We start from the raw sequence: 230,279 nt of genomic DNA on the forward strand, positions 1-230,279 counted from the left end.
CATCAGTCTTTGTCCTTGAGTCTCGGTCCATCAGTCTGTCAGTCTGTTAAGAGGCTTTTAGTGTTTGCTTCTGTGTCTGTTTTAGAAGCTGTCTCGGGTTATGCTGCTGTCACTAACAACTAACTATTCTCTGCTCTCCCTCTCTTTCACTGTCTTTCTCTCTCTCTCTCTCTCTCTCTCTCTCTCCCTCTCTCTCTACCCCCCTCCCTCTCTCTTCCTTCCATCTCTCTCTATCTTGCCATCTCCCTCCTCATCTCCTCTCTTTTTCTCTCCCTTGTTCTCTCTCCATCTCTTTATCTCACCATCTTCATAATTTCCCACCCTGCCATAACCCATCTCTCTCTCTCCTCTCTCTCTCTCTCTCTCTCTCTCTCTCTCTCTCTCTCTCTCTCTCTCTCTCTCTCCTCTCTCTCTCTCTCTCTCTCTCTGTCTCTCTCTCTCTCTCTCTCTCTCTCTCTCTCTCGGACAGACATACACCCTCTCTCTCTCTCTCTCCCTGACATGCACACAGCCACACCTCTCTCTCTCTCTGGTGCAGCGGGCGTAGCATGGAGAGGCAGGCAGGCAGGCGCTGGGGAAGAGAGGAGCTTCTCTGACACGCTGTCGAGACAGAGTTCAGTCCTCCCGAGGAGTGGAGGAGAGGGGGAGAGGAGCAGAGGGCTATCGGGGGTTCCTGAGGTGAGGAAGGCTGCAGTGGAGGAGAGAGGAGGAGAGCAGGGTGAGGAGACAGGGCAGAGCTGCAGTGTGCTGAGTCGGCCATGATGGACACACCTCTACAGGATCACATCCCGGCAGCACCCGCGTGAGTACCTCTTCCATTCTCTCCTCCTTTCCCCTTTTTCCCCATTCCCTCTTCGTCCTGCTCTCCTTCTCTTCTCTTCCTCTTCCCTCTTTTCTCTCCTGCTCGTCCTCCGTCCGACATCATCAGGCGGGGGTTGCTACGGTAACGGCAGCCTTGTCACGGATGGGCAGGGCGCTTAGTCACGAGAGGGAGTCATTCCTCCCCTTGGTCTCTCCGACTCTTCCTCCCTCCCTTCTTCTGTCACTATCTCTCAATCTAGCCAGCGTTTCTCTTCTCTGTCTCCGTCTCTCTCTCTCTCTCTTTTCCTCTCTCTCTCTTCCTCTCTCTCTCTTTGAGGATGGTCTTCTGCAGCATTCATTATTTATAGTGCAGGTTGGTTATGATCATTCAGCAGCTGGCCCTCTTATCTGCTTCACACTGCAAAACAGCCTCTCTCACATAACTCCCTCGCAACCTGGCTACCTAGCTGTCGGCTACACTACCAGCTAACCCGATAACCAGTGCAGCTAACCTGCTAGCCAGCTATTCAGCTAACCAGGTGAACAGCTAACCAGTGTAACTAGCTACATAGCTAGCTAACTAGCCAGCCTCTTTTTCTCCCTCTCCCCATATCTATCGAACACATGCTAACTATCCCTTGATTGATTGCTTTTGACTGATTCAGCAGCAATATGAGATGTGTTTGTGCTCATGGAGTACCACAGCAGCCTGGAAACACTGCATGTGATGCTGTCTTGTTCACACACACACATCGCTTTGGATCAAAGTTGTCATTTGATCGTCCATGTCTAGACTTACCCTCACCCTGTCCAGCAGGGGGGCTCTTCCCAGGCACACAGGCAGACATAAATGCAAACCAACAGACAGACAGACAGACAGACAGGCAGACAGGCAGGCAGGCAGACAGGCAGATGAAAACAGACAGATATGATTGTGGTAACTGTGGAAGACTCTCCTGGATTGGGGCCGACATTTTTGGGATAAAACCATAATAATGTGATAATGAGAGTCTAAATAGATGTCTGTCATGCAGACTCTACAGTTCAGCTGGAGCCCTGAGAGAGAGAGAGAGAGAGAGAGAGAGAGAGAGAGAGAGAGAGAGAGAGAGAGAGAGAGAGAGAGAGAGAGAGAGAGAGAGAGAGAGAAGAGCGTCTGGTCCTGGAGCTGTGTTGCTGAGCAGTCAAACCACAGTGCTCCTGGCGCATGGCGCCTGCTTCCCATCATCCACTCCTCCTCTCCTCCAAACACTATTAATAGTTCCTGAAAAGAAACTGACAAAGGGAGAGAAAGAAAGAGTGGCCGATGAACAGTGATTATTCTTACACTACTAAGAATAACACTGTGTGCGTTGTTACTACATCAAAGTAGAGTGTAGACAGGCCTGATCAGTAGATTGTGTGAAGCCAGCCTGCAACTACAGCAGCAGGAGTGTGACTGTGATCGGCCTCTGAAGCGGTCTCCTGTTTGGCTGCACTGGTGTTGCTGATGAAGGAGATAGCAAATGTAAACAAGGCTCCAGTCTGAGGCCCATATACTGTAATCACCCTGATGTTATCCTGCTTATTTCACGCCCAGCTTGCTTCTAGAATGGCCTCTCCCCTGGCGCTGAGCAGATAGCTCTGTGTGGGGAGGAATAGTTTCCAAATGGAGAACACTGACAGAGATGTTGTTGTTAGTTTGGAGGGTCTGTGTGTTCATTGTTACACACAAGCTCACCCACACTCACTTTCACACACACACTTTCACACACACACACACTTTCACACACACACACACACACTTTCACACACACACACACACACTTTCAAACACACACACGCACACACACTTTCACACACACACACACACTTTCAAACACACACACACACGCACCCACTTTCACATATGCACACACACACACACACACACACACACACTCACTGTGTTCTGGTCCAAATGGTAAACCTCCACTGACACCAATAGACAGGGACACATACACACCAACAAATGCACACACATACACAAACACACACACAACAAGTATATTCTCCCACGCACACTAACCTCTACCACTACACCAACATACACACACATACACACAGTGCCCTGGTCGAAATTATTAACCTATGGTTTGACTCATCAATGACTAAAACCTTCTGAAAATGTGTTGCAGCATTCAGCACTCCCCTCAGCACACTCACACACACAGGGATAATTGACTCGACAGTAGACTATCGTAGATCTGCTTGCCTTGCCGTAGACCGCTGGATAGTATAGTAGATCATTGATTTTGCAGTAGACTGCAGTAGATGCTCGTAGATTTGTGTAAACACTGCTGGTGAACACAGTCTTAGCAGACACAGCTTAACCTGACAGCTAACATTAGTAACTATGGTCTGCACAAAACACACACACACATAAGCACGCACACCTCTCATAATTGACCCCTTATGAAAAATGGATGACTGGTTTAAATGTGCTGAGCCAGCCGCTTTCCTCTGTGTGAATTTGCGGCCAAAGTTTCTCTTCAAGTACTGTAAAAAGTGTAGCCAATAGCAGTTTAATAAGTGGCTGATAGCTATCCTCTGTGTCAATGTGTAGCCAGTGTGTTAGGATTGAGCACTGTCTCTGTCTTTGACGGAGACTGCCAGAGGAAACACAGAAATACAACCAGAGCTTCTATAATAACTGTAATCATAACCTCCCTCTCTCTTCTCTCTCTCCCTCTTTGTCCCTCCCCCTCGCTCTTTTCTTCCTCTCCCCCCTCTCTCTCCCTCTTGCTTCTCTCTTTGACTCTCTGCACCCTCTCTTTCTCCCTCCCCCCTCTTTTCCTCCCCCCCTCTCTTCCTCCCCCTCTCTCTCCCCCCTCTCTCTCTTCCTCCCCCTCTCTCCCCCCCCTCTCTTTCTTCCTCCCCCTCTCTGTCCCCCCCTCTCTGTCTCCCTCCCCCTCTCTCCCCCCCCCTCTCTCTCTTCCTCCCCCTCTCTCCCCCCTCTCTCTCTTCCTCCCCCTCTCCCCCCCCCCTCTCTCTTCCTCCCCCTCTCTCCCCCCTCTCTCTCTTCCTCCCCCTCTCTCCCCCCCTCTCTCTCTTCCTCCCCCTCTCTCCCCCCCCCCTCTCTCTTCCTCCCCCTCTCTCCCCCCCCTCTCTCTCTTCCTCCCCCTCTCTTACCCCCTTTCTCTCTTCCTCCCCCTGTCTCTCCCCCCCTCCCATGTGTTTATTTGGTCTCTGGTTCCAAGTTCTCCATCTGGAGGCCATTACTGCAGGCCGGGTGCCGTCATGAGGTCATCGCCTCTCAGGAACAAAGTTGCTTTTGTCTGTGATGTCGACTGGTGACCTAGCAGACGCCTGTGTGTGTGTGTGTATGGGGAGGGGGGGAGGTCTACCTATCTGGTACCTTGCCCCCCCCCTTCTACAGACAGGTATACCTAGTGCTTGAAAGTTAGAGCAAAGCAAGAGCAGAGCAGTGCAGAGCAGAGCAGATGGTGTGCCAGTGAAGACATGGCTGTGACAGAACTTCTCACGTCTAGCCACGCTGTCTAAAACGCTGTGTGTTCAACTTTTGTATCTCTGGTGGTGTGCGTGTTATGCGTGGGTTATGTTGTGTGTGTCCTAAGCGGAGCAGGACTGGGATGCCTGTCTGACGTTCACCGGCAGGCATTTCCTCTACTGCTAACAGTTAACCATCTATAGCCCAGCTGCTAATTAGCCTAGCCTCAGGCAAACCAAACTTAGCCTTCAGCCAACCTAGCTTAGCCTCTGACTAACCAAGGCAAGCATTTGACTAACCTAGCCTAGCTTCTGGCTTACCCAGCCTTGCCTCAGGCTGATAGATGCTAGCCTTACTTACATTTGTTACGGTTTCTTTCCCCTTGCAGTTTCTGCCAGTGCCACAATATAGAGATAAAACACAACATGTAGGTTATTTATACACTGCATGGCCTGTAGGCTTCATCTACAGACTCATGCTGTGACTCATCTCACTTCTCTGTTTCTTCTAGAACAACACACTTCCTCCATATGCCCATCGGTGATCTAGTTTGTTCCAGTTGTCTTGTACCCTAGATGTCCTGTCAGGCCAGTACATTAGTTATGTTTGTCATCTAGTTCCAGTTCTATGGTAAAGTCAGTTCCAGTACTATGGTTAAGTCAGCTGCAATGATGTCTTGAAGCAGGCTACAGTGCTACGGTAAGGCCAGCTTCAGTGCATTCTGTTGAATTCCCCTGAGATTCCCCCTGCAGACTGCTGCTGCTGTTCTCCATATAAGGACTTTTAGGCCCCCTCTGCAGAACAGGGAGAAGAGGTGAAGAGAGGGAACAGGGAGAGGTGAGGAGAGGTAACAGGGAGAGGAGGTGAGGAGAGGTAACAGGGAGAGGAGGTGAGGAGAGGTAACAGGGAGAGGAGGTGAAGAGAGGTAACAGTGAGAGGAGGTGAAGAGAGGGAACAGGGAGAGCTGAGGAGAGGTAACAGGGAGAGGTAACAGGGAGAGGAGGTGATGAGAGGTAACAGTGAAAGGAGGTGAAGAGAGGGAACAGGGAGAGGAGGTGAAGAGAGGGAACAGGGAGAGCTGAGGAGAGGTAACAGGGAGAGGAGGTGAAGAGAGGGAACAGGGAGAGGAGGTGAAGAGGAAGAGGTGGAGTGGTCTCTGTGTCTGGTGTGCATGCATGCGTGTGTGTGTGCGTGCGTGTTTAAAGGTGAAACGTGGAATCAGAGCAGTGTTCTGCTGACGCTGTGTTCCGCAGTGGTTCAGGCTCTGCTCTAGAATCTACACTGCTGATGTTCTGCATCACTAATCCACCCCAATCATCCTGTGGGAATTACACACACACACATACCTTCTAGTCTACTGTGTCTGAGAACACACACTATAGTCCAGTTCAGCTGCAGAAGCTCCCAGCCTGAGCGTTCACATGTCAGAGTAAAATATGTCTCCCTCCTGTTCCCTCCATTCTCCCCTTCCCCCCCTCTCCCCTCCTCCTTCTTCCCCCCCTGCTCCCCTCCCTCCATTCTCCCCTCTCCCCCCCTCTCTCTTCCTCCTCCCCGTTCTCAGCTGGTCTGCACATACATGGCTGTGCCTAAAAGGGAGGGAGGGGGGAAGGTGAGAGGGTGTAGGAAGGGAGAGAGAGAGAGAGGGCAGACAGGCAGACAGGCTTAGTTGAGGCACATGGCCAGTGAATGAGAAAGATTTCAGCACGCGCTCCGCACTTTGACTGGATTACTACAGACCACCCTCACTGCCGGGTCTCTCCTTCGCTCGCTCCCTTTCTTCTCTCTCTTCTCTCTCTTCTCCCTCCCTCCTTCCCTCCCTCCCTCCCAGCCCCAGGCAGACGGGACAGAGTTGTCTCTCCTCCGTGTCTCACCTCTCTCCCCTGTCCCTCACAGAATGGCTGAGGCTCAGCTGCACAAGGAGAGACTGCAAGCCCTGGCGGTAAGTCCCGTTCTTACTGTCTAGCTCTGTGACTCTCTCTTTCTTTTTCTTTCTCTCTCGGCCTCTCAGTGTCTCTCTTTGTATCTCTCTCGTTCTGTCTCTCTCCTACACACATTTGCTCTCATAGACCTTTGCTTGTCTCATAGACGACTCTCTGCCCTCATACCCGCTCAATCACTCTCCCTCACTCTTTCTTTGAATCTGTATCTCATACACACTTATACTCTTTGTCTCATACGTCTACATTTCTTTCAGTCACTCCCTCTCTCGCTCTCCCTCTCTTTCTCTCTCTCTCTTGGTGTGTCTCTCTCCCCTTCGTTTCCCGCACTCGCTGTGCTGCCGTTGCTGTGTGTGCCTCTGCTCAGAGGGGAGCTGTTAGCAGGGAACTGTGGAAAACAGGAGAAGTTTCCAGATGTGCCGTGAGATTGAGGCGCAACGGTTTTCTAAAAGGGACCAGGAGACTCGTAGCTCCTCGGTCTCTGCTGGGTCGGTTGTGGGTTGGTCAGGATGGTAGCCAGCATAGATGAACCCCTGAACACCTCGAGAATGTCCCAGGGTTCTGACATGAGCGCGAGGAACTGCCGTTAGACAAGTGACGGACTGAGGGGGACTAAATTTGGCGCCAGCAGGAACCACAGCATGCACACGCAGGACACACACACACACAGGGAGAGAAACACACACACAGGAACACAAACATGCACACGCACAGGGACACAAACACACACGCTAGTAGAGTAGAGTGCAACGACAGATGGAAAACTATTTTGGCCACGTTGTAACATGGCAACCTTGCCTGGCAGGGAGTATATATACTGTATGTGATACCAACATGGTGGACACACTGTTGACTATGGAGAAGAGTAAACACTTTTTGAGTTCCAGCTAGCCAAAGTTCATTCCACTCCATGCTGGCAGGTTGTGTTCCAGAACGTTAACTGTTTCAAAGTGGTCACAAATGGAATGTGAAGAAACAGTGAGTGTTCACTAATGTTCCAGAACCTTCCCTGAAGTTTAGAAAGGTTTGCCAATCCCATGGAATGTTCAATTATGTTCATGAGTCTACACCATGTTTCAGAATGTTTACTGATGTGAAGTATTCAGGAACATTCAGCCGTGTTCATCCCTGTGCTGATCCAGCTGTGGCTGTTGAAGGAGATGGGGAGGTTCAACACTGCTGTAGTTATCCACCGTCAAGTGGAGGAGACGGGGGAGGAAAGGGGGGAGGAGACAAGAAAGGAGACAGGGGAGGATGTGAGGAGGCGGGAGACATGAAACACGGCAGAGTAAGGAGACAGCTCTGTATGCATAAAAGATGTAGATCTTATTACTGCTGTGAATTATAGCTGGCTGAGGTGAGCTGTTCTGGAGCAGACTGAGGTTGGAATTACAGGGAAGTGATTAACCTAACTAATGACCTGTTCCATCTGAGCCACAGAACGTGAAATATGGAACATGGACTTCAGAACTTAGAACAAGGAAGTCAGAACCCAGGGAAAGGAGGTTCCGGAGCCTCTAGCACCAGTCAAGTGCAGCAGGGCACCTGGTATCTGGCACAGACTGACATGTGACTGGTGATACCCTGAGAACCTGTTATGTTGAGCCATCAAACACAGACCCCAAGAACTGAGCTGGACTGCACAGTTGTATTGCACTCACACAGGCCTCTGTTCCCCAGCCAGCAGATTCCAGCAGAATTATAGCTGCCATATTTACATTAGGGAAACTAAGGACACCATCCCAGAGAGGCCTGAGCTGCCAGAGTAGCAAATGAGCCAAACTAAATGTACTCTCTGGACACTTGGACGTTGTAAGATACTTGATTGTTCTGTGCCATATTACACCGGTCTCCTCTCCTAGTTCCCTTCCCTCATAGGCCCCGCCCCCTGCTGTGACTGAAAATGAAGCAACTGTAAATGAGGAAGCACCAGAGCCATTATAACTTCCCATTCAAAGCCCAGAACAACAGCATGAGGCATGTGTGTTTCCCTTGATGTTTCCTTGGCTATCAGTGATGTCAAGCACAGGAACCAGGAAGTCACACCCATGGAACATAAATGAGTACGAGGATGATTCAAGATTGATCGAGTCGTTGTGCCTGAGCTCTCAGCCAGAGAGCAGTCAGACCCTCTGGCACAGCTGAAGCGTGAGATGATGTCATTAGGGTTGAGAGCGATGCCCCACCCTGCGAGGGGTCCTCCAACATCGGAGCCCTCTGAACACGCGCACACACACTACAGCCCTCCACTCCCCAACAGGCTAATGACAACATCAATAATGGAACGTTATGGTTTCCATCTTCATCATCTTCAGCATAAATAATGCAGCTTTTTGTGTGGATTGCTAAAAGAAGTTAGCATCACTAAGCAGCCATAGGATCAGCAGGAGTTAGCATATATTAGCAGGGCTGATCGCCACTAGCTTAGCAGCTATAAGCACTGTTTGAAGATGGAGGTTAATGTCATTAATGTCGACTCTTCCACAGATTTCACATGCAGACTGGAAACTACTGGATCAGTGTTCCCATAACCCTTTGACCTTGATTCTTGAGTTAGTCCTCTGTGATGTCAGCCTCTATCCTGGATTGGTTGCATTCTCTACCCTGGGTTAGTTGTAATTACCTATCTTGGTTGAATATAGGTGTAGCTCAGTGATAGAACATTTGGTTGCAGATGAAGAGGTTGCAGATTTAAATCACAGTGAATGCTAAATGATAGAATCATTCATATTGAATAATACTATTATTGTTCTCTATCCTGTGTTGGCAGTGTTCTCTGTCCTGGTTTAGTTATAGTTTCTATTCTGTGTTGCTATTGGGTGAAACCATCCTCTGGCTTGAGTCAGTTTGAACCCTCCCCCTGTGCTGCTAGGTTTTCTGAGTAGAGCCAGGTTTGTTAACATCTTCTCCCGGCCAGACCAGCTCTAAATGTTCTCGATGACCCAGGTTATTTACATGAATTGAATGATCCTTTCCGGATGTTCCATGGAGATCCAGTGATTGTCCTGCCAAGGCATAGGAAGCTGGTAACTCCACAAGTGCACTGTCACAGAGAGACTCATTGGTGGGATTAGTAAACGGTTTGGATGTCATCTTGTTAAACCCAGACATGTAATTACCATATAGTTAGCACATAATCACAGAGCAGCGTCTTCCCAGGTTTCCCATGATGCACCACTGGAGCTATCTGGAGAATCTGCAGCAGTTCTGCAGTTGGCCCAGTAGTCAGTACTGTTGGTGGTTCTGTGAATCTGGACCAAACCCAGGATTAGCCGGTACAGAATAACAGGGTTTGATACAAAGCTGGACTGGGCTACCACTGTGTATCAGGAGGGGAGAGAAAGACAATGTGTATATGTGCATAGGTGTGTTTGTGTGTGCGTGTGTGTGTGTGTGTTTGAACAGAACATGCACTGAACAGAACAGGCTTGTTTACACAGATGATCTCAGTGCTCATCCCCCTCTCTCCTCCCTCACCCTCCACGCACCCTCTCTCCTCACCCACCAGATTGATCCTGTCTTGGCTGCAGTATGAACTAGCTGCAGGACTGGACCTAGTAGTGGAAGGCATACAGGGGGGTTGGGTGGAGTTGAGCTTGACCAAGGTTGGGCATGAGCTTTGGAGCTGTGGTTGGGTAGCAGATCTGGCTATTGGGACAGGATTGAGGTTGGGGTACTGGGGATGGGGCTGTTTTGCAAGGTCAGAGATATTGGGGCTGAGTTGGAAGGTCGGGGGTGTGGAAGGGTGAGGGTTAGGCGTTCTGTTGGGTCTAAGTTTAGCAGCAGCTGTCCTAGCTCCTGCCTCTCCTCTCGGCTGCCTGGCATAGTTTAGGGGGCGGGGCGGGGTGTGGACGTGGGTGGTGGGGTGTGAGGGGGTTAGGGGGGCAGGAATGCTGGTCAAGTGGACTCTAAACTGGGAACCACACAAACAGTCGTGTGGGAGACAGGAGGGAGCAGGGCAGCCGTGTGGTAGATAACTGCCTGAAGGGTTTGAAGGTGAATGACAGATGATGACCTGGTGAATGACTGGCGCATATCTGTCCATCTCTTAGTTTGTCCACCTGCTTACATGTCTCCACTGGAAGCAAATGAGGAGTGTATATGGAGTCAACAGCAGTGGTAAACAGAGCTAGTAAACACAAAGCAGCAGGAAGCTGTGGCCCTTGAGGCTGGGAGGAATGCAGCCTGCCTGCTCATGAAGCTCCTGTCGGGGTCCCCAGCTTAACTGGAGCCACATGGAGCCTCTTGTGATGTCCCCCAGGGCTGCTGATCTCCACACAGCCATGTTGAGCACCTCCATACCTGCTGGGGCAGTCACAGGGACGCCTTCATCACCTCCACACTGGCTCATGAAACAAGCTTTTACTGGCTTCTCTGGCCTCTGTGGGTGTGTGTGTGGGTGTGTGGGTGTGTGTTTGTTTTCAACTCTGGCTCTGACTAATCAGAACCAGGGGACAGCCGAGTGTGTGTGGGTGTGTTTGTGTGTGTGTGTGTGTGTGTGTGTCAGCATGTGTGTGTCAGAATGTGTGTGTGTCTAATGTGTCTAACATAGGTGTATCTGCCATGAATCAGTCCTACTGAAACTGCTGAATGAGCTTCTCTGTCTCATGACTTTCTTATTACACACAGACACTGACACACACACACAAACACACACACATACTAACACACACACACCTACTGTACCACAGGTACGAAAGTGCACACAAATGATTAATCCATGGTATCGCCATGGCCTGTACTGGATGTTTGTGCATGCGAGAGAGAAGAAAAGAGAGGGCCAGAGAAAGTGGGGGAGGTCGTGTCATCAGGAATGTGAGCATATTTGTCTCTGGGGGTGTGTGTTCCTCCTGAGGATGGGACTGTGACTCTGTACAGGAACTTCCTGGCCTGCTCTTCAGGAACAGTATTAGATCTAAGATCCCATGGCTGCAGAGGACATCAGGTGAAGATCCATGACCAGCCCTATGGAGAAGGAAGGGGAGAGAAAGAGAGAGAAAAAGAGAAAGAAAAAGAGAGAGAGAGAGAGAGAGAGAGAGAGAGAGAGAGAGAGAGAGAGAGAGAGAGAGAGAGAGAGAGAGAGGAACTCTGTGTCAGTGTTTACAGTATCCTCCCTGGTCTGGCTTCCATAGTAGCTAACATAGGGGCCAGGGTGTAGGCTTGATACTGCTGGGGAAGTGTTGTAGTGGTCTGGGTCAAACCCAGGAGCTGGCACAGCATGTTCACTCCACGCTAGACACTCTGTTTGCAGTTTGGGTTCTAATCCCCTGTTGGCATGTAGAAGCCGTGTTGTCAGCCGCATACCTGCATAGTAACGTGCATGTGAGAGAGGGCCTTGGTGGCAAGTCTCAGTCTAGACATCACTATGGACAAGGGTCTGTGCAATGACGGCTTTGTGTGTCCAGCTATGTGTGTGGTGTATGTGTGTGGACAGTTGTCTGCCTGAAGCAGCCCTGTCTGTATGAATGACTCCCCTCTCCGCTCTCCCCTCACCATCCTCTCCTCTATGTCTCTCATTCCCCTCTCTGTGTGGAGACAGCTGGAGCTCGCCTGCTGTATCGGAGCAGGGTGTTGTAGGCGTGATGTCAGGGTCTGAGCATGTGCGTGTGTGGGGGGGGGGGGGAGTGGGGGTGGGGGGAGGCAGAAGGGAAATGCTTGTGTGTGAATGTGTGTTTGTGTGTGTCTATGTGTGATGAGAGGATAGGGGAGGGGACAAGAGGAGAGGAGAGGGGAATATTGTACAGAAAGGAGTGTTGACTAATAATGATTTGTGGAAACCACGTTTCTTTGGCACGAGAGCAATTTATCTACAAAGATCAAAAATCTTCAAAGAAGTATGTGTGTGTTCGTGTGTATGTATCTGTGTGTATGTGTGTTTGTTTGTGTGTGTAAATTGCCATTGTTACCGCATGTTCTCCACAGTCACACACATCTGGAAGCCATACTCCCTCTGACCAACAAGGCCATGGGAACTGCTAAGGGTGTGTGTGTGTGTGTGTGTGTGTGTGTGTGTGTGTGTGTGTGTGTGTGTGTGTGTGTGTGTGTGTGTGTGTGTGTGTGTGTGTGTGTGTGTGTGTGCGTGTGTGTGTGTGTCTTTGTGTGTGTAAGCATGTGGGAGATGGTTTGCGCTGTAGTTCAGTTGTGTATGTATGTATGTGTATGTCTGTGTGTGTGTGCATGTGTGTGCGTGTGTGTGTGTGTGTGCGTGTGCAAGCGTGTGTTTGTGTGAAACACTGACGTACTTCAAGGGGCTTTCCTCAGTTATATATAGGAATAGGAAGTAACCATGTTCAGCGTTCCCATGGTGATCCATCTGTTTCATATCAGCAGGCTCCATGTAACTCTGATGCCTAAACAACATCACCCTCTCATCCTCTCCTCCTCCTCTACTCCCCTCATCTCTTTCTGTCCTCTTTTGCCTTATCTCTCTCCTCCCCTCTCCTCTCTCTCCTCTCCTCCCTGCGTCCCCCTCTCTCACCACCCTCCTCCATCTCTTCCTCTCTTCCTTTCTGCTTTTTCCCAAGGTCCTCTCTGCTGACCCTAACCCTCCCTGCCCTGTTGCCCTTCCCTCCGTCATCAGTCCTCTCTCCCTCTCCATCTCCATCTCTCTGCTCCCCCATCCCTCTGTCCCCCTCGCCCTCTCTCCTCAGTCCCGATGCCACGCCCCTTTTTGTCCCTCTCTATCTCCCCTCATCCCCCCATCCCTCTGTCCTTCTCTTCCTCTGAGAAAGTAAACGATTTCGGGGGGGTCTGTTTGTGTGTTTGTTTGTTTTTCAGGAGAAGCGGAAGCGCCAAGCAGAGATCGAGGACAAGAGGGGTCAGCTGGAGGACCTGGTGCTTCAGCTGCAACACCTCAAGGTACACACACATCTGACAGTGTGTGTGTGCACGTGTGTGTGTGTCTGTGTGTGTGTGTGGATGATAAGAGGTCATGTGTAGCGTTAAGGGTCACATAGGCATAAATATTCATATATTTGTGTGCTGTGTGTTCTGACAGCAGCCAGATGAGTCTGCTCCTCTCTCCACAGCCTTGCACACACACACACACACACACTCAAACACACACACGTAAGATAAGTACTTGGAGGCTGGCAGAATCTACAGAAGCAGCAGAGGGAAAAAGATTTGAACACAAAGTGTAGCATGCTAAATACAGAGGTGGAGAGGGAGGAGGAGGGATAGAGAAAAAGAGAGAGAGAGAGAGAGAGAGAGAGAGAGAGAGAGAGAGAGAGAGAGAGAGAGAGAGAGAGAGAGAGACAGAGAGACAGAGAGAGACAGAGAGGGACAGAGAGAGACAGAGAGACAGAGAGAGACAGAGAGGGACAGAGAGACAGAGAGGGACAGAGAGACAGAGTGGGTGTGAGAGATTCCAGCAGGAAATGGGATGTTTACTTAAGAGTATCGTTCGAGTTACTTTAACGTGAGTGGATGGAGTAGAGAGAGTCACAGAGACTGTTCTCAGAGGAGAGACTGGGTCAACAGAGGCTGTTCTCAGAGGAGAGACCAGCTCGACAGCCGGAGGGCTCACATGGTCACACACTCCCTGTCTGCTGAACACTGCCCCTACTCAACATAGGCACCTTCACTTTGACAACCTCATAATGCAAATACAGATAGCACATTACCACCTATTCAATAAAAGTCCCGAGAATAGAAGAGAAGAACAGGACAGAATAGGATAGAGCTTCCTTGGGATGGTAATCTGAGTGGTTAGATTGTGTCCAGTGTGTTTTAAAAGCAGCATCATGTGAGGCCACACCCTGCCTGGCCTGTGTGTCTGGAGCGCATGAAGACTGTACACGCACATGCACGCACACACACACACACACACACACACGCCCACATATAAGAAAACACACACAGACAAACACACTTGCTCCCCCTCCACATTCTAACACCATATTGTTAAATACTTCATCACATTCCTGCTTCTTTACTAGCCCCTTCGCAAGACACACACAAACACACACTTCTAAAAGCAGCCAGAGCTATTTGTGGTGTGTGTTCATTTTATTGCTGACAGAACAGGCTCAGAATCCCAATTCCAGTATCACATATTTACTTTCATGAAGTACTGTCAAATCGGTAGTTATTTGTGACAATTGCATGTGAGAGATGCATTCGTATTTGAGGTTTGTGTGTGACTTTGTCCTACACTCCAGTCCAAGGCCAGAACAGGTTTGTGTGTGTGTGTGTGTGTGTGTGTATACATGTGTGTGACTGTCCTCTGCTCCAGTTGAAGGCCAGAACAGGTCTATGTGTGTGTGTGTGTGTGTGTGTGTATACATGTGTGTGACTCTGTCCTCTGCTCCAGTCGAAGGCCATGCGGGAGCGCTGGCTGCTCCAGGGAACTCCCTCTGGGTCAGAGGATGAGGAGGAAGGCCGGAGGAGACAGCTGCAGCAGGATGAAGACAAGGGGAAGACCCTGGAGGACACCATTCACAGGTACACACACAGGGGAGGGAGCGGAGGGAGGGAGGGAGGTTAATCTGGCGTTGTGTTTTTATTCTCGGGAGGAGCTTCCTGATTCCCATGATGCATTGTTGTTGCTCAGATGGAGGCTCCAACGACAGGAACATGAGGTCACTGGAAGAGAGGAGAAGAGATGAGGGGAGGGTAGGGGCTATGGTTTTAGTACACCGGGTTGAATGAAATTTGAAGTCTTGACATTCGGGTCTCCAAACAACACTTGAGTCTCTTCACCAACGCCACACGTCAAGCTCACATAGTAAGACACATACATACACACGCACACGTCACTATGAAAGGAACCACTCCAACCGTATCACTCGTCAGCAATAACATTTAGACAGCTCTAAAGGCTTCAGTCTGTTTCTATGGAAACACAGCCCCCATTGAAAAGTGAGCTTTGACTGAAGAAGGCCATTCTGCTGATGGGTTAAGGTGTAAGCATGCATGTATGTATGTGTGTGTGTGTGTGTGTGTGTGTGTGTGTGTGTGTGTGTGTGTGTGTGTGTGTGTGTGTGTGTGTGTGTGCGTGTGTGTGTGTGTGTGTTGGAGTGAGAATGTGGGTGTGACTGTCTATATTTGCACCCTGACTAACAGAGACACTTAAATAACGGGACACTACTTTCCACTGCTGATAGTGACTGTCATGGACCAGACACACACACCTACTTCTGCTCTGGAGTCTTAGCGTGTGTCTGGTATCTCCTTTAGAATGGTCCAGAATACAGAGCCATATATGGACAGCTCTGCTGAACTTAGTATAGGGCCACCACCAGACAGACAGCCAGGAGAGTCTGTGGTTTATGACGGACGCTTACTTTGGTGTGTACATAAGCAGTCAAACTATATTCATGTGAGTGAGTGTGTGTGTTTGCCTAACCCCGTGTCATGTTAGGACATCTGTAAAGTCTTTTAGGACAGGATGTTCCACTGTGCCAAACTTCTTAAGAGGACAAACACACATACACAGACACACCAATCCTACATTGGTTGTGATTCCCTGTAGGACAAGATGGCAACTGCCAACAGGTTGCCACGGAGATAATGACATTGCCAGACAGGAAGTAGGAAAGTTAGAATGGAAATTGGGAAGTAGGCAGAGGCCAGCGTGATGTCATCGCCCCACAACACACACAAACTTTGACGCATAAACACACACACAGACCGTTATGGAAAAAGGAAGTTGTGATTAAAGTACCCACATTCTACCAGTGAGTCAAATTGTATGTCACCGTACTCGGCCAAGCGCTTAGAAACTTGCTGTAGAGCTGCAGTTTGACCAGCAGAGGGCATCAGAGACAGGAAGTCAGAGAGAGTAAGAAGGCAGAGTTTAGAGAGGAGCAGAGAGGGGAGACTGATGGAAGAGGGTCAGGATGGCAGAGTTGAGGAACAGAGGCGTATGATGTGTTTTCTTAAGGTGATATATGAGGAAGTGGGCATTGGAGAGGAGAGAATTTAAAAGATCCGGATGGAAGTGATGATTTTGATCAAAATGCAGTCCAGCCCCAGCCCGCCCCCTCCACACCAGAGAGGTCAGGGGTCAAGACACCCAGCAGCCTCAGCTACAGCCAGCCGCAGACCTCCAGCCTCCACAACCCAGTCAGATAATAACTGAGACCACCTCCGACTATACAGCTGTGAGTGTGTATGTGTGTGTGTGTGTGTGTGTGTGTGTGTGTGTGTGTGTGAGTGAGTGTGTGAGTGTGTGTGTGTGTGTGGTGGGAAGGCTCCTGCTGATCATGAAACCTCTATACTCATAACAATGACAGGAAATAGACCAGGGAGGAGGCACAATGCTGCTTCCTGATTGGCTGCCAGCATTCAAAATAACCCAAACCCCCGGTCCTCAGGGACAGATGGAATGTGTGCATGCGAGCGTGCATGTGTGTGTGTGTGTGTGTTTGTGACATTTGTTTAGGACTTGTATACCAGAAAGGGTATCAGTTTTAATAAAAACTCTTACTCCAAAACTGTTCCTGGGGTCATGCTGGTGTTCCCAGGGTCACAGTGATGTTTCTGCGGTCAGATTGATGTACTCTGGGTCATAGTGATGTTTCTGCGGTCAGATTGATGTACTCTGGGTCATAGTGATGTTTCTGCGGTCAGATTGATGTACTCTGGGTCATAATGATGTTTCTGCGGTCAGATTGATGTACTCTGGGTCATAGTGATGTTCCTGGAGTCAGATTGATGTACTCTGGGTCATAGGGATGTTTCTGCGGTCAGATTGATGTACTCTGGGTCATAGTGATGTTCCTGGAGTCAGATTGATGTACTCTGGGTCATAGTGATGTTCCTGGAGTCACGGTGATCATCCTGGGGACATGATGATGTACCTAATGGACCAACAGACCCTGACCTTCATGTTCTGCCGTTCCAGACTGGAATCGGAGATCGAGCTGCTGGAGAACGAGGAGTCCCAGATCTCTGCTAAGGAACAGGTTCTCCGAGAGCGTCTGAGGGAGACTGAGCGGTCCATTGAGGACCTGCAGAAGGTACTAGAACCTTCCATGTTTGAATGTTCTGTCATTGACATTTCGAGACAGGCGCGTGCAGCCTATCTGGAAACAGCTTCACAGGGGAAGGGGAAAATTGTAGTACTGTAAATCCAAACCAATTCACTATCTCTCTCTGTTTCTCTGCCACTCTCTTTCTCTCCTCTCCCCCGGTCCCTCTCCCTTCATCCTCTTTCCAGAGTCTACAGTACCAGGATGGAGGTAACACCACCTGTCTCTAGCCACCTGTTATCGAACATGTCAAATGACTAAATGTAATGGCCACAGAACTCCACAGGCCTCCATGTCCAACCTGCGTGTGTTTACCCCCAACCCCCCTGCAACCCTCAATCCCACCAATCATCATTGTGGACCAGAGGGGTCCCCCTGTGTGTGTGTGTGTGTGTGTGTGTGTGTGTGTGTGTGTGTGTGTGTGTGTGTGTGTGTGTGTGTGGGTGTGTGTTTGTTTGTTTGTGTGTGTGTATGTTGGGCCGCTGGCTGCTTTCCCCCCTGTCTCAGCGAGACTATTGAGCCCCACACACAAGGCCATGACTCTGCAGCATGCCCTGATCCACCTATTCACCAGGAAGCCCTGGCCCCCGGCATGCTTTGTTTGACACTAATGCACTCACACACATGCTCATACGCACACACTTTCACACACACACACACACACTCACACGCACTCATGCACACGCTAACACACACACATGCTCATACGCACACACTTTCACACACACACACACACACACAGTCACGCACACACTTTCACACACACACACACACACTTTCATACACACACACGCTAACACACACACATGCGCACACACACATGCTCATATGCACACACTTTCACACACACACACACTCTCATATACACACACATGCTAACACACACACATGCGCGCACACCGCTTCTGCTGCATAAGCAGTGCTCCAGAAGGAGGGGTGTTTGTGTGTGGGTGTGTGTGTGTGTCGACGTGTGTGGCGTGTGTGGCTGCAGCGAGGGAGCGAGGGAGGGAGCGAGGGAGGGAGGGAGGGGCCTGCTGTGTGTTGGACTGGTGTGAGACGTCCCCTCTATCCCTGGTTCCTGTCAGATGCGGTACGCGGTGAGAACCAGAGCCCCAGGACTTCTCTCAGCCCCAGCCTGCCAGACACACACTCCGCTGGGGACAGCCAGCCTCCAAAGAAGCCTGGTAGGTCCTGGGTGGTGGGGGAGGAGGTGAGGGAGGGGCGGGGGTTTGCTAGTTTTGGACCCAAGCCAGTATAGCTAATGAGATTACCTAGATTAAGGGGCTGCATGGTGATGTGGTACACAGGAGCCAAACAACTACACACATACGCACGTACGAACTTCACACACATTACCAATACACACGAGCATGTATATCATACACACACATGCATATCACCTTCTCAGAATGATAGTTTAGCTGTTCTGCGTGTTAGAGGACTTACAGAGTGTGTTCTGTAGAGCTGGACCCATGTACTGTGCAAGGTGTGAATCTGTTCATTCCAGCTGTTGAAGTGTTTGAGTTTTACTCTGTTCACTGTTGCACACACTTTGCTGGTGACTCATTGCTGTGTTTCCCTGTGTGCATTGACGTGTGTTTATGTCTGTGCGCGTGCGTGTGCGTGTGTGTGTGTGAGTAGCGATGTTCGCCATGGAGATCAACGTGGAGAAGGACCGTCGGACTGGCGACACTCGGATCCTCTCTGCGGAGGCCGTGAGCCCAGACCAGGTGCCGTCCCGCGGCGTCAAGGTGTTCGACGACGGCCGTAAGGTGGTCTATGAGGTGCGCTCCGGGGGAGGAACCACACTGGAGAACGGCGTGCAGGCCTGGAGCTCCGCCCAGGTGGACCAGCTAATGCAGCGCGTGGGCCAGCCCACTGCTCGGGGAGAGGGCCAGGTCACCGTCACGCCAGGCAACCCCGACACCACCGCCCCCTCCATCGCCCCGCCCCCCATCCCCACTGACCACACCGCCAGGGAACAGACTGTCCAACGGGAGGCGAGGCTGGGAGCCCCGCCCCCTGCGGTGGTGTCCCAGCCAGTCAGGAGCGAGCCTCTGGAGGGGGAGGTGCTAGGTGTTCCGACAGCCAGTGTGGAGCAGCCTGTTACCATGGTGTTCCTGGGCTACCAGAGCGTGCAGGAGGACGAGGGGAGGCGTCTGCTGGGCTTCGACGGAACCATCAAGGCGGAGATAGTCCTGATCGACGAGGACGACGAGAAGTCGCTGAGGGAGAAGACCGTGACGGACGTCTCCGCCGTCGACGGCAACGCCGCCGACCTGGTGTCCGGCCGGCCGCTCTCCGACACCACCACGGAACTGTCTTCCGAGGGTCGCGACCCCTCCTCGCCCCTGGATGCCCCTCCCCCTCCAGGTATAGACAAGAAAAAACGCTGTCAGTGCTGCGCGGTCATGTGACCTGGTCAGCTGACCTTCTCTCTCCTACCCACAACTCTTTCTGTTTCTGGAGCGCGCTCACTAAGCCCCTCCCTCCCTGGTTACTAACAGAATCCCCGCCTCTGGACCTTGGCTACACACACTCTCTCTCTCCTGACCTTTGAACTGATGATGTTACCTCTTTGGCTCACCTTTGACCCCACGACGTCACCCCTCTTTCTCCTCTCAGATCCAGCCCTTTCAGAGGACCCCTCGTTACCTAGTTACTGGTCAGATTAGCCAGACAAAGAGGGGTCAGAACAGCACCAGCTGGTCACTAACTAGTTACTTGGGATTAATTGTTGAAGATCCACCCAGAGACAGAATATAGTAGTCAGGTTCAGGTTGGAATTGATTCAAAGTGCTTCTTACAGGATAGTGGCCTTACTGAACCCCTTGTCCATTCAGACAGATAGACAGGCAGACAGACAAACAGAAAGGCAGCGCTGACCTTTGCTCTGATCCCAAATTCCACCCAGACCAGTCAACCACTGACCAGCTCTGTATCTAAACCCCTCCCATGTTCACGGTGACTCCTCCTACCTCAGGGGTGTTGCCATGGAGCCCTTGTCTTGGTTTTGTGCTTCGTTGATCTTCCTATAGCGTTAGAGATATAATTCAACCAAGCTGATGTATCCTAACTGGATTTTTGTTGTTGTTGTTTTATTTTGCTTTGAAAACGAAAGGCCATTGAATTAACGTGTGTAAACACAGAGACCCTGAAATCCTTTGCTTTATCGCTCTACCTTTCTCTCGTTCTTCTCTTCTCCTCTCTCTCAATCTAGTTCTCTCTCGTTCTCCCTCTCTCTCACTCTTAGAGGTGTGTGGGCTGTGTCTAGGCCAGTATAAAGACGAGGGTTATCCAGGAGATCCATTTCCTGCCATTATATTAGAACTTCCTGTGCTGGGTTGATGAGAAACACAACTGCCAATGGAATCTCCACTTGACCAGCTCAACACACACATGCGCACACACAAACAAATTGCTGCTGAGTGGTGAAGGTTTCAATTTAACTAGGTTCTAGTTTACATGGAGGTTACCATGGTGCTAGGAGTCCTGGGCCTGGTTATTATATGTTTTTAGGCACATTAGTTGCGTTGGAGACAGGAGACAGTTTGCTGCTAGCCTGGACAATCTCCCATTATTACAATGTAGAGTTTCTACCAAACACACATTCTTAACTAGTCAATCAGCACTGCTGACTTTGTAATTGGCCAACTGTGGGGACAGTCAATTCAGCTGGCTTTTTAATTAGTCAGATGAGGTCCTCTGGCAGCTCCAATTGGTCAGAGGCCCTGTGTGGAACCAGGATGTATAGTAATATGCTATATAACAGTGCTAAGCACATGTATTAAGACAGTAAGTATTTATTAGATCAATAATATATAGAATATGTATCAGTTAATGTAGTATTGGCCCACAACCGCTGTTACCTTTCCATTCACTAACATCCACTGCTTTGCTCTGTGGTCTGTCTCCCTACTAACCCCTCTCTCTCCCCCTCCTCCTCTCCTCTCATCTCCTCTCCTTTCCTCCCACCATCCTCCTTCCCCTCTCCTTTTATCCTCGCCTTTCTTCCCATCCCCTCTCCTCCTATCCAATCGTCCTCTCCTCCTCCCCCCTCCTATCCAATCCTCTTCTTCTCCTTCCCCCCCCCTGTCTCTCTGCAGCTCAGAGAAGACATCCTCCAGACATCAAGCCATCAAGTTTCCATAGCTACTGCGGTAGCCATCTCATCCTTAGTATGTTTGACCCCGTAAGGCATTTAGAAAAGGTCATACGCAGTAGCACAATGCATCAGTGGTCTAGCATAGCACCAGGCGCTATAGGTACCACAGCGGTCACACCAACAGGTACACAACACTCTGCAATACACACACACACACATTAATCTACACATCATCTACAAAGTGCACTCTTAACTGTACCATCAGAAACTCGGAAAGAGTCAATGACGATGATGATGATGATGATGATGAAGAGCTCACTGCATGGCAGACCTGGACTCTGTATAGGTCTCCTGGAGATGTCTTAGTCTTCTCAATCTGTCTCTGAGCTGGCCCGCTGCTGTAGGACCTCCAGAAGGACTAGCTAGCGACAGACTGACACACTGCCATACCTACAGTAGACACCAGTAGAGACCAGCTGTGTGGGATCTCAGCCTCCCCCCCCCCACCGGATGACACCGCAGGGGGTCATGTGACGGCTGTCCTCGCCCACTCTGATCCGCTGTCGTTTTTTGTAACCTGAGGTGTACTTTTTATATTGTTGCCATCCTCTTTTTTTTCCTTTTCTATGATTCATCCCCTGGCTGTACTCGTCCCTCACGCCCTCACTCATCCCCCTCTTTCTCCGGTCACCAGTGCCAGGCCTTCTGTACGCTCCTCCTGGTCAATAAAGGACAGTCTCACTGTGCCGACCCTCCTGTGTCTCTGCTTCAGTTCTTTCTCTCTAACTCACTCTCCTCTGCCTGGGCACACTGCATTCCTGCAATGGCACTAACCACACACACACACACACTCACACACACACACACACACACACACATGCATGCATACTTCGTACATACACATTCCCACACTCACTCACATAGACTAATACACACGTCATCATTAGTGCAACTTGTTTCTTCCGTGCACTCCTACCTCTACTACTATGGCTGCTTCCATCCATGCCCTAACCCACAACCATCCAGAACCATCCAAAACAATGAACCAGAATCATGCAGAACCACCCCAAGAACACTCTGAACCACACAGAAACACCCCAAATCATGCACAGCCAAACGGAACAACCAAGAACCATGAACAACTACATATATCCACATCGAATCATGCAGAACCACCTCACAAACACAGAGACTTACCTAGACCTACCAAGAATGAAAGACCTACCACTCAGCTACATCTAGAAAACGTTTGAAAGAAAAACCCAGGAACATGAAGGTCCAGAAAAAAAAGGCCAGGTTCAGAATCCCTAAGGCCCAAGCCCAGCCAGACCCCCCTGAAGATTACCAGCAACTGGAGAGAGCAGAGAAAAAACTGTAGACACAGTAGAATCCATCAGTACAATCACTTGGTGTAATCACTCAGTAGAATTACAGTGTAAATGGGCTTTATCAGTCTGGAGGGTCATGCCACAGACAAAGCAGAGATAATGACTAACCCAGGAACTTGGAAGGGGGACTGTTGCTTCCAAAATGTACAAAAAAAATCCAATTGAAAGACATTGAGTATATAGAGGGGTCAGTGTGTAGAGGGGTCAAGGGGCAGGGGCAGGTCTGAATGGTTTTCTTAGTGTTCCAGTATCACCTGTCGTCTCACAGTCCACACACACACACACACACACACAAACAGAAGATCTACCCCAGGGGGCTGGGGGTTGGGTGTAATTGATTGATCTAATCAATGAGAGGTCTGGTCAGCACATAAACGTCTCCTCCATTTCTCCTCTCCCATTCCCCCTATCCTCTTCTTCCTTTACCTACTTCTTTTCTCTTCCTCCACCTCCTCCCTCTCCCCTATTTCCTCCCTCCCCCCACCTCTCTCCTCTTTCCTCCTTCCCTCCTTTCCTCCCTCCTCCCTCTCCTCTCCTCTTACCTTCTTTTCTCGTCTTTCTCTTCTCATCCACTTTTTCTTGTCTGCTCTCCTCTCCTTATCTCCTCTTCTTCTGTCCTCTCCTTCATTAGCCTCTCCTCCCCTCGGCCCAGCCCTCACCCATCTCTTCCCTCCCGCAGTGGTCCAGAGCTGCAGAGAAACAGCCCACTTACTCCTCACTTCTCTCCTCATGTACCTCGTTCCCATCTCCAATCTGAGGATGATGAAGATGGCAACAATGACGACAACTGTGTTCTATCGTAGGTAGAGGACAGACCCACGGGGACGCCTTGACGACAGGAAACAGACCAATGGCAGCCACTTCCTATAAACAACCCCACACAGCCATGGTGAGTTCCCATGACGTCAGGCGTTACAGGCCAGACACTATCACACCTTGTCATGACCTTGTCATACAGAATATGGAGGTTAAGTGTTTGCCAGGTGTGCAACAATTACAGGATGTCGCCAGTTCATGCAAGGGTTTGTGCAGTCTCAATATCCGTTCTGCATATTTGGGATTCCATTCACTGGGAATATTTCCTCTAATGGCCGTTAGGTTCTTGTTGCGCAACTTAATTGTTCTGGAGCCTGAGCAGTGTTTGTTATTGTCCCTGAAAATGCCTCCATCCGCAGCTTGTAAACATCCACTATTGAGTACCGGGCCTGGCCGCCGGGTTCCTGCGGTACGGGAGGGGGGCCGGGGAGGGGGGGGGGGACACAATGCCAGGACGGGGGCCAGATTGTTGCGCAGCTGAATAGAGAGCGGTAACCCGAGCACTGTGGTCGTTCTCTGATTGCCCTGGAACGGGACAGAAACCTCCAGGACCACGCGAGCCCTGCATTATTCAGCGCGCGTGCTTTCAGAAAGACACACTGGGAGAGGGAAGGACGGTCCGCGCGGAAAGGGAGGGGGAAGGAAACGGAGGAAGCTCGTCGTGCGTAAACGCTCAATGTCATCCCAGCCAGAAGTCCTGCTGCATGCTCGAGCGTCTTGTCTCCTTTTGCTTCCAGTCCGCCGATAAACCGACTGCGTTATTAGCGTAGTCCCCAGGAGTGTACGAGCGAGGGTCATTGGTGTAATCGGTTATATACCGTTGTCTTGCACATCTGAGAGCGCAGTGCGACCGTGGGACGCTGACTGCACCGCAGCTTGATGCGCCGCTCATAGGACAGGTAAATCTGAACTTGGAGTTTGAGTAGAGTTACAGCGTCGATTTTATGCTTTACTAATTGTAAATGTTATCTAAGAAAGATATCTATGACACAATACCCATATATATAGCTAAAGTAGTGTAGACAGTTTTACCTGTGGACCTCTGCTTCCGAATAGTCGTGTAGACTAACATATAATCTATTGGTTAACCTTTAATGATTAGATTAACATGTCGTTTTAACCCACTTAAACAGACACGCGATACTGCGTCCTGTGAGAGTTGTCCAAAAGAGGTCAGTAGAGCGCGAGCCGACCGACTGCAGAGGTTCTCAGTGGTGCAGCAGCACCGGAGGCTCGTGCCACTGATGTTCTAACGACCTCAACCGGGAACTACGTAGGTTACCGGGTCCTGCAGATTTTCCACATACGAATCTAACATAAGAGTACATTTTTAAACAGCATTGGACTGAGTGACACTACAGTACAGTTAGAGGTGAAGACAATGAACCCTGCCTTAAATGGATACCAATCATTATATTAACCCGTACAACATGTGTGGGTGTGTATGTGTGTGTGTGTTAGTGTGTGTGTACCTGAGCTCCACAATAATGTTGTTTTTGGCAGGTGTGTGGTTGGAGATGTCTATGTGGGTGTCAAGGGTGTTTCGTAGACCTATGTCTGTATAGGCTGTCAATCGAGTGACCTCCTCACCCCATGCCCGTCCCCCTCCACCCGTCCTCTCTCCCTCCCTCTCTCCCTCTCTCCCTCTCTCCCTCCCTCCCTCCCTCCCTCCCTCCAAGGCATAGAAAGGATGTGGAGGACATCAAACAGGAAGCAAGTTATCTTCCTCTGAACCTCACCCTCATCCTGGAACTCCTGTTTATGTAATAACTGAGAGTGGAGAGGAAAGAGGGAGGGAGGGTGGAGGAGGAGAAAGATGGGAGGATGGAGGAGGATAGGATAGGATGAGGGAAGGGTGGAGGAAATCCAGACAACTTAAGAGACGGGGAGTTTTGTTCAAGCTCGGTTCCTCTCCTCAAGGCTCCAGGCATTGTTCTACTGTTAAACTGTATACATATAGAAGCTCCTCCAATGGACGTCATGGCTGAAGGGCAGCTGGCCAATGGGCTTGGTCTGTTCAGTGTGGCGCTTGTCCTCGAGCTGTAAGGCAGTCTGCAGTCCTGACTGGTTTGCTGACTGACCGTCTTGCGGGCTGCCTTGCTGACCCTTCACTCTGCCTCTCCCCTGTTTCCCTCAGCTCTGCCTCTATCCTCACTCCTACGCTCTGGATAAGAGCGTCTGCGAAATGACTAAATGTACTCCGCCTGGCCGTGACTCGACACGTCGAAAATCACAGGAATTCTAAGTGGCTGTGTCTATTTTTACTCTGAGAGTAAGGAGACTGTCCCTCAAGCACGTCGTGACTAGGAATTGCTATTGTCACTCTGAGGAGATGAGAGGAGAGGACAGGAGAGGACAGGATATGGGGGGATTGGGGAGTAGAGTGACGGGAAAATTAAACATGACTAGTTGTTGTTCTTTTCTCACTGAGGAGGCAGCTGATAATTGGATTTCTCAAATTGCATGTTGAGCAGTTCCTTCAGAAGCCCTGGGATGGTGGGATGTCTTCCTCCTGTATAGTGCTCAGTCTATTGCTGTCCCCCATACATTAAAGGTTTAGGACTTCAGGTTCATGCACACCAGCTATGTGTGTGTGTGTGTGTGTGTGTGTGTGTGTGTGTGTGTGTGTGTGTGTGTGTGTGTGTGTGTGTGTGTGTGTGTGTGTGTGTGTGTGTGTGTGTGTGTGTGTGTGAGAGTGTGTGTATGTGAGAGTGTATTTGTGTGAACTCATATGCATGTGTGTGTGTGTCTGGTGATTGCTGCTACCTACTTTGCCTCCCCCAGCACTTCTGTGGAGGAGGGTTCCAGAACTCTGCTTATCACATTCCAGTCTGAGGAGGAGGACCAGAATGCAGATGTGTTGTGTGTGTTCTACAGGACATGTTTTCATACTATACAGCTAGTGTGCAGGGTGTTCTAGGTGTACAGGTTGCTAGTGTGATGGGTGTTCCAGTGTTCTAGTTGTGCAGGGTGCTAGTGTAATGGGTGTTCTAGTTTTCTAGTTGTGCAGGGTGCTAGTGTGATGGGTGTTCCAGTGTAGTTATGTAGGGTGCATGCTGGGTAATGAGGGTGTGTTGGGAGCTTGAGGTGTATTGATTGTTCTAGAGACCCAGATAGATGGTGAGATAACACTGTATAATGCTCTGCAGCATGAGCAGATCAATGATAAAAGTCCTCTCCTAGCCTGTGGACTGAAAGCTGACTCCCTGAAAGCTGATGGGAGCTAGAGGGTGTGCAGAGACTATGACTAGGCTAAATAAAGCCTTCTAATCAGAGCTGTAAATAGGCAAGTGATTAACAAGCTGCTAGACCCTCCCAGCAGGAAGCTGGATGTGAGCTGAAGACGCTAGCTCATTATGGTTCAGTGTTGGTAGTCTAATGCTAACTTTTGTCTGCTCTGATACAGTTAGGCGAGGGCTGATGTAGCAGTTATCACCAGGGCTAACTGTTATCACATTGTTTTTGACTTGATCACTCAACCTTCTGTTGAAGTTAGCCTCTGTGCTAACCCCTAGTGGGACAGAAATGCTAGTTTAGCTAGCCAAGGGAACTGCATGCGGTCAACATGACTGCTGACTATGTGGTTGTGATGGTGAGGGTTGAGTTTAGGTCCGGGTTAGTAGGGGTAGCCAGCCTCCGAGGTGAGCGTGAAGGAAGTAAAGGGGACCAGGAGTGAGTCTGGCGCTGCTGAACAAACTGGAGCTGCCTCCCTGCCTCAGAGGCATCATGCAGGTAAGACCAATTATTATGATCCACAAGGGTGAGGGTCGGTGCTGGAGGGAAGCTAGGATGCAGGTATATATACGCTGCTCTGTTACAGGTTACGGGTTCATCCGGTCTTTTCCAATTTGACGTAATCTCTCCAAAGAACAAGTATAACAGTGTTTCGTGTGTCTGGTTCATGGATTGTGGAGGGGTGTGATAAGAACCTGTTCTGGTTTGTGTTCTGAGTGGAGACAAAACTGCGTAGAGATTGACACAGTTGAAGCAGAAAGAGTAGTTCAGAACACAAAACAACCAGTACAAGTCTAATGACTAGAGGCTGATCCAGTAGAATCAGTAGGGTCTGACTCAGGATTAAAGGAACACAGTAGAACATTTCGTAAAATCAGAATAATTAGAGGCTGCTGCAGTAGAATCAGAACACGTTGAGTCCAGTTAAGACCAGTTGAGGTTCGAGGACAGCTGGCTGGTTCTTCAGGATTAGGGTTTTCCCAAACGGTCTCTGACGTAACCTGGACGTTCTTAGAATCAGCTGCTCAGAGGACACAATGGACACCTGCTGAGAAAAGAGGAGAATACAAGACACACTGGGCACAAGAGACACACACACACTGGGCATGTGATACACACACACACTGGGTACAGGAGACACACATTGAGCACAGGAGAGACACTACTGGGCACTGGAAGCACACACTGGGCAGAGGAGACACAAACGGAGTTGACAGCAGCAATATCCAACTGGAACACACACACACACCTACACACACACACGAGATGTAGACCAATCTATGTGCAACCAGGTGGGATAGCTCCACCCCTACTTTCATCTCTGCCTCCTCCTCATATGCATATCAAAGTTAGTCTATTAGTGTGCCATGGCAACATAGATGCATCTGTTTGGATATGTGTGTGTGTATGTGTGTGTGTGTGTGTAGACATACCTCACACAGACCTAGCCTAACTACAGAGTGATCTGAATTCTGAACATCACAGCTGTCTGAGCTGTTTAATTCTTGAAAACAGTCACAAAAGAGAAAATGTGTGTGCGTTCCTTTGTGTGCGTGTGTGTGTGTGTGTTTGGGTAAAGTCATTAGAATTCCGGTCTGGAAGGCCTTTTCTCTGTCTTTTGTCGTGTTGCTGAGGGGGGTCTGCAGAGACAGGAGGGACAGGCCTTGTTACCATGTGTCCCAGCCTGGGGCTCATTCCTCCCCAACACAGCCCTATGAGAAGAAGATCTGCAACATGATCTCTGTGTGGATGCTAGTCACTGCTCTAATGGTAGGTGGCCGTGCCTCTCTTCTCTAAGGCAGAGAGGGATGCTTGGAGGGTTTGAGGGAGGGAGGTACTGGAAGGAGGGAGTTAGTCTTAGTTGCTTTGTTCGCAGACGATGCTAGATGTTTTTCGTGACAGCCTCCCCCTAAAGTCAGCCCGCTGTGGCTTGACGGCTTGTCTCAGCTCGGGGGTCACAATGTGCTGTCGTCTGAAGGGGTGCTAGGTGAGCTGCATCCACTCATGCTCAGCTGTGTGTTTGGACTGACTCTCTGTATCCGTGGTCATTGATACAAAGTAGGCATTGTTTTATTTTAGTATCGCTCAGAGAGTAGAGCCAAAATACAGTATACCAGACACTCAGAAGATAAGATATTACTTTATTCGGTCCACAATGGAGAAAGGTGGGCTTTGCAGCAGCAAAGTGGACAGAAGTATATATAGAAATTTACAAAGGTAGTACAGGATGTAATAAAAGATGTAAAAAGAGAAACCCGTTGCATATGGCGACCAAATATAAATAAACAAGAATAAAGAGTAAGCTGCATGCACCTGGAAATGTCCATGTTCTAATGAGAGGTCTCCCTGTTGCCCTGCCATTTTTCTGTGTTTACATAACCTTATGGGCGTAAGTGTGTGTTTTTGTGTAGTTTTTCTGTGTCGTGTTGACCACCCAGACCAGCTGTGTTGAGCAACATCTGTAGGAAGCCAAGCACTAACACATTCCTGAAATGGCTCATCCAGCAAAACAGCAGAAGACTAAGACTTGACCACAGGAGAGAGGCGGTCGGGTTAACACCAAGCATGTTCTCTGTAGAAAACCGGTGATGCACGTCTCTGTGTTCTAGAACAGGTGGAACATTGACCTATGAGTTCTAGAACACGGGGGTCTTCTATATTCTAGGAGAGCACCGTAGACTTCTGTGTTCTAGAATAGGCGGGCTTATCTGTTCTAGAAGAGGTGCACCGGAGACGTGCTCGAGAACAGGTGGAGAGCAGAACTCTTTGCTCTTTGCTCACTGTGGAGCTCTGGCCCCTCCCTTTCCTGGACACAGGAAGAAGTGCTTCCTGTTTGCCTTGACCACTGGCATTGTGCTGAGCAGATCAGCCAATCAGCTGTTTCCTCTCTAAGCTTGCTGTAATGGTGAGGGTCGCGATTGTTGGGGGAGGAGGAATGGGTGGAGCATAGAGAAGGAGTTGGAAGTCAGGGGGTTGAGGTGGGGGGTGTTGACTTGAGACACTCCAGAGCAGGAAGTTGCTATGTGAAAACCAGCCAATCACAACAGTGTAAATAACAGGAGGTTCCCGAGCACCCATGACAACAGACCTCTGTTCCTCTCAGATTGTCCAATTGGCTAGATTCCCACCGTCCACTTGGGTTAGGTTTAGTGAGATAGTGGAGTCTGTCACACAAACTTCATTTCTGTCCGTCTGCCTGCTGGTCTGTGTGTCCATGGGAACAGCAGGATGTTGTTTCTAAGCAGATTCTAATAGCGTTAACTCTCTGTTAAGCAGAGAAAATGTCCAGATCTTATTCACTTACTGTCTAGATGTGACATCCTAACTTCATTACCAACAGGGCTCCACCTCTCTCTTTACCTCTCTGTTTCAATCTCTCTTTCTCCCTCATTATGCCTGTCCTTGTCATGCTGTCTCTACTTTTCTCTACATATTCCTTCCTATCTCTGTACCACCATTCCTCTCTCAGTCAGAAAGGACTTGGCCTGGCATGGGCCCTTAATGACCCATGAGAGATTAGCCCCTTGGGGTCGCCTGTCCGTAACACATTAGTCCTCTCACACACACACAAACACGCCTCTAACACACGGGTCACCTCACACACAGGACATTTTCACACACTCTCACATCAAATTGAATATCATTATTTCCTGGTATTGTGAGAGGCAAAATTAAAAGGAACAGAAAGAGAGAGAGAGAGACAGACACAGAGACAGAGAGTTAGATATAAAGATATAGAGAGAGGAGGGAGGAGGAGGACAGATTACAGGTTATTTTGAGGCTTTGTCATGTGCTACCTTGGGGGACCGGACAAACTGTCCCATCAGCCACTGGGGCATTAACACCTGTCACAATGATGCTCTTCCACTATGACAACAATACTGCCCTATCACAGAACAGACCTGGCCAAAGAGAGCACCAGTTACCTGAGTAATGTACCTCCTTTCTGATGGGCCAAGCATAGTTAGACTGGTGAATGGAGTTTGGTAGCTACAGAGGTGTATGGATGTTAGCTATCTAGCTATAGAGAGGTGTATGGGTGCTAGCTAGCTAGCTGTAGAGAGGTGTATGTCTGCTAGCTAGCTAGCTATAGAGAGGTGTATGGGTGCTAGCTAGCTAGCTGTAGAGAGCTGCAACTAGCTGTAGAGAGCTACAACTATCTAGTTGTAAAGAGGTGAATGGATATTAGCTATCTAGAGAGGTGGATGGGGGTGGGTTATACTATATATGTAGAGGGCTGGTCATGAGCTCAGCTCTGCCAGGCTGGATCTATAAACTGCATGAACTACATCTGTGTCCTATAAACATCCATTGATTTATCACTCTGTCACACACTCTCCATCACACACAAACACACGTACACTTTCCATTGCACACAAGACGTGCCCTCCATCCAATCCTCACATGAGAGGAGTGAGGAGCCTCAATGTTTTATTGCCAGGGGAGTTCAGAGAAAGTGAACTGACCCGGACCTTTGATGAGCAAGGAAAGGACCACAGGGCTCCGGTTACTGTTGACCGTCCCATGACCAACCACACACACAAACACTCATGCATACACACAGACACACACACACACACACACAGAGAGAGACACACACACGCTCATGCTCTCACTCATACTGTATACACTCACTGATGACCAATCTCCTTGGCAATCTAGCTATGTAAAGTCTGTGAATGTGATTAGTCATTTCCAAGTTTATTATGCCTGACATATACAGATCAACTCGTACTAACAGTATAGACCCTGCCCTTCCTTCTCCTCCCTTCCTCCCTCCTGCACCTCCTTTCACCCCCTCAACCTTTTCCATCCCCCTCCTCCTTCGACTCTTCCTTCTTCTCCTTTCAAGGTGTGGGCAAGGCTGCTCCCCTTGTGTCCGCACCCACAAGGAAACGAGCTGGAGAGGGGGGCGAGTCCTGCACAGGAAGGGAGGAGTAAAGACCAGTGGTCAAGTTGGATGTTTTGGTCTGTGTGTGTGTGTTTGTGTGTATGTGAGGGGGGGGGGGGAGGTACAGAGGGGGTCTTTGTGTGCGGGGGCTCCTGAAGAGAGGGGACACTCCCCCAAATGATGACATCAGAGTTTGAGAGGCAGGCAGGAATGTGGCGGGAGAGGGAAGGCTTTGTGGAGGAGAGGAACAGGGGGGAGGAGGGGGAAGGAGCAGGGGAGGAAACAGGACGGCAGGGAGAGGGGAGCTGGTCTCTCAGACGGACGGAGAGACCGCGAGAGAAAGACAAGGGAAGGGTGAGATCAGCCTGGCTGCTCAGTCACCAGTTTAGTTAATACTACTTAGTTAATACAAACCATACTTATTAGAGGTACCAACTAATTACCACACTAGTTAGGGTGACCAGTGAGCTGTCTGCTTTGGGGAGGAAGGAGGATTATCCCAGACTTGCACTAGGGGACACTGAAGGTAGAACATATAAACAGCTGGCTGGCTGGCTGGCTCTCTGTTTCTGTCTGTCTGATTTTCTGGATGTGTCTGTCTGCTGCTCTGCCTGACTGTCAATGGGTTAGTTAGTTAGTTAGTTAGTTAGTTAGTTAGTTAGTTAGTTAGTTAGTTAGTTAGTTAGTTAGTTAGTTAGTTAGTTAGTCAGTAAGTTAGTTAGTCAGTTAGTTAGTAAGTTCTTCTACTGGACTCTTATCAAGTGACCATGCCGTCACCATAGACCATTCTAAAAGGAAATGGAAGAATATACTTACGTATGTCAGTTTGTGTAACACTGGAAGCATGAAGCATGTGTGTGTGTGTGTGTGTGTTGAGGCCTGACGTGTTTGGCAGAATGATTGTGTGTTTTTGTAAGATGTAACGTGTGACGTCAGTCTAGGCTAATGTCTTATAGTCATGTTGGCAAGCAGTTCTCACAGCTACTTCTGTTTGTGTGTGTGTGTGTTTTAGAGGGGAGTCTTTGGTTGTTTGTCTTGTGTGTTGCAGAGCTGTTCCAGACGTGTCTACAATGGCGACAGACATTAGAGAATGACACAGCATTCTGTATTAGGATAGGGAGCTATACAACGCAGACACACACAAAGTAGATTGGAACACAGCAGAGTGTGCAGTGTCACTCATTGGCAGTATTAGACTTCTGGCCCTTGAGGACAGCTCAGGTATGTCTGGAATGTCAGAACAGCTCAATGGGAGATGAAAACACACAGGCACACGCGTACACACACACACATGCACATCTAACATGCACACTTAAAAGAGTTTTGTGAGATTGTATTTCCTTCAGAAGTATGTGCTGTACCGCCCTTTCACATTCCAAACGTAGCCTTAGGTGTGTTTGTGTGTGTGTGTGTGTGTGTGTGTGTCAAACTTCACATGATCTGTAATGTCCTAATCAATTCCATGTGAATTTACTTGGTCTCGCGGTGGATGGGTGTGGGTGTGTTTATAGACAGTAAAGGAAGAGAGGAGAGCAGGAGAGAGGAGAGGAAAGGAGAGGAGAGGAGGAAAAAAGTCTCATTGAGAAGTACCAGGATGTGAGGATTTACTGTAGGTGCCCCATGTGACCCCGACTGCTGTTCATTCACTAAACAGCCCAGAGAAAGAGAGGGAGAAACCATGAAGAAGAAAGACAGGGAGATCTCTTCTTCTTCCCCTGTATTGACCTCCTCCCAGCGCCAATGTTGAAAGACCGCCTCTGTGTCCCTGCTTCATCGAGATCATCTGATCAACCACCTCCACCTCACGCTTGCTGTCCCTCTTTTCTGTTCCTTCTGTCTCTCTGTCTTCTTCTTCTCTCTCTCTCTCTCTCTCTCTCTCTCTCTCTCTCTCTCTCTCTCTCTCTCTCTCACTCTCTCTCTTCCACTCTATCTCCTTGATTTTCTTTCCATTAATTCCCACTTTCTTCTTCTTTCAAGAGTTCTATCCCTCTGATAGGTCCAGACAGAGACATGTGCTCTGAATTCCTCCGTTATAGAGTTAGTCGGAGGAGTCTACCCTCTCCACCAGCTCCTTCCCCTCTCCCAGGGCCCAGCACACCCAGGGGCAGTAGAGCATTTGACACGCCATCAGACTCCAAAACAAAGACCCTGCTATCAGTTTCCCAGCCCAGTCATCTGAGTAACGCCGGTCCTCCAAGTAGCTCCCTCTTCTGGCGGGAGTATGTCACTGCATGTGCTCCATATGTTGTGCGTGTGTTTCAGAAGCCCACGCAAGCCTCGGAGGATGACGGTGAGCTGAGGAGAGACAAAGCCCTGAAGACCGTCAGTTTCCTCGACGCCGTCAGTGTCATCACAGCCACACACTGCACTATGGAGTTGGACGCACACCACGAGAGTCAACATGGCTTTTCCGAGAGCCCACATGGCTACCCAGAGAGCCAACATGGTGGGCAGAATGGTCTGGGAAGCCATTCTAAGGTTCTGGACTCTGAGGTGGCCCAGGAGATCCGGTACCTGGACCAAGTTCTGGAGGCTAATGGCTGCGATGGATCCACCGACGGGCCGACCAATGGCACATCCACGCCTGAGCGCAGCGAGGTCCACATTGACGGCTCTTCCCCCTCAGTTCTCGTGTCTGGCATGGCGCCTCCTGCTGGCCAGGAGGTCAGAGTGGAGGGCGGGAGGCAGACCACCTTTGTTGACCAGGAAGTGAATCCCTCCAAAGCCAATGGCCATTCGGCAGACTCCTCCTTCTCCTCCTCCTCCTCCTCCTCCTCTTTCTCCTCCTCCTCCTCCTTCTCCTACTCGAAGAAGGAGACGCCGCGCTTCGAGCTACGAGCGTTCCAGGAGGAGAGGAAGCCATCGCGGCTGTTTGAGAACCCCGCGGAGGAGGTGCGCGTGAAGAAGGTGCGTCCATCGGAGGAGATGCTGGAGCTGGAGAAGGAGCGCCTGGAGCTGATCCGCGGTCAGGCCGTGAAGAAGAACCCAGGCATCGCCACCAAGTGGTGGAACCCTCCCCAGGAGAGAACCCTGGAGGAGGAGCTGGACCCAGAGCAGCTCGACTCACACAGGAAGTACCAGCAGAGGAAGCAGCAGCGCTCGCAAGGCCCCGGATACGCCCACATGGCTGTAGGTGTCTGAGCTTTGGAGGAGGAGGGTCTACAGTCTTATACAGCATTTGCCCATTGAGACAAGAACACATGACCGAATATATTAAGTAGCCTATTTGGTCCAAAATGATGTAAATTCCCTATTATAGTTGCAATATCGTGTTCTACTCCATTGCATATCTCTTACTGTATTTGGTATGCTACTCAGTTCTATTCTACTGTGTTCCAGAGCCAGCCCCCAGTGGTGACCTTTGATCTCCCAGAGGCCAACCCCAGAGAGGATGTGGTGGTGGACCAGATCGACTTCCTGTCCGCCAGGAAGCAGTTCCTGCAGAGTGAGCAGGCCAAGCAAGGGGGCGGGACCAGGAGAGACGTGGCTCCTCAGATCTACTCCGCCAAACCGTTCTCCGTCTCCACGGGCAACCGTGCCCGCAGCCCATTGGCCGAGCCAGGTGACATCCCCACGGCGCAGCCAGAGATGATCAGCTACAGCTCCGAAGAGTCTCCTCCCCCTGGGAAGAGTGACATGACCTGGGCGGAGGAGGGAGGCGGAGACTTCACGTGCGCGCGTGCCGTCATGACAATCCTGAGGGAGGAAGACTCGGACGGGCGGGCCCAGCCCCTTGGCTCCTCCTACCACCTGGAGGAGTTTGACTCGGGATTGGACGAGCTGTCCTTGCGCTCCCAGGACACGGCGGTGCTGGAGACCCTGTCTAATGACCTGAGTCTGGACACAGTGTCCGACCAGGACGCCCTTAGTCTGCCCCCCACTCCACAGCCCACCACCCCGGTAAACGGGCGTCTGGAGCCAGGCCCACTCGCTCCCCCTGGGTATGCCGGACCCAGCGAGGACGAGCTGGAGTATCAGGCGGGCATCCTCGTCCGCAACGCCATCCAGCACGCCCTAGGGTCTCAGGAGGAAGATTGGCAGCCCTCAAACTCCCTCGATACCCAGTCCTCCCTCCTCTCCTCCACCCACACCCTGCCCTCTCCCCTGTCCCCCCTGTCCTCCCCTCAAACCCAGTCCTCCCCCCTGTCCTCCCCCCAGACTCAGTCCTCCCCTTTGCCTTTCACCTTGTCCTCCCCCTCCTTCCCCTCCACTTCCCCTCAGCCCCCAGGCCCAACCCAGCAGCCCCCCCCAGACAAGCTTTCGGTCACCCTATCCCCCAACCCCCGTCAATCGCCCACAACTTCCCCCCCAGCCCAAAGACCCTCCCCAGGGCCAGAAAGAAGAGAGGGGGGGCCCAGGATCAGAGTCCAGTCTTCCTACGCCAGAGCCCTCGCCGCGGACCCTGAGCCCACACCAGCCCCAGCCGTGGCCCCAGCCCCCTTCAGGCCAGCCCAGCCCTACCCTGCGCCCCCGTCCAGCCCCCCCAGGGAGAAGCAGGAGTTCAGCTACTTCAGTAAGTACTCGGAGGCAGCCGAGCTGCGGAGCACGGCGGCGACGCCCGCCCCGGAGGCAGAGCCGAGCGCCGGCCCGTTCCGTCTGCGCTCCAGGAAGCAGAAGACCCTGTCCATGATTGAGGAGGAGATCCGCGCTGCACAGGAGAGAGAGGAGGAGCTGAAGAAGCAGCGTCAGACGCTGGGGGTCCGACATGCCCCTGGCCACGCCCCTGGCAAAAGACCCAGTCAGAGGGTCACCGTTTCCCCTGGCGACAAGCTGAAGAGCAACAGCCTGCCAGCCAGACTGACCCTGACATCCAGGACTGCCCCAGGTTGGTGTGTGCAGGCAGGCCTGTATGGTCTTTAGCTACATCTGGTGGTCAGATACAGAACTGCACCTTACAAACTGTGGCCCAATCCTGTTATTTTATCTGTAGGTAAGATTGAGAAGATACGTCCAGCCCCCCCAGTGTCCCCCTCGCTCTCAGAGGGCCCCCCTGCCTCCCCCCTGTCTGACCAGGGCAGCGACGACTCTGGGGGGCGACCCAAGAACTTCATGCAGACCCTGATGGAGGACTACGAGACCCACAAGGTGAAGAGGCGTGACAAACAGGAAGACAACAGCGTGAGTATCCTGTCTGAGGTGGAAGTGGGCGAGGCGGGGGCAGGGGCACATTGGGTGGTGATATGTCTTATACTCTATGTTCTGGGAAACATCCTCAGTGATGGTCCTGGGGGGTCACAAATATTCTGGTTCTTTCAATATTATTTACCATCATCCAGATTAGCCAGGGAGATTAACTGAATAGGACAGAGATAACTAGCTTGAAGGAGTCATCAGAATAATGTCTACTCTCGGTAACTAACTAACTAGAAAGGATAGCTAACAAGATAAACCTACTAGATTGCTCATTCCCTCACTAAATTGATTTGACAGAACTAATTTACAAGAAGAAGCAACTAGACAGAATTAACTCATCAGAATAACCAACAAGACTGGGTAGAAATGAGTACCCACATGTGTCAGTATGCCTCAAACTGACTTCCTGTCATGTGACCTGTACATGCTGTAATGTGACTGGTCCCTGCTGTGACAGAGCAGAGCAGTGGGACTTTCCTAAAGAGAGCAGAAGTGAAACAGAAGAGAAAACAGTTCATCTCTCAGCGGTTGAATGTCAGACTCACATTTAGGAACAACATCTAAAACTAATACCAAATCTGAAAGCAATCATGAGCCAACATGCCAACCCAATAGGCCTGTGCCAAGTGTTTTGTTGGAAGAAGAAAGTCGGCTACATGAGTTGTCCTTTCTGTAATCTGAAAAACATCAGACATCTGATCTGCTTATTTGATTTATTTATATTTAATCATGGACGTACACATTTTATCCACTGTATCTAGATGAAGATAAGTTACATTTTGAAAGTATATTTAATCACTCATCATCATCATCATCCCCAGTCTGCAGTTTCACATCACCAAAAGCTGTCCCCTTCAACCATGATAAGCGCTTGATGTTTCACATCCACCTTTAAAGGAGGAAGGACCTGTTCATTTCACTGCTGCTGCTGCAGTGTTGTTGTTGACACCACCTTCTAACGTTGTCTCTCCTCTTGGTCAGTATGCCCATCTGTTGCTGGCTAGTGAGGTGACCACTGAGGTACCAAATCTGCTGACCTCCCCCCTGCATGTGTCTCTGCTGTGCGCATGTGTGTGCCTGGGTGTTGTGGAAGCGTGTGCTTGTATCTGTGTGTGGATATGTGCGTGTCCTACCAGTCTGGTGTTGACTGTGGCATGCCCCCTCCCTCCCTGCCCCCCAGGGTCATGTACCTGGCCCTCCAGTATTCAGTCCAGGGCCACAGGTAGATCTCCATGGCAAATGTCATATAAAGTCAACTGTGGCATATCATTGTGTACTATCACATGTCTGTCTGTGGCCCTGTCTCAGTGGTAGGGCCTGTGTGAAGGTCTGACCTCCAGTGTGCTTGCATCAGTGTTGGCTAAGGAGGGGGAGGGGGAACTGATCGGTGGTAGGGAGGGGAGAGGGTGATGGGGTTCAGGTGCATGCGTGTGACAATCTATTCCACATCTTGCTTTGAAAACACTCTGGATTCAGATTCTTCCCATTCTATTCCCATTACCCAGGTGTGCTTCATTTAAGTGTATGGTTTAGCTATTGGGTCATGTGAAATGTGTGAGTGTGATGATGATGTAGCATACCTGGGTCAATTACACAGATCAATGACAGTAGTTCAATGTAACCAACTGAGGCACTTTTGATTTGACCATTTGGTTTAAATGAGTTAAATAATGTTCACTCCAAGTATTTGACCGGGTGAACAGCTAGTAATTGACCTTGGCAGCTAGGTGATGAAGACAGGTGGCAAAACCTTCCTTCAGGAGCAGGCGGAAGTCCCGCCTCTAGATCCACCTCTAGTTCCGCCTCATCTAGAGCCTCAGCTCCAGACTGCTTCTGCCTGCCTGGCTGTTCATTGCTGTGACTGTTTATTGTTGGGACGGTTTTTGACCTCCAAGTTTCTGACTGATTGTTGGGTTTGTTTCAGGTGCTGGAGGCTACAAGGGTGACGCGCAGGAAGAGCAACATGGCGCTGAAGTGGGAGGCTGGTATCTATGCCAACCAGGATGAAGGGCAGGGGGAAGAAGAGGAGGAAGAGGAGGAGGAGGAAGAAGAGGAGGAGGAGGAGGAAGAGTAGACTTCATTAAAGCTATAAGACAATCAGTGGTGGTGGGAGAGGAGGAGAAGAGGAAGGTGGGAAGAGGAAGAGGAAAAAGAGAGGAGAAGGGCCTGTGGGGCACCCAGCAGTATTTATTCTTCTGAAGTGTTTTGATCACATGACCTAACCACTGGCCAATCAGCTGACCGGGAGCCCTGAGCAATACTCAGGAGACTCACGGCTTACAACGACAACGGGGGAGGGGGGCCCGTTTGGAGGGGGTAGGGGTCAAAGGTCATTTGTAACGTTTGACTGCTCACAGGTTGTACATGAGTTCTGTACTTTCAGACTAAAACAAAGAATGAGTTGTGGATGTATGTATGACAAAGACAAAGGGTCAGAGAGCTGTAGACAGTATGACATTTAAAGGGGGCCGATTCTCTGCTGATTCAGTGCATGAGTATTTTTCTCTCTCCTACTGTATATCACCACTGTCTCTCGGGGGTTATCATTCAGCTGCCATCCTACTAGCCATTACCTTTCTGGAGTGTTACTGGACTAGTTGGGGGGGGGGGGGGTGGATGGATAGATAGATGGAATAAAAATTAATGTAATGACACATACGGAGTATTAAGTCCATGCTGTTGTAAATATGGTAGAGGCTCCACACACACATACACAAAGACACACACTCACAAGTTAATATCGCAACTATACAACACAGTTATAGAAATGAGGAGGCTTTCAGAGTGAATGTTAGGCTTTTTTTGTATTCCTAAAATCATTTGTTTTTACATATTGGCATTGCTTGTTTAATTTTGCGCTTTCGGATGTAAGCAGCTATTGTGTTTTAGAGGCCTATTGTGGTGAATGGTGGGAGACATTGCAATATCTTGATATTATTTTTGACCTAACTATACAAGGGAACGTTTGATCTGTCATTTGAGGCTCTTTTTATGATCACAGTCATCCAAAAACGACAGTATACGAATAAGAGAATAAGTGAATAAGACTGATCGTACCTGTTAGCAACAGACCAGAACATTAATCAGAGGGCCCACTCTACTGCTGATTCACACATACAGCCATTAACATAAAAGACCACCCTCCAATCAGAACCTTCCCTGGGGATATAACCTTCAATCAGAACATTTCCTGGAGAAAGAGTCTCCATTCAGAATTTTTCCTGGGGGACAAAACCTCCAATCCGAATGCTTCCTGGGACCGAAGCTCCAGAAGAGTCTGACAGTTACTCGTGGTGTTCTAGAAAAGTCTTTGCTTTTTTATATGCATATAATATATCAGAAAAGTATTTATCGGGGTGTTGGCCCTTTATGACTGTTGATTTGGCTTGTTCCTGGACTAGAGTTAGACGGAGGGTTTTTACAGCGCTGACTGCCTGTCTTACCTGACAACCTGTTTGTCTTCACAGAAGGGAGTGACACACTGTGTGCTTTAAAGAGACCAGCAAAGAGAGATTGGAGAGACTATCAAAGGGACAGAACAGTTGGGGGAGACCAGCAAAGAGAGAGAAAAGAAAGTGAGAAAATTAGAGAGGGAGTCCTAGCATGCCTGATGCTTGTATTGATGAGAATGAGGGGCTGGATGAATAACAAGGTGACAGGTAAAAAGTGGCAGGTTTCACCTGCTAATGTTGATGGGTTTCACTTACAGATGGTTTTATATATATGGGAGACTGACCATGCAGTGGAGATCATACCCCTGGGAGTGGAAAATATTTATATTTTTAAGTCCATGTATGCGCATTTATCTAAGATATGTATCCTTGTGTGAGGACCTCGGGGCACAGTCAGGGGGCAGTTCATTTATGGGATGGCAGTGTAGTTGACATGACAACCTTCTCTCTAGTTGGGACGTTGGTTGGAGGAAGTCCAGTCCTTCCTCTTAGTATGTTGTGGGATATAATGATATACCAATGCACACCAAAAAAAATTTCTGTGCGTTATCCTGCGTTTTGTGTTTGAATTTGATGGTGGTGATGATTGTATTTATCGTTGTTACTGCGAAAAAAGGCTTACTTTGCTTCTGTCTGGGGGTGGGGGTGGGATGTCTGTATGTCATGAGAGGAAACCCAGGAGAAACAGGGAAGATCTGCCTCCTTCTGCCTGCTCCACACAACAATAAACACCAAGGCTAGATAAGGAGTAGATGATGACAGGGGGGGGGAGCATGGAATGGAGGACCTGTGGGGATGAGTATGTCCGGATGGAGTCATTATATTCAATGTAAAGCCTGGGTTTATATATTAACCACTTTTATGTTCATATTATGCTTTTATAGCTCATGTAGCCAAGGCTCACATCATACCCCTATATCATTATTTTCTCATTAAAATGGAAATGGTGTCATTTGTCTACTACTGATTTTTATTTTATTGTTTTGCACCGGTTGTGTTTGATAAGTAACAGCTATAGTTACGTGAATGAGGGAGAATCAAAGGGTGTAGTCCTGTAGAAGGCAAAGAAATTGACTCAGGCAAAAATCCATTAAGTTCATAATAGCTCCATTATTCAGTGATGCTCTCCGGGTCCGGTAAACTTGCCCAACCTGTTTTCATAGGAGCCGCTGTGTGCGTGATCAACGGCAACGCATGCGGAAATGGGAGGGAATTGCAGAACGGAGCATCGCAGAATTGCAGCTTTGTACTCCGACTAGAAACACCTCACATACTCGACCATAACTGAACTTGTTGAAATTTCGAGCGTTTTTTTTCAGCTGTGGATATATGTAAAACAGTGCTACACTTTTACTTTCAATAAATATAGCTTGCTGGATACTAGGATGGGTCTCTGGTCTCTCGTTAAGCGCATTGAGACTGTGGTCCTGATCGCTCAGCTGGCCAGCGCGTTTTTTGACACCGGCTTGCAGATGGTGGTGAAGGAGCGATGCGCTAACGCGACCGACTCCATCAACGGTACGTCAACGGTGGACAGTCGTCAGAGAGCTATGACCAACTTCTACATGACTTACAACTTATTGGCTAAGTTCACTCCCATCATCCCGGCCATCATCCTGGCAAAAATCGGGGACCGGGGCTACCGAAAGATCCCCATCGTCATTCCCCTGGTAGGCTACCTGTTGTCCCGAGCGGTGCTGCTGTCGGTTGTGATGTTGGGCTGGCCCCTGGAAGCGCTCTACGGTGGGGTAGTTTTGCACGGACTCTGCGGTGGCTTCTGTTCCTACTGGGCTGGCGTCATGGCGCTGGTGTCCTTGAGATCAACCGAGGACGACCGCTCCGTTGAGATGATGCGCGTTGAACTGATATACGGGCTGGCGGGACTGGTCGGTAGCCTAGCCTCCGGTCACCTTTTCCAGCTGTACACGGCAACTTTCAAGCAGGGCAGCCTGCTAGTGGGGCTGAGCGTGTTTTTTTATCTCGTGTGTTTACTGCACTCCACGTTCCTGCTTCATATAAATCGCGCACAGGTGACTGGTCCAGAAAGCGATAACGAGAACCAGGGATTGATCAGTCACAACTCTAGGAGTTTAGTGAACATCGCCTTGCTCTTCGCCGGTGGCATTTTGTACGACGTAGCGGTCGGTGGCGGGATGGAGATCCTGGTGTCGTTCGAGATGAAGGAGCCGCTCAACTGGAACGCAACCCAGGTGGGATACGGTAACGCAGCCGGATTCATGGTGTTCCTCACGAGCTTCTTTGGTGTCATGGTGATGTCCCGCTGGGTGAGCGACGTGAGCCTCATAATCATCGGTATGCTGTCATTCGCTGTGGGAATCTACTTTATGGCGTTTGTGACAGAAACCTACATGTTTTACCTGGGTAAGTTTGTATTAAATATGTAATCAATACTAAATGGTTGGTGCTTTACCTAAATCTTATGGTTAATGTGTTTTAATGCCTTGAATCGTATGATTTTACCTATCCTAACCTAGGCTTTATCATGTCTATCTAAAATAATATAGCCTACTGAGAACTGACAACCCAAATCCTCAAGCAAGGTGTCAGTGATTTTTTTCAATTACTGCACAAACAAAGCCTGAGCCTTTCTTGACTGTTTAGAACCTAGACCACTTGTGTATAAATCATCAGGAATTTAGTTTTTTCGTTATAGAGCCCATACCAGGAGCAAATTTCAGTTCCAAACAAATGATTCCATATTTCAAATCTGATAGAGGTCTGTAACCTAGTTAGCGGGGAGGGGACAGGAACCCAGGGTTGTCCCCTGTTTGCTCACTGGGTTTGGAGAGCTTTGTGCTTTTTAGGGAAGTGAGAATGAGTGGACGGCTGCTTTATCATCTTACACACACACACACACACTCACCACCATGGGCTGAAAACAACCATATCTCTTCACATGTGGCGTACCCATGGGGCCGAGCTGATGAAGCTGTCTATATTAATCACTGTGTGTGTAGGATGTGACCACACAGGATCTTGTGTGTGTGTGTGTGGTATGTGACCATACAGGCTCTTTTGTGTGTGTACATTAACGTGTGTAATGTCATCACTAGCTCTCCAGTGTGTGTGTGCGTCACCGTTGTCTCATTCAGCTCTGTGTGTTTGTCCTCCCCAGCTCGGTCTCTGACCCTGTTTGCCCTCATCCCGATGCCCACCATCCGCTCCCTGCTGTCCAAGCAGGTGAAAGGCTCCTCCTACGGTAGGTCTCTTCCCCGTGTGTGTGTGTGTGTGTGTGTGTGTTTTACAGGCCTGGTACAAGGTGGAGTCTATGATCTCAGGTGTCAGTCAGAGCTGCACGTGCACAGGTAGGGGCGAAGGGGGGCAATGTTTTTATTTTATTGGTATTAGTTCCTTTTTTTTCTCAACACAACCAAAGAGGACATCGGAACATAACAAATTGGCACCCAAGTCCAAAAAGTTCAGTGCCTGAACATTTTCTAGAGAAAAAGCTTTCCCAAGGTTAAAGTGCTGTGGATTATTTGTTTTAGGTCAGGTTTAGCTATTTGTCCTGTGTATGTAGGTATTTTAGAGATTGCTGAAAAAAAGAAGGGGTCTTTTTTATTTTGGGGCCCTGCCCCTCCAGAGGTCTGTGCCTGTGCCTGGGTGTCAGCTGACTGAGTTAGGTATGTGGCTGTCTGGAGTACCTGCGCAGCATGCCAGACTTTCAAGGAACTGATCTGTTTACTTTGCACTCCCTCTGACGTTACAAAGCCGCATGTCATCGGGTGGTTTCATCACACTCTCACTTCCTCTTGGGCTCGTAGATAAGCATTCTCTTTGTCTCCAGGCCACATCCTCACCCTCATCTCCATGTCCCTGTCCATGTCCCACTCTCTGTTCCTCCAGCTATTATCCTGATCCCCCTCACCCGCTGGTTGTCCATCCTGATCTCAATGTCATTTTCTCGGTCCCTCCAGGTATTCTCTTGATCTCACTGCAGCTGTCCTTCAAGGTAGCCAGTCTGGCCTACACCCCCATCTACACCCGCGTCTACCAGGCCACTCTAGACTGGATCCCCGGCTTTGTCTTCACCCTGTCAAGCATCATCACGGTGCTGGCCACCATCCCCATCAGGTTAGAGCTCGCCCAGACTAGATCAGACTACATCAGACCAGATCAGACTAGAGCAGACCAAGCTGTAATTGTACCCTGTGTGTGTTTCAGTGTGGTGGGCTGCAGACTGTCTAAGAGGAATGAGTATGAGAGGATCCAGGGAGACTGATGATGTCACATCGACGGGATGGAGTGAGGAACTGAAGGCTTGCATCAGCCTTCACAGCTTCAGCGCTGTGCGATGACGCACAGGTGACACAGGTGACCGTCCCCTGAAGTGTTGCATGACTGAGACCATTGGGACTAAAGGATGACTAGCACTAGGAACAGGAGGAAAGACTGCTCACATTAACTGTTAATGGTGGGCCAGGTGTGTTGCACTGTGGACATGGGCCAAGGGCTGGGACCTGTTCAACGTCACGTAAAGCCAATGATGATGATGTTAAAATTCAAATAAATAAAATTCATAAAAATTAATGTTGTACTTGCTTTGTATTCATGATTTTAACCACCATAGATTTAAATACATTCTATTTTTATTGGTCCAATATTCAAAATAATTTGAGGTAAAGAAAATTGCATCAAAACAACAGATGTAGAGGTGATTATTCAAATATGTTGTTATTTCAACATCAAAATGTACATGATTAGGAATGCAACAGTAAACAGTGCACACGTGGGGGCAGGAAGAGAGGAAAAGGTTAAACAGGCTGCGTTTGGCAAAGAAAACCTCAAGGTGAAAGAGTAGAAAAAACAGAAAGACACAAACGTCCACACAGCATGTATACAGACCAATATAGCCAGCACAGAGCACAGTTGCCCTTACTTTAGTATTATAAACAGTGCCCACACATATACACATACCCCTGTCAGAAAACCCCGGTCTTCACAACCACACCGAACCGTAGGTGAATAGAAAAATAGGGAGCTACATATTGCAATTTGAGCAGAACTTTGGATGTCATGTCCCCCTTCTTCATGCGGTCTGTGTGAGAGTTTATTAATTAGTCACTCCATATTCACCACTGACAACCTAATGAGACATCTGTAGCTGCCTGGACACTCAACTCAGGTGTAGCTGATAGGGGGTAAGGAGAAGTAGCAGGAAGAATAGATACACACACACACACATGGGTCAAGTACAATTCAGGTGCAAACCAAGTTCCAACACCTTATATTTTTCGTACTATACTGGAGTTTGGATCTCTAAGTATTTGACCAAGACATGGGTGTTTCACATTTGGTCCATCTCATCTCCCAAACTACAAAGAGGAGCATATATAAATGTTAGCAGACGCAGCACACACTTAACCTGTGGCCAGCAGACTGCTGTACCTACATGTCCAGTCTGCAGTTCTACATTTTGGACACCAGGGGGCAGACACTCCCACATGTCCCATGACAAACATAACGTGCTCCTCACTTTGACAGGGGGGGTCTCTCTGAGTAACATTGTAACAGTGATTCAACAGTTAGAACTCAAAAACAATGGTTCCCCAATTGCCGAACTCAAGCTTCTGTTGTTAAACGCAAACCCTAAATTGACCTTGAAGAATACCCAGAACCAGAATAGCCTGCTCTCGCTCCACAATGTAGGCGGTACCTTGGGGGCTTGGCTGGGCTGGAAGCTGTAGTTCCAATTACAGAGGAAAGCAGTGATAATTAAAGACAATCTAAATATGAAACAGCCAGAGCAGAGCAACTGTTGTCAGCTCAGCACAGGGACTGCTAGATGCTAGCTACAGACAGTGGGCCAACAAGCTGACAGCCTGCAATGCTAAGCTAGAGCTAGCTGCTGGCTAGCAACACAGACAAAGAATTGTCAACTGTCATACCAATCCTTTGAGACTCTTTTGACTGTATATTACGCTGAAATAGCAGGCATCAGTCTACAGGAGCATTTTGCACGGGGACTTGTATGTTTGTTCAAATTAAGACCATTATCTGCGAGCATCTTCCTCCATCGTGCAGACCAGTTTTCTGTACAGGTTTGATGAAAGGAAAACTATGAGAAGTGTTTTCCATCTTTGGCAAAAGATGTACTTCATCTTCACTGACTTCAGGATCATTGGCAAAAGTTAACTCGGGGGAAAAACAACAAAACATGTCACTGAAAACCTATACATATTACATGCCCGTCTCTCTCTCTCCCCCACCCACCTCTCTCTTTCACTTTTTCCTTCTTACACTTCCTGTTCCTTTGGCCTGTGTTAACTGCTCCTCGAGCATTATTGGTTGATTGGCTGTCAGACAGACAGTCCAAGAGAGGAAGGCTCGGGCAGCTCCCAGTAGAACCAGTCAGATGAGAGAGTCGAGTCTGAGGGCACCTCACGTCTGTGTCGTAGACACGCTCCCGTCCAGCAGGTGGAGACACTGGGAGCTGGAGGCAGAACCTCCTTCAGCGAGAGTATCTGAGAGACAGGAAGTCCTGCTCCTCCTCTGTGCAGGAAGTTGAGAGTGAAGAGGAGGTGTTCGGGGGCAGGAGGTCTCACATTCAGTTGATTTCCGTTTTCTTCTCCTCTTCGTCCTCTTCCCCTTCCTCCTGCTCCTCCTCCTCCTCTTCTTCTTCTTCCTCCTCCTCTTCGCCCTCCTTTTTGTTATGTAGTAGTGGAATGATGGACTCCCATGACGCCTGGCACTGAAACCCACAGAGAGACGACAACAGGCTCAAAATCCAACCCAGAGAGAGACCACAACATGGTTGACATGTGGAAGAGGAGGTGGAGCCAACAAGCTAACCTTCTGGTAGAACTGGATGTTTTTGTCAGCCATCCCCGTGAGCAGCTGTCTGAAGTCCTGTCTCTTGTTGCTCTGCCAGCGTTCCCAGTCTGCCTTCAGGTCAGCGTTGAAACACTCCAGGCGGTCCTGGCATTTCTCCACCTCAACAGGAACCTGCAGGGGGACACACAGCACTGAACTACAAGACAGGAGAGCAGAGGGGAGGAGGAAGAGAGGAGAGGAGATGAGAGGAGAGGAGAGGAGAAAAGAGGAGGAGAGGAGAGGAGAGGAGGAGGAGGAGGAGAGAAGAGAGGGGAGGAGAGGAAGAGGAGAGGGGAGGAGGAGAGGGCCATACCGGCAGTCCCTCGTCCCTCCGTAGGGCTGCAGCCTCCAGCCTCGCCTCGTACTCTGCCTGCACCTGGTCCCTCTTCTTTAGAACATTCTAGATTCCAAACAGCAGCAACACACACCTTGTAAGAATCTGAGTAACTACTGCAACTTGAACTGGCTTGTCATAGCAATTACACTGGAACGGTTTGATCTGATTGTTGATTGTCTCTATGACCCTAAACTGTCCACTCGGCCAGTTTGACTGTTATCTCTGTGGTTCAACACTAGATCTCTGGCTGTGTGTGTTGTAATGCTGTCAGCATGGAAACAGGAAGTGAAACTAGTCTACATCCTGTACACTGAGGGTTTAAGGTTACAAAATCAAGTCCATCACATATGGCCAGGAAAACCCAACAGGAAGCAGGCCTAGCTCAAACTCAGACGTCACTAAATGAATTGTTGAGGGACTTTTCACAGTAGGATTCAAGCATTCCACAAGGATCACATTCAGAGACTGACCACCGCCACTGCCAATGAAATGATTGCATGTGATTGGAATGCAGTGTAAGGTGTCAAGTGTCAGGGAGGAATAAAAAGATGTCCGACAACGATAGCTACTAGTGGATAAACACCATTCTGGAGAGGAGAATGCTTCATGCATGGTCACCACGGAGACAACCCTACCTTCATGGAGTCGATGTAGAGGACGTACTCTCGGAGCACGGGCAGGAAGTCCTCGCTCATGTCCAGCGTCAGTTCCTCCAGCGCGCTGCCGCTGGTGGCCACGGAGCCCGCCACCCCCTCCAGAGGCTCCTGCAGCTCGTCCTCCGACCCCGCCCAGCTGGAATAGATGGGCCCATACTCCCTCAGCTCCACCAGGTACTCTGAGGACAGAGGACAGAGGTCAGGGCTCCTGGAGTCAGAGGTCAGGGTGTGGGAGAGGACTGGAGGCCACACCTGACTGTTCTTTAATGATCCTCTGAGCGATCCTGTCGATGGTTCCCAGCTTTTGGGTGAACATGTCCAGGTAGTCTCCCATGGAGACGAACTCGGGCGGCCGCGCCCGCAGCTTGTACCCCCCCGTCACGTATTTGACAGACTCCCCCATCTTCGTCAGTAAGGCCAGGCCCTGTCTCTTGTTCAGGTCCTGAGCACACCAGCACAGACACACATGAATCATGGTTTATTACACAGCATTAAGGCCTCGCAGCCATCCAAGTATGGCCTGCAGAGGAGGTGAATGATAAGAGACGCTGACCTTGGAGGAGAGGAAGGCATTTAGGTGCTGGTTGAAGGACAGGACAGGATGGTCGGCCACACGCTTCAGGAATTTGTCGAGCGCCTTCCTCCTTGTCTCCACAAACTCCTCAGAGAAACGGTCAACCACGCCTTTCACCACAAACTTCTCTGGAAGAGGCTGCAAGCAGAACAAGGAGAACCAAGTTCATCTAAAAGGTTACTGGAATACAGAATGGGTTCAAGGTTTTATATCCACAACAGTAGTTGAGTTCCCGTGCAGAATATAGGTTCTAGTCTCAGTGTCTGCCAAATGTAAGTGGTAGGTTCTAGATCTGGAACAGACAGCTGTTTCTACAATCTGGCCCCAGAATGGATAATGGGAACTTACAGGAATCAGGTGTGTGGACTGAGTTTCTTCCAGCTTGTTTCTCAGCCAATCAAAGTCTTGATAGCGTCGCCTGACAGAGTATTCTGGGAGGTTGAATTCCACCCGCGTCGTCTGAAAGCACAGGGAGAAAACCATAAGACCCTTGCCTGCAGATCGATATACGCTTTACCTTACTGCATACACCTCCATATACTGTAGCTAAACTCTGTGCCTACTTCTAGAGGAAATAACTGAGATATAGCTTCATTCCTGCAGCTGCCAGTGCACTGTTCTGGTAGAGCCTCTCCCACAGAATCTTCTGGCGCATCAGTGTGAAAGACAAACTCAATTTGCACTCCCTGTCTAGATCAAACACTACGGGTGAGTGGTGCTAAGGACCTTGGTTGAGACTCGGTAAGTGATGTACGTCTCCATGGTGGACACGTGCTTCTTGGGGTCGTCCACGGTAACGAACAGGTCACGAGTCTCTCCGTCAGGGTCATCATCCAGCTGCAGGCGGTTCAGGAGAGAGGATGATGAGGCGGGGCTGGAGGTCTCGACCTGCGTGCCATTGGGTAAGCTTAGTTCCTGGGCGGAGAGAAGCGAGGGAGGAATGTTGTAAGCTCTGCATCACCAGGGGAAACAAACATACAAACAAAGAAGCGATAGAATGTTTTCTCTCTTTTTTTGTATTCTCCGTTCTTGCTTCAGTGAACAGTGATTCTATTGTTTGAGGTCTTGCTTGATTCTGTCTCGGACTGTTCAACAAATGTATAGTATTCCTCGCCTGTCAGCTACCCCAATAAGTGCAGCGTCGAGACATTCTCTGCTGATGGGGAGATTCTAAGCTACATTTCATGATGTTGCCAGCCAGGACCAAGCTAGCAGTAAGCCTATCCTGCTGCCTTGAAGCAACAAAACAGAGAGACAGTATGGTTAATGAGTAAGTCTACATACATAGCACTGATATGACCTATTAGTGCACACATACAAACAAACACGCGCGCGCACACAAACACACACACACACACACACACACACACACACACACACACACACTGGTTTATATTATGAAAAGAATGGCTTTCTTACTAAATATGGAGCTGAGAACATACTGGCTTTTCATTTATAAATTACGCTTCGCATCAATCTCACAAATGTCTGTTTGCTAGCATCATGCTAATTTTAAACTAGTTTGGTTGTGTTTGTATAATAAAGCCATGGCTATATTATATTATTAGACACTGCATTATGATTATCCTCCGTTGTGCAGCTGGTCCCTGTGGATGTCTTACCTTACCCCCAGCGCTGGCGGTGTTTGCTACATCTGGACTGGGTGTGAGAGCGGAGTCTTCCGCGGAGAGAGGGTGGCAAACCTCCTGGATGGGTAACTGCCCTGACGACGCCAGTGATTTAGGAGTGCCAGCACTCATTGTACGAGCGAACAGGAACCAAAAGGGATTTTTCGATATGACTATCTCTATCTTTGTGGTCAGGCCCGGACAGAGTGATTTGTTTGGAGATTATTCCAGCGCTGTGTGTCAGATGGTACACCCGCTGCTGGCTGCACACAGCTGTCAGCTGACTCGGACTAAACAAGGTAAAGGCGGCCACAACAAAGAATTTAATTTCCTCTTCTTACACATTTTCAAAATAAAGGTCATTGAGCTAACTAGTTTTTATACAATTTTAATGTCCAAAGTAAACTCTTCAAGTCAAATCATCAATCAACTGTTAAAATTGTACGCATTTGGGGTTTAAATTATGATAGCCTACTGTGAAAACCTTCGGCCTATAATCAGCATTTAACTTAACTGACCACTTATACTGACCCTCTTCTAAACTTCTCCAAACTCCCACGAACTTGTTGGTATGCTGATTGCCGCATTGACTTTTGAGAGGTCAGGGTAAAAAAATAAGAAAATAATCAGAACTCTAAAAAAAAAATAGAGTTAGTTAGAGTTATTCCTACTCAGATGAGCTATTTTCAATTTATTTTGCGCCATACATTAGTTAACTTTTTAGGCCCCACTCTTATTTTGAAAGCAAATTCACTAAATCGGAAGTGCTTTTGAGGACTTCTGAGGCCAGTCTCTCCAAGTCGATCCACGTTAACCAGAGTCGGAAGTAAAATAGCGGTACCCGGTAGTGATACAAAATGCTGCATATATCACGTGGTTTTATTGATAGTTTTACGTTGTGTGTGGTAAATAAAAGCTAAACTTAAACGGCTCCCTAATCATGTAAGCATAGTGAGATAACTGGTATGGTCTGCCACCGATAAAACGACATACATCAGCTCATATATAGACTCCTTGTCTTTCATCTTAGCCTCATCCTGCCCAGCCCAGGCAGTATTTCTTGTAGAGCTGCTGAGCAAAACAGAAGACACAAATTGACATGGCCGCAAATCCTCCTGCTCAAGGTAGGTATTGCCAAGACAACCGATTCCTAAACATCAAATTGTGCCCCTACTTTGTTTGTTGACAACTAGTGTAAATATATTTGATTTTGTTCGAAGGTTTCCAGAACAAAAACCGCGTTGCCATATTGGCTGAACTGGATAAGGAGAAAAGGCGCCTTATTCAAAACCAGACCATTAATCCTGGAGCGAGGTTTGTAGACTCACACCTCTATTTTGTAGACATACACATCTATTTATTCAGCGAGAATCGCCTAACCCCCCCCCCCCCCCTTTTTAATTTATTATTTCTCCCAGTATCCCTTTATCAAGACCAGCAGTAAATAAAGACTTCCGAGACCATGCTGAGCAACAGCATATTGCAGCCCAGCAGAAAGCTGCCCTTCAGGTAAGTCTGGTCTCACAAGTTAGACAGGAAGTAGATGAGTTTCCACCATAGGTTTTGACAGATGACACCCCTTGTGGGAATATCCATAACATTTATATTTCAGTCCATCTATGAGCCGGTCAGGCCCTGGTGCCTAGGGCCAGGGTTAATTTGGTCTGTTTTGGAGAAGACTTCTGATAGGTTGAGACTGATATATACATAACTGTCCCATCTAGGATTGAGATTTTGCCCTATTTGCCCCACTGCAAATTCCAAGGGAACAAAACGACCTTCATGCGAGAGAGACTTTGCATCAAAGCGATTTTTGCGTCTTTGATTTAATCATTATTCTTGAGTCTAATTACTTGTCTGGTGTTACTCTCTCAATGCTTATTAACTCCAGTACCTAGAAAGGAGATTTGCCAACATCGGAAGATGTGTAGTCCCACTGTAGTAGGTGATCCTGCCTTTGTGTTGCAGCATGCTCACGCTCATTCTTCCGGATTCTTCATCACCCAAGATTCGTCCTTTGGGAACCTCATCCTGCCAGTTTTGCCTCGACTAGACCCCGAAGGACAATGAAGAGTGGGGTGGGAAGGGGGGGGGGGGCGAGGAGAGGTGCTGGGAGAGACTGAGGGAGAGGATGGGGGGGGGGGGGGGGCTGCTGTTACCATGTTTCTACGTATGTGACACGTGTGGATTACGTTTTGCTTTTGTAATGTTTTTATTAAGGCATATTCAATTTAAGATCAAGTGAACAGTAAGTGTACTACCAATGCTATTACATTTGAACACAGCTTCCAACTGTCATATTTTCCCACACACTTATTATTCATTGGTACCGTATACATTTATAATTTCATCATTAAACACCATTATATGTAGGTCAGGTATTGTTTCTCAAATTGTCTTCTTAAGGTGTGTGTGTAACAGTCAAACAAGTCCTCAGGCTTTTAGGTGGTCTGATTGTAAAACATGAGGGCCAGACAAGCTACAGAATATTCAGAGGCTGAAGGTCATAACCAGGCTTTCAGTAGTTAGCTGGGATCGTTATAGATGTCAATGGTAACAAGCCCAAGTATTGATATCAATATGAGAGTATGTACCATGTAGATCTGCAAAGAAGACCTTTTGATGGAAAATAATAGATTGATTCGTCATTTCATTAGACTTCAGTGTCTTTCAAATCTTTTTCATATGCCTTCTGCTTTCCCACTGCTGATAACAGCTTATGCATTCTGCAAAGTGGGCTCAGAAGGATGTGTCTGTGTTCAAACAAACTGACTGCAGATGGACACAGACGCCCTGAAACTCTACAGAAGAAAACACACACACACAGCTTAGAACGGAGCACACCAGATCACAGCTAAAAGTGAACATGCAATAACAAAAACACGTGTAAGATTTTACTGGACTGGGGATCTCTAATAAGAATATATACATTAAAAACAACTTATCTTTTTCACATAAATATTAGTGATTATGGTGAATCTCTTTTGTGCCCAGCAATAAAGTTAAGGGTTTTGGTTAGTCCAGGGGTTTGGGATGGTGGGGCAGATGTAAGGCTGGCTCATAGTTGCATTCAACTGTCAATCACATGATAGTCAAATGTTGAGTGATTGAGTTTAACCCAGACTTTAGGGACAGACAGGCAACAGATCAAACCAATGACCCCATCTGAACAGGGTCATCCTCAGGAGACATTCCCAAGACCAAACCTCTCCTTCCCACGAGCTCTTGTCATTCTGAACCACACGTTCCAACCCCAGGTCCAAGCCCATAAGACCACCCCACACCAAGGCAGGCACACACTACATCCTCAGGCCCAGACCTCCATAAGTCCCTAGCCTAGCCAGTTTGAGGTACCTAGCCAGTCAAAGGTTTCGGACCTACTTGCTGACAATTGGCAGCAGGTCTCCTTTGGCCTTCATGCTCTTGATCTTGGCTCTGATGTTGTCGTCCATCGCCTGCCGGCATCTGTGGGCATAGTGTGCCAGCGTCTCCTCCTTCTCATCCCAGGGCGCCAGCGCGTGGAACACCTCGGGGGCTGCCAGGCTCAGCTCGGCAATGGCCGCCGTGCGGGAGATGGTGTTGCGGTCCACGCCCACGCGGTCGAACGCCACCTTCATGGACACGCTGCGTTTGAACTCCTGCAGCGCCGCCATGTAGCGGGCGATCACGCCGACGACATTCTTCACTGGGGAAGGGAGACAGGGTTAGAATGCAGCTCCTGACCCTGGAAGACCTGGAAGGGTGCAGGGGTTAGGATGTAGGAGTTGGGGGTTGAGTGTAGTTAGTTAGGGTAGTTAGTGTAGTATGTAAGTGTGTAGGGTTAGGGTGATATGATGTAAGTGTGTAGGATACAGGGGTTAGGGTGATATGATGTAAGCGTGTAGGGTACAGGGGTTAGGGTGATATGATGTAAGCGTGTAGGGTACAGGGGTTAGGGGGATATGATGTAAGCGTGTAGGGTACAGGGGTTAGGGGGATATGATGTAAGCGTGTAGGGTACAGGGGTTAGGGGGATATGATGTAAGCGTGTAGGGTACAGGGGTTAGGGATATTTGATGTAAGTGTGTAGGGTACAGGGGTTAGGGGGATATGATGTAAGCGTGTAGGGTACAGGGGTTAGGGATATTTGATGTAAGTGTGTAGGGTACAGGGGTTAGGGGGATATGATGTAAGTGTGTAGGGTACAGGGTCTTACTCCGGACGCGCGTGTTCTCTCCGTCCCTGTTCCTCTTGCTCTTCAGGCCTCTGTGGCGATCCAGGGGATGGAGCTCCACCTCCTCGAAGGAGTCAAAGAGCACCGGCGAATCGAAGGCCGCCTCCTCGACAAACGACGCCATGTGGGAGCTGCCCGCCTCCGTGTGATTGGACGAGTGAGCCCTCCTCTTCTCTGGAGGGGCAGCGAGACAGTACAGAGAGAACGTGACGACACAAACAGGGGATGTGGGTGGGTGTGTGTGCGTGCGTGCGTGTGTACTGTACGTGCGTAGCGTGCAGAAGCGGTACCTGGGCGCAGTTGGTCCTGCAGGAAATCGCAGATGAGCTCGGCCTTCTTGGTGAGCTCCTGCTGGAGCAGCTCCTTGTCCTGCTTCAGGCTGCTGATGGTCTCCACCATCAGCTGGCTGCGGCTCATCTCCGCCTGCAGCAGCGAGCGCAGACGCTCGATCTCGCCCGGCGCCGGGCCCGCTGCGGCACACACACACAAACACAGTTCAACACCCCGAATAAACGGAGCACCCGTTTCGTTGGAAAGGGCTGGAGACCACGACCGCGGTGGTGTCTAAACTGCGGAGGTCGGCGTTGAGGATAGCGTACCTGCTGCTTCTCCTGGGGTGTCCGTGTTGCTGGCCAGAGTTTGTGCTGCCAGCTCCAGCTCAGCTTTCAGTTCCCCCAGGCCTGTTTCTCCAGCCCTCAGCAGCTCCTCAGAGCCCAGGAGGAGGTCACCGGGGCTGGGGCCCGCCGGCCGCGTCTCCCTGGAGAGGCTCATGTTCTGGCTGGGCTCCTGGTGTATGAGGGGAGGCTGGGGTGCCAGGCCACAGGCCAGCTTGGCTAAAGAGGTGTGAGGGGCGGATGAGCAGAGTAGGGAAGAGGAGGAGGAGGCAACCAGACAGTCTCCATCCCCAGAGGAGGGCTTGGTGGGAAAGCCGTGTCCCGCATATGGCCGGGCGGAGGCATTTGTGGCCTTGGGGTCGGTTGAGTCGGTTGCTGGAGCTTGTTGGCCGTTAGCAAGTAAGTAGTAATAGTCCTCAGACGCCTCCAGCTTGATCCTCTTCACGGCCCTGTCTTCTGACCGCAGACCCCCCGGCCCCCCTGGGGTGCCCCCCCTCTTCCTGGCAGGGAGCTGAGGCTCATACTCCCCGTCTTCATCCGTGGCTGACGACTCGCACGCCGTGTCGAACAGGTTGCTGCCAAACTCCTCTGTGTTGTCGTCTGCCTCCGAGGGCTCGCTACAGTTGGAGAAGTCACACAAGTCCCTCGTCTGGTTATTCCCCCCTTTGGCCTTCGAGGCCCTGGCTAGGAAGCGATCACTGCCGGCGCCCGTCTGGGGCCCTGCCTCAGAGAGGATTCCCCGGTTGTCCTGGTAACATGAAACACGTTCTTTCTGCCCTGGCCTGCAGGAGGAGGTCAGAGGCCAGTGGTAGGCGTGGCCCGCACCACATCCCCACATGGCGGTGAGGTTGCCATGGGAACCCTCGGTGAGGACGTGTTTGAGGCCTGGGATAAGGCTGCAGATCGTGCCGTGGCTGTGGGCCCAGCGCACCAGCTTAGACAGGTTCTCTGAGGAAGTGTGCAGGCAGTCCTCCATCAAGAGCTCCTTTTTCCTATGAGGGAAGGGTTGTAGAATAGACAAGATTTTAATCCATGATGACAATACAATCACTTCAGAGCTCACCAACTAGACCTAGGTCATGCTAAACTTGGCTGGGATGTCCCACCGTTAAGGACTGGGTTGCCATGGTAACAGCAACCCAAGCTCACTTTGCAGCTAGCTAACATTGGCTGCGTTTCCCAGATTCGTTAAGAAGCTCTTAAGCGCTAAGAGCTTAACGAATCTGGGAAACGCGGCCATTAACTATCGTTTATTATATGTTATAACCGTAACTTATGACATATATTTAAAAATGAGACTATGTTAGAACTTTCAACAGTGTATGCCCCCTAACTCGCTGTTTATAGGTTCCAAAATTCGAATGTGGAAGAAAACTTTTGACTGGTATCGATGCCGTTAGTTGACCATTGAACTTCTAGATTCTAGAATGTTTGGACATGCAACCCCTCGCTGAGATGCATAGACTAACAGCATTACTATAGCCTGTTGGAATTACGTCCCGAGTGACTCATTTACCTGGCGAGCTAGCTAACTATCTAACTAACAGTAAGAGGTAGACGTGTGTCGTACAGATTATATTAGAGCTACATCCACCTACCACCGCTGTCAACAATTGACATCATTAGCCTAATCTATAACCGACAAAATACAACTATAGCTCGACCAACTAACTTATACTATCACATCAGGTTGTCAATGAGATGGGGCTAGGCTACTGTAGCTATGTAAAATGGTAAGATTGAGAGTCCGAGCATCATCGATGGCATCAGAACGTGTATTCTATGCATAACACATCACGTCAGTCACAGATACATACCTGGCAAGCATTGTATTCCACACCATTAATATATGATCACACTTAACCAATTTGTTACCTATCACAACGATATATTGTAGCAAGCTATCTCATATTATGTTAGATGCGTGGTAGCATAGCTAGCTGGAACAAAAGAACCCTGCTTGGAACAGTAGGTAGACTAGAACGCTAGCTAGCACTAGTGACGTACGATAGCTAGCTAGCTAGCGTACCTACATCTTAGTGCACTAGCTTAGTTGAAACAAACTACTTTAAACAATAGTTACCTTTGCTCTGTGGTAACTGTTTATTTCCTCTTTAACGAAAAGGAATAATTCGCCATTTACCCAGATGTTTTATTAAAGATTTGCTAATAGTAATAGACTCACGCACTAAAAGGCAAACAGGTCGTTTATTTCCCAAATGATAAAAAAAACACCGTTCACCGGAAATATGGAGGACGTTTAATTACGTCACGAGTTATTAATAAACTAATAATGCACATCGTCATGTAACCAAGTGTTATAGCTAATTAAATAGAGATTTACCTGTGTATGAATCTGTACAGTACAGCCCTTTAAGCATTCCTGAAAGTTCATCCCTTTTCACCCAGTGGTCTTCAATAAGCACCAACTGCAAACTAACAGCTTTACAATTAGAGCACTTTATTTATGAACAGAAACTGCATGTTACAAAAGGCAGACAATTTGCTTCCCACACATTCAGATCAAACTGCACACTCGCAGCGTTGTCATTGACTACAGCTTGGACTTCTGCATCATGGACATCATCTTCTCCATCTTGATGGCCATGGTCATGTCTCCCTTGATCCTCAGCTTGCCAGACATGAAGGCCATGGTGGGCTTTAGTTTGCCTGAGAGCCCAACAAGAGTGCAAATGTTACACACGTGAAAGTAAAAGTGAACTAGCAGTGCTGCATCAGTGTTCAACTGTGCTCAATGAGTGTTATATTATGTTTCAGTGACGATACACGACTGGAAGGTCTGCAATGATGGGCTTGGGCTGTTTAGTCTCAGTAAAAGCTATGTTTTTGATGTGACAACTTTCCAAAATAACTTTTAGCTAGTTCTCAAATCTGCTCACCTGCAAACATCTTGCTGAAGTCAGCACTGTCCATGCTCATAACCACATCGGCCTTGACTGGGGGTTCTCCTTGACCGGCGCTGCCTGCATCGTTCTTCAGGTCAATATACCACACACCTGGGTGCTCCCCTGAAACACACACACACAGAACATCAACCAAAGTGAGGTCTAAGTTGGGTGAGGGGTTTGGCTGCTCCCTACATGATCATGGGCACTGAAGAAGTCTCTTGAACCAAGTGTGTCTAGCAGAGTCTCACCTGACAAGTCGAACTTGTAGACCCCTTGCGTGGTTTTGACCACATCTGGGTTAAGCACCCCCTTGATGACCTTGAAGGTGTCCTCTATGGGCCCTCCAGACGCCGGGGCCGGCTCACTGCTGCTCTTCCCACCTTTGAACACGGGGGTGGCACCTGTCGCCATGGGAACAGGAGAACAGGCTTATGAGAGGATACAATACGTGAACTTCCTGACAGTGACAAGGATGAGGATCGCATCATTACCCCATAAAAAGTCATTGTGGTCCAGGGGTTCTAGACCTGAGATTCTAGGAATGAGGTTCTAGATCTGAAATTCTAGGTGTGAAGTGACTAGGTTGTACACTTTGCACTCTTTGGGTTGTAGATCTGGCAGTGTTTGTGCTCACCATGCTGCTCCATGTGTTTGACCAGGTCCTCCGGCTCCTCGTCCAGGAAGAAGTCTGGCAGTAGAGGATGACCTGGGGACAGAACAGCCCCGTCAGACTGGGTCTTAACAAGATCCTGAACATCTCACTCAAGGTGGAACACCAGAACCCACCTGGGGCCACTGCGTAGTTGTCAAAGTCAGTAATGCCCTCAGTCTTCAGAATGTCCTCGTCGATGGCAAAGTTTCCAGTGAAGCTGGTGGGCTTACAGAACATGGAGTAGGCTGCGTCTGACATGATTTCCACCTTCCGGCACTGTTGACCTATCCCGGAGCCCCCTAGCATGTCCATAGCTGCAGTCTGGATGGCTGGAGCACAAAAGGGTAGCAGTCAGGGTCAGCCAGATAGCTTACATGACAACACAACACAGGACACCATCCAACACCATGCTAGCATGCTACCTAATACAACTTGGCAGAAAAGAAAACAAATCCTATCCTTGTATGACGATCGAGAGCAACCATTTCATCCTTCAATTACTCCAGTCCTGTGCATTGATCTCTAGGAGCAGGTCAGCATTCACTGTTCACCTCACCTGTCTTGGGCCATAAGGCGTTGACTGCGATGGATCCCCTGAATTCCTCGGCCATGCCAAGCACACACATGGACATCCCGTACTTGGCCATAGTGTACGCTGGCAAAGAAGGAGCAGCATGTTAATGATGACAGATACAGCAGTTCTTTTTGTATCTCATACATAATACAAGACTGACCAGCAAGAGAAGAGAGCGTGCTATGTAGGAGACCCCTAAATGACTTACAGGATTGGGTTTCTAGGTAGAAGAACCCTTGGTGACCCACAGGAAGGGGGTGCTTGGTAGAACTCATAATGACCCACTTGGAGGAGTGTTAGGTAGGGGACTCTTACTGACCTACAGGAGGTTCAAGGTAGGAGAACAGGGCTGACCTGTGTGGTTCTTGAACCAGATAGGGTTGAGGTTGAGAGGTGGGCTGAGGTTCAGGATGTGAGGATTTTTACTCTTCAGGAGGTGGGGGATGCACAGCTTTGACCTGGCGGAACACAAGGGTCACAGTCACTTTCATTTATGTCTTTAAATGATTCATATTTGTGTGGAAAGCAGTACATGGGTTGGCACCACTTTGTTTTTGACCTTCGAAGCCTCCACAACACATCAAGGACTCTTAGATTCTCAGACTGGATGCTTATACACCATGCTCTACATTAAAGCATATGGGTGATGTTGCATTCCCTGTCACTGCCCAAATGTCTGTGAAATAGCCCTTCATGCATCCCGTCTATTCCTAGCCTCAACAAGACTCAGACAAACCCGTGCTGCAGACATTACAAAGAAAACAAACGCAGCTACGAGCTAAGCGCTAACCAAGTCTTCCAGCACATATTTGACAACTATTAAAGGGTCTTAGTGTTATCCTAATTGAACTCACATTGTCACTGAAAAGACAGTGTGTTTGAGATATACTATATCTAGTATACACGCCATGTTCCCTCGTACAGGAACAGTATACTCACGTGAGGTAGGTGCCCCTGAGGTTGATTCCCAGCATGAGGTCTACCTTCTTCATGGGTGTCTCCAGAGTCCCAGTCAAGTTGATGGCACTGGCATTATTTACTAAGATATCAATACCTGCAGAATGGAGAAATCACCAGTGTTACACAGTTATTACACAGTGCATAAATCGTAAGTGTACAATAAATACGCCTAAGACCAGTAATCCATGAGCTGTGGCTAACTCGGAGGCCTGCAGAAGGGGCGCTGCCATGTGAGATTACGGCCTACTTAAGAGGACCGTTGCCCTCACCTCCAAACTTTTGCACCGCCTGCTCCACAGCTGCACCAATCTGCTTCTCATCTCTGACGTCCACGATGCAGGGGAGGGCCTTGCCCCCTGCTGCTTCGACTGGAGCACACAGACAGGGATTGGAGTCTCAAACACAACACTAGATACATGTTACATACATATCCCCAAGGGGCACATACAACTGAAGCCCCAAACACACACACAATCTCTGTCCTTCGCATAATCACGTGCAAACACACAACTCACTTTCCTCTGCTGCTGTGTAGATGGTGCCAGGTAGTGTGGGGTGGGCTTGTGCAGTCTTGGCAGCGATGACAATGTTGGCACCATCCTTGGCAGCCTTCAGGGCAATGGCCTTGCCGATGCCACGGCTGGCCCCAGTGATGAAGAGGGTGCATCCTGCTAGTTTACTACAACACCAACACACACAGGTGATGCTACTGTCTGCAAAATATTCTTCTCATATCGAAACAGACTAAAATAGGCCCCACTTCATTAAACTTGTAATAAAGTATTATTATCATTAATATTTTATATTAATACATGACAATCGATGAAACCCCCAAGGGTTAGCAGAAGAGGGCTTGCTAACCAAGGGCATAGGGTGACAGCTGCCCTGCGCCAACTTGGAATATTGTTCAACCAACTTTTCCAAAGGTCGTGATGATTCCAGTTACGTAGCTAGCATTAGTAACGAATTCAAGGTAGATAACTTTAGAGTAACAGTGTGTGAGTGGCATGTTATTGTCTGACGCTATCATGTACTGTTTAAAAAACTTTGTAATAATCAATTGCAGTTCAAATTGATGTTAAATGTTTCTCTAAATCTTTAGATAGATATGTCATGTGCTAACTAACAAATTCAACTCACCCTGTGTTTTGCAGCATTATTGAGTCGCAAGATCTCTGCAAAGGTTTCACTGCTAAGTTGGCGTTCTAATCAGAGCGAGGACGACCAGCTACTAACACTTCTTGCGTTAAAGAGATCAAAGTTGACAGGTTTACCAGAATATACTTGCAGGTAGAACAATAGCGTCGCAACACTGTTACCAACTAATTACCAACGCTAGCTTCCACTGTGTGAATGATATAGTCTATGGCCTTTCACCCAGTTCAAGATTGTATTAGGAGGACAGCGATCAGGAAGACCGACTAGATCCACTTCCGTTTTGGAATACGACACCCAAGATTCACGAGTATAAGATCAACAATCAACACATAGTCACTGTACTGGACATATAATAGTTTTATTATTAGTCATATCAAACCACGTCACTGTGAAGATTAACAATAGACTATAATGTAACATCCTCTGTTAGAACATGGAATCGTCTTGTACTTGTCACGAATATCACGAATATGTAACATAACTAGACAAGTCTTTCTACAATATATTACACTGCTGCCACCTGCTGGAGCTAAACATTTCGGTACTCTAATACGTATTTCGATATTTAACCAAATACAATACACATTTTACAAGGCTGAAACTTGTGTAGGATAAACATTATGACACATTTAACTCAAAATAGGAGAGCTTCACAAAACTACAATTATTAACTCGTTCAACAATAAAGTACTTGTTAATCAAAGAACAAACAAAGAACTTTCTTCTGAAACTATTCAGTCTATTACAGATAAATGAAGACTATTCCATGTGAGAAATTGCCAAGAAACTGAAGATCTCATTCTACGCTGTGTACTATTCCATTCACAAAACAGAGCAAACTGGCTCTAACCAGAATAGAAGGAGAAATGGGAGGCCCGGTGCACAACTGAGCGAGAGGATAAATACAACTCGGTGTCTACTTTGAGAAACTGACACCTCACAGGTCCTTCACACGCAACTTCAGTAAACAGTACCTGCAATATACCAGTCTCAACGTCAAAGGAGAAGAGCCTTTGAGATGCTGACCTTCTATGCAGAGTTTCAAAGACAAAGCTCTCTCAGACTGGCCAGTAAAGAGAAAAGATTAAGATGGATACAAGAACACAGACACTGGATAGAGGAAGACTGGAATAAAGTTATAAGGACAGACAAACCCAAGTGTGAGGGGCTCGGTTCACAAAGAAGAACATTTGTGAAAAACAGCCTAAATGAGAGGATGCTGGAGGAGTGCATGAGTGATGGGTGCTTTGGGGGTGGTAAAGTAGGAGATTTTTGCAGGGTAAAAATGATCTTGAAGAAACAAGGCAATCACTCCATTTTGCTACCCCATGCCATACTCGGTGGTTGGTGCTTGATTGGAGCCAAATTCCCCTAACAAAATGACAATGACTCAAAGCACAGCTCTTAACTAGGAAAGAACTATATAAGTAAAGAACTCTCAGCTGATATTATGTCTATGATGGAGTGGCCAGCACAGTCACTGGATGTCAACAATTTTGAGTTGTTGTGAGAGCAGCTTGACCATATGGTACAGTAAAAGGGTTATACAAGTACAATCTGATTTGAAGGAAGAAAGCAGGCACAATTCGAACATTAGTGAAGGTTGAACCAATCCTGACCAGCAACACACAAACTGCTAAAGCTACATTCCTTACCATAGGGCCTACTAGGTAGCATTCCTCATCTGTGGAACTCTTTGACAGGTCTAACAGAGTTCCAACTGGAAAAACTAGTGGGCAATTTTTTATTTTTTTAGCTGGCTGGCTATTTTTTTATGACACATAAACACTGGTTTAAGATGAAACCCCTTAAAAGGAGAAAAAGATGCTACCATTCCCCCAGCAACAGTGTTGTGCTCACACATCCAGTCTTGTCTATGGATGCCACCTTAACACCAACATCCTTCTTGGCTCTCTAAGTGACGTGAGAAAACACCAGTGCCAAGGAGGCGTTGCTGTGTCGTGTGTGTACAGGACTGCAGCCAGTCTGGTAAGACTGGTGTGACAAGCTTACACATGCACTGGTTCTGTGGTAAACTTTAGACTGTGAGCACTGACAGCAAACTCAGTACTGCTGTAACACTATGAATAGCACAGCACATCATATCACAGTAGAGAAGAATTAAGTTTCAAATAAATATCTCTGCTTCATCTCTTCCCAATCCCCAATGGGAGATACATAACTTGTTATAGTCTAGGGCTGTATTGGTAGAGACCTGAACAATACAGCCCTTTTGTTACTGGTCACTCAGAAACTTGTGTGGGACAGTCGTTCATTTGCACAAAAGGGACTGTAATGTTAAAATGACAATCACACTTTAATGGCACACCTCTGGAGATAAACAGCTGAGATAAACAGCTGATTAGTGAGTATGTATACTTTAAGGTTGGTGCCCTGATCAAGCAGAACATTACCTATGTCCGAGTTGCATGTCAATAACTGTTTAGTGCTCGAGGTTACAGGTAACATACTTGCACATTTCTAAATCGGATTCAGATATTAATGAGTCAATCTCCCTGACATCTAACCGAATTGTTTCACAGCCGGGGACAAACACAAGTGTCTCTGGTCTTACAATTGCTTGTACAGACACATCAGAAACTGTGGTAAATGTGGGCTAGATATTGGCCACTGTGACCACCTGTTGCCACCTATGGGCAGAGGGACAGCACACTGGGGTCCTGGGAGAAACACACTCCTCCCACACAAACACACATCCAATCCACTCACACACACACACAAACACACATCCAATCCACTCACACACACACACAAACACACACTGTCCTTTCCTCACACACACAAGCTGTGACATGGTTCAATTCTCATTTATGTCCCTGAGGCTGTCTCATCATCTCTCCCCAACTGTTTAGGCCAATACGTCACCAATAACTTAGTGTATGCCGCTTTGGCTAGCAAATGGGATATTAAGTCGAACAACATTGTTTTCAACGAGGTAAAATAATCTGCAAAACATGTAATGACATGGTTTTCATGATTTTACACAGGTGAATTGGCCGACTCGGACGGATTGATTAAAGTGGCTTTCTCTTTGAATCAGATCAGTGTGATCCATTCACTTGATTAATTAACACGCGCCCTTGACCAAGAAGATTATCCTTTTCAGAAGCTCGCAGCCAGGGCCAGACAGAAGCACTGTTGCTATGGAAGCTGGCGGAGAGAAGCGCTATTCCATCAGCCTGACTGCGTAACGAACGGCGCGTTAAAAGCGCAGAGCACACAGTGAACATGGATGTGCGTTGTTGAGAGTGACAAAGGTGTGTCTCTATTTGAGCTACAGAGGAGGGGAGGCCATTTTGTACAGCGAGGCGTCTGTACATGTCTGTATTTCTGTGTTCACGTCAGTAGCAGGAAGCGTGCCATTGTGCGTAGCCTATGAGAGCGAAAACCCTGTAGATAGACCCGCTAGTAACAACACCCAAGTCTATTTCTTCACTTTTCCCTCGCGTTCACTTCCCTTTCTCCGCTGTTTCCTCTGTGCAATGGATGGGTATGTTACTGTTTTCTTTGACTATTTAACCATTTCGCATATAGCTGTATCACCGCTGTGTTCAACAGTTAATGCAATGCACGAATTAATTATAATAGAGGGAATTAAAGACCCTATGAAAGGGGGCGCTTGCAAGCCTCGGTATGCCAGTTATGGTTCACACTGTACTTGTCAGAAATGTTTCTACGTAAAATGTGTTGTGTACTGTGGCAAAGACCCGATGAGTTTTATACCCCGTGCGCATCATGCCCGCTCTAGTAGCCTATCAAGGAAGTAGCATAAAAAAGGACCTTTCTTCTCCAGAAATTGCAGGAGCCGTCTTTCTTCTTTAATACACGCTCGTGTGGAGCATATTCACATATAACCAGATAAGACTGGTGGGCCATGCTCTCTCTCTCAGTCTCGATGTAAACCATATGAGCAAATTAAGACATTAAGACAGGCTGCCATTTTAAGGTAGGCTACAGTGGAATCTGTAAGGGGCGTTTCTGTCCTGTTCACGAAAACAACACTGAGCGAAACGAATTCCACTGTAAAGCATACCAAAATCAACATTTTCTAGTGTGACTGTGTGGAGGTACAAATATAATATCATCCATTCGAACCATGCTTGGACTTCCATAAGTAGCCACCTCCAACAAAAGGAATAGCTTCTAAATCATTGTTTACAACTCGTGCGTGGGAAAAGAAGGATATCGTGGGCGGGGGACTACCTCGATAGTTTTCTAACAATATAGATCGTCGCGTGCCCCTCAATGCATAAAACCCATAGGCAGATGGCGGTCCACACGTTCAGCCACGGGGATTGTTTTTGGTTTAGAATACATTGATTATTTACGCAAACTTAGTTTGTAACAACCACATGCTCTTTTCATGATTGAAAGTGTTGTGCTTTTTTCTTCTCGCAGTTGGCTTGTCTAATTAATCTCTGATGTTCTCAGTGGAACTACTTTGGTTTTCCACATTCAATTTAGTGAACACAAGTAGCCCAAGGCTAGGCTGTGTCCTCCGCCCCGGCACACTGCCCCCAGGACCGTCGTTGTATAACTACGGTCCATCAAAGTCCCGCACATTTCCGATCGCTTTGTGTCGAGTTGCGCCTCGTTAGAATACGAGAAGACACTTATGCGGCGGATGACCTTCTTTGTTGGGGGACTCTGGGCCCCAAGTCCTGCAGTTGATTCAAACGAGTTTGGCTTTCCTCTGTCTAGGGGATTTCCGTGATTGAAAGCCACGTTACCTCTGTCTCTCTCTTTCTCCCTCGCTCTCTCTCTCTCGACAGTTCTCATCAACTACCTTGAGACTGATGTTCCATAATGTTCCTAAGTCTTATTATGGTTCTTGTTTTAAGAAAATCCCCCCGCCCCGCCCCCCTTCCATGATTTAATACTCGATCTGAATTGAGTTTTCTTCCTCGTGTTCTGTGGTAGATGGGTGTAACAGGAACCCTCAAATGTGTCTCACCCTCTGTCAGTCACTATGAATGCATAACACAACATGCTCAGACTGAATGAATGAATGTAGGGTTATTCCCCTGGCTGCCCTCTCCCTTACAGCATGATTCCACATCAGAAGGCATGTCCCAGGTTTCCATACCAGTTTAGAACACATATACAACAGTATTTGATGTCTATAAACAATTGGGTGCATGTGTTCCCTATCAGGCTAATCCTATTAACTGTGTCCAATTGTTTTATCCATATTAAAATACTATATCACACATATTGTGACATGATCGTGTCAGAAATAAACAACTGTTTTACATGTGTACACAGACTTGTGACAACAGTATATTACAGCTGTGTGCATCAGATTAAAACTTACAACAGCATGTTTTGTAGCTAAATTGGGGCTGAAGGCAAGAGTCTGCCAGCAATCACCACCTCTGTGGGGGCGGGAAATATGCAGTGTTGATTAGTTTCTTTCACAAATTGTGAGGAGCTGAAAACATATTTGGGCTTGAAGTGCACACCTTTCCCCCCATCACCTGTTGATTAAGGTTGATTGTGATCTCCTAATTCTGGTGGGACACTACAGTGTGCGGCTCGCTGACATCTGTGACCGCAGAAACTGGACCAGCCGGGCTTGCTGTACTCTTTGGAGTGTACGGTAGTGGGGGTAACAGTTTAAATGATGACATTTGCTCTTCAGTATAAATCCATCAGAAAATCCCTACCTTGTAAGTGCATGGCCTCGCTGGAAAAAGCATTGTTTGGGAGGAGGTCCGTCCCTGCCCTAAGATCAGGGTGAATACCTGTAGCAGGGTGAGGTTTAGTCTCTGTACCTGGGCTAGGCTTAGTGCCTGCTCTAGGATTAGGGTGAATACCTGTAGCAGGGTGAGGTTTAGTCTCTGTACCTGGGCTAGGCTTAGTGCCTGCTCTAGGATTAGATTTATGCCTAGGCTCTCTAAAATGACAACAACAGGCTCATTTCCAGTTGCGCCTGTAGTATAGCAGGGTCTGCTATGTGCTACACTGCTGCTGTTCCAGGAAACAGTAGGGACGGTTTCCTGTGTGTCTCTTCCTGGTTGTGAGAGGAGGCGGGGCCAGGCATATCTGAGTCATGCTTCAGTTTCCTGGAATTCATCTCTGAGGTTGCCAGTCTTGTTGGTGAGCCTATGAGCACTGGGTATGTATGTATGTGTTTGTGCATGTGCTAGAATACAGCCACAGCTATCAGGAAACGCTGTTCTGTCTTACACCACAGTCTCCTTTTTGCCTTTTCAAAATAAAAGCCTTTGAAAGTTTGCAAGTCAGGCCCAACCCCTCCCCCTCCCTCCCCAGACACATTGAAGACAATGAGACAGCACCAGGGTGGTGGTGGGGTGGGAGTTGACTTTGCGGATGTCATCAGAATGTTTAGGCCCAGGCAGGGGTGGAAAGGGAGGCGGGTCCTCCTACTGCCATGGCAACAGGACTCTCTCCCTCACGGTGTCTCGTGACCTGTTCCTCCAGCGTGTGGTTAATGCTGTGAAGAATGTCACAATCATATGACTGTAAAATCCAGCTCCGTCCTGTCATAGCCTAGGTCTGCAGTCCCCTATTCATTCAGAGACCAGTGGAGGATACAGACTGAGTTCCTACAGGGGGCAGTGTAGGGGAGGGGGGGGGGGGCCGTGGTTAAAGGCACGCTGATTAGACATGCAGAGTATGGTCATGAGGAGACTAATTGGAGGTACCGTTTTCCATGATGCCCCCCCTCACCCTCTCATGTTTAGACTGCAGACCATGGTTAAGCCCCCCCTTCCCCAATTTCCAGTTATGTTGGCATTCACTGATAGGCTGTGTTATGTTACTCTACAACAGACTGTCCTCCTCCTCCCCCCCCTCCTCACTCTCAGACCATCCTAGATCCTGCCTGGTCCTCCCAGAGGAATGCCAGATATGCGGTGGCAAGCTCAGCACAGAGAGAGAGAGAAGGAGAGAGGGAAATTAGGAATGGTTGCTGACATTCCAGGGGGTCTATTAACTGCCCCCCCCCATTCTTGCCCCAGGTGTGGCTCATGGTGGGTGAAGGTCGCAGGAGGAAAACATGAGTCACACAGATAAAATATCTAAAAAAAATAGGAGAAAAATTCACGATTCACATGAGTTCAGTATGGGTTTGGGAGTTTTGTTGAAATCTTTAGTAGATACACTAACAACGGTGAGTTCTAATCATACAGCTATAACCCAAACTCTACAGTCTGGGTTATAGCTTAAAAGGAAGTTCATCAGATATGTGAAACTAGCTCCAAGAGTTGTCCAGCAAGGTTTCAGAGAAGGTGGCCATCTTGGTTCTGGTGTGGTTGGGTTTCATTCCCCCTAGTCAGACAATGCAGAGGTGAAACTGTTTGCTGGCGTGGGTCAGATGACAGGACTGGCTAGGCTGCTGGTGAATGGTCAGGTTTCAGTTCCCCTGCTCTCTCTCTTTCCTCTCCTCTTCCTTCACGCTCCCCTCCTACCCCACACATCACCCTCCCTCCCCTTCCCTCCCTCCTCCCCTTCCTCTTCAGCCTCTCCAATGGAATATTAAAGGGAAGACAACACCAGGCTCAGTAATAACAGTAACCTGAGTTACTAGTTCCTGTTTCTGCCTACCTCTATAGCACAAAGTGTGTATGGATGTGAGTGTGTGTGTGTATCTGGTGTTTAGTCCTGAACATTTTGCTGGCTTTTTTTGTACTGAAGCAGCATCTCTATGAAGAAGATTCTAACCCTTTACCCCAATCCATGTGTCTTCATTTGAGCATCCCCACTCAGCCACTTTCATGTTGACTTTCTACTGGTAATGATTGATTTCTACTTAACTCTACCTCTCTGTCAGATTTGGTGTGGGGGGTGATCCGATGTTTCTAAGTGCTATATTTATGGTAGACAGACAGACAGACATACAGGGCAGGCAGGCAGGCAGGCAGGCAGGCAGGCAGGCAGGCAGGCAGGCAGGCAGGCAGGCAGGCAGGCAGGCAGGCAGGCAACGCCGGCAGGCTGGATTGGCCTTTCAGCACGGTTGGTTAATTGGAGTGTGCGTCTGCTGTTGTTTGGTCAGTGGTATCTGGTTACTGATGAAGGGAACAGCTTCAATAATAGATACCTCAGACAATAGAGCTAGCACAGAGGAAAATGCACACAAACACACACAAGCCCCAAGCCCATCCTCAGCCCCAGCCCTGAGTTCCAGCCACTAAGTTGATTTATGTATAGACAACATAGATTACTCTCTCCTCTCCCTATCTATGCTAAACACATCTCCTACAATTGTACACACACTCACTCACATGCACACACACACCTTCTTTTTATCTCTCCTCCCCTTCTATTATGAGTGGCTCTCTTTCCCTCCCTCTCGCTCTCCCTCTCACTCACTCTTTCACCTGCCTTTCTGCAGCTCTGTCTCTCTCGCTCTCCTCCAGGCTGAATGCCTCTCTTTCTGTCTTTCTGTCTTCCTCCTGCTCTGTCGTTCCTGACCGCCATGCGACCAGCGGAGTAGGTGACCATGCAGACACTGACTGCCAGGTAGGGGACCTCGGGCATTCACACTCCTAGCCAAGCTCCGGACTTGCCAGGATCATATACAGACACATACATATATATATATATATATACACACACACACACATACAGACACACATAACTACTACTGTGGCCATGGTTTAGAAATGTACTATATCCAGGTATGCTGCTGATAAGTTTGTAGTAGTTGTGGAACCAGTTTAACCCCCTAGGGAGAGAAAGTTCTACAGCAGAAGAGTTTCTGTCCATAGTTTACATGTCAACACTCTGAGGGTCAGGGTAGCCAGAGAACAAGCACAGACTAGAACTGGTTAAGACTTGGTTAAGGTCTGGGGGAGAGGTTTGATGTTGAGCTTTCTTCCCTGTCAGCTAGCTTTCTGTAATCTTGGCTTTCTTTCTCTCTCTCTCTCTCTTTCTCTCACTCTCTCTCTCTCTCTCTCTCTCTCTCTCTCTCTCTCTCTCTCTCTCTCTCTCTCTCTCTCTCTCAAATACATACAGCATGTGTGTATATATGTATATACTGTATACACATTTGTACACGCCTTTCATACACACGCATATATATTTTTAAAATATATGTATATATAGACATATATAAACATATCTTTCTTTCACTTTCACACATACAAACAATTCTGTGTATCTTTAGTACGCTGGCCTTCTGTTAAATGTGTTGAACAGAGATGGATGGTTTGTTGCAACGGTTGAGTTTGGCCTCGGGGTGATGGAGAGAGGCTGCTTCAGCATGTCTATTGTACAAAATAAAAAGTAGCATGAAATACGAGTTCCAGGGAAACGTTCTGTGAAAGAATATTTTATTCTTTGTCAGACTTCAAGCACAAAACTGTCCTCTACAGCCCTCTTTCTTTCTCTCTCTCTCTCTCTCTCTCTCTCTCTCTCTCTCTCTCTCTCTCTCTCTCTCTTTCTCTCTCTCTCTCTCTCTCTCTCTCTCTCTCTCTCTCTCTCTCTCTCTCTGTCTTCTCTCGCTGGTGTCCAGTTGGCTGTCCTGTCTCCATAGCAACAGTTTATGTCAAAAGTCTCACTGTCAGCAATATAGGTTGGCCTGATTCAACATTAACTTGATGTGAACCTGTTGCTGTATCACAATCTGATGGTTACTCTATGGCCATGGGTCAGTTTAGTTAGATGTGAACCATGTTAACGAAACGAGGGCACCTAGACCCTCACCTCCAAAACACCTAGCTTGCTCCCGGCTGGTTGCCTTGGAGATGAGCCCTCCCTCTACTCACAACAAACCAGCAGATAACACAAGTTCGGGAGCTAGAGGTCACCCTCCAGCCAACCAGTACACACACTGTGTGTGTGTTTATGGATGTGGATGTGGTTGTGCGTGTCTCTGACGACAGTCTAAATGTCATTGATATCGGAGAAGGGCTCGCGCTGTAAAGGGTGAACAGATAGTATCTATTTTGCATATTCATACATTCTGGCGGCAGCAATTTGAATATGATCTAAGGGAGAAGATAGGTCCAGCAGCCTGCTGCCTAGCAACCAGAGAGAGAGGCATAGGCCAGGGGGAACAGTTTACAAATAGCACGGCTGAATAAACTGCTCAGAACATAACACATAGTAAATACTAGCCTAGCATCCTAACCCAAACAACATTCATACTAATCCTAGATAACATGCATATGATGTACCTTTTGTATGTGCAGAGTAACCCTAACATACATACCGCATATGAACATACTTAGCTCATGTATCAAGTGGAACATGCGTGTGTATGTGTGTTTCAGCAGGACCCTGAGAACCCTCTCTCCTCCTTCTTCCTGTGTGGCCGCACTACCATGAGCAATTCCACCCCATCCACAGGTACGTGTCCTGCTCAACCAATCGCACACAGGCCTAGAGTCACAGGACCAGTTAGAACAGGTGTGTCTCCTACATGGAGGACAGAAAACAAATGAGGACCAATGTGTGAGAATGGTTGTGTCTCTTACAGCTTGGAGATCCAAGGTATTAGTGTTTTGGGAAGAATGAGTGTTTCAGTTGGGGTTAGGAGTTTAGAGGTTTATGTAATCATTAGGTGTCGTGATTGGCAGATAGTATGCCCGTTTTCACTGGCTCACAGTATTGCCAACCTGATTGGTTATTGTGACTGGACTGAATAAATAGGACCGCTGTTCTGATTGGTCAATGTGACTGGCAGAAAGGATTGCCTTGCTGATTGGTTATTATCACAGGCCAATGGGAATCCTGATTGACTAGCATATGTTACAGCCATCCACATTGGTTATTTTGACTTGTCTACAGTACAGCCATTCTGGTTGGATGTTATGAGTGGCAGCTTCTGTCTCCTGATTGGTTATTGTGATTAGGAGAGAGGACACTGCCTGACAGATTAGGTATGACATGTCTGTACAAGGTCATAGCAAGCCACTACAGCCAGGGAAATTGTCTCAAGCAAAGCTCAAGCTTTCGAGGGAACTAGCAGAGAAGCAAAACAAATTGTTTTAATGCCATAGACCACCATTTGCAGAGTGTATGATTGTGATTTTCTGTTCTGTAATTCCCCCACAGCTAGTCCTGTATGTGTTGGGGGAGAAGGTGGGGGTTTATGGGATGTGGGGGGGTGGTCACCTCAGAACCCATGACACACCACAACTGCACTCGCCTTCCTCTCTTGGTCTCACCCCCAATTCTGTATCTCTCTCCCGTGCCGTAGCTAATGGCAACGACAGCAGAGTGTATAAAGGAGACCGCCCCCCCTGTGGCCCCTCCCGTGTGCTCCACGTTCGCAAGGTTCCTCTGGAGGTGTCCGAGGCAGAGCTCGTCTCTCTAGGAATCCCCTTTGGGAAGGTCACCAACCTGTTGATGCTGAAAGGAAAGAACCAGGTAGGAGCTCAACTAGGAACTGAGCCCTGAACCTTTGACCCCCGGGAGGAGCGGAGGGGTCTGATGGATGGCGGGAGGGATCCAGAGGAGGGACGTGAGGAAGGTTTTGGTCTGGAGGATGGAGAAGGGTAGGGTCTGGAGGGTTCCTTTTAACTACAAACATCAAGGTTTTACTGAAAGGAAGATAGAGGGGTGGATTGTGGGTCTACCCCACCCCACCCCCACACACACACACACACAAACTTCCCCATCCCTCCAGCTTGAGAGCTCTCTCTCATTCACATGGAAATTGAATATCTGGTGAATAATAGATGCACACCTTTTCTAAACGTTGGGATGCATAAATTTGCATCATCCTATTGGTGAGCCTCTAATTGGCCTAACAAGACAAGACAGACTTCAGATACGACAGTGTTTCTATCTGTGCTGCCTGGTTCTCAACCAGCAGGAAACCAGGGGGTGAACACTGTGGTCCTGGCTGGTTGTTGATGTTGTTGTTGATCTACTCAAGGCCTTTTTAGAGATGGCGTCTGAGGAAGCAGCTATCACCATGGTGAACTACTACACTACAGCCACGCCCCATGTCCGTAACCAACCTGTCTACATCCAGTACTCCAACCATCGCGAGCTAAAGACAGACAACCTGCCCAATCAGGGGGTGAGTACTGACATCCTGTCCAATCAGGGGGTGAGCACTGACTCAGTCTGGCCAATGAGAGTACTCAATGGAAAAACGCGCATATTACGCGCGTTAGCCGCCCCTAATCTTCTCTTCCTCCGCTCCTCCTCTCTTCACCCTGACCCCCACTCCCAGAGGGCCCAGGCAGCCCTGCAGGCCGTGAATGCAGTGCATTCTGGGAACATGGCGCTATCCGGGTCTGCGTCAGCCAGTGATGGCACCCTGATGCCAGGACAGAGCCCAGTGCTCCGCATCATCGTGGAGAACCTCTTCTACCCCGTCTCTCTGGAAGTGCTGCACCAGGTTAGCCTCCGTACCCCCCCCCCCCCCCTCACATAGAAGCTCTCATCTTGAGCTTCTCAGATGGAACTTATTTTGACCTTGAACCTCAACGTCTAACCTCTGTTCTTTCCTCTCTTCTACCTCTCTGGTCATGTTGTCTCTCTCCCCAGATCTTCTCCAAGTTCGGGACAGTCTTGAAGATCATCACCTTCACCAAGAATAACCAGTTTCAAGCCTTGCTTCAATATGCTGACCCTATGAATGCACACCACGCCAAAGTGGTCAGTTCACAACCACACACACACACACACACATGCACATCTGCTCCTTGAGCTCGATAAGAGTTTCCGTGGGCTGGAGCTAGTTGTCATCACACAGATGGAGCATGAAACAGAGCTCCATCAGTCTTGGGAGCTTCGTGGTCCTCGGATACATCTTTCTCTGTCTTACTCTCTCTCCTCCACCCTTCCTCTCTTTCTCCTCCACCCTCCCCCTCTCTCTCCTCCACCCTCCCCACTCTCCTCTGCTCCCCTCCTCCAACCCTCATCACTCCCTGTTTCGCTCTCTCTCTCTCTCTCTCTCTCTCTCTCTCTCTCTCTCTCTCTCTCTCTCTCTCTCATTTCCTCTCCTCCACCTCTTTCTCTTTTCTTTCCTTCCCTTCATCTCCACCAGACTTTAGATGGCCAGAACATCTACAATGCCTGCTGTACTCTGCGCGTGGAGTTCTCCAAGCTGACCAGCCTGAATGTCAAGTACAACAATGACAAGAGCCGAGACTTCACCCGCCTGGACCTGCCCTCTGGGGACAGCCAGCCCACCATGGACCCTGGCATGACTGCCGCCTTCGGTAACCATCCCTGACTCCCCCAACCCCTGAATCTAGACTTCCTGTTAACTCGCCAAAGAAAGGATGCTATTGTATTCAGACAAATTAATTTGTCAAAAGGTGTGTGTGTGCGCACACTTTTGTCTGTGTGTGAGTGTGTTTGAGTGAGTGTTTATCCACCCCCGCAGCTTATCAGTAGCCCCAGCAGCCCTCTGCTATGAATACACCATTGATTAGTGGAGTCTGAGACAACAATATCTACTAGCACCATCCCCTAAACACACACAAACACACACTCACACATTTTCTTACACATGTATGACAAGAACAGACAAGTACATGCTCTCAAGGGATAGCCTCTAAAGGACATGCTCGGGAGGGACAGGGTTTAAAGGACATGCTCGGGAGGGACAGAGTCTAAAGGACATTCTCGAGAGGGACAAGGTCTAAAGGACATGCTCAGGGGGGACTGAGCCCAGGAGGAGATTCTTATTTCCTGTTTTGTCAACAGCCCCCTGGAACAGGAAATTGGAAATATGTGTTCAGTTTGAAATTGCAGAGAGGAGAACCAGATGTTGCCACACTAACTGCTGGCTTGGAAGTTGGAATGTCAGACATGCAGGTATATAGTTCCTGGCAGCATTAACGCCTAGTGTGTGTGTGTGTGTGTATGCAGGAGCCCCAGGGATCATCTCATCTCCATATGCAGCAGCAGGTTTTGCCCCCGCCATGGGCTTCCCCCAAGCAGGTAAGTTACCATGCCAACCCCCCCACCCCACCTCAGCACCTTGCCACAGTGACCACTACGTTGACTGTGTCAATAACAGGGCCTCTTGTGTGAGGCACCCTTTCTCACCTCTCCCTCCCCCCCCTCTCCTTCCCCCCCTCCCTCCCCCAGGTCTGTCGATGCAGGCGATGCCCGGCGCTTTGGGGCCCCTCACTCTGTCAGGCTCGGCCGTGGGACGCATGGCCATCCACGGCATGGCCCCCCCTGCTGTGCACGCAGTTCTACTGGTGTCCAACCTCAACCCTGACGTAAGTCTAGCTCCAGAGAGATGGGAGGGTCAGGGTGCCTTCAGGGTGGTCTGTGTCTTAACTAGTCTCTCTCCTCTCCTACAGACCATCTCACCTAATGGACTCTTCATCCTCTTTGGTAAGACGCCCTCCCTCCCTCTCTCCCTCCCGTCCGCTCCTCTCCTCCTCTCCTAACGGTGTATGTTGGTGTGGATGGTGTGTATGTTGGTGTGTGTGTGTAGGGGTGTATGGGGATGTCCACAGGGTCAAGATTCTCTTTAACAAGAAGGAGAATGCCTTAATCCAGATGGCAGACGCTACTCAGGCACAGCTGGGTGAGTAACCCTCAATGTCGAACCTTAAGCCCATGAAGCCTAACCCTGTACCTGTGCTACTTCGAGCCACGCCAGGCGTGCACTGGGAGTGTTTTTGAGTCGTGTGCGTGTGCGTTATGGCAGCATACTGGAGCTCTGTGTGTCTCCTGTGAGTGCAGCCATGAGCCACCTGAACGGCCAGCGTCTCCACGGTAAGGTGATCCGGGTGACCATCTCCAAGCACCAGACGGTGCAGCTGCCCAGGGAGGGCCAGGAGGACCAGGGCCTCACCAAGGACTTCAGCGGCAGCCCGCTGCACCGCTTCAAGAAGCCCGGCTCCAAGAACTTCCAGAACATCTTCCCTCCCTCCGCCACGCTGCACCTCTCCAACATCCCGTAGGTCCCTCGCCCCCCCCCCCCACCCCTCACACACACACACACACACACATACTAATCCTGTGCACTGTGCGCCACCTCACATCCTACATTGTGACCCTGTTTGTCTGTTCAAAGGCCTTCTGTCACTGACGACGTCCTTAAAGACCTGTTTGCTGGAACTGGATACACAGTCAAGGCCTTCAAATTCTTCCAGTAAGTGTTCTATTTTCCACTCCTCTTTGACATTTGGGAGGGAGCAGGGTTGCAGGGAAGGAAACAAGGTTATAGAGGAGGGAGCTGAAGTCTGGAATGAAACCCAGCGATGCCAGCTGAAACTAATCATGTGCAGTGTAGCTACACAGCCACAAGAGGGCACTAATGGCACTGGAGTGATTGTACCACACCCAGTAAACTGGTGGGTAGCTTAGAGCTTGGCGTCATATGACTAGTTAACTAAATTGTACTAGTAGTTCTCATACTGACCTTATCACTACGCGTTAGCTTGCCATTATTACTTACCTTGTCAGTCTGTGTAGTTACCCTGTGTAGTGTAAATGCTCTTGTAAGGTTCTGACGATATGTGTGATGGTATGTTTTGTGTGTCAGGAAAGACAGGAAGATGGCCCTGATCCAGCTGGGTTCTGTGGAGGAGGCCATCCAGGCCCTGATCGACCTCCACAACCACGACCTGGGGGAGAACCACCACCTACGCGTCTCCTTCTCCAAGTCCACCATCTGACCCCCCCTCCCCCGCCGCCCCACCACCACCTACACCCCCCCCCCCCCTTCAACCCATCCCAACCCCCCGCTGCCACCACCAGGCTCTGCCCCTCCTCCCTAGGGCTGGCCCCCATGTAATGTGCTGCCTCACAGACATGCCCACACACACACACACACACACAAACACACACACACACATACCCAACGCACAAACACACTTCCCCAGTACCTCATTCCTTGTCCCCAGTCACCGTCCCCTGTCCGTCCCCTGTCCCCTATGAAGGGGTTCATTTGGGGAACCAGACACTTGTAGTGTGCTACTTTAGATCTGTTGTGTGATAGACTACTACTATGGCTTCAGACAGAGACTGGGGGGTGACCTGTGATAGGTTCAACTCCGGGCAGGGGGAGGGGCAAGAGGAGAGAGGAACTCATCACTCCTGGACCGTGTAGGATGGGGAGGAAGGGGGGTGTTGAGGGGGCTAGCCTTCTTTCTGACCCCCCCCCCTCCAGTACCCCGTCCTGGCCTTTACATCCTGTCCTGCCCCAGAAGGCCTGAGGCTCAGTGTTGTTCCAGTGTCAGAGACGAGACTCTTTTAGCTGCGTTGCCTTGTACAACAAAGGGGAGGCAAACCCCTCCCCACTCCTCAGCCCATTGGCTGAGCAAGCCAACCCCACCCCTCCCTCCAATGGGAGTGCTGGAGCACTCAGAGATAGCCCCATGATATGGCCATCACCAGGAACATGGGGGAGGGACAGGAAGCCTGTAGCGACACTTTTAACCAATGGGACCCCTCCCTTGTAGCATCAGGATGTAGGTGGGAGCCACTGCTGCCACTCTGACCCAGTGTCTGCCAGGGAGGTTCAGGGAGGCTCAGCCCCCAGTATCAGGCTCAGATCCTGGGCTTGCCCCCTAGCCCAGCCCCCTGCCCCAGTGGAAGACCTGCATCAGCAATGTGAAGGTGAAGGGGATTTCAGAGAGACAGACTACCATTTCTACCATCCTGCCACCTCACCCAGTCTAGCATCCTGCTCTATACCTGGCTTCTATCTAGCACCATTCCAGCCCAGACTAGACCAGCCCAAAAGGCCAGGCCAGGTCAGTTGGAAGACATGTGAATGAATGTGAACAATGTGAAGAGCTGGCCTGGAGGTCATGTGTCTCTTCTCTCTTGTTCTCTCCCCTCCTCTCCTCTCCCTTTCTCTCCCTTCTCCTCTCCTGTCCTGTCCACTCCTCTTGGCCTAAACATAAGTCTTATTGTCCTCTGGGGTATGTTACCATGAAAGATGGTCATGGGACCAGCCCTTACTACCATGTGTTACCATGGGGACCTGTTGTCTCCCTGTTGGGAGGGGCCAGTCAGCCTTCCAGCCCTGCTCACCTGTAATCCATCTTGGATCAAACCAAAAACAGTCTTCTTGTGTTTTAATCACCATGGTCACCAGGAAGTAACAATGAAAAGTACGATCACATAATGTCTGTAAAGACAGACCTAGACCAATCGGAGCCCTCGCTCTCATACAGGCTTGTTGCCTCGGTTACGCTGTCTCGGTCTAGCCTTAACATTCCAAGGAGATGAGTTGATTGAGTAGCATTGCTTTGTGGGAAAGCCCTGTGTGTGGTGCAAGTATGTGTGTGTGTGTGTGTGTGTGTGTGTGTATGTATGTATGTATGTATGTATGTGTGTGTGTGTGTGTGTGCGCGTGTGTGTGTGTGTGTGTGCGTGCATGTGCCTGCGTGTGCATGCTTCTGGGAGTGTGTCCCTAACCCTACGACAGCAACAAAACGGTTTTGTTTTCACAAACGCAAGTCAAGGATGGTGTCACTGTTAACTTGACCTTGAAAGGGGAACAAAAGCAGCGTTGGAAGTGTCTTACTGTGCCTGGCACTCAAGAATGCAGGAGGAAAGATATATAACCCCTAGAAAGACATGTTTGTATATAGAGAGAGCAAAGAAGGAAGTATGCCCTTGTCATTTCCTTTTACTGTTAAAGACTGTGAAAATCATTTGTGTATATGTCCTTAATAAACTGTTAGTGGACCCACTATCTATTGAGAGAGCAGCTGGATAGACGTCTTCACTCAGTCTCTACTAGACAGACTGTTAGACACAATAGGGCATTTCCAAACTCCTCCCTGTTCCCTTTTGCAAAACAATGACATCCCCTTCTATTGAGAAAAAAAGAAATCTAAAATTATTGTTTTGAAGTTTACAGTCTTAACTAAAGCTAAACTATTCAGGTCTACATCTTTAGGATTGTCAACATTTTGTGAGAAAAACAAAGTTATTTTGGTAATTTGTTCTTTTTTATGGCAAAGAAAAAGCCCTATGGAAGATTAGCCAGGGTTTTATACCACTGTAATCACACCATATATCATATTTACTGTGTAATACTTCACTTCTTATTATGTGCCTTATTATGTTCATACTCTGCTAGGTTTTAGATGGTCTATCTTATGTACTATCTAGTGGGATTTGGTGAGCGGGTTGACTCATTTTCAGTTTTCTTAGAGGTTTTTAGATGTGTTTTTCTGTGGGTCTTTCCATGATACCGTCTTTTGAAATGTAAGTTCATGTTTGGTGCTTTAAGTGCACTTGGAAATGAATGGTAAACTCTGGTACCTTAAAGATTCTGTGAGGGTCTCTCCTAACTGTATGCGTGTGTGTCTGTGCTTCTGTGTGCGTGTATGTGCAAGGTTTTTCTGTGTGTGTGTGTGTGTGTGTGTGTGTGTGTGTGTGTGGGTTGATAAGGAGAGATCCACTATTTAGTCTGGGTTCCAAGGGAGCCTTCATTTTGCTGTGGTAGAGTGAAGTCCAGAGATCTCCATCTCTCTGTGTGTGTGTGTTTCATTTGTCATCTTATTTACTGTATTTCGTACTATTCATTTTAGGGATTTTGCCTGGTTTTGATCTGTAGTGATATTTGTGTTTTTATTCTTTTGATCTTCTTTTAAAGGTGATGAAGTTGGTTTTGGTTGTGGTTGTCTGTCACTCTGCTGTTTCAGTTGGCATCATTTGCCCTGAAGTTCTGACTGTATACACCCCATCCCCATGGTTACGTTTGAACCTGGTTGTCTTTGAACCCAGCCCTGATAATGGATGATTCTGGTTGTGAATGATTCCAACCTAAGTGGTTATGTATGAACCTGGTTGTGAATGATCCCAACCTCAGTGGTTATGTATGAACCCAACATGAAAATATGGAAGCCATCCTTTCGGTTATATGCAGGTGGGGAGGTTGAGGTTGAAGAAAGAAGTTTTTTTTTTGTTTACCCAAATCCGCCACATTGCTACTTTTCATTTCTGAACAGGAGAGAAGCCAGACTGTGACACCCTGCATATTGAGCAAGCTGTCTGCTCTATGACATGTTCAGTTAACTGTCCTGACAAAAAGTTCTGTCTTAACTCAGGCCACACAGGTCAGCAGCCATGCCGCTCTGCAGCCTTTCGAATTGTGATTTGACAATATCAAATGGACTGGAGACAATATACTCTACACTTTTGTCAACGTTTTTTACTGAGGAATCAATAACGTCGCAGGACCAAAGTTTATGTGCCTTTCATTAATCATATTCATAACTTGTTTCCCTTCTGGCGGTGAAGTAAGAGGTCAGATGTGTAGACTCCTCGGGCCTACAGTGGCTGGTGGCTGGCTTCTCTTCCCCCCTGACCCACACCCCCACCAAACCTAGACATCTGCAGTAGCTGTACCCAACCACAACAATACAGGAACTGAAACCAAAGGAACTCTGTCCTGTTAGAATGACCCAACAAAGCATTGTCGCTTAAATGTGGTGCTTTTTAAACCTCAATGATTTTGTGAATGTTTAGAGTATTATTTTATTTTTCTTCTCCAAATTCCACCCTTTTTAAAATAAATACAGATTATTTACTCAGCAATGCCCACCAACCCCAAAACTGAGATCCATGCAAGACAATGACATGGTTAAATTGGTATGTTACGATAGGGAGAAAGGTGATTGGATCTTGACAGTTGAACAGCCCAGTTGTCTCTTCTCATCTGTTTCTCGGTCTCACAGCATGTTCTTTATTTATAGCTGGTCAGAAGTTTGAGCACCAAAAATGAATGCTTTAGTTCAGTCGGTTTCCTTGGCTTGCCTGGGCACAATGGTCTATGGGAGACACAGACAACAACAGACATGTTTTTTTGTATTTAAAAGGATAGCCTCTTGTGTATTTTGATATCATACCAGTACCAGCTTTGATTTGTAAAGCAGTGTGTCTGACGGGTAAGAGACACAAAGTTATGAGTTGATGTAATTAAATGCAAATAGAAGATGACTTATTAAAGAAACATATTTTCTAATTTTTGCGGTGCATGGTTGAGTGAAGTTTCCGTATTTCATATAGAACATTTTCTGTCATGTTTTTAATTGTTTATTACTAGAATTATATGATTCTTACTATCGCAATGGTTACTATGATTAATACGCCAGAATCTCTAGTTCATTTTTTCCTAAAACAACTTAATTGTAGCATGCCTTGAATAAATGTCATGACATCTGTACTTTCTCCGGTGCTCCTGTGTCCTCTACTTCTTGCCTTGGGCTTTCTCACACACTCATGTCAGTCCAACCCTGTTAACCCTGCAATACTTTCCATTTAACCTCTTTTACCCACACCCTTCTTCCCACCAGACTCACACAGTCCTGCCGCTCAAAGCGATAAGCCCCTCCCATTTCTTCTGTTCTATGCACCACTAACCTCTCAGGGAATAATTAGGATAGGAAGATGATCTGGAACATAGAACTTCCTGCATCACTGTGGATCCAGAGGTGGAGCGTATACTGGGCTTGTAAATCAACAAATGAAACAGGCTGAACGATCGGGCGATTATTAACCGTTTTAGTTGGTATCACAGAAATGATTGAGGTGGTATTTCCAGGTGACAGGCCAGGAATGTCATGTTTATGAACATAATTGTCTTTCCAAAATTTTTTACCAGATGAAATGAATGTTTGGTCTTTTTCCTAAAACCGTTAGAAGCATAATCAATTATGACAATGTAGTTCATTCACCTGTCCAGCAGATGTCAATCTAAGAGTTTGGCTTATCTGGATTTATCATAAATGTATTGTCTGGCAGGTCAGACCCATCCTGTGTCATGTCCATCCACATACAATAATAAGTTTTTGTCCGCATAGAAAAGCAAGCATTATTACTAATTTCACCACATACTAATATATTGTTTTGGGAACCACAGCACTGCTGGCAACACAGGTACACATGACATAACGTTATACCTTAAAAGCCTAATATTAACCTTACTGTAGCTTATAAATATTGCCTTAACATCAACACCCAACCCTACTGCAACTCCAATGACAGGATGTTCTACCAATGGGTAAGGAACTTTCTGTCCCATTCTGTTTTTAGTTCCATCTCAATACAAATAAGTCTTGTATCAAATAATGTTGGGCAAAAAACTTTTAAAACTGCACTTTTAATCTATCGAAAACCTTATCTAAACTAAGGCTTGAAACGTAAAGAAAATGTGCAAGAGCTGCTTAAAATTCCCAGAATATTTCAAGCGGTCACATGGTAAGTCAGGCTGCTGCCGTCTCATGACCAGGTCACCAGGCTTACTCTCTGTAACCATGAGAGTATGCTCCACTACTTTGTGTTTCATGGGGTAGACTTCCCAGGCTTACAACACTTCCATTCCACCCCCATGTACAGTTTATTGGTATCGGTTTACAATGCCTTTTTTTTTGTTTTTGCATCATCATAACGTCTCATTTAGTCTCATGGACCCACCCCGGTCTACTGGTTTGTCGGCTCTGTTGGTGCAATGCCAGTTTCAGTTTGGTTTCTCCCACCGCTTGGTTCTGTAGGCGTATGGAAAAAAAGGAAGTTACTATGTTCATAAAGCTTTACTATTCCTCTTGCATCACAGACCCCGCCCCCTCCCCTTAAACGCACAATACAAAACATGACAGAAAACAATTCATATAAAAACAAGTTAAGATATTTAACAACAAGTTTGTCCAGCCTTCTTGTTCACTGCTAACAGATTCAATACCTACCTACTGGTAGAATAAATTAATGTTAAGCTGTGAAAATAATGGTATCAACCAAACTTCATAAATATACAGCCATATACAGGAAATCATACAATTTTGTGACAACACTTTACACATACTGTATGTCTTTGACAGTGTGGGGTTGGCCATGGATGTGAGCTGATATGGGGACAAGTTGCAACATTGGGTAATAAAACCAGTCTCAGATGACAACGATAATGACTCATGATCCCATTCTTTCCAATGGTTCCATTTTGTTCCAATCTGAGCTGCGTCATAAAAAATAAAAAATAAAACTCCAATCCACACAATACTTCACAGTGTGATCTCTACACGCGTCATTACATAATTATGCATCTGTCCTGCCCAACCCTGTTTGTTATCCACTCCCTAAATACTGCTGTAAGTTGTGGTGGGATGGTGGGGTGGATCCAGAACCTTCAACAAGATGGTACATGTCTGAAATCCTCCCAGGAGGAGAGGACAAGGAGGGCAATATTGAAACATAATGACATTAATGTGGTAACACAACACATTACAATCCATACACAAACACACACCATTCAAACCAAATGAAATGAGTAAGGCTAAGGGCTGAAGCATTTGTACAGTTTGGCTACAATTTCATACACCAAAATTAATTTGATATATATATATATATTTATATATATATATATATATGAAGACACTGTAGAACACAGACCATGTCTTCGTTCAGAGCACGGTGAGAAATGGTAAACAGAGCTCAAGGTGACAGCCAGCCATCAATGAAGCCATCCGCCAACCAAGCAGCCAACCAGATAGCCACCCACAGGACAGCCAGCTGACTCCCACCACAATGACCGGAGGAGGGGTTCGCCAACGCTCTACAGGAAGTGGCCATTCTGGATTGACCAATGAAAATGTGCCTGCAGTGAGGAAGGTGTGTCGAGGACACAGTAGGGTGTGGGGGTTGGGGAGGGGGTTCTTCTAGCTGTTCCTCTGGTGGATCTACGTGGATCTGGTGTATTTACATTGGTGAGGATTGAGGAACGTTATCCCTCTGATTGAGTCTGGGATCTGAACGTTCCAACATGCATCATCACCAGATTACTGGTCCTACTTCTCCTAGCGGATAGACACATAACATTTCTACAATTACTAACCCTAAATGCTAAATTTTGACCCTAAGGATGATTCTATCCTAATGTCTGTTTCTTGACCTTTACTGGACCTTGAACACTGGGGTCAGACCACCCACAACAGAAAAACCTGCATTTCAAGCCACTACTCCCTCCTTCCTTCCTTCCTTCCTTCCTTCCTTCCTTCCTTCCTTCCTTCCTTCCTTCCCTCTCACTCTCCCTCTCCCTTTCACAAACCCCATGTCCTCCTTTCTTACTCTTTATTCCTGTGTAGAAGGTTCTAAAGGATTTCTGCCTTCCATGTGAGGTTTCTTAAGAGCACCAGTAACATAAATAACAACCTAACACATTTTAACACACAAATTAAAAACACTCAAACAAGGACTTCCTTCTCAGAGAAGAAAAGAAAAGGGTTCAACTTTCATCAAGTTTGTCGTCTCCATGGCAGCTGCCACGCTTGTCTATGAGCGTGTCCTTCGGTGTGGTTTCCATGGAACCTTGCTCCCATGAGTCCGAGCACCGGAATGGGTGTGGCTATACGTCCAGGATCTCCTCGGCGGTGCCGCCGCAGCGTAACCGGTATCGGCCGGTCCTCCAGCTGATGGTGGGGTCCCACAGCGCAGACAGGAAGATCTGAATGGTCATTGACTCTCTGATGAACCAGGCCACAGCATAGTCCAGCTTGGAGAAGGCTAGAGGGCCGCCCTGCAGGGGGACAGGGGTGGAGTTAGGGCTAGTTATCGTCCAGAGGCCTGTACTACGAAGCAAGTTTGACATACCTGGGATATATTTTAATGAGCTGGCTTCGCTAAGACTAACAACCGCCAACGCGCTAAGCCGTGTCTTGACAGTGGTTATAAACTCCTAAACTCATCCCATGTTTTCCCAATCTAGCCATGAGCACGTTCACTTAACAAGGGTGGTGCTAGCTCCCCAGAACATGAACAAGTCTACCAGAGCCGCATATTTTACACAAGATGAGCAAACTATAATATTAAATATGACAAATTTTGAATAGAATCCAGGCTAAAAGCCCAACTGTTGCTGCTGCCGAAGGCAGGAAGGAAAGCTAGTAAAACATTTATAGGCTTTCCAATATCACGGCCCATCATTAAGACACAAGTAGGCCTAGATCTGACCATGATTACAATTGTGTATTCCATTAAATAAATGTGTCACAGTGTACTCTCATGGGTGTAAAACTATTTTAACCTTATTCTTTTGGCTGCACAACACTATTAAATGTTTTTTTTTTAGCAAATAAGGAACAAATACAAAACATAATTCAAACCAGTAAATAAGGTGACTTACATGCAAATCGTATAAAGGTCAACAAGTAATAAGGCTTTCCTTCTTTAATCAGTCTCTGTTAATAATAATAATAATGGTCTAAAGGCTAAAAAGATACTAATCAGGAAAGCCAAAGTGTTTAATCAGACTCAAAGTATTTGCCCACTGAAGTCACCGGATGTTCTAGCTTACAATTCTAGATAACAATTAGGACATTTTGACTAATCAGTTTGAGAACTGATTAGTCAGTGGGAGATGCTTTCTTACGGGTCGATCTGTTATCTATAACAAAACCTGCTCTGGAGCAGTCTAGGTGTGCAGCATAAGTTACCATGACGACTTACCCTGGTAAGAAGTGAACCACTGTTCCACTGAAGACCCAGGGTTAAACCTGAAGATTCCTCGCTAACCCCACATCATGTTTTGTAGTATAGGTCACAGGCCCCAATATAGTCCAGTGTGTGTGGGGATGTGTGCGGGTCTTTTACCTGAACTCCTCGTAGCTGTATGTAGTCAGCAACGAACCAGGCTAGGCAGTGGCACATGAAGAACACCATGATGTCCCAGCGGAAGACATGGTGGGCTGCCCAACCGATGATGAGGCTGGCCACAAAGCACTCGGAGATGGGCTCACAGATGGTGGCGGGCAGCATGTTGATGCGCAGCTTGGCCCACCTGGAGGGAAACGGCAGCGTCAGAACGGGCTTCTTCGACCCTGGGTCCCACACACACCCTACAGTGGTGTGGATTGTACAGTACAGTACTGGGACTGGAGCTAGGACAAGCAGGAACCACCAGATCCCAAGCCAGGGACTGGGGCGGTCAAGGTACCTGATCATTCGCGACTGAAACTGCGCGATGGAATAGGAGCCCGAGTTCTGCATGGCTACCTGTGTTGCCATTGAGAATTTCCATCCCCTGTAAGATCGGTGCTCCAGTTAGACATTGGGAGACACATCATTTACATACAGGCACACACCTCCACAGGCACGCGCGGAAATATGCACACTCGCATGCAAACCAAGCGTGACGCGCACCCAAACTAGACCTCACCTGTCAGCTATGGCCTTAGCCATGAAGTAGTCCTCGGCGATGTACTGGGCGAAGGCAATGAGCCCCCCAGCCTGGTCCAGGACGTCCTTCCTCATGAGGCAGGACATCCCCGTCACACACTTGATGCCTGTCACGTTGGCAGAGATGTAGGAGCGTGGGTGGGATGTGCCGAAATACACCTGCGGCACACGCACGCACACAGGGAAGAGATTCAAACCATACAGAAACGTTCCAAAAACGTTTTCTTTGGGGGGGGGGGAAAGGGGGTTTATTCTCCGTCTAGACGTTGGTCTCATTGGCTCCACAGTACTCCTTCCCTATTCTAGGGTTCTACTCGTCTGCAAAGAAACTCCACTCACCTGTTCTAAGGTAGCGGCAAAGCCCTGCCTGTCAGCCACGTACGGGAGACCATGAACCAGCCCCACCTTCTCAGTCATCTGATTAGCCATATCGGTTAAGGTATCTGGTTTCACTGTGGACAAACGCAAGGCACATTGAAACTGGTTTTCACCGAGATTTCCTTTTGGGTTTGGTTGCACGTGAGCAGTGGGGTGGGGCGGGGCGATGGGATGGTTGCCTTACCTCGTATGCCACTGTCACAGATCCATACCAGGTCATACTTAGCACCCTCATACCCGGGCATCAGGTTGTTGATTTTAGGGTTGATGCCAACCTTCTTCCCCCCTGTACCACACAGTCAGTTTAGATGCAGAATAAACACTACACCTCCCTCACACACACACACACAAGTCACAAACAATTACACGATAACCTACACCAGCACACGTTCACACACACACCAAATAATAATACAGCCACTGTTTGGCGAGCGGAAGGTGGTTAGAAGCTTACCAATAAACAACCTGGCATCAACGTTGGGATATTTTCCCAAGAGCTTCTTGCACACGTCGATGGCTGGATCATCTTGGTCTTGAACACACAGCAGAATTTCATACTGAGGAGAGAATAGAGAGGAGAGTGGGCATGGGAGTGGACGGGTGAGTAAGAAAAAGGAGAGGAAGAGAGACAAGAGACTGACCAGTAGCATCTCTCTGAAGGTGTTATTGCTACATGTTGGACAACTAGCTAATGCTGCAGTTTTCACTGGGCAATGAGGCTAATCAGAGATGTGGGAAGTGGTGCTTTCTGTGTGCGTGTGCGCGCGCGTTTTCTTCTGTGAATCAAGGAAAAATCACATGGGTTTGATCAAACTTGAGAGAGCTTCTTTTGTGGAAGCCCTTTTATATCGACAAAAATTAAGTTGAATTATTTAAATATTTCCTTTTTAAAATGACTTTGATTCTACAGGTAGGGGTGTGTAATGCACGTAGGTGTTTACCTTGGGATAGTCCAGCTCAAAGAAGGTCTCCAAGTTGTTGATGAGATTGGGGTCCACTCCTTTAAGTGGCTTCAGCAACGAGACACCCGTTAGTTTACTGTAGGGCTGTTTGTTCTCAGGAGTCTTCTTATTGAGATGGAGGCGGCTACAACAATTACATAAGGAGAGAAGGAACTTGAATCACTAGAGACCTCCCTTTCACTCACTGCAAGATCTTTTTAGATACTGTTAAATAGAGGTTAATTGGTAGCCAACGGGATGATGGTGTAACTGAGTTAGGATTAACATTTTGATTGTGTAAAGGCTGCAATTTGACAACTGCGATAATCTAAGACCGATATCTTAACTAGGATAACTTGCTTGGTACATCAAAATTGTTGAGGGTACTGTATGGGCAAGTCTCACATAATCCTACAGAAATCATTGACCAGTTGGGATGGTAAATACCACTGGCAGAACTAAATTGCTAGCTAGCTAGTTAACCAGACGCTAACGTTAGCATTACTAACGGTAGATCTTTTCGTCAACAAAACAGAGTACACATGCCCTACAGTATACAATTAATATTTTAACAACAGGTTCAGTAGCTTCACGCATCTAATGTGTTTATATTGGTACAGTAGCTTAGGTTAACAAGCTAACTAACGTTGGTTAACAGTCATAGCTAACCCAGCTATCGTTAGGTGCCGATACTTACACATAGATGATGGACATGAAATGCATGAGCCACAATACAAAAAATAAAATGAAGCCAAAGATAGAGAATCCTTGCATGGCAAGTTCCAGAAGAGCCATGATTGGTATTTTGTGGAGAGATTGAGGGTTCTAGCAAACGACCGAGCTTATCCAAACAGCCTCTAGCTAAGCCACCGGTTAGCCACCTAGCTGTCAACCCGACTGACAGCACAGGGCAGTAACTGTGGCTTCTCTGGCTCTAGTCTGTGTAACATCGAAACTTCCGGTGGTGTGGGCTGTGGTGCTGGAATTTCGAAATAAAGTGTATTTGTATGTCTACTGTTTGTGCTTGTGTTCAGCTGAGGGGACACATTAAACGAAATAACTGAAATAAGTAGCACGAGGCATATGGTAACAAAGATACATAACATGAATAACACCACAGAGAGGAAATGGTTTTGATATTAAAGACGATTAGGGAACAGGAAGAACAATGTTCACTGAGGCACGAATAACTAACTTCCTTATGAGAAGCACTGATCATTTTCGAGAAAAAGGATCTTCTGGTTTAGATATCCATACAGATAACAGATAGATAAATAACTTGCTTAGTGACAATAAATAGTAGCTTTGTCTAACACTAGCCCATATGCTGATACATGCATTCCTTTTTTCTACAAAAGACACTTGGAGGAAAACCCATGGTGAGGGTCCCAAGTTTAGGGTGAGTCTGGGCCTCCAGGGAGTTCGCATTGAATTTTCTTGGCTCAATTTGTATGTGATGTGTCGAAAATGTATTTATGCTATTCATATATTTTTTTAATGTATCCAGGAAAAGCTGTAATCAGTCAAAAGTGGTAAGAGGTCAAATACCAATCAGGTGACTGCGTTTGTTTCCAAAATGTCCACTAGAGGGAGCGCCATAACTCTCAAATGGTACCAGTAAATGATGGCTGTGGTCTCTTTTGTAGAGGCCATTCACATTTAATTGTATTTTAAGTATATTCAACAAGCCCACTATTCATAACCAAATCAATGAATGAACTGTGTGAGTAATGTGCCTTCAGTACTTTTTATTTACATTTAGTCATTTAGCCGACTCTCTTATCCAGAGAGCCAGCCAGTAAGTACAGGGAAATTCCTCCCGAGGCAAGCAGGGTAAAGTGCCTTGCCCAAGGACACAACGTCATTTGGCAAGACCGGGAATCAAACTGGCAACCTTCTGATTAATAGCCCGATTACCTAACCGCTTAGCCATCTGACCCCCCTTATGTGATAAGTGGTGTGTAAGTCAGGTTTCCAAAGTATTTCCTCATGCAGCCTGCAGGTTAATTGCTAACCAAACTACGCAGGCCAGTTCCACCGATCTCATCACATTTCAACACATCGATTATATAATTGTCTTGCTTAAATGTAGTTTCAGTTGTCACAGTTTTGTAATTTGTATGTCTCTTAAAACTTTTCATAAATGTATCTGAATCAATGTATGCAACACATTATTATAAAAGTCATATGTAAAATACATTATATATTATTAATCTTGCATTAAACAAGTATTCAACTGAAATTGTTCTGTCTTTGCATATCCAGTAGACACCAAAGAAATGCAGGAACTTTACTGAACAGAAAAGTAATACAGTACAATACTACTCTGCTTTATTTTATAAGAAAAATATAAAATTATTATGATTAATTATATGAAAACATCCATGTTTCTTACAAAACTAATGAAACATTTTTTTACTGTACTCTACTGTCTAATACAGAACTAGTATGCAATGACACTTTTCAAAAAAACATTCAGGTATGTGCAACCAGGTGTCTTGCCAGGTGGTGGCGCTGCTTGAACACTTCCCTGCAAATGGGGCAGCTGTGGCGCTTATCCCCCCTGGGGATTCTGTCCACTCCAGACCTGGCTGAAAACACCCTCTGGTGGTGGTGGACAGTCCTCATGTGGGCAACCAGGTCGGAGGTGAGTCGGAAGGACAGGCTGCATCTGGCGCACCAGTTCTGACCCTGCAGCCGGAGGGGGGAAAGGGACGGAGAGAGGAGAACATGAGGGGTGGGAAGGGCCTGTGCCTGGGTGTGGAGGGCCTGGGTCTGGGGAAGGAGGGCCTTGGCATGGGGCTGGGCCTGGGTCTGAAGGAAAAACCGTGGGGCCTTGGACCAAAGGGATGTGCTATTGGGGTCTGTTCTAACCAACAACAGGGGGGCCTGGGGGAAGAAAGAAGCTGGGGCTGGGTGTGGAGGCTGGGAGAAGGCACTCCTGCTCTCTGACAAAGTGTCCAAGGCTTTGATAGGTTGGTGAATAAATGAGCTTTGTCTGCTCATGCTTGCAGCATAATGTTTTCTTATGGTCAGTGGTTCTCCTACCATTGGCTGCGGCAGGTCACAGTGGATCTCATCCTCCTCTACCTTACAGTGTTTCCTTTTCAGGTTCCTACTCTGAGCCACTGTGGAGTCAGCCTTCCTCTCCATGTCCCTCGCCAGGTTGTGGAAATCCGTTCCAGGTTTGCTATCCAGAGTTCTCCCCTTAAGGGAGGATGAGGACTCAGGCTTCACTGCATGGGAAGTATAGTCTTTTGGAGCACGATTGACAAAGTCTTCTTGGCTAGGTGAGCTGTGTTGATGAGGGCTGTTGGATGTCATTCGCTGGCTGCACAGGAACCTTCGGTGGGCCAGGAAGGGGAACTTGGAGTCAAAGCTCTGGCTGCAGTGGGGGCAGATGTATGGAGGGGCACCTTAAATAAAGAGATTTAGATTGTTAATCTTTCGCATTGTCTGTGGAATTAGAACATTTATGCAATCTGTGGAATGTGCTAAGGCTGTTCAAATGGCAATAGGCCAATGTCATCTTGAAATAATTAGCTTTGTAGGCGTACCTTTTCTTTGCACCAGAAGTGGATGAAGGAGTAGCAGCTTGGCTAGGTCCTTGCTGTACCAGACAAGCAATTCCTCATCTTTCTCTATCCTCCTCAGGGCTCGATAGAACAGCTGGCCGTTCTTCAAGTACGCTTCCAGGTTTTGCTCCACGGGACACCGGGCCGACTGGACGAGGCGCAGCCACACCAGACCGTTCGCGCGCATGGAAGTGTGCACTTGCTGCCTCAAATATAAGAATCCACTTGTTAGCCGCGATATCCCGTAAAACAGCGCCTATACTACCAGAGTAAATTGTTTTTGCCATTTAAAACAAAGACGTGCAAATGATTATGCCATCAGGTAGTTTCCTTACCTTTATGATATAAGGCGACGTTCGCCTGTCCATAGATTTGAGAGCTATGAAAGCGATGCTGTCGTAAGCGGACGTGTGTTGCAGTTCGCATGGCCCGAATACAGTGCTCACCGGGATTTCACACGTGGTGTGGACGCGCGTAAACATGTCCGTTAACCACCGTTGCGCAGTCCTGGCCTCCGCGCTGCAAAGTTCTTTGGGACGAATAGCAGATGCCTCAGTTGTCTCCTGTGAATGATGATAATGTCGTTTTCAAATGTTTACTTCACAACAGAGTGTACAAATGCGTGTTTGGTAAACAATTGCTTGTTGCTCAATGACATTGCATGCGTAAAACTTCTCCATAGAAAATCAACAGTCCAGTAGCCTAATGACATAACCGGGCCCTTACCATTATGCTAAAATCTCCTCTCAGGCTCGGACAGATTGCAGTCAGCGTCTTGCGTGGAGTGTGAAGATGAGCATCAAACCTGCTGTGTGAGGAAACTGGGGTGAAGAGAAGGTTTTTATAGGGTAATCTGCTGCGATGAGTTGTGACAACTCACCGCCCCTCCTTCATCTCAGATTAGATGACACTAATAATATCTGACAATCAGAGGGATTAATAAAAGGGACAGTAAAACGAGGTCAGAATGAGAGTCACTGTCACGGAATGCAAACGCCCCTGAATGAAAAGCCCACTCACAATTCATCACAATTAGTCTACATTCAGCGGTAACGATGAACCTATGGTGTGAGTAGCCCTAAATATAATGAAAAAAAAAAGGCTGCTAAAGGACTAGGCCTACTATAGTGTGACATAAATATAAATAGACTCGTGAGAGTTGTTAAGTCTTTGGTCCCGCCTGTCAGAATCTAATAGTCAGGCTTTGCTTTAATGCAATCGAGGATAAAATGTATTTGGTGACTGCGGGTGACGTTCTGGTGTGCACACAGAAAGGCATTTTCCTCCGGCGATTAGTCTTGAGTGTAAAGCAGGCTAAATAAGGTTGGTTGAATAAGGCTGTTTCTATATCCTCCAGCCATATCGGTTCATTGACGGGTCACCAAGATGCACGTTTCCCCATTCGACAGTTGGCACCCGACGACCAAGACAATTGTGTCACATAAATTGAAAAATAATGTGACAACATAATAAAATCACGGACAATCCCTTTTTGTAAGTGTAAAAGTCACACCTTGAAAAAGTTTCGCGTGCACAGTCACAATGAACTTCAATGAATGAAATCTGTGGTGGTTGAAAGATGCATAAGAACATCTGTGCAGCGTGTCCTGCGCATGCTCTCAACGGTGACCCTCTGTACTGTGTGATACGCCCATGTCCCGTTTCTTCGCTCCATCGCCTTAATCCTGCATATGAATAATAACCAACAAGTGCTCTTAGAATTTTGAACGGTGGATTTATCAGAAAGAGTGAAGACTTAATATGTTTTCCTTATTTATTCGTGGTTGTGTGCACTTGTCTTTTCGGCACGAAGTCTAGGCAAGCAGCAGGACAGTGCACGAAGAAATATGGTCTTAATGGAGAGACATTGGACACAAATATCTGCAGTTCTCCTCACAGTTACTTTAAACGCATTGCTCTGTGAGTGCGAGAACCCCTCGTGCCATGGAGCGTTTGATATATATTTTGTTTTAGACAGGTAAGTGTGCTACATAAGACAATACTTATCCCATGCAACTTCAACCAATATTTTATCATTTATAATCTGGTATTTTATTGTTGTAATTACTTTTTGTTCATGTGCATTTTCAACTATTCCTTCTCCTTCCTCTTTTAGATGCGCTTTAATCATTCTTCAAACATCTAATCAAAAACAACTTGACCTTATCTCTAAGGTTATCTCTTAGCTAAGATAACATCTAGCTTGCAAGTGAAAAATATAGAGTCTCCTTAGACTCTAGTCCGAGACTGCAGACTTCTAGTTTCAAAGGGTTCTCAGGTCTGAGTCTCTCCAGTCCTTGTATGGGTGTGTTTAGCTGCTCTGGAGACTGTATAGTTCTGTTCTTGCCTGTCCTATCTTTTCCAGTTCTTTTCATTGATCCAGCTGGTGCCCCTCTCTCTGCAGGTCCGGAAGTGTGTCTGGAAATTGGGGTGAGATCTATGGATTTGTGGAGCAGCTCACCAACCGATTTGTCAGGTAAGAAACAGATTTTGTGTTAATTTGAGACGAGAACAAACGGCTGGAAGGACTCATAGGAGCTGTCCCATGTGTTTATCTCATTCGGCCCAACTAGCTTGTACACCATATAGCAATACTAGTGTCACGCAAACAGCTCGCGAAAGAAAAACAAACAGCCAGGGTGAGTCATGAGAAACAACAGTTTTCTGTCTGTGTGTTTACACTGCAGTGAGCTACGCACATTCAGAACTATTCCTCTAGTCTAATGATTGATCAAGGTCTCTCACAGCGTTTACTCTGGTCTGGATCAATACATGACGTGTTGTGGACACAGTGATGCTTAGATTCACTGTGGCATTTGACTCAAATACAGAAAGAGCCACCACTTAACATTCAAAAATAAGTCTTGGATAATTACACAGCATATGTGGGATATTTATAAACATAATATTGGGGCACTAAATTTAACCACGCAAACACTGGTTGGAACAGATGGTTGTGGTGGCCAGACAGAAAGACCGGACACATCTGTCTTGTTAGGGCAGGGGAGTTGGCTTACAACAGAACTAGCACCACCTCTGTAAGTGGCACTTAGAGACTTGTTAAAACAACAGAACTTGTAATCAGTTGAGTTAAATTGACTCTAAATTGTATTGCGATGTGCGTGTGTGTGTATTGTGTGTGCGTGGGTGTGTTGCAGTCCTAGGATGAGAGTGTCCTACATTGTCTTCTCCTCCAGAGCTGCCGTGATTCTTCCTTTGACTGGCAACAGGTATATCTCTGTCTCACCCTTTCTCTCTCTCCCATGTCTTTCTCTGTCACACTATCTCCCTCCTCTCCCTCCCTCTCTTTCTCCCTCTCTCCCTTATTCCCACCTCTTTCACTCTCACACACACTCTCTCCCTCCTCTCCCTCTCTCTTTACCCCCCCCCCTCTTCTTTCTTTCTAAACAACAACATAACATAGAAACAACAACATAACCACCAGTGATGTGACCACCAATACTCCTGCACACTCAGATGTCCCTGCTGTGCTTTTCACAGGAGGGAGATAGAGGAGGGCTTGAACCAGCTGAGTCAGATAAGACCAGCAGGCGAAACGTACATGCATGAAGGCCTGATAGCGGTACGCATCTGAACACGTCTCATCCCATCCTAACTAGATGTAATAAAGAGTAATACTATATGTTTCATCATGATCAATGTTTTTGTTGTATCTGATATTTTGTGTGATATTCTGTATAGTAGTTTACAGTGTGTTGTATTTCAGGCTTCTGAGCAGATGAAAGTCCAGACTAGCAGGTCCTCTAGCATCATTATAGCCCTGACTGATGGGAAACTGGAGGTCTACCCCTATGATATGACTGTCCGAGAGGTGAGGCGACACATGTTTAAGCGCACACATACATGTGATCTCTCCCACATCTGTGCTCACTGCTCACACACACACATAAACACACACACACATAAACACACACACACATGAACACACACAGTGTTGATCTTTGCTGTCCTCCACAGGCCAACACTGCCAGGGAGTATGGTGCCAGAGTGTATTGTGTTGGAGTTAAAGACTTTGATGAGACTCAGGTACAGTCTGAGTGACTGTTGTTGTCTGAACATTTGAATTTCAGTTTATAGAACTGAGAGTGTAGTGTTCCTTCTCTGCTGAGAGACTGGGATTCTTGATAATTGGATCTCAGTCAGACGAATGGTCCAGGGACAGATTAATGAGGAACTTGATACAAGCAGGACAAATATTAGAGTTAGACATGAAGAGTTACCTCCTGCCTGCCCGCCCGCCCGCCCGCCCGCCCGCCAGCCCGCCTGCTTGTCTGTCTGTCTGTCTGTCTGTCTGTCTGTCTGTCTGTCTGTCTGTCTGTCTGTCTGTCTGTCTGTCTGTCTGTCTGTCTGTCTGTCTGTCTGCCTCTCTGACTTCCTGCCTGACTTCCTGCCTGCCTGCCTGCCTGCCTGCCTGCCTGCCTGCCTGCTTGCCTGTCTGACTTTGTGCCTGCCTGCCTGCCTGTCTGTCTGTTTCTTTGAGGCTGTTAGTAGTCTGGATAGGAAGTGATGAGGAAATTCCCTAATTGGATCATGCCAGCGCCAGCTTCCTGTCCATGTAGCAGAGCACAGTAGATGAAAGCCACTGTGGAATCAAGAGCAGACCAATCCCACTGCTAGTAATGTGTACTGTTTTGTACAGTACTTGGTTGGGTTAGGGTTGTGCATTGCTGTGCTGTGCTGTGTTCCCTGTAGTACAGTGCTAGAGTGTAGCAGTATAGTGCGGCGTTATGCTGTGTTGTACTGTAGAAACAGAAGTAGTGATTCGATTATCACCGACCTAACCACCACATCACAAACCTCCATATCTACAGCTGGCAGATATAGCAGACACCAAGGAGCAGGTGTTCCCTGTCCTGGCAGGCTTCCACGAGCTCAAAACGATTGTGAACTCGGTAAGGCTTGAGCCACCATATGAAGGTTAATTTATAAAGAAACATGAAGGTTAGCCATTTATTTTATCATGGTCATTTTCCACATGTACAGATTTTGAAGCAGTCCTGCACAGAGATATTGAGAATAGAGCCATCCAGTGTTTGTGTAAATGGTGAGTCTCAAATGAGAACTCCTTAAATCCAAGTTAATGTCCATACAGATGGAACGATATTGCGAGATGTGGATCAAATCAGCATCAAATGGTCTCTGTTATCGTGTGTGTGTGTTTGTTTGTTTGTTTGTTTGTGTGTGTCTCAGAGTCTTTCAACATTGTGCTGAGGGGAAGTGGATTCACCCGAGGGAGGAGCACAGAGGGTGTGGTCTGCACCCTCTCTGTGAACCAGCAGAGCTACAGTCAGTCACCTACACACACTCACACACTCACACACTCACACACACTCACACACTCACACACACACACACACTCACACCTACACTACTCCAAACATCAGATCAGTGAGACAGCCTCTCTATTTGTTGTGGAGGAGGAGAACAGAAGAGTCCTTATGTAGTCAGATGGCTGGCTAGAGCTGCTCTTGCCTCATCACTCTATTAAAAGAACAAAGTGTCTGTTTAACGGAGATCTCAGACACAGCTGTTTCTCTCTCTCTGTCTCTCAGACCAGAAGCCCACAGTGATGCAGGACAGCTATCTGCTGTGTCCAGGCCCAGTGCTGCACGAGGTGGGCCAGTAAGTACTGCCCCTTGCACTCTATCCCACCCCTAACTCTATCATCTCTTTCCCTCAATCTCCTTTACTCTCTCTCTCTCTCTCTCTCTCTCTCTCAGTAAGTGCTCCGGGTTCATTCACTAATAAACTTCCTATGGCCATATAAGGGCAGTGGGCACCCATGTTGGAGAATGTTTGCTGTGCTATGGTGCTCTAATATAACTGGAGCCAAGCACTGTTATGCTGCAGATGCCAGGCTGATACTTCAACTACTTGACCTACTTACTGTATCAAATGAGTTAGATCATAGACAAATACACATCTTGTCTCTTACGCTCTAACTCACTCCCTCTTTGCCTGTCTTATTCTTTTACTCATTAGTGTTTTGCCTTTTACAAAAATATAGTTAGCACTCATTTGTGTTGAAAATTGATATTGTTTTTCCTTTTTCCTGACCAGGTCCATAGAAGTTCTGATCAGCTTGAACAATGGCCAGTCATACATCTCCAGCCCTATCACCATCCATGCCACCACCTGTGTGAGTTCATACAACAACACCAGTCTGCTAGAGAGAGAGAGAGAGAGAGAGAGAGAGAGAGCGAGAGAGAGAGAGAGAGAGAGAGAGAGCGAGAGAGAGAGATGTTGTCTAACCAGCTGTGTGTTTCCTGCCTCTTGCAGTCAGACGGTTGGCTGGTTCTTGTGGTTCTGCTGATCCTGGTACTGCTGCTGGGCCTGGCCTTGCTGTGGTGGTTCTGGCCTCTCTGCTGCACCATTGTACGTGCAACATCCCCCCATTCCCTCCTACTGTAATTGGACCATTCCAACATTGTAAACACAGTAGTATCAATGTATTAGGACTGTCAAAAGGGTATTGTATTGATGATGATTCGGCCCGATGGGCATTCATTAAGTAAACCGGCTTAGGAAAAAGCAGTACCATTGATGTATGGAGGTGGTTGGAGCAGGAATATGATCTGGGTCTTTGGTACTGAAACCTGCAGGTGATCAGGGACCCTCCACCCTCCAGACCTCCACCCCCAGCGCCAGTGTGGGTGAGTACCGGATGTTACAGATCCATTGGGTTAATGATGAGGAGGACGATGATGTTGATTGTTATGATGGTGGTGATGATAGTCAGATGATGATGATAGGGAAGAGGATGATGCAAATAGTGCTGATTATGATGGCTTCCTCGATTCCAGGAGCCTGAGGAAGAATCTCTCCCCAAGAGGAGATGGCCCATGGTGGACGCCTCTTACTACGGAGGCAGGGGGCCTGGAGGGATCAAACGCATGGAGGTACCACACACACAGCAAACACACACATGCATAAAAACAGTATAAAGACACACACACACACATTGGTAATGTCCCTTCATGGTGGCCCCTACAGGTGCGTTGGGGTGACAAGGGCTCCACAGAGGAGGGGGCTCGGCTGGAGAAAGCCAAGAATGCTGTGGTGACCATGCAGGAGGAGGTGGAGGAGCCCATTATACCCAAACCACCTCCCAGACCACCCCCCATCTACCACCCCCCTCCACAGTCTAAATGGTACACTCCCATCATGGTAAGTATGTATAACCAGGGTAACATCCAAGATAACTGTGTAAAATCAGGTGTCAAAATTATTCCCTGTAACTGTGTGATTCGTCCTTCTAGGGAAGGTTTGATGCGCTGCGGGCGTTGCTCAGGAGACAGTACAACCGTGTGGCAATCATGAGACCCACAGCTGGGGACAAGGTATGACTGGGTCAGAGAAACACAGACAGAGAGACAGAGAGAGAAATCAAGGATAGGGGATGAGAGAGAAAGATGTTTTAGAGAGGGATGGAGAGGAAAAAGGGGGAGAGAAAGGGAGAAGCTTGAATAGGAAGTAGAGTTAGATCCATAATAGATTGTAATACCTCTATGATCAGATTGCCATTGATCAAAACTGACTTGTCACTAGCTTAACCCGTGCATTAGCACACCATGCAGACTGGCTAGTGAGTCATGTATAGGGTACAGGGGGCTGACAGGTCAATTCCACTCTGTCAGAGAGAGGAGGTGACAAGCAGATTTAGCACTCAATCGCATACGGAATGGGGGATCTTCTGAAAGTGGGTGCGTTTCCCAGGTCGACTTGTGCCTATTAGCCCCATTATTCTCGGTGAAGCCACTGACTGTCAGCGCTGAGGACAGCGCTAACGCGCTTGACTGCCATAATGAGCTAACGAGCTGGACTAGATTGCCTGCTAACGAGGTAGCCACGGTTGGAGGGCGGTGGGCAAGAGGGTTTATGGTTTTGTGACCTCTGTCCTATCAGTCATGCTATGCTAGGCTCACGTGCAGCTCTAATGAAGGGTGTATTGTCTTTCCGTTGGCTTGTCTTGATGTGATGCGATAGAATTGTCTATAGGGATGTGTGTGTACATACAGCAGGGTGGCAGAGGAGACGTGCTGAGGAGAGGGGGAAGGGATGGAGGAAAGTTGAGGAAAGGGTGGAGGAGAGGAGGAAGGGATGGAGGAAAGTTGAGGAGAAAGTGGAGGGGAGGAGAGATGGAGAAGAGTAGAGGAGAAAGTGGAGGAGAGGAGAGATGGAGAAGAGTAGAGGAGAAAGTGGAGGAGAGGAGGGAGGGATGGATGAGAAGAGAGAAGACAAAGGGGGAGAACAGAGGAGCCCATTTGTGCCTGATTAGTGCTATTCACTAATAGCCTTAGCTGTCATGACACAGCGAGCGTCACGCCACACTACCATCTCTCCACCCCTCCACCGTCCATCAGCAGGGACGGCTGCCTCAATTGAGTTCAATTAGGATACATTATCGTAAATGTCAACGCTGCCCCGTGTTGCCAAAATAGCTCCCATGATATGTCACATATAGCACCCATACATTCACCCTGGGCTTACTCATCTGTAGAAGATGAATCTAATTGGTCGGAGATGTACACATTCACATCAATGACCTTATAAGGAGTGATGATGGCAGGGAATATTGAGTAAAGCAGGTCTGGCATGATCTGGCGTGGTGGGTTGTAATATTTGAGACCAGTAGACAGCAGGTCTGGATGGTCTCAGGAGTGCAGCGCTGAGAGGGCGCAGTGATGGATGATCAGTGTCATCCAGACTAGGCTGTGTTAGGGGGCCGTCACTAACAGTTCACGACTCTCAGGGTGATGGGAACAAAACTGATTTAAACTAAGCATATTATAGGGGTTAACAGGGTTATATTGGTAGATGAGTAAAATAATCATATAATATGTAGGCATTAATCATTTGTTTGATGTCTAACTATACATGAACTGCAAATGTATTTATTGGAAAATTCTAAATAGCCTGCTGAACATTTTTTTTGCTTTTTGTCTTGATCATGTTTCAGGGTCGCTGTATGAACTTCACCAGAGAACAGAGGCGATAGGTTAAAGATAACTTTTCATAAATCCAAAAGGGATAGTACACTATAAATTACAGTGCTGTGGATGTAGGTGTGCTTTTGACATGTGTCTTTGTCCAACGTCATAGAACATTCCATTGTTCTGTCGTCAGACTTTTTCTTGCACTGTCAGAGGGTGATTCAAGGAGAAAGAGGTTTAACCTGTATTTCAGCCTATTGCTGAAACAAGAAAACTGTGTTATAGATCGTTTGTCTGTCAGTGGGCTTCAGTTACATGTATGTCGTGTGTAATGTGTAAACTAGGCTATGTCGGTATTGATTGTCAAGCAGCAAAGTCTGTGTTGATATAAGTTGGTATTTTTTTGGGCTATTGACCAAAGAAAAAATGGCAGTGCATTGATTGTCTGGGTGTTTACCTACGCTATTAGAGCTGCGTCTATGTTTCATTTATTGTAAATAAACGTGACTTTTTTTCTAATATTGTTGGTGTTTTGTTTGAACAACATGTCCCCTTCTTTAATTTCAAATCGATCACCAAAAATACTCACAGTATTTTATGCTCCCGATTGGGAACATTTTAATCAGGCATATTTAAGGCATAACCTACTGCCGAGGGTGCTTTAGTAGCAGTAACCTAGATGCTTGTTTACTAGTAGTAATAGTAGCTAGCCTGCTAGCTGGGCTAGCAAGCTGCATGGCGCAGTTTGTTGTCATTTGATTTATATTGTATGTTGGTTGCAACATTGTCTTCTAAAAATAAGTAGGCCACGCCACGGTCTAAAGGCAGCCGGCAAAGAGTAGCCAATGTTCGGAATAACCTTTGAATGAGCATGCTGTTAGCTACAGCATGCCACTTCTCTGATCATTCGTAACGTTACATTTACCTACTTTTGAGGGTAAAGTAAAGACGCATGCTTAAGCTGCTTTGTGTTGTAATGTGTGCTTTCCTAATGTAGAACTGTAACAACGTCTTCACAGTTCAACATTGACCGAAGCTAGTAGCCAGCAGCATGAAGGCCCTTTTGGGTTAGCTAACCTTCCTGCAGCTGGAGTGGAGAATGGACTAGCTCGATTTGTAAACAACAAGCCTTAATGTCCTAATCTGGGAGATTTTACGTTTGAATCAAGATGCCATTAAAATTTCCTCAACGGTTGCTGAAGAGCTCTCAATATATGGAGCTGGGCTCCGGGAGCTACCAATATTGGCCGATCCTGCTGCCTCGCGGCATCCGTCTGTACAACATCGAGCAGGTCCCTCAGTTCCTGAAGGAAAATCCCTACATCACTGACGGATACAGAGCTCACCTGCCATCCAAGCTCTGTTTAAAAAGGTAAGACTACACGCGTCTATCTGTGTCGTGGGTGGCCACAATATTAGTCCTCTCCCTCAACCCTGCAAACAAGGCGATGGTTTGTGTTCGATAGAAGATGTCTATCCCAGGATTACTGTCTAATCAATGTGTATTTGTTATTCCTTTCCACTCTAGTATTTTCATCCTGTCCAATGAGACTGTGAATATCTGGAGCCACCTGCTGGGTTTCATGCTCTTTTTCTCTCTGGCGGTCAACGACTTGTCAACTGTGCTTCCTGCTTCTGGGGCCAACTGGGAGGACTATGTCATCTACACCATAGGCCTCTTCTGCTTTCAGGTGTGTGTGGAGACCAGCGCTGATTGTCTCCATGAGTGAGAATCTGGTCTAAATCACTAGTCTAACAGTTTTTGAGTAATGTGTGTGTGTGTGTCACGCTGCACAGATGTGTATGCTGTGTTCCGTGGGCTACCACCTGTTCTCCTGCCACCGGTCGGAGCAGATGTGCCGGCGCTGGCTGGCGCTGGACTATGCAGGCATCTCCGTGGGCATCCTGGGCTGCTACGTGCCCGGGGTCTTTTATGCCTTCTACTGCAACGGGGTAAAGACGGCATCATCATCATATCACCAAGTCTGCAGGGTTAGGGGCCGATTTAGGGATATTTAGCTTTAGAGTCTAATGCCACTCTCTCTTCTCTTCTTCTTTGCTCTCCTCTTATTATTTGTCTCTCTTGCCTTTCCCTCTGTTCCTCCCATCATGCTTCCCTGCCTTTGTTTGACCTTCCCCTGTGTGTGTAGTTCTGGAGGCTGGTGTACCTGGTGACGGTTCTGGTGCTGATTCTGGCAGTGTTCAGTGTCCAGATCCACCCCCACTACCTCTCCAGGGAGTGGCACCGCCTGCGATCCGGCATCTTCTGTTCCGTGGCGGGCTACGGCGTCTTCCCCGCCCTTCACTGGGTCTGGCTCAACGGAGGCCTCAGCACTGCCGTGGTCCAGGTGAGGGAGGTCAAAGAGATGGACAGGTTACACCACTCTCTCTAGCTGTCTCTGTTCTTGCCTCACTTGTGATATAATAATGCAAGTTCAAATGTTGGCGATTATTTTATTCCAATACTTCTTTTTTCACTTCAAAGAATTCCAAGAATGCTACTGACTGAGCTAGATATAGATATTAACTATCCCCCTTGTCTGTCTGGGCCTGTCTGGCCATCTGTCTATCTGCAGCTGTTCCTGCCTCGTGTCATGATCATGTACCTCATCGCTGGCTCAGCCTTCATCTTCTACATCACCAAGGTTCCTGAGCGCTACTTCCCAGGTCAGTCTCTCTACCCTCACCTCTGCTGATTGCTGCCAGGTTTTGTCTTGCCCCTCTCTAATTGATGTGTACACTGTGCAACATGAAACATAGTACCCTCAGTTCCACTTGCTCGCTGATTACTTTTAACCCTTATAGGTCAGCTGAACTACCTTGGTGCCAGTCACCAGGTGTGGCACGTGCTAGTGGTGCTCATGTTCTACTGGTGGCACCAGACGGCCATCAACATCATGCACTTCAGACTCAACCAGCCCTGCCAAGACTACTCCAGCAGGGAATAGCTGCTAGCTAGCAGAGGTTAGCAGATTTGTCGTGTCCACACCAATTTTGGGCTAGCTGGCAGAGGTTAGCATTAAATAGCTATCTTTACCCAGCTTGCTGGGTAGCAGCTAACTGCTAGCAGCTAGCTAGCTCAGGCTTGGACCAGGACACCCTCAACTTTACAGCACTTCCAACTAAAGTAATGGCAGAACCAAAGGCCTTGCTATTGGACCGGAGCAAGTGTGCTGTTCTGTCTGTAGAAACATAAGCACCCTTGACATTTACAAGTACACACAACCTTACTCTCTGAACACCAGATTATTTTATTCCTATTCTGAGAATTCTGTTCATATTCTCAGATTATTCTCTTCGTAATCAAGCACTTAGTGTGACCTGCGTCTGTTTTGCATGAGGTCTGCAGTTTGAATGTTTGTGAAATGCTGTGAAAACAATGTATCTCTGCTGCCTTTTGCACATTTGACCCCGCAAGGTTATGTGCAATATATCGTCTTGGAATTGAAAAAAAGAAGAAAAAAAGCCTGTCTGATCAAATATTTTATGGCTGAGTATTTTTACCAGGTTACAATCTACAATACTTGAAATGTATATTTTGTGAATAGTTGGTTCTGTTTCCGGGGTATCTTTTGGGGTATTATTGTGTTATTATTGATGAGGAGGTACCTTCCATATTTAGTAGTCAGCTGACTTCCTCAGCACATGAGTGTTGATTCAGGGCACATATTTTTGTTATTATGAACAAAATGGTATTTATGACTTGCCTTAATCTTCTAGGTGATTGACAATGTGCTCTGCTGGCCCTCCTTGGGTAAACAAACTACTTGATCGATACAAACCTCAAAAGCATGATGTCGTCATATCACACATGCCTGCCAGTAGCTACAATATATTGTATGATGCGTTTGATTTGATACTGTCCCACTGTCTGTGTCATCAGGCCAGACAGGGACAATGACTGGGAGTTTCTCCCAGACAATAAGAACCATATTACTTCCTGTCAAAATATGAAACAAACTGTACCTTAAAGCTATGGGGATTTATTTATATTTAAATGAACTGAGCTCATCATTTTTATTTTCCTTATGGCCTTCTGTTATTATTTGTTAGTATTACTGTGGTATTTTTATTGGTCTTGGTTGCCTGTTTTGAGTTTGGTTGCATTTTATTCTTTGTTTTATTGTATTCGCATGACGGTTTGTATATGAATGCTGACACTTATGACTAAGGGGCATAGAATTATTTCAATGTATCTGTAAAGTATCATCTGTTGAAATATTCTCAATGATTAAAGAATGCCTAAATGACAGTTTGTTTGTGTTCATTCTGTGCCATTCTGTGTATAGATGGCCCTGCAGACCGAGTTGATCTACAACAGCTTTCCTCAAGACAAAGGAATCTGCCAGAAAGCCTCTCTTCTGTTTTAACCGTACAGTTAAATAATTTACTCTGGCTTTATCATGAGGATATCCTCACTGTAATCCCCATCCCTAATCTGATGTAATCTCTGACCTGAGAAAGTAAAGGGCAGGATAATCCATTGGGCATTGTTTTGTTTCTGAACAGCCAGCCACTCGAACATTGTCATTAGATTTTTGATTCCTCCAAAATGTGCAAACTTCAATACTCCCAAATAGACAGCATGTGGCGGATTAGATGTGTCATGACAGATTGGGACTAGGATTATTCCCTCATGTAACACCTCCTGTTGGCAAACATAGGAAGACATTGTTGCAATCAACCTTTATTGGGGCCAGAGAATGTGATGGTCATCTTGGTAATTCACTACCTGGGAGCTATTTAGCCTTCATAGTGCCAAACCTTCAGGTAACACAACCCTTGAATGAATGAATATAAACACATGAAGACAATCTTTCCAATCGAAGTTTGGGCATTGCTTGTCAGTTTACTACAGGTGAAGACGGCTTTTCCTCTTCAAGCCCCATTAATGCAAGATCAGACAGTCTTGACATAGTAAAGACCAATCAGTGTGTCTGATATAAAACAGAGAACTGGGTTAAGCACTTTTCCTTGCTTCACAATCTGGAAGAGGCCTCAGAGATTCTCCATTGTCTCTGGGATTAGGGTTGGATTATGGATTTGTACCATAACAGTCTCTATTAAGCACTTTCTCATCTGACTGAACAATGTCAAGCTGTCACTTATCGTTCGAGAGCCTGGCAGGAGTCTACCAGGTTTACTGTGTGGTGGTGTGGACAAGGGCTGAGGAAAGAGCAATCCAAGATGTTCTGAGAAAGGTACATTTTGATGCTTACTGCCCTCTTGTGGTGTAAATTCCACCCAACAGTACACAAGTTTGAGCAAGAAGTACCTGTTATAACAAAGGATTAATAACAAATGACACCGGTTTTATTACATCAAAGGATTTAAATCGCTCAATTATGATTGATGCACATATGTCTATTGAAGCGGCGAAAATAACACTTTTTTCAAAGCTTTATTGACATGAAGACCTGTCGTAGGCTTACAAGAGGTTGTGAAGCTATACGTTGTCATGATCACAGGCTAAATGTACCAGCGGACATAGCACAGGGGATTCTCAGTCTTCAGATCATTTAGCAAAGCCCAAAGCACACAGTATTGGGCAACCTGTAAGATACATTTAAAGCTCGAAATCTACAGGCTGTCCCACGTTCCTAGGCAACAGTGGCGTTCTGTGCACTTTAACATGTTCTCAACTGATGTGTAATTAAATTGAGCTCCCTGTCACTAAACTCCCTGTCACTAAACGTTTGTTAGACACTTGGGTGGTACTGTGTGCTCTGGACTTAGGGAGAGTACAGTACGGTGTTTACATTACATCGGTTCAACTTCAAACTTTCACATGCTGGGTTCCTATTGAATAATGTTAGTACTGTGTTGAGCAGGGTATGTTTAGTTATCCAATAAGATGAGGGGGTGGAGTTAGTCATCTCCTCCACAGATCTTCTTCAGTGCATCGCCGTAGTTACCCGACACCTCAGACTGGGAAATGGGATAAGAGAGGAGGAGATTCAGATAAGACTGATTCTAAAAGGGACAAACAGAACACTTTTATATGACTATACAACATAACTATATAACATACAATGGGAGGGTATAACTCCATGGTTAGAGCATTTCACTGCACATCAAGAGGTAACAGCCAGGTTAAAAATCCCCCCTGTAGAGTGTACTTCACTTAGTATAAAAGTGCCTGCTAAATGAATACATTACATTACAAAAATAAGGATTCATCTCAAATTAGATTCCATGATTTTAGAGAAGAGTCGGTGTGTCCAGTCAGGGTTCCTCACCTCCAGACTAGAGAAGAGAGAGCAGCCAAACAGCTTCTTGTACTCCGCCCGGACGTCTAGCAGGTCCAGCTCGGCCCGGCTCACCAGGATCCGGGTCAGGGTGTCCTCACAGGTGCCCAGCCCCTGAGGAGAAGACGCTAACGGATTACAATCAGGTCCAGACCAGACCACAGATGGACGTGCACACACACACACACTCACCTTCATGCTTTTGTAGACCCTCTCTGCCAGGTAAGCGGGAACATTCTTCACACACTTGACTGTGGAGACACACACACCTTACATGAAACAACTTACAGTACCACCTTCACTATGACCATTCAGGTTATTATCTAGTAAAACCAAACATGTATCTATTACCAACAGTCTGCTTGGACCCTCATGATGGAAGTTGAGAATCATAATACAGGAAACAGAAAACCCCTCACCGATGGCCACCAGAATCTTCTCCAGATTCCCAGACATCTCACTTTCGATGCTCTCCTGTAGAGTCTTCTTACTGATGCTCTTGTACTCCACCAGAGCTGCAGTCACAACGGACAGCCATCATCCTCATGTTGTTCATTGGATACATACTCACAATCATCAGTATTGTTCACTAGAGCTTCTATGAACTGTTCCTGGACAGTGTGCTGTTACTGGATGTGTCTCAGCTGAGATGGACAGTGTGCTGTTACTGACTCTGTCTCAGCTGAGGCACGCTCCGGTGACACAAGATGTCAATGAACTTGGTCTCGTCTGTCCCCCACTTCTTCTCTCCTGCTTCATACAGCGCCTGTAGAGAGAGGGAAGAGAGAGAGGAAGAGAGAGAGAGAGAAGAGAGAAGAGAAGAGAGAGAGGGTTGCAGAGGAAAACGACAAAACGGAAAACAATGAAGGTAGGAGTAACAGACCGTACAGTAACAGGGAGAAGGAGGAATGGTATTTCAGGTCAACAGGGACAGAGGAGTTTCCCTTGTGTGACTCACAGCTCGGTCAAGAAGTTGAGCCAAACAAACACACGCCCACAGGGAACGATGAAATACTGAGCATTACTGTGAACCTCAGGAGTGTGACTGGACACAAATCTGATCCATATGGTTCTGTAGACAAGTCCTGTCCCAAGGAGCCTAAAAGCTTTCCACATGTCAACAGTCTAGATCTCATCTACACCCTCACAAGTCACAAGTACAAACTCCTAGTAAAAAAATGAAAAAGGCTAGCTGTTCACCCCTCTACCTTAGCGTCGGCTTTGGCCTTGGCAGCATCCACCGTGGTGCTCTCATCTCTCTTGCCCTTCAGAGATGGACAGAGAGCAGAAGGGTCACTTTAAAACCAAAACTAAACTTGCACTCATAAAACACATTCAAAGTGGAGCGCTGAAGGCTTATCTCTTAGCCCCACCCCTGGTGGTGACTCACCTCAGCCAAGATGAGCAAAGTCTTGCCGTAGTCCCCAGCTACCTCAGACTGGAGGTCGTGAGTCAGCGATCGACCAGTTTCTGTCATTACACACCATAAACATTCCTGTCACCTAATCAGTATTAATACTGTACAAACCAATACATTTTCTGGTCATGAACACATGGTGACTGAATAGGTAAGGATACTGCATACTAATAGATAAGGCTACTGCACACTGACCTGCTAAGTATGCTTCAGTCAGGGCCTTGATTTGCGCGTTGGATCTGGATGCAAATATCTCTGTCAAAGTACTTTCTTTGGTCCCTGCACCCTGTACAGGACAGACAGACAGGCGGTCATACAGACAGTCAGACAGACAGACAGGCAGTCATACAGACAGACTGCATAAACAAACACAGGTGGGTTGTCTCTCCTTCCTCCTCACCTTAATGGCCTTGATGACCTCATGACAGTCATAGGTGGAAGGAGGCGTTACCAGGGCAACCAGCAGGTTCTCAAAGTCTCCGTGGGTCTCTCCCTCCAGGTCGGTGACCAGGGACTGCAGTCAGAGCGGGTGGAGATGAAAGAGTTAACACTGCTGTTCCATAGAGGTGGGCTCCTATTGTTAATGTGGCGAATGTGTGTGTGTGTGTGTTTGTGCAGGGATGGGAGAAGACTGGAATGCATGTGCATGTCAACGCATGCATGTGGGGTAGATTAGGGGGGATAGTGAGGCCTGTAGAGCCTGTGTGTGTGTGTGTGTTCCACACTCTCAACCTGAACATGGCTTTGAAATGTAGAGATGTCATTTGGAGAGCTCGCCAGCACATAGAGAGATTCCTCTCAGTGCTGCATATTCTGTGCTGGCATTCAGGAGAATGTGTATGTGTACACAAGTGTGTGTTTGTGTGTACATGCAGGTGTTTGTGTACATGTGTGTACCCTCTTGGTAGTCTCCTGGTGTGTGTGTGTACTCTCTTGGTAGTCTCGTGGTGTGTGTGTGTGTGTGTACCCTCTTTGTAGTCTCCTGGTGTGTGTGTGTGTGTGTACCCTCTTGGTAGTCTCCTGGTATGCTTTACTGATGAGCTGACGCTGAGCGTTGCTTCTCTGGGTCAGAACATCAACCAGGGTCTTCTCAGTGGTACCTGAGAACACACATCAGTCAAACATATCAGTCTGATCTCAGGATCTCAGGGGTCTGCTCCTGTCTGTGGAGAGCCGAGGGACATACCCAGGCCCTCGATGGCCTTCCTCAGGTTAGTGACATCCTCTGCTGGGGAGAAGCCAGGACGCTCTTTAATGGTTCCTCGGGCCGTAGACTAGTGAGAGGAACGGACTGTTAGAGTCAGCACAACAGCACACCTAACCTCAGCAGTTTCCTGTGTCCATGAGCCATCCAGGGGCTGCTCCAAAGAGAGTGGCTAGTTCTCCACTGAGGGTGAGTGTATGTGGATGGGTCTGAGTGTGGGCCTGTGGATCACAGCACAGTCACATCACATCAATATAGTCTCACTGTGATCTTGAGGAACATCAACTCACGGTCACTGTTAATGAGGAAGGTGAGTCTAGGAGGAGATCCAGGTCATCCTGGAACAGACAATGTTATCCATCATCCATCTGGTGGTGCTGATACCACATATACTGAGATGTGATAGTATAGTATGTGCTGCATAGATTATACGTTTTTGTTTAGGTTTAGGTTAGATTAGGTATGTTTTACTCGATTTGTTTTGTACTTACCCAAACAGACATGGTGGACTTCAAGGAAAATGTACTGAGAAAGCAGAATTTATGACTATTACATTTGCAATTCAAGGCCATGGTCCTATCAATCAGATCCTTACTTATCTGTCTTTACATCAGACTCATCTATATTTCACTACTTCTAGATTCGGAACCGGTGCTGTAATAGCGTGCTGGAATTTCCACGTTTTAACTGAATGTTGTACGGAACCCAGATCAACATTGTCTGGTTTAACAATAGTACACTCGTGTGTTTGGGCTTCTAATGGGTTGTCAAAATCAACTTCTCGCGAACTGATCTGGGTCACTGACTACCAATAGAAACCAGAAACCGGAGAACTACGCTAAAAGTAAAAGCTACAAAGCACATCATGACGTAGGCTAACGAACAAAGAATGACTCGCTATAATGGAAAAGTAACAACTATAAAATACTGTACGTATGTAACTTGTATATTTTCAACTAAACACAATTATGTTTGGCCTACCTGGGGTTTGGTGTAAGCGGGTTTCTAGTGGTAGCTCTCTAATAAATGTGTAGCCACACCTTTCACAGAGTTGAACTGGCAACGCCCATGATACGTCAATACTTCTGCAGCCCCGCTTCATTTTGAGGTGGGTGTAGATAACTCATTTTAAACCATTTACACCATTAACTAGTCCAGTAATGGTGCTTCAACTTCATGCACAGCCTATAATGAAACATAATATTACACGGAAACTGTGAATGGGTTGACTTATGGTCAGGCTTTAGTAGGCCCATACTTATACTTATAAAGTGTTTGTAGGTTATTAGGCCAACATTAAGTCACAATTGTATGAATACTGTTGGGTATGACCATGTGTGTGTGTTTTCATTCTCTGTCCTCTCTAACACACACAATAAGTCAAAAACAGCATTCAAAGGGAAGTGTACAAAGCCTTGTTGTATAATATGCCTTGATGGGACACCCTTACTGATAAACACAGTCGAATCTTACAAAAACTGTGAATAACATAAGACAAAGTAAAGGACATAGTTAATATATCTGTTTTTATCAAACAAAAATCCAATAAGAAACAAATAAAAAATGTTTACCACTTCTAAGGGCCATCTGGGCAGACGTTAAACTGTGTTCATCTCACATATATATACCACCTGGGGGTTGCCACGGGCAACGTGGAGCAATAATTGGTTTGTTCTTCTTATGCAGATGTTTATCTCATCGGAGTGTTTACACAAGGATCTGTTCACATGTACATTTACTACAACAACAACAACAAAACACTCAACAAAGCAGAACAATATTGGAAATACATGCAAATACTGTACACATGCAAATATGCATCTCCTGACTAAGTGTTAAATACCACAATGTCAGTCTCTCTAATAGATTGTGGAGTCAGTCTGTTTGTCCCCAGGCTTGGCATAACTCATGATGGCCAGGTGGATGCAGTATATCTGCCTCACCAGGACTGGAACCCTAATTGTATAGAGTCTAGTATCTCATGGTCGACCAAGATGGACAGCCTTGGGGTCCCACTGCCTTGCTACAGTTGATACATTACGAACTGTAGGTTCTAAACCACCTCCACTATGCTGAGAAAAGTTCTTGCGCACGTTCCCAGTGAAGTCCCGGTTCATATTCCTGATCCTGGGTAGGGTCCTGGTCCTGTATCTAAGGTACGGTCCAGTGGAGACTCCCTTCCTCCCGAGCCCTCGACCCTAGAGGACCTCCATGACGACCTCAGCAGGCATGACCTCTGAACTCTCCAGGTCGCCGTCCTGGGCCTGGGGTGCGCAGCAGAGAGAGCAGAGAAGCAGCACACACACCAGCAGGTACACAGCCACCACCAGCCACACCACGGCTCCAAACAGCACTGTGGAGAGAAGGGCTCCGTCCATCTCTACCTGCCTCACCTGAGTGACCAGGGCAGGGTTAGAGAGAGGGCACATGAGAGGGACAGGCTGTGGAGGAGATACAGAGGGGGAGGAGAGAGGAGGGAGACATGGTGCGTTCGTGTGCCTGCGTATATGGGTGTTAACACTGTATAAACAGTCTGTATAGGACCTAGTGCTGGGAAACAGGTGATGGGTCAATTCTGTTATCACAAAGCTAACAGAGAACACGTTACCTTGTCTTGTAGTTACACCCCTCCACAACTACACGCTATTCAGTATCAAATACACTCTGTTTCAGATCAGCTGTAATATCGGAACACAGTAGAGTGGAATATCCCATCGTATAACATAATCAAATACCATTTTTATTTAGATTAAATTACAAATCCTGAAGCTTAATTCTTTGCTGCCTTCTGCTGGTCAAACAGTTTTTACTTCTTTTCTCGTGTCTGGTCTAACAGCAGTGTCGATGTCTGAACTTCAGAAGCTGGCGATGTTTGGAAGTGTGTTGATGAGAGCGTGTGAGGACGGTGGTTGAATCGTATAAGAGGAGGTTTCAAATGAGACAAGCTCTTGTCTCAATGTCAGCCCAAGATCTCAATTCTCCTCACCAGTGTTGTGCCACCTCTTCATCTCCAGGAGATCCTCTCAGAACGCTATTTTCCACTCCTTAAGCACTTTCTGGGACCAGTTTTAAGGGCCCCATTTAGTCTGTATTTCGATCTCGACTGCAGTACACTGCTGTAGGAGGGCTGGAGAGGTAGAGGAAGGGGGACTGAGGTGTGAGAGGGGAGGGTTGAAAACTAGAGGGATAAAGAGTGGGAGAGGGGAGGAGCAAAGAAACTACTAGGGGATGTATGTATGTATGTAGGTTCCCTAGTTGTAAATATATAAATACATTCAGCCACTAGAGGGTGCACTATACCCTCTGTTGACAAACACGGCTGTTGTTGGTCTGGAGTTACTATAGGAACGGACCATGCCTTGTGAGTGGGGGGTCGTGGGAGGGGGGGGGGGTTCGGGGGCTGTAATGGGGGGGCTGTGGTGTTGGCCAGGGACAGTGTCCATTGTATTAGACTAACTAGAAAAGACAGACAGGTCAATTTGGGTGCTTTAAGGTGAAATTACCCTTCATAATTTGTGTGTTTCAGAGAGAAATATAATGGGGGAAAGACAGATACAACGAGCCACCAATGGAGAACGTGAGTGCAATGTAACGCACAGCATCGAAGAGAAAGAGAGACATAACCAATGAGAGAAAAAGACAGAGAGAGAGAGAGAGAGAGCGAGCGAGAGACCCTGGCCTGAATCCTAGAAGGCCAGTAGACCAGCCCAGGGAGGATCCTTGTTGTAGACCTCGCAGAGACCAGATGTTCCACAGCTTTCTGCTTCTCATTCCTTCCTGTTTGCTGGTTCTGTTTTCACATGCGACTGGAGAAGTAATGACATTCTCCGGCCCATTAATCCAGCGGGCCGAGCCCCAAATCCACTCTCTCCTCACGGCCGCCCGGGCCAAGACCCACCCCTTGGCCTGGACCAGCTATGATGGAGAGAAGGGGAGAGGAGAAGAATGCTGCTTCCTTTGGAATGGAGCCTCCTCTGATCTCCTACTCACACACACACACATTCCGTTAACTCTTTTAGATAGGAACCGGTCCAATACCTGGGGCCCATACTCACACAAATATGGTTGAAGCCCATTGAGACAAAAAGAGGTTTCATCACCAGGTAATTAATATTCCACGGAAAGGAGAGCATCAGGAAACAATTATTCAATAACATCACCCCCTCCTCCCCCATCTTTTCCTCTCCATCTCAATTTTGGAGTGTGCAATCACAGCATTGCGCCTGATGTCGTTGTGGCAGCGGCCTCCGGAAGGTTCCGGTCAGTGTTACCACGGTCACCATGGTCACCACCTCCAACACCAGCTGCTTCTATGGTGTTGGTCCATGATCAACTGTACAGGCCCCAAACTGCACCTGATCCTCGGCTGGTGGAATCTTACTATTGACTGGAGGCAGAGACTCAGACATACTAATGCTTCTCTTGCGCTAACTAGTTCTAGCTTCTCTTCAGCCTTTCTCCAGCCGCCAGCCTCCTTCTCCTCCCTCCAGCCTCCTTCTCCTCCCTCCAGTCTCCAGCCCCCAGCCTCCTTCCCCTCCCTCCAGCCTCCAGCCGCCAGCCTCCTTCTCCTCCCTCCAGCCTCCTTCTCCTCCCTCCAGTCTCCAGCCCCCAGCCTCCTTCCCCTCCCTCCAGCCTCCAGCCCCCAGCCTCCTTCTACTCCCTCCAGCCTCCTTCCCCTCCCTCCAGCCTCCAGCCCCCAGCCTCCTTCTCCTCCCTCCAGCCTCCTTCCCCTCCCTCCAGCCTCCAGCCCCCAGCCTCCTTCCCCTCCCTCCAGCCTCCAGCCCCCAGCCTCCTTCCCCTCCCTCCAGCTTCCTTCTCCTCCCTCCAGTCTCCAGCCCCCAGCCTCCTTCCCCTCCCTCCAGCCTCCAGCCCCCAGCCTCCTTCTCCTCCCTCCAGCCTCCTTCCCCTCCCTCCAGCCTCCAGCCCCCAGCCTCCTTCTCCTCCCTCCAGCCTCCTTCTCCTCCCTCCAGCCTCCTTCCCCTCCCTCCAGCCTCCAGCCCCCAGCCTCCTTATCTTCCCTCCAGCCTCCAGCCTCCTTCTCCTCCCTCCAGCCTCTCTCCGGCCCCCAGCCTCTCTACTCCTTTCTCCGGCCCCCAGCCTCTCTCCGGCCCCCAGCCTTTCTTCGGCCCCCAGCCTCTCTACTCCTTTCTCCAGTCCCCAGCCTCCTCCTCCAAACTCGCCAGGGTAATTGATATCAGGTGGGTGGGTCGGGCGACCAGGGTGCAGGGTAACCTGGAAGCATTTATTTTAGGTCTGAGATGTTTAGTTAAGTGCAGCGCTGCACTCAGATGACTCAGAGCCAGAGTGCTGTGATGAATATGATTGGTGAAAGCTCTGAGACCCACTTCCTGGCTCCTTCCTTCCTGTCAGCTCAGGTTGCAGATTAACAGACTTCCTGTACGATCCCACCATTAGCTCTCCAAATGATCACTTTTATTTATGAGCGAGGGATCGTGTTATTAGGTCTGATCCTTGATGGGATCATTGTGGGGGGGAAACTGATGACGGGAGGGGTGAACGGGTGTGTCCTGGCTGGTCCACTGTGTTGCCTCACATGCACCCAGGTTGAGAGGAGAAAGATCCTATTGTCCCCAGGTTTTTGATGGCAACAAGACAGTTAGGTTGACTAGATGAGAAAGACATTTCCTAGTGAAGTGAAGAACTCCTCCCATCCATTGGCTTAATGGACATCCATTCCTATTGAATCGGTCACCCTTCAGACAGAGAAAACAGAACCCATGTTTTTACACAAGGCACTCAGTCAGGAGAGATCCACAATTGGCCTTTTCTATCTATCTAGAAATACAGGGTAGACCGTCAACCAATCTGTATGTATATGATGTTATATTCAGAGCAGTCATCCATAGAAGCATACCATCTACCACTACTGCAATCTTACTACACCCCACCCCACCCTCCACTTCTCTCTCACTCTGAGTTCTTGATTACACCGCCCCCCCACCCCCCCACCCCCCAAGAGATGAGTTCAGCTCCCTGGAGACAGTAATATCCAGGGAACTAGTCACTTAAGATCAAGTAGGGGGTAGGAAATGGCAGAGGACATAAAGCTAAATATATAATTCCTCCCGTGCCGGTAATCACGACGTCCAGACTATTTGAAATGACAGTTGAACCACTTCTGACTGAGAGCGGGCTCTGTTCCTGGGGTGGGGGGGTCTTCAACACGAACGGCCGGCAGGGTGCACCTAGGGGGTAGCTCTGTACTCGAAATGAGCGCACGCGTTCTGTGGCGTGGAAATAGCTCCCAGGCCAAGTCAGGCCCGTGTCGCAGCACCGGCGAGGAAGGAAACCATTCCTCGGGATTAGTTACCTGATTATTAAAATGTCCAACATCCTACACAAATACCCCTTCAAATGCCCCCTCCGCCCCTCCCTAAAGTAGCATGGACCTCAAACCCAGCCACACGTTCCAGCCTTTCCCTGAACAATGCTTAAAGAAAGTGCTTCTATATTCTTCTTCCTCCCTCTCTGTCCTGGCACACGAGATGAGCAGGGCTTAGAGTCCCCACCCCCCTTCCTGACAAGAACCATCCTCCGAGTCTCAAAACCCCTGTTAATTTCCAGTCCAATCTACATATGCAGTGAGCGTGTTGGCCTCGTGTCGGCAGCGCCGGGCCCATCAGCGCCACGCCGAGCCGGCAGCATTACATATTCATGTATACATATTCCCGCTGATTGCATTCTTGATGAGATCGCCGGCCGGCTCCCGCACTCCAGCGACGAGTGCGCACGCGAGGGGCGTGCTGGAGCCAATCTTGTCCCCCGCTGAAGTGGCCCCGCCGCCGGTCTCTCTCTCCTCTCTCTCTAACCACTGGCTCGTCTGCTGGGTGTGGGGCGCGTAATCAGACAAAAGCCTCCAGGAACGAGGGATGGGAGGAGGGACGGACGGATGGATGGGAGGGAGGGATGATAGCCTACTCATCCTCACCCGACCTGCATAGCAATGAAATAGTTCTGCCCATTGTCCCAAGACTCTCAGACCTCGCTAGACCGGAGGGAAAGGAGTCCTTCACCATTGAGTAATCTGCATAGAAAGTAAAGTGGAAAATGTCTCTGGCGAGAGATTTCAATTTCTCTCTACTCTATGTGGAAGGACGATGACTGAAACAGATTGAGGCCGAGTTAGGACTGACTGCAGCCATATCCCTCTTCCTCCCTTGCCTGAAGCCTTCCTGGTTTAGCGTAGTGTACACTATCAATTCTACAGTTTACTGAGCCAATTTAGACTTGTATATTTTGCGAGAGGCTAAAGAAAAAACATGACCCCCCCCCATCCATACTTTGGTGAGGGTAGCTAAATCGCACACAGGCAGGGGCAGAGAACAGGGTAATTCACTTGATAAATGTCAACTGAAATGAAGTTATCAGCTGAAAGCAATTTCCCAGGCTGTGTCGCGGGCCAGGGACGGCCTCCATCCATCATCCAGCCCTGTTTAAGGCCAAGGTACACAATGGGCCCAAATGACTGACATATGGACACCCCTACACACCCCGACCTGCCATTACCCAAATGTTGGCACTCCTCCTTCTCCTCTCGAAACTCCTATTCCTCCACTATCTCCTCAACCACGGCCTCCAACGCTGCTTTCCCGTCTTCTACTTTTAACTGCTCCACCTTCTCCTGCTCCTCCTCTCAACCTCACTCTCTTCACCATCTGTATGTCCACCACTTCCTCCTATACAACCACCTCCCTCTTTCTGGTGTTTCCCCCCCCAACTCCAGCGAAGCCATTAGAGAGCCAGCTAGACCGAGAGGACCAGGCCAAGTGAGCCAAGCCCCGAAGCCTAATGGATGGCTGTGGTTGCAGGGGTTATTATGGTCTGTTCGCAGGAAAGGAACATTATCACTCCAGCTAATAGGGGAGACATGTGACTCACATGAAAGAACAAAGAAGAAGAGAAAACAGAAGAAGAGAGATGACACAGGGTACAAAGCACTGTTCCAGTAATGGCCGCCATCAATAACATGCCCACTTTTATTTTGTGTTTACGTTTGGGTAGCTCGTGGATCAATCCTCACACAAACGGAAAAAACGAATCAGGGCTTCTTTTCTTCTTCTGGAGTAGCTGCCCCCCTTTTATCATTGAATGTGAAACAAATGTTTGGCAACCCGTTAAGGCTATCTAAGCTCCTTCAACACTGGAAGACCACGAGACTCCATAACTCCACCCAGGGAAGCCACAGCCAACGTTTACATCCAGAGGTCTGCCTTGTAACATAAACAAACGACTCTCGTGGCTTCAGTTTGATTAGCAGGAGGCTCCCAGGACCCATTAAAAGCCCATCGCAGCCTGGGTATGTTTGTTTGGAGACCAGGGAATGGAGGCAATCGACAGGCACTGTCGTGCCATGCCAACTGATGTTTACGCATCACCAACTAAACACACAAATATAACGTTGCACAGGGAGGGTGCCAGCCTAGCTAATAATGCATCACAAAGAGACAGTGCCAGGCTACCCAATACAGCATACACACAGTCTGTGCCAAGCTAGCTAACACTGCATCCACATGGACAGTGCCAGACTAGCTAAAACAGCACAAACACAGCTCTCTGACTAAAATGTGTTGACTATAATTAAGCTGGAGGGTGGGCAGCCACCATTGTGTGGATTTCTTAAACCTCTATTCAAATTGTTATGGTGACACTTCTGATATCACCAGGTATCACCTGTCATCACTTGGTATGGTTGGTACAAACACTTTTCAAACGTTTTCTTCCTGCTTGTGTTGCGGCACCTGCAGTTCCTTGGTCTTGGCATGTGTGTGTTTCAGCTAAGCAGTTCCTTGGTCTTGGTTGCCAGCTGTTTGTCGATGTCTGCTGCATAGCTGTCGGCCATTTGCTGAAGCTGACAATGGAAAAGGAGACCAAATGGTGAGGATGACACGCACACACGCACGCACGCACACACACACGCACACACACGCCCACACACCCAGTGTGTACCTGTTTCTCGATGAGGTGCAGTGTGTCCTCGGAGGTGCTCTCCTTGGACTTCTTCACGTGGGTGACGGCTGCAGACCGCAGCCTCCTCACTGAGTCCTTGGCCTTGTGGCCAAACTGCTTGGCCAGCTTGGACAGATTCTCCCGGTGCTCCCGTGTCACTCTGTGGAGAGCGGGCGAGAGCGCACACACACACACACACACAGACACAGGACTTTTAGGTACTGCTCTTGAAATAGTTCAGTCAGCGTTTCTGTGTGGCTTCCCAGCTATCTGCATCCAGACAGGTCAGTCAGGCTGTCGGCAACTTTGTTTTCTGTATCTGGTGGAACTCTTTGCCTTCTCTCTCTCTGCCTGTCTGTCTCCCTCTCTCTCTCCTTAATTGCCACGTTCTGTCTGGAGACTATTTGCAAACAATCCAAGTGTGCCTGTCTATTTACCGCAAACAATAATGCTTAATTACTGACTCTCAGCCAATCAAGCCACTCGCTCTCCTTGGAGATGCAAATGTGCTTTGCGTGCCGAGGCTGATTGTAGGGTAGGGGCGTCCATCCACCTCCCCGCCCCTCCTTCTGCCAAGCAAACACCTGCTGCTGTCTGCCTCTGTACGGTCAGGCTGCTTGTCTGTCTGCCTGTCTGACGTTCAGTCTGTCTGCCTGTCTGACGTTCAGTCTGTCTGCCTGTCTGACGTTCAGTCTGTCTGTCTGCCTGTCTGACGTTCAGTCGGTCTGTCTGCCTGTCTGACGTTCAGTCAGTCTGTCTGTCTGACGTTCAGTCAGTCAGTCTGTCTGACGTTCAGTCAGTCTGTCTGTCTGACGTTCAGTCAGTCTGTCTGCCTGTCTGACGTTCAGTCAGTCTGTCTGCCTGTCTGACGTTCATTCCGCCTGTCGTCCTGTCTGTCATTCAGTCTGCCCTTCCCGCTGCTGCTGCCACGGAAACGCTCTAAGGATGTTGTTCCTTCCTCTCTGTGTGTGTGTGGATGTGTGTGCGCGCGTGTCTCACTTGGGAATAGGCACCCTGATGATGGTCCCTTCCACTTCAGGGTTGAGTTTCATGCTGCTCTCTCGGAGGGCACGGGTGGCAGCAGCTGTGGCCTGGGGGAATGGGACACACACACACACACACAGAGTTAATGACTACCAGCTGGGGCCACCGCCAATAACTTCACCTGAAGACCCCCCAGCCCCTGTCCACCCCACCAGCCCCCCGGTCCCATTCTCTGCTGGTCCCTCAGCAGCACCAGAGGGCCCAGATCTAGACCTGGGGCCACAGCCGGCCTTTGATCCAGACCTGGAGAGCAGGGGTGGGCTGGCCAACATCTCTCTAACCATCCCACTCTGGATGAGGATAGGGGTTCATAGGTGAAGGTTAAGAGTAAAGGGAGGGGGGGGGGGGGGTCTGCCACAGCGGGCTCCCATATCTCCTGTGGTGTAGGGGGTGTAGATATAGAAGGTCAGGGTTAGGGGTATTTGAGGGAGGGGCAGCACAATGATGTGGAAGTGCCGCAGGTCCCGTCAGAGACACAGGCCCCCTGGAACAGAGCTGTACGCAGCCCGACGCTCCAGGCCCCCTGGAACAGAGCTGTACGCAGCCCGACGTTCCAGGCCCCCTGGAACAGAGCTGTACGCACCCCGACGCTCCAGGCCTCCTGGAACAGAGCTGTACGCACCCCGACGCTCCAGCTGAACCTGACGTCTCACTCAAGCCTCCTCTGGGCTCCAGCTGCGTGACTCAGACCCTCGGCGGCGCTCAGGGTGAAAACATGCAAATACGGGATCTGAGAGCTCGCATATTGCATTCCCTTCCTTCACTTCCCCTTTCGTTCACTCTCTTTTTCTTTCTTTCTTTCCCTCTCTCTCTCGCCCTCCACTCTCTCTTTCTCCTCCTTTACTAATGTGTCCACTTCCTGGTCTCTTCCACTGGGAGATGTAGTTGGCAGGCAGATAAAAGGACCGATTATTTGTATGTATTAATGCAGGAGACCTTTGTCTGTTTAATACTTCCCTGTACCCCTCCACCCCCCAGCATCCCTCTCAGGTTCCTGTGTGAACTCTGGGATGATCGATCCAGCCCATGCCTCAGTTTGATTGGTCCCTGCATCAAATTCATCATCACAGCTATTTCCCAACCTCTCCGCCGGTTCTTGAAATACAAAAAAAAGGAAGAAAAAAAAAAAAAGAAGAAAAAAGAAAGCTTGGAATCCTGTGGAAACAGCAGACTTGTTCTGGTTAATATGCTGGAAACAGTGGAATTACACTGCGGTCCCACATCAAACAGCAGCACAGTTCAAAGCAGGGGAAGAGAAGTGGATGAGGAAGGGTTGGGGGGGGGGGGAGGATGGAGGAGAGGGGCGCCTAAAGAAAACACCTTGTTAATGTACCACACAAGCATGTTGCTCTCCTCTCCCTCTATCCCCCAGACCTGTGTGGTAATGAAGGCTGTGTCTCAGGAGACGTCCCAGGGGGGTGGAGTAAACACTCTTCCTCTTAATTAATGGAGCAACAACAGTGGGGTAATGGATTGGGTTCATTAAAGGCCTATTAGCTCAGGTGGCTGTGTGCTCACCTCTGGACTTGAGAGGGCCTGCCCTGTACTGATACTTGAGGTACACTTGATTTTGATGTTGGTGAGTGCCAGAACAGTGTCCAAACAAGTTCTTTGGGTGCATTTGATGTAGTGGCGTTGTTATGAACCCATTAAATCATTTGGAACATGCAACGGAAAAAAAAAAGAGTACAGGCTAAAGGAATAAAGAGGGGACCAAAGACAAGAGAGAGAAAAAAGGGGAGTGATAAATGAAAGAGCCCTTCCTGCTACCCCGGGGGTATGATGATGTCATTTCCTGCTGGTGACAGCTAGCCCCGCCTCTCGCAGAACAAAGGCCAGACTGGACCAGAACCATCTATCAGCTTGGCTGGACCAGGCCACTCCAGTTACCCTGCCAGAGAGATCTATGGTCTTGCTGTAGGGATCGGAGTGTGTATATGTGTGTGTGTGCATATATTGTGTGACATTGCCTTCAGTCCCAAATGTGACACCCTGTGATAAAAAGGGCAGAGGGGGGGTGACAGAGAGGTGAGAGAGGAGGGGTGAGAGAGAGGGGTGATAGAGACAGATCGGGGTGAGAAAAAGAGGGAGGGAAAGGGGAGAGAGAGTGGTGTGTGTGTGTGTGTGTGTGTGGTTGTCTGACCTCTGGGAAGCCGGTCATGTTGACCATGATGAGCTGAGGAGACTTCATGGAGATCTGGCCCAGCTGGTTGAGAGGGAACTTCCCATCCTTGGTGGTCACCACGATGTGGTCCAGGGCTCCTGAGGAACATCACACACACACACACCCAGTCAGAGGTCTGCTCTACCTGTCACTGTGTGCAGGCAGGGTCATGCAACTCCACTACCTCTCTTCTCCTCTCTCCTTTCCTCTCCTCCTCTGGTTAACCTCAAATGCTGCCGTTTCCTCACTCCGCAACTCTGTCTTACATCAACTCCATCATCGCTGGCAAGCAAAGAGTGTGTGTGTGCGCAAAGGTTTTGGATAACGGGGGGTGAGCCAATTCTGCAGTCTCTCACCGACCTTCGCATTCAGAGGAACATAAATCCTCAAATACAACCCTTGACTAGATGGAACCACCAAGAACCAGGAACCAGAACCTGTGATATGTCTATCAGCTCTCTACCTGGCTCTCTTCCGGTTCTCGTCTGCCCATGTTACCTGAGCCCTGGCGTGTGCCGCCACATCTGCTAACACTTCCAGAGGGCACACAGCTACTTCCTCCCGTGCGGAGCACGCGATTGGCTGAGAGGCCATTAGGCAAAGGGCTCTCTTCCTGGTCAGGGAAGCCCACTGACAGACACAGAGAAAGGGCTTAGAAGACTGAGGAGAGCCTCTCCTTCCTCTCCAGCAGGCTGACACAGGGTGGAACACAAGCCTTTCTTAAGTCACCCTGGGGCTTGGTGTAACCATGGCGATAAGAGTTCATTCAGGGGGAGAGGCAGGCCATAATCCTATGTGTCTTCCAGGACAGTGGGACTAGGTCAGGGCATCAGTGCTCTCTGCACATCCATCCTCACCCACACACACACACACACACACACTCTCGGTCTCTCTTATAAGACCCAGATGAGGTCATCGTGGAACAGACAAACTAATGCTGATGTCATTCCGTTCCTCCATCTCATCCCTCCGTCCTGTTTCCTTGTCAGCCCTGAGTCCCCCTGCTTCCCTTTACTACTGGACCTCTGGACCGAGGAGGAAAGGCTGTAGGGATGAGGGAAGGATGCAGCAATAAGTCAGGAGAGATAGGTGGGGCCCAAGTCTGGTCTGAGAAGGGAACGAAGCGATGAGGGAGGGCATGTGTGTGTGTGGGGGGGGGGGGGGGGGGGGGGGGGGGGGGGGGGGGTCTATGCAGGAAGAGGAGGGGGGAGTGAGGGGCTTTCTCTAATCTGGGTTGGGGCCGTCTCTGTTTCCTCTCCTAAGCTTTGGTACGGGACAGAGGAGTGGGGGTGGGGGCATGGGGTGACCTGGATGTAGTTCAGGAAGCAGGGGTCAGTGAGAGGTCAGGAGTCAGGGTTCACTACCCCCCTCAGGCCCTGTGTCAGAGAGAGTGAACACAGGGATTCACTTTCTCTTTCACCCTGACCAGGTAAACTGAGGTAGGAGAAGGCAGAGAGAGACCTGGAGAGGTTCTGATGCTGAGGCTGCGACTGAAGTCATCTTTCAGTGACGTAAGGACAGCCTCCATGTCCTCCTTCACTTGCTCCAGGTCGATGATGTCATCAACCAGCGCCGCGTTGATGTTCACTTTTGCCGGTTGAGCCTTGGCCTTCGCTGAGGGGAAGAAAACAAACAAACACTGCCTTACTTGGGTTCAAATCCTCCCCAAGACCTCGTAACCTCCTAAGACGTCCAGAGCCACCACCAGCGACGCCACATCGGCTCAGCTGAAAGGAAGCTCAAGGTCACTCACCTTTGCTTTTCTTGGTGGCGTAGAGACGCGAGCAGGGGGCTTGGGGGAGGGTGGGGATGTGGTGCCTGGGCTGGGGCTGGAGCAGGTAGGGGGCCCTGGAGGACACGGCCAGAGGAGCCCTCAACAGGGGCACCAGGGAGCGACACAGCCCTGGACGGAGCAGGCCCAACTGACTCAGAGCCATATCTGAACACACACACAGAGGTGGAAATGACTGTTCTGTCGCCACTGAATGATCTATTCCAAGCTTATCGGAAGTGTGTTACAGTATATTCTAACAGTAACCAATGAGGTTAGAGCCCCCGTTCATCACATTTATAGTGGTAGGCGTCTGTCAACATAACTGATTAGAATATGTTGTGGTAGTGGAACATTTCAGTCACCAGGGGGCAGTACCAACATCTACCAGGAGTCAAGATTACCAACAGTTTAACATGGCATTTGGCTACATCCAATCCTGTTTATTCCTAACCAACAAACACTGCAACAACAACAAAAATCCCATTATCACTGACGTTTTCCTAAGAAACTGAGTTTCAGCCGTAGTTGGGAGAGCTTTTAAAGTCCTCCTGTCACCCTCCCTCTTCCCTCCACGCAACAATGCATTCCTCAAGGCCAGGGGAACTCCAGAGACGAGTAACACACAGTAACTCACTCCCATCCAACCACCCACCTCACCTCCTCATATCCATGATGGAGCGTAGCTGAACCGAACCATTCACAGGCAGCAGGCTTGAACAGCCCAGCCATGTATATTGGCTTGGCTGACACCTTCTATTGTGCATGATGAATTTACGCTCTCAATGCTGTTGGTAGGTGCAGGGTGTTAAACTATCACACAGGTGGACGTGACAACATCAGGGTCTCTCCCTCCCACTGGGCCGAGACTGCTTTGTGCTACATGAGGTATCACAATAGCCACACACGCACAATATTTACAATCTGCACTCCACAGTATCAATACTATGTCAACAAAGCCCATTCAACCACTTTCTGAAGGCAACCTCTGGTTCTGATAGTATCACTCCTACATATAAGCTAACACCAGGCCGACTGAAAGAGACATCTGGTTGAGTTGGGGGGGGTCTAAACTGATAAGCATGTCTGTTTATGTGTGTGCGTGCATGTGTGTGTGTGTCAAACAGAGGAATCTGTGCGGTGCTGAAGGAGGGGCGGGGAGATGAGATGACGGCTGTCTTTACACAGGACGTGAAGCAGAGAGACTGCTGCCCAGGTGCTCAGCGAGGTACACTTCAGAAAAAGGCTGCAGTCATGCTCCTCCTCACTCCAGTTAACATGTAGACATGACTACGCCTTATCAGTACATAAAGTAATATACGTCGACATGCAGGGTTTTCTTTAAAACCGAATACGATTACGGAAAGTTCCTATTATTAATTTGATATCTAGAAAAGTTCATTCACAGATTAAGAGATTAAGAGACATATGAACAGATACAATGTTGTTGTTTTTCTTAAAGCATAACTGTGTTAAGGAAGGTCGACATAGGCATTGGGTAATGTAAATGTCAGCTACCTCAGAATGAGGAATTTAAATACTTATATCCTCGGGACACCTCCACTGTAGCTATGCATTGATGAACAGTTAACCGTTTTATATATATACCTTATGCACTTACTTTTGCATACACCGTCCTCAGAAAAGCATGGTAGTGAAGAGCATTGGAAACGCTGCAATGTACAATGACACATGCGTTAAACGTCATCAACTTTCAACCATATTTAGGTATTCATTTTCCCATGGTCTTACCCCTGCCGGGCGGAGTTGGTCGCAAAAGCCTGTGCAAAAGAAAAAACCGCCTACGTACCGGGCGGACCTAAAATAGGAAACGAGCGTCCACCACTTGATCGTGTGTAGTACCTCATTACACTGCGCCTTTGTTGATGCTATTCGTTTGGAGCTAGCTAGCTCATTAAAGCTAACTTTAAATAAGATCGAAATGATCGTATATTAAGAACATTAACGGGCATCCACAGAAGCTTGATAACTTTCACGGTATAGCTGAACAATTCTTCAACCAGTCGTTTCAAAAGAGCAGGTAAACTCAAAGCATAGCTTGCTAAACGAACGCTATTTGCGTTAGAGCTAGCTGGTTGAACCATTGTATGGTAGTACAGTCATCAATAAGTTAAAACCAAGTGTATTTTTTACTCAATTTACCGCTATATGATTATCGATACAAAATGGAACACCTATTTTACTTACAATAGCTCTATTTTGAATGCTACCCGATTGTTTACACAGTGTGGACTGTAAACAGTAGCTAACCACAGCAAACTCATCGTGACTACACAGACCTCGGTTGTAAGTATGGATACATTGTTAAAGCTTGTCTAGCTATCAAACTAGATTTCCAGAATAATATGTAGGCCTAATGTAATCTAGCTATATAGATAGGAAATACCTCAGCTGTGTTAAATCCGTTACCAATAACCGTGTTAACTAATAAGGATATTGTCTGTAACATATGATTGATCGTCTAATAAATTGTACACATCCTATTTTCTCGTCACAGACATCCATGTCGGCATCGGATACAGTGGAGAATGCCTCCATCTTATCGGAGAGCGTGGCTCACGAGGGCAACCGCCTGTGGATCGGTAACATCGACCCTAAGATCACTGAGTGAGTGAACATCTCTGCTCAACTAAGAGGCTGGGGTTCACCTGACTATTCGAATCATTGCAGCCAATTAGGCCTTATGTGTATAGGTTACCGATAACTATAAAGTCAAAAGGGAAAGGTAATGGTTGTGCATTTGCTAGGCTGGTCTTGCTATAAGTTATAACATGGTTTTAAACGGTTTCAGAAGTCTCCCAGCATTTGACATTTTCCTTGTAGACCACATCTCCCTGTATTAACATGGCAGTAAATATACTGGACCCATCATATCTATGTATCAAGGTATGCTGTTGCTCATCTGGATAAAACAGCCTTTTTTGACGCCTGTAATTAAGTTGTTCATGTGTAGCCCAGTACCTGAGACCAATGGGAAGGTGCCTTTGAGTGAGAAAGCAGCCTCACAACTCTGAGGGGTGAAGTGCGATCTGCAAACTCGTGTTCCAGGTCCAGCTTCTGCTGCTGGTTTCCCTGGTGATTGATTAGCCGCGCGTCTGCCTGAGCTGGAGAATGAGCAGACGAGGCCGGGCGTGTGAAAGAGAGGCAGTGAGGCATGGAGACCTGCTCTGCCGAGGGGCGGCCCTCATCCTTCACTCACCTGGTCTGTTTACCTGCTCTCTGTCAGCCTGTATCAGGGGCGCACTGGGGGGAGGGGAGGGAGGGAGGAGGGGATAGAGGCACATGCATAGATTGGCCCGCGGGGGCTCCTGGAGAATGTATGGTCTACCCTGGCCAGGCGTCTAGACAGGCATTTCCTTCCCCTCTCCCGCTCTGTTTTCCTTTAAATAACCTGGTTGAGTGAGAACAACAGCCATGCCTACAGGCTGGTGGTGGGGAGATTAATTAGCTGGCTTGTGGGGAGTGTTTGTTGTAGCCGGTCAGGGCAGCCCTGTTGCCGTGTGGAGCCCTCGCTCTCAACGTAATGTGGGGAGAGTGTGAATGTGTGTGTGTGTGAGAGAGAGAGAGTAATTGCTTTAGATGGAGAGAGTGTGCGTTTGGTGGGGGGAGGGGGGGGGGGGGTCAGTGGAAAATAAAAAAGAGAGTTTTGTGTTTGGTAAGTGTTGGCACACCTACAGACTAGCCTACAGCCTCTTATTTAAGGAGAATTCGGTAATGGAGAAACTAAGCTGTGATTTCTAATTTGGTGGTTAATGTGGATTCTCTGTCAGAGTGATGGATTGTGGGTAGAGGAGGAGATACATAGGGGGCTGGGTTAGGGACGATGAGGGAGGGGGGGTGAGGTATAAAGGGAAGAGAGAGAGAGGGGGGGGGGGGGGGGTCGCAGCAGTAGCCATCGATCACCCCGTCCTCTGGGAAGGGCTGCTGGAAGATGCCCCCGAGGCCTTCGGCAGTGACAGGACTCTGGATCCTGGAAAATATCCTCAACTCTACTTCCACCAGATGGTGTCTAAACTAGACCCCTCTCTCTCTCTCTCTCTCTCTGTCTCTCTTTCACTCACCCGCTCTCTCTTTCACTCTCTTTCCCCCTCCATCCTGCCCTCTCCCATTCTCCTAGTGTGTCTCTCAACCCTATAAAAGAGAGCCTCCTGAGTCGGTTCTGATACGCTCCAGCCTCTCTGAGCACTCTGTACACTGGAGAACAACTCTGGCTCACCCACCCAGGTTTAACAACCCCCTGGAGAGATGCATTGTGGTACTGTACCCACTCCCCCCCCCCCCCTCTCCCCCCACACACACACACACGCTATCAACTCCTCAATCTCTACCAGTGCAGGAAGACCCCCTGTTCTTGCCTGGGGAGGGAGTGCTGAGGGAGGGTCTGGGAAAGTGAGAGACTCTGCTTGGGCCAGAGCCCCTGGGACTCCTGGGGGGAAGACATTAACACCCCCACCCTCCCGGACACCCCTGGCCCCCCCCTCCCCAATACCGCAGAACTCTCTGGACTCCCTGCTCTCTAGGATTAAAAATAACTGTTGGGACGAAACAATAAAAGCCAAACATCTCTGGAAGTCTTGGACGAGGCTTTTCCCAGGCTGGTGGACCAGAAGCAAAGGAGACGACTCCAACTAGCACTGTCTTTTCAGTTAGCAAGAAAGCAAACAGTTTCTTGTGACAGGCTTATTATGATTTACGATTGTTGAAGACCACAGGTTGAGTTTTGGTGACCAGGAGCCTCATTTATAAAGTGTGTGTGTGTGTACACACAAAAACAGGCACGCGCAACCTTCGACTTACAAGTCGGAATGTGAAAACAGAACGTGCCGTGAGACTACGCACATTCCCACGGCAGCTGTAGACCATGCGGATGCACATTCTGAAGAGAAAAAATGTCGCGTGTGAAATAGTGACACTGTGACTGGGCACAAAAAACACAATCTTTTTTCCGAGCAGACCTGCTCGGTATTCCCTGCATCTTGTGTTACTGCACAAACATTTTCCTGCACAACTGAATTCATTTGAAGTACAGTTCTCTAAACATGATTACAGCACAGCCACCCTAAAACAAACGGCCATGTTTGTGTTAGTGCTGTGAAAGAGCAAGGTAGATCATGCAATGCTCAATGCACTTCTCACATCAAATTCTATGAAGTGGGTATTTTTACAAATACACTAATGTAGTCGTACGTCCGTATTAGTCATTTCCCGTCAATCTGACCCATGTGACTTGGTTTGGCGTAAATAAAACTTCTCCTTGGATGCACACATGGAGGAGATGATGGATCCATTCATGTATCATATGTGATGGTTCTCAGGGTTTTGACACCCATCCCTAAATGCGTTTCCCAAGTTTGCTGCGGTGTAGTGGGCTCCAGGGCGCTGCTCGTCGTGTCACAGGTGTTTAGGTAGCGCTCACGGGAGGTGATGAGCTCATGGCGTGCGTGCGACACTGTGCGTGCGATGCCATGTTCTGACATTCTATATGTGGTGTTTGGCTCGGACATCAGAGGGAATCAGTCTGCTCCTCTGCGTAAACACATTCGCAACACTGGCGCACACACACCCTGCATGCACGGCTGGCTGTGAATGTTGTCGACATAGACGCATGAAAACGACAGCTTCTTGTTCAGACGGCTCCCCTTCTACCCAGCTTGCTTCACACACACACACACATGCTCACACACACGCTCACACTCACTCATGTCATGCATACCTCCTGTACGTTTCTCACCCCCTCACCCCAGAACGACCAGTGTACAGTAATTAATAATATTTATACTTCCTGGAGGCGGAGGTGACAATGAACCCTCCGTCGGTTACCACGGACACCACCTCTCACACAATTCGTTTCCCACGGCAACCAGCGGCCGAGCAGGCAAAGCAACGGAGTGTGTGTGTGTGTACAGGTTGTGTGTGTGTGTGTGTGCGCTGCCCGGGGCTCCTGAGGGAGATCTCAGCCTGCTTCCTCTTGTTTTACTTCCTCATTGTGGTCGGCTGCTTCTGTATCCTCTGTATTGTCTTAATGAGAGATTTACTGCAGAGGACGAGGTGTGAGGAGAGCTGTCTACTAACAAGGGCTCCTCTGACACACTGGGTGACACACAACCCACTCTAGACCCTAACCTTAGTCTACACTAAGGTCTAGGGGAAGGTCTAGACTTGCTCTGGATAAGGGCATCGGCTACATGACTCAATAAATAAATAGACTAGTCCAACTCTAGCCCCTAACCCTGGTCTGGACTAGTCCCATTCTAGACCGTAACCCTGGTCTAGACCCTAAGAACCATCCAGTAGGATTAGGGTGAAATGTGGAGATATGGTTCTCAATGATGTTAGTCTTGTGGTTCATGATGATAGTCTTTGCTGGGGTGTTGTTATGATTCTCCTGTTGAGATCCTTGACCTGCCCGTCTGCTTCATGCATAGAGCCTGTGCTGATGTGAACGGCCTCCTCTTCCCTGTGCTTGTGTGTAGGTACCACCTGGTCAAGCTGCTGGAGAGGTTTGGGAAGGTGAAGCAGTTTGACTTCCTGTTCCACAAGGCAGGTCCTATGGAGGGCCAACCTCGGGGCTACTGCTTTGTCAACTTTCACACCAAAGAAGTACGGCACACACACACACACACACACACACACACACACACACACACACACACACACACACTGAGCATCCCTTTTTTCAGTTTTTCCAAAGCTAGACCCACGTTGGAACAAGAAAGATAAAACCGTGCATTGTTATCTTTAGAGGTTGTTGAGACTTTCTGGCTTACAGGCTTGTGTGTGTGTGCGTGTGTCCTCATTGACTAGTAACAGATAAGGCTCAGAACCCCTTATGATAAAGATCTCTTTCAACTGCCAGTGTGTCAAGTGGGACAGGATGCTGTCCCTGGGGGCTTATTGAGAGGAACTGTGAGTCCATGAGACACACACACACACACAGCAGGGAGTGTCTGTGTGTGTCTTTGTGTGTGTGTGATCCATCACCAGCTACGATTGTCTTTGTTATCAGGCCATTGTAAGGAATAAGGATATGATGACTGCTCGTGGTATTAAAGATGATTTATAATTGTGGTGGCTGTGCGCGTAGGAGGCTGAGCGGGCCATCCAGTGTCTGAATGGGAAGCTGGCCCTGTCCAAGAAGCTGGTGGTACGCTGGGCACACACACAGGTAAAGGTGAGTGTCACAGAGCTGTCGCCTACCCACAACACACACACACACACATACGTGCTGGAATGTGGCCTCCCGATGCTAAGTCGAGTCGTCCCCCCCTCAGCCAGAAGAGGTGCTGTGTCTTTCCAGACTCAGGGCAGTAATAACAGTAGCTAGTCCCTCTGCAGTAGCCCTGCCTGTCTCCTAACAATGGGCAGCTGGCCTGTGGAGTAGGGATATCCTGTATGGGGCCGTATCACGCCCCTGTCCCCCTCCTCAAACCCCCTCCCCCGCCCAGAAGGGGAAAGGGACAGCAGCGGCAGGTCAAGGTTAACTGTGCCGCCTCTTGGACAACAACACTTCTTCCAGCCAAACCCCCCCCCCCCCCCCCCCCCCCCCCCCCCCCCCCGCAATGTGTGCGTCCTCTTCCTGCCTGTCTCATAGTCCGGTTCTTATTTTTTACGCCAATGTTTACAAAACCCTTTCTTCTTAACCATGGAATCCCCTCAGCAGAACCAATATATATCATTTTTATTGACCTCCTCCTTCTTCTTCCCTCCCCAGGTGGTCAGGGCGCGGCTGGTGTGGTGGAGGTTGGAGGGTGGAGGGTTGAGAAGGGAGGTTTTGAGAGGAATGAACGCGCAGGCTATTGCTGTGCCATTCGGCTTCTCCCATAATGCCTCTAGGCGAGGATTTGACCAATCATGGCCCTTCTACCTCCTGACCATTGATCTGTCCATGGTGGGACTGTAAGCTAAGGATGCTGATCACTGATTGGTTCAGAGCTGGTTAAATGGTTTCTGTGTGGGAGGAGGCTGCAGTTCATTCTCTGTAAAACAACTCTCTATCTTATTCTGTTGACTGGCCTTACGATGCATTGACCGGTACCTTTTCTTCATTTTCTTCACGTTCTTCACTGCCTCTGTCTCCATCACTACCTCTGTCTCCATCACTACCTCTGTCTCCATCACTACCTCTGTCTTCATCACTGCCTCTGTCTCCATCACTACCTCTGTCTCCAACACTACCTCTGTCTTCATCACTACCTCTGTCTTCATCACTACCTCTGTCTCCATCACTACCTCTGTCTTCATCACTACCTCTGTCTCCATCACTACCTCTGTCTTCATCACTACCTCTGTCTCCATCACTACCTCTGTCTTCATCACTACCTCTGTCTCCATCACTACCTCTGTCTTCATCACTACCTCTGTCTCCATCACTACCTCTGTCTCCATCACTACCTCTGTCTCCAACACTACCTCTGTCTCCAACACTACCTCTGTCTCCAACACTGCCTCTGTCTCCAACACTGCCTCTATCTCCATCACTACCTCTGTCTCCATCACTACCTCTGTCTCCATCACTACCTCTGTCTCCAACACTACCTCTGTCTCCAACACTACCTCTGTCTCCAACACTACCTCTGTCTCCATCACTTCCTCTGTCTCCATCACTACCTCTGTCTCCATCACTACCTGTATCTTCATCACTACCTCGGTCTCCCCTTATCACTGCTTCTGTTTCTCGGTCTTATTCCATCACTATGTCTGCCTCTGTCCCCCCCCCCCCTTCTCCCATCCCTCTGTTTCCCTCCATCCCTGCAGAGGTTTGAGGGCTTCCGAGGGGACAAGAGCACCCCTGCCAGTCTGGAGCCGTCCTGCAGCTCTGACGACCCTGGGATGCCCACCACTAACCTCAGGTCTGTCTGCCTGTCAGGCTGCGTGCATGCTGGCCATCTGTCTGACTCTGGCCACTTGGCAGTACACTTCAAAAACCCAGACCATTTTAGAGGAAGAGCTAAAAGATTGAACACAATGCTTCTCTACTCTAGCTCTCACTCTCTTTTTCTCTTGCTCACACCCCTCCCTCCCTCCCACACCCCTCCCTCCCTCCCACACCCCTCCCTCCCCTCCCTCCCACACCCCTCCCTCCCACACCCCCCCTTCCCTCCCTCCCTCCCTCCCACACCCCCCCTTCCCTCCCTCCCTCCCACACCCCTCCCTCCCACACCCCTCCCTCCCACTCCCTCCCTCCCACACCCCTCCCTCCCTCCCACACCCCTCCCTCCCTCCCACACCCCCTCCCTCCCTCCCACACCCCTCCCTCCCACACCCCTCCCTCCCCCCCTCCCTCCCACACCCCTCCCTCCCTCCCCCCCTCCCTCCCACACCCCTCCCTCCCCCCCTCCCTCCCTCCCTCCCCCCCTCCCTCCCACACCCCTCCCTCCCTCCCACACCCCTCCCTCCCCCCCTCCCTCCCTCCCTCCCCCCCTCCCTCCCTCCCCCCCTCCCTCCCACACCCCTCCCTCCCTCCCTCCCTCCCACACCCCTCCCCCCCTCCCTCCCACACCCCTCCCTCCCTCCCACACCCCTCCCTCCCTCCCCCCCTCCCTCCCTCCCTCCCTCCCACACCCCTCCCTCCCTCCCACACCCCTCCCTCCCACACCCCCCCCTCCCAAACAAGCCTCAGTTTTGCACTTCATCCCCACCACTTGCTTTCTCTGAACCCTCTCTCTCCCTCGCTCACCCTTTCCCTCTCGGTCTCTTCGTCTCCCTCCCTCCCTCCTCCTGGCCTCACTCCCTCCCTCCCTGTGTCTCTCTCTCGTCCTCCCTCAGCACGAGTGCAAAGATCCGTGCGATCGAGGCCAAGCTGCAGATGATGGAGGACAACCCCGACGAGGAGTACGCCGGGCCCTCGGCCTACATGTACAACAAGCCTCCGCAGGACAAGAAGTACCAGCAGCACCGCAACAAGCCCTACACCCGCCCCTTCCGCAAGTTCAGGAGATGACCCCCCGGAGACCCCTTCAGACCAGCCCTCTGTCTAGCCAAGAACGTCTCCCACTGGCCCTCAGCGCCCGAGCTAACCGCCCCTAGCCCCCCCACCACAGCCCCCCTGGGCCTGTGGTCCCAGCCCCTGGTCCCTAGCGTTTACCTCTTCCCCATTTGTGAGTCTTAGCCTTTAAAGACCCCCGCTTCGCCCACAGTCCTTTCTCACTCTCTCTGGTGTGGGTCTCGACAGAACCCTTTAGAGAACAGAATCCTCTACAGAAGAACCCATTACAGAACCCCCTGCAACCTGAGAAGCCTCTTGCTGTCGGTCTTCTCTCCTGTGTGTCAGCTCGAAGGAGAGGGGGTTTGCTGATGGGCAGCAAAGAGGATGTGTTTCGGTTATCCACTTTTATACAACTTCAACTAAACTCTTTTAATGGCTGTTCCATGTCGTGTGTACGTTGTCTCTCTGCAATCCTTACTAGTATGTTTGGTCAGTCTCAGTCCCATGTATCCTAGTTGTTTTGTTTGTTTACATATATATTGTATATTGTTCTGAGCATGATCGGAATAACGTCAGCAGCCTGCAGAGGCTGGTGGTTTACTGGACAACCGGACAGCAGTCTGGCTAAATGACCACTGGTGGTTGGCTGGTGTGTGTGTGTGTGTGGGTGGGTGGGTGGGTGTGTGTGTGTGTGTGTAGAGGTGTGTGAGAGAGAAAGAAAGAGAAAGAAAGAAAGAAAATGTGCGTGCACCATAACCATGTTGGTCTGAGGACCTCATACTGCCATGGCTACCATGAATCGCTTTGGTTTTTCTCTTTTTTTAATCTGAATATTAGTTTTCTATCAGAGTAGTCAATACCTTTTCAACCACAGATGTTTAATTTATGATAGGTTTAAATTAGGATGGACAGTCCGCTAAACAGTAGCCGATTAGATCGTTGCGTGACATCCAGTACATTTTTGTGTTTTACAAATTCCTACATAAAAAAATGTTATTAAAACCTTATGAAAAAATATTTCGTTTATATTTCATTTTACAATAATTGCATCCAACACGCTCAACGATTTTTTTTGTGGAAATGTTGGATTAAATCAATCTGCCATGAAGTGTTATATTTCGGTCAAAAGTAATTGAAATGATCACGATTAACCACCGTGCATAAAATGATAAAGCCGGTTCATTAACTCTTATTTAGAATATGCCAAAAATGTCGGAAATCCTGTGAACTGTATTTCTACCATTATATTGGCGGTTGATGCATAAAGCCATCCACCATCCGTGATGGTTCCGTGATAAAAACATGTCCACATAATCCTGAGCATCTAGATGCGTGTGATTTCATCACTTTTGGTTACCAGCTTCGTCTCATGTCCTCCCCTCACCCTCCGGACATGAAAAACCATGGTATAGCCTGGCGTAGGATCACTTTTTTATCAACATATATATAAAGGTGTGACGGCTTTTTAAATTGTATGTTTTTATGCAAGTGGTTATATCACCAATGCCGAAGGACGTGGTGACAAGGTGTATTTTTTTTACATGTATTTATTAGCCTTTAACGGTTTCCAGGTCTAGTTTTTATTTCATATTATTACGTCGATAGTCAAAAGATTTAAACAACATTGTTTACGGTCGAAAGGCTATTGATGTAAACAATAATATTATTTCATGGGCAATTAGGAACAGATTTGTTTATTGTGCAGGGCAGCCCTATTCACATGTAAGTTTGATCTTTTCAATATTCCCAGAAATGATAAACTGTTCCCAGAAATAACCCCGTTGACCATCAAGACCATGCAGCCTATAGGTAAAACAAATGTATTGACTTTACATAAAAGATCATACTTGGACTATAGTTTATTTGTAAACTATATTGCTACATGTCCCAAGACAAATGCAAATCTTAAGAGTTTCTTAGAACCTGTTTGAAAATCGTACATAAAATATCTTATTGGCCTTTTTAGCCTTTATTTTTCTACATGACTGAAGCTAAGTACGACTTGTTTACTTTCTAGAAATGTGATCAGCCTATACAGAACAGATTTGTCGATCAGTGTGAAAAGAAAAGCCATCATGTGCTCTCAAAAAGTTGAGAGTCCGTTACTGGAGGGCCACCCTTCTCACCCTCTGAGTTTCCACCCTCCCACTTCAGGCCAGGGGCGCACAACTTAACTTTCACTCCAGACGAGTAGAGAGACGGTGTCTTGGAGCATGCCTGCTAACCCTTCAATTCCATGCAGCTAGCCTACTTCCTGTAGGCACCAGTTCCACCCCGAAAGAGGGAGAAAAAATTGGAAGGCAGACTTAGACTGTTCTAAATACGGCGTTCTGAGAAGCACTAAATTGGTTGCAACGCAAGCCGCGTCGTCTACAATTTGTAATCCCAGTAATTCCGTGTGAGCTGGGAGGCTGTTTTGTGCAAAAGGAGAAAACCGCTTTGGGGTTCACGTCGAGCCGTGCGTAAAACACTGAAAATCCATGGTACGGAGGAAATACAATTGACTCTTATCATCGTTTCTGTGTGTGCATGAAAGGTATATCAGAAATCAACAGTCGAGTTTGGAATCGACCGTGCTGATATTCCAGTGGTTTCATGTATTGGAAAAATGAGATTCTGGCCCCTCTGTCAGAGGGGAACCAGTTTCTATCCGAAGGAATTCCCCCAAAACAGGTATTGTTGTGAAAACGACTATAGCTTCCTAAACCAGGTTAATGTTAAATCGAGCTTTTAAAAGCACAGCCTTACGTTTATGTCAGTTGTATTTTTAAAGACATTGTGCACAAAACTATTTTGTGACAAGACTGTTATTACATTAAGGCCTGTTGTTCGTTCATTGTGTGTCTACATCTTAGTCTTTTGTTAAAACACTGCCTACTGTCACCACGTTACTTTCTTATCTACAACAGTTTTTTTCTGTCTTGAAGTGATGTCATAAGAATCACTGGCTGTGTACAAAGATCAGCTGCGCGTCGTGGAGAGTCGCTTACGCTGAATAGTGTGATTTGCAGTCCACCCTCTTCACAAGCCAATTCGCCCGAGAAGAATTAGATTTTAATTACTGCCATTAAAAATCAAATTTGCAATTCTTTGGGTGGCCCGTTGCCTTTTCTGATTGACAGTTGAAATTGACACTCCGGGTCCCTCTTATAGAGAGCATTTCAAGCTATTTGTAATTGCAGGTAGTTTTTTCCTTCCAGTCCCTCGGATTGCGAGGAAAATACGATTACTTTAAGAGGCATGGGTTAAGTGCAGAGAAAAATCAATCCAAATTGAAATAGCTTCATTAAAACGTGAATCTTTTGTCGCAGGGTACCCAAATACACAGTTAGAATCTGGATTTATTGTTTGACTGCTTTATATAGCTGGCACACTGCTATGTCTGACGGGTTTATCTGGAGATGGCACGCCGAGAGCTGACGAAGACTTGCCGCTGAATCTTGTCTTGTAGGTGATTTTACCCGATTCTCAGAACACGCCGGGTGCTTCGCGCTGTGTGGACACCGAGCACGAACTAATGGTGAGTCAGTTATGTCCTGATGATGGCCTGTGTTTTGGTATTAAATGACATGTACTATCAATCGGCATCGGCTTGAGAGAATGGTCGAGGATTTCATTGACATCCTCTATCCCCAAAACCTGTCACATTTGGCCACACAGAATGCAGAATAACTTTGGCAAGATTTTAATATCGACCATAGAATTTTCAATAATTTGATCTGTCTTGAAAGCAAACATACAACACATGTCCATTATATTTATGATGTTTTGACCATGAACAAGTGATTTTATATACTATTTTGTTGTCTGTTGTGCAAGTCTCACTCCGACGGAGAATCCCACCGATCCATAATGGAAAGGGAGGACACGCGCTCCTCACCAAGCCCTCCGTCAACCCCGTCCATCTGCTCACCCACGTCCACCGTTTCGTCCGTGCCTTCCACTGTGAAGAACGTGTGCGCAAGCTGCGGTTTGGAGATACTGGACAGATATCTTCTCAAGGTGGGTGTGCGCGTGAGTTAATGAAACAGGTTGTTGCATCCACACATCTAGGCTATACACTATATAGAATTGTGGATAATCGAACCAATAGGCTGTGTTGAAAATGAAGGCTATATTAAATATTAAGCTTTACGTTTAAATTTTAATATTTTGTTTAATTTCATTTCTTTTAATGTGTACAATTAAACCATCACAATTTTCATAGGCTTATGTATAGGCCTATAAATACCTTCTCAATATTTTGCCTAATATTTTGAAATATACGCTACGTTTAAAATGCTCTCGCATGGCTATAGTCCCCCCATTCACATCATCACGACAGGAGAAAGGTCTACAAGCATGCTGTAAACAAGGATCTGCAGTTCTCGGGTCTTTGACGCTTGTACTGTCTTTCAACTTCAAGAACTACGCCCAAGCCTACATGCAGTCGCGTGCTTCCAAGCAAAACACACTGCTCGCTCACATCTGGGGGTGTTTGGCAGGAAGAGCGTCTTTCAGGCGCGAGGAGGCTGATAGCTTCTTCCATTCCTTTTATGTTGATAGGGGGCATATGTGCGGCTAATACTTATACGAAAATATCAAATAGGCCTAACCCTAAATTCTGCGTACTTAAACTTGATTGTTGTTATTTGATAAATCCACCTCTAATGATAAACTTTTGTTTTTATTGACATAACCTGCCCTTTCACGATGGAAACGTTTCGTCATCGTGAATATAGCCTAGGCTACAACATATTTAATTTAGATAGCATAGAAAGAAAACAGTTTTTCCTATAAAAATATTAGAACAAATTATGTTAATTTATTAATTATGATGTTTAAAATAATTACGACTTTCTATGCAATTTCACATGAAGCTGTAAGCGTCTGCAAAATTAATAGGCTAAATGTAAATGTAATGTAGGACAAATAAGCACTTAGGGCCTAAATATATTCTCTTTATGGGGTTCTATTTCCAAAGATAAACATCGTTTCCAACCGTTGTCAAATTAAAGGCATATATTAAACTCATTCTGAATTAGAATTGTGCATGAAAATGTAGGCTAACAGTAGGCAATATTAAAGCATATAATAATTTTAATCAAATGTACAGAGGCCAATGTCTTGGACCAACTGGGTAAAATATTGCTAGAACAGGAGACTTACTAAATTAACTGTCGACTTTTTAATGACTAAAATATTTTCATATTATAGTTAAATTGACAACAGTATAAATGTTTGTATCTTGTTAAATATGGCCTATAAATTGTACGCTCCATTAGGCCTTATCCTCTTATAATTGTTATAAACATTATGATGTTGATGATGATGCTTATAATTTTTTATTATTAGTGTTTTGTTTACAACATACTTGACAGAGCTGGCGGTGTTTTGCAGGTGAATAATTTGATCTGGCATTTGCGGTGTCTGGAGTGTTCTGTGTGCAGGACGTCGTTGCGGCAGCATAACAGCTGCTACATCAAAAACAAAGAGATCTTCTGTAAAATGGATTATTTCAGGTAGGGTAAGTTTTTTACTTTGTTTTCAAAATATCACTCAGGGTTGCTGCCAAACGAAAACATGCACATGTTATTGTGTGTGTGTGTGTGTGTGTATGCGCGTGGTTAACATGCGGGTTAGGCCTATCTCATTCCCCTAATGATACTTAGCGTTTTCAAAGTCTGTAACAAAATAGTGGTGTCCAGGGTCTGCCGTTAAAATGTGATGTATTCATTGTTATGGCTCTGACTATCTTGTGTGCAACATGCACGAAAGAAAACCATAGGCGTAGTATGTTTGGAAGGAGGAAACCCATTCACCGAAAGGGTGATGGCCGAATATGCTTTGATGGATTTTATTGGACGGTTTCATCTTAAAGCGTTCGTAGCATATATTATTTAAAGTGTAGCCTAGTAAAAGCCTCTTTTTGATAAGTTACACGGTATTAAACGGTAGTCTATTTTATACAGCCTACCAGAAATTAGGGCGGCATCGGTAACATTCAGTGTGCAGTGAGTTTAATCAGATACCTTTTCCTTTACAAGGGTAGACTACAGGCTGTAGGACTCTGATTGCAGGGCACTCAACCGTCTCAAATACACCCTCTCAATCGGCCAAGTCTCAGTCTCGTCCTCCGTTTCATCCCAGTCAATGTGAAGTGACTGCGCTCTCTTTTAACTCAATTCTGTGTTTTAGTAGCGCTGCGCAGAAAGGTTTGTTCTATGTGTTTGGCAAATAATCTGAAGTGATGCTTCAAGCAATGATCAGTCAAAGCCGGCCTCCACACACGCGCACGTGGTTGCCACAGAGAAACTATTGAAACCGTTAAATCAACACTCATGCCTGGGCTTGCAAGCAGTTAACAGCTCAAACTCAAGAGCTCCAAATAGGCCTTGTTGGATTATGTGTTACCTGTGAGAATTTCACTGACAACTGCCTACCTTGGTCCTCATAAATCTGTTAATTTGTTGATATCAAAGACAGGCTGTCACAAATGCAAGCTAATTAATGGTCACCACTACCGATATTCATAGACTGGTCAAAATATGAAATAAATAGCCCTTTTCATGATTAATCCCAATACATATTACAAAATAAAATCATACAATACAATTCCAAGTAACTCTGACAGGAAAGGTAATTTTAAAACAGCAACAGGCTATTTATAAAAATAAATGTTCTGTCTGTGGTGATTTGATGGTGACATTAGGATGAGTATTGATTAACTGTTCCTATTTTCTTTCTTGCTAAGGACTCCCATTGACTGTTCTAGTTTTACTCATGTATTTTCCTACTTTAAGCATGTTCCTGGTATGTACAGACGGGCAGGTAGCCAGGTGGATCGTGGGACAAACTCACTCACAGACAAAAAAAGAGACAGATTTACAGACAATCAGACAGTCAGACAATCAGACAGGCAGGCAGGCAGGCAGGCAGGCAGGCAGGCAGGCAGGCAGGCAGGCAGGCAGGCAGGCAGGCAGGCAGGCAGGCAGGCAGGCAGGCAGGCAGGCAGGCAGGCAGGCAGGCAGGCAGGCAGGCAGGCAGGCAGGCAGGCAGGCAGGCAGGCAGGCAGGCAGGCAGGCAGGCAGGCAGGCAGGCAGGCAGGCAGGCAGGCAGGCAGGCAGGCAGGCAGGCAGGCAGGCAGGCAGGCAGGCAGGCAGGCAGGCAGGCAGGCAGGCAGGCAGGCAGGCAGGCAGGCAGGCAGGCAGGCAGGCAGGCAGGCAGGCAGGCAGGCAGGCAGGCAGGCAGGCAGGCAGGCAGGCAGGCAGGCAGGCAGGCAGGCAGGCAGGCAGGCAGAAACACAGACAGGCTGGCAGGGTTACAGGAAGGTAGGGAGGAAGACTAACTGGCCAACGACCAAGAGACAGGCAGACAGGCTGTGGAGATGAAGAAGGAAGGACAGAGTGGTGAGAAGGTGAAATCTCCTCATCATTCTGAAAAAACCCCATCACCGTCTAATGCAGGGGCATAGGTTTCACTGGTGTTTGAGGGATTGCAACCTAATTCCCAGCCACCGGTCTGAGGTTTATAATCTCTAGCTCTTGGCCCCAGGCCTGTAGAGCCCTATAGCACATGGGCCAGTGGCTGGTCAGGGTGTTGTAATGAAAGTGTTTCTTGTCAAACTCCATACTTTCACCTCTCACTCAGTCAATCATTCACCTGCACACACACACACACACACACACACACACACACACACACACACACACAAGGATCTTATGTGTTCAGTAACCCTGGCGTTTTAACAGACACTGGCACTGTGGTTGACAGGTTCTATGCCCTGGTTCTCTGCCCTGGTGCACCCTGGGAAACCTGCTGATGTGAGAGCTGCCTCTGCACCCAAAGACTCTCTGTTTATTTACCCCTGTCCAGCTGTCAGTCATTACCCTCGTTTCTTCCATGAGATGGAGGTCTCTGTGTGTACTCTGCCACGCAATAATACTGCTGTACGTGACCCGTTGCAGTGCAAGCACAGTCCTCTAATTTACCCTCAAACCCCAAATATCTTTATTCCCTCCAGTGGGAGGGGTAATTATAAGTCTTTGAAACAGAAGAATTTGCATGAATCAGAGCCATATTCATACTCGGGTGGAAAGAAGTAGCGTTGGTAGCTAAGCCCTCCTGTTGTTCTGGTTCGGATTGTCAAGTCCGATTCTGCAAAGCTCATCTCCTTTAAATAGCCTACAGTGGATTTCAGATGATGCGAGTGGTAGAACTATGAGCAGAGATCTCTCCCTTCTGGTAGATCCTTCACCACTGATAGAATGTCTTCCTCTAGTAGGTGGAAACATCTCTGGTAGAACCACCTAATAAAGAACCTTCTCCTCTTTCCTCTGGTAGAACCCCTCTTTTGGTAGCACCCCCTCCTCATCTTGCCAGCCTCTCATCTGACTGGGACTGACAGCTGCCTTAATGGGGCATAATAGCAGGAAATCAGAGTGGGTTTACTCTGTGTGTGTGGGGGGGTTGTGTGTGTGTGTGTGTGTGTGTGGGGGGGGGGGGTGGTGGTGGGGGGGTTGAGGGTTGAGGCCCAGGACAGAGTAGACGATGTACCTAAACCCTGTCAGCCCCCACATGTCAGGCCCCCTGCATGCCCTGAGCCACAGCCCACACAGGAAGTTACAAAGACCCGCTAATCAGGGCTACCCTGGGATGCTGACACGGTAACCTGAGTGGACCTACGTCCATACATGGTGCGTGTGTGTATGTGTCTATGTGTGTGTGTGTGTGTGTATGTGTGTGTATGTGTGTGTGTATGTGTCAGAGCGAGCAAGGGTAAGGGTATCCAACCCTCCTCATCAACCAAACAGCCCGCCAGGCAGACCCTGATGAGGTCTCCGTGGCAACTGAGACGAGTGTGACTTGCCATGTGTGAGTGGAACCAGACCTAGAGAGGGAGAGAGAAAGAGAGAGAGGGAGAGAGAGAGAGAGGGACCGAGATAAAGGCAAAGATAAGGTCGGAACCTTATCCTGAAACGGGATGGATAAAAAAAAAAGGTGGAAAGGGAGGAATGATGTAGAAGGAGGAGAGGTGAGAAGATCGTATGGACTGAGAAAGAAGTGAGAGGCGTCCCTCCCCATCCTTCACACAAACCACAATCTAAAATCCAGCTCTCTCGGGACAGATCTATCCGAGATTAGTATAATCTCACACCATGTCAACATGAATCCCTAAAACATGCTCCTCTTACCGTGCCTCTGTTGAGAAGCAGGTGAGCCAGACAGGGGAGGAGAGCGCTGGAGAAATACTTGGTGAGAAGTGGATAATAGGGGCTAGTGTGATTGACATGAACCCAAAACAAACTGCAGGTTTTTGGCACAAAGATAGAGACTAAATAATGACATACAAAATACTTGCAGCAAAAAAAGGATGCTCTGTCTCTTGTCTGTGCTCTGTCAGAGAGCACTGGGACGACAGGCTGTCATGCTAGATTAGGTCTACGTTCCACAACGTTTCTCTCTTAACCCCCGAGGACAGCAAACGTACATATTATATTTGCCAGTTCAACAGTGAGACAGTCTGTCTGACAAACACACAGCACAGTACAGTACTAGAGGAAGATCTATAGGACTGCTCCTTTAATGATAAAGGATGTGTCCTTTCTCCTTTGCTTAAACAGTGGAGTTGTTGAAACCAAGGTCTTTCCTAAAAACAAGCTGTAAAACAATATAAATGTTCTCTTATCCGACCTTCATGATTTAGGGTGCAAAATGTAGATCCCAGCTGGAATCATGTATGGATTGTGTGTGTGTGTATGTGTGTGTGAGACTGTGTGTATTTGTATAGCACAGCATGAGAGTTTTGTTTACAGAGAGCGCAGGTCAGTCTCAGCCAGGATGGCCTCTCGTTGGCCTGTCACGTTCTAGCCTACGGACTCCCAGACTGTGTTTCTGGACCCAGGCACAAGAGAGCGCCGAGCCATGGCGTCATCTTGGAAAAGGGAGAAAGGGAACGGCGAGAGGAAGAGAGAGGGAGAAACAGGGAGGGAGGGGAAGAAAGAGAGGGAAGGTTGGGGGAGTAAGAAAGAGGAAGGAAAATGGAGAGCGAGGGGGGGGGGGGAGAAAGATGGAGAAAGAGAGAAACAGAAAGATAGAGTGAGGGAGAGAAAGTGAGGCAGAGGGGAGACAAAAGGGGAGGAGGGAAAGAGAGGATTGCCTGCCAAAAAAGTCAACTAACTCTGCTATTATGAGTCCCCCCCATCCCCCTATTCCCTCATCTCTTCATCCCTTCTCCTTTCCCCTTCTCCTTCGCCCCTCATCTCTTGGCTGTGCACTGCTGTTTGTGACAGTGTGTTTATATGATCTCTCTGGTTCTTGGAGGCAGCAAGCCAGGACCTCCTCCTCCAGGCAGCCTAGCAGGCCCATCTGCAGCCCATTACTACTGCCATGTTGGCCCCTGGCCCCTGGCCCCTGCTACCTTGAGTGGGTCACCCCTCATGTCTGAGCCAGGACAGACAGACAGTGACCGGTTCATACACAATGATGATGATGGCTTTTTGATGGCTGATTGGAAATAATATGTCCCATTACAGTAAGCAAGTATGGATCCAGACAGACACAGCGCATCACAGATAATCCACAAAATCTGCCACATTGATTGTATGTGTGTGTGTATGTGGTATGTGTTGAGTTCTAAATGTCCGTGATATTGGTGTGAAACCTGAAATTGGTTAAATGTTATTCATGTTAACTCATGACTTAAAAAACATTTACTTTGGCTACACTGAGAATACCTCACGGTTAATGCCAGTCATTCCATGAACCTGATATGGTTTGGAATCGATTCACTCTCTCCAGTTAAACTGTTAAACACTGCTGTATGGACACGCTGAAGGGAGCTCAGCTTGAATGAACAGAAGCGCACGAGTGGAGCAAGGGAAAGAATACACCTCCATACCTCTCCCTCTCTTTCTCTTGACCGCTCTCTCTCTCCCCCTCTCTCTCTCCCCCTCTCTCTCTCCCTCGCTCTCTGTCCCTCTCTTTCTCTCTCCAAACACCCTCTTTACCTGTCTGCATCGCTCTCTCTCTTTCTCTCACCCCCCCCCCCCCGCCTTCTCTGTCTCTTCCCTTCTCCATCCGTCCCTCTCGTACCCCTCCCTCTCTCACTCTGCAGTCAGGTGGTTTGGGTTTACGCTGTCAACTGGACTCACTGTTGCTATCGGTTCCAGCGGAAGGCGAGGAAAGAGTGATTTTTCTTCTCTCGTGGCGCGTCGAAGCCTCTCCTCCCCACAGGGGGGTGTGTCAGGCCTTCACGCATCATCATCAGCAGGGGAGGGGGCAGGTGCGGGTCTGTTTGCGCTCAGAGCTCGGCCTGCAGCATGAGTTCCATCCTCGCAGACACGGGGCTTGACTCCTGGTCGGGACATGTTCAGTTTCTCGCGGGTCTCTCTCTCTCTCTCTCTCTCTCTCTCTCTCTCTCTCTCTCTCTCTCTCTCTCTCTCTCTCTCTCTCTCTCTCTCTCTCTTTGTCTCTCTCTCTGGAGTGAGCCTGCTTTATTCTCCACAGTATAAAAGGCATGAATCGTTTTAGCATTTAAATGATTGGCTCGTTCATTCTGAAATTGACATGGTCTTTTGAGCTCTTCAATGGAAAGTCAAAATATTCTCAGAGCTGGCAGCGTTAAACCTCCATCATACACCTTTTTGTAGAGTGTAGTAATGTTGCTGTTGTACTTATATTGTATACTTTGCAGAGATAGTTAAAATACTTAGTATTCACTGTTAGAGTTGTTTTGATGACTGTTGCTGTATTTTAAACAGCAAACCCCAACTTAAACTTTTTATCGCTTCCTTTTCTCCTGTTTCCCCCTTTCCCATCCCTCCTCCCTCTCTTTCTCCAATATCTTTTTGCCTCTCGACCTTCTGTCTCTCTATCTATGTCCTTTATTCCCTTTACCCCCTCCCTCCCCTCTATCTCTCTCTCTCTCTCACAGTAGGTTTGGTACAAAGTGTGCTCGCTGTGGACGCCAGATCTATGCCAGTGACTGGGTCCGCCGTGCCCGAGGCAATGCCTACCACCTGGCCTGCTTTGCCTGCTTCTCCTGCAAACGCCAGCTGTCCACGGGGGAAGAGTTCGGCCTGGTGGAAGAGAAGGTGCTCTGCAGGATCCACTACGACACCATGGTGGAGAACCTCAAACGAGCCGCAGAGAGCGGTGAGTCCACCAGCCGTCCGTCACCCGAGACGACGCACGATGAAATGGATCGGTCCCGAGTTGGCTGTTGGATTGGGGTTTTGTAAAGGAGGTGGCGGGAGGATGTCAGTGACAGCCATACTTGAATTCACTCTTACACTCTTTCCCTGTTCTCTCATTTGTCTGTCTCCTCCTTCTCCCCCTTTTCCACCTTGTCCTTGTCTTCGTCCTCTGTTGAGCAGGGAGTGGGATCACCCTGGAGGGGGCTGTGCCTTCAGAACAAGACAGCCAGCCCAAACCTGCTAAGAGGGCTCGTACCTCCTTCACGGCAGAGCAGCTACAGGTGTGTGTGTATGTGTGTGTGTATGTGCGTGTGTATGTGTTTGACAGGAGGTAGAATGACTAGAGATATGACATTCCCGCAGCTCAACATAACTGTGCCTATTCTACATCAAGCATATGAGAAGGCCACACCTGGTGAGCTTGCCTGTCTATCTGGATCTTTGACACCTGCGCTCGTTACAGATCATGCAGGCCCAGTTTGCCCAGGACAACAACCCTGACGCCCAGACACTGCAGAAGCTGGCCGACATGACGGGGCTGAGCAGGAGGGTCATACAGGTCAGCGGCCATCATGCTAACAATTCTAGCCATTCTACTATACAATACAAATTCACGTCGAACTGTATGGGTGTTGAAAAATAAATAATGAAGCTGTGTACAACGTGTGAAATGACGCAAATCCAATTGATCTCTGTGATGCTGTTTTCTCTGCTTAATCAAATGAATGAATGAAAAGCTAGCAACGTGACGACATGGCAACATTGCATTTTTATAGGTGTGGTTTCAAAACTGCAGAGCAAGACACAAAAAGCATACCCCCCAGCACAGCGGCCCCCCACAGGGACACCCCCAGTCCCGGATGCCTCCCTCCCTCCCAGACGACCTGCATTACTCTCCCTTTGGCAGTCCTGAGAGGGCCCGCATGGTAGCCCTACACGGTTACTTAGACAGTGAGTGTTCTCTTTCTCTCTGTCCTTCACTGGAGACCACTCTGCTCTCGATCCCTCACACAGCCTCTCTCTCTCTTTCTCCCTCTCTTGCCTCTATACTCAATTTGTCACATGCTCTCATTTGAAATCTTTGCTTTTTTTGAGGAGGAGGAGTTGACCAAGACATTGAAAATAGGAAATGTGTGTGTTTACGTGGTCCGACACCTCCGACTGTGTCTAAGTGAGTGTGTTTGTGTCTCTCCAGACCACCCCTTCTCCATGCTCACCACACAGGGTCTCCCTCACCAGGCCATGTCCATGCCCCAGCTTCCTCTGAGCCGCTAGCTGCGCCGCTACCCCTGACCTCCGACCTTCCAACACGCACCTCCTCCCCCCAACGAAACCCCCTCTGCAGCCCCCTCTGCTCCCACCACCCGGGAGTAAACCTGACTTAACAAGGAGAGGAGGCACACCCTACTTCTGAACCCTCTATGGAGAGAGACAAAAAGAAAAAGAGACAGGCCAGGAGAGATAAAAAGACTGCATCAACAAGCCTTTTCTACGGACAGGAGAATCTCACCTGCAACCAGTCTGACTGCCATGGATGCCTGTCCCTTTAAAGACGCCTGACGCCTTGGCGACCGACAGCCCTGGCCTCTGAACACCTTAACCAAGACCAGGAGCTCTCTCTGTTGGACTCTATTACTCCGTCCTCACCCTGGTCCATCATCTCCCTTGGAGGGAGATGGGGCCCAGCCAGCAGGATTACAACTGTGGGTTTGTGTGCAGATCAGAGATGAGGACGGGATGAGAAGGAGGCTGCAGATGTGTTTTGGGAGCACGTGTGTAGACACAGAGGTAAGACCCTGCCTCATTTCTCTCTATGAAATCTAAACCACAGAAGGAACTTAAAACACAACTCTGATAGGATGTCCACTATGAAGAATAGAAAAGACAGAACACACAGAGCTCACAGCAAAAACATTACGATCACTGAATACTAAATAAGACTAGATTGTGTGCCTTTTTTATGAATTGTCTGGTTTATCAAATCAAAATACATTTGTTTAATTGGATAGTGAATTAATTTTCTAGTAGCAGCAAGCTAATATAACATGCACAATGCCAGCAGGTACAAATGTAATTAAGTTTGTAACTTAAAAATACTTTTTTCATTTGGGAAATGTCCAAATAATTATGTATGGATTTTAGTGGAATTTCTGCTCGTCAAATGGACTTTGTTGTAATTATACAATATATATCCAAAATAGTTTTTTGGGCAATTTATTAATACCCTTCATAAGTAGGACCCACATTAAAAGCACAGTTGTAAACTGAAACGTGCTATACATTAACACTTCACATCTAAATCGTTTTTTAATGATGGATATCATTGTGGACAGTAAATGAAATATGCTTCAGCCCTTTCTGAATTATCACACAACTAGGCTTGTAGATTCCTTAAGAAGAACACATTGAAGAATGAAAGAAATGAAACAAGAAAGCGAGGGAGGGAAGATGGAAGTGTGTGTCCACATGGAAAATCAGCAATCTTCCTCCTTCAGTTACAGAAAGAGAAATGCAGACAGTTACATGTCATATTTACATGTAAAACCTTGCTTATTTTTTAAAACAGGTGGATTGTCACTAATTTATGATTTGGGTCTGTGCAGGATGATCTTAGTCTGTGTTTTTTGTCTTTAAGCTTGTCCAGTCAGTGTGCTTCACTTATAGGGGAGGAAGGGGTACACACAACGGACAGGGGATGTAAATAGATGTGTGTGTGTGTGTGTGTGAGCGAGTGTGTGTTTGGCCAGTCTGACAGAGTGTGTATGTGGTGTCTTGGCTGTCCAGTGAGGACTATGATCCTGTGTTTACAAGAGGAGATCAGACCTCCATCATGTTCCTATATTTATTATTACTGAGACAATAGCCTGTAAGCACTTTTTTGTTCTCTGAAATTGTCTTATTGTTTTATTAAAAATGTAAAACAAAGGTTTATTTGATTGACTGTACATCATAAATGTTTTGTGTACTCAATGCAATAAAATAAACTTTAAAATGTGACCTTTGTATTTTTGTTATATCATTTTTTTTAATACCACAGTTGAATGTAATGACATTTCAATTTTTTGGGACAAATATGAAATATGCATTTTTAACACCAAGTATTCAGTTTTGGTTTTGAGGGACACACTCGAAATACAAATGAGCAATTATAGATTCCAGATTTATCGGGAATTCCAAGTAGTTGAATACTTGTGTGTCGTGTGCATGTGCATGAGAAAGAGTTAGAGCAATGTGTGTGTAGGCAGTTGTTGGTGTGTGTGTGAGAGTATGTATGTGACTCTATGTGTGAGTCTATGTGTGTACCCGATGTGGGGCAGGAAGCAATCACAGGCCAATGGTGAGGCCGGCAAGCTCTTCACGGGTCATCGTGTGCAGTAATGACTCCAGCACTAATTCCACCACCATCGCAGACAGGAAGTCACTGTCAGACAGCATCATGGGATTGATCCTCATACAGGATCTGGAGTTTTAAAGATGAGGGATCTCTTTCCCAAACAAACACACGAGCCTGTCTCAGTGGATTTATAAATACATTCCACTGAGAAACACACAGAAAACAAACAAAGAAAATCTGAGATATCTGAGATAAAGAACAAGCTATGTCACTTCATAGTGAAAATGCTTTCCCAGTTTGAGTTGTTGGTGGATGTTTCTCATGGACCAGACTGAGCTGATCACTATAGGATGTTGATTGGACCTGCTGAGTATAGGTCTCTACTATTGGACAGACATTGGAGGGAACAATGTGACATTGATTACATTGAAATGCAGCAGAAACGCTTTAGAGTCATGCTGAGAAGGAAGTGTTGTGAACAAGCATTAAGTAAACATTCGTTGATATTTTAAATTGTATGTTTGTTGAGCTGATTTCAATGACTAATTTCACTCAAATAACGTTAAGCCTCCTTTTTTTTATAATAGTCTACTTGTAAGCTAATTTCACTCAAAAAATTGGTCCTGGACTTCTGAACTTGAACAAGAACCGTCTGTGAAAAGAAATTATGTTTTATTCAAGGTTTGCAACGTTTCGCTCCATTCTTCCGTTCGGCTCCCAGGGCCATGGTTAGCGATTAGTTTTCCGGTGGGCCTAAATGTCCAACAATCTCGTCCCAGCTCTTCCGACAGGTGCGCACAATCCACTCGTGCTCGTCGTCATCTGGTGAAACATACATTTATATTACTTCAATCAATATTAAATCCTTCATTCAAATGCCCGGATTGTCCAGTGATTGGTAGCCGATACATGTTTCGTTCGTAGGGCCTGGGCGAAAATACATGTAGCCCTTATCTGTTAAGACTGTAGGCTACAGCTTGCAGTTAAGCCTGATAGTAAAAAAAATAAAATAAAAGAACATCTTTAATAAAGAAAGCAGAATAGCCACTGGATAGTCTTTACAATTCCGTCCTAGGAGATTTGCTTTTGAAACTGACACATTCAAGTGCCATTCAGTCTCAGGGAAAATGTGTCAAATCAAGATAATAATTAGGAAAATAACTTCTCAGTGCCACTTCAACCACCAATAAATCACAAGGCAAAATTGTAGTCAATTTTAAAACGATGACTCGACTGCCAAAACAGCGGATAAAATAGTATTTTTCATAGTTAAAACTAAAACGAGTCGCTAATTGCGGAGCAAAGAGGTAGCCGCTCTGCACCGCGCGCAGCTGCACACACTTGAGCGCTCACCCCCAGGAACACGGCGCGCGGGTTCCATTGTTGGGAACAGGTCTCGAGCGCTCCTCTGATTGTCCGTAATTGCTTGCGATAGCCCTAACAGCCACTCCAGTTGCCTCTCCTCACTCTACCTGGCTCAAGCGTTCGGCAATTGAAATCACAGACCATGCAGTCCGCATAGCCTAGTAGTACTACAGGCCTCTGCAGCAGCTGCAAACGGAACAATTTCCACCCTTTGTGGCGTTTGTTTCCTCCCCTCTCGCAAAACAAGAGATCACCCCCGAGAAGGACATTTCTCCACTATTTTAAACTAATTAATACCTCTGCTACCGCGGTCGCGTGGTCAGGGTCGAACCGCAATTAGTTTCCCCCAAGCGCGCGTGGGCCTATGGTAATGAGATAGCCTAGAATTCACACATTTTCATATTTGCTGTAACATGCCCTTTAGGGCTTGTAATAGTTCTGCTGAGCGTTTAAATTACTGCTAAATTGATACCTCAATACAATTCTGTTTGAGGGCATGTGCAGGTGGCCCTGGCTAGGTGCAATCTAATAAATTGTAATTTTGCGTTTTGAATGTATGACGCACAGTTCTGAGCGGCATTTACATTTTCTTATTCGTGGTTTTAAGAATACAGATGTAGCCTAATGTAAACACATGAAAAGAAAGAATAACTGATTTAGCCAATATTAGACTTAAATGACCTATTTAAATTGTTAAAGAAACTATTTTATGTCAGTGGCCATGTTGAATGTGAACAAACATTCGACAGGCTATGATGAGTTATTAAATGTCTCCTTTAGGCTCATTAGACTTCTTATTTCGTTTTCATAAAAAAAATACGACATTGCAAATAAAATTACAATCAGTCTATAATACTATTCATAGACTGACTAATACAATCTAACCATACAATCAATAACATTTCAGTCTGTCTATACAGTCTTCCATTAAGCTTTGTACTGTACATGCTAGAGTGTGTGGCGGGAAGCGATAATGGCACCTAGTTAATACATGTTTATCTTAATCCTTAAAATACACTCGAAGGGAAAAGTATTTCCTTCCAACACAGAAACAATCGCGTTAATGAGGAGTGAGATCACATTGGCCGTTATAAAGCTGAGTTACCATATGAAGAACTAACATTAAACACGTTGTTTGGTTCTGGTTGATTAATTTGTAAATATGTTAATAATCTTAAAGGATTTGGACAAGAGTAAGAGATGTCTACAGGAAAAGACCGGGGGGTATTGTTCTAAACAGACTATCTCGCTGATTGTATCTGCAGTGAAACGGCTCAGTCGGCCATCAATTTGAGTGGCAGAGTGTGGCGGGAGTCCGGCTGTTTTCTTTGGCATGGTGACTTGTTTTGGATGGGAACTTTTAGCCAGTTTTTCAAAGGAGCAGTTATTCCAGTGGCAGGAAAGTGCAACAAACAATATGGCAACACGTAGCTGAGCTCGGCTCGTTCCCCTGGCAAACTGGAAACGCTTGTTACCAAGGAGAGAAACTGAAAATAAAACAAAGAAAAGTCTGAAGACTCAGATGTTGATGATAGGGTTAGAGATTTCCAAGATGTTAGGTCTTCTACTACGAAATTGACAATGGCATTTTAAAGTACAGTAGCCTATGTCTAGGTTATAGGGAAACATTTTCATTTCTGATTCAAAAATAAACATAACTGGTGGTCAGAGAGTGGAACAACTGACACATTAGTGATCCACATGTGACATTAGCTGGCAGACAACAGACCAACAAATAGCACAGGTGAAGAGCTACAGCCTTCACACACACACCCACCCACCCACCCACACACACAAACGCACACACACATGCACGCACACACTCCTCATCCTGAGAGGGGCTGGGCTGCCTTCAGGTGACCTGTCTGACCTAGACTGCTGTGTGAGGGAGATTCCTCAGGGCTTCCTCCCATCTGCTTTCTGCTTCTCCTCACCCAGGTCTTGGCCCAAAGCCTGGGCATTTCCTGACCCTTCCTGCCCAGCCCCGCAGCAGTTCCCTGGGCCAGCTTCCTGCGTGTCAACCCCCCCCCCCCTCCCTCTCTCTCCCAGTTCTTCTGTCCCACAGCTGTGCGTGGAGCTCCTTCCTCCATCGTACTCCCTGAAACATCCCCGTGGGGAGAGCGGTTCCTCCCGTCCTGCCTGCGGTCTCATCCGGAAGGGAAGCCACCGGCAATAAATTGTGTCTTCACACCCATTTTGACAAATGTACCTTCACCTCTCAGAGATTAAAATAAATCCATACAGGATACTGAGCATTCTCCACACACATATACGCACAAAGGCAGACTTCTGCATTCTATAGAAACACGAATGGATTTTAAATACGGCTGATGCTGGGCATGAGGGGTACTTTACGACAGACACACCAACACACACAGACACACATTTTTTCTCTCTGACACAGATCAGTTGAATATGCAACACACCTCATAAAAACAGCACCACATCTCTAACGTTCACGACACCTGCTAAGGAAGTGCATCTCTGTTCACACAAATGAGAAATGAAGTCGTGCTTGGGTCAACACTGATTCATTACATGTTACTAAACTCTATTCTTCTAGATGAACTTTAATATTTTTACCACAGTATATCCTTGTCCGGGCGGAAGTAAATAATGTAAACAAGACCACTTGCCAACGTTCAGACAAACACTCAAGACTTGTGACACAAAGTCTGTGTTTCATTTCTTACATGTGTTGCCACCCCTCCCAGGAGATAACACGTGTTTGCTTCTTCCTGAGACATGACATCACGGACGGTTGTCTATAACAATACCCCTTCTTTGCTCCTTCTCATCCACCTCTTCCTCATCTTTCCCCTCCTCCTTCCCATCCACAGAGAGCGATGACAATTAAACCCACAACCCGTTCTAATCCATGACATTGTCTGGTGATGCAAAACCAGGAAAAACTGGCAGAAAAATAGGAATTCCAATCTGGAAAACTGACAAACCGCATTCCCTTCAAATCAAAGATCCCACATTAGGCACTTGGTGGGTGGAAAAATGTGTTTTGGATTTGCTTTTGAAAACAAAGCTAAAATGACTGCAGTATAGAAGCACGTCTGGTTGAGCGGACCTCAGATGAGTCATCACTAGTAGATAACATCAGTTTGTCCATATCTGGAATAATCTTGTTGGATTAGATAATATGAATGATCAGGGTGGCACTACTTTTGTTAACATGTCTCCAATATGTCTAGATAATACTTACCAGTAAAATTATCTTTGGCTTTAAGTAGAAACATGGAATAATTGGGAAATGAAAAAAAGCATTTAACCTATAAATACACCCAGTTCGGAGGCTGGGTGCTGGCCCTCACCTGTGTTTCTCAGAAAGTTCCCGTGGTAGTCGATGATGACCCTGGTGTCCGGATGGTAGAATCCGTCTCCACAGTCATAGCAGCCCTCTGGGACGACCCGCGGAGGGTCCAGGTCAGTTAGCTGAGACTCACCTGCAGGAAGACAGAGAGCTCATGGACACTCAACATCCAACTCCAAGGACTACATTTGTGAAAAACTACAATGACAAAACAAGGTTGTATGAAATTAGCTTTTTGGACCAGTCCTAATGTTAACTAACTTACATGATCATTCTAACACTAGTCTGACACTGCATCTCCACATACCAAAAAAATCCGACCACACACAGGGCTACCTGTCACTGGCTGTGTTCCACCTAGTAGGAACCTTTGAAGGTCTAATTTGATACTAGAGAGCTTCGAAGTGACCGGAGTCTGACCTGCAGGTTTGAGGCCATTGCACCTCTCAGTGTAGAACTGTCTGTCATAGCTGTCACAGAACTCCCAGTCCTTCTCCTGGTACTCCAGACCATCTGAGAAAGTATACTTGCCCTGTGGATCAGAATCAAGCATCAACCACCAATTCCACATTGTTCATGAGCACTTAAGCGACAAACTGAGATGTTCATAGAAGTAACAGTTAGAGCACGTGTGTGGAGCTGGAATTTGTTGCCAGCAGATGTTGTAGCAGGAGCACAGGGGAGGTCTGGGCTGGCAGGCATCAGGTAGCCGGAAGCCTGATTAGTCTTGGGCTGGGCTGTTTCTAATAAGCCACAGTCGCAATCATGATAATGATCGAACCAGCCACTATCATGGCATGACATGCATGAAGAAGTGTTTCAGAGCAAATTGACCAAAGATGAATGTCTCTCCTGATTGGGATGCTCAGAGAGCATGTGCAGGAGAAGATAGAGGGAAACCGAATAACTGCAACAATGCGAATGATTACTACAAGGTACCATATGTCATGTGCACTATAACCAATGTGAAACACACAGAAAGTATGCTGAGCACCTGTTTGGATATCCCTTTCTCCCAGGTCCCTTCGTATTTGCTGCCATTATGAAAATAAAGAACACCTTTTCCATGGAACATCCCATCTCTCATCTCTCCAACATATTTGGTTTCAGTGGGGAACACGTACTCTCCTTTTCCCTCCATCCTGGAAAGAAGAGTAAAGCAGACACAGGATGAGCATTGACTAATCTGGAGCAAACGGAACTAAATCTAGCACTACATGCAGCCCTACAGTGGCAGCACAGCATGCAGTCAGTGATTTAGCAACAACTTTGTGTAAACATGACATTTGGAATGACTGTATTATTTCTGAGCGTCTATTTTGCACTTTACCTGCCATTCTTAAATTCTCCTGTGTAACTACTACCTGTAAATTCCATGTGATTTATAAATAAGATCGTGAGAAAGAAATACAGTAGCTGGCCTAGTAACGTAGGCAAAAATTCAGATTCAGAAGGAAAGAAGTTTGGAAACGTTGCCATGGGAACTTGGACGCTTTGCACAGTGACAGAGCCAGATATCTTTCTGAAGTTATGGAGTGGAGTTTTATTGAAACAAAGAAATTATGCGATCAGTAGGCCTATTTAGTATTTATGAACATAGCACATTATTCAAAACAAGTAGGCTATTTAGAGTCCATATGACTGGCACATCGAGTTTCTCTCCGCGCTTTAGAATGCGTCATTATTGTGCGCCTCACAAGCGTGAGCAGGCGCAGTAAACTGACCTTCCTTGAGCGGCCTCGTCCTGGATCTAGAAGAGGACCTTGAATGTGTTTTAGGAGCTTAGAGTACGATTCTTTGACTTTGGTTCATTCTACAGAGACCGAACTATGCCAAGTTCGGTGGAGATCCCCTCCTTGCAGGAGCTAAATGTGGAGGAGGCAAGTAGAAAGCCAGTAACAAAAGAGAAATGGTCTGAAAATACATGCTAACTTGCTAGCATGTCTATTGTAAGCTGTCTCTTACTAGAGCAGAACATTAGCATGTAAACTTACTAGCCAATGAGCTAGATAACTGCAGACAGTCTATTATGCATTGACATTATGCTAACATAATACACTAACCAGAACAACGTCCCACCTTACATATATAGTATAGTAATGTCGGTGGTTAGTCAAAGCTCATCACAGAACCGGTTAGTTGTTTGTTGTTGTGGACTGATAATATATGACACGAGTGCCATGTTTCTGAATATCAGCTTGCAAATGTTTTTGTTGAATTGGTTATTGCAAACATAATTACTTGACTGGTTGACTGTGCGGTAGATCACTAACATGCTATCAGCAATTTTGCCACCAGAGCCGCAATAGCTACATAATGTAAGATGGCTTTATTGTTGTACTGTGTGCTTGGGGACATTTAAGGACAGGGAGATGGAGAAAATAACAATTATACCAAGATTATACAGACAGTGATTCAAATGCACACTTGCATATCTCTTAGGACATACTTGGGCTACTTATCTGACTACTAGCTGTTTCATTATTTTCGTTGTTAGTATTGCACTAGGGCTAGGCTATGTAATGTATGTGGTGTTGTCCTTTTGCAGATCAATGTATCGTCTGCAGTTCTAAAGGCAGCCGCCCACCACTATGGCTCCCAGTGCGACAAGCCCAACAAGGAGTTCATGCTATGTCGCTGGGAAGAGAAGGACCCCCGGAAATGTCTGGAGGAGGGGAGGAAAGTCAACGAGTGTGCACTCAACTTCTTCAGGTAAGCTGCTTAAAATTGTGTTAGTAAAAACTGTTGTTTTATAGGTATATACAATGATACAGCAGACATGGTGAAGTTTTTGGGACAAGGACCGGGGCTAAACGTATTATTATTTTTTATTTTTTTAGACAAGCCTTGCTTGCATTCTAAAAAACATTTGTTGTTGTTTGTTGTACTGATTTGAGCTGTTAGGTTTCTATGCTAATCTGTCTAACAATGCTGGTTTTCCTCAAATAAAGAGACCACCAATCACTAGGGTGATATTTTGGTTCACTAGAATAGGTTCACACAGTGATCCTGTGTTTCCTCTACTGACCAATCAGTAGGTGCCAGAGGGGAGGGGGGGGGGTGCTGGGAAGACTAGCTAACAAGGAATAGGCTTCTGCTTGTCTGTCTGAATGACTCTCTGAACTGTCAGTCTCAGCCTGCCTGTCTTTGTCAGCCTGTCGTCATGTCTTTTTCTCAACCTGCCTGTCTGTCTCTCAACCTGCCTATCTCTCAACCTGCCTGTCTGTCAGACACAGTGTAAAGGAAGGGTTCTGGTTTGTGTCACTGTGAGGCGTGGTGTCTGTGTTTACTGAAGGCATGTGGACCGTAACAGCACCTTGGTGCCTCTGAGAGCACTGGGGTCTGTCAGGGCACCAGACCAGACCAGGCGATGCCAGATCAGACCAGACCAGGAGAAAAATACCAGGCTTGACCAGAGCAGACTAGACCAAGCCATACCAGACCAGGAAAGACCAGATCAGAACACACCCAAGAGCACGATACTGATTGGATGTGGCCCAGTCTCACCAATAATTACTTGACAGCTTCCATAACAGGCACAAATAAACAGTTGAGGTCAGCCCAGATGTAAACACAGGGCTGCAGAGCATGGTGATGAATTCAATTATTATAATAGAGCAGTTGACTAAACCGGTCATTACACAAGTAGCTCAAATAACCTATTACCATACCTCTGGCCGAATGAATGTCTCCATGTTAGATTAAGTCCTGGTACATTTTCAAGTCCAGGTGCAGTTCCAGTCTCTAGTGTAATACATGTTAAAATAAAATGGCGTCCTCCTCTCTGTGCCCCCCCCCCCCCCCCCCCCCCCCCCCCCCATGTGTTCCAGGCAGATCAAGGGCAGCTGTGCTGAGTCCTTCACAGAGTACTGGACCTGCCTTGACTATTCCAACCTGGCCGAGCTGCGTCAATGTCGCCAGAAGCAGCAGGCCTTTGACAGCTGTGCCCTGGACAAGCTGGGCTGGGAGAGACCTAACCTGGGCGACCTGTCTAAGGTGAGGGGGGTTGTGGGGAATGAGGTTGAGGTTTTAGAGCTTGAAATATAGTTTCTGAACAGCATTGAAGCTTGGAGGTTTGTTTGTGGTCAACCAAGTCTGTTAAGTGGCATTTAGAAAAGGCACATTCATTATTGTAGGAAGGCCTTGAGTGTCTGGCTGCCTGTGGTTGGCTGTACACACTGCACCTCTGTCCCTCCCCCTGCTGAGGTGTAGAGGCTGACTGAGCAACGCCCCTCAAAGTTTGTTGACACAGACATGTTTGCTTGCTCTGCTGTCAGCAAAAAAAAATTCCCCTGCGTTGACGCGGAGCATGAGAGCCTAAGAGCTCGTTCCCTGCATCCATGTTAGTCCTCTCCGGAGCCCTGCTTGTTCTTCCCCTCTCCCAGGTCACTAAGCGAATTCACGTCCGTGTCCCACCTCCCCTCTCCCAGGTGACAAAGGTGGCGACCTCGCGACCCCTCCCGGAGAACCCGTACCATTCGAAGCCCCGTCCGGAGCCCAACCCAGTCATCGAGGGCCAGCTGCAGCCCTCCAAGCACGGCAGCAAGCTCTTCTTCTGGGACTGGTGAGGGAGGCTTGACGCCCTACTCCAGGGGGTCCTCAGGCCACACCCGCTGACATCTGACCTCTAGACAGGAAGTGAAGCTGGACTCCCCCGTATATGGCCACAGAGCTCTCCTATTCCTATGTAAATGTAACAAATGATCAAAGGCAACTTCATGTTGTTGTTGTTGTTGTGAAATAAAATAGATTTAATTTATCATTCTGTGCAAATTTGTTTTCTTTGGTCGGAAAGCCTGTTTGGTGATTGTGGGGTTTTAAAGTATAACGTTTTAACTGTCATTTCACGAGGTATACTTTTGTAAAAAAAAAAAAAAAAAAAAGAATGGTGAGTAGCTTATTTTTCCAAAGACTTTCTGACTAAATGTTTGCTTATTTGTATTGTGTATCTACATAGAGCAGGTGTTATTGTTCTGTTAGTTTATAAGCCATAAGTAACCTTTGTGTAATGTCATCAAACTGACATCAGTCAGTGTTTTGGTTGAGTGTGCATACATTTTTTACCTTTTAAAAAGGTAAAAAAAGGTTACTTATGGCTTATAAACTAACAGATGTAATGGGGAAATGCTAGTTTTTTTCCAGCACAGAAAGATAAGGAAGATTAATTTGTTGTACTATATCAGGCCCAAAGGTCTGTGGCCTACATGAGTCCTACAGTTCCCAGCACTGCTTGTAAATGCATTATCTTTACACTATCTTCACATCCATATTGCTATAGATTCTAAAGTGATTGACTCTCATACACCTTTGTGACATCATAATGTTATAGGACAGTGATGTAATTGTGGTAGAGGTGGACCTAGATACATATATATTCATAAGCTATAAGTAACATATATATATATGTGGAGGTGTTCACATCTGGTTCTCAAGACACCTTTGTGACATAATGTAATAGGACAGTGATGTCATCACATGTGCATGTCACTTCACTTGATGAAATATCATGAAGGAGTAAACTCCCTTCAAATGATGGCTTATCGATGGCTTGAAGACCTTGCGGAACTCCAGAAGGGGATCCCTATGAGAGATTACCTCAAGGATTTCCGGAGGAGACACAATAACAACCAACGTCACAAGAAAAACTGTACCTGTTATGTAAGTATTGTGAGTTAAGAAAGCCTATTATTTACTCTACGTAGCTTTTTAAGGTAGCTTGCTATGGCTGGAAACTGCTCTTCCTTGCTGTATACATCATATTGTGCTTCATTCATTTCCATTATTCATTCTGACCATGTGTTCCTATCTTTTTGCAGGGCTGTATGCAGATCAGCGGTTCTCTCAGTCAGTCCAGGAATCAGCAGATGCCGAGAACTGAGAACGAGGCCCTGGCTCCAGAGAAGGTGGGCCACCTGTTCCCCAGAATAGCCCTCCAGAGCCTCCAGCCCCTGAACCTGGTAGGGATGGACCATTCTGTCCATTGGGAGCCTCTCCCGGCCAAGGCAAGAAGTAGTGTGAGTGCACTTCCTGGATTTTCCCCCGCTCTTTCCAAAGAGAGCAAATACGAGAAGAGGCTTTTTGAAGGCGATGCTGTTGCTCACCTGGGGGAGCGCTCCTGGAGGATGGCGGCTGACGGGCACAGTGGGAGCTCAGCCTCGTCCCCGAGGGCATCCAGCCTCAGTAGTCTGAGCGTTCTGAGCTTTGTGGACGTGGAGACTCCTGCCGAGTTGAGGGACTACCTGGTGGTGGTGACACCTGTGGAGGAGTATGCTCCTGTACCTGCTCCTCCTACCCCTCAACGTCTTCCTGCTTCTTCTGCCAAGCCCAGGGGGAAAGGGGCTCGGGCCAAGAGGGACCTGCACCTGCCCAAAGATGCCCCCAAATCCGGTCAGTCTTTAACAGATATGTGGCAAACTGCAGTGTACATGGAGTGATAAAAACACTTCAAGGGAGCTAGAGAATGGCAGTGAATACATACAGTCAATCTAGCGTCAGGTGAATAGATACTTTCACACACTTTTTGGGATGCACACCTTGGGCCCCCTGGCAAGGACAAAGGGCAACAGACTGAATGTTGTATGTTCGTTCTTTTCAATACCTTTACATTTCTGTCTAACCGTCGGATAGTATGTAAACAAATAGGGAAAGCTGGTAAACAGTACGCACTCTTTCAACCCATAGCGAGGCAGACAGCCAGTGAGTCTGTGGTCCAGAGTCAGATCAGAATACAGCTGCAGACAAACTCAGAAGAGACATTGACTCAGGCCTTCAAGATGCTCGATTCAGATGACTGGTGAGAGAGTGTTCACACAGAGCAGGCTGGCAGCAATGACACACACAGATTTGATTCAATGATGTAACTTCAAATCGACAGCAAGAACCGTCGCTCATTTGACTGTGTCAATGGCTCATTGAAAACTAAACAGGAAGAAGAAGATTAAAGGTTTGACCTCCCTGCGAGCTGTCATTCAAAGTCATGGAGAGACTCTTAAGTCTACACTCCATGGTACCAGCCTGACTGTTATACGAGAGGTAAACATGCCTTGAAGTGGTTTGCCATAGTGGGCTTTGGGAACTGCTTGTGTGTGTGTGTGTGCGTGTGTGTGTGTGCGTGTGTGTGTTAGCATGACGAGATATCAAAAAGTATGCTGCAGCTCAGTCAAACTGATACTGACCCTTAATGGTTCTCCTCTCCAGGTGACTAACCTTCGTTCGGCAGTGTGCATGGCGGCCATGGCAACGCTCGGGGACATGTACGTCCACCTCCAGAGGGCCATGGACAGCGAGGTGGAGGGGACGGCCCGCGTGCTCCTCCTCAAAGCTGCAGAGTGTAACGCCTTCATCCGCCAGGCAGCCGACCTCGCCCTTTCTCACATGGTGCACAACTGCTCCCCAAGCCGCGTCATGAACGCACTGCTGCTCGGAGGACTGAGGTTCGACAAGCTCACCGGAAATCTCACGACTGCTTATCACTGAAACGCCGTAACACTTAACTCTTGGAACTGGTCTGAAGCGTTTAGCCTTAATGTTCCTTCTCCTTGTATCTCCGTGGACTTGTCACACGCCTGCATTTGTCCCCCCTCAGCCACCGTAACGTAGCGGTGAGGACCAGCACTGCTCGGCACCTGGAGGCCCTGACTGATGTCCTGGGGCCGTCTCTTCTTCTGATGGGGAAGAGGGACCTGACGGGACGCTTCCTGGTGGCCGTCAGTCAACTGGCCCAGGACTCCGGAGAGGAAGTCAGGTTGGGAGTTCCTTCTGGGCTGTTGAATTTTGTCAATGTCCAATGTTAAACACAAATGGGACTTCAATGGAATGCTAGGTCAGGTCATCCCATGCTATAATATGAGCTGATGATATGCTATGATAGGATGTCATGTAAAGATGCTTTATCCCAAAGGTTTCATGGACGTATCATGCTGAAGAAGATTGTAGTGGACACCAACTTTCAGAAAATGTGGGAGAAATGTATCCCACAGAAAGAGAAAGAGGCCCTAATCATGCTCATCTCTAAACTCAGAACAAGGTCAAGAGATTTGCTATATTGAATGGTTTATAGCCACAAACTGTTTTTTTACACACAGAGTCAAACTGGTTTTGATATAACATGTTTCCTGTTTTTGTAGGGACCTCTTGTAAGGACAGCTGTTTTATGCTGTTCTAGAACACTCTGCATTTGTAGGAAAACATCTGTCATTGAAGAATTTGTCATTCAGTACATTATGGACGTCAACTCGTCAACATTCTAACAATTTCTATCATGCATAAAAGCAGTCAATAAAAATGCTATGTCAACTTGTTTTTTGATTATAAATTATTTTCTTGTTGGACATGTTGGCAAATAAGGGATACCTTATGTAATCTTTTACTAAGCAATAATCCCATGTATTGCAATGATTATTGAAAGTAATGGTATTTTGAATATCTCTTTATATATCATCTTTAGGCCGAAACCTTTTTGTCTGAGCCCAGTTGTGAAGGTAGCTTTAAGAGGACTGCTAAACACAGTCGAGAGCATCATCAACCTTTCAGTCACACAACCTCTGTTATAGAGACTGAACACTGTCGTGCAAAGTAATACTGTGTACTATCAAGTCTGGAGCTCCTGTTTGGAGTCAGAGGACACTGAGTTTGAACCATGGCTGAGCCCAGTCTCGCAATTGCGGCACGAACCTTGATAGGTAAAGAGGGGGCCCCTTCCCACCAAGATCACCGTTTGTTTTACAGATTACTAGAATCAAAGCTTTACACAAGCACACATTTTAAAATTCTACAATGAACACTTTCACATGACTGTGAAGTGTGTGTGACTGCATCAATTGTAATTGTAAAAAAGTTACTGTTATTACTTTTAATAAACATGCCTTCGAGCTTAATTCCCTTCTGGCCTATCTAAATTAGTTTTTTATTAATGGTCCATTGTATGGAATGTTTTGTTTTTCAATCTCAAAATGTATGTGCAGCAAATGTAAGTTAAAGTTATGTTGCTGATGTAACCGGTTACAGCTTGGTGTTGGGGTCTTTTGAAAAGGTCATAAAAACAGGTTTGAAAAGATCTCGAATTTAACTTTAGGATTCCTGGTTTTCTTAGTCAATATGATAGGTGTCTTTGTGTGTGTGCATGAGGGGTCAAGGGTCAGAGTTCTCTACCTGCGTCCAGGAGGGAAGTTTCCTCCTCCTGTTCCTGCTGACTTCCCCAGGGTGACCTTGGAGATGAAGTCACCATGGAACACAAAAGCTGTGCCAAACTACACACAAACACCCACAAACTGACCACTGGGACCCTGGCCAGCCAGTCTCTAACCTGCCAAAGAACCTAGGTCTTTAACCAATCTGTAAGCCTCATTAGGGAAGAGAGAGGGTGAGGGGTGGAGGTGGAGGTGGCAGGGATGGCCAAAAGGGAGTGGTAGGTGAGGAAGGGAAAGGCTGGAGAGGAGAGGGAAAGGCTGTGAGATGTGTGTTTGTGTGTGAGGGTGGTGGGGCAGGGGGGGGGTATACATAGGGTATGGGAGGTCATTGACTTTAGGCACAGATGTCAGTGGTGAGTGTGTGTGCTGGGAGGTGGGAGGTGGGGGGTGGGGGGCGGTGGTTGGGCCGCGGGGCTCGTGGCAGGCCCAGCTCAGAGCCCTCTCAGGAAGGGGGGGTCATCGTCAGTTTGACTCTGCCCCTCCGCAGGAAGCCGGCTCTGGCAGAGACATGAAACACAACCCGGCGCTCTGACAAAAGGAGAGGTGCTGCAGAGAGCCTGGGCGCGCTCAAACAAGCCTACTCATTCACCCTTTCCAACTGTCAATACGGCCATTGTTCCTACACGAGTGCTGACAGAACCAAATAAATATTGGAAGTGGCGGCTGGTGGAAGGACTAGAGGCGGCCGTAGCCTCCACTGCGCTTTATCGGGTGTGTCATCGGGTCATCTGTGCTTGAGAGAGGGATGGAGTCCAACTACGTGTGGAAGCAGAAGTGAAGGATTCCTCCTCTTTTTGTCTCTGCAGGTTTCTTTTTGTCGTGTGTCATTCAAGGTCGACAAGAAAATCTATATTTTCAATGCCGCGGATGATAGGACGATAATAAATCAATGCTAATACATTCATTTGGGATTGTATCATGGAGACTTTGAGATAAGAGGCCTGAAGTCTGTGTTGTTCTATGGGTATTGGCTGAATCTACAGTCGTGGTTTTAGATGGGAGTTCGATGGTTTTCTGTCTCCTCTCAGCATTGTCAGCCAATGCCATTAGGAGCCCTGCTATGAGGGTGCGTTTGATTTGTTTACGTTAGATGTCCCATTGCAACGCTGAGCACTCTGATGTGTACATGCTCCTGAGTGTCGCTTTCATGTTCTGTCTCACGTCCTACAGGGGGGCTTTGATCTCCCATGCAGGTTGGAGCTGGAACACGGCCCCCCTGGACCAAGTCAGTCCACACACACACACACACACACTCACCCACTCACACACACACTCATGGAGAGTGTTATTCTAGTGGTCCATAGAGTAGAGGCTCCACTCCTCATATTCCTCCACCTCCAGCCCAGCCCAGAACCCCCCCAGCACCCCCCCCCAGCCCAGCCCAGCACCCCCCCCAGCACCCCTCTCCCAGCCCAGCACCCCCCCCCCAGCCTAGCACCCCCCCCCCCCAGCCCACCCCCCAAAGCCCTGGCATATATCCTTGTAGTGTAGAACATGATCCTGTAGAATGAGAATGATTAGAGAAGGAAGAATTGTTGAGTTTTAATGGGATTACTGTCATGTGCCTGACAGGAGTGAGCTATTTAACAAAGCCCCCACCGCCCCCACCCCCCACCAACACCACAACTACCCCACCACAATTACCCCACAGGCTGCCTTCTCCTGAGGGTCAAATACAGAGATCCAGTTTTCATGTTTCCTGTCTCTGGCTACCCTCCTGGCTTCCCTTCATCAGACTGGTACTAGGTGTCAACCTCGTGTTCAGACTGGCTCAGGAGAGGAGCTCCAGCCCACAGAGGTCAGAGGTCAGAGGTCAGAGGTCAGAGGTCAGCCCTTAGTCTTAAACAAACGTTATATCAAACCATTTAAACAGAGACAATGACTGAATCACGCATTGTTTCTTATTTTATTTATTTATCACATAACTTAATTAATGACATGTCACATTATATCATGTTGCACCATGAATATGTTACACGCCATAGCAATATGACATCATACACATTGCATATGACATACTGTCATTCTTCTATTCCCGTTTGTAGCATCTTTGAGAGCCATGCCTTCAGGTGAGGGCTCTGAGGGGTGACAGGGCTTTCCTGAGGCGATGGGCGCCCAGAGAATCTCTGTTTGCATTCCTCCCACCGTGCTTGCCAGCGGCTTTTCTGCTCCGCTGTTCTCTAAAAGACCTGTGACATGTGTGGCTAAATCAACACACAGAGCTGCAGCGTTACAGTGTGGAGTCAGGAGTCAAAGACAAGCCTCTGCAGGAGTCTGCTCGCTCCACAGCAGATGAAGACTCTTCACCAGAGACAGACACTTTCTCTCACAGTCTCTTAGTGTATCATCTCACAGATGCAGTTCATTCAGCTTCTCTGCGTCAACATCAAATGGTTTCATTCTAAATCTATCAGGCTTAAGCTCCAACATGTGTGTGGACAAACCTGGTGTTTGTTTTATGTGTTTACGGGGGATTTCCTCCCGTGGAGAGCCCTTTGGTTTTGGGGAGAAGCTAAAAGCCTGGCTTTTCATGAGGGATCAATGTAATCAGTTTTTAAACCTGTGCAAACCGGCAGGTGAAGAGAGTGTTGAAAAGACCCTCAGGTTCAGGACTCAGGTTCGTCTCCAGGGAGACGCTGTCTCCTAGCTCCCAGCTCAGTATCAGTTCTGGTCTCAGTCAATTCAGGCTGAATTTATTAAAGAAAAAACACAGTAGCATCACAGTGCTGTCTTTTTACAAACCCACAATCACATTCACATATGTGGAGGTGTGTGTGTGAGAGTCTGTGTGTCTGCGTGTGTGAGAGAGAGTCTGTGTGTGTGTGTGTGTGTGTGTAATGTGAGGTCAGGTGTTCCAGACAGTGGATATAGTAAGAGAACAGCACCTCCATGACAGGATATGATGGAGCTGTGGGTGCTGTTTGACAGTTCTCTGAAGCAACACTGCAGAGTGACAGAACAGGCTGCTGAAAACCTTGTGTGAGAGTATGTGTGTGTGTGTGTGTGTGTATGAAGGGGGAGCCCAGTGGTTCAGATCCTCCAGGGCAGGCCTGTGTTTGTGTTGGCCCGGGTCCAGACCTTCATTACTCCTCCTCTGATAGCTACAGCCCTCAGCACTCTGTATTTACAACCACATCATGGCCTGCGTGCCAGCCACCCCCCCCCCCCCCCCCCCCCCTCTCTCTCTCTCTCTCTCTCTCTCTCTCTCTCTCTCTCTCTCTCTCTCTCTCTCTCTCTCTCTCTCTCTCTCTCCCTCTCCCTCTCCCTCTCCCTCTCTACCCTCTCCCCTTCTCTCATACTCTTTCAACTCGGTCTGTCTGCCTGTCTGTAGGTCTCCTCTCTCTTCCCTCTCTCTCTTTTTCCCTTTACCTCTGTCGCTCTCCCCCCTCCCCCTCTCTCTCTCTTATCTCCAGCCCCCCCCCCCTACCCCCCCCCCCCCCCCCCCCCCCGCCCCCCCCCCCCCCCCCCCCGCCCCCCTGTCAGAGGGAGCTCCAGTACATCTGCGGTATTGTTTGTTGAACCTCCTGGGGTGATTCATGGCAGCAGCTCAGAGGAGACAGACTAATCCAGGAGACCTTCGCTGGTCTCAGCCAAGCACAGACCAGCAGGGTGACTCATCACATGCACACCTCTCTCTTTCTCAACACACACACACGTGCTGCGAGCGGAGTTGTGTGTGGACACCTCCGTGAGCGCCAACACACTCAAGCGCATGCGTACGCACACACACACGCAGTCCTCCAGTCTGTGATGCGGTGACGAGCTTTGACTTGGCAGTGTGTTAGGGGTCTCCTGGTAGCGACATGTCTCCTTGCCAGAGTCCTCGGGCCTGGGCTCCTGATGCTGTGGTGCGTGTGGTTACTATGAGGTACGCCGGCATTCCTGCAGCGTTCGCTCATCTAAACACTGTTAGCGAGGACGGACGCGTAGAGAGCAGTGCAGGCCCACCGCTCTGGTGGTTCCTCTGCCTCTGGAGGGGGCACTAGGGGAGGACTGGGGGGCTGGGGGAGTGGGGGGGGGGGGCTAGGGTTTCCTATGCATGTCAAGGTGGGTTAGCCGCTCTCCGTCTCTGGCCAGGCTGGGGCCTTGGTGGGCTATCAGTCACACAGGGCCGCAGGACGCCCACCCCGACCCTGGACGCCCTCCCTCACTGCCTTCCCCTGCTCTCCACCTCAGATTTTCCCTCCCTCCCACCCTGCTCTCGTTTCCCTCTTCCTGTGGTACTGTATCCTTTACAGTGACTCAGAGGAGGGTTTCTCTTCTTCCTCCGATGACGTCTTACATCAAACTCCTTTCGACCTTTACAAAAAAGAACCCCACACACACACATTATGTCCTATCGGCTGCACCTTCTTTAACCCGTGCTCATCGTGCATAGGATGCACTCTTTAATTCGGTTCCATTCGCTGTTCGTGCACATGCAAAAGATCTGTCTTTCCTCGCAATTTTTCACCCCGAATTCCACTTATCCCTCTCAGTCCTCCAAGCCTTTACGTTTCTCTCCTCTCATCCCTCTCTCCCTGCCCCTCAGTTCCTCTCATCCCTCTCTCCCTGCCTCTCCCTGCCTCTCATCCATCTCTCCCTGCCTCTCAGTTCCTCTCATCCCTCTCTCCCTGCCTCTCATCCCTCTCTCCCTGCCTCTCAATGCCTCTCATCCCTCTCTCCCTGCCTCTCAGTGCCTCTCATCCCTCTCTCCCTGCCTCTCATCCCTCTCTCCCTGCCTCTCAGTTCCTCTCATCCCTCTCTCCCTGCCTCTCATCCCTCTCTCCCTGCCTCTCAGTGCCTCTCATCCCTCTCTCCCTGCCTCTCAGTGCCTCTCATCCCTCTCTCCCTGCCTCTCATCCCTCTCTCCCTGCCTCTCAGTGCCTCTCATCCCTCTCTCCCTGCCTCTCAGTGCCTCTCATCCCTCTCTCCCTGCCTCTCATCCCTCTCTCCCTGCCTCTCAGTGCCTCTCATCCCTCTCTCCCTGCCTCTCATCCCTCTCTCCCTGCCTCTCAGTTCCTCTCATCCCTCTCTCCCTGCCTCTCAGTGCCTCTCATCCCTCTCTCCCTGCCTCTCATCCCTCTCTCCCTGCCTCTCAGTGCCTCTCATCCCTCTCTCCCTGCCTCTCATCCCTCTCTCCCTGCCTCTCAGTTCCTCTCATCCCTCTCTCCCAGCCGCACAGTAATCACACTGACCTGGAGGTGTTTATTCAAGTGACCTCAGGAAGGAGGGAGCGAGGAAGTTGAAGAGGAGGCGGAGACCGTTCCTGTTTACAGAGTTGTGGACCAGCGGTTCCTCAGCTGAGCTGGGAACAGCAGACCAAGGCTCAAGCCCAACCCGCTCGATTACGGAATATGAATCAGCACAACAATAGGCTATATTCTCTGCTGGTTTGGCAGCCGTGACAGAGAGTTCCTTCTAGAACATTGTCCTCGTGGGAGGAATGTACACCTTCAGGTGCCATCCCAGGAACATTCTCTCCGGTGTGATATCACTTCCTCCCATCCAGGAAGTGGAATGAATGTGTGGACAGACTCCAAGTAATTCTCTCCTGTAACACATTAGACTGCTGTTGCCCTTTGGGGATGCATCTGATAATGTGATCTTCCTCATCCCAGAACGGAATGGCTTGTCCTTAAAACGCCAATGTTTTGGTTCTTTCTGTGTCTTCTTTCCCTGAGGAAGGTCTCTCTTTCAGTACAGTCTCTCTCTGAGGAGAAGGTATCACAGCCATGGGCCAGAGTAGCAGTCATGCCTCCACACCTTCTAGTCATGGTCTCCCCAGAGAGATCATGTTGTATTTGTGGTGCAAGGTCTGAGGGAGAGAAAAAAAGACAGAGAAAGAGGGGAAGAGCAAAAGAGTCCAGGTCACCCCGTCCACTTCTCAAAACACAAATAACCACAGCACTTCCAGGTTTGTCTGTTAGCCTCTCCTAGTACACAACCTAATTACAACACCACCAGCCCTGCTTGTGAACACAGTCAGTTTGTGAGACAAAACTAAAATAACTTTTTGCAAAAGAAAATAAACGCATGGGCAGTTTTTCCTGGGAGGAAACCTTTCGTTTACTATATGACATGTTTCTTAATAGTGCTAAAGTGTTCGGTGTTCTTTAAATAAACACGGCAAGGTTTTTGCATAGAGGTCCATGAAAGAATGCAGCCTCTCGCTGGTCCTCGCACACATGTCAGCAATTTGGCTGCCCTGTGTATTTTGGACATTTAGAAAAAAGAAGCAGCATTTCAAAGTAAACGAGAGAAGGAAAGTCTTATCCCACTGGCAGCTGCGCTCGCTACCAAATTGCTTTCAGCTGACGCTCTGCAGCTCAAACCTGCTTGGGTAATGTCAAGTGATGCATTGCAATACTGAGAAAACAACACAGACCAAAAAATAAATAAGTATAAAAGAAACTGTGGAAAGTTCCTGTGCTTATCTGGAATCCCCCCTCCTTCATGGTACACGGACATGCATGCACATACACATTTCTGTGTACATGCTTCTACACGCACACACACACACATGCATGAACACTGTACATGTGTACGAATAAACACACACACATCCAATACATTTTACCTTTAGCTTTCGCTCACTCAGAGCTCTGAGTACTAAATATTTAAGCCCCATTCTGAAAGTCACAGTCTCCATCCATAATCTGACACCCGGGGTGATGATGATGCATGAGAGTCCACCTATTACAGCACCACATCAAATATACCATGGTTCCGAACCAATCAGGTTGTCAGGTTGGAAACACTACTCGTTGTATAATGAGACCGAAAGTCTAACCTACAATTACGTAAGTGGTTTCTCGAGTGTACCTTCAAAACGAGGGGCGATTGTTTTATCATCACCCTCACATGCTTCAGATCAGACGTGTTCTCTGGAATAGTTTTCATGGGTTAAAAGAGTTGAGGGTTTTCGGTTGGTTCAGGTTCTGTGGGCGTACGTGACGCCCTCTGTGGCTGGTAAAAAGGGTCATACAAATGAATTTAATTGGATTGAATGGTTTTTAATAATGCTGTGTAGACTAACGTGTGTGCGACCGAGTGGAATTGGTTCAACTCACACCTCAGTATAAATACGGCCCACCTGCACCATCGAAGAGCTGGCCTGCTGGTGCCATGGCTAGTTCAAGCTGAAGGTAAGCCAGAGGGCCTACGTTTGAACCCCAGCGCAGGCAAGATCGGAAAGAAGCTCTACTGATGAGTGACGCAATGACACCTGTTCCAGTGATGCCATGACCGAGACACACAGTCGAGCTGAGCTCAACCAGCTGGGGCTGCTGTGTGCAGGAGTGAGTTTAGAGGAGTGAGTAACAACCAAGTTGAGTGTAACTCAGTCCTCAGTACGAATAGCCCCCCCCCCCCCCCCCCCCACCTGTGTGCCATCAAAGTATTTACAGAGATGGAGCATTCAGAGCATTCAAAAGTCAGAGGACCTGAGTTTGATTCCCAGTATGGGCAAGATCTATAGGAAGCTCTGCTGTACAAATGAATTCCAGTATTTATGAATCATTGCATGGTCTCACGTCTGTATGATTCATCCTGACAGGACTCAGGGCCCAACAGAAGGGTCTCAACTGATGTTGGGAGAGAGCTGTTGCTACTGTGCTCAAAGTAAAAACAGAGTTGTAATCTGGGGATATTTTCTTTCCACGAGTGGGCACAGTGTCCTGCTACAGCACCAGCCTGGGGGCATGCCTAGCAGTGTTAGAACCAGATCATTGCAGCTATTTCCTGGCTGCATTGACTGGATGCTGGGCCATCTCTCTCTCAGAGAAGGAGGTTTTTATTTTCTTGTCAGATTAGGAGAGTGTTGAGCAGGCTGTCTGTCTTCTCATGTACTTGCTTAGCCTGAAAAAAACATGGCTGCTCCAGGTTGAGACTGGCTGGGAGCTGGGCTTGGCCGGATGGCTGTTTGACTTGGTTGGCAAGATGGCTGTGTGATTTAGTTGCCGACTGGTTGTCTGGCTGACTGGCCGAATAAGTGGTCATGCAGACAGAAGAGGACATTGAGAGACGAGGAACCGTCTCTCAATGTCCTCTTCCTCCCTCACTGCAGTCTATGGCCTCACAGCAACAACGCTGAGTGTTCTGTGTGTGTGAGTGTGTGATGGTCATGCTGCCACCACTTACATGGGGATAGTCTGTAGCAGGCTCTCTGGCGCGGGGTCAGAGGTGAGAAAATGAGAAAGGGAAGGCTTTAACCTCGGTTACCTTCCAGGTCATTCGACACACACGCACATGAAATGAACACACAAACAGACGCACACACGCAGACACTGATGGTAGAGGTAGAAACCCCCAAAGTGACACTGCCTAGCGTAGGCCGTTACCGCCCCACCCCCTACACACACACACACAAGCACACACTCACACACAGGTTGAGGTGGCCTATTAGCTAAGCGTGTTTGTTCGCAGAGGTGCCGCTATTACCCTGATATCCCCCCCCCTGTGATCCCAGCTCGCCAGGCTAATGGCAGACATTTCCTCCCTGCAGCTTTTGCGAAAAATAATTGATTGCGTGTGAGCTCGGCCAGGCCAACGTTTTTTTTTTCTTCGGCGTTCCTCGCGGTGATATCACACGGCCAGTCGGGAGGGTGGTTCCGGGCGCGCGGCGATACGGTGATTGCTTCCGGAACTCATGGAGATGTAGGCGAGGCATTACAGCATTAAATCAGACTCAGATCAAAGTATTGGCAGTGTTCCTTATCTCTATCTCCAAACTACCCTGGAATCCTGCCACCTGTTCCAGAACAACACAATATCGTGTATTTAGGAACACATTTATAAGACCAGGAAATTGTTCAGAACTAAACTTGTGCGGTGAGATTGCATCTTTTGTAGATTACAAAACTGTATCCCGTCAATCATCCCACCAGCCAGCCATCCAGACAATCAGCTAGACAGCCAGACAGCCAGACAGCCAGCCATGCAGTCCATACAGACTTGCCAGTCAGACAGTTATCCAGCGAGTCAAGCCATGCCTCCTCTCCATTCACTTCAACTTCTGCTCGTTTGACTTAATCTTCATTTGGACCCATCTACATTTACAGGAAGTGCTGAGGTCAGCATCTGGTGCTACTTACAGCCGTGGCTCTGTGTGGGTTACCAGGGCAACACGGCCATCGCAATCAGACCTGAATGACAAGGTCAGCGCAGAGCGTTTTGTAAATGTGCACAGAGAGAGACCTCAGTGGAACCCCGGTGTCTTCTCTGCAGACCATTGAGATCAAAAGTAGGTCGCCAGTTCACCAGGGTTGTTTTGTCGTGTGTTGAGGTCCTGATCTATGCTAGCCAACCTTCCAGAGGAACCGTTCCATCAGCATGTGTTCTACACCGCCAGCATCCGTTGTTTTGCACACAAAGTTATGCGCAAGACAACATGGGTCCGACTGGACCAGGTGTCATTGGTGTCTGAATGTTCTGGAGTGATCCACACTGAAAGAAGACAGACTTCGATGGGAACTTTCTGGGAACGTTATGGTTCCAAACCCGAACTCATGGAACCAGCCTTCACGGCCAAGTCCCAAACACAGACATGGTTTCAGGTTTAGTTCCAATTCTGGTCCAGAACCTTACAGTAAATCTCAGGGGGCCCTGGGAGTTAACACTGGACAATGTTGAACCAGACAGTTGTGTGATTCAAACCAAAGACACATATTTGAAGGATTATTTATATGTTTGTCATGTACTTTGTTTTTGTAATTTGTTTTTACAGCCGTTAGATTAGGCACCGTTGATTTTCTCGATGGTGCAAAAACTTTGTGAGAATACTTTGTGCTGTATCCTGACATACACAATTATTTACATAGATTGTATACTGAGCTGTAATTACATTATGCTTTCGCAACCTACCACGTTGTTTTGACAGTGTCCAGAGGACGTTAGTTAGTATATTGGACATTCTGGAATGAAAACCTTAAGAGGAAAGTCCCCCTCCCTCCCTCCCCCCTCCCTCCCTCCCTACCTCCCTCCCTCCCTCCCTCTGTTTATGCCTTTCTTTCCCCTCTTTTCTCCCTCAGAAGTGAGGGATGCTAATGTCCTGGCCTTGCGCTGTCTTCCCCTCTGTGGGCTGTTGTGTTAACAGGCCAGGCGTGCTGCAGGAAGTGAGGACCACCCCACCTCCAAGCCTCCTCCAGACCCGACCACATGTCTGAGGACCACATCCTCACTGCAACGCCGTAATCATTTTCACCTGTCCTGCCGCACTCACACACTTCCCCCGACGAGGCTAATGTGAGCAGCGTGACCCGGACATGGACCTCACCTTGTCCTGTACGCGCGAGCACACACACACACACACACACACACACACATGCACACAGTGAACGTATAAGGCTCCAGTTCAGTTCTTGTTGGACCCAACATCAGGCTCCAGCCTCGAAATTGCATCACACTCATTTCTTTCCCTCTCCAATTTATTTTCTCTCCTTTATTTCATACCGGGTGCACATGCGGAATTCATTTTCATCCCTCCTCCCCCCCCCCCCAATCTCCCCACTCACTCTCACCACCCACCTAAACCTCCCCCTTTCTCCCGGCCCCTCCTTCCTACCTTACAGCTGTTGTTTTGAATTAGTCAAATAGCAGCTGTCAAATAAAAAGGATCCTTCTCTCCGCCCACCCACGTAGCCGACAGCCTTGACAGGTGCGTGTCAAGGTGCGCATGTGGGCGGGGCCTGGGGTTGTCACGGGGACAGTGGACTCCACAGGGTCGTCCATTCAGGTCCAGGCAGCGCGACGGCGGTTAGTGTGGCGTTCACACCTCCTGGCAAAGTTGTTGTTTCAGCACCGGACTGGAATGACATAAATTCCCCTTACTTTTGTTTCTCACTGGAAATCTCTCCTCTACTTTCCTCTCCACTCCCTTCCCTCTGCTCTCCCCTGCTCTATTCAAGCAGGGGTTTTTTTCCTCAAAATATGTTTTTGTTTCTTTCTGGGATTTTGACTGCTGCATGTCAGGTCAGTAAATTGTGACAGAGAGACTCACCTAGGGAGAGACAGGCATGTTGAGGCAAGGGGGGTGGGGGTGGGTGGGAGGTTACCATTGTCAATAGACAGTGTTATTCATGTTCAGAAGGAATGCCAATCACTGCCACCCCTGGGGGCCACTCCCCACGGCTGGAGAACCACTGATTTAAATCCTCATTAAGATGAAACTACCAGCTACTGTGCTTTACTATGGAAAGGCAGGTCTGACTGGCGAGGGACTGCTAAAAGTCTCTGACTCACCAGGAGCTAGCTGACGGAGTCTTTCTGGAATATCCAGCAGGTCAGTTTCCTCCTGCAGCTTCTCACTTCCTCTCCTGTGTTTTCATGTTTTTTCTCCACGCTGCCCCTGCCCCCCTGCCCCCCTGCCCCCCTGCCCCCCGCCTCACAGAAGACGAGCCCAGACCTTCAACCTCCAGCACTCTGTCCTCCAAAGACAATAGGAGTATGTGTGTGCGTGTACGTGTTTGTAACAATATTGGATGTGTAACAGTGATGGGTGTGTGTCCATGCCTCTGTGTGTGTGTGTGTGTGTGTGTGTGTGTGTGTGTGTGTGTGTGTGTGTCGGGGTTACCAGGGTGACGCTCCAGGGACACTTCTTCGCTAGGGCAGATTTATAGCAGAGGGAGGAAGTGTGTGTCTGTGTCAGAGTGGAACAATGGAGGATCCACCGTCCTGCCGGCATCGCCAGGACTCACACACACACGCACGCACACACACATACACTCACACACACACTCCTCTGAAGACCCCACTCTCCCAAACTCGGGGAACTCCCTTCCTGACACAGGGCATGGCAAAGGAGCCTGCTCCCCCACCACCCACCCACCCTCACACACACCAGAAGAAGGAGAAGGAGAATGAGATGAGGGAGAGAAAGAGAAAAAGAGAGAGAGAGAGAGAGAGAGAGAGAGAGAGAGGGAGAGGGAAAGGGAAAGGGAGAGGGAGAGGGAGAGAGAGAGAGAGAGAGAGAGAGAGAGAGAGAGAGAGAGAGAGAGAGAGAGACCAATATGGACAGAGAAGACAATCATTGGACTCTAACACTGAACTGTCTTGTATGAAGTGTCATACTGTATCTAGCCTTTCCACTATTCATTTTAGTCCTGCATATGTGAGACACATTCAGAGCTATTGTTTTCTCAAGTAGGTTCAACCGAGAGAAATGTTCGTCTGAGTAAAGACCCCCCCCTAACTGTAATTGCAGAATTGTTGGCCTCATCTTTTTGCAGGCCCCCAAAAACAGAGACCACCAATACTCTTAGACAATAGAAGATGAGTGCCAGCGTTTACTCCCTGTGTCCTCTCCACATTTCCTGTGATATGAGGCAATTGTTTGTCCTCTTCTACGCCAGACAAACAGAATGTCGCAAGAACGTTCAACTGAGGTGCGGTCCGCTCCACCGCCGCCTGTCCTCGGTTTAAAGGTGATGTAAATGCATGAGATTATATCGTTTCATTAAGACAGTCTCCCTCATCTTCTTCGGAGCAGTAGCAGCCTTTCTGTGCACAAAGAACACTAAATATAGTGTTTAGAGTTGTTTCGCCACGAGCTTGCCTGGCTAGTAATTGAAACTTTTTCATTTTGCTTTTGTAATGTCATGTGCCCGTGCGGGTGATTGGCAGACTCGAGTGGTCGCAGATGAGATGGCTCCACGCGCTAATGAATAGAACGCTGATTGCAGGATCCCGAGACTCAAATTACCGTGCCGCCACCCTGACGTGCAATTACCGGACCCTTCGTGCATATTCATCGTGCTGCTTTGCATATTGATCAACAACTTCAAGCGCTGAAATTTACGGGTAGCGTTAGGTGTAAAATATTTTTGCTTTGGGAGTTGAAGATGTATGTAGCTAGCTGCCAATTCTAGCCAAATCACTGAACTGTGCCTTATGTTAATGGTTTTTGCAAGCAATGCTTGGAGCTGTAACAGTAAATGTTTTCTTTTCAGGATATTTTGTTGTTGCATTTGGTTCAGGCATGTTTTGTTTATTAGGGGTAGTAAAAAAGTCCACAGCATTAAAGAACAAATGCAACATTTCTCTCAGACACACACACAATCACAATCTCTCTACCACACCCACACAAACACACATACACACCACTTCTCCATTATTCACCTATGGCCCCATCTTCGGAGGCCCCTGTCTAAACGTTACCAACCCTGCTGATAAAAATCTCCACACACATTCTAAGACCTCTGACGTGTTTCCAAAACACAAAAGCAACCTGTTCTTTCAGCAGGGGAAAATCAGAGGAGGAAAGAGAAAGAGAGAAAAGAGAGCGAGGTGAGGGAGGTAAGAAGCGAGTGCAGGTGCTGACCTCCAGAGTCACTCACATCTATCTGTATCTGCTTGCAATTTCTCCACCATGCACAGATCCTTATCAATGATTGGTTAGTGAGCTGAAATTCCCCCCGTCCAATCAAAGGGCAGAGCTCAGACTGGAGGAAACAGGCTGATACAATCTCAGGGTTTAGGTTATGACAAGGTAGACAGCATTAACTTGTTCAGAGAAGTCACCCTGGGCTCTTCAAGAATACTTTGGATCAGCTGGTGGCATTGATGATACAAGGCTCTGAACTAGATTTTTTTCTGGTCTCTATAGGCCATTCATAGTTTTGGTCAGGTCCGGGGAAGCAGTTTTTGATGAAGCCTGTTGATTGATCCGCTTGGAGTGTTCCGGAAGGCAAGGGCATAGGTTTTGCATGAGTGAAGACAAACTTTTTCTCACCAAACTGTTTCTCACCCAGTATGATCATAGTACCTCTGCTCTTCTGTCAAATACATTTCAATGGCTTGTCCACCTCTAAACGTACGCTAATGCAAGAACATGAACCGTAGACAGAAAACAAACAGTCATAGACACCAGTGTTTGCGAGTGTGAAATTACGAGAATGTTAGTATGTTCAAAGTGCCTTGGTGCGTGCGTGCATGTGTGTGTGCGTGCGTGCGTGCATGTGTGTGTGCATGTGTGTGTGCATGTGTGTGTGCATGTGTGTGTGCGCGTGCATGCGGGCATGTGTGTGTGCATGTGTGTGTGTGTGTGCGTGCGGGCATGTAACCAACAACATCCTGACAACAGGGCTCTGAGCCCACTGGTGCGGCCCCACAAACAGGAAGTAATCACTTCATCACGACTTAGAGCTGTCTGAGACGACGGGCTGCTGAAGGACCATACAGAGTCTCCTCCTCCCTCTCTGCTTGGAGCCGCTTGTGGTGCTGGAGCTGGGACGTGCTGCCAGATGAAGAGCCGTGCTGAGAGGCAGCCATTGTTCGGAGGACAGGAGGAATACAAAAAAAATGCACAAAAAGGGAATTAACACAATTGAAAAGGGGAGTTTTGTGGGAAGTATTTCAAATACAAATATTCATTTCAATTCTCGTTGTTGTTCAATGAGAAAACAGTAGACGTTAATTGGTTCAGGGCAAATGCTTCCTAGATCTGGTTGTGACTGTCTGAAGACCCTCTGATTGGTCTAACGTCATGTGACAGGGGTCAGGAGGGGTCAAGTGGGGTCACGAGCTGCATCCTGAAATCGAATTAGCCTAATAATGTATTTGTTGATTTAGCAGTGAGCTCTAATCCACACAGAGTGAGTCCTCTCAGTGAAGTGTGTGTGTGACTGACTGACTCTAAGGTATACTTTATAAACTGTTAGAAGACCCTTGACACCATTACAGACCAGTTCAGGGGAGGACAGCAGGAACATTAGTCTGTCCCTACTAATGTCAAACACTGAAATGTCCACGTCGACAATTAGCTGCAAAGCACAATAGTATTAGCATATTGGGTCATGAAAAATGCTTGCTTCTGCCAATGTCCAAACGAGACCTACACCCTTGCTCCACACCAACGAAATTCCAACCCAACTGATGTGTTGTGGTTCTGTCTAGTGTTCAGGGTGAGATAGCACCTGTGGATGGTTATTTGTATGGACATACAGGTGGTCCTTGAAGAATGATGCAGGACAAGGAGACGGTGACCACAGAGAGAGACTCCGCCAGGCAGAACAATGCAGTCAGAGGCAGCTTGGTGGTCTTTAGCTCATTGCTGCCCTCTTTTGGCGCTGCAGAGACTGGCAGCATGCTGGGGGATCATTCTGGCCTCCAGGGTCAAAAGACAAGAGGTGAAGAAGAGGAGAGAGAATCTTCCCTCTCTCATCTCCCCTCTCCTCATCTCCTCTCTCCTCATTTCATCTGTCCTCACCTCCTCTCTCCTCATTTCACCTCTCCTCATTTCATCTGTCCTCATCTCTCTGCCCCTGCTAGATCAGCAGAGGATGTTTAGAACAATACGATATGACAAAGTGAAGAGTCACCTTGTCTGAGACTGAGGAAAAACCTGGTTCTCTCTTCTAGTTAACACTCCTCTGAAGGACCTGTCACCTTCTCCCTCATTCTATATAATGGGTCTTGGTATTTAGATTGTATATCGCATCTTTCTGTGGTCAGAATACAGTGTACCTACCATCATTGTCCACAGGGGGGCGATGGACTCCAAATATCCAGACGTCCACCTATTGGGTCTGCGATACACTGTAGATCCTGAGTCCTACTAGAACTGCAGCTAGCTATGTTGCTGTGTAAGCACTGGTGTGATTACCTTCTCTCCAACTCACCCTCCTATCTTCCTTTGTCTATCTCCCTCCTTTCCGTCTCTCCTCTCTCTATCTCTCTCTATTCTCAGGCGGTGTAGTAGGCCGATTTGCATTGACCAGCAGTGGTGGACAGTAGGTCCACTATATGGTGTTGATTAGAATGCAAACCTCTCACCTGGCCCGCCTCAGACTGAGCCCTAGGGAGATAGTACAGAGTGTGTCACATCTGGGAATACTTCAGACTGCCTGACCCAGTCAGGTGTGGTTGAGCCCATTTGACCAAACAGGAGAACATCCTGGAAGATTCTTCCTTTGTGGAGTCTCTGTGTGGAGAGACAGTGAGAGTCCCCTGGGTTCTACTGCTCATCTGGTGTCAGAGCAGGAAGGTCGGAGAGGAAGTCCAGCATGCAAACTAGAAGGAAATAGTGTGGCAAGTTACTGGTGCTAGACTGGTACTGTATACATAGACACACACACTGATGTGTACCCTTATAGACCTAGACAGATGAGGGTGGTGTCATGTTTACACATAATTGGAGGCTAAGACCAGGACCTGAAGTACTTGCACATACACACATGCAGAGTGATGCAAATGTGTCTGTACCCAAAACACCCCAGCTATTTCTGTGGGCCGGGTTTCAGTCACACGTTTCGAAATGCCAATCTGTCATCAGTTTCGCCCAACCCTCGTGTTGTCGACCTCTGTCCAACTTCTTTTCTCTCGTGGGAGTGCAGCTGAATATTTCATGCCCATATCCTGGGGGGGAGTTCAGGTTACCTGTCCCCTCACCTCTCCACCTTCCCAGGGCTGCAGGTGTACCAGTCCCACCCCCTGTACTTCCAGAAGCTGGCCCCTCCCCCTGGGCCACCTGTATATAAGCTCACCTGCAGCGTTGAGTCACCCAGCAGCCAGCCGTCCCCAGGACCTCCTCCACCTCTTGCTGTTTGTCTGCCGACATATCACCCATGTGAGTATATGGCTGTTTTACACAGGTTTTGGTTTGTTTAGATAGGAGCCCTAAAGACATGATATCAGATTTGATTGAAGATCTGAAAGATGTTGAGCAAAAAAGCATCAGTGCATTTGATCCCCTACTTAGTCTGTGGCTCAATAATGTCACTTGCTGTTTGACTATTGCTATTAATAATAGACGGATTTTATATGACGTTAAATTACACTTGTCAGTGACATTCTACAGATATTTCTGCAGCTCTGTCTGTCTCTCTCTCTCTCGCTCTGTGTTTCCCATGGTCTTGACAAGGAATTCATTCTTCTTCTCCCATTCTTTTGTGATGCGGTGAGAATGTAACCTGGGGGGTATCAGGTGTCTGGAGAGACAGAGAGGGAGCTCTTTCTCAGAGACTGGCTCCTAATCTCCTAATGAGGCTCTCACAGAGACAGATAGGGACAGGAAACAGTTTGACATCCAAACACATCCTCACAATGCAAGCCTGTATTCTCTGTTTGGGATGATCTAGTCTCCTTGTCATGTCATCTTCTCACAAGTCCAGTTTTTTTTTATGCTGTTTTATTAGTCATTGTTGAATGCACCTTATTACCATAGTGATGAAAGAGGATGGGAGTGTTTTAGAGAACCCACAAGAGGCTCTCAAGAGTAAAGGGCTGCGCGAGAGAATTTACATTTTGATTGCATGCTCAACTGAGCTGAAGCTGGAGCTGGACATTGCGGTTTCAGTCCCGTCACTCATCCATTAAAGTGTAGCCTGGCTCTCTTTGCTGTCTGTGTTTGACACATGAAGAGGCCACTTCTGTTTCTATTAAGTGCGATCCACCAATATTCAGCTTGATTGTAGTTAGTCGTTTTTATAATAGCAGGCTACGAGGCGTAACCCATGGCTGTGGGCCTGTGGTTGTATTAGGGATGACTGAAAATAACGGCTACCACCTGAGGCGTCATTTAATAGGATGTCTTAACAAACAATAATGTGTGCCCGTGCTGTTTTTAACCTGGCTAATGTCTACTGTTTCCGTGTTCAGCACAGTTATCATGGCATCCAGCTTCTCTGTGCGGAGTTTCTCCGGCGGTCGCCAGCCGTCCTTTTCCAGCCTATCTCTGCGGGACAGCGGACGCGCCCGTTCCCGCGCCTCCGTCTCCTTCTCAAAGCCGCTAAGCCGCTCTGCTTCCATCGGTCTTGACCTGAACAGTGCCGCGCAGCAACTAAACGGGTTAAACAACTCCGCCAACGACAAGGAAGCCATGCAGGGCCTCAACAACCGCCTGGCCAGCTACCTGGATAAGGTGAGAGAGATTAGAGATGCAGTTGGTTATATGCAGCGTTTGATTGTCATAGCGTGGATGTTACCTTGGACACACACAACAGTAGCCTATTAAGAGGGGGGAAAAAACTAGTGAACCAACAGTTAAATTATCCTTCAGAGATCAACACCTAAACACACCTTGTTTGGAAAGGCTGTACAAGGCTGTTGCTTAAGATCCACATGTGCTGACCAAATAACGTATTTCCTTCTTAATAATAAACACAGACCCGTCATCCAACACAAACACACAAAACCACCAAATCATCCCCCCCCTAATCTCACTGTTTTTGGTTTCTGCTCATCACACATCCTCCTCAGGTACGCTCTCTGGAGAGATCCAACGCTGACCTGGAGTTGAGGATCAAGCAGCTGATGATGGAGCGCATCCCTAAAGGTCACGACCTGGACTCCATGATGGCCCAGGCCCACGCTGTGGAGCAGGAGGTGGGCTCCCTTTACCCAGGATCCTCTCTGTCTGAGAAATGCGTGCTGTATGGTGTGAAGAAGACATCAGGGCTTACTCTGTATATATGGCATACAGTATTACCTCCACTACATATACATGCAGATACATGCACACACACACACACACAAATACACACACATGCACACACTCCATACATGTTGTGCTCAAGTTCTAACTCAATTCTTACGGTGTAGATGAGGTTTAGTACTGGCAGACTCTGACCTCATAGTTAACCTGCTTCGGTCTGCTAACCCAGAGTTAAACATTAGTCCCCTCCAGGCCAGTAGGCATGTGGTTACTGTATAATAGGAGAGTTATGTCAATTCAGACACACCAGTGTCTACTTCCACTGGTGATAAGCACTACTCTCCCTCTCTCTCTTTCTCTCTCCTCTCTACTTCTCCCTCTCCCTCTCTTTCACTCTCTCTGAAGGGGAAGTACAGTCGTGCAGTGTTTGCTCTTCCTCCATTCCTCTCAATTCTGCTGTCAAGTTGTTTGTTCTGCTTTTAGAGTAAACAAATCTACAATTACACGGAACTAAATAGGTTAGCCCAGGACCACACATGCTGTAGTACAGCATGCTGACTGTATGGTTATATGGCCCTGATGAGTTAGGAAAACAAAGGAATAAAAAACGAAAAGAACATTGATTTTTAGAATGAATGTGAAATCAGTTGGAATGGCTTTGCTTCTGTGCTGTCAACAGGCGCCTTGAAAGACTGTTGGTCTCATCTGATAATTATATTCAAATAGAATAATTGAAATAAAATAATACAACTAATGTTCTTACATGTTCTTCACCAGGTGAGGAAGAAGACCCTGGAGAATGCCCGTCTAATGCTGGAGATCGACAACGCCAAACTGGCGGCCGACGACTTCAGGATAAAGTGAGTGTCACATCCCTGCCGCAGTACCCCAACACACACACACACTCACACACACGCACACATAACCTCAACATCTTGTGGTTATACCTAACTTCACCACACCTTTTTCTTCAACAGACACACACACACACCAATGCACACAACCTTTATAGCCGTGGCTAAACCTACCTTTAACCCACCCCTTTCCTCTACACACACACTTTCTTCCAAACCCACTAACACCTGTCCCCCGCCCTCCCCCAGGTGGGAGACAGAGCAGGTCATGTGCCAGTCTGTGGAGAGAGACTGCATGGCTCTGAAGAAGGCCAAGACTGACCACGAGCAGATCATCGCTAGTCTCCGTGGCGACCTGGACAGCCTGAAGGAGGAGCTCTACTTCCTTAAGAAGAACCACGAGGAGGTCAGAGACCGCTAACGTCCAAATATGGACATACGCTGTTGCATATCCTGTAAGGTATCATCATATATGGCCCAGCAGTATTTTGTGAACTCCTGATTTGATAAAGCTGTTAAGGTTCCATCTGTGGGCTAGCTGCCTCCTAACCTAACTAAGGAGGTTGTCTCCATGAGACACAGTCGCGGCCAAACTCCAGGCCCAGGTCGCAGAACGGTTCTTCTTCCTTGAATTTCTGTTCATTGGACCTGCAAATCCCAAGAGTATCAACTAAACCTCCCCCTACAAGTAGATACACCTTCTGATCCTGCAGGGACAGGGGGGGGGGGGGGGGGGGGGGTGGGGGGGGGGGGGTAACCAGAACCCCTGACTCTACTCTATTTGTTGCCAGTAACCAGAGGCTTACACACACACACACGCACATACTCACACACACTCACACACACACACACACACACACACACACACACACACAAACACACACTCACACAGTGACCACAGGCTCGGGCCTGTTCTCTGGGCTCCTTCTTAGACTCTTAGCGGACTCTCTAACAATCACACTGGCTCAGCTGAGAGTGCACACACACGTACACACACACATGTACACACACACGTACACACACACATGTACACACACACGTACACACACACACATGTACACACACACACACCCAATCCTATTAAGACTCTGAGGTAACAAAACACCTACCTAAATCCCATGACAGCATGCTTGTGTTTCTCTATAAGTCTTTGTGAAGGAGTGGATGTGTGCGTGTGGTCAGGTGTACATGTGGTCAGGTGTGTGTGTGGTCAGGTATGTGTTTGTGTGTCTGGACTCCAGTGTTCTGTTGTCCTATGGTGTGTTAAGATCTTGCCTGGCACCAAAGAGAGGACAGGGTGTGTTTGGACAGCAGGGTGCAGTGCCAGCCACTGAGCCATATGTTGAGTCCATTAGGATATATCCAATACTCTGACACACACACAGGCACGCACACGCACACACACACACAGGCACGCACACGCCCACACACACACAGGCACGCACACGCCCACACACACACAGGCACGCACACGCCCACACACACACAGGCACGCCCACACACACACAGGCACGCACACGCCCACACACACACAGGCACGCACACGCCCACACACACACAGGCACGCACACGTCCACACACACACAGGCACGCACACGCCCACACACACACAGGCACGCACACGCCCACACACACACAGGCACGCACACGCCCACACACACACAGGCACGCACACGCCCACACACACACAGGCACGCACACGCCCACACACACACAGGCACGCACACGCCCACACACACACAGGCACGCACACGCCCACACACACACAGGCACGCACACACACACACAAATCCAGGTTGTGGGCACCCAGAGGGAAAGGGGGCATGAAGGGGTAATACGAGCAGAGCTCCATCAAGTATTGATGTTGGAGTTTAATAATGGAGAGAGGCTCGCCTTCTCTCTGGCTAGTGTACGAGTCACAGAGAAACGTACATATTGAGCACGCACACACTTTGAAACATAAAACTCCTAATGAATACGGGGCAAACACAAGTTATAATCTGTTTCGAATGTCTCTCTCTCTCTCTCTCTCTCTCTCTCTCTCTCTCTCTCTCTCTCTCTCTCTCTCTCTCTCTCTCTCTCTCTCTCTCTCTCTCTCTCTCTCTCTCTCTCTCTCTCTCTCTCCACCCTGGTCTCCAGGAGGTCCAGGCAGTGCGTGGCCGTCTGGCCAGCGAGGAGGTGAGTGTGGAGGTGGATGCTGCCCGCGGGGGGCCGGAATTGGGCACGGTGCTGGCGGAACTGCGTTCTCAGTATGAGGGCATCGTCAAGGACAACAAGGAGCAGACTGAGCACTGGTACCGCAAGAAGGTGAGACAAGATACACACATTACGTTGAGTCATTTAGCAGACGCTCTTATCCAGAGCGACTTACAGGAAGTACAGGGACATTCCCCCGAGACGAGGAGAGTGAAGTAGAGTGAAGTGCCTTGCCCAAGGACACAAAGTCATTTTGCACGGCCGGGAAGCGAACCAGCAACCTTCTGATTACCAGCCCGATTCCCTAACTGTTCAGCCACCTGACTCCCACACACACACACACAAACATGCGTACACGCACACAAACGTGCCATCACACACACACTAGCTACCATGACTGATAGAGTCCATAATAATACCATGGCAACCCAATCGCCTGTATGTTCATAATACCGTACTATCATGGCAACCCAATTGCCTGCACGTTTCTGAAGTGTAATCTGAATAAGCATAGTTAGAAGAAGCATGACACACACTCTACCGTAATAGAGCGCGTGGACTTGCCTAACGCGTCACCCTCCGCACGGCGCGGGCTTGACGGGGGCTCGGGGCGTGTTGCAGCCTTCCGCTCCACGAAGGGAGTGAAGAGGACAGCCCAGGGATGGGTTGAGTTAGGCTACGATGTTCAGAGCAGTGTGTGTGTGTGGGCCAGCTGGAGATGGTGCAGAACGAGGTGAAGGAGAGCAACGAGGCCCTGAGGGGAGCGCAGGCGGAGCTGGTGGAGAGACAACGCTTCCTGCAGGGGCTGGAGGTGGAGCTGGAGACGCTGCACAAACAGGTGGGGGTTCGGAAGACGGGGTCTTTCCCATTGTGTCTGTGTGTGTGTGTGGGTCTCTCGCTTTCTTTTCTCTCTGTCTGTGCTTCACCTATGAAGCAGGGGGTCACATTCAACTCCTTCATCCTTGCGAGTGCCAGGCCCTGTTCCTACCCTGGGATCTCTGTCGACTGTGAACACAGCTTCTCTCCCCAAACAAGCAAGGACTAATTTTTCAGTGTCTTACCATAAGGTATTTTTCATTTTGTGCACTCAAGCACAAAGGGCCATTGTAGAGCTAGACTGAAAACGGAATCGTCTACAGATATTGGTTGATAGGGAGCTCTTCCATGAACAGATCCTGTTTCTCTGCTCTAACTTTCCTCCTGGGGTTTTGATGATGTGATATCAGGGGTCTCGGATATCTAATTTTTCCATGTGTCCAATGACACTTTGTGGGTCTCAGTGTGGTCGAGCAATGGGTGTGTTTCTCCCTGTGTCCTGTAGGTGGCGGCGTTGGAGGGTAACATGGGGGAGACGGGTCAGAAGTATGCCCTGGAGATGGAGCGTCTGCAGGCCACGCTGACCCAGCTGGAGGACGACCTCTCCCAGCTGCGTCTGGACATGCAGCGCAACAAGACCGACTACGAGCAGCTGCTCCGCATCAAACAGAACCTGGAGATGGAGATCGCCACCTACAGGAGGCTGCTGGAAGGGGAGGAGATGTGAGTCGGCGTGGCAGCCTGGGATGAAGCTCAGACACCCCGTCTTTGTTCCTTGACTCCCTGTTTCCGTCTCCCATTTCTCCATCTCTCAGCTCTGTCATTTCTCACAGAGCCGTTCACCACCCGTTCACCCCAACCCCCTGTTATTGGTTGGATTCTAACTCTTTGTCTTCTGTTTCTCAGGATCAAGGAAGTCCCTCCCACTAAGAGTGAGTATCGTTTTTGCCTGCTTGCTCATTGGTTTATTCTGAGAAACAGCCAATAGCAGCCATAACACACATTGAGGGGGACGCTGACTTGGTGGACGTGACAGGGCACTATTTATTCATTGGCTGTGAGTTTCTCAGAAACACTCAGAAACGCACGCACACGCACATACTATTTAACAGTGTGACCCGAGACAAACAGAGAGGGGTCATGTGGTTAACTACATCGACAGTTTTATCAAGATGGTTACTTGAATGTCCACGGTAACACTGTCTCTTCTAGACCAGTAGACCTTGGCCGGTATCGAGACCTGTCTCTCTAACCCAGCAGAGTGGCTTGTTACTCATGCAGGTTTACTGTATTGACTGACTCTAGGCTTCTGACCAATCACCCAGAAAGGCCTACTTATCATCTGGCTCTGACATCATGGAATGCTCCTTGTGATAAGGAGGTTCCGCGATTAAGTCACTGATCAAACAGAGACTTCTTTCACCTTCAGCTCACCACCAAAGCCTGGTTGCACTTTCTCTCTCTCTCTCTGTACTTCAATATCTCCTTCCCTTTCGATCTTTGGCTCTCACTCTCATGACCATTCCTCTTCTCTTCCTCTTTCTCTTACTCCTTCCAGCCTCCTCCTTCATCCTCCTCCTCTTCCACCTCCATCCACCTCCTCAGTCTTCTGCTCTTTCACCCCTTTCTTCTCCTCCTCCTCCTCCATCCTCTATTTCTTCCTCCTCCACTTCCATCTCCTATCATTCCACTTCCATACTCTCCGCCTCCTCCTTTTTATTTCTTCTGAGATAAAACCCAGGGCTGTGGCTGTAGACTAATGGCTGTTTCATGAAACCCTCAAACAGGGCAAACACCCCTAGCAACCACACTAACACAGCATCCCTTAGCAACAGTGGTAAACAGCAGTTCCAGAACAGTGTAAATGTTTTCTCAATGTCTTGTTTATGTCATTATCTTGCTGAACTACGCTGGTCTTCTGTTTCTGTTTGAAATGAGATGATAACATTTCAATTGGTGTCACACAAGTTAAGCTGATATTGAAAACTGACTGTAAGTGTTCCCCACTGGCTCAATCGGTAAAAGCACATCCCACTAGGCCTAATGCACAAGCCTGGGCTCATATCTGCAATTTCCTACATGTTCTTCCCCTCTCGCTCTCCAACTGTCCTATCGATAAATAATGTTTTTAAAAAGTATTTGTTTGGTGTTAGAGTAAAAGTCAGTGATCGGATGTGACTGTGACCTTTAACCCCTGGTCCTCCTGTGTTCATGGCAACAGAGGAGCCGGACGTGCGCACCAGGAAGATCGTAAAAGTGGTGACCCAAACCATGATCAACGGCAAGGTGGTGGACGAGTCCAGTGAGGTGGAGCACATCGAGGAGCCGAAGAAGTGAGGGTGGGGAGGTAGCCTCATCAGCCTCACATCCTCATCAGCCTCACATCCTCATCAGCCTCACATCCTCATCATCTTTAGCAGCAAACCCAGCCTTGTCCTCCCCCATATCTTCATCATTAACATGTCTTTTGTATTTTCATCATCATCACTATCCTCATCCTCACTGGTGCTAGTGCTTTTCCAGCAGGAAAACATCAGTGTTTGTCATTAAACAAGCTCTGTTTACCGTTTTGGTCAGTTCTCTGACCTCCACATGTGATTTCTTTGATCTTTTTGTTATCCTAGTATTCTTTTATCCATTTCAATACCGAGTTGGTGTTATATTGACATGTATGTTGTTAGTGTAGAGACCTGTCCCAGAAATCTCTGTCCCCCGCAAGTTAGGCGCTAGTCTTGGAGTGTTTCCCTGTCTAAGATAAATCTGCTTCCGACATTCTGTAGGCTTCGATCCTTTATTGCTCCATGTACAGTGCCCTCCAAAAGTATTGGAACAGTGAGGCCAATTCCTTTATTTTTGCTGTAGACTGAAAACATTTGGGCTTGACATCAAACGATGAATGTGAAACCAGAGATCAACGTTTCAGCTTTTATTTCCAGGTATTTACATCAGGATCTGATGCACAAATTAGAAAATATCACCTTTTTGTTCGAACCCACCCATTTGTCACGTGAGCAAAAGTATTGGAACATATGACTGACAGGTGTGTTTTGTTGCCCAGGTGTGTCCTATTACATACATTATTCAATCAATAAATACCACTGAATGTCTACACTCAGGTTCAGATTGGGTAAGATAGGTTTTGTCTATGCAGACTGTATTCAGAGGTGAAAACAACATGAAAACCGGAGCGCTGTCTTTGGGTGAAAAACAAGCAATTGTGAGTCTTAGAGAAGATGGAAAATCAATCAGAGCCATTGCAGAAACATTGGCCATAGCCAGTACAACCATTTGGAATGTCCTGAAGAAGAAGAAAACTACTGGTGTACTAAGTAACAGACGTCGAACAGGTAGACCAAGGAAAACATCAGCAGTTGATGACAGAAACATTGTGAGAGCTGTAAAGAAAGACCCTAAAACAACTGTTAGTGAGATCAGCAACAACCTCCAGATGGCAGGAGTGAAGGTATCACTATCTACTGTTCGCAGAAGACTTCATGAACAAAAGTACAAGGGCTACACCAGAAGATGCAAACCACTCATTAGCAAGAAGAATAGGAAGGCCAGGCTGGAATTTGCCAAAAAGTACAGAGATGAACCTCAAAAATTCTGGGACAAAGTTTTATGGACTGATGAGACAAAGATTAACTTTTACCAAAGTGATGGAAAGGCTAAAGTTTGGAGAAAGAAAGGAACTGCTCATGATCCCAAACACACAAGCTCATCTGTGAAACACGGTGGAGGTAATGTCATGGCTTGGGCTTGCATGGCTTCTTCTAGGACGGGCTCATTAATCTTCATTGAGGATGTAACACATGATGGCAGCAGCAAAATGAACTCGGAAGTCTACAGAAACATTTTGTCTGCCAATTTAAGGAAAGATGCAACCAAACTGATTGGCAGAGCCTTCATCATGCAGCAAGATAACGACCCAAAACACACTGCCAAAACAACAAAGTAGTTCATCAGGGGCAAGAAATGGAAGGTATTAGACTGGCCAAGTCAATCTCCAGACTTAAACCCTATAGAGCATGCATTTTACCTGCTTAAGAAGAGACTGAAGGGAGGAACCCCACAAAACAAACAACAACTGAAAGAGGCTGCAGTAAAAGCCTGGGAAAGCATCAAAAAGGAAGAATGCAAAGGTTTGGTGACGTCAATGGGTCACAGACTTGCTGCAGTTATTGAAAGCAAAGGATTTGCAACTAAATATTAAGTCTTATTCACTTAAATATGTTTTAAGTATATCTGTTCCAATACTTTTGCTCACATGACAAATGGGTGGATTCAAACAAAATGTGATATTTTCTTAGTTGTGCATCAGATCCTGATGTAAATACCTGGAAATAAAAGCTGAAACGTTGATCTCTGGTCTCACGTTCATTATTTGATGTCAAGCCCAAATGTTTTCAGTCTACAGCAAAAATAAAGGAATTCGCCTCACTGTTCCAATACTTTTGGAGGGCACTGTATGTCATTGATTCTCTGTACTTGCTGGAGCTTTTGGGAGTTACAGGAGAGACAAGCTCCCTTCTACTGTTTTACAGGGAGCCTGGTTTTGACTTTTTGCATTAATATATTTATTTCTCATCTTGGTAGAGAAGTGGTATGTAGGTAAATAGATCTCTGTCTTTGGTAGTAAATTAGAAGTTTCATATTTCGTCCTTCAATGTCTGTTTGTAGACTTGTAACAAGGTGTGAAATAAAGGTGAATGATGCTAAAACTGGATATACAAAGATGATTTCATCTGCTGTTGACTGTAACAACACCATTGTAAACACTTTCTTTGTCTTTGAAGTAATATACACCTTAACAGAGAGACAAGGAAACATCGAGCTGTGTTTACAGTGGAACAGGGTGGAGAAATTCCAAGACCTAAAGGTCTTCTTGTAGGTCTATATTTAAGTGCCCATACACCCTAATGTGTCTGTCTGTCTGTCTGTCTGCAGGGAGCTTAGAGACAGTCAGAGCGCCCAGCCCATGGGCTGCACCACCACATACACACAAACACACACTCAGATTTCCACTGATTGTTCATTGTGACATTGATTAGTGTCCATAGAGACATCAACCCCCCACAGAGGACATGAGGTCTGCAACCACACCTACTCTATGATGGATGGGTTTTGAAGTGTTTTACTCACATGATGTAGTGTACACACACTTATACACATGCACGCAGGCCCACACACACTCCTGCATACACACATACATGCTGGGGCTTAGCACACACAAACACACGTATACCCACAGACAAACACTCCTGCATACACACATATAACACACACAAGACCCCACTCCCCACCACACATACAGAAACACATCATTTCACTGTTCACCTCTCACAGATTATCCTATAAGAAGGATTCCAAACCATAACAGGTTCCCTGGTGACAGTATAATGCTTGGTGACTAATGATGTGGAATCCTTTTCTAATGGTCCTGGATTCAGATCGTGTTTGCCTTCTAAATCCATGACCATGCTGAAGGGGGGTCATGAATGGGAGGGAGTGGGGGGTGACTTGGTTGGGGCCCAGAACCCTCTGGGCGGATAGGGCTGACTATACATGACCCTCAGTGATGACCCTGTGGAATATCCTCTCCTGAGGCCCCAAATCCCTGTTGAGGCCCCAGACAGACCAGGCCTCGGCAGACACAGGCACACCTACAGTATGTAATTACTATGGAAAGACAACACCCTTCCACACCTCTGATTACAAGTCTGGATTGTTCTGTACTAGAAGAGTTGTGGAGTGGAGAGGATGCTATGTGTGAGCAGTAAGGGTTAGGTTAGGAGGTCCCATCTTAGTCCATGTTGTTCTCCTGAGTGTCAGTCCCCCCCCCCCCCCCCCCCCTACATCATGTCCTGCCTGTAGAGCCTGATCAAAGCCTATGCAGTGCCGGTGTAGTGATGGAGGCTAGATAATACAGTCTGTCACAGCATTACACTGCCACAGAAGATCATTCTCATTGTGTGGAGTACAAAGTAGTCTCATTAGTAATATTGCCTCCATGGTTCTATCACACGCTCTCTTGGCACGCTATGCATTAAGAGAGAGGAAGGGAGAAATGCAGACATGGGGTATGGGACAAATGTTTGTGTGTCTGGGTGGCTGGCATCTAGCTTGTGAGGAAGTCAGACACATCCTGGATCAGGGCTTTGTGGGGTCATAACAATTGTTTGGCTGTGTGGTTAGAAGACAGGGGCTTTTCCGGTCACAAAGTATAGCTCTGGGTATGGAGTCATTCATCACCTGTCCTACAGACCTGTCTAACAGTAGTTCCTTGTGCCTATAAAAAGAGCATTACTATTACAGCTGTTTGGCTAGTCATTATGCAGACCAGATGTCAATCATGTTGTATACATATCTTTTCAGACACCACATAATGATCGTGCCTGCCCATACAAGTCTAAGGCTCATATGTCATGGAATTACTGAGTGACTTTTAAAACTTAGGTTTGAGACTTACGTTTGGGAGTTTGGATCCCACCAGTTTCTCACTGGCCTGCGAGGCAGTCTGTTACTACACACCCTGTGAGAGCCCGCCCAGGTGTGACTTCAACAGTCATGGTTTGTGGTCTCTGTGTTTGTCAGTCATGACCAGCCCACAATGATCCCTGCTCCATCCACCCGAGGTTTATCTTGGATATTCAAGAGAGGCAGATGTGTTGTTCGTAATATTAGCAGGATTAACGATACAGAGAAGTGAGGCTTATGACCAAAATCAGGTCAGAGATGCAGTGTGGAGATGAGAGGGCTATAATGAGATCCGCTCAGTCATTAAATAAAGTGCGTCTTTGGTGACAACCGGAAACAGTCTAAAAACATGACAGAACGGAGAAACAAATCCCAAGTGAGCTAATGTCTCAACTCATCCAAGTAAAATGCACTAATTATCCCACGTCATGTTTATGTCTTTAAGAGAGATTACTGTTACAGTGTAACGTCTAAAGAGTGACGAAAGTTTTTCTGACTCATAGAATCAGACATACACGTTTGCGGGATGATTCAGGAAAGGATGTGTCTTGTGTGTCTGATCCGTGCAGTGGGTAGACACTGCCATCTAATGGCGACACATTGACATATCATTTGACTTAATCGACTCGTCTTCACTTTTAGTAAAGTGAAATACATAGTAATTTCCTTTGATATTTTTTTTTCCAGTTAACATTTTTCATTTATTAGATCTTGAATGTTCCTTGGCGACTGTCACAGATACTCTGTGCACCCAGAGCCATGAGCCATGGGTTCTGAGTCCACCGTGTCCTCGTGCGTTTACGCACAGGAAGCAGGAAGTGCCGCGTTGATTCTGTTGTGTGAATGAGAACTGTCAACGGTAGGAGGACTCACCTCGATGTTTCCAGATGCCGAAATATTACAGTACCGACTGAAAACAGCCAAAATCAGAGTAGCAAAATAGGAGGAACTGGAAAACGCTAGTCATCTCGTTGGCAGGCAAGTAAAAAATGCTTTCTTGTTTAGAACTGCAATTAATTTGGACTTGTCAGCAGAGCGAATGCCAGAACATACTTGGCTTTGTAGACCATTAACGTATAAGTAGGCTGTTAGCCAACGTTTTAGCGACAATAGGCAGAAAGCAAAATATGACAATGTTGGCATTGTTAGCCTACAGTGTAGCTAACTGTGTAGTCACCCAGTTCTTTTTCACTGTAGACCCACTCATTACAGTAGGCTACCAAACAAAATAAAAACACATAAATATGCAAACAGACAAATAAACAGATTTGAAAAACAACCTAACAATTGACACTTAGCAATAGGCTAAATGTCAACATTATTTCAAATTGCTTTTGAAAGATTTTTTAACCCAGACATTTGCAATTGTTTGTTGTTTATCATAGACAATTCCACTTCTACCTTAATATAATAGTAGCATCGTCACCTGATCATAACAATGTTATTAATTGCAGTGTTATAATATGACCATGATATAACTGTCACTCCACAGAACCATGGCTATGACGACGGTCTCCGACGTCCTCCGGTTGTGTTTCCACAGCCACGGGGACTCTGTCCTCCAGAAGATGAACGTTCTCAGAGATGAGCATAGATTCTGCGATGTCACTCTTATCCTACAGGGGGCGCCAAAGCTTCGTTTCCCGGGCCACCGTGTGGTGCTTGCAGCCTCGTCCTCCTTCCTCAGAGACCAGTTCCTGCTGCGTTTGCAAGACGGGGAGGAGGAGTTGGAGCTGGGGGCAGAAGTGGTGCCCAACTCTGAGGTGACTCCTTTAAGTTGTGGTGTGTTTGATGATAGGTCTTTTATGTACTAGTACTTTAACGTACATTTAAAAAAATATGTATGAGGAACAAAGTTGAGTGTGGATTCTCCATAATCCCAGGTGGGTCGTCGGCTGCTGTTGTCCTGCTACACGGGGGTCCTGGAGGTTCCTCTGAGGGAGCTGGTGGGCTACCTAACGGCCGCCAGTGCCCTCCAGATGAGCCAGGTGGTGGAGAGATGTGCCCAAGCCGTGTCCCAGTACCTCGACCCCACCCTGGCCAACCTGAAGCAGGAGGTCAGCTCTGAGACCACCCCCCCCCAGCCGGACAGCGTTAGGTCCATGGACGAAAGCCTGGGGCTGGGCTATGGAAAAGGGGAGGCCGGGGGGCGTGGAGGGTTCCAGCAGTGCCTTTCAGAAGACACAGAGTACTCCCTTCAGCAGGTCCACACCAACAACCCTGCACCTTACCCTGTAGGAGCCAACCGGCGTAAGCAGCGCCCGCCCACACCATGTAGGTTGAAAGACCATAGGACGCTGTCTCCGCCAGGAAGTCCGACACACACCTCAGGATTGGCTGACAGCTCCCAGGGGGAGGGGCCTGGAGAGGAAGAGTACATGCTGGCCAGTCACATGCAAGAAGGTGGAGCCTCCCCTGACGAGTCGTATCTCAGCCTGGGTGCAGGGCTGATGGGGGCGGAGCTGGGGACCGGGCCCATGCTGGGCCACCTATCAGAGAGGGCATATCTGTGCCGCAGATGTGACCAGGTGTTCCAGCACCTGGACAGCTACGTGCGTCACTTGAGGGAGCACCGCCAGTACTTGTGCCTGCTTTGTGGGCGGAGCTTCTCCCAGAAGAGCAACCTGACGCGACACGTGCGTGTGCACACGGGCGTCAAACCCTTCCAGTGTCCGCTCTGCCACAAGACCTTCTCCCAGGTAAGCTGCCCACAGGTCCAAGGCTGCTCCTTTGAAGGCCAGTCAAGCCGTTAGATCTCCTCTCCTCCCATTCCCCTCTTCCCCATTTGTCTTCTCCTCTTTTCCTCCTCTTTCCTCTCCTTCGCTCAACTGTCCTCTGCAATGCACTGATCTCTAATAATGGTTGATATTCTACTCTGTTGTAATCGTCTCTGCTCTCGTGTGTTTGACTCCCAGAAGGCCACGCTGCAGGACCACCTGAACCTGCACACGGGGGACAAACCTCACAAGTGTAACTACTGTGCTGTCCACTTTGCCCACAAACCGGGCCTCCGGCGCCATCTGAAGGACATCCATGGGAAGAGCAGCCTGCAGAACATCTTTGAGGAGCTGGTGGACTGAGGGAGGGGGGAGTTGGTGGACTGAGGAGGAGGCTGGTGGACTGAGGAGGAGGAATACGGAAGAGTAAGAGAATACCAAGGTGGAGGAGGAGGTGGATCCATGGAGAAAGAGAAGGACAAGAGGAAGAGGAGGAGTCCCTTGGTGGAACGTGCCCCCCCCCCCCCATATCTCTGACTATACTGTTGAAGTACTGCGCTACTGTGAGCTTCTGTGTGTTTTCCTGTAGTCGTCCTCTGTTTCGAGCTTCATCCGTCTGTAGCCAGGAAGTGGTCATCACACACAGCAGCAGAAGGACTGTCCAGGCTTACCTCTGCTTCGGTCCACCAGGGAGGCTGACTGACACGCTTTCACATCAGCACATCATCAAAGATTCAGTCTTTAGCCATACATCTGCCCTTTACAGATCCAGCCTAATGCTGGAGTTCCCTGCTAACTACCGCTGCCTTGAGACATTTATTGGAATTGTGATGTAAAGATTCGTTTTCCCGAAAATTGTACTTGTAGTAAGAGGTTGAAGGGATGCGCTCGTTTCCTCGTTCTCTGGGTAATGCACTTTATTTTTCCTTCATTTCCTTTTTCTATTAGACTTAAATGAGGGCTTTTGAATGCGTATTTCCTGAAGTGGACGAGTACACAAAGGGAATGTGTACAACGTTGTGTGTTTGTTCGTCTTTAAAATTCACGTCTGCTCGTTATTTATGATAAATAATACAATGTGTCGTTTGCTCAACTCCAGGTCTCAACTGGACGTAGTTCTTGAGAACAGATATGAGGTTCTGTTACAGTAGACAATACTTATGCTACATGCATACTACATGTGAGTGTTCTTTAGGTCCGTTAGGTCATGTGTCCTGCTGCGGTCTCCGAGGCCATGAATAAATGATGAAACATCTCAGTGAAGTGTTACTGCCCTCTCTCTCCTTCGTTTCCTCTCCTTCTCTATCCTCTAAACAAGCAGACACTGACTCTCGTTCTGAGACAGAGGGAGGAAGAAAGGGAGGCTGTGGGGGGGGGGGGTGGAAGGAGCCAAACACCATACAGGTTCATCGCTGCTTAATTGAGAAGCTGGACCGGAGGACTAAACGACATGTTTCTGAAAGGGCTTCCTTTTCCTCTGGCTCCATCCTTCTTTCATCCCCCTCTCAGCATCTCCCCTCCCTCCTCCCCTCCCTTTCTCCTGCTCCTTGTATTCCTTTGCTCCAGAAACGCCACCTACAATCAGCTCAATGCTGCGCTGGTCCTGCCCTCTCCAGGGCTTCCCCTAGGCACCAAAAGAAGCATGGTGTAAGAAGGAGAGACAATGGATAAGCTGCGATCTGGGAGGTCTCCATCTGACAGCTCAGGCCGTTAGAGAGCATCGTTCCTGGTGAGTGTGACAGAGGCACGTGGTAGACACTTCCTGCAGCAGGAAGCCATTGCTACAACAGCGTCTCGTCTTGGAACGAAAGTAAGATCTTAAAAGCTGCTTTCTCCGTCACCTGCTGTGTACCGCCTATCATTTGCATAGGGTTGTACGCTGAAGTAGGTCAACACGCACACACACTGCATGGTGTAGGCTATAGGATGGCTCTGCATTATGAATGAGATGAATGGGAGGATGGAGAGGAGATATGGAGCCCCCAAATCTCACACACCTTAAACGTTAGTTTTATAAATCAACCATATTCCGTAATCTGTTATGTCCATCGGTGCAGGTGCAGCGGATGATAACAGATCTCTGTGTCTTGGCCTGTAGCTCCGATTCCTCCCAGCCCTTAGAGATAAATTACTTAGAGTTGCATGAGATTACACTATCGGTCTAATGAGATTACATTTAACAAGATAGTGAAACTGTTACTACGGGTGCAGATGCGCTCTGCGCTTGGATCACTGAGAACGGTGGTCCTCCTCTCTCCTCCCGTCTGTCTCTTTAAAACCGATGCAGCCCACGCCTCGAAAAGCGGCTTGTTCCGGCTTTGCCCCTTTACATCTTTATCCTTGCCCATAACATGAAAATAGTACCACATACGCACTATCATTTTGAATACGATTTATTTGTGAAATTCTAATTCCACATAATTCAGTCAACAGGGCGTGAACGTGGGGCGTTCTCCCTCCGTTTAAGGCGCGCCCGTCCGCGGCAAGCAGTTCAAACATCGTTGCAGCGGACTGATACTTTCCCGCTGCGCGGTCGTCAAACCGAGGGGAGCGAAGACTAGTGTACCTGAGTGAACATGTCGCGTAGGCAGAGGGAATGAATATAGAAATTAGAGTAAACAACACCCTCAATGGTGTTCCCTGGCATGACTTGACACTGAGTTGTTATTTCTGAAACCATCTCTTTGACCTTATGGATGGAATTTCAATGAAACTCATGAAGATTTCCAGATCACGTTCTTAGGGACGTTGAAAAGATGTTTATTATAGCAGCACGCGCCGCTACAGAGCTGAGAAGGTAAGAGGCGCGCGACTTTCCTGCGGGGTTGTCAAATTGTGATAATCTGAAGTGTTGCACGCTGTAAAAGCATATTCGAGTACACTGTATGGGGTTCTCGTGGATTAATCTGAATATTCTTCTACAAACGCGTATAGAATAAAGTTAGGCTTTGAACGCGTAACACTTGATTCACTTCATCATTTTCAAATGCCTGTATAGCTTATAGTCTTCAAGGACTATAGTTTTGCTATGCATCATGATCAATATATCCGTGTTTGATGGAAAATAGTAGGACACAAACAACGTATCTACTGCGTTGCCTCGGTCCGTATGCAATAGAGCAGACTGGACAGTACACAGCACATGATACTGAACCAGGCGCGCTTCTCTTAATGTCGACCGTATCATCTTCCTCTGCAGTTAGCCCTTAGACAAGAAGACACCGAGTAGTCTAATAGGATTTGTTTATCCGTGCATTTTATGTCTTTGTGTTATTAGGTTTTACTTCTGACATTTCTAAACGAATTTGGAAAAAACTTCGTATTGTAGCTTTATAACAAAATATTTGCAAATGCTAAATGTTCAAGTAGGCTGTGTTGAAGTAGGATGTGTACAAGAGAACGAGTCTAGTAAAAAATAGTTGATCGATGACATTGTGTCGCCAAGAATGTTGGATAAAGTTGCATGACAAACAAAATTGTTGAAAATGTTCTGTCAAAATTACTCAAGCTTCTTACTTCCGTATGTGGTTAGGTTAATCACAAGTGATATCCCTCCCACGGTCCACCCACTGTTGAGCCTGCTCTATGTAGAACAACTGCCCTTTACAGTAAAAACCGTTATTACAGACAATGATAACGAAACCTTAATTGATGGGAAACACATGGACTTTCACGTAAAGGATGCTGGAGAGTTTGGAGTGATGTGTTTAAGCAGTGCTGTGGACAGGTCATGTTTAAGACCCAACTCTGAATTAACGTTTCACTATATCCGAGTTTATGTAGCCTATACGCTTGGTTCTCTAAGTAATTAACCAGAGGAACTACATTTAGTCTTTTTTTTTAGCAGACACTCTTATCCAGAGCGACTTACAGTAAGTAACGGTGGGGAATCGATCCGGCAACCTTCTGATTACAAGCCCGACTCCCTCACCGCTCAGCGCTCAGCCATCTGACTCCCAGTCTAAAGAACTAGTCTTCCTTAGTCACTGTAATAAAGACAAACAGGAGAACCACCAATAAACAATGGATTTCCTTTAGGAAGAGGGAACTAACTAATGTTTAGCTCGCAAAGGAACTGGCTTAGTTGTCTCATCTAATTCTGAGCAATTTTATTCGCATTAAGCCGATAGTGAGTGTTTAAATAGTAATCAGGTTGACTCCTGTCATTGAATGCAGCCCACTCATGATATTATATATTCATTGCTTCACCAGAGTGCAAATACAGCATTGCTCTCTCACCATGGCACACGAAAAACATCCTTGGTTGTTCAGTTTTTCATAATATATCATGATTCAAGTCAGGTCAGGATCAATGTTATTATCCCCTGTAGGGACTGAACCAAAGCATTTAGCGCTGTAGGCCTTCTCCATACGGTCCTGCTGTGTGTTTGCAGTCTGTACCCTGGGGATAGAGTGTCTGGTGGGATGGCTGGTGGTCTGGGGACTGGGGAACATGTCTGGACAAATGTTAACCCTGTTCAGCCCTGCAAGCTGAACTGATCATGGGAGAGTAAACCCACCCCTTTACCCCTGGCACACAAATTGATAAACACACACATACATGTGCAATCACGCACACAAAATACACGCACACATACCCCTACAAAGACCCACGCAAGAATGAACACACACATGTAGGACATGTACACTGGACTTCTGTTCTGAGTGAGAACAGTGTGTTCTCATGCCGCACACCACTGTGACATATGTTGGATCGACGTAAAGCCAAGTGCTAGAGACAGCTCAGATTCCCTGGCCATAGGGAAAGGGGGGCAGGTGACAGTGGTGTGGGGGGAGGGGCAACATAAGGAGCTGTCCATCAGAAGTGTGCAGGACACAACCCCCAGCCCCTCTCTCCCTGCCCCGTGTAGATCCACCCTAGAAGGGATATTCACCGAGTTGTTTCTGACAGTGCTTGGCCCCACCGCTCATCTGAGCCCATGCGTCCCAGATGGGTCCAGAATAGAAGGTAGAACTGCAGAGCCTTCCAGAAGAAGCTATTAGGGCCCTGCCCCCCCTTTCACACCTTTCTTCTCTGCCTACCCCCTCTTGCCTTCCCCACCTGTCCCTCACACACACACACACACCCACACACACACACACACACACATACACACACACACACACACACACACACACACACACACACACACACACACACACACACACCACCTGTCCCCCCCTATGGATCCATAAGGAGACCAGTTCCATAGACGTAGCTGTGTTAATGGCAATGCCAAATGTTTGTTTGTGTATTGTGTATCACTTGTTATTATTCTTTGCAAGAACCGACATAAATCATTTTTGGTGTATAGGTTACACGTTTTAATTATGGAATTACGAAAATATCAGGTGAATCTTCAACATTTATATGTTGCTACAGGTATGCAGAATCAGAAATCCAACCGTTAAATGAACTTGGAAACTCCTTCCATTCTCAAGTCACGAGAGTATGAACGAGCGGTTCTGCTTGTTTAACGGGGCTGAACATAAATGTAGGCCTAAATATGATTTGTATATTTTGGTCATTGTAAATTACGCTATGATAAAACGGTGTCACGAGGAGACTGTAGTGAAAGTGATCTGGGACACCCCGCAAAAACAGGATGTAGCATATAGGAACAGGTGGTTTCAACGTGACTGTGAATCATTGCTCCTCAGTCAGCTCGGATCGGCGTGGTTCTCGTATACGACCACAGTGGGCGGCTTCCACGCCTCGTCGTCGAACTTTTTACCCGACACGTTTTGTCGATGAGTTAATTTGGTTCGTGAAGTGTTGTGTGAAGCCAGGGGGTGATATATTTATCGGTGCAGCCTCGTGAAAAAATGAAATCCCACATCAGCAAGGAGCTGTCCACGCGGGATAGGCAATGCAGACATCGCGTTCCCAAGGCCATTTGGATGGTGCGTCTTGTCGTGGAAAAACCGTCTACTAACTGCTTTTATTCATTCATTATTCATTGCGAAAAACAGTTAAGACCGTACCCTATTGTTTTGTTTCATGGAATGAACAGCAAGCTTCTTTCAATGAATTACTTTAGGAACCAAATGAAAGACGACTGTATTTGAGTTGATTCTCTCACCACCTAGCTGATTCAGTTGAACTGAGGCACAGCTGTCTATTTAAATGTTTCCAACGAAGGTGACAGTATTGAAGAGATCTGATAGTGAGTTTTATGTTTGAGTAACCCTAAACCTAATGACTGAGGCAGCTTTGGCATGGTCAGTATGGGTGTGGTGAAGCCACTTATTTCTTTGGTGGGAGCAGGATAGGGGAGACTGGGTAAGAGGGTGCTTAAACATGTGCCTGGCTGTGTCTTACTGTGCATGTGTGTGTGTGTGTGTGTGTTGCTGCAGCTGTTGAGGACAACCATGTACAGTGATGTTTCACAGCAAGGGTAGTCTTGCTTCTGGTTGGTCAAATGGGAGAGAGATACCCTGCCTAAGGTTTGAAACCTACCAAATACCTTTGATACAATTTACACCAGGGGTAACTAATAGTGTTGGGGAAGTTACTCCAAAAAAAGTAATGGATTACACATTACTAGTTACTTTTTTTAAAAGTAATGCTTTACTTTAATAGATTACTCATTGCTGAAAGTAAATAGTTATACTCAGGGGCGTAGCCAGAACAATCTTTTTGCGTAGGCCTAGAAAAATATGGATTCGTTTTTGGGTAGGCCTTAGAACACATTGGGTAGGCCTGTGCCTACCCAGGCCTACCCGTGGCTACACCCTGGTTACTACTAGTTACATTACTTTTGGATTACTCCGTAACATCACCTGTGATGCACTTACTTGCCAAAAAACTATATATGTAGCCTACCATATATGCACAAATCAAATTAAATTCTTATTATAATGAGGACATACACAATATCTCTCTTTTATGCTTTTTAATACCACAAAGCTGACAAAAAAGTTGTGAACAACTAATGATACTCTGGTCCTAATAGGTCTGTCGTTAATACAGGAATTGTAGATTTCTTTTTGTCAAATACAAGGGTTTGAATCCGCCCCTGCCCCCCCCTTTTTCCTCTGTGAAGTAAATTGTCTTGGCTCCTGTATGAAATGCGCTCTATTAATAAAGTTTAATTTGATTGAAACCTGAAGTTACACTGACCCCGTGACCGATCTCTGTCTCAGACGCTGTAACCCTGACTGAACTGACCCTCTTCTCCTCCCTTCCTCTCTCCAGCCACCAGTGAGGAGTCGGCCTGTGGTGACATGCGATCCCCGTGAGCGCCACAGCGTCCCCCTGGTGGAGAGAGGATGCCGGTGCAGGCGGCCCAGTGGACCGAGTTCCTGTCCTGCCCCATCTGCTACCATGAGTTTGACAACAGCAGTCACCAGCCCATCAGCCTGGGCTGCTCCCACACCGTGTGCCACACCTGCCTGCACAAGCTGCACCGCAAGGCCTGCCCCTTCGACCACACCGCCATCACCACCGACATAGACCTGCTGCCTGTCAACACTGCCCTGCTGCAGCTGGTCGGGGCGCAGGTACGCACACCTGGTGGTGGGGGGGGGGTTGGGGGGGGTCTGGGCGTGGTAGTAGATGGGGGTGAGAGACGTCCAGGATGGCACAGGTGACCAGTCGATGACAGTTGGTGGTTTCTAACAGGTCCCAGAAGCCCAGGCCGTGTCCCTCAACAGCCAGGGGGAGGTGGAGCATTACGAGGTGTGCAGGGTGTGCGTGGAGGACCTGGCTATCTACCTCAAACCCATCAGTGGAGGGAAAGGTAAACAGTGTGTGGAGGTGTGTGTGTGTGTGTGTGTGGAGGTGTGTGTGTGTGTGTGTGTGTGTGTGTGTTTTCATCCATCGTTTTTTGTGTTTGGAGGCATGCTCGTGCGAGACGGATTCAAACTTGTGTGCGTCATCCGATGCGTACCCAGTTGATGTTTCCAAGCCTGTGTGTGTGTGTGTGTAGTCAGACCTCCCCTCTGTAGCACAGGGCCTCCTCTCAGGAGAGCGCCCTCTAGTGGGCCATCTACTGTATCAGGTCACACCACATTCAGCCAGCGTTTCCTGTTTGTTGTCGGCCTCGGATGTCAGCATTTCATCATCAGGTGGTTGTTGTTAGGGGGACACATATACAAACTCCCCTTTCTTCTTTTCTCTTCCCTCGTTCTCTACCTATCCTGTTTTCTTCATTAAGGTCTCTCTCTCTATCTCTCTCTCTCTCTCTCTCTCTCTCTCGTGGGTTAGTGTTGTTTTAATGGTGTTGGCAGGAGAAGAGTGCTTATCATATATATATATATATATAGAGTCTGTATCATAAAGGCTTATAGAGACTTTCATGGCTTGGTCCTTGGTGGCTTTATGAGTACGAGTTACTGACACCTGACACCATCGCTCGCAACTAAGGAGTTAAGGGAGAGGTGAGGAGAAGGGACTGGATGTCTGTATCATGCACACTCTCTTCGAGCTACGGTAGTCAACAACCTGGCCAGATTCCTCAAATCATTTCAAGCTGTGTGACCCTTGACCCTGTGACCTTTGACCCCCCCCCCCCCCCCCCTCCCAGGTGGGGTGACCCTGAGTCCGAGCGCGCTCAGTCGGCCCATGCAGAGGAAGCTGGTGACGCTGGTGAACTGTCAGCTGGTGGAGGAGGAGGGGCGTGTCCGGGCCGTGAGGGCAGGCCGGTCGCTAGGGGAACGCACGGTGACCGAACTCATCCTGCAGCACCAGAACCCACAGCAGCTCTCTGCCAACCTGTGGGCAGCTGTCCGGGCCAGAGGCTGCCAGTTCCTGGGGCCTGGTAAGACACCTGATACACGCCCTGTGTAGGCACTCCTCCCGCCCTTGTCCTGGTGTCCGGTGATGCTTACTCATAGGGCAGATTCTGATTGGGGGATAGCGTCTGCTTCCCACGTCTGACTTGATCTGAGTTGATTTCATGTCTGAGGACACCAGCTGTGGGCCGTCGTCCCTTCAGCCCAGCCAGTGGAGTTATACTCTGCCCTGGCTGGGATCCCAAAGCACTCAGGTGTCGAAGTGTGTGGGAGTCCTGTCATAGGCGCCTGACCCCTGTGTGCGTGTGTGCTCGGATGGGCTGGCCTGTGTGTGTGTTTGTGTGTGTGTATACTTGTGTGTTTGTGTGCATGTGTGTGTGTGTGTGTGTTCTCAGCCATGCAGGAGGATGCTCTGAAGCTGGTTCTGCTAGCGCTGGAGGACGGCTCAGCCCTGTCCAGGAAGGTTCTGGTTCTGTTTGTGGTCCAGAAACTGGAGCCGCGCTTCCCTCAGGCCTCCAAGACCAGCATAGGTCACGTGGTGCAGCTCCTCTACAGGGCCTCCTGCTTCAAGGTGCTCCACACACACTCACACCAACACCGCATTATACACACACACACTAACACTGCATTCACACACACACACACACAACACTGCATGGCCGAGGACAGACAACTTTCAAGAACAGGACTCCCAGCAGTGTCAAGAGAGTTGGTAATCGGCTATGTGCTTTTGTGTGTGCGTTCCAGCCTGTAAGCATGGTTGACATAGTTGACACGGCAGGAATTTATGTAATTTACCCAGGATGCATCTGGGAGCTATATTTGATCTGGGGCTGCCCTAGCATAGAGGAATCAGTTGTTACTAGGGGCAACACAGACAGTCTGACAGACAGACAGAGACATGCATACAGACAAAAAAAAAGGTGCGGCCTAGAGGTGTGTATTATACATAAATATCATATAAATAGTGTGCCTGGTCCTGGTGTCTGGTGATGATTACTCATAGGGCAGATTCTGACTGGAGGGGGACACCCCCTTTAATCTGATCTGAATCTGAGTTCAAAAGTCTGAGGACACCAAATGGACGGCCCCTGGGGCTGCATGTGGCCTGGAGTGTTGTGTGGGAGGGCGACTGACGAAGCATTACATCTTCTCCCCCCCCCCCCCTCCCCACCCCGCCCCCCCCAGGTGACCAAGCGTGACGAGGACTCGTCCCTCATGCAGCTGAAGGAGGAGTTTCGGACGTACGAGGCGCTGCGGCGGGAGCACGACGCCCAGATCGTCCACATCGCCATGGAGGCGGGCCTGCGCATCTCCCCCGAGCAGTGGTCCTCCCTGCTCTACGGAGACCTCATCCACAAGTCCCACATGCAGTCCATCATAGACAAGGTACTGCCATCCCCCAACATCCATCTCCTCTCAGACCGAGAGTTCACCCACAGTGCCAACATGGACACAAAGTACATATCTATGTACTTCTCTAATAGAAAGAGACAAGAGAACTTCGGTACATTTGCTTTTAGACTGTAGCAGTTTCAGGCATACCCAGTCCCCCCTCCCCCCTGCCCCCCCCCCCCCCCAGTGAAGTCCCTCACCTATGAGTGGCTGTTCTGTGCTTCTCCTCCAAGCTCCAGTCCCCAGAGTCCTTTGCGAAGAGCGTCCAGGAGCTGACCATCGTGCTGCAGAGGACAGGAGACCCTGCCAACCTGACCAGCCTGAGACTGCACCTGGAGCTGCTGGCCAACATCGATCACAACCCAGGTACCGTATAGACCATGACCCAGGCTCTACAGAAACGACAACCCGGTTACCATATAGACTACCACACAGGTGCTAGTCTACAGATACACCACAGAGTGCTCAGTGTAAGCAAGTCCATGTGCGTGTGTGTGCGTGTGTGTGTGTGTCTGTGTGTGTGTGTGTAGAAGCGGCAGCGCCATCGTGGGAGGAGCTAGAGAGTGTGATGCTGGCTGTGAAAGTGGTGGTCCAGGGTCTGGTGGAGTTCATCCAGAACTTCAGTAAAAAGAGCCACGAGACTCCCCAGGTAATCCCCCCCCCACACACACACGCACACACACACGCTCTTACACGTGCACACACACAGAAGACAAACCCTGCATAGTGATGATCCTCGTGTGTGTGTGTGTGTATCCTCAGCCCCAGCCCAACAGCAAGTATAAGACCAGTATGTGCAGAGACCTCCGCCAGCAGGGGGGCTGCCCACGGGGAACCAACTGTACCTTCGCACACACACAGGACGAGCTGGAGAAGTGAGCGAGCACGCACCCCACCCACCACCACCGCCACCACCACACACACGGACGCACACACGCTAAACACTGCGTGCTCGGGGGTCTTCCTTGTCCCTCTTACCACACCAGCCCTCGCTCTGTTTACCTCGGGGGTGTTCCTCTTGTCTCACCTCTCTTCTCTCCCTTGCTCCCCCTCCCTCCAAGGTACAGGATGAGGAATAAGAAGATCCTCAGCGTGGGCCGGCCCCTCCCCTTGCAGCAGGGGCTTCTGGGTCAAAGGCTGAGTGCGGAGGCGGGGGAAGTCCCGGCCTCTGTGGGGGGGGGGAAGGGACCAGATGCGCGGGGCTCCCCAGTGGAAGGGCTCCTCTCCCACCCCACCCCCCAGCCCCATCCCCATCCTCAGCCCCAGCTGGTGTCCAGGGGAGCAGAACACATGGAGGAGATGAAGAGGTCTGCTCCCAATGGCACCAATGGGATGATTGGACCCTCCAGAACCTCCTGTGGTCCATCTGACCAGTAAGAAGCTGTTATATGTATCCTCACATATATGTCGTCTTAGAGACTTTATTACACTTAGTTAAACATGTTCCGTTCAACTCAACTGTCTCTTTTTCCTTCTCTCTTTAATTCTTCCCCTCGCTCTTCCTTCCCACTGTGTTCCATTCACTCTCTCTCTCTCTTTCTATCCCTCCACCAGGAATTCAGTCTCCCCTCCCAGGACCCCTGTCAGCCTCTCATCTTCAGGCTCCTCCCCCCACATGTCCGGGGGTCGGGGTGAGTGTGCCTCTGGGCTTTCTAAACAAGGGCACTTCCTGTTCCGGGGACCGCCCCCTCACCCTCAGCCACACCCTCCCCAGTCAGAACTCTACTACCAGGAACCCCGCCCAGCCTATGACACGCCTCCCTACCAACCATCCAGTGAGTACCACTGTGGATGTGTCTGAGACACGTTTACCTTGTAGGCTATCATTCTTGTCCGCTCGTCAGAAGCCTTATCTGTCTTTACGTATCGATCTGTCTAGGCAATTAGGACAATTATGTTGCAGTGAAATTGAGTTAATTCATTCTGGTTGTTAGTGACTGTTGTCTGTCTCCTGTGGTCCCTAGGTAACTACTACCCCTCCTCTCTGCACCCTCACAAGCCATGCATGACTCGCTTCCTACGCTCCAGCCACGTGTCCGAGTCTTCCCTGCCCCCCTCCCTGACTTCCTCCTACGCCCAAGAGCCCCAGCAGCACCCCTCCTACCCCCCTCCTCGAGAGCGTGTCGGGGCCTACCCCACTCCCCAGTACGGGGCCCTGACCCCCAGCCACGGCGTCTACGCCCCCCTGTACGACAGCCGGAGGGTGTGGCGCCCCCAGCTGTACCACCGCGAGGACGCCAGGAGCAACTCCCTCCCCCCCGAGGTGCTGCACTCTTACCAGCCCCCTCTCCGAGAGCGCTTCAACTCCCTGGACAGCCCCTACTGCTCCGGGGGGGAGCACCGCGCGGCGCTGCACAGGGTAATGAATGGAGCGCGCCCACGGCGCGCCGTCGGCCCGCTGCCGTGTTGTTTTATCCGGCTTTGGTCGGTGTGTTTGCTTCCCCCTCTCCTTCTGCCTCTCCTCCCGCCCACCTCAGGATACTCTGCCGCCTCTCTTGGCCTCTCCTCCCGCCTTCTATCCCCTCTTTCTTGTCATTCTCATGAAGCCCCACGAGCCATCTCTCTTCCATTCTCACTTCCTCCTCCTCCTCCTCGTCACTGAATTCATGATGCTATTCCTGCCGTACTATCACTGTGGATGGTTTTGCGTTTGCCTCGCCGAAATCTCACTTCTCTCTCACACCCCGCCCCCCAGGAGCCCTGTGGGCGTGTCCCTCTGGGCTACGAGGACCTCTTCAGGAGGAAGCAGGAGCAGTGGGGGCATCAGCATGGCAACTGCAACAGGCCGTCCCAGTCCTCCCCCATCTTCACTGTGGACTTTGGAACGGAGGTAGGGCTGCTAGATGTGTGTGCGTGTGTGTGTGGCTACCTGTGACCCACTTTGACTAAGATAGTCATATGGATAAAATGTCTACTTAGCGAAGTTATGTGCTAGATCTATAACAGTCCCATAGGTGAGCAGGACTGACTATTGGTCAGTCCTATGGAGCAGTTCTATTGGTCAGTCCTATGGAGCAGTTCTATTGGGTCAGTCCTATGGAGCAGTTCTATTGGGTCAGTCCTATGGAGCAGTTCTATTGGGTCAGTCCTATGGAGCAGTTCTATTGGGTCAGTCCTATGGAGCAGTTCTATTGGTCAGTCCTATGGAGCAGTTCTATTGGGTCAGTCCTATGGAGCAGTTCTATTGGTCAGTCCTCAGAGTAGTGCTGCTGAGAGAACAGTACTGTCCTCTGTGTCGTTGGCGTGGGTTTTACAGTTCAGCCCCAAATCTACGCTGTGTCCAAAGCTATTTTAGAGTGCAACTGTTGCCAGGCAACAGTGGGAGCGAGCATGTAAAGTGTGTGCATGTGTGTATTCGGAGAGGTTTCAAACGAGAAGTGAGTCCGATAACACACAGTACACTGTGTCTTCCCCTTGTTTAACCACTCTTGTCTTTTACTGTGACCCCTCTCTGACTCACATGCTGTCCCTTCCCCCTTTACATCCCTCTCTTCTTCCTCTCCTCTTTGGTCTTTTCTCTCCCCTTATTCCATCTCTCCTTTTGTCCCCTCTCTCCTTCGTTATCTCCCACTCCATATCTCGATCCCTCTTTACTGGCATCCCCTCTCTCTCTTTCTCCACACCTCCCTCCATCTCTCCCCTTCCATTCCTTCTCTCTCTTTCTCCATCCCTCCCTCCCTCTCTCCTCCCACACCTCCCACCCCGCTTCCCCTCTCCCAGCATGTAGAAGGTGGGGGGGGTCAGTGTGTGGGCTGTCGGTATCGAGGAGAGGAGAGTCTGGCCCACTACTCGCCCTGGTCGTGTGGTGCCATCAGCACCTGCATCAGCCCCTTTGAACCCGAGCACCACAACCACGCCTCCACACACTCCTCCTGCTCTGAACACTCTGTGAGTCTATCTTTCTCACACGCACGCACGCACACACACACACACACATGCGTGCACTGTTCACTATTCATGTCCTGACTTTGTAAGGCTGAATCCAATATCCCACTTACATAACCCTCTTTGTCTCCCCATTAGGAAGTGGACGGGTGTGGAGGAGGAGGGGGAGGAGGTTGTGGAGGAGGAGGGGGGTGTGGAGGAGGAGGGGGAGGAGGGTGTGGAGGAGGAGGGGGAGGAGGGTGTGGAGGAGGAGGGGGAGGAGGGTGTGGTGGAGGAGGAGGGGGAGGAGGGTGTGGAGTGGGGGGAGGAGGGGGGTGTGGGGGCCAGCATTGGTTGCATACGCTGGAGCCTTATCGTACGCTGAAGGAGGAGGACCCTATCATCCCCTTTGGGGAGGGGCCTATCATCTCCAAGTGGGGCGCCATCTCCCGCGCGGCACGGACCGGCTACCACACCACCGACCCCGTCCAGGCCACCGCCTCGCAGGCTGGTGCCCGCACCACGCCCATCAACTTCCGAGGTACGGAGGTCACACCCGAGCATGCTAACGCGGTTGACGTGTCGGCCACGTTGGCTGTAGTTTTTCTGGGAGCGGAGTGTAACGTTGCTGCTGCGTGGTCTGTGCCTCCAGACTACGGCCCTCACCTGGGCCACGGGGACTACAGGTGGAGCTCCAGGGGCTCCGACTCCTCCAGCCACTCCAGCTTCCTAGAGAGGTACACGCGAGCACGCTCGCACCCACACACGCACACCCATACATGGGCACACATCGCTTCCCTCCAAGGCCCTACGGTAGTCTTCCTACGATCGTCGTGTAGGAGGCTTGTTCGTGACGACTGTGTAGGAAGTGTTGCTGCTCTCCTCCTGGCATCTCTCCGCTCCCTCTCTTCTCCGCTCTCCTCCCTCTCTTTTGTACCGCTGTCAGTGTCTCTCGTTCTCTGGTCCCAGAATATAAATAGAATCGCCCGGTTGTTTTTCTTGCTCACAATCCCTGGTGGAGACCTTTTCTCTCCTCTCTCTCTGTCATCTCTCCCGCTTACTTACTTTCTTTGTCTTTTCTTTCTCTATTTGTGTCCTCTACCGCTTTCTCTGTCTCTCTCTCTCTCTGTCTCTCTCTGTCTCTCTGTCTCTCTCTCTTTCTGTCTCTCTCTCTCTCTCTCTCTCTCTCTCTCTCTCTCTGTCTCTCTCGCACACACAGGGATCAGAGAGGTGGAATCCGTCTTTGTAATGGCACTGTCAGCACGGCAGACATCTTCCGCACTGTAACGGCTGCTTTCCTGTGTCTTTCTGCTGTCGGTCTGTGCGCATGTGTGTGTGTGTGATCAGTGATCAGTTGTGTGTGTCGGAGCTGCAAGGCCGGCGGCGGTCCTCCAGTGGTGAGGAGAAGGTGTGTGAAGAGTTGCGTCAGCGAGAGTTCTGCCAGGACCGCACCGAGAGCGAACCGGACCGGGACATCGAGCTGGAGCTGTCTGTTCTGGACATGGAGGACAGGGACACTCACAATGACAAGTCTGAGGTGAGAGGAGAGGAGAGGAGAGGAGGGGAACAAAGGGAGGAGGAAAGGAGGGGAGAGGAGAGGGGGGGAAGGGAGGAAGAGAGGAGAGGGGGGGAAGGGAGGAGGAGAGGAGGGGAGAGGAGGGGGGAAAAGGGAGGAGAGGAGGGGAGAAGAGGGGTGAGGAGAGGAGGGGAACACAGGGAGGAGGAGAGGAGAGGGGGGAAGGGAGGAGGAGAGGAGGGGAGGGGAGAGAAGAGGAGGGGAAAAAAGGGAGGAGGGGAGAGGAGAGGTGGGGAGAGGAGAGGGGGGCAGGGAGGAGGAAAGGAGGGGAGAGGAGGGGGGGGGGGAGGGAGGAGGAGAGGAGGGGAGAGGAGAGGGCAGGGTTGTGTCTGACTGACGCTGACGTGTCTATGTGTGGCTTCCAGGAGTCTTTAGATCTGGGAGCTCCACCCCTTCAGGACTCCCGCCTCCTGGCCCCCCCCAGCATGGAGCGCCAACCCCCCCAGACAGACCCTCCCTCACCTGGCAGAGCAGACCCTCACCTGCTGAAGAAGATGGCCTTCAGGTGAGCAGGGCTTAGGGGGGGGGGAGGGAGGAGAGGGGTCCTGGGGATCATCTGAAGACAGATATCTGTAGCTTTCTGTCTCCTTTACAGGAAGTCCCTGTCCCCGGGGGGGCTGGCCATGGGGAAGCTGGTTCTGAGGACCGGGCCCCCTCGCCTGGGGGACACCACCCGACCCAAGGCGGGGGCTGAGATGCTGCTCAATCGAAGTTGAGCAGGGAAGGGAGCTCCACCCTCCACCTCGCACTTCCTCCACCCCTGCTCAGACACCACCTTGTGGCGTCACCCAGACCGGCCCCCCGTCTCCTGGGCCATCACAGGGCCATGAGAGGGTCATCAGATGATCCCAGCCTGTCTGTCGCCCACTCATCCGAGGGTGTGCAGTCTGGCCTTTGACCTTGAATCGCCCCCACTGTTTAGAGGTGTGCCCTGGGGAAACAGGACAAAGATGCGACTGTAACAACAACAGAGACTCTGAGTCCATCCACACACTTCTCTTATACAGACTCTTTCTCTCTGTCCCCCCCCCCCCCCAACACACACACCCTCACAACGACTCCATCATGCCTTATGTCCTCTCCCTTCACCATCCCCACACAGGGTCCCCAGCGCTCCGTGATCCACCCAACAAGTGTTTGCTGTCGTTTGATTTCAATGAGATGCCTGTCTATTTGTGCGTGTGTTTATTTGCGACCGCTCTCCACTGCCTCTCGGGGAGATGACTCAACATGGCTGGGATCCATATCGTATCCCTCACCTGCTTTGAGTGCACTAAAATGTTTACATGGAGTTGTGAGGGAGGTGAGAAGAGTTTAGGGAGGCTGTTGTTAGGGAGGTGGGGGGAGTTTGGGAGGCTGTTGTGAGGGAGGTGGGAGAATAGATGAACCTTAGTCATCCTCCAGAGCAGTGGGAACCACACTGAGCCCATAGCGACAAAATACTGTGTATTCAGCAGCTCTGGAGATGACGTTTTTAGCATGTTGACGAGTTTCAAGTGTTTTGCTGAGTACAAGGAGCAAGCTAGTTAGGGGACATGAGCCATGTCTTTGTAGTAGGTCATGCTCAGGAGTCCTTCTCTGGGCTTTCCTATCCGTCTCTCTGTTTCTCCTGACCTTGATCCTCCCTCAGTGCCAGCGCCGGGCCAGCATTGGCTGTGGTCAGCTCAATGTTCCATGTTGTCTGTCGCCAGATCAGTCTGGAATGCAGTGTCCCTCGTTTCAGATGGTATCTGCTTGTCATCGATGTGAATCTAGGCAATGTTATCCAACTGTGTGATTCAGTCTCCGGCGACCAAGATGTAGTTTTGCCAACTGAATCACCCTTTTTGTACGCAACCTGAGGTCCTTCTTTCCTAGAACTGTAGGTTCAAATACAGGCTTTAAAACCCATGATGTATCCGTGGCGACTGACAACAAGCGAGTGTAAACAAAAGATGGTTTGCAGATTTCACTCAGAAAATCACAGCCAGTACTGGTAGACTGAATGGAGTACCTCAATATGCCTTGCTGTCTCCACTTGTTGCGTTGTGAGGAACACCATCCAGTCTGTGAGTGCGAGTGCATGTTCAAGATGATTTTGTTATTCTTAAGGTCCTGGTGTCTGGTGTGTGTGGTGTCTCTAGATGAGTCCTTCAGCAGCTTCTCTCCTCCCCTCTGACCCTCCCTCCCACAGTGACCCTCCCACAGTGACCCTCCCTCCCACAGTGACCCTCCCTCCCACAGTGACCCTCCCTCCCACAGTGACCCTCCCACAGTGACCCTCCCTCCCTCAGTGACCCTCCCTCCCACAGTGACCCTCCCACAGTGACCCTCCCTCCCACAGTGACCCTCCCTCCCACAGTGACCCTCCCACAGTGACCCTCCCTCCCACAGTGACCCTCCCTCCCACAGTGACCCTCCCACAGTGACCCTCCCACAGTGACCCTCCCTCCCACAGTGACCCTCCCTCCCACAGTGACCCTCCCACAGTGACCCTCCCTCCCTCAGTGACTCTCCCTCCCTCAGTGACCCTCCCTCCCTCAGTGACCCTCCCTCCCACAGTGACCCTCCCTCCCACAGTGACCCTCCCTCCCACAGTGACCCTCCCACAGTGACCCTCCCTCCCACAGTGACCCTCCCTCCCACAGTGAACCTCCCTCCCACAGTGACCCTCCCACAGTGACCCTCCCTCAGTGACCCTCCCTCAGTGACCCTCCCTCCCTCAGTGACCCTCCCTCCCACAGTGACCCTCCCTCAGTGACCCTCCCTCCCTCAGTGACCCTCTCTCCCACAGTGACCCTCCCTCAGTGACCCTCCCTCCCTCAGTGACTCTCCCTCCCTCAGTGACCCTCCCTCCCTCAGTGACCCTCCCTCCCTCAGTGACCCTCTCTCCCACAGTGACCCTCCCTCAGTGACCCTCCCTCCCTCAGTGACTCTCCCTCCCTCAGTGACCCTCCCTCCCACAGTGACCCTCCCTCCCACAGTGACTCTCCCTCCCTCAGTGACTCTCCCTCCCTCAATGACCCTCCCTCCCTCAGTGACTCTCCCTCCCTCAGTGACCCTCCCTCCCTCAGTGACTCTCCCTCCCTCAGTGACCCTCCCTCCCTCAGTGACCCTCCCTCCCACAGTGACCCTCCCACAGTGACCCTCCCTCCCACAGTGACCCTCCCACAGTGACTCTCCCTCCCTCAGTGACCCTCCCTCAGTGACCCTCCCTCCCACAGTGACCCTCCCTCCCTCAGTGACCCTCCCTCAGTGACCCTCCCTCCCTCAGTGACCCTCCCTCAGTGACCCTCCCTCGCACAGTGACTCTCCCTCCCTCAGTGACCCTCCCTCCCTCAGTGACTCTCCCTCCCTCAGTGACCCTCCCTCCCTCAGTGACCCTCCCTCCCTCAGTGACCCTCCCTCCCACAGTGACCCTCCCTCCCACAGTGACCCTCCGACAGTGACTCTCCCTCCCTCAGTGACCCTCCCTCAGTGACCCTCCCACAGTGACCCTCCCTCCCACAGTGACCCTCCCTCCCACAGTGACCCTCCCTCCCACAGTGACCCTCCCACAGTGACCCTCCCACAGTGACCCCCCCTCATCTGCTCACTTTTGTGGACCGTGTTGTTATGTTTTCATTTGAAGCATTGCTAACTTCTGTGAAGTTGTTGTCTAAATATTTTGTATCAGGATCTCGCCTTTTTTCGTTGTTCTTTTGAGCTTCTTAGAAATGTAGTCCTTGTGTAGTACATGTTGGAACAGGGCCTTCCATGCTTGGTGTCAAACTGAGCCCTTATCTCTACTCTCTCAATGCACTAGTGATTTGAGCAGGTATATCAGTGTAAACAACAAGATGAAGGTTCTGTAGTTGACTTCTGATCAGCTGGTTTACAGTAAAATGCCCCCATTTATCTTGAACCTATCAAATCCACTCAGATCACCTCAAGGAAACAGGCAGAGTAGACTAGGAGTAGGACACAGGATCAGATGGGGAAACGGGGCAACGGTCCATTGCTTCACTGCAGTGTTTTGTATTGTCTGTCCTCTCTTGAGAAATGGACAGGGTTAGGGCTGACGCTAAGTGTTACACCACTTGTAGGCTAATCTCTCCTATTTATAATAGGGTTTATTTTTATATTTGTCTTAGAGATGGCAGCAGACAGAGGAACGGAGAGGCGAAAGATAAACAGATTGACTGGCAAGCAGGCAGGCAGACAGGATTAGTGAGGGACAAGTTGACAAGGCAAGTTTACTAACAAACACAGAGAAGCTTGCTGTACCAGACGTGTGTCTGTTCTAATACTGTTGACTCTCACAATGACTCCTTGTTGTCTTGAACTGACCTGTCTCACCCACCTACAGTATTTCTATTTCTCCACAATACCGGTTCATAGCTTAAGTTAGCACAGCCTCTGGAAGTGCTGTACATTATATTAGCCTTATTGCTACATTTATACTGATTGTGATGGCAGAGACTTTAGTAAGACATAAAGCTCAGCCTCTCTAGACCTTAGTCAATTACATTCATTTAACTCATTTTAGTGTATTTGATTAGGTTCACTCTGGGACTGGTCTAATTGCTACATTGCACAAGGTGATATAAATCAAGTTCACCACAGGTATTGAACGGTATTTGCAAATAGCATTTGTCCCAGTTGCATTCTCCTTGGTTGTGTTTTTGCCACTACTCCATTCTACCCTGCCTCCTGTAGTTCCGTTGTATTCCAGCAGGGGGTGCTATATATTAGTCTGTGCTGCCTTCAGGGAGGAGTTTTGTTGCTTAGCTACTGACATTGGCAGCACTGACTTTGTGTATGGGTGTGTGCAAATATTTTATGTTAATTTAACTTGTTGATGATCTTTTCACGATATGTATGTATTCATGGAGGGATTTTGTAATGTCTGTATGTTTTGCTACATTTCTTTCATGATGTATTCTTATCATCTGTGTTGGACAGGGCTAGGTACAGTGCAGTTGGGAAGAGCAAGAGTAACATTACAATACTGCTGGGAGAGTTTATTGATCGATTGACTGGTTGATGACCGATCACTGCACTAAAGTTCCTCCACCCCATCACTGCCAGTCCAAAGGTTGTGATCCTGCCAGTGTATCCCTACACCCCTAGTCCCCCGGGCCCAGCATGTGGTCCGGCCCCCCTTGTTCTGGCGGAGGAATACATGGTGATATCGTAGTTGTGATACAACGCCCTCAGCGCTGTAAGTGAGCTGCACATGCCCACTGTGTGGCCACGCCAAATATTGTAGTTTGCCTGCAGGATTTACAGTTTAACGCTTCAAAACGGTTTTATTATCATATTATTATTACTGATTATTATAAGTACTACCACATTTGGTTGATGTTGTGGTTTTCTCTGGATAGAAGTCTGCTTTATTTGAATTTTGAAAATTTGCTGACTTGTCAATGTTAACTGAGAATGGTCTTATATTGTATGCAAAACAAGCCTGTTTCTCTCTTGTACAACAATGATGGAGCTGGTGTTTGAATATTCATGTCTGTATTAGACATTTCATTTGAAAATCTATTGTTCGATTGATAATGTATACTAACTAAACGATGGTACACATCTGTCATTGTATACAGCTAGGTCCATCATTAGATGGACTCTTACTCAGTTCTACAAGCTGTAAACCTGTAAGTGGTGACAAAGGGACAAATCACGTTTCAGAGTAACAGCATACAGTTGTCCTAAAAAATAATACTGTCTGTATTCCACTTTCTTTGGAAATATGACATGTGGAAAGGTATCCCCTTTTGCTTACAGCATTGCAAGAAAGGACTTTGGCTTAGACCTGGTGTGTTTGTGATTTTTGGCCAACAGTGATTCAGTTGATCATTTTAATGTTTCTGCTTGGCCAGGTTACGTTCTCCTGTAAGAACAGGCATAGTCAGATGGAGATTTCAGCACCTGAAACTGCATGCTACAATAAATTGAAAAAGTAACAAACAATAAAAATGATTTTTTTGTTCTGTATTTTGCACCTCACAGATGCCACAAAGGGACCAGTATTCACAATATTTTATTTAAATTCACACATTTTACTGAACATTTCTGGCTTATAAAATAGTGTCTCTATATTATACAGATCTATTATTTAATGACAATGCATGATAGGGACAGCTTGGAAATACAATTTATAATTTAAGACATATAAGAGCATGTTGTTGGACGTTAAAACCTTTTGACATTTCAGAAATCATTAGAAGAAAATAATAATAACGATACAAGTTGGAATTGTTGTTAAATATGTACAGTCGAGGTGCATCCTAAAATGCGGAGCATAACGTCAGTTGATCTTTTTATCATCCACCGAGGCCGCTGACCCGTTTGAAGCTTCTCCGTTACACTCAGTCTGGAAAGAAAGGCAATACGGTTATACATATTACGTAACCAGTGTGGTTATTCAATAACATACCGTTTTGTAACATTCCTTCTTGAGTGGCTGTCGTTCATATAGACACGGCTAAACTTGTATCTGAATCATACTACAAAGCGCCCATTATATAGATACAAATCTATCAATAGGCTGCTAGTGTTGATTTTGATACCTTGCATGCTCCGTTGCTCTTTTCACTAGCCTTCACATCTCCAGTGCCACTCTCCTGGACGGCCTTCTTGGTCCACCAGCGGTTGATGACGGGGGAGATGATGGGGTAGAGGAAGGGCTCCAGGAACCTTTTGTAGATCCACAGCAGCACTGGGATGACGATGCACGGGATACACACCATGTCTGGGGCTTGGCAGGGCTGTTCTGGGGAAATACCTGAAACGCTGGAAAGACCTGCTGGAAAACAAAGAACAGACATTATAATAAATATTTTCATCGGGTGTCATTTGGGACAGACACTTACGTTCATGGTTGTATTAAATATCGCATAGTCTCATTCACTCAAATCAGAAGAACCCGCTTTTATTGGCCTCTCTGAAAGCTTTCATTCCATGAGAAAGTAATACAACATTTAAGTCGCGTGACTATCAGAAACTCTTTCCTGACACCACGATGAAAGTTGACAAAAAAAGGCTTTGGGTGATATCTCGAACACACTCACTATATCACATGTGCAGGCAACTATTCATTTCCTGTACTGAATATTCTGATATTTTAGTGTTGATTGATCCATTCCTTGCCTGGCTCGTTAGTTCAATGCGAAAATAAACCTGTATTGCCATACAACGTACCTAATAGCCAGTAAACTTACGCTGTCTAGGTGGATTACTTGTATAGCTAGGCTAGTATTAACAACAACATTGACGGAATTGCATCATGGTTCTAAGGCTAGCAAGTTAGCATAGCTTTCTGGTTGAAGTCCTCAAACATCAGCTGAAATGTATACAGGCTGTAAACAGTAAACAAGCTCTTCATACAGGCTGTTCTGACAGTAAACAGGCTGTTCATACAGCAAGTCACTAGTTCCTACATTGACTTGAAATGTAGGCCTGGCCAAAGCAGCGAATAAAAAACACATATATGAGCTAGGCAGAGAACGGTAACTGACCTGCGGTGTAGTCTGTGCTGTGGATGTCGATGGTACGCAGTGGAACTCAACCCAACGAGCCTAGCGAAAAAACATCTACATCCGTGGCGCTAGAGGGAGACAGTTGATTGAAGGGTGTAGGCTACTGTGCACGATCGCTACACTGTAACCAATTGACTGTAAATCCAACTGAATGTTGAAACAATGTGTTTTTATTCACGTTGTCTAAAACGGCAGACTAAAACGTATCGTATTCTAAAATCTACATTTGGCACAGGCCTCATTCAAGTGTCTGCACTAAATGACATCCAACAAAGTTGATGTGGGATGTAAACAACACTAATAACGTGGTTCAGCAATATGGTTAGGTAAAATTCACGAGCCATGGTAGTGTCCGATGCATTTAATATTAAATCCCTTATATACAATCTAAGCACATAATAAAATTGGTTTATTGTTTTATTAGCGATACAATGACGACCTCGTTCAAACCTCCAATGGCGTTGGTCGTTGCTCTGGTGTTTTGTTAGGATAGCCAATCATTCGCTCCAGTCTTCACAGCTCTGCCGCACCCAAGCGCAAGGGTGGTAAAGGGGCGGAGTCAAACTGAAACTACAACAAGCAAAGGGAGCCCCTGCAAAATTCAGCAGGACAGCGGAATAAAACTGTGAAAATAGTGAGCTGCATTCATCAAGGAGCAAGTCCACAATACGTATTTTCTGCTAAAAGAGGGTAAGAAGACAACGTTTAAAGTGTTGCATTTTAGAGGGGGGGGTTCAGATGGCGACAGGCCATGTAGACTAAATTATTGAGGTGTTTCGCTTGCCTGTGTCTTTGTAGGACACAGCGACGGACAGCATTGCTTCTGTGTTGCCATGATTGCACCCTTCTTCATGTGTTCTGAGTGTAGGTCTCACTGTTTTCTGTTTTGCAATGTTGGATGATGATGTAACGAGGGCAGTTTGACAGAGTACTACTGGACCGTTGATATGGTTGATGGCATAAAGTCTGCTGAATCGGCCCACCAAACCAGCGCGCACCCTCACACTAACCTCCACTCTGAATTGAGTCGGCAGAAGAGCTGCGGAAAAATGCAACAAAGTCCAGTAGCGTGAGGTTTAATGTAACAAAATATTTAGATAGGCTACGAAAAGCTTGTGTAGAATAGACGCACTCAACTAAAACAAAACGCTCATTTCCACCGTGTGCACTTTGCATCATTTCGTCATCTACGTTTGGATATACTATTGTCGGTACTGCTTGTGTAGGGGTGAGGAAACGCATTAATTTGAGTCACTACAGATATCCAGTGAGATTTTTGGCTAGGCTGTACCCTGCGGCGCCAACCACCAACTAGTGCGTAGTCTTGCATTGAATGGCTTAATGGCCGTAGTGTGTTTACGGTTAGTTACAGTATGCAGTTTATCCGTGGGTGCCATTGCTCAGCTGCAGCAAGTGAAAGGCTTGCTAAGAGCCTTACTATGGGAGGACAAGGCAGATGTACAAGCTAAACTGGGGGACCACACACTGATATATCCACAGGCTATGGCCAGATATGAGGCTGTGCTATCTATTGGTATTAGTTTTGCTTCTGACCGAGAGACAGAGCTGCTAAGCTGTTCCTCTGGTCGCTTTCACAGTTTTCCTGTGTGGTGTAAATCCCCTCCCCCTTCGGCCGTATGAGGATTAGAAGGACTAAAACCCGAGCTGTGGAGATAACTTTGCGTGTAGGGAGGGTAACTCCCTACACTTCGTTACAGTACTCTGTTGGAATGAGAGGAGCCAGACTGTGCTCTGTGGGATCCTTCTGTACTCTTGCTCTGGGATTCTGGTATTACCAAAGCGACCGTAGAAACACTATTAAACAAAGGGTCTCTCTTTCACTAGTGTTTGTGTTACTCCCACTCACCACACCCATGACCCCTTAGTTCATGAACATTTTCATATCAAGTTACCCTCTCTTTCACCTTCCTTTTATTTGGCAGTGTAACGGAACTGACTGCATAGATAGAGAGGACTGAGATAAAAACATGAGATATGTGCAGAGTAGGGTGCTGTAGGCCCACAGTATGCTGTAGATCCCAGCTGGAGAGAGGGGCTGTATTTAGCCTACACTTGTGCTCAGCGTGTGTGCGTTGCCGGCCACTCGGAATGCTATACTCTGCTCTTCGACAACACCATGGACCAAGATTGTGACTGTGTATATGTGTGCACTCTGTACTGTGGGGAGTAGTTGCTCATTTGACAGTAATCCTGTATGTGAACGCTAGATAATACCTCTGGGAGGGTCCTCTTCTCTCCAGCCACAGTCGACAGACACCACACCACTGGAGTTAGATGTTTCTTAGCATGCTAACTGACTAGGTCTAGTCTGGCCTTGAACACCAGTGGTGCTACTGTCTATGAACTTACCAGTTAGATTGGAGTTACTCGGTCTTTGTTTTGTCCTCCATTTCAGGAGAAAAGACAAGTTCTTGAGTCTTGAGCATATTCCGTAGTAAGTACGCACTGGTTTCCATGTAGAAATTCTCCTTGTTTGAAACTCTTTTGCAGTTGCCATATGAGAGTAGAACACACTTAGGGGAAGTGTGCGTAAACACCATGTCTCCATTTTCTGTCAGTACCCATACTCCATTAGGGCACTCAGGGTCACCTGGGTATGACAGAGGCTGGGTATACTCTTACCACAGAGGAAGACTAGATTTTTGCAGTACTCTAGTTGACTATGCCAGGTCAATACTGGTATGTAGGGTACAGACTGCCTGTCCAATAGCCCCCCCCCCCCCCCCCCCCCCCCCCCCCACACACACACACACACACACACACACACATCAGTGTTGGTAGTGTAGAACGCAGGCCTTAGTCTACTTACCTACTGTGACTTTATCAGACATCACCTCAGTAGATTACTGAGATATTGTTTATATTTGTGTTTTGTTTACATAACCACACTAAGACGCACAATTCAATCACATTTGACAAGATCCGGGACATGGTTTTTCGTTATGACGAGCGGCAGGGATGATTGCAAGCTCTGTTTTGGACCAGACCCATGTGAGTGGGACGTGCTTTGTCGATTCTTGCTTGTGAATCTGAGCTGGACCACTCAGACCCAGAGACACCGACACAGCACTCCTTCCAGCGTCTTCTGTTAAGTGCATTCTCCTCCTTCCTGTCCAGGCACTGCGTAGTAGATGGGGTGTATGAGAAGCAGCTGGACTTCTACATCTCAGCTGACAAACATTCACCAGGACCTATTGAATAGTCTCTCTCGCTCTCTCTGTGTCTCTGTCGCTCTTGTTCGGACATAATCCACTCATTTCTTTTAGCTTGACTGGCATATTTTTGGATCTCACCAAATCAGGCTTTTATTCTCTGCTTTCCGTTACTTGTGTCCTTTTGGCACAGATGAAAAAGATTTAAAAAAATCAACTTCCTGCTCCATGCATCACAGCCCCATGCCTCCTTTCTGTCATATTGTTGTCAGCCTTCCAACTAACTGAGAAGCTAACATTTTAGTTTAGCATTAGGCCACCCAAACAGTGAAGGGGGCTGCATGACTCCTACATAACGTCTGTAATCAATACTGCTCTCCCAGCTCGTCTCCCATTTCAGACCCACTCATCGGCCCATAGAGCGATTGTGGTGTATTTTAAAAACAAAATGGCCTCGGTGGAGGCCCGCATAGACGGAGGAGGGGGTTCACACACACATCTGGACGCTCGGTGAAGTCACCGAGGACGTCTCCATTCCTGGAGCAGTCTGAGGTATCGGTTACATAACACGTTCACCGCTTAAATGGTCCTGCTTTCCCTGGTTTCCACGGCAACGCACAGTTGCCATAGTGACCACCGTGCGGCCGAGTCAGCCCGCACTCCTGAATCCCACCTCGGCCGTGTGACAGTGGTGAGACGACCTGTGAGCCACAGGCATTATGATTAGTACATCAACAACAACAACTGCCAACTTACTGCACATCCCCGTATCCATCAAGGCGGCGCACGTCTGTATGAAACCACGATTCCCCCCTGAGGCTGAGCTAATCCCTCCACACCCTCACTAAACACATCCAGCCTAGAGAGCTTCCCAGTGAGCCAGTGAGCTAACAGAGACTCCCTATGACTCACCTGCTGGATGGCATGTTTCAGCCCCCTGCAGCGCTCCTATTTCAGCGTTCCCTCTAGACCTGGGATCTGAGGAGAGACGGCTGGGCTGCGGAGAAGCATGGGCCCCCGGAGCATTCTGGGATGGGAGGACACCATGACATAACCTCTCTGTTATCTCCTGCTCTGCTCCGAAGCAGGGTTACGGGGAGGGGGGGAAAGTGGGCGGCCGGCTGCGAGCTGCCATGGATGACAATGCCTCGGGGGAGGGGGGGGGGGAGTTGCTGCTCTCTGTTGGTTTTGTTAATGGACCCCTCACAATACCAGTCGCTTCTCCACATGCTCTCAGGAGTCTAAGTAGTTTTTCTGTCAAGTGTTTGTTTTAAAGGGAACTCAGACAGTCAGATATGACCTGTCAGACAGGCATATCATCATCATCAGCAACAGGAATTATAATCAGAAGCACAGAAGAACGTAGACAGCCCGGACAGATGAGTCAGCAGCCCTGTCTGAAAGCCACAACCATCAAGCCTCTCTCTCTGTCCAGTATCTGTGTCCCTCTCTCCCTCTGTCCTTCTCTCCCTCCCTCTGAGCTGAGAGACAGACTGATGCTGGCTCAGGTCCTGTTGTCTGCCAGGAGGACAGTCCGTACAGCCTTTTATTAGGGCTCCGGGTACATTCACATCCCAGGGAACGCGGCTACAGGACAAGACAGGCGAGCACAGCCAGGGAACAGACATCCCAACGTCTTCCACAGTCGTATCTGGCTCAGAGCCTGCAGCAACACCACCTTCTTCATCCACCTCGTTCAGGTTATCTGAGGCCAGAACCAGTGTGAGCCAATCGTATTACTGATAGGTCAGAGGTTTGTAGTCTCCGTCGGGGCCTAATGAGGGTGTCTGGCACCAGGACCAATCACTGCCGTCACATGGTCCGTCCACTGACTGATGGGAATGAGAATTTATCCGATGAGATGAGGACAATTTGGCCCTTAAATACAGCAAGATGTGAGTGGAACACAGACAATGCCCACCGCTTCCTCTTTCTCTTCCCCCGATCTCCGGAGGTTCTGGTCTGGTCTCTGCAGTGAGGTCTGCAGGGTTTAGGCTGGGTCTGTGGTCGCCATGGCAGCCCTGTGGACAGATTTGGCAGAGGATCTATGTTGGAGAGTAATGGGGATAAGTTATATTATGGTGCGTTTGCCAGGGCCTGTCTCCTCCCCCCACCCTCTCCCTTTCCATTTAGACCATCGACAGTACATTTCAGGACACTTCACAGTCTCTAGCGGGACCAGATCCCATCAAACCTAACGTGAGACAAAGGGAATGTTTGTATGGTACAGTGTGGGACACATTAGCAATGCTGAGAGGTAGTCTAAAGTTCTTGATAACTCCTGTAGAGGATAGCTTCGAAATCGAAAGCCAACCAAAATAGTCTCTGTATGAAGCGAGATAAAGGATAAAATGCCTGGTCACCTTAGTTTACACATATTATTTTAGCTGGAGCTCTCATGAGGACAGGCAGTGGTGGTTTAGAGACACTCCCTGGTTAGCTTACTGTGTTATTAAAGCCCACATCGCTTGTTTTGGACCTCCCATAGTCTGGCAGAAAATCAATGCAAAGGCCCCCTGGGAAGGTCACATGACAGGAAACAGCGCTAAGAGGAGGCTGGGTATCAGAGTGCCGGGCCTGCGAGCAGAGAGCCTTGTTTCCACTGAGCACGGCACCGTACTGTGTTCCAGTTTTGCCTTAACAGGAAGTGAACCCCTGCACTTCTGACCTCTGACCCCCAGGAGCTGACACCAGGATGAACGGTGACTCAGGTGCCGGGGTGGTGACGGCCCCGCCTCCCACCACTGCGCCCCACAAGGAGCGCTACTTTGACCGCGTGGACGAGACGAGCGCCGAGTACCAGCGGGAGAGGAACATGGCGCCCGACCTTCGGCAGGACTTCAACATGATGGAGCAGAGGAAGAGGGTGTCCATGATCCTGCAGAGTCCGGTCAGTCTGACACACACACACACACTCACACACAATAGGCACGGACACGCATTCTAAATACACACACACACACACACACAGACAGACACATTCATACACACATACACACAGTCCACTGACAGACACACACAAAGACACAGGCTAATAGTATAACCTCCCACCTCTCACATGACAAAATCAGCGTTGTCTTTATCAACAGTGTGTCTGTTCCTCTCCAAGTTCCTTGAGGGTTCACCTCTGTCTCTGCTGTGTGTATGGCGACATTGTCAACAGGAAGAAATACATTTCTCCAAGAGCTGAAAGGACGAGGTTGAAACTGGGGCAGTGCTACAGAGGACGCTTCTGATTGGCTGGCCTAAGAGCTGTCCCAAAGCACAGGCGAATAGCGTGCTGCAAGATAGGACGGTGTTAGACGGAGACACACAAGTCGTCCAATAGAAAGCAGAGCTGTGTCCGCCGGGATGCATGTCTGTGAGTCCAACCCTAACTTGTACCCCCCCCCCCCCCTCCTCCAGGCTTTCTGTGACGAGCTAGAGACCATGATCCAGGATCAGTTCCAGAAGGGGAAGACCCCCACCAGTCTACTGGCCCTGCAGCAGATCGCTGACTTCATGACCACCTCCATGCCCACCATGTACCCTGCCGCCCCCCAGGGGGGCATGGCTGCCCTCAACATGAGTACGTACACGAGCAGGGCACACGCCAGTATGTGCACGTACTGTAGTGGCTCCAGGCCATTGTGTACCCCGCTGCCCGCGAGTATGCACCCCCCAGAGGGCTGTGTCTGTAGACTGAGCTCCCCCCTCCTCCCCCATGTCCAGGTCTGGGGATGGTGACCCCCGTGAACGACCTGCGGGGCTCGGACTCCATCTCCTATGACAAGGGAGAGAAGCTGCAGCGCTGCAGACTGGCTGCCTTCTACCGCCTCACGGACCTGTTTGGCTGGTCCCAGCTGATCTACAACCATCTCACGGTAAGTACGCGCGCACACACAGGCACCTCTGTCACGCGAGGCAACACTTGCCCTTCTAAGGGACGTTCAGAAATGCCAACCCCCCATTGTGAATCATGAGACGGCGTCCCGTTTTCATGTGGATTCACATGCATGTGCATTGTGACTTTGCGCCACCCAGGTGAGGGTGAACTCTGAGGAGGAGAGATTCCTGATCGTCCCCTTTGGTCTCCTGTACAGTGAGGTGTCAGCCTCCAGCCTGGTGAGTGAGACCCTCTGCTCCGCTCCCCTCCTCTTCTCCTCCGCCGTCCCCCTCCTCTTCTTCCTCCCGTCCCCGTCCTGCCGTCTGACTGTGTACTCCGCTCGTGTGTGTGTGTGTGTGTCCAGGTCAAGATCAACATGCAGGGGGAGATAGTGGACCGGGGAAGCACCAACCTGGGGGTGAACCAGGCTGGCTTCACTCTCCACTCTGCCATCTACGCCGCCCGGCCCGATGTCAAGTGCATCGTCCACATCCACACGCCAGCCGGCGCCGCGGTATGGAGGGGGGTCAGGGCTTGGGGGAGGGATGGGGGTAGAGAGGGGGAGGTGAACGCAGGCGAGGGACTAGGATGGAGAGAGGGAGGGAGTGATGGGGTGCAGAGACGGAGAGCCCTTAGCTTAGGGGTGACCTGATGTGTGTGTGTGTGTGTGTGTGTGTGTCAGGTGTCTGCTATGAAGTGTGGCCTGCTGCCTATCTCTCCGGAGGCCCTGTTCCTGGGAGAGGTCTCTTACCACGACTACCACGGCATCCTGGTGGACCAGGAGGAGAGCCTGCTCATCCAAAAAAACCTGGGGCCCAAGAGCAAGGTGAGTCTGTGTGTGTGTGTGTGTGTGGGGTTGAGAAAACCAAAACTGTGTGTGAGGGTGACAAGATGAGGAGATGGACATACCTGGTGTGTGTGTGTGTGTGTGTGCTAACCTGCGTGGCCCCTCCAGGTGTTGATCCTGAGGAACCATGGCCTGGTGTCTGTGGGGGAGACGGTGGAGGAAGCCTTCTACTACATCCACAACCTGGTGACGGCCTGTGAGATTCAGGTAACACACGCACACACACTTCACATCACTCTGCTCTCTTACTGCTGCTGCTGGCTGGCTGGATATATGTTTCTGTCTCTCTGACTGTGTATCCATGTTTTTCTGCTTGTATTGTGTGTGTGTGTGTGTGTGTGTGGTGTGTCTGACCACAGGTGCGCACCCTGGCCAGCGCGGGGGGGCCAGACAACCTGGTGATGCTGGACCCAGGGAAGTACAAGTCTCGGCCCCGTGTCCCGGAGCCCCCCCCTGAGGGGTCCAGCCCCCAGCCCAAGTGGCAAGTGGGGGAGCAGGAGTTTGAGGCCTACATGAGGATGCTGGACAACCTGGTAGGAGAGAGAGCACCCTCATCCTGTCTGAATGCTCTTCGGAAGTCCATGTTGAACAAGACGATATTGAATGCTTGGTACCTTCAACAAAAAAAAATGGCTTCCCTTCCTTTGACCTTGTTCTACCCCCTGTTACACTTGCTCTGTCTCTCACTCCCTCTCTCTCGCTGTCTTCCTCTCCCTGTCTCCCTGTCTCTCCCTGTTTTCCTCTCTCCCTTTCTTCATCCCTCTCTCTCCCTGTCTTCTCTCTCCCTGTCTTATCTCTCCCTGTCTTCCTCCCTCTCTCCCTGTCTTCTCTCTCCCTGTCTTCCTCCCTCTCTCTCCCTGTCTGCCTCCCTCCCTCTCTCTCCCTGTCATCCTCTCCCCGTCTCCCAGGGCTACAGGACCGGCTACCCCTACCGCTGCCCAGCGCTCCGGGACAAACACAAAAAGTCCAGCGAGGCGGAGCTCGCGTCCTCGGCCGTGGGCTCCTACTCGTACGGCGAGGACAGCGACTCGGGCGCCCGCTCCCCGCTCAAGCACAGCTTTCAGAAGCAGCCGCGCGACAAGACGCGCTGGCTGGGCTCGGCCGGGCGCCCTGACGGCGAGGAGGAGGGCTCGGAGGCGGGCAGCCCCAAGGCCAAGGCTAAGGTGTGGACCAACATAACACACGATCACGTCAAACCCCTGCTGCAGTCTCTCTCGTCCGGTGTCTGCGTGCCAAGCTGTATTACCAACTGCTTGGTCTGTGCCTACCTTACTGTTCCTAGTTTAGACCTACTGTTGATCTGGGCAGCTGACTGGCCCTCCAGGCCCTCCCCCGGGGAGGGGGGAGCGATAGATCACATGACTGAAGTCTACTGCAGAGAAGTGCAGTTGGAGTTGTCTCCCGTTTTCCTCTCTTTCTCTTTCTCTCTCTCTCTCTCTCTCTTTCTCTCGCCTATTCTCTCTCTGTCTCTCTCTCTCGCCCTCTCTCTCTCTCGTAGATCTTCCCGCTGGCCCTTGTCCTGTCCCTAGACAAACCCCTCCTGTGTAGAGGAGTGAAACCTAACCACCCTGCCCCCCCCCGCTTCAGAGTGCCAGTTCAGCTGCCCAGCGCATGCTGTGTTGCATGAGTAGTGGTGAAATGCATTGTGGGTGTTGTCCTGGAAGAGTGTCGGGGGTGGGGGGGAGACGTGAGGCCACTGGTGGGCATGGCCTGATGATTGTTAACCACTGCTACACTTGCCCCTCGCTTCCTGTCTGTCGTACGTTTGGTTTCCTGTCTGACCCGAGGAAGACGACTAACGTGCTCGACTCGCCTCGATTTAAAACCGAAGGCGTGTTTCTTTGTTCACCTTTTTGGTTGAACTGGATCCAGGTGGCGACCTCTGCGTCTTGTGTGTGGATGGTGCACCCCCCACCTCATACTAATGATGTCAGCCAAATGGGGTCTTTTTGTGACTCCCTGCCCCCTTTCCTCTCCCCAAAACACCCAACTGCCCTCGTTGTTTTTTTCAAACTACCTTCTATTCTTCAGTTTGATTTTCTGTTTGAAGTATGACCCCAGACCCCCATAAAGTGTGCTTGTCTATGCATGACCGGATTTGTTTAAGACCACAACAGAGGCCATTATAACCGTTCTTAACTTCTGAACCGATTGTTATCTCCTGTGAGGAAGTAGGTGTGTTGTGTTGTGAGGCTCTCTCAGTGAGTATACCATGTTTACATGTCCATCCATGAACCCAGCCTCTCTACCCATAATGCCCTGCTCCTCCCTCCACATCCGGGCCCGACAGTGCCCCTCAAACATGGCTGACTGGAATGAACCCCCCCTGGGCTTCTCTCTCTCTCTACATGCTCCCTCAATACGCAGAGTGAGAACATGCTTCTGAAACGGGGGGGGGAATATGATTTTGTATTTCAATGTGATTATTTATGATTTGCAATGAAGGTTCAGTTTAATCTCATTTGCCTTTGGTCTTGTAACGCTCAAGAGGAAAAGACTGTACCGGAATCTGTTTTTATTCTTCATGTCACTTGGTTGAAGATGAGTCTCGGCTTTGGGTGACTGGTCTAACATCCATACATGGTGTGGTTGCAGGCTGTAGAAACTTCTAGTATAGCTACATCTCGGGTGTTCTTCCCCAGAACTACACAAATAAGTTAAGAGAAAAACGGAACAGTGGAAAATGAAAGTTATGTGTGGTCAAGGTTGGAAGATCCATAAACACGTCTGGGCCATTTATTAGGTGGGACGGAGTGAGAACTGATCAAGCAGAAGTTCCTGTTAACTTCTGAATGGGGGCTTTTCCAGAGTTGTGTGTGTTGTCTTGGATGGGTTGTTATAATGTCAGCCTATGATCTCAGCTAAAGCAATGATCTGCCTTTCTGTTTGTAAGCTCTTTTAGAGCTCTTAAGCTCATTAGTTAATCAGTGTTGGTCATGATCAACATGGAACAAACCATATACAAACTTGAAAACTAGCGAGCATTAGAACATAGGTTCATTCCTGGAGAGGGGGGTCCCTGAAGCAGTGTGTGTGTAGTGTGTGTCTCTCTCTCTTCTCTGTGTCGTCCTGACCCGTGTGCCATCTGGACATGATGATGGTGATGCCAACTCACTCCCCCCTCACAGCCACGCCAGCTTGTAAGACTGCTCCATCACCGCCTCACCCCTCGCACACCCCCCCCCCCCCCCCCCCTCTTTCTCATTCTGACTAGATTTCTGTTGGCCTTGGTAGTGTTCGGTTTTGTTTCACTGCTTTTGAATTGGGGATTGACGGTATATCAATGATGATGATGACGGTGGTGTGTACTGAGTTTCTCAGTGGTCAGTAGTAGTCTATGGCTAAAATGGCGTGTTTGTGTTGACACCTAGAATACTACCTGCATGTCTCAATGAGGATAACTGGGAGGGATGACCTTTTATGAGGGGCATCATCATTGGTTGACTGGCTCCAGGTTTAGTTTTATTTTGATTCATCTTTCAACAGAACCATCATCCTCCTCCTCCTCCTCCATTTCAGTTTGACCAGCATGACACTTCCTGTGTTGTTGGGCCTGCTTAGTTTTTCTGTACATATTCTTATTTTTTAATAAATGTTCATGTTGTGTCATATCGATTGGGCACGGAGGTTGTTGGTTAACTCTGTTGTCGTGGTTGCAGTGGACAAAGGAGGAGGGGGTTCGCCAGGCGGCAGTAGCCAATCAGTTCATCCCCATGAACACCAACGCCAAAGAGGTGCTGGAGATGAGGAACAAGGTAAACCTTTTCAACACAGCCCGCCTTGTCCTCCGTATAGCTCCACTCTGTCTGTCCTTTGTCCAGATGGACTGTGCTATTGACCTTTTCGTAAGGCCGATATAGACAATTAAGGATAATTCCTCTCTCCCTCATCTCATTTCTGTTCCGCCCTCTCTCCTTCCTCTGTAGATCCGCGACCAGAACCTGCAGGACATCAAGACTGCAGGGCCCCAGTCCCAGCTGCTCTGCGGCTCTGTCATGGAGCGCTCCTTTGTCCAGGTGAGTCGAAACAAGTGGCCCCAGCCAGCCACACTGGGATCCGACAAGCACACATTGAAATACCTAAGGTGCACTTTGTTTAGTTCACCTGGCATGCCGAGGTTGCACTCCTGGGGCGACCATGTTCCCAGTTTTGGTGTCTATGGGTATTGTAAATCTTGTGTGTGACTCAGGTGTACTGCATATGTCTGTGCTGCAGTATTAGGATAAAGGTCATATGAAATACTGTGCTATCATCAGTTCTGCTTCTCCAAGGTGTCATAAACACCCGTTCATAATAGAGATGCTAGATCAAAAACTGACTTCACCCACAACAGGGAGCCAAAATGGCCTCCATATTGCATCCTAGAGCCAGAATGTCCTCCATATTGTGTCCCAGAGCATGGACTTTTGAGTAACTGTGCCATTATTCTCCGACCCCAGAGAGAGTCACTGTGGCAGGTGAGTACGCGGCAGAGGTAACCTCCCGCTGCCTAGCATCCACCCACCACAGGGGGCGTGGCTCCTCCTCTGGGCTGGGTTCTGCTGCCTTTTCATTATCGTTGTGTCTTCTCCTTTGGTTGGCCGGTTTGCTTAAGTGCATTGCTCTGATTGGTAGATTTCTTTTCTGCAGGCCTCTCATATTAACACGGCCCCTCCCCCTTTTCAGGATTTACTGCAATTCTGTACATCATGGTCTCAATTGTTGTGAGATTGAGACGTTTTAGTGTCTGGTTTTTCATATCGTTTTTTGCGTGAAGCCATATGTAAGCTGATTATGGTAGCGAGGTGTATTTGTGTATGTCTGGTTTTGCATTGCATTATTTGATCATTCCATTTGCAACATTAGCTTCCTATAGCCAGCTGTCTCTGCATGCCTGTGCACCAGAGTGTGTGTGTGTGTGTGTGGGCTACGTGTATTTGACTGTACACACGAGAGAGTTTCCCTCTTGGAAGTTGCTTTGGATAAAAGCGTCTGCTAAATGAATGAGAGAATGAGAAAGAAGAGTCTGGCTTGTGTGTCCCCCTCACTCAGTCTACTATTGCAGGACGCCCCTCTCTCTGACTGTATGGACTGTAGTGATGGCCCTGATGTGTCAGAGGGGGCCAGTAGCCCTGCTAAGTCCTTTAGAAAGGAACTTCCTGTTCCTGTTGTGACATCATCACAATGCGCCCCAATCCCTCCCCCAGCCTTGTCCTAACCGAAGTGGGTGTGGCCAGAAGGAACTCTTACCAGATGACTTGACACAACTAACTTTACAACACTATACAGTCCTGTCAAAAGAATTATATGTGTATATATATGGATATATATGGGGGACTTGGGGCTGGTTTGGGGTGTGTTATAACTGCACTGTCAGCAAAAGGAACGGGTTACAGTCCATCAATTTGAATCCACAATCTGTAACACTCATCGCTAGCTGTCAGTGCTGGCCTGACTGCATGTTTTGTCAAACTCTAACCTTGAATATTGAGTTCCCTGTCTTTTTTATGGACACCTGCTTTCCCTCTGT

At 48.2% G+C, this 230,279-nt stretch overlaps 23 protein-coding genes across 39 annotated transcripts; 14 read left to right on the top strand and 9 right to left on the bottom strand.

The window, feature by feature from the left end:
* The first annotated feature begins 5,837 nt into the window (after positions 1–5,837).
* Positions 5,838–23,107, top strand: palm2akap2 (palm2 and akap2 fusion). 2 transcript variants are annotated; one of them, XM_047046653.1, is made up of 8 exons: positions 5,838–6,206; positions 12,982–13,062; positions 14,519–14,649; positions 17,054–17,168; positions 17,369–17,390; positions 18,266–18,364; positions 18,822–19,333; positions 19,533–23,107. In XM_047046653.1, exons 1-8 carry the CDS (start codon positions 6,162–6,164, stop codon positions 19,557–19,559), a joined length of 1,032 nt encoding a protein of 343 aa, XP_046902609.1. In that variant the 5' UTR covers positions 5,838–6,161; the 3' UTR covers positions 19,560–23,107. The 2 variants fall into 2 exon arrangements, with proteins under 2 accessions (XP_046902609.1, XP_046902608.1); XM_047046652.1 differs by having other exon boundaries at positions 5,839–6,206; positions 18,822–22,130.
* A 3,085-nt stretch (positions 23,108–26,192) lies between these two features.
* Positions 26,193–41,151, top strand: LOC124485510 (A-kinase anchor protein 2). Its single transcript, XM_047047173.1, has 7 exons — positions 26,193–27,221; positions 33,877–34,743; positions 34,954–35,732; positions 35,787–36,439; positions 36,545–36,732; positions 37,729–37,767; positions 38,672–41,151. Exons 1-7 carry the CDS (start codon positions 27,216–27,218, stop codon positions 38,819–38,821), a joined length of 2,682 nt encoding a protein of 893 aa, XP_046903129.1. The 5' UTR covers positions 26,193–27,215; the 3' UTR covers positions 38,822–41,151.
* Positions 41,152–41,331: 180 nt separating this feature from the next.
* Positions 41,332–44,750, top strand: LOC124485207 (thymic stromal cotransporter homolog). Its single transcript, XM_047046651.1, has 4 exons — positions 41,332–42,581; positions 43,336–43,419; positions 44,138–44,294; positions 44,385–44,750. The coding sequence occupies exons 1-4, from the start codon at positions 41,585–41,587 to the stop codon at positions 44,440–44,442; spliced, it is 1,296 nt and encodes a 431-aa protein (XP_046902607.1). The 5' UTR covers positions 41,332–41,584; the 3' UTR covers positions 44,443–44,750.
* A 41-nt stretch (positions 44,751–44,791) lies between these two features.
* snx30 (sorting nexin family member 30) lies at positions 44,792–50,522 on the bottom strand. The gene is made up of 9 exons (XM_047046650.1): positions 50,223–50,522; positions 49,327–49,515; positions 48,949–49,059; positions 48,580–48,738; positions 48,279–48,468; positions 48,006–48,205; positions 47,347–47,433; positions 47,013–47,165; positions 44,792–46,911 (listed from the first exon to the last, which is right to left on the bottom strand). Exons 1-9 carry the CDS (start codon positions 50,358–50,360, stop codon positions 46,768–46,770), a joined length of 1,371 nt encoding a protein of 456 aa, XP_046902606.1. The 5' UTR covers positions 50,361–50,522; the 3' UTR covers positions 44,792–46,767.
* Positions 50,523–51,028: 506 nt separating this feature from the next.
* Positions 51,029–52,607, top strand: LOC124485210 (ints3 and nabp interacting protein). Its single transcript, XM_047046655.1, has 5 exons — positions 51,029–51,170; positions 51,259–51,352; positions 51,449–51,542; positions 51,647–51,737; positions 52,197–52,607. The coding sequence occupies exons 2-5, from the start codon at positions 51,328–51,330 to the stop codon at positions 52,296–52,298; spliced, it is 312 nt and encodes a 103-aa protein (XP_046902611.1). The 5' UTR covers positions 51,029–51,170; positions 51,259–51,327; the 3' UTR covers positions 52,299–52,607.
* Positions 52,422–57,336, bottom strand: LOC124485205 (uncharacterized protein KIAA1958 homolog). Of its 2 annotated transcripts, none has more exons than XM_047046649.1 (5): positions 57,139–57,336; positions 55,041–56,047; positions 54,732–54,911; positions 54,424–54,615; positions 52,422–53,913 (listed from the first exon to the last, which is right to left on the bottom strand). In XM_047046649.1, the coding sequence occupies exons 2-5, from the start codon at positions 56,029–56,031 to the stop codon at positions 53,606–53,608; spliced, it is 1,671 nt and encodes a 556-aa protein (XP_046902605.1). In that variant the 5' UTR covers positions 56,032–56,047; positions 57,139–57,336; the 3' UTR covers positions 52,422–53,605. The 2 variants fall into 2 exon arrangements, with proteins under 2 accessions (XP_046902605.1, XP_046902603.1); XM_047046647.1 differs by lacking the exon at positions 57,139–57,336 and adding an exon at positions 56,873–57,126.
* Positions 57,337–57,499: 163 nt separating this feature from the next.
* Positions 57,500–61,574, bottom strand: hsdl2 (hydroxysteroid dehydrogenase like 2). The gene is made up of 11 exons (XM_047046654.1): positions 61,291–61,574; positions 60,666–60,829; positions 60,420–60,518; positions 60,130–60,244; positions 59,545–59,648; positions 59,173–59,271; positions 58,751–58,945; positions 58,599–58,670; positions 58,213–58,365; positions 57,956–58,084; positions 57,500–57,725 (listed from the first exon to the last, which is right to left on the bottom strand). Exons 1-11 carry the CDS (start codon positions 61,305–61,307, stop codon positions 57,610–57,612), a joined length of 1,263 nt encoding a protein of 420 aa, XP_046902610.1. The 5' UTR covers positions 61,308–61,574; the 3' UTR covers positions 57,500–57,609.
* A 3,007-nt stretch (positions 61,575–64,581) lies between these two features.
* ptbp3 (polypyrimidine tract binding protein 3) lies at positions 64,582–81,414 on the top strand. Of its 4 annotated transcripts, none has more exons than XM_047047306.1 (15): positions 64,582–64,819; positions 69,780–69,813; positions 71,568–71,643; positions 72,497–72,666; positions 73,178–73,324; positions 73,481–73,648; positions 73,798–73,908; positions 74,300–74,474; positions 75,130–75,201; positions 75,352–75,488; positions 75,573–75,606; positions 75,710–75,802; positions 75,961–76,177; positions 76,295–76,372; positions 76,766–81,414. In XM_047047306.1, exons 1-15 carry the CDS (start codon positions 64,812–64,814, stop codon positions 76,896–76,898), a joined length of 1,653 nt encoding a protein of 550 aa, XP_046903262.1. In that variant the 5' UTR covers positions 64,582–64,811; the 3' UTR covers positions 76,899–81,414. The 4 variants fall into 4 exon arrangements, with proteins under 4 accessions (XP_046903262.1, XP_046903263.1, XP_046903264.1 ...); XM_047047307.1 differs by having other exon boundaries at positions 71,571–71,643; XM_047047308.1 differs by lacking the exon at positions 69,780–69,813.
* Positions 81,206–88,694, bottom strand: ugcg (UDP-glucose ceramide glucosyltransferase). Of its 2 annotated transcripts, none has more exons than XM_047047312.1 (9): positions 88,426–88,694; positions 87,729–87,873; positions 87,242–87,344; positions 86,972–87,073; positions 86,749–86,861; positions 86,390–86,568; positions 86,168–86,254; positions 85,825–86,011; positions 81,206–84,751 (listed from the first exon to the last, which is right to left on the bottom strand). In XM_047047312.1, the coding sequence occupies exons 1-9, from the start codon at positions 88,521–88,523 to the stop codon at positions 84,581–84,583; spliced, it is 1,185 nt and encodes a 394-aa protein (XP_046903268.1). In that variant the 5' UTR covers positions 88,524–88,694; the 3' UTR covers positions 81,206–84,580. The 2 variants fall into 2 exon arrangements, with proteins under 2 accessions (XP_046903268.1, XP_046903269.1); XM_047047313.1 differs by lacking the exon at positions 88,426–88,694 and adding an exon at positions 87,429–87,563 and having other exon boundaries at positions 87,729–87,817.
* Positions 88,695–89,981: 1,287 nt separating this feature from the next.
* On the bottom strand, positions 89,982–91,827 carry si:dkeyp-41f9.4 (PR domain zinc finger protein 8). The gene is made up of 3 exons (XM_047047311.1): positions 91,639–91,827; positions 91,286–91,505; positions 89,982–91,144 (listed from the first exon to the last, which is right to left on the bottom strand). The coding sequence occupies exons 1-3, from the start codon at positions 91,783–91,785 to the stop codon at positions 90,204–90,206; spliced, it is 1,308 nt and encodes a 435-aa protein (XP_046903267.1). The 5' UTR covers positions 91,786–91,827; the 3' UTR covers positions 89,982–90,203.
* Positions 91,828–92,937: 1,110 nt separating this feature from the next.
* Positions 92,938–100,818, top strand: antxr2b (ANTXR cell adhesion molecule 2b). Its single transcript, XM_047046642.1, has 17 exons — positions 92,938–93,281; positions 93,708–93,779; positions 94,462–94,533; positions 94,805–94,886; positions 95,031–95,135; positions 95,282–95,350; positions 96,136–96,216; positions 96,308–96,368; positions 96,515–96,610; positions 96,877–96,946; positions 97,385–97,463; positions 97,604–97,699; positions 97,927–97,977; positions 98,128–98,223; positions 98,318–98,491; positions 98,584–98,664; positions 100,284–100,818. The coding sequence occupies exons 1-17, from the start codon at positions 93,151–93,153 to the stop codon at positions 100,320–100,322; spliced, it is 1,455 nt and encodes a 484-aa protein (XP_046902598.1). The 5' UTR covers positions 92,938–93,150; the 3' UTR covers positions 100,323–100,818.
* An 87-nt stretch (positions 100,819–100,905) lies between these two features.
* Positions 100,906–104,644, top strand: paqr3b (progestin and adipoQ receptor family member IIIb). 2 transcript variants are annotated; one of them, XM_047046645.1, is made up of 7 exons: positions 100,906–101,629; positions 101,786–101,948; positions 102,055–102,210; positions 102,408–102,605; positions 102,834–102,924; positions 103,063–103,221; positions 104,547–104,644. In XM_047046645.1, the coding sequence occupies exons 1-6, from the start codon at positions 101,427–101,429 to the stop codon at positions 103,203–103,205; spliced, it is 954 nt and encodes a 317-aa protein (XP_046902601.1). In that variant the 5' UTR covers positions 100,906–101,426; the 3' UTR covers positions 103,206–103,221; positions 104,547–104,644. The 2 variants fall into 2 exon arrangements, with proteins under 2 accessions (XP_046902601.1, XP_046902600.1); XM_047046644.1 differs by lacking the exon at positions 104,547–104,644 and having other exon boundaries at positions 103,063–104,509.
* Positions 104,645–105,548: 904 nt separating this feature from the next.
* Positions 105,549–110,187, bottom strand: anxa3b (annexin A3b). Its single transcript, XM_047046643.1, has 14 exons — positions 110,108–110,187; positions 109,618–109,651; positions 109,417–109,464; positions 109,109–109,196; positions 108,928–109,022; positions 108,323–108,436; positions 108,118–108,208; positions 107,896–107,975; positions 107,714–107,770; positions 107,178–107,271; positions 106,925–107,020; positions 106,698–106,756; positions 106,497–106,619; positions 105,549–106,185 (listed from the first exon to the last, which is right to left on the bottom strand). The coding sequence occupies exons 2-14, from the start codon at positions 109,627–109,629 to the stop codon at positions 106,126–106,128; spliced, it is 1,017 nt and encodes a 338-aa protein (XP_046902599.1). The 5' UTR covers positions 109,630–109,651; positions 110,108–110,187; the 3' UTR covers positions 105,549–106,125.
* Positions 110,188–115,089: 4,902 nt separating this feature from the next.
* On the bottom strand, positions 115,090–124,779 carry mrrf (mitochondrial ribosome recycling factor). Its single transcript, XM_047047502.1, has 7 exons — positions 124,694–124,779; positions 123,055–123,240; positions 122,763–122,915; positions 121,281–121,399; positions 119,093–119,184; positions 118,094–118,253; positions 115,090–117,995 (listed from the first exon to the last, which is right to left on the bottom strand). The coding sequence occupies exons 1-7, from the start codon at positions 124,764–124,766 to the stop codon at positions 117,918–117,920; spliced, it is 861 nt and encodes a 286-aa protein (XP_046903458.1). The 5' UTR covers positions 124,767–124,779; the 3' UTR covers positions 115,090–117,917.
* Positions 124,780–124,901: 122 nt separating this feature from the next.
* rbm18 (RNA binding motif protein 18) lies at positions 124,902–133,123 on the top strand. Of its 3 annotated transcripts, none has more exons than XM_047046607.1 (7): positions 124,914–125,113; positions 125,320–125,379; positions 125,591–125,700; positions 129,567–129,693; positions 130,178–130,264; positions 131,848–131,942; positions 132,859–133,123. In XM_047046607.1, exons 3-7 carry the CDS (start codon positions 125,597–125,599, stop codon positions 133,031–133,033), a joined length of 588 nt encoding a protein of 195 aa, XP_046902563.1. In that variant the 5' UTR covers positions 124,914–125,113; positions 125,320–125,379; positions 125,591–125,596; the 3' UTR covers positions 133,034–133,123. The 3 variants fall into 3 exon arrangements, with proteins under 3 accessions (XP_046902565.1, XP_046902563.1, XP_046902564.1); XM_047046608.1 differs by having other exon boundaries at positions 124,918–125,113; positions 130,178–130,258; XM_047046609.1 differs by lacking the exons at positions 131,848–131,942; positions 132,859–133,123 and adding an exon at positions 130,805–131,631 and having other exon boundaries at positions 124,902–125,113.
* Positions 133,124–133,129: 6 nt separating this feature from the next.
* Positions 133,130–148,197, top strand: lhx6a (LIM homeobox 6a). 4 transcript variants are annotated; one of them, XM_047046602.1, is made up of 9 exons: positions 133,130–135,691; positions 136,470–136,538; positions 136,838–137,020; positions 138,398–138,519; positions 144,933–145,153; positions 145,375–145,475; positions 145,658–145,753; positions 145,971–146,145; positions 146,390–148,197. In XM_047046602.1, exons 1-9 carry the CDS (start codon positions 135,614–135,616, stop codon positions 146,467–146,469), a joined length of 1,125 nt encoding a protein of 374 aa, XP_046902558.1. In that variant the 5' UTR covers positions 133,130–135,613; the 3' UTR covers positions 146,470–148,197. The 4 variants fall into 4 exon arrangements, with proteins under 4 accessions (XP_046902558.1, XP_046902559.1, XP_046902560.1 ...); XM_047046603.1 differs by having other exon boundaries at positions 144,936–145,153; XM_047046604.1 differs by having other exon boundaries at positions 133,130–135,501.
* Positions 148,198–148,254: 57 nt separating this feature from the next.
* Positions 148,255–154,869, bottom strand: morn5 (MORN repeat containing 5). Its single transcript, XM_047046606.1, has 5 exons — positions 154,546–154,869; positions 154,210–154,357; positions 153,636–153,747; positions 153,217–153,348; positions 148,255–149,350 (listed from the first exon to the last, which is right to left on the bottom strand). The coding sequence occupies exons 1-5, from the start codon at positions 154,692–154,694 to the stop codon at positions 149,265–149,267; spliced, it is 627 nt and encodes a 208-aa protein (XP_046902562.1). The 5' UTR covers positions 154,695–154,869; the 3' UTR covers positions 148,255–149,264.
* A 40-nt stretch (positions 154,870–154,909) lies between these two features.
* ndufa8 (NADH:ubiquinone oxidoreductase subunit A8) lies at positions 154,910–157,974 on the top strand. The gene is made up of 4 exons (XM_047046858.1): positions 154,910–155,095; positions 155,764–155,927; positions 157,046–157,211; positions 157,646–157,974. Exons 1-4 carry the CDS (start codon positions 155,045–155,047, stop codon positions 157,781–157,783), a joined length of 519 nt encoding a protein of 172 aa, XP_046902814.1. The 5' UTR covers positions 154,910–155,044; the 3' UTR covers positions 157,784–157,974.
* A 20,746-nt stretch (positions 157,975–178,720) lies between these two features.
* On the top strand, positions 178,721–187,418 carry si:ch211-243g18.2 (uncharacterized protein LOC559906 homolog). Of its 4 annotated transcripts, none has more exons than XM_047047591.1 (10): positions 178,721–178,946; positions 179,983–180,239; positions 180,578–180,703; positions 181,530–181,612; positions 181,856–182,012; positions 183,746–183,913; positions 184,497–184,640; positions 185,124–185,341; positions 185,525–185,550; positions 186,840–187,418. In XM_047047591.1, the coding sequence occupies exons 2-10, from the start codon at positions 179,988–179,990 to the stop codon at positions 186,953–186,955; spliced, it is 1,290 nt and encodes a 429-aa protein (XP_046903547.1). In that variant the 5' UTR covers positions 178,721–178,946; positions 179,983–179,987; the 3' UTR covers positions 186,956–187,418. The 4 variants fall into 4 exon arrangements, with proteins under 4 accessions (XP_046903547.1, XP_046903545.1, XP_046903546.1 ...); XM_047047589.1 differs by having other exon boundaries at positions 178,858–178,946; positions 179,978–180,239; XM_047047590.1 differs by having other exon boundaries at positions 178,858–178,946; positions 179,978–180,239; positions 184,515–184,640.
* Positions 187,419–191,921: 4,503 nt separating this feature from the next.
* LOC124485306 (zinc finger and BTB domain-containing protein 26-like) lies at positions 191,922–195,064 on the top strand. The gene is made up of 4 exons (XM_047046826.1): positions 191,922–192,073; positions 192,588–192,858; positions 192,979–193,794; positions 194,011–195,064. Exons 2-4 carry the CDS (start codon positions 192,592–192,594, stop codon positions 194,173–194,175), a joined length of 1,248 nt encoding a protein of 415 aa, XP_046902782.1. The 5' UTR covers positions 191,922–192,073; positions 192,588–192,591; the 3' UTR covers positions 194,176–195,064.
* Positions 195,065–196,328: 1,264 nt separating this feature from the next.
* On the top strand, positions 196,329–210,417 carry rc3h2 (ring finger and CCCH-type domains 2). Its single transcript, XM_047047467.1, has 20 exons — positions 196,329–196,609; positions 201,011–201,315; positions 201,437–201,554; positions 202,341–202,574; positions 202,944–203,119; positions 203,737–203,937; positions 204,177–204,309; positions 204,474–204,592; positions 204,706–204,818; positions 205,005–205,316; positions 205,498–205,718; positions 205,908–206,302; positions 206,639–206,773; positions 207,664–207,831; positions 207,967–208,000; positions 208,106–208,348; positions 208,460–208,544; positions 209,155–209,344; positions 209,749–209,888; positions 209,979–210,417. The coding sequence occupies exons 2-20, from the start codon at positions 201,085–201,087 to the stop codon at positions 210,097–210,099; spliced, it is 3,369 nt and encodes a 1,122-aa protein (XP_046903423.1). The 5' UTR covers positions 196,329–196,609; positions 201,011–201,084; the 3' UTR covers positions 210,100–210,417.
* Positions 210,418–215,371: 4,954 nt separating this feature from the next.
* Positions 215,372–217,232, bottom strand: LOC124485844 (UPF0729 protein C18orf32 homolog). Of its 2 annotated transcripts, none has more exons than XM_047047682.1 (3): positions 216,865–217,232; positions 215,917–216,152; positions 215,372–215,720 (listed from the first exon to the last, which is right to left on the bottom strand). In XM_047047682.1, exons 2-3 carry the CDS (start codon positions 216,094–216,096, stop codon positions 215,655–215,657), a joined length of 246 nt encoding a protein of 81 aa, XP_046903638.1. In that variant the 5' UTR covers positions 216,097–216,152; positions 216,865–217,232; the 3' UTR covers positions 215,372–215,654. The 2 variants fall into 2 exon arrangements, with proteins under 2 accessions (XP_046903638.1, XP_046903640.1); XM_047047684.1 differs by having other exon boundaries at positions 215,917–216,149; positions 216,865–216,966.
* A 188-nt stretch (positions 217,233–217,420) lies between these two features.
* On the top strand, positions 217,421–229,019 carry add1 (adducin 1 (alpha)). Its single transcript, XM_047047539.1, has 12 exons — positions 217,421–217,575; positions 222,740–222,948; positions 223,464–223,626; positions 223,770–223,921; positions 224,082–224,162; positions 224,288–224,437; positions 224,606–224,749; positions 224,879–224,977; positions 225,130–225,303; positions 225,679–225,933; positions 228,430–228,525; positions 228,697–229,019. Exons 2-12 carry the CDS (start codon positions 222,754–222,756, stop codon positions 228,952–228,954), a joined length of 1,767 nt encoding a protein of 588 aa, XP_046903495.1. The 5' UTR covers positions 217,421–217,575; positions 222,740–222,753; the 3' UTR covers positions 228,955–229,019.
* Positions 229,020–230,279: the final 1,260 nt, after the last annotated feature.

Source organism: Hypomesus transpacificus, chromosome 23 (assembly GCF_021917145.1).
Source record: "Hypomesus transpacificus isolate Combined female chromosome 23, fHypTra1, whole genome shotgun sequence".
Classification (NCBI taxonomy): Eukaryota; Metazoa; Chordata; class Actinopteri; order Osmeriformes; family Osmeridae; genus Hypomesus; species Hypomesus transpacificus.

Bases quoted from the DNA above. Each gene is read 5' to 3' on its own strand.
- LOC124485207 (XM_047046651.1), top strand. From the start codon at position 41,585: ATGGGTCTCTGGTCTCTCGTTAAGCGCATTGAGACTGTGGTCCTGATC. The intron at 43,420-44,137 runs GTAGGTCTCTTC...CGGTCCCTCCAG, and splicing joins GGTGAAAGGCTCCTCCTACG to GTATTCTCTTGATCTCACTG. The intron at 44,295-44,384 runs GTTAGAGCTCGC...TGTGTGTTTCAG, and splicing joins CTGGCCACCATCCCCATCAG to TGTGGTGGGCTGCAGACTGT.
- anxa3b (XM_047046643.1), bottom strand. The intron at 109,023-109,108 runs GTATGTCCCTCG...GTGTGTTCTCAG, and splicing joins GAAGGCCATCGAGGGCCTGG to GTACCACTGAGAAGACCCTG. The intron at 108,437-108,927 runs GTACACACACAC...CTCTGACTGCAG, and splicing joins ACCAGGAGACTACCAAGAGG to TCCCTGGTCACCGACCTGGA.
- add1 (XM_047047539.1), top strand. From the start codon at position 222,754: ATGAACGGTGACTCAGGTGCCGGGGTGGTGACGGCCCCGCCTCCCACC. The intron at 223,627-223,769 runs GTACGTACACGA...CCCCATGTCCAG, and splicing joins CATGGCTGCCCTCAACATGA to GTCTGGGGATGGTGACCCCC. The intron at 224,163-224,287 runs GTGAGTGAGACC...GTGTGTGTCCAG, and splicing joins AGGTGTCAGCCTCCAGCCTG to GTCAAGATCAACATGCAGGG.
- hsdl2 (XM_047046654.1), bottom strand. The intron at 60,519-60,665 runs GTGAGTTGTGTG...TGTGTGCTCCAG, and splicing joins CTACACAGCAGCAGAGGAAA to TCGAAGCAGCAGGGGGCAAG. The intron at 58,366-58,598 runs GTGAGCACAAAC...CCATGGCGACAG, and splicing joins CAAACACATGGAGCAGCATG to GTGCCACCCCCGTGTTCAAA.
- morn5 (XM_047046606.1), bottom strand. From the start codon at position 154,694: ATGGCAACGTTTCCAAACTTCTTTCCTTCTGAATCTGAATTTTTGCCT. The intron at 153,748-154,209 runs GTGCTCAGCATA...TCTGATCCACAG, and splicing joins AGAAAGGGATATCCAAACAG to GGCAAGTATACTTTCTCAGA. The intron at 153,349-153,635 runs GTCAGACTCCGG...GTCTTCCTGCAG, and splicing joins CAATGGCCTCAAACCTGCAG to GTGAGTCTCAGCTAACTGAC.
- ndufa8 (XM_047046858.1), top strand. From the start codon at position 155,045: ATGCCAAGTTCGGTGGAGATCCCCTCCTTGCAGGAGCTAAATGTGGAG. The intron at 155,096-155,763 runs GCAAGTAGAAAG...GTCCTTTTGCAG, and splicing joins AGGAGCTAAATGTGGAGGAG to ATCAATGTATCGTCTGCAGT. The intron at 155,928-157,045 runs GTAAGCTGCTTA...CATGTGTTCCAG, and splicing joins TGTGCACTCAACTTCTTCAG to GCAGATCAAGGGCAGCTGTG.
- rbm18 (XM_047046607.1), top strand. From the start codon at position 125,597: ATGTCGGCATCGGATACAGTGGAGAATGCCTCCATCTTATCGGAGAGC. The intron at 125,701-129,566 runs GTGAGTGAACAT...GCTTGTGTGTAG, and splicing joins ATCGACCCTAAGATCACTGA to GTACCACCTGGTCAAGCTGC. The intron at 131,943-132,858 runs GTCTGTCTGCCT...GTCCTCCCTCAG, and splicing joins ATGCCCACCACTAACCTCAG to CACGAGTGCAAAGATCCGTG.
- si:ch211-243g18.2 (XM_047047591.1), top strand. From the start codon at position 179,988: ATGGCATCCAGCTTCTCTGTGCGGAGTTTCTCCGGCGGTCGCCAGCCG. The intron at 183,914-184,496 runs GTGAGACAAGAT...TGTTCAGAGCAG, and splicing joins AGCACTGGTACCGCAAGAAG to TGTGTGTGTGTGGGCCAGCT. The intron at 185,551-186,839 runs GTGAGTATCGTT...TCATGGCAACAG, and splicing joins GGAAGTCCCTCCCACTAAGA to AGGAGCCGGACGTGCGCACC.
- LOC124485306 (XM_047046826.1), top strand. From the start codon at position 192,592: ATGGCTATGACGACGGTCTCCGACGTCCTCCGGTTGTGTTTCCACAGC. The intron at 192,859-192,978 runs GTGACTCCTTTA...CCATAATCCCAG, and splicing joins AAGTGGTGCCCAACTCTGAG to GTGGGTCGTCGGCTGCTGTT. The intron at 193,795-194,010 runs GTAAGCTGCCCA...TTTGACTCCCAG, and splicing joins GCCACAAGACCTTCTCCCAG to AAGGCCACGCTGCAGGACCA.
- ptbp3 (XM_047047306.1), top strand. The intron at 72,667-73,177 runs GTAGGAGCTCAA...GATCTACTCAAG, and splicing joins TGCTGAAAGGAAAGAACCAG to GCCTTTTTAGAGATGGCGTC. The intron at 76,178-76,294 runs GTAGGTCCCTCG...GTCTGTTCAAAG, and splicing joins CTGCACCTCTCCAACATCCC to GCCTTCTGTCACTGACGACG.
- LOC124485510 (XM_047047173.1), top strand. The intron at 36,440-36,544 runs GTTGGTGTGTGC...TTTTATCTGTAG, and splicing joins GACATCCAGGACTGCCCCAG to GTAAGATTGAGAAGATACGT. The intron at 36,733-37,728 runs GTGAGTATCCTG...CCTCTTGGTCAG, and splicing joins ACAAACAGGAAGACAACAGC to TATGCCCATCTGTTGCTGGC.
- LOC124485210 (XM_047046655.1), top strand. From the start codon at position 51,328: ATGGCCGCAAATCCTCCTGCTCAAG. The intron at 51,353-51,448 runs GTAGGTATTGCC...TTTTGTTCGAAG, and splicing joins CGCAAATCCTCCTGCTCAAG to GTTTCCAGAACAAAAACCGC. The intron at 51,543-51,646 runs GTTTGTAGACTC...TATTTCTCCCAG, and splicing joins ACCATTAATCCTGGAGCGAG to TATCCCTTTATCAAGACCAG.
- lhx6a (XM_047046602.1), top strand. From the start codon at position 135,614: ATGTATTGGAAAAATGAGATTCTGGCCCCTCTGTCAGAGGGGAACCAG. The intron at 135,692-136,469 runs GTATTGTTGTGA...CTTGTCTTGTAG, and splicing joins AAGGAATTCCCCCAAAACAG to GTGATTTTACCCGATTCTCA. The intron at 138,520-144,932 runs GTAGGGTAAGTT...TCTCTCTCACAG, and splicing joins TGTAAAATGGATTATTTCAG to TAGGTTTGGTACAAAGTGTG.
- si:dkeyp-41f9.4 (XM_047047311.1), bottom strand. From the start codon at position 91,785: ATGTTTACGCGCGTCCACACCACGTGTGAAATCCCGGTGAGCACTGTA. The intron at 91,506-91,638 runs GTAAGGAAACTA...TATTTGAGGCAG, and splicing joins CGTCGCCTTATATCATAAAG to CAAGTGCACACTTCCATGCG. The intron at 91,145-91,285 runs GTACGCCTACAA...TCTTTATTTAAG, and splicing joins ACTTCTGGTGCAAAGAAAAG to GTGCCCCTCCATACATCTGC.
- snx30 (XM_047046650.1), bottom strand. From the start codon at position 50,360: ATGAGTGCTGGCACTCCTAAATCACTGGCGTCGTCAGGGCAGTTACCC. The intron at 48,739-48,948 runs GTAAGTTCCCAT...TTCTGCTTGCAG, and splicing joins AGTCCACACACCTGATTCCT to CCTCTTCCAGAGAAGTTTGT. The intron at 46,912-47,012 runs GTTAGCTTGTTG...TGTGGGTTTCAG, and splicing joins ACATCCAGTTCTACCAGAAG to TGCCAGGCGTCATGGGAGTC.
- mrrf (XM_047047502.1), bottom strand. From the start codon at position 124,766: ATGTGTCATTGTACATTGCAGCGTTTCCAATGCTCTTCACTACCATGC. The intron at 118,254-119,092 runs GTGAGACACGCG...CGCTCTCCACAG, and splicing joins ATCAGGGTGCCTATTCCCAA to AGTGACACGGGAGCACCGGG. The intron at 117,996-118,093 runs GTACACACTGGG...TTCCATTGTCAG, and splicing joins TGCACCTCATCGAGAAACAG to CTTCAGCAAATGGCCGACAG.
- palm2akap2 (XM_047046652.1), top strand. From the start codon at position 6,162: ATGGCTGAGGCTCAGCTGCACAAGGAGAGACTGCAAGCCCTGGCG. The intron at 14,650-17,053 runs GTACACACACAG...CTGCCGTTCCAG, and splicing joins CTGGAGGACACCATTCACAG to ACTGGAATCGGAGATCGAGC. The intron at 17,169-17,368 runs GTACTAGAACCT...TCCTCTTTCCAG, and splicing joins CCATTGAGGACCTGCAGAAG to AGTCTACAGTACCAGGATGG.
- ugcg (XM_047047312.1), bottom strand. From the start codon at position 88,523: ATGGCTCTTCTGGAACTTGCCATGCAAGGATTCTCTATCTTTGGCTTC. The intron at 87,345-87,728 runs GTAAACACCTAC...TTCTCTCCTCAG, and splicing joins TTGAGCTGGACTATCCCAAG to TATGAAATTCTGCTGTGTGT. The intron at 86,255-86,389 runs GTGAGGTCTAGT...CCGATCTTACAG, and splicing joins GCTAAGGCCATAGCTGACAG to GGGATGGAAATTCTCAATGG.
- LOC124485205 (XM_047046647.1), bottom strand. From the start codon at position 56,898: ATGGTGTGGAATACAATGCTTGCCAG. The intron at 56,048-56,872 runs GTATGTATCTGT...CTTCCCTCATAG, and splicing joins TGGAATACAATGCTTGCCAG to GAAAAAGGAGCTCTTGATGG. The intron at 54,616-54,731 runs GTACCGCTTCTG...CTGCCCCTCCAG, and splicing joins GCAGGACCAACTGCGCCCAG to AGAAGAGGAGGGCTCACTCG.
- LOC124485844 (XM_047047682.1), bottom strand. From the start codon at position 216,096: ATGGTGTGTATCCCGTGCATCGTCATCCCAGTGCTGCTGTGGATCTAC. The intron at 215,721-215,916 runs GTATCAAAATCA...CTTTCTTTCCAG, and splicing joins AGAGCAACGGAGCATGCAAG to ACTGAGTGTAACGGAGAAGC.
- antxr2b (XM_047046642.1), top strand. From the start codon at position 93,151: ATGGTCTTAATGGAGAGACATTGGACACAAATATCTGCAGTTCTCCTC. The intron at 97,464-97,603 runs GTGAGTTCATAC...TGCCTCTTGCAG, and splicing joins CCATCCATGCCACCACCTGT to TCAGACGGTTGGCTGGTTCT. The intron at 98,492-98,583 runs GTAAGTATGTAT...TCGTCCTTCTAG, and splicing joins AATGGTACACTCCCATCATG to GGAAGGTTTGATGCGCTGCG.
- paqr3b (XM_047046645.1), top strand. From the start codon at position 101,427: ATGCCATTAAAATTTCCTCAACGGTTGCTGAAGAGCTCTCAATATATG. The intron at 102,211-102,407 runs GTAAAGACGGCA...CTGTGTGTGTAG, and splicing joins ATGCCTTCTACTGCAACGGG to TTCTGGAGGCTGGTGTACCT. The intron at 102,606-102,833 runs GTGAGGGAGGTC...GTCTATCTGCAG, and splicing joins TCAGCACTGCCGTGGTCCAG to CTGTTCCTGCCTCGTGTCAT.
- rc3h2 (XM_047047467.1), top strand. From the start codon at position 201,085: ATGCCGGTGCAGGCGGCCCAGTGGACCGAGTTCCTGTCCTGCCCCATC. The intron at 204,819-205,004 runs GTGAGCGAGCAC...CCTCCCTCCAAG, and splicing joins ACACAGGACGAGCTGGAGAA to GTACAGGATGAGGAATAAGA. The intron at 209,345-209,748 runs GTGAGAGGAGAG...TGTGGCTTCCAG, and splicing joins CTCACAATGACAAGTCTGAG to GAGTCTTTAGATCTGGGAGC.